A 288358-nucleotide genomic window follows, 5' to 3' on the forward strand; every position below is an offset into this window, starting at 1 on the left:
GATAACCGATAGTTGACAAGCTGATTACGGCCGGTTACTGTTCGTATATTAAGTATCCTGATTTAAGAGCACGATGAAACTATGGGCCCACTTAAAGTTTGCAGTTTGCTCTCAAGTGCGATTAAGAATTTTTATTTTATGATATGGATAAGTAATTTCGGTATTGTATGTAGTTTACCTGTGTAACGGGCATTGCGGTTTTTTTCCATAGATAATTAGTTTTTTTCAATAGTGGGGAAATACTGATACCCGTGCGAGGCCGGAGCGGGTCTCTAGTTGGGAAATAAAGTATTTTATCGTCATGATTCGTATTGAAGAAATTACAAATCTTATCGTTTGCAAAATTAACAAAACTAATGATATTTTAGGACTTTCCCTCCTACTTTAAAATCAAAACATCACACACGAAATCGTCAAGTACATTTAAAATGATATGATAATATAACATCAAAGCTTCGGGTTACAGGCGATGTAATCCAATTGCATTGCACAGAGGGTCTGTAAATCCAATTTTCCGTATCGCGCCTCCGACGGTACCTCTTTACCTCGGTACCACCCTACAAAAACATATCGCGCCAAACTCAACACTTGGCTAAACGAAAAGATAACTTACCATGTGTGTGAATATTTTAAGGTAGTTTGATGGGTTGTGGTGAAATAAGAATTTACTTGGAGACTTTAATATTGTTATTTACTTTTAAAGAATCATCATCATAACATTAATCAATGCTAAAGTGGGACTCTGAGTCTGAGTGGGAATGCCGAACACATTATTCTAAAGAATCATTTTAAAAAACTAAAATAAAAACGTGGGGCCCATTAACTATTGCTGTAGTACTTTCTTCTAGAGGTATAATAGGTGTGGATTGCATCGACTTACTACAATCGTAACTGGAGATTTTGACAATCAATAATCAGCCGTAGCGGCTTCACCAGCGAACGCCGAGCTCATGATCTACCAAAGTATAAAGATATGCTTTGCCATAGGTAGGATTTCACAGGGGCCCCACGTTTTTATTTTAGTTTAATATGACCGGGACCACCTACGTAGGTTGACAGGTAAGTAACTATTTTTTTATTTTCTAGTTTTCAGTGCACATAAGATAAAACCGTTTAACTTAAAAGTTTTTTTACCGATTTTTTATTTTCTAGTTTTTAGTATTTAATGAAAATGCGTACCGAATATTCCTCATTCTATCTAATTCATTTAGTGTATCATTATTACACGGTCTCTTACCTGACAATTTATTACAATCTAATTCCTCAATACATAGCCCTTCCAGATACTTTTTTTTTTAACAACCCCAAAAATCATCACATGACCTCTCCTGCTGTGGGTCAGCAGCGGTGAGGGAGTGTCAGACTCTTGACTAGAAACCGTTTTGTTCCGTCGTAGGCCTTTTATGTACCAGGGCCGCGGTAACTCTTTCGAACAATCTCGCAGCCCAGGCAGGCCTTGGCCCTGTTGGGCCCCGCTGGAGTTACTGACAGTTTTCTACTTGTGAAGCCCTTTCATTTGATACCCGTATTGGTGGGATTGATAAAAAATTGTTATCAGCCATTTGGTAGCGGCGGCCATCTTAGATTTCAATTTTGCATAGTAAATTGTATTCTACTAGTTGAGACCTTTCATTTGATACCCATGTTGATGAGATTGATAAAACCTACGTTATCCGCCATTTTATAGCGGCCGCCATCTTGGATTTAATTTTTTATAGTATATTGTATTCTGTTTGTTGAGCCCTTTCATTTGATACCCATATTGATGGGATTGATAAAACCTACGTTATCCGCCATCTTAGATTTCAATTTTGCATAGTAAATTGTATTCTACTTGTTGAGACCTTTCATTTGATACCCATGTTGATGGGATTTATAAAACTTAAGTTATCCGCCATTTTGTAGAGGCCGCCATCTTGGATTTTAATTTTATATAGTACATTGTATTCTACTGGTTGAGAACTTTCATTTGATACCCATATTGATGGGATTGATAAAACCTACGTTATCCGCCATTTTGTAGCAGCCGCCATCTTGGATTTCATTTTTTATAGTAAATTGTATTCTACTTGTTGAGTCCTTTCATTTGATACCCATGTTGATGGGATTTATAAAACCTAAGTTATCCGCCATTTTGTAGAGGCCGCCATCTTGGATTTTAATTTTATATAGTACATTGTATTCTACTGGTTGAGAACTTTCATTTGATACCATATTGATGGGATTGATAAAACCTACGTTATCCGCCATTTTGTAGCGGCCGCCATCTTGGATTTCAATTTTTTATAGTATATTGTATTCTGCTTGTTGAGCCCTTTCATTTGATACCCATATTGATGGGATTGATAAAATCTACGTTATCCGCCATTTTGTGCCGGCGGCCATATTGGATTTACAATGTTATTGATATTACTATATTGTATTGTCATCGGAATTAAAGGTGTATACAAAATTTCAGATTAATCGGTTGACAGGAAGAGGGTGAAATTTGAATTACTAAATTTGACCCAAGAATGAATAAATAAAACAAACGGGGTAAGCTAAATAAAACCGTTTAAAAATAACAGTATCCACACGAAACAAGTGAAATGTTACTAGTATATTTTCCTAGAAATGATATTCTAGTAACAAATAACTGTTAGTATTGCCAACATATCCAACACTAATCCCATTAAAATTCAAGTAAACATAAAATGAATACACCGCCACATAATTTTATTCAAAATAAAAATATCAATGTTCCTTAGAACCATACAAAACACGCTTTGTTTGACCTTGAATAAACGTAATAAAAAGCACTCTTTAATTACCCAATATTAATAATTATTCAATCATTTTCCTTCTCATCTAGACACGCGTACGGGATTTTTACATTAATTAATAATTATATTGAAATTAAAAAGTACCTTAGGATGCCATTTTTTCCTCTATTACATATTTAAAGATTGTAAACGAGAACACATTTTTTCTTCTTTCTTTGGATATAAGGAAAAAGTTTCATATTCATTAAGATTTAAAAGAAAATACTGTTAACATTCTGTTCAGTTTTTGTTACTATTTAGCTAGGCTATAAAGTTATATCATATCAGTTATTTTCTTGCTATTTGTATTTTGGGCTGCGCAAGAAATTGTAGATCCCAGATATCATTTGAACACAAAGATGCGAACATTCATTTGCCACTCAAATCGAACCGGGGCAAATGAAAAATATGTCAAAATAAAATAACTAGAACAGAAAAAAGCTTCGTAAAACATCTTCCACAAAAAAATAAAAATCCCGGTGGCTTAACAGTTACGTTGTAGGTCGGAGTAAGCAGGAAATAAGATAAGGAAGGAATTAACTCTTAGTATAAAGGCCAAACCAGACCTGCCGACGCGGACTAAGTTTATTCATTTTAGAACTTATTTTAAAGTGTGTAATGTCGATTTTTGGTTGGCATTGGATTACTGTGGCTGTGTTAGGCATCATAACAATGAAATGAATGAAGGTTAAATCAAATTGATAGAAAAGGTGTAGGTAAACTTACAGGGTCTTGTTTTGTTTTTGTTTATTTATAGAATAGAATATGCATCTTATTCCCCAAAAGCTAATTTTCCCCTAACTGACGAAATGTTTATTTTCTGTGAGTGATTACTTTATGTTTTATTTTTACAAAATACATTGAAGAGCTATGCGTTCAGTTGTTAAATAAATTAAGCGCTTACCGCTTTCTAGCATAAAATTAGCAAGGTATGTATGTCACTATAGAGGTAGTACCTAGGTAAGTACTTAACGTCTCTTACTTCCATATGCGTACGGAAAATACCTTTTACACTAAACTCGTTAATGAGAGACACGATGCCTTAAGTACTGAAATAACTAGGCTTAGTGTAGACTTAAAACAGGTTAAAATGTAGTGTCTGCAAAAATCGTACAGGTAAAAGGTCTAAGCTATTTTTTATTTATGTACAGTTTCGGTAAAGTTCAAAGAATATTTATTTAACCGGGAATACTTCTCATGTTGATTTATCCTTGAATAGATTGCCAGCAAAAACTTTATTTTAAACTTTTAGCAATTCCTGAAAACCGATAATGTGACGGAAAAATTGCGAAGAGCATCCGGTATTATTCAGCGTTAGGTATACTAGAAAATAATCTAAAAATGTTAAAGTATACCTAAATTCTATACATAACAAAATGGAGTGTGTTTGAGCCCTTATTCAAGCTTTTCGTCATTTCAGTATATAAATGATAATTTTCCCGATACCTAAGGATTACCTCTATGTATCAGTCACGTGTAGAAAAGTGTGGGTGGGTACTTTCTTAGAATAAAATATCGTACATTTTCCTTATATTACTTGAAATCTTAAAATAAATGATTCATAACATTTGTGTTATGCTTGAAGGAAATATGTGAATGATTTGAATAATTATAAACTTTATCATTAGGCACCTGAATCCTATCGGTTTCTTAGAAGTAACTTTACTTACCTACTTGCCTGCTTACATTCAGGCACGACAAACCATGAAAGAAAAAAAAACAAAGTTCAAAAATAATGGAAAACTTCCACCAATTATAAATTAATTAAAACTCATTAATTATACAAAATCTCGAGTTTCAACAATTATCCAAATTCCGAATAAAATGTATTGAAAAATTATTTTGGTTTTCCCGTTTCCACTTCACCTACCTTTTGGTAATGTATGTGTACCTTTTCAGGGAATTAAATATGTATTATGATAATGGAAACGAGACAGGAAACCCTTGGAATATATAATCGATCAATCAAGCTATTGTCCTAGTATATTTTTTGTACATATCATTCTTATGTTGAAAAAATGACTGGTTGTTTGTGTCAGTCAGTTCGGTAAGTAGTTATGTCGTTTATTGGTAGTATTTACTTTCCAAATTATGTATAATTAATGGTTTTTCTATGTTTAACTTATTAATTGATTTTGTTTATTTCCTAGTTTTTTTAGAACTATATTCTAAAAGCAATCCTTTTGGTGATAATTAGTCTAAGGATTTCAACATTTTGTATTCACTAATTTCACATCAACTCAGCAATTATAATTACAAATCAGAGGAGTTCTAAAATTACACAAAAAGATCTTATTCCATGATTTTTATTGCTCTAAAACGGATAAGTATTTTCCTTAATTTCTTACGGTATACTGTAATTATAAATTTTCCGTGTATTCAAAAGTTCAGGGGCCAAGTTCCACACTTGACATTTTCACTTTTAAATGGATTTTATTTATACGATATCTTATTTCTTTTTTCAGAAGTATTTACAGGCGTTCGTTTACCATCAAAGTAGATTTCCGTAAGTAGCTGGTGGGATGTAAAGATATAAGACATAATATTAATTCAACATTAATATTTTTCGTTTTATTGATGAAATATGCGCTATATTTGCGTTTTAAGGAGAATTTCTGATAAATTCCGCGTCGCTATGTATTATCAGCTTTTAATGAAGTGGAATATTTCCAGGTAAAATTATAATGGTTATTATTATTTTTTGCTCAAATATTTTGGTGACCACTTTTTATTTTTTATGAAGATTGCCTCCGCCTTTCGGAAGACACGTTTAGTAGGTGGTTGCCAGATGTCAATGAAAACCTGTCCAGTCGTTATAAGAAGTCAGTTGCCAGAAAGTTTGCTGTAAGAATGATTGTCAGAAGTAAAAAGTGATGGCATACTGATATTTGCTATTAAATAACAAGAATTTAATTTTTGTCATTTTTTTAAACATTTCTATACTGTATGAAGGTCGAGTAAAAAGACATATCAATTTGCCCTGTGATATAGGCCTCATATTTAGAGCCCACGTACTATTCCAAAATAGTACTCCTATTAAAAATAGTGTATCAAAACCAGAGCTACCTACAACATGAATATTTCCCAGCCATACAAAGTCGCGCTCGTCAAAATTAAAACTTTTGACGGCCGTTAGATACGAAGCTACATTTTTATGAATGTTAGCACCTTTTATAATGAATGTTACCTTCGTTTACGAAGTCAAAATATCGTAGATTCCGGCCAAGTTTTATTCATAAAGGTATTAAAAATATAAGTTTTATTGAAGGTTTCTCTTTGGCGTGAAAGTTTGACACCAAAAGATGAGGTCTTGATTTTTAGATTAAATGATATGTAGATAGATATTAACCATCAAAATGTAAAAACGCCGTGGTGACCTAATACCTGTAGCGTCCCAAGTACGAGTGTGCGGGATCGATTCCGGGTCAAGCAAATAGATATCTAGTAACTACATATTCTAAGTTATTTGTGTGCAAAGAGGCCTCTCTCATGCAGTGTAACATAAATTATGCTGATAAAAATATTATAATATGAAGATTTAAAGCATGTACGAAATCAAAGGCACAAAGTTCCAAATTCAATTTTGTCAAGTCAACTCCTACAAGCTGCGTTAAGAAGGAACTTAGTTCCAACGCTACTATTTACCTATAAAGTTACCTACACATCGGAGTATAACGCCTAAGCCTCTCCAACTAGGTTGAGGTCGTCTCCTAGTATAACTAGAGTCTGCTGAATATCAATATTTTATATAAAGCGAATGTTACCGTCCGACCTTTTACCTAGCTAGTCCGTAATACCTGGAAATCTTAGACAGGATTTTTTTTTCAGACTTTTAGGTTTCAGACTAGCTTTAGTAGTAGTCGAAGCAGAAAATTAGGGTCCAATAACTATACTATAATTCAGGCAAACGGTGCAAATCTCAGTTTTATTATACTTTTTTGTTGCGGTTTTGGATATACAAGGTGTGTAAAAATTGAAAAGGATATTTTCCTAGCTGTGCTGAGCTAAAGGTACCTATATACTGTTTGATTATTATGAAAAGTTGACAGCCAAAGTAATAGACCCGTGATCACCCATCCATGTACAAACCGCAAGTAACTGGACGCTCCATTTACCTACTGCGCCAGAAACATGTTTCTTCAAAATAATTTTCTAGCTTACAAATAAATCCAGCACAGCAAAAATACATAATAAAATAAATAGATAGTTTATCCGTGAACGTTGTAAGAATCAAGTGAGTAAAATAAATGACTATGGTGCTTGTTCACGACGGCCGGCAATTTCTCACGTTTAGACTTTTGCAATATTTAAAGTTGGTACTATATTGCCTCTTTTAGGATAATAACGTTGTAAATGCTGTGTAAGCAGGTTTTCTCTTGAGACCTAAATGTTGATGCTTTTTGCTTTATATAGTATCATGAGTGGGTGGAAAATTATATCTATTTTTGGACGTAATAGATTACTGGACATTATTTGCGTGAAGAACTACAGCAGTAGGGGTCAACTAAAATCACAAGATGACTGAAAGCTGCTTGATATGTGGTTTCTCACTGTCATTTGTAGATCCTTGCCAGTCGCCCAAACCAGAGGCTAGGTAATACCTGAAATCCTTGTTTGTATTGAGTTTTATCTACTGGTGTATAGACACACAAAAACGGAAGAGTATCAACAATTTTTTACATAGTTTTTACTCTTTAAAGCACAAGCATCTATTATTGTTTTCTAACACTAAACATTAACGAATAACATCCACCTTGCACGAATGCAAATAAGATCCACTTGATAGATAGACAGCATCAACATTTGCATGTAACCGTATCCGTTATCATTGTGAGAACAACAGATTGGGCTTATGAATACTCCTTGTTATTTTCACGGCAGACTAGCCGGTTGAATTCCATTAATGTCTGCTAACGACCGGACGCACTTCGGATTGGGGCCGAAAGGGGTCGAGTGGTTTTCTACAATCGTTCTGATAACAGGGATCGTTGGAGCTTTCGTCGATTTAAAGATGTCTCATTGGGTGTGTTAACTGTCGATGAATTAATAACTGTGGCGGTTTGTTTGTTAAGTGAGAAGTAGGTGCTAATTTTGTTCAATTGAAAAAAAAAGTTCCCGAGTAGGTAAGCTGAAATGTAACGGACCAATATACGGACAGATTTATTAAAATATTTCATGTTTATTAAAATATTTTTTGATTATGTCGGAACTGCTGTAGAAAAATGTTACGTAAAAAATCACGCAAACTATAAAAATGCAATTCATTGAAATGACAATTTTGTACAAGTTTTATATTCAGGTAAGTAATCCGATTTTACAAAAGATCAAAAATATTCTATACTAGCTTCCGCTAGCGGCTTCGCCCGCGTGGTGTGGTGATAAAAAGTAGCCTATGTGTTAATCCAGGGTATCACCTATCTACATACCAAATTTCAATCAAATCGGTCCAGCCGTTTTTGCATGATTGAATAACAAACATACATCCATACATTCTCACAAACTTTCATATTTATAATATAAGTAGGATTAGTAATTTTTTATCTGCAAAAGCAATGCAAGTCTTATAATTTGCCGTCATTTAGAACCAAAACAAAATTTTCATGAAAATTTACAAAAGACATAACAAGAACGGCCCGAAACGGACTAATACCCTTCATGGCATATCGTTTGTTTTGATTTCGCAAACTCGACGGCCCATTCGGTTCCCGCGAGGAACATTCTAAACAAAACTAAAAACTAACTTATGAATATTCTCTCCAGTATTAGTGTAGCTTGGCGGGTGTCAATCGTACCGGAGCATGCGCAGTACCGCGTTTAGCGCGGGTTTGCGTGCGGTCCTCAGTAATTGGCCGCACGCCGTCCAGTTTGAACCAGTTTCAACTGGTTTTTGCTGGCTCCGTCATCATTTCGCGCGCGCATGACGAACTGTCAAAGATACGTTGAAAAGTGTAACTCACCCTGTATTATAAATTATGATTAAGTATAAAATTAAACTTGAATTTTAGTGAGTGTAATATACAACTTTGAAGTTGGTTTCTTGTTAGTTTAACTTCGCTGTTGTTTATTTTAGTTGCTTAAATAAACTTTGTAAATATAAGTGTGTATTTATGTAAGTGATTTATTAATGGTTAATGGATTTTAAAAGCTCAGGTGAGTTCCGTATCAACTTTTTTTTACTATATATTTTATTTAAAATTAATGTGTTAACTGGACAATGCAATGCTGACTACGATAGTCTACATATTTACGAGAAATCAAAAATATGATCCTAAACCGTTGAAAAATATATTTTTATTAAAATTAATATGGTGAATAAGACATACCTACATATTATGGCTGAGGTTTTGTGAGATTAGAGCTTTCAATTTCATTGAATTTTCCTGAAAAAATTAGTCACATTTTTTTTCCCAAATCCATCGTTATATTTTATTCAGAACATGTCATATCTATATTATTTGATACACATATTTGTTATAACAAAACAATGTAGTCCGTTCGGGGCTTAATTCTCCTGACCAATATTTGACATTTTGTGGGTAGACTCGTATCCCTATTTGCAGAGGATGTTGCTGACGCTCCAAGAATTATATTATTTGCATTATGTAATAATAAGCACGTAAAGCTTCCAAATAAAATTGTATTGTAAAAATCACCCTGTATATAAAATGGGAAAATTTTTACATCAATCAGGTCCTAATTTTTATAGTTACAGGAATTATTTTGATTATAAAATAATTAAAACGTACACCAAAATCATAAGGCGCCTCAATTTTTTTATACGTAATTGTTACCTGTACATAGTTACAACAACGGATTACCAACGTGATTCATATTTGTAATCAGTAAAAAGTCCTTTCTATCTTTGAAAATCTTTTCAATATCTATTCAAACATTTTGCATCCTAATTGAGTTTCAAATACTCTGGTTAACAACTGGTAATTTAACTATAATCAGTACATTTGCTATGATTTGCTACCAATGTGTATTTCGCGCATACAAAGTCCGTGTTCAATGTTGAGCTTATGAAACAAAAGCAGCATAGTGTTGCTCTCTCAATAATCTTTATACACAAAATTATATGATACATTTGAATAATTATTTAAATAACATTTTTTATTATTTAATAATCTTCTTGCATAATATTTTTATCGGTTACGTTAAGTAACGTAGCTTATTTTGGGATTGAAAAGAAAATCGCCCACACTCAGATACATAAATAACAATTAATTAACTTTTAATATTGTCGCAAGTTTAATTATGACAAATATTTATTTTTTCACGATTTTCTTAAAAATGTTTTACCTGATATTTAAATGCGAATTTTATGAACTGTCTGTAAATTCTTACGTGTAGTTTCCATAGAAAAAGCTCTACACATATTTAGCTAAACATTCTCACATGATAACTATGTACATAATTATATACTTTTATCTATTTCCCTCGTCGTTGCTCGCATATCACTCGCGCCCAGGAAAGTACTTGAGATAGCCGGATAAAAACTAACTTACCTTGTTACCCTTTCTAGGATATCTCTACGATACCCAACATAAACTCTAGGTATCCGTCTTACCACAAAAACTTTTAACTTACTTGTCTAAAAAAATGACAGATTATGACGTTGGAATAAGGTCCACTTTGCAGCCACAATTTTTTTAGACAAGTCTTAGACACATGTTTAAGTTTTTGTGGTAAGACCATCTTACTTTTCCGAACTATGTTGACATTGACTTCCAGTCTAACCAAGTGCATCTGAGTACCTGAGTTTTGTATGGAGCGACTGCCTATGTAACCTCCTCAAATCAGACTAAGCACAATTTTAGTTGTCCTTAGCGACAATCAAAGTCACGAAAATATGCCATACGCGCTTTCATAACCTATACATATTAATAGCTATTTAGTGCCAAGAAGTTGTCAAACTGATGCGGGTGATTTCACGGGATGAAGCTAGCATATAATAATACTAGCGACCCGCTCCGACTTCGCAAGGGATAACAGTATTTCCCCACTATTGAATGCATGTTTTTATACATGTTTATATGTATAAAAACATGCAACTCTTTAATCACTCTATCTATTTAAAAAAACGCATGAAAATCGGTTGCGTAGTTTTGAAGATTTAAGCGTACAAAGGGACATAGGGACAGAAAGAACGACTTTGTTTTATACGATGTGATTAGAAGGAATAGTTCCAATTATACGTTCCTAGTATATTAGTTCAAGTAAATAACAAAACTTGTAATAAGCATACTATCTTTGAATGCACATTCCAGCTAGATAGAAGCTATTATTTTAATTAAATATCAAAATTAAATTCTTTGCATTCACGAGAAATTAATAGGAATACCTTTTAGATGCAGAGCTTAAGTCCGCTTTAGTGCACTTTCTTAGAAAGTTTATTTATAAACGTGAATTATGTTTGTTCGGTTCTTCTTCTTTGACGTGAGAAGATACTGAAATAAAACTACTTTTACGGATTTTATTGCGGTTATATTAATATTATTTAAATAAGAAGATACGTATCTCCCTTATACATAACTTAGTAGACTCACAATTATATTTTGTATCTATAGCCATTTTTAACTTCGTACGCCTGGGCACAGATCTTTCCTACAGAGGAAAAATCACCACACTACGTTTGCTCATGATATTTTCCTTCACCAGTTACTAATCTGAATTCGAACCCATGCGCTCATACTTTAGAGGCAGATGCTTTAACTACTAGGCCACTATGAGTTCACAAACTATTATATTATGTTAGGTTATGTACCATACGGACCGTATTGAAGTTTTAGATCAAATTATACAAGTGCTATGACCTTACCTGTCCAGCATATATTGCAGGCTGATAAGCTTCACCAGTACTTGAAGGTGGATATTAAGTAATTAAAATACCCATTACAAGTATATATAATTATAATAATCTGCCCTAGGTTAAACCAAGTTTCTACCTATATTATGCACGGTCCTTACAGGCTGTTGCAGTTTAAATATAGAACATCGATCGTGCAGTGTATATGAACTTATTATGCAGCTACCTTATTTATTCCGTGCTTAGTAAACTGGGTCATAATATGACCTTTTATAAAACTATTTAAAAGTTACAAACAGTTTGAGAAACACTTGCCAAGAGAAGTTGTTACTGTGTTCTGTATTTATTTTAATGATTTAAATGTAATAATTGGTTTGAAAAAAAACTGTACGGTACTTGGCACTTTTCGTCTATGTAAAATATGCAGTTTAGGATCTACCTACATATATTTTATACTCTACATATTTGCAGTAAATTGATTCAATACATACCTATCGCTTTACCGCACATAGCTACCTGTCAATTACAATCTTAAGCTGTGCTAAGTAACCTATTTTCTAATAATATATAAGATCTCACCAAACCTTATGTGTGTGTCACAGAATATTGCGCGAGTCGCTATACAGAAATAGCATTTTTAGTGGCGAAGGTGTGGCAGAAGTGTGGATTTAATTGCATACCGCCCTACAGTACACAATACCTACACAGAATTAACTAACTAAAAATGTTCTTTCATACGTCTTTACTTAGATCCATCAACAATCAAGATAAGTCTATGCCATACAATTTTTAAATTGCCCAAATTCAGTGCATGTCCAACCTAAGCACATGAAGACCAATTTGGCACATGTGATTTCAATACCACATAAGAAACAGACTTGTATAGAATATTCCTAGTACAGAACTGAAGGCTTTTCTAACAAAGAATAAACAAGATCGCGTGTTGAAGATTCTAGTACAAGTTCTCTCCGATATTTTTCTTTCTTCACAATAAGTCAGTGGTGTACAAGACAAACTAGACTATGTACAATGTACATAATATATTACGAACCCGTATGTATAAGGAATGAAAAAGTAACTCTCATATGCACCAAGTTTCGAATTCACAACTCTGAAAAAAGCTCTGAAAAGCAGACATCTGTCTATTTTCTACAGCATAGAAATTGGTTTTTAGTATATTTTGTAACAATTTTTTTTTTCAGAACCCGATTTCGAGGTAATACAATACCTATTAGTAGGTATGACTGGCTGTCAGTCTTTTGGGCTTTTGACGACTCATAACAACTGTCAACCAACCAGAGCAATATAATGGAATAGAGCTTAAATTGTCTTTGTTTAGAAAATGGTGGCTTTACTATAGAATCAATGGTCCAATATCTGACGAACATTTTATGTTGAAGGCAATCATGATTCCAATCAGTGTTTTAATCAACTTGACGCTGGCCGTATAACTGTTTGTTTATAATGTGCGCACACCTATTCACTTTCATAGTGACGATGACACCCGATCAAACTATCGGCTGACTAAAAGTTTGCAGTGTGTCGCTTAAGCTCGCCTACAAGTTTCTTTTATACCTATTTTATCAAAAAAGAGGCATAAATAATAACTTCCTTTGATTATATTTATATTTCATTCGAATAAGACCGCAGCCGTACATCATTTTATAATTTCCAGCGAGAAATATATCTGGCGAATTTGTGAATTTATTTCGAAGAAGTATCTGTATTACTTTTCCTTGAAACTGGGTATAGGCTAATATTATTTCAGATGTGATATTTTACCTATTTCCTTAAGATGGGAAAGTTTAATATTTATTATTATTTGAATACACTGAATAGCAATGAATGGAGATCAGTTTCGTGCTTATCTTCGAGATTCGAGTTTGATGTCATTATTTGTACGTGTCGAGAATTCGTTTCGATTAATAAGTTTTTCCAGGTTTTGCTTGACTCATAAAAATGTAACTATTTTTGTAACATTTATATTGTAAAAAAAATATAATAATGACGGATCAAACTACAAGAGAATACGAGGGTCGTACAATTGTCGTCAAATAACTTTGCCTCTCTATTCAATCTGCCATTTGAAGCTGTGGGTATGCGCAGACTGTTTTTGTGCAGAGTGGTCAAGTTATGTAGCTAGAATTTTCTTCACGACTAGCCATACCTACTTACATACTTTAATACATTCATCAATGTCATTTACATACCCACAAGATTATCTGACCATCTACCAAAATTTTCTTAACCCTAAGTTTCAAACTAAAACTACATCTAAGTTAATTTAATTGCTTTCTTTAAAAGTAATGAGACTTTTTTAAATTTAATTTGCAAGTTGATTGGAAAAAGTGTAAAAGAAAAATCTTATTTTCTTTGGACGGCGCTGAACGGAGCCAGGGTTCATATTACTATATATCTATCCTTTCTTCAATATTTTTTTACCATCTAGCCATTATTATAACAAGTTTTTTTTTTCTGTGGTTTTGTTGTTTTAATAAAAATATTTTAATACAGTACAAAGTGGGTTAATAAATTCCATAATGCATTTTGCCTCATTTATAATAGTTTTGAATATTTTATCTTTCTTTAGCTACCTACTAAGGATTCAAAAACTATTGAACTGATTTGAAAAATTCGTTCACAGTTGCAAAGCTAAACTCTTTCTGTAGTAACAAACCTTACAAGATGTATTACCACCCAGTAAGGGCAGTAGTTCCCACGGGACATGAAAATACATGAAAAGATTTTACATACATAACATACATTACATAAATAATATAAGGAATATGACCAACTATACAAGTAGACTGTTCTTGCGTGCTAAAATACTCCAGCATTTCCTAAATTACATAAATAGCTTAGATTTAAATCTAGGCAGCAGATACAGGCAGACACGGGTGTGTTCCTAGTAATGTCTGTTTTAAGACACATGCCTGAATTTAGAAAATACATTTTAATATTTATTTCGAATAAATATAAAGGTATAGTCTAAATAAGAATACATATAAAGGTATAGTATGCTTTTAAAATGTTGAGAAATAATTATTTTCAAAGTCATAGGATCGTACAAGTCCTACTAACATATTTTTTCTCTTTTCCGTGAACTTTTGATTATTTTAAATAGACTACTTGATTATTCTTTTTACGATTTTCGATATACTGTTACTGTTACAGCCTTTTTATCGTCCCACTGCTGGGCACAGTTAATCACCACGCTTGCTCAATGCGGGTTGGTGATTTCAGACTGTATAGTCCAGGTTTCCTCAAGATGTTTTCCTTCACCTTTTTATCAGCCATTGGTGTCCAAGTAATACTTAGAAAGTACATACAAACTTAGAAAAGTTGCATTGGTACTTGCCTGACCTGGAATCGAACCCGCGCCCTCATACTCAGGTGGTTGGTTCTTTACCCACTAGGCCACCGAGACTTTTTTTTTTTATTTTCGATATAAAGGCAGAAATTCCAAATATGGAAATATTTTTTTAGAAGTTAAATGACGATTTATATAAAAAAAATACATTATGAATACAGAGAAATAAAGAATAACACAAATAGTTGTTGTATCACGTGTTTTGTTTACCACGTTTATTTAGGGTTTCGCAGAAATTCGGCAAAAAAATACCTATCTGTATTTTTAGAATTTCGATAATTGTTTACTCAGTATCAAAAGTCAATTATACTACAATATTTTGTGAAATATTTTATATATTTTTGAACACAACTATTTTTTTTTGTTTAACCAAAAAAAGTTTTGTAATTTCATTTAATGGACAAATACCTAAATATTTTACTGTTAATTAACGAAAACACATTCAGTACCTTCCTAAAAAAAACCATAAACTATCATTATTCAAAATTACAACAAAAAAATAATACAATAAGAATTTAAAATTCATATCAGCCGAGACGGCAGCAGCATAAATAAAATTATTGAGTCGAAGTTTCCAAACAAAATTGTATGATACTTGTTAAATTTTTAATGAGCATTATTGATACAATAGTTCGTCCGTTGAACTATACTCATGATGTTTTAGTACAAAAACAAATTTTATTCCATCGTATCAAGTTTTTCTCGTCTTTGTAATTGGTAAAAAACAATAGAGAGTAAAATGAGAAATAATAATGTTTTCTTGATTTTGTTCCCTTTTCGTTGTTCAATACATATTGTTGTGCCTAGGGTGTTTCTTTTAGTAATATAGTGATCTGAAATTTTAACCAGTTTTCGAAAGGAACAAAATAATTAAACAACAAACAAATTGACGTATAATCAATAAGGCATAGCGTTCATGAAATATTGGAATTCAATTTTGATCAGAACCGTCTTGGAGCTAATAAACCAAGTATAAATGTTAGCAGATTGGTAGCAAGTTAATTCGATTAATGGTCTACCATTGAAACTCCCAAGCTATTGAGTAAGTACGTAATTAGTTCAATCACTTACTTATGTACGGAAGATCAATAAGCGTTTTCTCTTTGGGGACTGATTTTAATTAGTCAAGGTGATCGTGTGAGACTGTAGTAGTGTGGTTTCTAACTTTAAGGGAAAAGACAACAATAGGGAAGTAGCAGTTTTAAACAATTAATATGTAGCTAAAATGGTAATAAGTAGTTTTTGTCTTGTAAAAACATTTAAAATGTGACCAACTGGCATCGGGAACATAGCCCAAGCTACCGATGGTCAGCCAAAAGTAACCATAGAGAGAAAAAATCATGCGATTTTCACCAACGGATACTTATTTAAATAAGGGATATTTAGCTTATACACACACAATTTTACATGTTGTTATATTTATTTAATATCTTAATAATTAAAATTATGCATATAGTATCATAAAATGTTTGGGGGTGTTAAGAATTTTAAAGCTCAATTTATTGACAAAAAAATTATAACCCTAATTTAGCCAAAGAAAAAAATATTTTATACTTTATATTCTTTATTGCACACTTAAGAATACATAATAAAATAATAAAGACAGTTTATGTACAATGGCGAGCTTAACCCAGAATTGGGTTCTCTTACAGCCAACCTTAAAGCCATGGAGAGATTTGATAGTGGTAGGGTAGATTAAAAAGTGCACAACAAACATTGATAACTAAACAAAAATATCCAATAACAATTTACTAAACATATATATGTAGTAAAACTACACAATACATAAACATAATACATATAAAATATATATATATATATATACTTACGAATATAAATGTCATTCATGTTGATAAATAGTATTCCTTTACTCGTCTCTTGAATGCACCCAACGATGGGCTTTCGCGTATCGAATGTGGAAGGGAATTCCACAGTCTCACAGCACGAACAGTGAACGATCCATCATAGCGGCTCGTAGTGTGGGAAGGGACACGAAGAAGGAGAGATGAGGAAGTGCGACAAGGTTTGCCTCTCGGAACAAGAAACTCAAAACGTTCCCGAAGATATCTTGGTGAGCGGGGATTGTAGAGAAGAGAGAAGAGAAAAGAAAGAATGTGAGCATCTAGACGCCGCCGAATAGGCAACCACTTCAACCGACTTCGAAATTCCGACACGTGGTCGTACTTCCTGAGCCCGAAAATGAAGCGGATGCACAGATTCTGCAGACGTTCGAGCTTATCTAGAAGTTCCTCAGTCGCATCAAGGAAACAGACATCAGCATAATCTAAAAGTGGGAGAAGAAGCGACTGGGCAAGAGTAATTTTTGTTGAAAAAGGCAGGAACTTTTGGAGCCGTTTGAGAGACTGAAACGTGCAAAATACTCTCCTGCTTACTTCCGCAATGTGTTTACCCCAAGACAACTGACTGTCCATTAGCACACCCAGGTTTTTGACGTGCGAAGAGTAAGTTATAATAACATTATCGTACAAGAGCGGCGGAGGAGATTGTAACCTGTTTAGAAAATATCTGCCACCAACAATGATAGCTTGAGATTTAGAAGGGTTGACCAAAAGTCCAAAGCTCTTAGCCCACTGACTTATGTTGTCAAGATCATTATTGATGGCATCAATTGTCCTAGGAAGCTCCTCAACGTTACAATGTTGATAAAGCTGCAAATCGTCTGCATAGAGATGGTAATGTGAAGTAAGTGACTATTTTCCCCGTATTCTCTCAATTACTACAGCCCCAATTTTGTTCCGAAAACAAAATAACATTCGACATTTCAACAACTAAAAAACAAAAGAGTTCCGTTCTGTTCCACAAATAAAACTAAGTCCAACACTATAATTTGATTTGCGGTCTAACAATACCTATTACGGTAATCTCGTATCGACGGCCATTAAATAATTTACTTCCTAGTTGCTTCTATCCACTTTATAATGTTTTATTTACAGTCTAGGAGAATCGACAAACTGCAGACTTTTAGTCGTTTGTTTGGGCTCACAAATAGTATGAAAATGATTGGCAGTAAGCACATTATGATGTTCTCATGTAAGGAAATTAGCCAACTGCGCAGGACATATTATAGTACACCAGCATTTGCGCAGACACAGGTGCACTCCCTATTCATTTACTGCGTCACTATTCATTTACTCTCATAGCCCGATGGGACGGCAATCCGACACCACCGGAGAGAGATCAGACATTTACGTGCTCTCCGATGCACGGGTCAATCACCAACTTCCAGGCTCCGGGCTGCTTTGTGAAAGTCTTCTAAAACCCACAAAGCGTTTGTGGCCCGACTCAGGAATCGAACCCGAGACCTCGTGCTCAGCAGCCGCGCTTGCGGCAGCTAGACCAACGAGGCAGTTACGCACATTATAACAGTCAAGTGATTGGTCGGTATCAGACCAACTAAAAACTTTGATTAATTTCATGGTTTTCTTAACAAAAAATCCTTTATTCGGGCCAACTGTCGGCCGACTGTTTAGTCTACAGTCTAAGTCTAGTTAGTACAAAGAAGAGCTTTCCGGGTTAGTTCACCTGTCTTTTTGTTCGTGTGGTTAAGAGGATTGCTTGGGTTTTATGTTGTTTGTGGTTCTATTCTAAGAATACAATGTCAAGTGTTACATTTGTCATGTTATATAGGTCGCAGATTTTCACAGGTCTATAGATACTATATACTAGTGAAGGTACAAACATAGTTCATGAAAGAAAATATGAGAAAGAATTATATGAGAAAGAATTATATGACAAATAGTCTTACAAAACTTTTACAGGTACTTGAAGTACCTAATACCAAGAATTGCATATGCAATATTATGCTAAACTGCATTTGTCTACATAATTTAACCAACTTATAAATAACGTACCACGTTTTAAAAAAATATTAACTGTAGGCAGACCATATTTTCAGAATGATCACCTGCCTAGCCTTTTCAGAATATACACGTTAAAGAAGATAAATGATATAACGGCCTAGTTGTAGTCTTATCTCTCATGCGATGTCTATCAACCCACACTACGCTTGTGTATGAATAACGCATCTTTTATGAAAAAGTCTGCCTCATTGAATAGGCGGATTATTTTATGAGTTAAGCCCTACGTTAGAAATTAAATAGATCTTATATTTTTTGTGCTAAATCCTCTTAAAGTTACGTGTGTTTGTCGTTATTGTTATTTGTGTGATGTTTTAATTCTGAGATCTTTTTGAAAATATTAGAGCATCATTCATATTTTCTATGAATTTCTTTTTGAAACAATTACCGGTGATTGTATTTAATAATAATAATAAGTCGCCGGAAAGCAGTGTATGCGGGTTGCTGTAGATCGAACAAAGTGGGGAACCTTGGGAGAGGCCTTTGTCCAGCAGTGGACGTCTTTTGGCTGACACTGCGACAATCGCAATGTATCTTTTTCTTTCATATTTCTCTGTCTGACATTAATCTCTTACGATTTTTTTTATAGCCATACACACAATCTGTCCAATGATATCTGGTCTTCTTCCTTTACATTATTATCCATACCTTTCTTACAACATGATATCCGATACAAAGTCAAAGGTTAAAAACTAGTCATAGGCCAATGAAAGTCTATAGAACAAAACAATTGCAAACCACTTCCTTAATACCTTCTCCATACAAGTGTTTGTTACTAACACAGCATTTATCTACAAACCATACGTCGCGTGATATTAGCCACGCTAGGGCATCGCTTTACACTTGCCGTTTCATACTGTCATGCAACGCAACTATGATGACATTATCGTACAATCTATACTTTACGTCCGCCATTATAGAGCGACGAATATTTTTGTAGGTAATGGTGAAACATTTTTTGTGTTGTTTGGGTAAGATTTTTTTTTGTTGGGTCAATATATAATTTGTTGGTTTGGATTTTGCATAGTGGTTTCCAAATCTGCATTTGATCGATTTTTGAAAAAAAGTCTGAAAATTCTGTCAGAATTCGAATAAAGTTTACCCAATGCCATTTGCTATGGCTAAGGAGAAAATGATTTCTTGGAATGAAAAATCATAACATTCGAAAGAAAAATGTGACTATTACAATTTAAATATTATTTGGAACTATTCTGGAGTGTAGACTGTATAAATACAGATTGATAGATTTATAAGCATAAAATAATCGACAATTTAGAAAAAAAAGGGTTGGTAAATCCTTAACACAATATAATTTTTAAACAACGAAATTTTATTTTAGAGTAAAATAATGTTTCCGCCAAGATAGCTACAGCCGTATTAAACCGTAGTTCCTACTCAATTAATTCAGAAACCCCTCATCGAAAATCTCATAAACATGTTTTCATACCGATGAATATTCAATAGGAAACGTGTAGGTACAAACAACACGTTTTACCGTTAAAACTCTAAACTTAGTTCAAAACGGGCCGGTGTTTAGTTATTTTAAACACGCACGAAGCATAAAAAGCTTTGCCATGTATTGCAAATGCATATCTGTAGAATTTGTTGCACAATTGATTTAAAGTTTTTTTCAAAATGTTCTGCATTCATATCGTGGGTTGGTTTCATACTTTCCAACAGTTTAAATAAAGTTCTAAAATGCTTAATGAACTAAGGTTTTTTATAAACTGCGGATTCTAGAACACACTTTGTACCATACTGCTTACGTCATATTTTTGCTTTCATTGTTTTAGCTAGAGTGGGATAGAGTTATAGCAGTTGTAGAGCGCTATCTCTTTTTCGCAACGGAATTACAACGAGGGAGATTTCTTTCATTGGCGTCACGTGTCACATCTAGACATGAGCTTTGTACGTCTTTTACGTGGTTTAATTTTGTTCCCTTTATGCTTTTTTATCATTTATTATCAAAGCTTTTTATTGTAAATCGCCTATGTAGATTAAAATTTATTGTTTACGTTATGATCTTGTTAAAAAATTAACACAACTTATTTTTCTGACAGGAATTCGATAAAAGTTAATCGTCGCTTAACCTGTACTTGTGCATTATCAAGTTCTCCTTAAATAAGCTTTTTATTGAAATTCGATTATCACAAAGAATACACAATTACGGAAAACACAAAATATTTTAACAATCAAAATACGTTAAGCGATGCCCACTAAAATCCGCACAAATAATCCCAAAATCAGCTTACAGCTTATTAAAATGTTCAATAAACCATCGAGTAATCACATGAATATTTAACCTTTCGACCTTCCAGCCATGAGCTGTTGAAAATAGGTTAGTAAGGCATTGTGCTAACCTATCATATTTTGCAGTCAGTAAGGCCGGCAATACACGGACCGCTTGAAGCAGTCAGGGGCGACAGCTTCAAGCTGCGAGTGCTCAGTGAACTGCTGAACTGTTCTATGGACGCACATAGACCCGGCGCCCATTATCGGCATCGACAAGGAACAGGATCTTTCAGCATACTACATGCAAGCGCACACTGTCGGAAACTATGCTTTGGAATGCTGCAGCGTTCTTAAGGATGACGAGGCGTCCCCGATGAGCTTTCCCCGAGTGGTGCCGCGGCGCCAGCGGTGTACCGAAGGATGCCGAAGCACCCCGTAGCATTCTTAAGGCTACCGATACAGCAGCCTCAAGCATAACATATATTTTTGTTATTACGACCATATATTAAAATGGAAATTTCTACTTTATTGTCATTATGTTAATGTATATTGCTATTTGCTACATAAAATCCTCAGTCGTGCCGATGCCGATAATGGGCGCCGGGCCTATGTGCGTCCATAGAACTCTGCAGTTCACTGTGCACTCGCAGCTTGAAGCCGTCGCCCCTGACTGCTTCAAGCGGTCCGTGTATTGCCGGCCTAAGTTTAAATCCTATATTATGCAACAAGTAAGCAAGGGGTGGGTCTATGTTCGTGTGATCGTAGCTTTTCGTACTTATAAGTCTGCTTGAAATGGTGGTACTTAATGAAGGATTTTCAGGATGGTGCAGTTAATATAATGTTACTGCGAATTTGGCTGTGTTTGATGAATTTAGATTCTATACTAACTTATAATGCTGAAAAGTCCATTTGCTAGAACGCCCTATATTCAGGAACGGTTCGATATGTAAAATTCTTTCCGTGCCCATAGCCCAGTTATAGAGGTTGGCCATAATTAGACTATTTTCATGGGTGCGCGAAGTAATTGTCACAGGATGTGGGTGGAATCTAGTATTAAAAAAATATATAGGTATGTATTGTTGGGAAATTGTCCTAATGGCAATTATTTCACGACATTTATGAGGTTCAAAAATTTCCTTGTATTACACACACAAATATCAGAATAAATAGCTATGCATATTCAACATATTAAATTCATATTACGTTTTGTTTTTATCAAACAAAAAATTATCCCATTATTGAATTAAAATTAATGAATCGTTATACATATTATTCATGCCAATTCAACCTCAAAATTAGTTTTAAGCCTTTTAAGCGTCATTAAATATTTGCGCCAATATGTCAATGCCGTAACTCCACGAATGTATGTAAAATTTAAAACAATTCCATTTAGTCTGTGTTTAAAATAATTATTTTAATTTGGCAGAATGGCAACGTTGCATCAGTGATGCGCATTTAATTACATACATTAACATTTTTTCAATAACCTAATGCAATGCGACGTTGCCATCCCGCTCTATCTTTTTCTCATTAGTCAACGTGCAATTGGGGTCCGTTTTTTTGCCATTCGCTTAGTTTCAATTTCAATTTCAGCTTCATAAAGTTGTGAAGAATAGTGGAAAGCAAACCTTTGACTTCTGGCCTTTTTATTAAACTGAAAAGTTGTTTGTTTACTTAAACAACTAATTTCTGTAATTAACTTTATTTTTGCCTAGTAGGTACAGCTTTTCAGTGCTATAAACTTTTAAAGACAGCTGCGTAGACAGTTAATAAAATTGTCGTCCAAATTGCCAGATAACTGAGTAGATGTATAAATGAACATTGTCTTGAAGCAAAAAAATCTATGAAATGACCTTGCTGTACCGCAACTAAAATAACAGGATCAAGGGTGCAAAAGCAATTCATAGCTAGTTCCCCATTAATTATTACCTAACTTGATAATGGACTTATGCAACAATTAATTATTGACGGCCTTCAAATTAATCTTACGTGGGCAAATTCATTGACATGCATTCGAAAAACATACATGTTGCATCACTACCACCTCTAAGTTTGAATGGGGTTCAGATTGACTACGCTAATACAGCAAAAAACCTGGGTATTACACTTGATATAAACTTATCGTGGACAGCTCAAGTCAATGAAGTTAGTCGTAAAGTTTACTGCACTTTCCATGCGCTGAAATGCCTTCAATACTTTTTGCCCTTGAAAACCAAAATATCTCTTGCTCAGACTCTCATCCAACCCATCATAGATTACGCCGATGCCTGTTATCTGGATGCCACTGAGGAGCTTTTAAATAAACTTGAGCGCTTGCAAAATCTTTGTATACGTTTTGTTTTCAATCTTAAAAAGTATGATCATGTCTCACACTTTCGCAAGGAACTCAAGTGGCTCCCAATTCGTCTTCGCAGGAACACTCGCATTTTGTGTCTTCTTTTTAATATCCTCTTTAATCCTAAATCTCCTTCGTACCTGCGGGAACGTTTCTCCTTTCTTCGCTCACCTGATGCGTCCTGCAGGACACATCTCAAATCCCTTCTTAAATTCCCTTCCCACACCACTGACTTCTACTCCTACTCCTTCACCGTGCACGCTGTACGGCTGTGGAATAAGTTGCCGCCTGAGGTGAGGAGCTGCCAGACTGTTGCTGTGTTTAAACGCAAGTTGAAAGAACACTATCTTTCCTCTCTGTCATAGATGTATATAGTATTTATTTTATATTTATATATATATATATGTATTTAAGTAGTTTATGTTAGTATATTGTATATAGTTATATTGGTTATATCTTCTTTCTTTTTACACTGTCTATCTGTACCTATCTCTTCTATTTCTAACTCTCCCATAACGGGCCTGCTGGAAGAAATTTCATTAGAGATAAGCTGTGCCCTTGTACAATTTTTTCCTATTATTTATTATTGTTTGTGTTCTATGTGTACAAAAGTGTTAAATAAATGCAATTAAGTTATACATGTGTGTTGTATCAGCCCAAGATATTAATATTTTACAATTACAAGCCTTAAGAATTAATAAATATGGAAATGACTTTTTTCTTCCAAACTATTGCAATGAAGACTCTTTTTAAAAACGAATTGCAATTCTTAAATAAAACGTCTTCAATAATATACCTAAAATCTTTTCCTAAGCCTGACAAATACAATGCCGAAAACCGCTTCAAAATCGATTCAGCCAAACGCGAGAAAATCGCCGCACGAACATTCAAATTGAGCACCTCTATTCTTGAGGTCGGTTAAAAAAACACACACTACTTTTCCCGTTTAACGAAGTGCAAAATCGGAAATTCGTAAGTGGCTGATCAAAAATACCGCTATGGGTATCGGAATACCCGACGGTATTCTATTTTCTACGGTATTTTCATCGGCTTCCTTCGGCCCGAGTGTGTTATTTTTTCGCTTACCATATCGAATTTTAAAATACGTTTTGTGGTAAGAGGCCAAAGTGCAAACCAAAAAAAAACTTTTCGTGTTACCTGTGAGGAATTTATTGCTAGTTATATAAATATGAAACTAATATTTTTTTATTTTATAAACTAAAATTCAAACTATATGAAAAATGTAAGTTCATTTTCAAATTAAACGATGATCGGTTCATTAACAGTGTCGAGATTATATTTTTTGGATTTTTTATTGCAACGAAACATTTTAGAATTTTAACAAAAAAACAAATTAAAAAATATTCCACGTACTTTTTGATACAACATTCCGTTAAAAATATTAATAGTTGTAAAATTTTAACAATAGAACTTAAAACTTAATTTAATTATTCTGTATGAAGAGTAACGGAAAGAGTTTCATTTATAACTATCTTTTTATTATAAGGCTAAATGTTATTGACCTCTTGACGGTAATTTTTTTACTCAGTCTCCAGTTTTCGTCTGTTTTACTGGTTGACTGCGTAATGCCTTTTTGTGCCTTTTATTCGTGTAAAAAGGGTACAAAGGGATGTGCCAGTTCATTAGGGTTGTCCATTTCAATTTTTCATCGATGATTTCTGGATTTTTAACTTCCTTGCTTTGTGAATGGTTGATTGTCAAGTGTTTTGTAAGAGATGAAAAGTTATGGAAGAAATTGGATTGTATTCAACTGTTGCTGTACTCTATGTACCTATGTATTTACTTTGAAAAATAATTGCGTAAATATTCAGCTATGTTTTGTATTTCATTTACAGCGGCTTATCAAAGAGGTAGTCAAAGCTTTCCTTAACTGTGTATATAAACTATCAATGTTCACAACAAGTTCTTTAAACCCAAAATCATCTTACACCATCACCCGTCCTTCACACTTCCCAAAAATTAATTCACGACACATTATCACATGAATAAGCTACTGATTTGGCAGTTTCCGGCCCTTTAGACACAATAATATATTATTATTATTTCCTCTACGCCCTTGAAAGCCCGTGTTAGTGGCCCCGCCTTATAGTGCGTGATCATACAAAATGTAAGTTGGCAACACGCGACCGGCCACTGGTATTGTCAAAGATTAAGTGAATGCCGCTCGAGTACAACGCTTGTTCTCACGATAGGGGCTTTTTTTAAATTTTCCTTTGTTGCTAGTTATTCGGAATTTTTAGGTGTTGATGAGTGAAAGTTATATTGGGTTACTTGCTATGCTGCTGGTCGGCTTTTTAAGGTTCAAGGAATGACTTCTATGTACGATTTTAAACTTGTACTTTAATTTAATCCTGGGTTTTTTTAACTGGGTCGAATAACTTCATCTATTTTTCATCATAATCTGTTGGGAACCTGGGTAACAGTAATTTAGAAACTTTGCAATAAACTTTCAAAAGTTATAATTAAATTAATATTTAAAAGAGAAAGGTAAAAATAACACAGGTTAATTAAACAAAACCTCATCAGCATTGCAGAAATGAAATAAACAATCGTTTTATATACATTCGGTGTATATGTAAACAATAAATAAATAACGACGTCCATCATTTTTCTCTCCAAAGGACTGATAATAATTTATTCTGATGAAGGTTTGACAACTCATTTCACAGTTTTATCCGTTCATACGCGAGATCGAAAGGAATTGTGATAATATATTATATGTATACTGTTTGTATGATATGTATACCATTTATATGATATGTATACATGAGTATATATGAACCGGTTATGTGTATATCTAATTTTGTTATTGCTTTTGTAACATTATTGCACGTTTGCGAAAAAAATTGAAAAGATATGAAAGAAACAAGGAAACGCTTTATGATTGAAGAAAAGGAAAATTATGTTACGTCAGAATGATTAAATATCATGAAAATTTGAGGCAGCACATTGCTTTATACCGGGCAGTTGTATAGACATTATCACTATAAAAAAATATTTTACGTATTTATTTTGTCTTCAACAATCAAATTTTTTAACGATGAAAAAGCCACCACTTAAAACGGACCTTAATTTTCAATTATATTAAAACTAATGAAATTTTTGATACCAGTATCAAAACCCAGTTAATTTCCTTCAATTAGCTTCTGCTTTGTTGTAAGGGTATCATCGAAACTTGTCTAAAACAGTTAAAACAGAATTATTATGTAAGTGACAGAGCCAGGGAAAACAAGTTAACTCTTAACGGTTTAACAAACCCACTTAATTACAGACTTAACGGGTTTTTAGACGTTTTTGCTTTCTGTTTCAAACTAAAGGGGAGTTGGCCTGAATTTTGTAATTATAACTTGATTTGGATTCCGGGTATTTAGTTCCTTGACCATTTAATAATAACTAATAATAATAACTTTATTTAGTATCTCGACTTAGCGCACGAGGTTGTCGCCATGTGGAGTGTCGACACGGCTGTTGTTGTGCCGATTGTCGTTACGGCCAATGGTTTAATAGCCAAGAGCCTCGACGAACACCTCAGGAGGCTCTCGTTGGGCGGCTGGATCAGGGGACTGATTCAGAAGGCAGTACTCCTTGATACGGCACGTATTGTGAGGAGGTTTCTGTCTCTGGGACCCTAACCACCGGTACCTTGGACCCTGTGCCCGATATCGGTGGCAACCTATTTTTTATATTTTTAAATGTTTTTTATTTTTATATTTAATATTTAAAAATGTAAATTATATGCTTGAAAATAAATAATAATATGAACATAACTTTATTTCACAAAAATACAGATTTTACATGTTTTATATGAACACAGTTAAATGACCTTCGGTAGTAACACAATGTTATATAAACTTAGACTTGAATCTGTATACAAAACGGGAAGCCCTGCCTCTCAAACTAGGAAACCTGTATCTTGAGAGACAGTGATTCGGTTTGTTACTGTGCTGTTTTGTTTATTACGATAATGCTATACTAATATTATAATGTTCAAGTGTTTTTTTTTTTGGATGCGCTAACCTCAGGAACTACTGGGCCGATTTGAAAAATTCTTTAAGTCGTATCTAGGCTACAGGCTACTTTCATCTAAGTGTGCCAACTAGTTATGTTTAAGACACGTGTTGAGAAAAATTTTAAGGGTCAACAATAAACCACCATTTCGAGTAGGCTAAATCCTATTCACTAGCACATTTATAACAAGAAATCTTTATTTCGCGAATTTGATAACATGACATACTTTATTTAAAACTTGACTCGTTTTTTTTTAAAGAAGTGAGAATTCTAAGGGTGAAAAGATTAATAGCCTAGTCATTTTCTCTGTTCGCGTCGTGATTCGCGTGGCGTGAATATAAATAAACCTCATTTTTACTACACTTTCTTACTGGCTTCTACTAAAATGTTTATTTATGTTTTTAGCTTTATGGCGCATATCTTCCGGTCTTAGTAAATCCTATTTTTACGAAGTCTTATATTCTAAGTTAATAAATCCTAAATGTATTTAGGACCTTTCAGATTTTTTGATTAAAGTTACGGTACGTTTCTAGGTTAGAGTTGAAACACGGTTTTTACATTGTTAGGCAAAACGGTGGTGCCGTTCTATTAGCCTATAGCAGGCATAATTTAGCTCGCTATTAAGATAAGGGTTTTTAGAATCGGTTCATAGGTTTGTTAACCCTACAACTACATACATACCTAATAGTGGCGAAGGGTGGTTTAATGAAATAGGGAAGCCGCAGCAAAAAAAAACTGGGGGGGGGAGTACTCAGGGACGGGGGGGGGGAGAGGTAATGGAGGTAACTTCTCAGTCCACCTTTTAGCACTGAATGAGAGATTGATAGTTTGAACATGTTTTCTCGAGGAATTCGGCAGATTATTAATATCTATAAAACTTTATTCCATAAACTACCTACTTACTAGAATCTGAGAAAAGTTGGCACTAGAAACGATATACACAACGGCCTGTTAGCCATTGATATTTATTGTATAGGAATACATTTTATGTTTCATAAATCCGTCACGACTTTAGTAATTTTAATATTGACGTAATATTGATAGGTAATTCATCCGTGTTAAATCATCAAGTTTTATAATACGTTTTCTCAAAACTTAACCTTGAAAAACAAGTTTCTTCCTAAAGTAAATAATTTGTCAGAACACAGTATAATGCGATCAATGCTATCCTAGTTAAGTTTTAAAAGTAGGTTCACTAAAAAGAAACCTGATGCAAACTGTCTACTTACCAAAGTTACTCATTTCAAAGTAAGTCCCTCTATTTTCACTACATAATACACGCACGAACTATGTTATTTCCAAATGATACACACTAATAAATTAAATTAATACAACGAACAAATTGTGAATTATATTATCTAAAACAAAATAAGAACAATGAGAGTGAATTTGTCTGATTTGTTTGTTTACGTATTTGAGAGCTCTAAGCGCTGTCACTCGCGCGTAGACAGATATAGCTACTCTACTCTTGACGCGTTCTTTCTCGTTCACTCGCGAGTTTTGATTGGCTGGAAGCCGCTCCGTGAGCCGGCTTACCGCTCGCCCATATGCCGCGAACATCGCGCGGCGCGGCGTGGATGACGTCACGCAAGCGTAGTTTTGTATGGAGGAGTAAGCTGAGACGCTTACCGGCTTGTTTAGGTTAGGAGCAAAATGTTTCAAGTAATTTATAGACAAAAAAAAAATTACGGTGGTAGGTAGGCGTTTTGTTAGACCTACATATTTAAATTGTGTGCTTTAAATGATTATATTAATTATACATATACATACCTATATTATTAATTATACCTATGCTTCTAACTTGAAATACGAAAGGGAAGCCGACGGGAATCGGCTTATAGGGACGCCTCGCCACTGATACCTAAACTGTAGTAAACACTTACATTGTGAGTGAAAATTTAAAATTTACCGATATTAGATTATAAATGTAAAAGTTGGTTTATTTGTTATATTCACCCTGAACTATAGTTCGGCCATTCAGAGAATGCGTTCCTGACACGTCGCGATTGAACTGACGACGTAACTTTGCAATGGCGTTGCAGTTACGATAAAAATATTTTTGCTGGTTGTTTACCGTTTTAACAATTGAGGAGCATTAAAACAACATTATTATATCAATAATCAATGAATGTAGTTACGTCGTCAGTTCAATCGCGACGTGTCAGGAACGCATTCTCTGAATGGCCGAACTATAATTGTCTTGGCATCATCCTCCGAGCCTTTTCCCAAACTATGTTGGGGTCGGCTTCCAGTCTAACCGGATTCAGCTGAATACCAGTGCTTTACAAGAAGCGACTGCCTATCTGACCTCCTCAACCCAGTTACCCGGGCAACCCGATACCCCTTGGTTAGACTGGTGTCAGACTTACTGGCTTCTCACTACCCGTAACGACTGCCAAGGATGTTCAATGACAGCCGGGACCTGCAGTTTAACGTGCTATCCGAAACACAGTCATTGGTGTCTAAGATATACTTAGAAAGTACATACAAACTTAGAAAAGTTGCATTGGTACTTGCCTGACCTGGAATCGAACCCGCGCCCTCATACTCGAGAGGTTGGTTCTTTGCCCACTAGGCCACCACGACTTTAACTAATTGTCTTGGCAATCGGTATTAAAATAGACCTTAGAATTCCCTGAATATTATTGGCTATCTTTTATAGTGGCACATATTGTTACAAAGCTGTGAGCAAAGTATTTCTTTTTTCAAATAAGATTTTGTAAAATCTAACATGCTATAAAATGTACGTGCAGATCATAACTCAATAAGTATTACTTCTACCAATCCCTTAGAGGGTTTACACTTTCATGAGCATATTTTTCAGGAATATGAAATGAGCTTTAGTTAAAGTAAAAATGCAATGGATCTGTTTTACGTACATACCGAAATCGGATGTTGAAACTGCAAGAAATGTTTACTATATTTTTGAGTTGAACTTTCTAAGCTGCTCTTAATGAAATTTGGTATCGAGATAGGTAGGGTTGTTCAGACAATATTTAATCATCTTACCGTGGATATAGCAGGCAATTTCTTTCGACAAAGATTACATATGGGAAAAATGTCGGTTAAACATAGTAATTGTAATCTAAAATCATAGTGTAAAATCCTAGCTTCAGTGTTGAAATTTAACTCAATACTTTATTTAAAGTGAAAGTGTTTTCGTTCAGTACTTGCGAAAGTGAAAAGGGCTCATTATGTTTCTACTACACCATTATCCCACTCATTTGACTTCCACAACCGAATATAATCTTCCCAAATTGATTAACAAAAGGAATATTTTCACACAAACTATTAGTGTGTGTGTGAAAATATTCCTTTTGTTAAAATATTCAGTAGCGCAAAAATCTTTGATCTCATATATATGGCTATTAACCAACAATATTGAAATAATAAATGTTATTAAACATAATGCACTCTCATAATCCAATGATCGTATAATTAAAATCCTCGTGAAATGTAAGAATAATTTTCGTGAAAGCCTGTGCAAATGGAGTTAAAAAATAATTTAATTCACACATTTTTATTAAAAGCCCTACGTTAAATTTTACTGATAAAATTACAAAGATTATAATTATCTTTTGAGTGCATTTTAATTGGCTGCGAGTATCCGTGGAGTAATTATTTTTATGTAAAAGAAATATTAAAAGAGCATTACTGATTCTGTATGTATTCACCACCATGGGACTACTGAACCCCGGATTTTTGAAAGGAGAACGCGGGGCCGAAGCCAACACGCTGACCCTCTTTTGAAATGATGACTTCGTGTCATCATTTCATCATTGTCATATTGGCTAAAGGTAGAATAACTATGTGGGTTAATTTACCTCAATATCTCATGTACCATAATAGTTTGTGTGGCACAGGAAAATTCATCGGCAGTATTAATCATACATATACAACATGTAACTTAATTAACGCACATCCTGAAATTAGTTTGTTCAGAATCGTTTACTGAATCGATTTATATCATTTTTAATATAGGTAATTTTTTATCCCAAAAATAATTAAAACTTCGGAAATTATTGTCATATTAACCCTGTACAGTCAAAACAAATTCAAATAGACCGTAACTCAAAGTAATAAGACTTCGTGTATTGTCGGCTTTTGCCGTAGTTTCGTTATGTTGTGTCGAGTCGAGCGGCGCGCGGCGTGATATTTGCGTGCGTAGTAGTATGACCAAAAAGTTCTCCAAGAATTGGTATAACTAATTTATTAAATAACAATGCATATACATGTTAAATTAAAAATTCAGTGTATGTATTAAGATTATAACATAATATTCTAATTAGGGTGTTTGAGGGTGTGCGTTTATTACGTTACATGTTGTATATATAAATGTTGGGAAAAACATAATATTTTTTACCTATTCGTAAATTACGCTCGTGTTCTCAACCCTATTCAGTATTACATGATCCCACCCAAAACAAAAATGTGAAAGACTGCCAAGTTCGATAATATGGGAATGCTTCGCCTATAAAAGAAGTGAGATCTGAATAAGTACCAAGTTCCATACACATACCTCAGTTAAAAATAGTTACTTTTTTAATGATGTTACTTGGCAAGTTTTCATACACCTTGTTATAAACCTACTAAACGCAATGAATCAAGTATTTAATTTTCTATTAAAACTTGCCAAGTAATCATCATTAAAAAGTAACTATTTTTAACTGAGGTATGTGTATGGAACTTGGTACTTATTCAGATCTCACTTCTTTTATAGGCGAAGCATTCCCATATTATCGAACTTGGCAGTCTTTCACATTTTTGTTTTGGGTGGGATTTCATTTATTTTTGTAAGGTTGTTTATTTTATTTTTTTCTTATGATGAAGTTAGTTAAAGAAATGTCTCATTTATACTATTTTTTAGATTTTTTAATATGCACTATGTTTCTTACAAAGAAATGAACTAGATTAACTAAATGGACTAGATTTACCAACTGACTGACATGACATGTTATCATATATTATGTTCGTGGATCAAAGTTACACATTCGTTATTTTCGAAAGTAATTCACACTTGGCCGTTTTCAGATTTTTACTTTACTTTGACTAAATACAAACCTTTGTACCATTCGAAGATATATTATATAAATATAGATAAATTTAGTTCGTTTTAGTTCCTTAGGGGAATAAATTTACACCGGGTATAAAACACCTTCATTATTTTGAAACCGACTCACACTTGGCCATTTTCAGATTTTTCCCTTTAACTTGACATAAAGACCTACCTCCATGCCAAATTTCAAGTCAAAACGACCATTGGAAGTGGTCTAGGTTTTTGATGAGTGAGTCAGTGAATAAGTGAATAAGTGTATAGTAAAAATAGCGATTTTCTGACGTCAATATCTCAAGACCTACAATAGGTATATTAATGAAATTTTGTATTTTAGATAAGTGAGGGGGTCTCAACAGATACTAGAAATTTGATATGCGTAAATAAAATAGATTTTGAGTTACAGGGGGGTCGAATTTGGCCCGAAATGGTTCGTGTAATATAACCCACGGCCGGTGTGTCGCTTTTTTGCTCGAACTTGGCGGACACACTGCCGTGTGTCTAGATATTTATGTAGCGAGACTGAGCAAACATTATTTTCTACTAATAAAGCGTTGAAAAAATATCTTTTGTTCCATTTCTTGTGAATAAAGACGTTCTTTATTTTACTGAGTTCTGGTCGGTAAAAAGATATTATTACGTTTCAGAGTTAAGTTGTATGTTTTTAACCGACTTCCCAAAAAGGAGGAGGTTCTCAATTCGGCCGGTATGTTTTTTTTTTTTTTCTATGTATGTACATCGATTATTCCGAGGTTTATAGACCGATTTACATGATTCTTTTTTTGTTCGACTTGGAATAGCTGCCAGTTGGTAGTCATCAGGTCAGGATGTGATGATGGAAACCCTGAGAAATCGAGAGCAACCTTCGAAAGTTGTAGGCATACATAGGGTAAAAACTCGACACTCAGGTGTACGCTTAAAAGCACTATTCAACAGTGAAGGTTTGGAGTAGACCTGATGATGGAGACCAGAGAGGGCCGAGGGAACTCGACAACTGAATATGTAATCTACCTCGTGTTTGGGCTTAAATTATTTGTATTGACAAGACCTTTGCAACAGTGAAGGTTTGGAGCTGACCTGATGATGGAGACCAGAGAAAGTCGAGGGAACTCGACAACTGAATATGTAAAATACCTCGTATTTGGATTTATATTCTTTGCATTGATGAGAACTTCCCACTTATATGGATAGTGATAACTATTCGTATCACTGAAAAGCTGTAAATAAAAAACTTTTTTACAAAAAAATTAAACCGACTTCCCAAAACACTAAAAAGCAAAAAAAAAAACTAATTTTAGGTGCATCGGCCTAGAAGTCGGTGGCAAAATTAACTTAGTAACATCCATTAGACACCGACTTCTAGGCCGATGCACCTAAAATTAGTTTTTTTTTTGCTTTTTAGTGTTTTGGGAAGTCGGTTTAATTTTATTGTTAAAATGTTTTGAATTGTTTGTGTAGATATAAAAATATTTACAAGACAGATTGTGGGTTGATAGTCATGTTTGATATTTAAATAAAAGGATTTTTGTGTAGAAACCCTCATAAAAAAGCTTTATTTAGTACAAAAATAAATCAGTTGATGTGATCGTTGCATAAGAGCTACGGCGTAGGCGGCGTAGCGTCAGCGTTGGCGGCGTAGCGGCTACGAATCGCTACAAATCCAAATAGCATTTTAGTGTCACACCATATATTTTATTTTCTGTTTAAATGAGCTATAGTAACAGTACTATTATTTTTCATTCAATGATAACAATCTCGAGGATTGGTGATCTAGATTTAATAGAAATACAATTTATTATATTTCAAATTCTCTTCAAATTGCTTTCCAAATTGTTTCTATATTTTCTTTGCGTGCGACTAAAAATCATTTTACGATTAGTTACATTTTCAATTTCTGAAATTATGTTATTTTTGAAACTTTATTATAAAAAAAAATCTCTTAGTTTTGTATCAGAGAAGAGTAAAAACATGAAAACACGAATAAAACACGATAGTCTTCTTAAAAATGTTAAAATAATTAACTGCCCACAGAATTTTAAATACTCGATTTTTTTTTGCAACAAAATAATAAATCTAATCAGTTAAAATAACTAAATTGAATACCTCACTAGTTTAGTGAAAATTTAATTAAAAAAAATAAACTTTTATATTTTATAATTCACCAACCACCAAACTTGCGTAAGAAATCTGTAGATACGAAAGAAAGTCGGTACTATCACTCAAAGGTTTACGGCAGCTTTTAACGGAAAAAAATTTAAACAAATTACACTATTTTCCTTAGTAGCCTATTGGGAACCGAGCCCCGGTACTTCCGGCTCATATTAAAACAGTTATCGTACAATCTTAACTGCCCTATACTCGAAACTATAACGTCCGCTGAAAATGATATACTAACATTCAATATTCACGCAAAAACACACCTTAACATTCAACCAGTAAGGTCGATTATACATCGCACATGTGAAACTGCAGAAAGACCCTATTATTTCTCATTATTAATTTGATAAGAAAAATTTGCTGAGTGCGAATGGAGATTTGGACTTTATGCTGTTAATGTTAAGGTGTAATTTTGTTTGAGGGTGAAAGTGAAGTGTTTTGTAATCGTGTGATACCGTACAGCATTTAAACGGTCATTGTAAATACAGATAGGGTTTTCATAGGCATCCCTTTGTCGTTTTGAACAATGAAAAATACTGCCCTCTTTTCGTAAAGTCAGCTGGTGTAAAATGTGACTTTAATGACAGGTGGACGCTACACAACATCAAAGATATATTTTGGATAAAAAGAATACAGATTTGATGCTTGGTAAAGACTTTTTTCAGACATAAAAGCTTAATTTTGTGTTTTATTTTATTATTTTATGCTTATCGAATGAATACATTTTAATTAATTTTGTTTCTTATATTTGTAGCAGCTTTCCTTTTTCGTACACTTAAAAAAAATTGAAAATTGGGTAAACATATTTGTGTTCACCTATCTAGGTAATTTTATCTAGGCTTTTAAGATGACAAGAAGGATAAAAAATAACTTAAAGTCACTAAAAAAACGAGTGTTTAAAGTACTGCTTACGGAATCTTAAATATTTTTTGAACAGTGTAATCAGTCCTGTATATTATGAGTAGGTATAATGTCATGTCTGTAATGATGTGTAATTTTTTCAAAAGCTCGTTAGATATATAGCCAACAATATGATTGATGCGTTAATAATGTAAATTCTCATACAAGTGGCGTGTAGAATCAATAACAATTTAGACAGGATAATTTATGTTTACAATGCATATTGGGAATACGTGTTTGTCGAAAAATTATCGTTTGTTTTCTTAAAGGCGTCTTAGCTTTCCTTACTTCATTCATCATCATTATCCCATGGTATCAAATGAAATACAAAATTATAAATGTGTTTTTTTTTTATTACAACAAAAATATTTATTATTTACAAGTACCTATAATAATGTGAGGCAAAATCGCAAATTTCTGAAACCTAATGAGTTTTTGAATAACAATCAAATGCATGCTCCTAATTACACTTAATTATTTATTTAATTAATATAATACTTAATACTTAATATTATAATTATAATACTTAATAATAATTTATTTAATCCTATTAAGATTATGTATTACAATATACATTTTCAATTCGTGGATTTTCATTTGAAATAAAATCACTACATTGTATTTTAATTAACTTTCACTAATAGAGCAAATAAGCCAACAGCTGATATTCAAATAACGAACATGTTTATAATTGAGTATTAAAATTCCCTCAAATCGGATCAACTATACTGTACACATTCTACACGCTCTTTTTCTGTTCTCTCTCACTCACAGCGTGATAAGCCATACCGCAATCCCGTATTTGTATTCACTCCAAAATCTTGCAAACGAAAATAAAACATTAATGGCTCCACATAAAAACGAGCGCGCTAATTCTCTGCCTACATTAGGACAAAAAAAAACTTTCATGCGTACATCACAGAGGTACCATCACGTACGAAAAAGGTATTCCACTCCCAAAAGGTAAACATTAAAGTTTTGGTTGACTGCCATTTCTGTCATTTTAACTGGTCTGTGGTTTGCGCAATGTCGCCGTACCTTTGTCGAGGACAGTTGGTAATTTGAAATTTGCGTGCGGACTTATAAAAGGGAATGTGTATTTTTTTTTTAGTTCTATGATGCGAGCACTTAGAACTCTTTGTTTTTAAACACGAGTGCTTTTTTGTATTTCTAAGTAAGGTGCTGCTAAAAGGAATACTTAATTTTTAATTAATTTTGTATTTTGTACGTGTTTGGTTTGATGTTTTTAGCAAGGATTAAAATGTGTTTGCGTTAGTGGATGCTGCTATATTTTGCTAGCTGACAACTTCTTTGGGTACTCAAAAAGCAGAAGTATATTTTGAAACATTTTCTACATGAGTATCATTTGATTGATTTGATTTCATTAAAAAACCAAAACATTCAAAAGACGTGACATCGCTTACAAATCACCCAACACTTTCTTCCTCAATTCATTAAAAAAACCCTTTGAACTTCCATGTCCGATTTTTCCTCAACATCCCAACCGAAAACCAATATCCTTAGCATCAACAAACCCGGAATTATGTAAAACGTAAAACAATCAATGGGTCTCATGTCGGGCCATTAAAATTCAGTTAACGCGCTTCAGGCGGATATTGTGGCAAAACTTGTTTGTCACGGACAGTCACTTGAGTACGTCAAAGTCACAGCGTGCAGCGAGCGACGAAATTGGATTTAATGGCCCCATTAAATGTCGTCTTGCGAACATTAATTGGTACGAAGGTGAAGTTGTTTCCCTAATTTTGAGTAGTTTTGGTGGGTTAATTTGATGATTTATTTTGTTAGTAAATTAGTAGTTTTAATTGTCTATTTATTACTGAAATTATTTTATAATATTATTTGCCTTGTATTACACATAACAAACCTCTTTGCAGAATGCATGAATATATGCATATAACTGTATAGAGACTGCCTTTATACGAAGTCTCAGAAACCATAAAGCTTATAAGATTAACATTTGACTGGTCAGGTCAGAACCTAACCTGACCTATCGCCTTAAGAAGATTCGAAGGAGTTAGTTGAAACTTTGTACACAATAACAATAATTCAGCTGTGTGAAATTAGTTAATGCTTAATCGCAAAGAATTAAAAGAGCCAATTTATATTTTGAATAAAGGTTACTTAATATTTTTGTTAATATGTACGCTTTGTATCTTAGCTATTTTATTCTATCAAGATTAAACTAAGAACAACATATTCTGACAAATGAAAAAAATAAATAATAAGTTTACATTGCTTACAAAATTGTTTTCACTCAAAAAACCTATTTACTAGAATTCTGTTTAGCAAATTGACAGCTGGACCACAACTACAAAAGTTTATTTTACAAGGATTTTTCTTTACAAACTAGTTTAGCTGTAACTAAACGAGTCAATATATTTTCTTACAAGAAACATACACGTAGACGGTTATACACATTTTAAGATAAAAAATCTATAGTATACCTATTACTTAAAAAAACTTACTTTAAAAAATAAATGCGTTTCCTAGAAGCCAAGCCAAGCTAAACCACCGATGCACTTAATTGGATTCTTCTCGAACAAAATAAACTAAATTGCAATTCTTCTTGCACAAAACGAGACACACGTGGGTTTGTTGTTTTTCAAAATAAAACCTTAATAAGTTTATAAATTGAATTTAAATTAGCTTCACCTTCTTCCTTTGGTAATGAGAAAATAAGATTCAATTTAAGAACACTAAAACAAATAATAGGCAAACTAGCTTCTGCCAGCGTTTTACTACATTATTACTCTGTAAGGAATACTTTACCCACCCGGTTAAAAAGCCTTAAACCGCCTTCCATAAATTGGCTATCTCGCACTGAAATATTTTTAACTATGAACAGTATTCACCGAAATCACCGCATTTAAGACACAAACAAACTCCTCAGCTTCATAATATTAGTATAGACACATTTTCCATTATGCCAAATAAATAATCATCATCAATACGAAACTTATACTTACCTACTATTATAAACATCAAAAACAAATGACAGTCTAATCCCCTAGCTTAAAAATATAACACAGTAACATTCAAAGTAGTAGATCACAAGCTTTCGAGAACATACGACGGATTAAGTAAGGGTTAGTTCCGCTCAAGTACCCACAACTCACACATACACACAGACCCACAGACATACAGACACGCAGACAGACAAGCTCATATCAACTGGGAAGATATCAAAGGACGTTGATCGCGGTCTTTGTGAAGAGTTTCTAACATCTTAATCCGTTATGGCTTATGTCAGAAGCAATGTTCTGATGTATGTAAAGGTTTTGCATGATGGTTGTTTGTGTTAGTGTGTGTTTGAATATTTGTGTTATTGATGTTTTTTTTTTAAGTAAATTTAAACTAGCTTCCGTTGTCATTTTTCAATCCTATCCTATAGAATTCAGATAAATGTTACCTAGCCTTACGCGATAAAAGGACTATCTAACATTATTTTTTCAAATTAGTGCAAAAGATTAGCACGCTAATCTCAGGAAAACTCAAATCAATGTTATCTTTCAAGAAAGTCTTGATAGCCCATCTTTCAAGAAAGGCTATAGGCTACTTTTTACTCGGATGCGTGATTTAGTCCCTACGAAACGTGGATAAAAACATTAGCAGAAGCAACATTTTTCAAAAAAAAAACAGACAATACCAAATAAACAGTAAAACATGAAACTTCTAAACGCACAAATAAACCACATTTAACTGTCGATACAAAACGACATTTCTAATATTCATATTGCGGTTATATTGCTTATTGACAATACGATCCGCCATTACCGGGTCGTTTTCATACATTCCGAATAACATTCACACAAATACTAAATACAAAATGGCTGCCAGCAAAATATACGAATAATTTGGAAATTATCATCCTTTGTTCGATGATACTGAGAAATTATTCAATAGGAAGATAGATAGGGAGATGGAGGAAGAATTAATTAACTTACAAAAGAATTTAAAAGTAATAATTTAAATTAAGTAAGCTAGTTGTGGTTTCCTTTGTGGCGTTTCCTAGGAAGCTTTTCTACTTACGGAAAATGATAAATATCTGATCTTAAAGAACTCACCGAAGGTATCACAAGGCAGTCTCTGATGCAGCACTCAGCGTAAATAACTCGTTATTTCTGAAATAAGGAAAATATAAATTTAGCATAAGTACTACTAGTAATTCTGAGCCTAGATTTATGAACGATTTAAATATATTTTATACATACTCGGTCTTTTATAAACATGTTTCAGACAAAAACGTGGGCGTCGTATACATAACTGAAACTACCTACGCTCTAGTTAAAACAGGAAAAAATATTTCATATTTCATCTGTTTACAAAATTGCCCACGGGTGTACAAAAAAGTTGTAGGTAGTACTCGTAATAATTTGAGCGTAAACAAACGACGGTGAAAAACCTTCCAAGTTCAAAAAAAGTCCTATCTAACTACCCCGTCCTCAAAAACCCAATACGAATAATACACGCTTAAATATTTAGGACCCCACTCGAAAAAACAATCAGCAAATAACAGGAAAACAGAAGTTCCCGCATGTCGGCAACTTAACTAAAATGTTGGCAAAATACGGGATTGTTGAATAAGAAAACGCGTTGAGGACTAGCCATTACGTCTAGAGGTCACGCACAACGACTGAGTTCCCGAAAATTGGGCCACAGGTCGGCTACCCGCAAACTCTATAACTAACCTTTAAGGCTGGGTTCAGACTAGCGCATTTTTCAGCACGTATACACTCGGAACGCTTTCACACTAACGTATTTTGCCATTTGACATTGGTAGGTCGTCATTGCCCAAACGGATAGTTGTCAGTTGTTTGAACTTTCGATTTTAAACCTATACTAACCCCAAGATGTCATATCTCAAACCACTTTTAGTACGCGCACTACATTTTGAGCTTCAGAATTCTTGTCGAGTCACGTGTATACGGGCTTACTTCGACGTGTTCTTCCAATCTAGACAATAGTAAGCTATAAGAAGCTCGCTTTTATGCAAGCTATCTACGACGCTCATCGTTTCACAAAAATCATACCGATATCCAAAAAGGCGCTAGTCTGAAACCGCTCTAACCATAAGGAAATGGACGAAAGGCGAAAGAATTACTGACCGGCGACACTTGAACAAGTTTATCAAGAAAGTTAGGGATCGTAAAATAAAAAGGCATTTCGGTTAAGGCCTGATGACGCAGGTAACTACAGGTTATGAAAAATGTGACAGGTCAGGTTAGTGCGAACCAAAGTCGTAAGGTTTAATTAAGTTCACTTCCCTATAATTATGGAACGTGCGTTTAATATGTCTCTGTGGTAATTTTGGTACATTTCTACGCTATAAAGGTATAATAATGGGTGTGGATGTAATTGATGAGCTAAGTATGATTTGGTCGTCAAATAAATCTTTGTTGGAATAGGTCTATTTTTAACCGACTTCAGTAGTTACAGTATTTTTATCAATCGTCAGTAACCGCGAGTGTAAATTCTCTGCGCACTCTTAGTTGGTTCTTAACTGGTGTTATTTATGGTTTTTTATAAATATTATGTACCTACTAGCTTCCTTCAGCAGTTTTCCCTGGCTGACTTTCTGAGGGAACTACTGGCCATACCCTGAAAAAAAGGAGCCTATTATGTATATGTATATTAATCTAAAATATAAGCTATATATTTAACTAGTTTTATGAAAAATCATTCGGTATTTTATGTATGAAAGGGAAACAAAAATATATACATACACTATCGAATTTATAATATTAGTTAGATCGTAGGACTAATATCCATTCATAGTATTATTTTTTGTGGAAAAACCAATTAACGTCTATCTAACGTGCGAAATACATGCAATTCTATTTAACAATTTTGGGCTACGTTATAACAAATGGACAGAGTCAATTTCATCTAATCGAAGCCAGTGATGCAAATAAATTGATCAGTACGATAATAATTACCTAAACCACTGAGTCCATATTGTACGCATTCAATACTGTTGAAACTTAGAAGTCGTTTATTATTTTGACAGAGATACCCTGCAGTTTCACTTGCAGATAAAGCCAGATAAAATCTTTGATTATATATATGTCTAGATGTAGCGTCGAGTGCGCGCAAGCGTGGAAAAAAATGTCGATGTACTGTTCATCGACAGGAGCTTTCCTGTCAATCAGAACAGATCGTGCCGCTTAACTGTCAAAACGTATTACGCGCGCTAACTAAAATACAAATAACAGAGATAAAATGACGACATGTGCAATTAAAATCTGCCGGAATTATAAAGGAAGGCTAAAAAATGCTAATAACATCACCTATCATCGGTAACTGACCCAGAAAATAAATAGTTGTTTTTTGTAATTATGTTTACTAAATCACGCCATTTTGTATCAGTGTTGCCAGTTTCTGTTTTTCATTTTCCCAACTTCACGTGTTTATGTTATGTATAAAGGATATTTTTTTAAGCATTGCGCAAAACAATAATAGGTATAATTTATATTTTTATTGCTCAGATAGACATTTTCTGATTCTCCCAAATATTATCTACTATTATTTGATTAGTAAATTATGGTCATCAGCGTAACATCATTTTTTAATAGAATTCCAAGTAATCCTATTGTTAGGAGTCAGTGGATAGACTGCATTAAAAAAAGCCGCGGAGATGTGATGTGGACACCAACAAAAAATACCGTAGTGTGTTCCGATCACTTCCGCAGCAAGGACATGAGTACTGTCGACAAGATAGGGCGCTGAAGACTTACAAAAGGAGCAGTGCCAAGCAAGGTTCAATTTTCTATAAAGTTATAGTTAAACAGAATAACACTATGTATACAAACTTATTTAATTAGTCTATTTTTTTTCATTATTTATGGGAGAATCGTAGTAGCTGGTATCATTATTTACGTCAACGCGCAGTGTAAAATGACACCTACACGCACACATGCATAACAATTTTGTCTCTGCTTCTTTGTTGGGATTGTATGGTGACACTCCATCTAGACATATATATAATCAAAGGATAAAATATAAATATGATGATTATTGTCTATATTGATTAATAAAAATATATTTGTAATAAAAAATACTCGCTGTATAAATATCTGTTATCTATTTTATTTCATCTTAATCAGTTTAGGCATTTTTAGTGACAAAAAATAAGCTGAATGACAGGCCTATTTATGCTATAGAAGAAACTTTTGTTAAAATTATACTGATATTTCTTATTAGAAAAGAAGCTTTTATTTATTTTCCTCAATTGTCTCAAAAAAAACTAGGGTAAAGGTTTTGACTTAATCTTCATAAAAAAAAAATCTTTATACTCAATCATCGGTAAGTACAACTCGTTTCGCATAATAAACAAAAGATCCTATCGACTTCGATATTAGTCCGACAATTTAATAACACGCAAGTAAAACTATTAGCATTCCCTTTAAAATTAATTACAGTAAAACACGCTGCACTTACAATCCTGAACCCTGAAAATCTTGAAGGTCATTTATTAACATAGAAAATTCAACCTTATGTTCACAGCAAAAGGTTCAAAATTCCAGTACAGTTTAAACACGCACTGAACAGGATATCCTCAAAAAGATTGGTTTTGATTATTAAGCATAATTTTTCAGGTAGGTAGCTTTTCGTGCGTATGAGTTTGAGTATACATGAGTCGTGGTGGCCTAGTGGGTAAAGGACCAACCTCTCAAGTGTGAGGGCGCGGGTTCGATCCCAGGTCAGGCAAGTACCAATGCAACTTTTCTAAGTTTGTATGTACTTTCTAAGTATATCTTAGACACTATGGACTGTGTTTCGGATGGCACGTTAAACTGTAGGTCCCGGCTGTCATTGAACATCCTTGGCAGTCGTTACGGGTAGTCAGAAGCCAGTAACTCTGACACCAGTCTAACCAAGGGGTATTGGGTTGCCCGGGTAACTGGGTTGAGGAGGTCAGATAGGCAGTCCCTTCTTGTAAAGCACTGGCACTCAGCTGAATCCGGTTAGACTGGAAGCCGACCCCAACATGATTGGGAAAAGGCTCGGAGGATGATGAGTTTGAGTATACATAGTTACGTGATAGGTAGGAATACGCGCAAACTCACAACATTGCAAGCACTTACATGTTTCTTTGAAGGCAAGATTCTACTGGAGTGCGATGTTAATTTTTTACTACTTTTAATTAAGATTCTACTGGATTACCAATAAAACAAAAAAAAATCCTCACCAGCCTAAAAGCCAAAATAAAGGTAATTTTAGACGTAGTGTCCGAGATTCTTCCCAGATTTTAAACCACTTGACTGCAGTCTGGTAATTACCACACCAAAACGATCACAAATCAAATTCCATAATATCACTTTCAATAAAGGAATTGATCCTTAATTTATTCAGCATCACAACACATCGTTTCGAAGTGTGACAAAATAATTAATTTCAAGTGGATCAACCTGCCTACAGATGCGACTTACCCCGTCAATTCTGGTAAGCTTAACATTTCAATTTACTCTTATAAATCTTTTTTGTTAATGACCATAATACTTAGACTGATTTTAATTATTGATCATGTTGGATTTCACGAAGAATTAACGCGAAAAGTAATTTGTGAATAGCGTTGGATTTAATTGTCGCTTCTAAGAATCCTTTGTTTAGATTTGTTTTTGTTTGTAAATAAAATCTTTAGTGTGATGTTTTTGTTTTACGATTTTAAGAAATATATTAAAGCTTCAAGTTAAATAGCACTATAGTTAATTAAACAACAATTTAGTTGGACACTACCTTTAAATTACCAAAAAAACTCAGCTTAAAAAGAAAGCTCTTTCATATTTTCATTACAAAGTCCATCAGTGTGACGTAACACCCAAAAGCAACATTAAAGCTTCGAAAATTAAATTTTAAACAAGCGACCGATACACTTATGTTAATAAAGTGACGTGACGTCAAGTGCTCGGTGGAATGTCGTGTGAGTGACATATAGTAATGACATACCGCGTCAAGAACTCACTCCAAACCAAGCTGGGTTCGAGGGCACTCGAGTTTACACGTCGCTTCGCCCTCTCCTCGAGGAAATTTAATCTGAGTAGGGACAAGGGGAAAGTAATCGTATTATATCTTATTTTTCTGACTTACAAGGTACTTGACAAGTTTTTTGGAACCTAACCTTTAGTTAAGACGAAATGGCAGCGAGGAAACTTTCCTGCTTTTTGAATTGGGACCATTTTTCTTCTTCTATTTTTTGCGGATCTCATGTTAGATAAGGTTATTGAATGGGTTTGTATGAGAAAGTTGTGTGTCACGGCTTCCGTAGTGACTTCATATATTATGGAGGTTATTTCTCGCTTGTGTCAGTATTGGAACACTCTGGTTTATTGACAGGTAACCTCGGTTATGAAGGGTGAGGTTTATATCAAAGGATAGAAACGGTTTACTTGGTAGCTGATCTGCGCTTGCTGAAAGAAGTTAATTAGCGAAATAATCAGCTCTTTTTCTCAGAGTAGATTATGAAGAAATCTGGAATAAACTAGCAATAAAGACTCTGTGTAATTCTGGCAGAGATCAGTTTGTTTCCTTATTAAGTGATGTTGATTCTTTTGTGAGTGTGTGTGTTCATAATTTAATGAGAACTTTTTATGTACTTTTGAGACGAAGAGTGAACTTTCTTTGTTTTCATTACAACATTCTTAACGTTTGTTCAATCAAAGTCATCAATTTTTATTTTAATAATATTTACCTTTTTAAATTATATTCTAATCTATATTTAAGAGAAAAATCATCCATTCAGTTACCAAATTAATACACTTATCACAAACTAAAATTAAGTCTGTAAAAGCTAGAATTATTAATAAATCTTTTTAAAATTTCCCCACCTAACTTATGAAAAACGGAACATTAATAATCCGCCGGATTTCCGTAGGTATAATATTTTCGTGGGGCGTTGTCAGAGGGATGATTAGACGGTACCTCCGAAATTTCCAAGACCGTTTGTACGTCTTAATATTATCATAAAATATGCTAAATCCATTTAAGCGCAGTTTTTCTTTTCAGCTTACTGGCCTGAAATATTGTTATGGAGGTTGTCGGCTATGGGAATTTTAATAATGGCCGCTTCTTTAACCTTGCGATGCTACGGGCTACCTAATAAAGTCTGGCGGAGTTTTTGCGATGGTTTAAAAAACCTTTTAGGGGTTAACAAGTTGTTTTATAAATATGTGAGTGCTAAGTTTATTGGGGACGGTTATATTAGAATGATGGTATGAGAATATTGTTCTTTATTAACAGAAATATGGTTTGTTGTGGATATAGACGTAATTTTCTGTTTATAAACTTCGAAGTGTAATAAGAATTTTTATTAGCATAAATCTATCTAGGCACAAGATACATACGAAGATTGGTTTGCAGGATTTATTGTTTTCTTATTCTTTACAAATACAGCATTTCATCGAAATATTATGACTATTACATCCTAAATTAAATTGACATTGTATATGCTATTACAATCAAAATATTGGCTTCATTGAACCATACAACAAAAAAGCCAATTCCCTCAAAAATAAGAACTCATGAAAATGCATCTCGTATTTCAACTGCAGCAAAATTGAGAATTTATATTCACCGTGGTGATTGTTTTGAAACTCGACGGTGGGCAAAAGGAAAAAGTTACCTACAACGAGTGCACTTTGAATCTCAAAAACGGCTTCAGACGAAAGGCAGCGCTTTTTGAGGGGACCAGCTATGTGTCTAGTCTGACGGGACACTGCAAACCTATACATAATGTATAGAAACCAGGATTTATGTATGTCAAACCATGCGAGACAAAGAACCTACTTGTAGTTGCTTAGGAGAGAATGTACAAGGACCTCTTAGATTTTTCTAAACAAACCCCTCTGTTAGTGATTTGCATTACAGTGAAATATCTTCATATTAATCTCTTTTTGCATGAACACTAAAAATACTCTTTAATAACAAAGAATAAGGAAGCAAAAACTGCCTGTAGGTGTAACCGTAACCTGCAATCACTCGCAATATTTCTCGCTTACAATCCGAATATTGAGCTCAAAGTTCAACCGGCGCCACGCTTGCCTCATCAATTTCTCTTACTTTTTTATTACAGCCAAGGTGCGGATGTTTCAGGCATTTCTTTGCCTACAGTTACTTATTCTTTTATTAATAAAACTTTATGCGCCCCTGGTTCCTTACCCGGCTGGTGCCTTTTATTTGGCTAGAAGTGTATTATGATAGGATCTAATGCCACCCAGTTGTGTCTTTACGTAATTTTTGTTTAGTCGACTTTGTAAATCTGAAGTTAATGGAGATTCTAAATCATAAATATATTTTTAGCCTCTGGTTTTTTAGGAACATATTCTTTGATATTCTTTAATAGGTTTTGTGGCGCAACTTTTCCTTGTGTCTTGAAAAAGATTGTAGTTATTGTTCTTTGTCATTTTCTTATTCTCTGGCATAAAACATCATCTAAGGAAATTCTAAAGATATATATTACGTAACAGCATATTTTTTGTGTACCTCACAGTCTATTCTCCCCTAAAACGAAACTCCATTGTTTACTATATCGAACTTCCTTCATTACTCCACATTTTCATATCCCCCTCCCGGATCCCATAAACCACGCTTGAAACTTCGTTTTATTAACTACATCATGACATCGACAGAATTTAACAATGACGTGGTTACAAAGGGTTAATTAATTCTTAGTAGCTTTATATCTGCCAGTCATCGCGTGATTTGGTCAGGTTGGGTCAAGGATTCCTTGTTCCCATTTAAATATAAGAAAGTTAGCTATTGTTGTAAGTTTAGATTAGTGGGAAATAGGTGTTTTTGTGTTGGGTTTCCTGTATTTGAAAGGAAAAGGTAAGTTCGTTGATCTCGATGATATAGTTTGTGTTTTTTTTATTAGGAGCATTAATAAAAACAACAATAGGAATAATAAGAAACTGTAAATTCAAATTCGAAAAAATAAGTCCATATCTTTAAACAGGTAATATTTACTATCTGAGGACATGTTAACGATAGAATAAAGATAGGGGTAGACGATACAGATTCCGTAAGCAATACATACATAAATATCGTAAAGTATCCTCATGCCGATTTGGGAAGGAAGCCAAATTCTTTGATGTTTATCTACCCGCATAAGTTATGAAGGCAAAGGGTTAGTATGTTCATAGAAGATAGGCATGTCGATATCGTCAAGACATGTATGGAACCCGTCGCTACAATCTTTACGGGCATTTTCAAGGTTTCAAAGGTTTACTTATCTTTAGTTTTGACCGCGGCTCGCGTCAGATTTTTGCATTTTATCATCTGTAGGGATTCTGGGACTATTGGAATCTGGAGTTTTCATTGTGACGTGGTATTGAGTAGGGTAGCTATCTTTGCTTTTATGGAAACATAAAAGTGGGTCAAAAATCTGATTGCTTCGTCTTTGGTTGTTGGAGTGCTGATAACGAAATCAGAGTCCGTGAGTGACTAGTTTAGGTTTATTCAGTAGATTTGGGTCGTTCGTCCCGTAGGGTCCGAAACTCGGGTGGTTGCGCGAACTGGGTATGTCGCCGACCGCTGCTAATGATCCCGTTCGTGTTTGTAGTCCGGAAAACGCCGATGCGTTGAACAAAATGAATTGGAAATTCTAAGTTTAATGGGAACTGTTGGTCCGGCAGAGGATGAATGAAATATATTGGTATTTGATACAGGAGGTTTTAAACACGAACGAATTTAAAGGTTGAAGTTGAACCTATGTTGGGTTGTATCTCTTCCAAATATAAAATTAACTGATGTAGATGAAATGAAAATTTATGATGTCACTTGAAATAATGAGAACTAGGAAGCATCCTCAGATGAGGAAAACCCGACAAAAAAATCATAAAAATAAACCCTCATCATAAAAAAGCTTGAACACAAGCCAGACAATTTCACTCACAATTCTTCATAAACGTTATTGAGTAAACCAAATTATTTACCTCAATTTTTTTCCTACTAACTGTTGTATTTACGTTATCATGAAATAAGGGCCAGGGAACACGGGGGAACTTGGGACGTCATTTCTGACTTTATATTTATTATATCCGCCTCGCCTGTACGCTAATAAACCACTTTTTCAACGACCAATGCCAGTGTTTTTATAGAGCCGTCTTTCTTTGTAAAATACATTTTTATTTATTTTTGGTTTTAGTATTGCGTTAAATTTTTGCGGCCTTGCTTGTGGCGCTATAGATTTTATTATTTTTTCAGATAAGTTAGATTGAAATTCTTCTTTAAATCCTTTCTTTTCTTACAAAGATTTATCCTTTATGTAAGACTAAATACTTCTAGGAGGAACTTCTTGTGACCGACTTTGCATAAGTTTAAGGATCACAACTCAACAGTGCTATGGAGGTACGCAGTTGTAAAATCTTCTACCGAGACTTGTTTGACATACTTTACTCTAATCTCTAAGAGAACTTTAAATATGCTGTTAACATGTTAAGTTTATTTTCATGTGGAATACATGATACTTTTAGGTGCTCTTCACACTGCGTGTCGACGCACCTACGCGCGTTCCTGCGGGAGTGCAGATCTGCATCATCGTGCGGGTTTTTCACGCATTCACGCGCGTAGGTGCGTTTTGTAAATTCACGTACGCGAGTTCCATTTTCAAATATACACGTCACGCCCATTCAAAATCACGCGCGGCATTGCGGGATTCAGTGTGTCATACCTTGCGTCTCGCCCCGCACCTACGCGCGGGGGTGCGTGTTTCTCCGCATGTATGTGCGTGATCCGCATGAACGCGCGTGGATGCATTTTCAGTGTGTTGGACTATGCGTGTTTTCCATACAAACGGAGATATTTCCATACAACGAAAAAAAACGCATCCACGCACTACGCTGCATCATGCGGGGCAGTGTAATAATCGCCTTATCGTGGTTTGAAGTAAATATTTCTCGTAACATTTTTCGGGAGTCTTGTCAATGCTTATTGAGATGTGAATATCGAATAATTTAATCCAACCTAAAACCTATCTTCGTTAAGAAGAGCTTGAGAAGACTATCTTAATAATGTCAGAGCTATTTTGAATTCACATGATATGAGAATATTTTGGGCAGATATTCAAGAACGATAAACAAACTTGAATCGATTTAACACTCGATTCAGCGATAAACACTTTCATAACTCGTATCTATGCTCAAGTCAAGATATTAAGCTAAGCATTACTCTAGAATATCAGTCTGTGCTTTATTTAAGTAGCATTATAATAAGCTTTTTGCACCAAATTATTCAGGACGAAGCCCTAAAATTTTATCTCAAACAAAATAAATAATGTCTTGATATCACCGTTCTATAGAACTGAGTCTAAATTCGGTAGGTATGTAAATTCAGAAATTTTAATTAACAATCGAGTATTCAATTTCGTTTTCCGTTCCGTTAAAATATCGTTAATTTTAACGATAATGATATGCTGGGTACTGATTCTGTTAAGATGAGAATACACAGTTCACGCCAATTGACTTTGCATTTTTGGAGTTAGCTGGTTAAACCCTGACGCATGAACAGTTGTTACATATTAATACATACGTTTTCCCTTTGGTTTCACTCGCGAAAAGTGGGAACTACTGCCCGTGCCGGGATTAAATGTAGCCTATGTTACTCGGGAATAGTGTACCTCTCCAACAGTGAAATAATTTTTCATACCTGTTCAGCACTTTCGCAGCCTTCAGGGAGCAAACAAACAAAAATATTTCCTCTTTATTATATTAGTAAAGATAGTATAGACTAACATGAATTCAATAAAAGCCACATTCGAACCAGCAAAGCTTCTCACCAAGATCTGTACGAACAAATGCACGAGGAGTCAAATAGCTCACTTCAGAAATGCAAAGCTAATTGGCGCGTCGTACATTATTTTCGTGGTTATATGACTAAATGGCTTCTTGTACGTACATGTTATATTCAGAGGTTTTTCCTTATGAAGTCCAGAGGTTATATTTTCGTGTATGGAGGTGTTTATTTTGCTTCTGGGAGCGCTGAGTTCGGCTTTATTCGGACTGACTCGGAGATTAAGCGCGGGTTTCATAGTCATCACGTTGGAGTCCGCTGAGTATTGTTTTAACACCTAGATATTGTGTGGCTTTTATGGGCACACAAATATTATTTCAGGGCGGTATTAAAAAGGATTTTTGTTATAAATTGTTATTATGATCCATTTCAAGGAGGAAATCTTTATATTGACATAATTTAAATCCGAATTGAAATTGAAAACTTTCACATGCACTCCCTATGTGCTATGTAAATAATTTTCGTAACTGGATATTCTATAACAAACAGGCATTAACCTCACAACCTTTATTTAACCCTAAAATGGACTAATTACACCACTTTTGTTGTTATTTATTTTAATTTAATGTTTAAATATTTTTTTCCATCTATCAACATCATTGTTCCGAGACTTAATGGCTTTATTTCAAACAAAAGTAAAAAACGTTTTAATTAACGTTAACTGTTTAGGTCTGCCGATGTATACAGCTATTTGCTTTACTTTTAACCTAGTTTTTGTCAACATTATGTGGTGGAAAAATACGGCAGTTCATATTTGAGGCTGAGTGTTCACTAAAGCTTCACGTATGGTAAATATTTGAAATCATATTATTTTGTGTAATAATTGTAAATAATCAAAAAACTAACTGATAAACTTTATAAAAAAATATAAGATAACAAAACTATTTAACAAAAAAAAAAATTACAAAAAATCGATTAAATCGATCGAATTTCTTGATACAATCACACCTTTTCTCCCACACTAAATATTTTTTTAACATAGTCAAGATCAATACCAACCCACCAAACAACTAAACCTAAACAATAACTCTTTGACAAAACCGTTAACACCTTTGCTACTCAATTCCTAAATTCCGCTACGAGCTATTTCGACCAATCACAAAAGCTTCAATCCAAGCAGTACTATCGCGCACAGCACACTAGAACAGTCGCGCACACTCGTCATGCACAAGACTAATGATTAGTTTTGTTGAATATGGTTTTTTTTTAGATATAAAACTATTACTGTAGTTTGTTTTAGCCTCTAACAGCAAACTAGGTAACAGATAAAGTAAAACATTTAAAAACTTAAGTTTCCCAAAAACAATAACACCTATGTTAATTAACAAGTTAAGGTCAATATCGACCAACTATTGACCCATACACTCGCTGACACTATCGTCAAACTTTACACATAGCCGAGGTGACTGACTCAATTCCTAAATTCCACTACCAGTCACTTCGAACCAATCACAAAAGCTCAATCTGAGCAGTACTATCGCGCACAGCCCACTGGTACAGTCGCGCACACTCGCCATGCACGAGGTTAATTTCGACCGCGGGTTAAAATCTCGAGTGCCGTTAAGAAAATAACCAGCTGAATATTCAGAAGCTAAACAACGATCTATCGCATGGCTTGTTTTCATTAGCATGATTGGACTGACCCCATTAAATACCCACCATAACCTCATGTACAGTGTAGCGTTATTAGAATTTCTAAATGGATGAAAATAAACCGGCCAAGTGCGAGTCGGACTCGCGCACCGAGGGTTCCGTACAAATGATAGTTAAAAAGTGAGTTTCGCGCCAACCGTTCAGTTTAGAACAATCATAGTTATGGTAATTTCGTGAGAGTCAAAATAGTTAATATTTTTTATTTTATAATATAACTAAAATAGTAGGCCAGTACCTTGTAAAAGTTATTTTATTGAAGTTATTTATTTACAACATTTTATAGTCTTCATTCAGAAATCTGATTGAAAATAACTAATTATGTCTTAAAGGTCATGGGGCATATCTGACCCGCAAGTGGCGGACATGAACCAAAGTAGTTTTAAATCGTGGAGAATGGTATGACGTTTCTTTGAATATAAATATTTTATTAAAATTCCATGGAGACGAATGTCCAGGATCGTTTGAAAAATATAAAAGACAAGCAGTTTCAGAGGATTGTACAGGTTGCAATGCTAGTTTTTATTGTTAAAGACATTTCATAAAGAAGGAAGGTGCCAATCCGGATGACCAGGATCTGATGAGGATCTGGACACCCTGAGAAATCGAGGGCAACTCTTGAATATTGTAGGCACGCATCGAGTCATAACCAGACATGTGAGTGTATTTTTGAGGGTACTGGTAAACAGTGAAGGTTTGGAGCTGATTTGATTATGGAGACTACAGAGAGTCAAGGGAACTCCCGAACGGTATGTTGCAACTACCACGTGTTTGGGCTTATTTTATTCGTATTGGCGAAGACTTTCCACAAAGATAGGTTTGACTGCCATTGTGGGATCGACAGCTAAGATCAGATATAGTTATGGGAACTCCTTTACAATTTATAACGTAACCTTGTGTTGGAGCTTATTTTATTTTAGGTGATGAGAATTCACTACTAACTTGGGTTAAAGCAGCCATTGCAGGAATGGGATCTTTTATTTTTGAGGGATTAATCACCTAAAGAGCCCCAGTTTCAGGTTTTTTTCGAAACCGCCTGACGACTTGTAGCTGTCGAATTGTAACAACGACTTCTAGAGAGTAGGATTCGGGGCTGCTGGCTTTACGTTTCTAGAGCCTTGACAAAAGTGTAATTCTGTCCCTTTCTTTGTTTTATAAAGTCGGCATTATTTTATTTTGTAGCATTTTACAAACAAATCCAACTTCAAACATATAAAAAAGCAACAAGAAAACAAAAGCAAGAAAGAAATTAAAAAGATATTAGGTGCATCGGTCTAGAAGTCGGTGTCTAGAGGATGCATCTATATTTATTTAACCACCGAGATCTAGACCGATGCATATAAACAGTTTTCTTGTTGTTTTAGAAGTTGTTTTTTTTTTTGTAAAAAGTTTTTTTTTTTATATAATTTTGCGGGAAATATGGTGTTACATTAGATCTTATTATGTGTAAGTTTGTGTACAGAAACATATTTCACCCTTATTACGGGTATGCAAAATACAAATACTTAAAACTAATCGAAAGCTAATATTTAAAACTAAAACAATATATTTAAAATAAGTTAAATTAAAATAGCAACTCTTAAATTACGATAACAAAAGAAGAATATGAACAGTACGGCGTTTAGTGGGCACCAAAACGACATTTACTTTTACTTTTGTTGAGGAACTCTTTAACACTATAAAAACTCTCTTGAATTAGCCACTTTCGTAGGGCTCTACAGAATTTGCTGTACGGCAAGTCAGTCAGTTTTATTTTAACTTTTGTGAAAAGTTCTCGTCAATACGAATAATATAAGCCCAAACACGACGTAACTAAAACATACTGTTGAGGAGTTCTCTCGACTTTCTCACGTCTCCATCATCAGATAAGCTCTAAACCTTCACTGTTTGATAGTATCACCAGACATACATCTGAGAATCAAGTTTTAATCCTATGCATGCCTACAATTTCTGATAGTTGCCCTCGATTTCTCAGGATTTCCATCATCAGATCCTGACCTGATGACAATGGAAATAAACGGCGAGTATACTGTTTCACTACAAAGAAATGATTTCTCAAATCCGTCAAACTTGGTCGTTTAAATTCCCCATTGAAATGAGGAAAATATTTGATGTTTACACCTGATTTTCTCAAGATTCCCATGGTTCACATTGATGCGACTAATGCCATAGTAAATCAGAGCCTTTATCATTATACTGTGCTATATTTCGTTCGTATCCGCCGTGGGTATGGTTTTCATACTATAGTTCGGCCATTCAGAGAATGCGTTCCTGACACGTCGCGATTGAACTGACGACGTAACTTTGCAATGGCGTTGCAGTTACGATAAAAATATTTTTGCTGGTTGTTTACCGTTTTAACAATTGAGGAGCATTAAAACAACATTATTATATCAATAATCAATGAATGTAGTTACGTCGTCAGTTCAATCGCGACGTGTCAGGAACGCATTCTCTGAATGGCCGAACTATAAGATGCCCAATGACCTTTGAATGATTTAAAATTTTTCACAGTTTAGAGGCCATTATATTTAAGAAGTGTTTGATATGAATTTCACTTTTTATTCAAAACTTTAATATCTCTACGCGTTCATGTGAAAAAGGGTAGGTAGTAAGTTTATAATTATTAAAAAAATATCTTATGTCATGTAAGCAAAAATAATATTTTAATATTTTATGTAACTTCAAATTTATCATTTTCGCAATTTTTCCTTTATCTGTACTATATAACGTTGCTTCGTGCCGAATTTTAAGATTCTGAGTTCACGGGAAGTACCTTGTAGGTTTTGATTCCCTAGCGTGTGACGGAAATTCGTCTAAGGTGTCGGTAAAACTGCTGTATCTTTTGATCGCGTTAACTTAGAAGTTTGATTTTTTCATTGCCTAAAGGGACAATAGACCTAGGTATTTGGTATAAATTTCAATTTGGTACCTTTATTCGTTCGTGAGAAATAAGGTAGTAAGTTTCATTTTATTAAAATATTTTTATTATATTATATAACAAAAAAAATGAGATTTTCGCAATTTTTCCTATATTTGCATTATATAACAATGCTTCATGCCAAATTTCAAGATTCTGAGTTTACGGGAAGTACCCTGTAGGTTTTGATTCCTTTGCGAGTGTCGAGAATTTGTTGAAAATATCGACATAATCGGTTGTATCTTTTGATTGGCTTGGCTTAGAAGCTTGATATTTTCACAGCCTAAAGGGACAATAGACCCGAATATTTCATGTGAATTTCAGCTTGATACGTCCACGCGTTCTTAAGATAAAGGGTCTTGACAGACAGACAGACAGACAGACAGACAGACAGACAGACAGACAGACGGACAACAAAGTGATCCTATAAGGGTTCCGTTTTTTCCTTTCGAGGTACGGAACCCTAAAAACCACCGTTTTAAATTAACTTTTGCTTTTTTGTTTGTTTGGCAGTTCTTAGTGGTTGTGTTGGTTAATGTCCTTGAAGTAAACCAAGATTGTCTTTTTATTACGAGTGACTAAATTATATTGGGCAAAAAGACAAAGTTCAGTCCTGCTTTTTCTAAAATTGTTACTGTTAAAAACGAATTGCACTATCTTATAATCAACTTTACCAATATATACATAGACTAATTACCAATAGATAAACTGTAACTTGATATCATTCAAAAACTGGACCAACTAGGGATCAGACCCCTGACTACCAACAAAGTCTTATGAAAATAGGCAGTAGGTACTGCTTCATTACCATGCCAACTATGGAACTTTCAGACCTCTGACTACCAGCCATTATAATGAAAATATCCCGGAAATATATTTAGCTACACTAGTTCCACATTACCCTGTAATATTTCATGAAGTACCATTAAACGCGAGTACATAAGCCAACAGGTACTATTTAGTACCAGTCAATTACAGGTAGAGAACTAATTGAAACCAATTTGTCACTTGGTTTGTTAATTGACAAAACCACGACTCCTGATGACAGGTAAGTCGTTTCCATCTACTGTATTTCGTACTATAATGATATTATATTGATGTATCGTGTGTTATGTTAATTTATATTACAGTTAATATAGGCACTATTAGCTCTATAAATACCGTTGCCTTAATACGGTTAAGGCAAAAAAATCGTCTCCTGAATTTCAGGTTAAATTCAGCTGAGCTTGATTTTTGAACTGTCATTAAACTGCCTGTTACTAATCTGACTTTTACACTGTATGTATGTGTCTCTGCGTGAAAATCCCTCGAAAAACATGCTACCAAGGTCAAAACTAGGCAATATTATGTGGTTGTATTTTGGAGTAAGTATATACATAGATAGAGTAATAATAGACAAGCGTGGCAAGTGAGAGAGTCAAGCCATTTACCGTCACAAAATAATTACATGACGGTACATGCATCTTTGTATATGATTTTTAACCCATACAAAAGTTTAAATCTCCCTTTATCATACAAAGAGAGAATTAAATATGATACGAATCATGAATAAAAGTGCTTCTTTTTAATTTACTTTCATTCAAAAAACGTCATACGGTTTCATGAAAACATACCGAACGAGCTTTTACTTTAATAATCTGTTAAAATTACGAATTCAATAACCCAATAGCTTATGGGGCCGATCTTCATCGACAATACAATAACGAATTCCATGCATGACATTTATGAAAGCGATGTCACAAATTGACTACTGCCGACAATTCGCATAATTTTCAACCAAAATTCTATTTTCGCCATTAAATTACGTTCACGGTTCGAAGTCGAACGAAACTCACTCGCACGAACATTTTGATTCGTGTGGAACAGATTTAGAAATTACGTTGAAACTAATTTCTCATAAATCACCCGGTTTTCCTTGCGTATGGATTTTCGCGTTGCTCGATGTGATTTAGTGAGGACAACGCCATCTATCGTGTACCAATAAAAGCAGTAGTAGGATTTTTTAATTTATTCTCTTTTCTCGCTCGGAATATCGAAGTGAATTATTTTAGTAGTAGTTTTGATATATGAGGTTTTAGTTATAATAGTTTTAGTTTCATATATTTTGTTTGTGTTTCTAGTTTTAATTTGAAACGCAGTTGGAAGCCGTTCGGATATTTCCCGGAATGTAAGGACAATATACGAAAATAAATACTTTTTTTTTCGTAGTGATATTAAATAGGTATTTCAAACTTTTTTCCGATAAAGGTTTCAAAATACACTAGGTAGGTATTCACATTTATTTTATTCCAATATTGATTCAAATAATTGCTGGTGGAATTTTTTTACTAATTTAATCATTGATTGCAGTCAACAATTAAACAAATAACAATGTACCCTCTTTTTGGTCAGTATGTAGCGACAAAAACAACCATGTTTTTCTACCATACTGTAACCCTTAGGGAATAAAGGTGTGTGTATAGTTTGTGAATAAGGACAAAGTTACAGTCACGGTAGGTTGTCCCTTTTATCTTCAATAATTAAAAGGAAATTATTTTATGTGTTTGTTTTATTAACTATATTTTAATTATTGAACTACTAACGTAATGTTATTTCGTTTCGTTAGAGTTTCGTATATTTATTAACTTCACTGGCTGGCCGTTCATTATTATCAATAAAAAACAATTAATTATAATTTTAATTGAAAATATTTTTTTTCTTTATTGGAAAGTGTGATCGATATATTGTTATTCACTTTTTCAAAACATATAATTACAATAAGTAAGTATTAAAACGTAATTTTTCGAAAATAACTCTACAGAAACGGCCATCAATCTCACACCAAAACATCTCGAACAAAACGGTACCTTGTATTACAAACGAAAGGGTCAAGCAATATTTGTGAAGCAAATTGCTAAGCCCCAGCAATCAACACTTCCACATAATCAGTCAATGTTGACCCATGGTTTAAGATAAAACCCCTATGCTTGAAGATCGGTATAATAATAATGAGTAAGCATGGTTTAGGTATACCTTTAAACCATACAGGATCTTTTGCCTAGTTGCATTGGTCTCGTTGTCTAGTGGTCTAGTGGTCGCGAGTGCGACTGTGGTGCACGAGGTTTTGGGTTCGATTCCTTCTCATATGAGAATTTTCACCGTGGTCGACATCGGCTTTGAACTACAATATAGGTGAATTCGGCAGAATGTATATGTATACTTAGGTATATCTTACAGAATACATATTGTTACAGGAGAGGAAGAATAAGAGTAATTTTAAGTTTACTTTCATACTAGCGGATTTACCGCGCGGTAACACTTCGCAAATAAAGGAACTACAATAAACAACTACTGGTATAAACAAAAGAATTAAGATTAATATTGCCTAGTTATCCAGGAAAGCATAGAATACTGTTTATCTGGCTGCATAAAGTAGTCCCCTCGGATAGCCAGCGATAAATATAGCTGACTAACAACATTCGTTATCTCACTCATTAGAAAATTAACAACAGCTATTAAGGTAATAACAAGGAGGTAAAAATCAATAATGATTATCATGTCGACTGTTCCCGTACTTTGTTGATAGAATAATAATAGCTTGGGTATTAATCATTAATCATACTATAATTAATATAAACGCTGCAGACATGGGACGCTTTTAGATAAGGTAAGTATATTGCAGTATGGTGTTTTGACCATGAAAAATGGATTGATTGGATTGATGGGATAAGTTTATTTTTGGTTTGATGGGACATAAATTGTCTAGGGATGATTGGTTTTCTAATCATAATATCTACTTACTAGTTTTCTAGACTACTAACGATAACTCTCTTATACAAGCTTCTGCCGGTAGTTTCACCCAGTTCCTGAGAGAAGTGCGTGCAAACAAACAAAAGAAACAAAGATTTCAATACATAAAAAACCTTAATACCTACAGTTTCTTTAATTGCGTAGGTGTATCTATTTCAAACACTTCTAATTCTTCGGTCTTTCCTTTTAAGTAGCAGATCAATTCTTTATATTTATTTTATCTAGCATTTTCTATTACTATCATGAAATATCAATACCAAGAATTTCCGGATGAAAATTGACTTTGCTCTTGAAAGCGTTTATTTGTACTTACTTAACGTAAGATTACAGCCTCTTGTCTTAACAGGTAAACGTATTTTTAACCTGAATAACACTTGATGGAAAAGTTCGTTATTTTTTTTTTAAGATAAGAAAAGTAAAAGAGAAGAGAAAAGAATATAGTCAAAAATTTGAAATTTTATATATGTGCTTTCCCCAAAATCTCACTTGCATACTATGGGAACTACTTCGAGCATCTAGATAATAATTATTACCCTATATAGCTTTCATCGATAAATAGATTACGGATATAAGTATAGCCTTTATAAAAAAAACCTTCTAACGTTGTTATCGTAATCATTATCAGACTATTTGACCCATTGGTCCTGTAGAAATTATGCTCAACTCAACCATTTCAAAGTAAAAAAGAAACATCGGAGTGCTCTGAGGTACCTTTCTAAACAACACAAGTAGCTAAATATCTCAGGTGTAAAGAGTACTGTGTGTAGAGCTGGTTCTCGGAATGAGCTTGCAAGGGAGCCCAAACGATTGTTTGCTTAACAAGTTGGTTAGCAAACAAACTTCATCGATTTTACACTGAATACGTTCTATGGCTTCACCTGCTCTTTGAAAGAACTGCAATTCCTGGAACTTTACCAGTCTGTTCACAAACAAATAATATTTTCCCTCAATTCTATGCCTGTGTTGATGGTTGATTTCTCTTCAACACAAAACCTTGAAATTAGAAACAGTAGTCATACTGTCTTCTTCATAAAATTTTAAAAAGTATCGATTAACGAGTCGCAACTGCAGCCGACATTTCAGTTCGAACAAAACGCCGAAACACTATTTTTATAACACTAACAAGTATAAACTGAATCGTACAATGCTATCGAGCACTCGGCTCGTCTATTTCAAGCGAGTCGTAGATATTCGCAAATCGAATCGCTCGAATATTATTAGAACATCTCGACAAATTCCCGTTGGAAGGAAACTAAACACGCTTAATCTCACCAATCTAAATATAAAAGCGGCAACAGTTTCTCAGGAGGATTTGTTAGAAAATCAAAGCAATTTACGCTCGTCAAGGGGAGACGCTGCGGCTGACACGCCCATTTGTCTCGAGAAGTCGGGACTGCCAACCGAACGTTCGACGGTATTTTGCGAAATGAGAAAGCTTTGAGCCAGGATAACACCGGTTTAAGTGGAGGTTACCTAATGGCTGCGAAATATGTCGTAGCTTTTAGAATAAATCGATAAATTGCTCGGGCGGAGCAGAGTAACTTTTTGAGAGGAATGCGTGAGATTGAGTGGATTAAGATATCGGCTTATTACGGGAATGGATTGAGCGCGTAACAACAAATAGCTTTTGCTTTTCATTTTGTTTTGGGGATATCAAATCTTCCTTGTGTAAAAGCTGTATCTCACGACATTTTCTTACCATATTTTTTGTCAGATAAAATCTATGTTATCTGGCTTAAAAGGTTGAAAAACAAAGGCATTACTAATACCCCTAAATTAAACTCAAATATTTGTCCAGGTAAATCTGCCTGTCAGTTAAACATACATGTTTCAAGGAACGTTGGGTTTCAGTATTTGTTACACGACGCCACATAACAGAGCTTCAAGTTTCCAGGTAAAGGATAAATGGTATCGGAGCGCAAACTGAGCCAACTACGCCTGATGTGGTCAATTCCAAATCCTCGAAACTTTTGAGATTTTTACACTAGCGAAGAGAAAGATGTTAACTTTAATGAATGTTGTATCTAACACATATGAAGAACCCATATTTTCTTATAGAATTTTCAAACAAGTAAGGCATTATTCTAAAAACTTTCTTTAACTTATGTGTATCATCATCTTAATCTTTCATCTGCCCCTAACCCAATTTTTATACTTGAAGTCGGCGCAGCGTGATTTCTTCATCTATACGTCTCAGTTGGACAGCACTTCACTTATCTACCATTATTTCTAGACTATCGTCTTTCACAACAAAAATTAGGTAGGTACCTACTTGAAATCAACAACAGTTTGAAATACCAACCCCATAAACTTACATAAATATTTTGTTTTAACTCCCTCATTACAGCTACCTTGATTAAAATCGATACTCGAAGTAATTTTCCTCATACTCATCATATTAAAACCACTTTTTGTAAAACTGTAATGTCGAAATGTGGTAAATTATTCAGTACGAAGAGGATCGGTCGGCCGTACGAAACCATTATACTTTTGAAGAATCATGAGTGTTTTTACTCATTCATTTTTGTGATTAAAAATGTATCAAGTGTTTGCTTTGGTTATATTCTTTGTAGGTTCATTTTGATGAACAACCTTAGTAGGAAAGTACCTAGCTATGTTTTGGAAGATGATAGATATACCTAATTGATCTGATAGATATATAATAACTGTCGAGCGGGTCGTAGGTTATTGTTAAAGAATTATTTAGCAATGTAGTTGCAATTTAGGTTTAGACTTCTAGAGAAACTCGTGGCTTGCCCCAGTTGCAGGTACATGAAGTTTTTAAGTATACCTAAATCTCTCAACAATTTGTAGGTAAACTCGTGCAGTCACGTTTTATATTATCGATAGACAAATAGATATGGTGGTGAATTTTGTACTTACATAAATAATATGTGAATCCATTTGGAACGTAACATCTACAAAATGAATGAAACTATTTACAGCAGTTACTGAGTTTTCATTGTTTGTACTTAAAAACAACATGAAATATCCATCTACCGATAAAAAAGTTATTTGGTAAATGACTGGTTCTAAAATAACATTGGTAATTGTACTAAAACCTATTATACTAAAACCTATAATAGAACTAAGTACTAAAACTAGAACAGATGATAAAATAATCATGACTTGCGTAGTTGTAATAGTACCTATCATTAAAGTTAGGCATATTGACAATCAAAATAATAGCTAAGTACCTACCTATTGTTTTATGTAATGATTAGTTTCTGTTTATAAAATTGGATCTAAATGTATCAACATTGTTCTAAATAAATGGTCTTGTCATGTTATAACAAATCAATGTAGGTACATTTCGGTGTATCGAAAATAGGTTATAATATTCTTCCATTTAAAGCTACAGTACTTAACAGTAGTAAGTTCAGGGTTACGTTGTAATTTTCCACCTTCGATTTGATAATTTTACTTTTCTTTGGCAACCTTAGGTGACGGAGATAATTCAGACGCAAACAAATGACAGGCAAAATTTAGTATGCAACTTATTTATCTATTTATCAGCATAAAATACATGCAAAACTACCAAAACGTCGGCCATTATTACACGAACTACAACTACGCAATTATCCGAATTGCAACAAATTGGCCACATCGCCCATCGTATCGTGAGGCGCAGGTAGTGCCGGGTCTAGCCCGGGTCTGGCCACATAAATCTAGCTGCCAGCCAATGAACGGCCGGCGTCACGGTGCTGTGAATTCCCGAATGAGGCGCCTCGCTTGTATGTTTAATGATGATTATTGTCGTGTGCTGAACGTTTTGGTGTTCATTTTGTATGTAGCTTTATGTTCATTATGTATATAAGTATGTTTGTCAGTACCTATGTTGTAATTTTCAGTGTGGTAGTGCTGTATTCGGTGATTTGACGATTACGCTTAGTGTCCACAAAACAAATGCAATGCAAATGTTTAATTAAGTATTCTAGACATATCAAAGGTTCGTTTCGAAATATTCATTAACATAACTACATATATTGATATCATCAACATAACTTTAAATTACTATTTTCTTTTTACGTAACTTTATATTATTTGTTCTTTTTCACACTCATACACACACATCAGCTGTCACTCAGTACAAATCTTATACTGTGTTAACAAACACACTTATACATCACTTACACAAACAAACGACAACACTACAAGAGTAAACAACAACTCAATATTTTAACCCATTATCTCCAATTTCAGTAACAGATGTAGTACCGACACCGGGAACCAATTTGCGCTCGTCGGTTTAGTATCGTTTGATATCTGCGTACACACGACTCAAGCTTTCAGCAGCGGCAAACAAATGAGCCTGTCAACCGCAGGTGCGTCTTCGCTGTGACGCGTAATGTTGCGAATTTTCGCGTAATTCTTTAGGCTGTGTGTACATTGCGCTTCTTGGTGCTGCAGACTTAACAGTAGACCGACTGTTGGCCCGATGGTTGTTTCTTATTCAAGATTATAGTGAATTCAATCTGAGTATTAAGTTGGTCTGATACCGGCCTTATTTCTGAAGTTTATTATGACACAAAGTCAAATATAGGAGGTTCAAATATAAGGTGGACTTAGGAGAAAGAACTAGCAAAATAGTTAGTGCACTCAAAAGAATAGTGGTGTTAACATGTTTGAAAAACAATTCTGACTATCTTAGCTGTATTGCAATTAGCCTTCCTTTTTAAGGCGTCATGAATTCATCAAATTAACACTGTTCATTTGATGAATTTCGAATACACCCAATTGTATCATTACGCACTTATTCGGACGTACACACAAAGTCACTTTTGTATGGGCTATAGACGTTTAAACTTTGGTCTATTGTATCGTTACGTTCCGCTGCAGTGTGAACACGTCCTTAGGATTGTGTCACACTGTGAAGCTGAGAAGGTCAGGCGAGGCTATGTCTGAACTCTGTCTTGGCAATTACGTATTGTATCATGTATGACACTTGTCAGGTTACAACTTAGTATTTTGGCAAGTTGTCTTATGTAGACATTAAGTTGTATGAAATAGAAATATGTAAAATCAACTTTTCAACAAATACCAACCAGCCTTACCAAGGGGTATTGGAGTGCCCGGGTAACTGGGTTAAAGAGGTCAGATAGGCAGTCGCTGCATCCAGTTAGACTGGAAGCCGACTCTAAAATAGTTGATAAAAGGCTACGCAGATGATGATTTGGCAATAAATATTATAAGATCATAAGAACTATAAAAATTCCAATAATTAATAATTAAATAAAGTTAATAGGCTACGAGCTTAATCAAACTTTCATTTGAATTGCGAATACAATAAAATTCTATTGTCACAGTAAAATAATTGAAGGTGAAATATGGGGGAGGCATAATATACCTGCTGACCTTATTGTCCTTCCAAAAGGTCAGTAAGACTAGTAAGGGGACTAAGAATACTGAATAATGCATTGATAGCTTATTTTGCAGAAGGGAAAATTCCATAAAAGTCGCACTTTGGTTGCAGTAGATAAACCGCCGAACACTGAAACGTCACTCAACTTTAAGTGCTGCTCAAACATCATTCTGTCATTGTCACACTTAGGTAAATTGCAGAGAAGGAAATACTTCAAGTAACTCTCTATTGCGCGTTATATTTGTTTATTTATCAGAAGTATGATTATGAAAATAAAGAAAATGAGCAACAGCCTTTTCACACTGTTGTATTTTCCGCGGAAAAGGCATATCCTATGGTTTTAAAACGACTGCCTTTGTTCTTCAAAATATACCATTAGAAATCGGGAAATCAAATACCTACTGATCTGTTATATTAATACTCATATGCCTAAAGCTTAATTCTAACCAAAATCCGTTATATATAGGTACAACATCGCCTCTGATCTGTGGACAGTCGATACCTACTCTAATCCACCAACACAAAATACGATAGCCATGTAAACATTAATAATATCATCATAAATCAATAATACACGAACGTAATACTTACACTATCAATTATGCGTTGTTAACAAACGTGTGTCGTATTAACTGAATACTTCTAATTGTAACTTTCATTGTTTTGTGAACTAATAATAATATGTCGATGATCAAATTACGCTCGTTAGGTTATTTTAAAAGCGTTGAATTACATAAAAATAATGAGGTTCAATTAGAGCTCTAATTTCAGTTACCTATGGCTATAATAAACTGCCATTTATAGCACGAAAATTCTGATTAGATTTTAAGTATACATGGTTCAGAATTTTAATCTTTACGTCGCAATAAACCTAAATCTATTTATGAGGTAGTTAGTAGTTTTATAATACTGCTCGTACACCTACCGTTTGAAGATGCACACATTTTTATGCGCCAGTCTTAGGTGCACCAAGCGGTGGTTGTGTGCTAATGTGCATCGACGCGACGCGTAATCTATGTGTTGTGCTACGATTGACGCACCCGAGCGTGGGGTGGTAGTATGTGCACCGAATAAGTGAGGCAGTTTTTACTTTACCAACGTAATCTTATGTATTATAAAAAGATAATATCACTTTTAAACAAAACTACTTTTATGAACATTATCGCGTTGTGGTAATGGTTTTATTTAAATGTCTAATATTCACGTAAGTGTCAGAAATCAACATTAATAGAGTTAATATCACTTTTCGTTGTAATTTTATAACTCTAGAATGAGCTCACCTCTCCAAATCAAATGTTTACGCTTTGTTCGGACTATTAGTAGATGGTTTATGTGAAGTTTGCACAAAGTCGGTCTTCACTTATCACATTTTTTGTTATTTAATGGCGGACTTTGTACTTACGTAGCGAAGTACATACCGGGCTTCTAATTATATATATTTGATTGTATATCCATAATCTGCAGTATTTTTCCACCCAACCATAGCTAAATTGACACTATGACAGTCATTTATTTATAATTAATTATTACAATAGTAAGTATTTCTCAAGTGTAAGTATTACAATAGTAATATTAGTAGTAAGTATTTCTCGAGTTATATATGAAAGCATTAAGCTGCGTGTTTCGTCTCGAATTAATTCGTAACGTGAATAATTTCGTTGAAATTTCACAGTCGACTTCATCTTGTTTTGTTTAAGTGAGGTATTTTCGTAGATAGATGTAAGTTTTACTTTATTGGAGGGGATGAGCGCCGTTTAGAATAATAGGTACACGTCTGTATACCTAGAATACCTACTTATTTAATTCAGGTGTTTTGTATTAGTAGTACCTGCTAGTGAACATAGATAATAGATAATAATCATGAATTCAAAAAGTACGTATTCATTAGACTTCTATTAAATGAATGGGCACAAAATATATAAGAGAAATGACTCTGAAAGAGGTATTAATTAAGTTGCTACCAAAATTATACATGAATTCTAATATCTGTATCTTAAAAAATGTCTTATCCAGTTATCACAGAGATTCACCTACCAAATCCATGGGGAAGAGTCTATCCCCATCAAAATAATAAAACAAAAAAAAAGTACCCGTTAAAAAAACTTGACAGAAATTCCAATTACGCGGCCCTCCATAGAATTTAATGAAATCTTCACAATTGTTTCAGCTGCACAGGTGTATTTTTGTTTAATAAACCTTAGGAGAAAAAAGGTCACGTTTATCAGGGGCCGTGGACAAAGGACGGCGTCCCATTCCACTTGTCTTAAGATAAAAACAGAAAGTGGATTAAACGCATAGATAGCCACGAGCCATAAAGAGATTTCGCTCCCCGATAGTATGAGAAGAACCGGCGAATACTCTGTTCGCTATCTAAAAAAGGTTTCACTCCAATGTATTTTTATGCAGGTGCCTATTAAGATAAATTTTACGGCACCCCGTCTTATTTCTGAGGCTCCATAGACTTCTTCAGCAACATTACGTTGAGAGAAAGGTTTAAAAAAACAATGATACTGAACAACACTGTTTTAGGTTTATTGCTCAAAAAGTAAAGGTGTATTTGTGTTATCTAATTTTTTGTGATAAGCTTTAACTTACGAGTATTAATAAAAATACAAGGCAAGCTAAGAGGTGCTTATTTTTTGTCCCATTACTAATGATGGTAGGTTATATCAATAGAACAATCCTAAACGGTCACAATTCCTACCAATATTATAAATGCGAAAGTTACTGTCTGTCTGTCATCCTGTTACGTTTTCACGTCTAAATTACTAAACTAATTTTAATGAAATTTGGTACAGATATAGAGTTGACCTTGAGAAAGAACATAGGCTAGTTTTTATTCCGGACTTTTGAAGAGTTCCCTTGGAAACGCGATATAACCGAACTCGACGGCGGGCGGAAGCTAGTGTAAAATAACTTTTAAAAAAATACTGTAATCAACACAAAAAAAACCGGTCATCACAATTACACCAAAATCAACGAAAACGTCGAAAGAAGCGTACTGAATTCAACAGATTATATTACTTCCATCGATATGAAACCTTTACTTGCATTGTTAGTAAGTTCCTGGCTAGAATATTTTTGCTGAGTGCACATTAAATTTGGTATTCTCTCTTGGGCTTGAACGCAATTATTCGAACTCAAAATGCAGTTCCCTGCATAGAACTTGCGATGCATTTCAGCATTTCCCCGATTCAATAATGCAGACAAAAGATATTTGACTGCGTTAATTGAATTTTTTAGTTCAGTCAAATTTTGTTTTTGTGTGTGTTTATTTGGATGTATGTTTGTTTTGTTTCGGAAAAGTGATAATGTCTAACTAATGTGTATTGAATAAATACTCTTAAAAGTAACAAAGATACTTTAATTCGATTATATGTTTTATAAACACGATATTTAAAACACAAAGCATTTATTTCCTCTGCCCATAAATCAAAATTACAATGTATTCATAAATAACAGTACTGAACAATGTTTTCTAACCGCATAATGTTTGTTTAAAAGTCCTCAAAAAAGGCCTAAGCGTGTTTAAGCATATCTGTCGTAATATATTTTCCAGGTTCATTTTCACGTAAGAAATCATTACAAACAACAACCCGCCATTATCTGAGGGCACGGCAGTGCCCCAGCCAAGACTCGAGCAAAGCGGGCACGGCCGTACCATCTTTTCTCGAAGCGTTTCGCGGCTATTTCAGCCCCCTGTATCTTCCATGTGAACAAAGCTAGAAGTTTAGGTTTTCGATGACCAAGAGTAAGTATTAGAACAAGCTCAGTCTCAAAATTACAAGACATTTGAATAAATAGTTTACGAGTTATGAGCGATCAAAGTTACACCATTTTGTCACTGACTCACTGACCGATCATCAAAAGTCTAAGGTACTTCTAGCAAACTTAAAACCTTCAAATTTGGCACCAAGATAGGTTATTAGCTACATATAAAGGGAAAATTATAAAAACCTTAAAACTTAATAAAAAATAGGAAACAAATTTAAATTTGCGGTTTTTCAAGAACATTGTGTCTGAATTTTGACTGCATTGATAACTTTGTTATTTATTTATTTAAAAATGTATTTGTTTTATTGTTACGTAGTGTGGTATATTGTTATCATGTATTAAATATACATACATATGAATAAAAAAGCTAGGTTAAAATGAAATGAATAATGATAAATCTTTCATATTAATGCAGTGCGATAAATACTGCATGCTCGCTCGATAGATGGCGTTGTGCTGGTCTAAATCGCGCTATGGTTTCGTTACATAGCTTAGTATAAGTAGTACTTAAAAAAAAAATCAAATAATTTCATGTGATAGCGCCATCTACCTCTGAAATAAATCGATTCAAAAATTCAACAATTTCGAAATTTTATAGTTTATTTTAAAAATGTTGTTTACATGCTACTTTAGGTGTACGTATTTAGTTTGTTATACATATATTTAGTTAGTTGCATGTAAGTTAATTTAATTTGTTTTATCGGGTGTGTCGTTCACAATCACATTAAATGAAATGCCTTAATATGCTGGTTAATATATGTCGATTAAAACAAAGAAAAAATAAAAATACGTCAAAATAAAAAAATGGATTTTTCAAACAAAGTAAATAGAATAAAAATGTGCAAAAATTAGAACACCATATAAAAGTCAGTCATTACAAACAACTGACATTCTCCCTTGAAAACTGACAGCTCAAAACATTCGATACTCCTAACTTTATCTCTGCTTTACACATGATGTTGTAAATTATAAAAACGAAAAATGACTCCTGTGGCTAAACCACTGAATGGATTGGGCTATTTTTTTTACAATTCGCCATAGAATACCATAAAGTATATGCGATAGGATTTAATGTGATTGTGAACGACACACCCTGTATACTTAGAGAAGAAAGAGACCTACAAAAAATAAATCAGATCCCACCAAAAACATTAAATGTAAAAAAAAGCCAATCCTCTACGCAATTCCTCCACCATAAAAAGTTTTGAGATCGCATAGAAGCCAAGTCCTGTTCAACTTTATTTATAATAATAAATCAATATTTTGTGACTATATCAATAGTTTTGTTCACATTACAATAATATTGTCTTGGCCATGAGCACAAGTTAAAAGTCGCTCCTTGAAATAATGTGTAAATACCATTGAATTGATAAATTCTATATGGACATGATTTTACGATTGGACTGATTATGCACTGATTGGAATTTGAGATCACCATGGACTAAACATGCGCCATAGTACATGTGCAGTTCATTGATGTTGGATGATACTGACTGTCGGTCGTTGAGTAACAATTGAATAAACTAAAAGTATTTAATTCTGTGATATTAAACTTCATGTTTGACTTTCACCTCTCCAAGATATGCTGTATTATATTTGTAGTTTATTGTGCTCATGGCCAAGTCAATATTATTGTAATGTGAACAAAACTATTGATATAGTCACAAAATATTGATTTACTGTTATAAATAAAGTTGAACAGGACTTGGCTTCTATGCGATCTCAAAACTTTTTATGGTGGAGGAATTGCGTAGAGGATTGGCTTTTTTTTACATTTAATGTTTTTGGTGGGATCATACTTATAAAGTACATCTTCTTTATATTTTGTATAGCTATAGCTCCGCTTTCTTGTATGGGACATGGCTTAAGCTACAGCGGAATAAATAATTTACTTATAATATTAATTTTTCTCTTCAGCATCCCAATGTAAGGCATATTTTATCGATATATTTGGTTACTTGAAAATATGAAGGAAAACTAAAAAGATACTAATTATCTCTCCACTGTAAACACCTGAACATTTTTATTTACTTACCAAACTCATTAGTAACTAACTTCCCCACATTAATTTCACTGTAATATTTTCCCAGCAAAAGTAGCATATAAAACTTATCATATTACTTTAGCGACTGCAAACTCGTTGCAATTTACACTTAAGACGCGAGTTAATACAGTGCATTATTAAATGGCAAGCCGCTTATGTATAGCACCAGAGCATTAAAGCGCTGTTAAAAATTCAAGAAAAAGCGGCGTTCCCAACTGTGGCTCGGGGGTACTCTTAGCGCGTCGCCGCTGAGTTGTGATGAAAATACTTAATGAACTAAAGGACTAAGGAAACAACTGGCCAATGACGTTTGAGGAATGGTCCGGCTTAGTAAGCATTTGCGGATCTCTTGCTTAGCGTGGCGTTTGTGAGTCAACTTGTGTGTCGGGAAAATGGCGGCCATTTCTAGAATTGTTTACGGGTTTATTTGAATTGAGAGTGTGCACACTTTGTGAGTTTAAAGGTTTCAATAATATTCGGGTTCATTGGAATTTAAGTATTCCTTTTTGCGTTGAATATTATAATTATGTTAGGCGAATCATTTACAATCAATAATAAATATCAGATGAAAAAAGTATCCTTTACGGATATAATATTTACGGCATCCTGTTATCTTTTTAATATGAAAAAAATCAAAGTAGAAATTGCAAAAAAGAGATACAAAAGAGAGAGGCCCATTGTCATTTTACAGTGCAAAAAAAATAGTAATTTATTCAATTAAAACAGTGTCGTGCCTCTGCATATTTTTACGATTCAACGGCTTTTTGGTACTTTTTGATTTTTATGTTTTAAAAAAGTCGCTTCGTAGATTTTTCCGAGAAGGGATTAAGAGTTTTTGGTGCAGTATATACCTACCGTCTTTTTGCATTTTTAAGTGCGATTTTTTAGCTTACGTCATCATGTAGTTAGAGCCTTTTTCAGCCGTGGCCGGTTTCCATTTCAAGCAGATGGGGCTGACTTTCAATATTCTTTTTACTGCAACCAGCTGTTATATCAGATCTTCACTGCCACAATATTATTATAACTAGGGAAATAACGTTAGTGTGGGAATTTTGGTAGGTTGTGAATTAAATAATTATTGAAAGGAGCATGTGAAATGTTTATACATCAGCAAACATATTTTCGAAAAACCAAAGCCAATTAATTTCACTTAAAAATAATGTTATGAATTTTTGTGGTAGGCACTCTATATAAACTGGTAAAATAATAAAGGCCTATTTAAACTATATTATTTCTGCCTATCAGGTTTGAGGTTAGCATAACCTAGCGCAAAACTTTGTGGTTTCTGCCTATCTGTGTTTGTTGAAATTAAGTTTGTTTGTTCATTAAATTGTATCTTACTTATAATAATCCTAATATTATTTCTACTGAAAGAATAATAATATTTTAATTTATTTTGGACATAGAGAAGTGTAGTACGGCTTTTCTTTTAGTAGCAAAATTTTTCTTTTTCAAGTCTTGTACTAACACGAAAGTATCTCACTATGTCTGTCCTTCTTTCACGCCAAAACTATCGAACCGATTAAAATACTATTAGTTTTTTAGATAGTTAGAGTCTGAGAGAGGACACAGTTTAAGTCCTTTTCACTAACTTTTACACCGGGGAATAACTAAAGCTCTATGTGGTTAGTTTTTATAATATGAACAGTACTAGTTTTGCAGTCAGTGTTCACAATGGCAGTGGCGAACACTAGACTAACGTTAGAAAACTATTCTCATTATTTTGATGTCGCATTTTCCTCATTAATTTCAATTACTGTTCTCTTTGATGGTAAGTATAGAGGTGGGAACATTTTTGGTATATGACCGTTTTGTGTTACTAAGTTACTCGTTTTTACCTTCCTTTAAATTGGGAAAGTCTATCTGTCTTTCAACTTATCATATTATAACTCCGTAACGGATAACTTTAAGATTCATAAAGTAACATTAACAAGATACCTCTAACATACCTACTTGAAGATACTTATGTAACAATTACAGCCTGTTATCGTATCATATTAAAATTTTGATCACATACGGAAAAACGCACATACAACATAGCCTAAGTTATTCTTATCAATATTTTATTGTCAGCCAAATTACGTGCCCTATAGAAAAGCGAAAGTTCCTTAGAAATCGGTACATGGCCGGCAATTTAGTAAGACTGATGGTTATTGTCAGACGGTCTTCAGGAAATATGGAGACGGATGGTCGGGAGCATACCCTATCTATTGATCCTGGCTTCCAAGCTGCTTCAAGTCCGGTAATGAAAATATTATGCATATTGATCTTATCGGTAGGATGATTGAAAGTTATATTATTTTTGAGGAAATAAGTAAAAATCATTTTGTAAGTTTTGAGCCATTCTGAGGTTCGTAAAGTACCTACCTATGTCATTACCATCATGTTTTTTGTATTTTCCCATTGCAAGATATAAGTCTCTTTTGACATTGAATAGGAATGACAATTAACCACCACTCTTGCTAAAGGTGGTTTGATGGCGGTTTTATAATTAAGTTCAGGTTTTCTTTGGAATATTTTTTTTTGGTTTGCTATAGCGCTATTACTTTATGCTGTTCTCTATATAAAAGTGAAACAGCGAGAACGATCTAGTTTTGAAATGAATAAAAATCATCATTTACCTATCAAAAAAACTGACTTTTAAATAACATCTTAATTTATTCCGAGTTCGTATTTGATTCAAACTCACAGTTAATTATCGAGCTTTTTAATTTATGAAAACGACTTTCAAGGATCTTTGAGTCATTAATGAAAATAGGATTATAACGAGTAATGAATTTAAAAGGCGAGGAGGCCGACTCAATTATTAGTACTTGTTCGGGTAAAGTTTGCAAATGGCTATCTGAAGTAAATAATATCTAGAAAATATTGTTTTTCAGCCTGTTCCGAAATTCAAGGGTCAAATTTTGCGTTTACTCCTTGTAAACATCTTGTTTTTATTATTTACCACTCGGGTGCTGATTATAAGATCTAACTGACTAGCTTGTCATTTATCATCTTCGTCGATGTTTAAATATGTAAAAACCTTCCGACTTATTTAGAAAATTCTGAGATTACAGAGAAAAAGACGGTGAAGATTCTGTAGTTATAAAGGTTAAAAAATATAACCAACATTGTGTTCCTAATCTAAACTAATTTACCACACGTATATCTATCATAGTTCATCGCCAATAAAAAAGTGAGTTAAAAAAAATAAAAGCTCTCTATAATATCTAGGTCAATAACAAACTGGGTGAGGTTAAAAGTTCACCGTCCATACTCGCCACATCACCGTTAGGTTATCGTGCCAAAACCCGGTTTAAATTAAACTCAATGTTAACCGTTGTTCAAGTTAATTGATATTAATTAGCGCTTGTTTTAATGGTATTAGTTTTGGTTTTTTGAAAGTCAAGTATGGATAAAAATATGATGAATTTAGGGTGTTCTGTGAAACGGTTTAGTTAAGCTAGGAGGCTTATTAGTTTTCAGTGTGTATTCACTACTTAGCTGAAATATTTGTTTTTGAAAGTATGAGTATCATCGCAGTTATTTTCTATGCATTTTTTTCCAGAAAATGTAAACAAAACAAACAAATGATAAATTATGTTATATAGAGAGAACAACGAAATCATTTGAAATTGTACTTATAAAATTTAATTTCTTCAAATCAAACCAGTGGTTCCTGAGATTAGCGCGTGCAAATAAAAAAGTTATTTAACATTAAAATATTATTGTATTATTAACCTAACTGGACTGGAAGCCGACCCCAACGTAGTTGGGAAAAAGACTCGGAAGATGATAATGATGATTAACCTATCCTAACGTATTATTTTACCTTGAACTTAATGCAATATACACTAACATACATTTTTACCTTGTTACAGACCATGAAAACGTGAAGGTGTGGAAAAAATACAAAATTACCAAATGTAATCGTCAAGATTTTGTGCAGTGTTCAGGCGGTCGTGTAGTGTAAAAATGTAAAATGGAGAGTTCTATGCGGGCGAGTCCAACTCGAGTCTTGTCCCTGTGGACTTTGCTGCTCGGATGCTGTAATATTGCAGGTTAGTTTATGTGTGCTTATTTATTTTGAATATTAATAATGAATGGTTGAATTTTGATGAAATTTTGTGAAGTGTTTTTGAGAAAAATGTGTTGCAATTTGAAATATGATTGTTTTTTGTTTTGAAGTCAACTTAATTATGGTAGGCATACTCTGGCATATACCACGTTAAAAAATGTTGAATATTTTCTGTCTCTTTTATAGATTTATCATAATATTTTTTTCAAATAAAACCTTTATTTAACCACCTTGTTTGATCAGAAATATGACACGACAGAAGTAGGGTATCAACAAAGTTGGATGCACTCCATATTATAAATATTTCTCACAGTCATCTTTCTACTTTTTCTTATTTCCACTATACCTGACACACATGAGTCTTAGAGGACCACTCTTAGCCTTACTGTTTTATTACATAATGCTTTATTTAACTGAAATAAGCCAGTTTCACAGGAGCACAATCTGGATTTTATCTCGACTAGATATATGCTTTTGGTTTATGATACGAGTTCCAGCGTTTATAAATAGATTTTTTTTTATGAAAACTCACTTAAAAATATACATCGATGAACATTCTTATTCTTCTCTATTTTGCAAACAATAAACAAGCATTTTCTTATGATAAAGGATTTGACTATACGACGAATCAGCTTAGTTATTAAACGTATTATCATAGAATATAGGTATGGAAGAAGTGGTACACTTTCGTACCGTTTGCATCATTCAAGATTAAAAATTATTTGATCACTGACTGAATCTCTTTTATGTAATCGCTAAGTTAGAATAACTTAGGCCTAGGTACTCCCTTTAGACATATTATATTTCCGTACAAGTTGAGCGATGCAAACTAGCACTTATTACAGCAAATTCTATTATATACAACATGTAACTTAATTAACGCACATCCTGAAATTAGTTTGTTCAGAATCGTTTACTGAATCGATTTATATCATTTTTAATACAGGTAATTTTTTATCCCAAAAATAATTAAAACTACGGAAATTATTGTCATATTAACCCTGTACAGTCAAAACAAATTCAAATAGACCGTAACTCAAAGTAATAAGACTTCGTGTATTGTCGGCTTTTTCCGTAGTTTCGTTATGTTGTGTCGAGTCGAGCGGCGCGCGGTGCGATATTTGCGTGCGTAGTAGTATGACCAAAAAGTTCTCCAAGAATTGGTATAACTTTTAGTAAATAACAATGCATATACATGATAAATTAAAAATTCAGTGTATGTATTATGATTATAACATAATATTCTAATTGGGGTGTTTGAGGGTGTGCGTTAATTACGTTACATGTTGTATATACATATAGGTACGTTATCGAAAGGTAGTTGTAATATAATAATAATGTAATATATCAAAGTTCGCTAGTAATGAGATTAATTTACTACGGAACAAAGTTAACACCTTCATGATTTGACTATCACTATTGATTTCTCAAAACTTATCTGATTACTTAAGTAAGTACTGGTAATAATAGTACCTAACTCTTCTCTGAAGCTTTTCGCACTTTCTATACCTTTCTATCATCACGAAATATAATTTCCGCTCGCAGTTGCACCCACATCCTATTGAAACTACTCCCTATATTCGGATAAAAAAATTACCTATGTATGTATAAATCTGAAAGCCACATTACTGTCAAGTTTACTGTGCATCAAAGAGCAACAGACATTCACAGATACATATCACTAGTACATATATAGCCCTACCTTTATAACAATCACGGATCCAAAAATCAAAAACCTTACCCTTTAATGATCGTTCTGCCTTAACACTTCAGTATACCATAACCTACCTGTTACGTCTTACGCCTCGTACCGACACATCCCGGCGAAACTTTTTCCCATATCCTAATAAAAAATAACTTACTTATACATATACAAATCTCATGTAGAATAAGCCACATTATTGCAAAGTTTCCGGTGCATCAAAAAGCCACAAACAGCTGCAGACTGCTATATACATTCATCCACATATCCAAACCCATTGCCTATATCAGAGCAATGTAACCCTACCTTTATAACAAGCAGGGATCCAAAAATCAAAAACCTCACCCTTTAATGATCGTTCTGCCTTAACACTTCAGTATACCATGACCTACCTGTTACGTCTTTCGGTTTCACGGGCTCGTACCCAAAGGGTCGGATTATTGTTTGTGGCTGAAATCCATCTGTTAACCGAATTTAGCTCTTAAATTTTAGGGAATTAAGACGATAATTACGGTGTAATGTTAAGTGTTTTGATACAGATGCCTGAGGGGTTTTTGTACAGATGTATTTCTCGTCTTTCTTTTCAGGTTTTGTTTTAAGTTCAATAAAGGTAAACACAAAAATACTTTTACTTGTGTTACATCGAATGTATACTATGTAAAAAGGCCTTTTTGAGAACATGATTCTATAACATGCATTACAGAAACTTCATCTGCCTAGCCTTTTCACAACTACATAATATGCCGGCTTCTAGTCTAACTCGACGCAGCTGAGTACCAGTATTATTTAAGGAACGACTGGTTATCTGACCTCCTCAACCCAGTTACCCCGGCAACCCAATACCCCTTGGTTGGTTGTCAACTTTCTAGCTTCTGAATTACAGTTTATGGTGGTTTCTGAAACACGGATTACAGAAACAAGCTCTCAAAAAAGACATTTACACCAAAAAAGGCATGTAAATATATATGCAATAATAATTTCTCTGATTCATTTAAATTGAATACAAAAGCAACAATCAAATTAACTTTTCCATTACACTTATAGGTTGAGTGAAAGTTCTTTAATGTTGCGCGCCCCACAAATTATTGCCACAGGTGTCAGGGGACCTAACAGAGTTTGCGAACTCCGAACTTTCACAAACTTCTGTTCTAAACGCCTTAAGTATCTGTTTTTTTTATTATCTTGACTGTCTTAACGGTTTTTGATGGTACACTTGGTATTTTGTTTATTTCGAGGTCTATGTTTTTAAGAACATGGATTAAAAAAAAAAAAATTGGAATAGCTGTCTATCTGGCTCTGAACTTCTTGAGTACTTTTTTGATTACAGGCTGAGAATGACATCGGAACATTGTATTCACTATAGAGTCTAACAGCGCTTTCACAATAGTGGATTTTCCACTCGCTATTTGATCCAAGCGAAATCGCTCGATTCGCGCGGGCTGTATAATTGACAACTTCCACCGCTGCAAAAGATGTTTTTTTGCCGCTAGGAATGTGCATCGACCTATACCTACTCTAACTGTTGCCACGAGCGTCAAAATCCACTAGTCTGAAAGCGTTGTTAGTCTACACATGAGTACTCGCAGAAAGTGGCCGAGTAATAGTGGTAATAAATAATGATTATGATACTATCATTAGAACTACATAATAAAAATATCTTCCCGTAACTTAATACCAACACCACAAAGACACAAATATTTAATTAATCCGTCTTAAGTACGCATTGTTGAATAATTAATATTAGTAATTGTAGCTTGACCTTAACACGTGTGACCTTTCACATTATCAAACATTCTCCGGTCATAGGCTGAGGGCAGTATTATTAACATCACTGAGTTATTATAATAGAATAATAGATGTTATAAATCTTGGTTGAATTAGTGTGACCTCTGTATTAGATATCATATGACGGGTACTGCTAATTTTGCGGTATTGGCAATTTGTAAGGCATTGTCTGCCTAGCAGTTTTTGGCAGGCGTTATATAAGGGCCTATTAAAATACATAGTGGGAGATATAATCAAAGTAGTCAGTTGGTTGAAGGAATGATAACCAAGAAAAATAAAAATAAAATAAAATTACTACATATGTTAGGTGAAATACACTGCTTTCTATAAGTTTAGTATTTTAAGTCATTAATGTACATTCTACAAGTTCTCTTTTAATTTGTCCTCTATTTGTCAGTTGGCCGTGATAAGCAGAAGACCGCTACGTTAAAGCGTAGCACTCTACGAAACGCTACGAGTGTCTACGAAAGATTACAAGCGGCTACGAAACTACCGCTGCTAAAAAAAAACTACGCAAAACTCCCTAAGCAAAAAATACCCACAAAATAACTTTATTAGGTCCATATGTACTGAGGACGTTATTGGATTAATATTACAACCATATTAATACATAGTGATGTTATATCAAGGCTTTGTACGATCCTTGTAAGCTTGGGTCCGACCAATATTCGGGTTTGACTATTATTATGCAAGGTTACTCGTATTCATTCGCGGCCAACAAATGGATTCTGGGTACGGTTTGTCATTGTTTAATTTATTAGAATATGGGGAATAATATTGTGGAACTAAGCGCTTTAAGACTCTGCTTCATTTGTGGGACGGCTGAATATTTTATGGTATTCCAAATTGTGGTTAATTACGATGGAATAGAACTCATATTCAAGCAGCATGTATTGTATCTGCTACGAGGACAATTCATGGGAAGCCTAATTGGTTAACTAGTAGATATTCACCAACCCAATTCTCAATCAAAGGAACTCGCAAAACTTATGTTACAGCAATTCCCAAAATACGTATCAACAAAATTAAACTTTTTTCTTATAATAATAACGTCGAGACACCTTTTTCACACACGGTCGGTTAGCCCCATGGTAAGTTATTAACTAACTTGTTTTATGGGTGCTAACACAACTGATAAACTACATATCCTACTAATATTATAAATGTGAAAGTTTTTAAGAATGTATGGATGTATGTTTGTTATTCTTTCACGCAACAACGGCTGGACCGATTTGGTTGAAATTTGGTATGTAGATAAGTGATACCCTGGATTAACACATGAGTTACTTTTTAAGGAAGAAGCTAGTACATACATATTATAACACCCAAACTGTATTGTCAATTTAAAACACAAACAATCCTTTTTAAACTGTGCCTCACTTATCAGCTTCACCTACACAGGGCACACAGTATGAACTGACATTTCCACTACGAAGCACGCTGTCTAGCTAATATTTTTAGCTACCTGTACTGTCGCAGTTGACATGCGCTTGGAGTACTTAAATATATAATATTGCGACATGCAGGAATCTGGTCTCTGTTCGAAATATTTATTTTTGAATTGGACACGGCAGGTTTTGAGTTGGAAAGGCTTTTACCAGGACTCTAAAGACTGAGTTTTCACATCACACGAAGAGAAATCTTAGTCTTAGTGCATTATGCAATATTGTTACTGCAGTTATATTAAAAATGCGATACCTAGTGGGGCAAGTCATTTCAGCTTAGACAAACTCTTCATAGTTTGACATTTACAATTAACCCATATCAATATAAACTCGTATAATATTCTACTACTACTTCAGTATTATCCCAACCAACTAATACTTAAAACAATCAAAATGAATAATCATTCATCCACGGTGAAACAACCCAAAATTATTAATAAGGCCTCAATTTAACTTTGAAAGGTCAAAATATCAAAAACATACGATACCCATATCAATATGTTATTAAGTTACCAAAATACCCGAGAAGAAACCTTCGTTTAAATTACCGTTCGGTTAAAAATAAAGGCACCGGTAACTTACTAATGCTTAAAGGTAAAATTTTCAATAAAATATGAGATGGAATATTCTGAATCATTTTCTGTAAATAAATAAGGGGTAAAACGTAATAGGGATATGGTTTAGACAAGGAGTTACGGGTTTTAATAATTGGGCAAACAATTTGATTGGAACTAAATCCGAATTTCAGTCTATCTCTACAAGTTGATATCTAGAATGGCTAATACATTTTTGAAAGCGGCGTAATCTACTCCCATTTCGTAAACTTTGAATAGATATATAAAATAGAGTGAACAGAAAACGATAAGACAAATAAGACTAAAAATATAAAGTGACTTCTCGAAAGGAAATATCGTCGAAAAGCTCTCAGGAATAAAATCACAATCGGCGAGAAAATAAAAGCGCGGATATACAAAAGCAAAATATTGGAAGATTTCACAAGTCTATTGTATAATAACGCATTGCTTCTACCTCGATGAACCAGAAACTCCATTTTTTTGTGCTGGCAACAATTGGTCCTTGTACGCACCATTAGTGGAGCAAAATAACGTAAAATGCAATCAATGATAATGCAGGTAAAGTTCAATTTTATTTGCGCTCGTGTTCTAATATTGGCTAAGCTAGGCTCTGACTGACAGATGGATGAAATCAGATAAACCTTGTGCCAGGAGTCGGTGATGGGTGGTTTAGTCGAAGCTTATCACATTGCTAGACTATGAGCTCTACCTTACTGGGACGCCATGGCGACGTCGCCAGCGGCACAGGTCTGGCTACTTCTGGCATCCAAATGTCGCCAAGTCGAGTGGCCATGGGGCGTCTCGACAGTCAATTCTTTACGTCGTCGCTGAAGAAATTGCACGCTGACTGGCGACCACATTGGCGACTGTGTGAGGGAGGTGCGCTTTACCGTGTTCATTATACTGGCAACTGTGGCCACGTCGCCAAGCTGCCACGGTAGCCAGAAGCCACGTAGGGAGCTGTAGCTCGTGGCCACGCCTCCAATTTGGCGACGTTGCCAAACCGTCGCCAAGTGAGTTAGGTTCCATACATTTCAATACTAACTGCTTGGATACGTAGCCGGCGACGTCGCCATTGGCGTCCTAATGAGGCAGGGCTCTATTTCTAAAACACTGATGTTTTGACAACAATATTTGACATAATATCTCTAGATATTTGATGAATATTTGATTCTTTCGTTGGCAATTTGAGTAGGAAATTTATCCGACTTGTAGGACCAAGAAAAGCAGCGACCCAGTTTATAAGAAAAACAAAGCTAGCCTTGGAACTAATAAATCACACCGCAAAAAAGGTTTATCACGTAATTATGGAACGAAAACTCCATAGGTATTTAATTAATACGTAGAAACCAGGCCGCTCACTGATTTTACGCCAAGGCCGTTCTTTATTAAATTTTACGTACATATATGAAATTTATTATTTTGTGGCAACGCAAGACTTACCCTCTATTATTCTATAATTAAGTAAAGAGGTTTTCAAGTGACATCAATATTAGGTAACAGCATCTTAATTAAGCACGGTGTATATTTAAGTATCTCAGTTTATACAAAATGAGTTCACACTCCAAAATATCTAGTGAAAACATTTTTACATTTCTAACTAAAGGCTCGTGTTTCTAGTTTCGAAATCCTCGGATTTATTTAGGTATTGTAGGTATTATTTTGTATTCAGTTCGTTCACAAATCATTCGCGTGGCTGTCTATTATCCAGTCAATTTTCACCGAGCCTTTGTCATATGTAAATTGATATTCAGAACAATAATTTTACATCTCAAACGACAAAACAACGTTATGATTTTTCCATAATTTTGCTTTTTATCTACTTTATTAGCTCTTATTTTGGTTGACAAATTATTTGTCTTGCTATCTTTACTTGGAGAACTTGATATTTTATTCTTAACAACCTGCTACCTACGTAAAATGATAAATCAGTTTTTGCTTAACTAAAACACGTGTTCAAAAGAAGATTGAAGTTGCTTCAAAGCCCATTAATTCAAAGACGGAGTTCAAACAAGATGGCGATGTAAAGTCGAATAACTTTCAAAGATACTCGTATGTCTTTAGCCAAATGAAGGGCTTCTTGCCTTGAATATGTTAAAAGTTGTCAAATTATTATAAGCGATGTATATTCGTATAACTTCTCATATAGCTCTGTATTATGAACTCGCTGAATTAAGGTGTTTTGTACCTATTTAGGTAATTGAAATGAGAGTTTTCAAAGATCAGTTTAATGCTTAAATTACAGAGATGTCCATTCGTTTTTTTCATCACCATCGACCCTCTGTGTTAGTTGTTCTACCAAACCGTTTATAAAATTTAAAATCCAACATAAAAAAAGTAAAATATAAGGACAGTGATTTAAAAAATATACTATTGTGTTTGTTGTATAGTTTTCATGTTTTGTCAGTTAAGCATATAATTGCATTCAGTCATTGAAATCAACAAACGTACACAAAATCACGTTATGGTAATTAGAAAATTATTGTAATTCACACTGACAATTTGTGGCGTATAAATAATTAATTAGTTGGACCACGGGATTGTTTGATTCATATTTAATTGTAGACGACACAATACATTTGTTGGTTGTTCAATTCAATACACTTTGGCTCGATTATAATCGTATTATCTATTGTTATCATGCGGGTTTGCGTCCCTTAAGACCAACCCTTATGTTCGGGAATAGACATCGTTCAATGTGCTTCGATTTTAATGTTTGATTATTGCATTAAAAATAACAAAACAATCCATAACGCTTGCTTGTTTTCTCTTTATGTTGCGAGATTTTCTAAAGATATGTCTCATTAATTTATTATTGTTAACTTAACATTGAACTTTGGAAACCAGAAAAAAAAAGTTAAAAAAAAACAACTTAAAAATACGAATTTATAACAATGGAAACGAAACCAGACCCTTGTGGGGGGGTAATTGAAAAATTACCATTCCGTTTCACACACGACAGGTTTATTATACTTTTCTGAATCGCGTGTCAGAAATATGTACAAGCATGACGTATGTGTTTACAGTGAAAAAGTTAAAGACGAACAAACCGAGCGAGCAATATGCACCGAAGTGAAAACTTTCCCCTACTTCAGTAACTTTGCTTAGATGAAAAGTTGATGGAAGAACTAGTTGTAATAATATTTACTGCGGTCTTCAGTTTAAAATTTTGTAATAACTGCCATACATGATGCATGTTTCCTTTGTCTTTTTTTATGCCAAAAAAATATAGGTATCTACTGATTTGCAAAAGAGGCTAAAAGTTGATGAAATCGTTGTACCATAATTATGTAGAGAAACTTTAATGATTTTATCTAAAAACCTTATAAAATTCTAGATGCATAATTTTCTCTTTAACTTTTTTGTAGTAAGACCATATACGAGTTCTTTATTCCCCAGTAATATTTTTTTTACTAACGACCTACTGCAGGACTGAATCAGTCAACAGTAATTATAATACTATACTTCAATTATAATTATATAGATACACGAAAATTATACACTAACGGACAATATCCCGAGGTCAATGAACTTCGAGGTCGTCCAATATTCATCAAGTTTTAAGTGAAGACCACTCGAATGTACTCAACTCATAAATGTAGTTAATTGATTATATCGATTTGAATGATAACAATGTGTACATAGAGTTTCGAATACTTCGAATATCTTTAATCGATTAAGCATCGTACGTCTTGTGTTTTATTATTCGACTAGCCGCTTTCCCGCGATTTTACTCGTATCTCTGGGGAATTTCTAGTTGTACCCCGATAAAACATAGCCTATGTTACGAGGGAAGAGTGTAGCTTCCCTATAGTGAAACAATTTATCAAATCAGTCTAGTAGTTGCGGCGCTTTTAAGGTAAAAAGAAACAAACAAGTGTTTCTTCTTTATTACATTCCTGTCAAACTGTTGTAGGTGCCATTCTCAATGGAAAAGAAGTATAGATTAATTTTACTACAAAATTCTATAAACCCTCAGGGAAAAAATACAACGACTTACTATGCATAACGCTTATTACAATATGTTCGGCTGTTAACGCAATGATGGCTATGAATATTTTTGCAGCACGAAAACTTTTCAGTATGTTAATGTTGGCATGCATTCACTCACACTTTGCGAAGCCAGCAACGTTTCTAGAACTTTTTAATATGTTATCTTTATGAATGTGATTTGTTAGTTTTAAGTGCTAAAACTGCTTTTTAAATTAGTTTATAAATAAGTCACATTTGAATGTGCAATATTAAAGTGTAAGCTTTGGGTTCAAACTTTGTGGTTTACTGTAAAAAAGAATGGCATGACGGTCGCTTATGGCGTCATGTTTACTCTCTATATGTATTTCTGGATACTTCTGTCATTTAGTTTATTTTTTGTGTTATTTTTTCGTTCAGTCACGTAGACGAAAGAAAGTCTGAATTTAAGCACTTGCCACTAATACTTTACCTGAATGTTACATAGCTCTCACAATTTTCAACGGTATTTCTAAATAAAATACAACTGCATATAGGTTATATACCACAGAAAAATCATCTGCATTATACACCATTGACAATTTACAACTTCACACACATAAGCAAATAAGTATGTAGCATACACACGCACAAAGAAGTGTGACAACAATTCACACCAATCCTTAAGTCAACAAATTGGCCAATATGTTGGTGTTTTCTTCCAAAATTATAGGGTAGGAGACTTCCCTTACATATTTCTTTCATCATATCTAGTCTCTTTTCCTGTTTTGTCCATGCACATATTTTTTTAATATACAACAATTAACCTCTAATTACACAATACTAAGATGGTTGGTTAAGCCTGATCCGTGTGTAGAAGCCGTTACAGGCTGTTACAATTTCCACTGAATATTTACCATAAAGCGTGGCTTGTTTTCATTACTTTTCATTACCTTGATTGCATCAGGTTTTGTGCAAGTAGGTGCTTACAGAAGCTAACTTAAATGAATATTAGTTTTTTGCGGATTTTATATCTTACCGTTTCACCTTAATTAACTGGAGTTTCGGTAGTTTTTTTTTTGGTTGGGTTAAGTTGAAGTTTTCATTTGAGACGGCACTAATGTTTTAGTACTTACTTACTTCTTTTACTTTCAAGGTCACTTTACTACGGTATCATCAAACTAATTCTTATTTTATAATAGGATCATTTTTTTCTGAGATTTTTGTTTTCAAAGAAACTGTTCAGCCAAATAATATTGTTAGTACCGATTGTGAAAAATAAAACACATTCTACCCGTGAAATAACCTCGAGATCTTTCACTAATTTTCATTGTGTTTTGAGGTCAAATAATTGTCATTCCATATAAAATATTCAAATGCCTAATCTAATTACCTGTAATTTAATCCTAATCACAAAAAAGTCTAGCCGAATAATGACTAAATTTTGTAATGGCAACTACCTGAAAATGAACTCAATTTTGTATATAAAAACTAATTGACATTATAAAATAAATGCTGAAATAAATATCATTAACAGCGGTTTACATAAACCATTGTCTGCACTTATCTAGGCATATAATCTAGCCTATCATTTCACGTCAAACAACATGCTTCGTTATTAAAAGCCAAATTAATGTTATAACAAAAGGTATTATTACTAAAACCTGTAAACGAGCCTAGACATTTTAATATTTTATAGGCTTTATCAAATAGAACATTAGTTTTAGGCACTAAACTGAATAAATAACGATATAAATACGAGTACTAAAGACGTAGTAGTTGATAATTATCATTTTGATAACCTTTGAAGGTAATAATTTAGTTATAATAGTTTGTAATCGATATATTCATATTTTAATATGAATTTAATAATATTTGTAACGTGAAAACTAATCAAGTTTATAGAAAACCATTTCAATAGGAGTAGAATTTTAATAGTTTTAAAACGAGAAAACTCGCTAGAAAGAAGTTAATTATCTCAGCCATAGGACGTTGAACTCCTGAATCCACATCCCATGCATTTCTAATTGCTGCATTAATGTTCTTTTATCTAAACCACACATAGTATCTTAAACGATTCATGTCTAGATAAAAAATATTGATTTCAATTTATTAATGCATATTTATATGTAGATATATTTCATACAAAGTTTACACAACTGAATTAAAGTACTCAAACCAATATTGATTTAGTTTATTAAAGTACATTTTCTTGAACATTTCCATACATAATTATTTACCTAAATTCAAAGCTAAGTTATAGCGATCAGAAAAAGTGTTTCCACTTTATTTCTTTAGTCTTAAAGGTTAGCAAAAACAGCATAAAATATTAGATCACGAAAAATGTTATTACTTTTTTTGTTACTTAGCTAAGTTTAGATGAAAATAGAAAATTAAAAACATTGAACCTAGGATTAGGAATGAAGGCAATTCGTTTTAGTATAATGAAATAAATTTATTTTGTTCTGGCAATATTTCAGAAGTCAATTATGAATATGCAAAGGAAAGTTGGCAATCAAACATCGGGCTTGAGATTAAAACTAGCTTGTTCGTATCAAGAAACTGTTTTTTTTATTTATACTTCATCTAGTTCGACTGAATTTTTAAGTGAATTGAAAATGAGTTACACTGTAGTTTGGCTGCTTCTGTTTTCAGAAGAGGATTCGTTGAAATAAAATCATTGTTTTTCTTGTTATTGTTAAATTGAATAAGGCTTAAATTTTTAGAAATTAAAACAAATGTTTACTTCTAAAATTGTATGTAAAAAATCATTTTTAAAATGTTATTTTTAAGAAAACTGGCCCCTATATACAATAGGAAGATAAAAGCAAAATAAAATTACCCAACTTAAAAGATAGCATCACCAAATTATACTGACTATCAAGTTTTCATTTTTTAACCACGTTTTATTCGTACTCATAAGAAAAGCGTATGAACTGGTGAAAAATATTCCAGGAATTTTGATTAGGCAACGTGCCAAGAGCACGCTTGTAAATGTTTTCAGCGTAACAATATATTTTCCTGCTGTTTTAGTTTAGTAAAAGTGAAGAAAACACACATTTCTCTCACCATATTTTAAACTCCAACACTTGGTTTTATACATATCTTGGCTTTAGGTAAATAAAATATTTGTTTAGTTACGACTAATGGTCGGTTTCTGAGCACCTTTATCTATTAATCTTTCCTTTAAATCAACCGACTGTTAGAGGCCAGTTTTTGAGCATAGCATAGGAGTGGACAAAATAGCTTCTGTTGAATCTTATTTCTTATATGCTGTCACCTAATTTTTTAAAGCAATTTTATAGTGGTCATCATCATTCCTCATCAGTCTGTTGAAAAAAGTTTATGATCCTAAAATATCATAGCCAAAAATACTATGAAATAAATAAATCAGCTTATGCTCTGAACCGGAAAAGTCTAAAATATTTGCAGCAAAAATCAAAACAGCAACAAAGTTTTAACACCAATATGCAAAGTGGAGCCAGGACCAGAAAATCACAATTTAAACTAGTCAATATGCGCATACAAGTTTCTAAATCCTAACTTTATTTCGCCTCCGCCCCGACGCAGACATTGTGAATATTTTTCCACCTCCCCGTGAGAAAACGTAAAATCCAAAACTTTTGAAACGATAACCTAGCAGACTAGTAGTTAAGTTTAGAATAACTAACTTAATAAAAGTACCGAGATAGGTTCTAGTTGGGGGCGTATAAAATTTAATAAAATCTCTGGACCTCCTGTTTAAGCTACGTAAGGAATATAAAAGCTGATATTGCCGGCTTGACTTTTAAAATAATTCGGGGATTATTGTAAGAAGTATCTAGTTGGCAAGTTTAATGCACTATTTTGGTATGTTTTGTTTTTATAATATCAACTAACATTACAAATTAAGCTCTTTGGAAACACATAAATATAGAAAGCTTGCATAAAATGCAGATTTCTGATTTAAGTGTCTGTCTTTCTATTGCTTTTGATACACTTTGGACAGTTTCTAATTCTAATTTGCCACGCAATAATATTAGTCATGCTCACTTGATTGAATGAACTCTACTACACCCAGCCATATATTTAGCCATTGTGCCAATCGTCACCATAAACCGTTTTCGTACCGTTGATGGAACAGCAAAAACCCAGAAAAAGAAAAACAGAAAACATTTTTTTTTTTTTCAAAGAAAACTTGTTACACAGCTCACGAAAAAAGGGGCAAAGGAAAACCTCATACGGCGTAATGAACTTTTTCAGCATAAATGGTATAATCAAACTAAGTTACGACTGTACCGTGGGGCGTTTAGAAAAAATGTGACACAAACACATTAGCAGGCCTAGATCCGCAATGCAGTAAATACCTTATTGTGGCATGGTCGTCAATTACGTGGCTTACAGCCTGACAATACGCTGTTTTTAGTTCAAAACAGTTTTGTACCATATTTGTCGAGTAAATAATATATTTCATCGAAACTAATGTTATGAAGTTGAAGAGTTTTTCGTTTGAACGCACTATTCTTTGGAACTGCTTGTCCTATTTGAAAAAAATATGTCAGTGTTAGATAGTCCATTTATCGAGGAAGACTATAAACTATTTTACACGGGTCAGCTAATTTTATTATTATATAGAATCTAGTATTGTAGTTACACTAGCCACGGTCTAAACATGGATGGGAGACCAGTTTTGTACAACATCGAAGCCTCGCCATACCTCAGAGTGCATTATAAATCTGTATTTTTCCTGATTTCTTCCCGCTCATGTCAGATACTCGTCCCATCGGAATATGAGAGTGAAGGAATAAAGTAGGTACAACTGTATCTTTGCGATATATCTTTTATCAGCAATCCTGTGACTAGTATCCGTAGAGGTTATCCGTCACAAGCAATATCTGATTTTATTTACAACTGCATAAGGATTATTTTGCACTGGTAGCGAAAAGTGTGCAGTCTTTTGTCTCAAATGCATTACACTTCTAAATGCCAATCAGATAAGATGAAGAATCGTTTTAATGTCCAGGTCTAGACAGACGGGCATTTGATTAGAAAGGTAAATCAAACGAATTTAAAGCAACTTATTACTACTAAAGATTAACCTGATGAAGAAAAATGGTTCAACTAATGCAAAACACTTTTTTTCTAGCCGTTATACATGAGTTGGTTACTTTATTATTTTGTTCCATAACAATCCCTATTAATCAAAATAATATATATGTAGTTTCATATCTACCAAGTACATAGGTACACGTATTTTCAACTTCAATGTTGTATATCGCGTTTCGATGATAATCAAATTCACATCACATTAACATGACAATACTAAAGTGACCTCAAAATTAATTTCAATTCAAAAACCACTCAAAACCATTTAAAACGTTCACCCGTTTGATTGAACTACGAGTATCTAAATCAATACGATCCATCGATTACTCGGAAGTGTGTTAGTCGCTCCTTCAAATGATCGCCAGTCACCGGTAATTAATGAAGAGTCGGAGATAGGAGGAATGGCATTCGATAGACCACTCCTAGTTTAACTTCATCATAAGTAGGGATGTTGAGCAATGTTGAGTGTGAAAGCTTGCGAGCGCTCGGTAGTGGTTGACGAGTTATACAAAGATAATATGCAATTGTGCATGTTCATCTACATACACTCCATACACAATATGACTTTTGTGAAATAATAAATGTTACACTCGACGTTTTACCTACATTTTCTCTTGAGTTTTTGGATTGAAACGTCTGTGAAATGTGAAATCAGTTCGAAAAATATTAATAAATTCTGCAAAGTCCGCTCATGTTATCAATTCTTAGTTTTACTTTTGATTTTTAGTGAGGTATTTACTTTTGATTAATTATTACAAAAAGTTATCGCTGCTTACAGTAACTGTCTTTGTAACCGTTGAAATTTTGTATTACGAAATCGGTACAATATTTGTAATTTCTTAGGTAAGATCTACGAAAACCAATAATATAGTATTACTTATACTTTTTAGACAGTTTCTAATTTTTGTACAACAATAAGTAAAGGCTAAACAACACATATAGCACGGTCTGTTTCACACGAGAAACGAGATCATTTCGACCACTCATAATACATTCCCTGATGTGTATTTACACCCACGTGTACCATTATCTAAATGTACGTACTCTCACTACAACCCTCTCTAAATAGCTCATATTTTTCCCCAGGCAACAATTACACCATTTACCTCATCTAAGCACTTAAATTGCCAACAAAAAGGTGATAAAATCAAAGAGTAGAAACTAAAAGCAATATGGAAATCGTTACAACCAGTTTCAAGAACACTCAACACGTAATCGGTATGAATTCATTAAATTCTATTCAGTATATATTACCAGCAAGATTCTATTACCATTCACGTGTGTCACGAAAACTTTAGTACCAAAATATGCCATCAAAGAGTTCTCAGAACCAGCAGGGAGAAACGGGGCTAATACCCCTATATTTGCTACAGACATTCTCGACTTAAAGTACACCTATCCCATTCTAACCAATTCAGCGTAAAAGAGACGCTAAACGTTCTATCTGTCGAACATAGTTGCTATAACACGAAAGGCTAATACGTATCACGTACCCCGTATTTGTTGAGGAAAATTTCAACTTCTACTTAACCTGTCTCGCTCTACGCCATCCGAAGTAAAAGAGAGGTATGATCTAACGAATATGATCGGAATTTGGGTAACACGATAAGCTGAAGTTGTACACCCACATGTAATTTTGAATATATCAAGCGTATGTAGAATTAATTCGTGAAACTTAAGTTATCGGGACGTGTCGCATCAGTTTCTAACTAATGGCATTTGGAATATTACACTCGTACTTGGCTTTGGAGAAAACTATTTAATATAGTTATGTATATTCTTCACATACACGCAACGTCATCGAGGCCCAAACTAAGCCAGTCTCGTTTTTCAGTTTGGATACAAATATTGGACTAATGCTTGAATTGAACAGACAGATTTACTAATTACAATGCCTTCTAAACCTACTAAAAGTAGCTAAATCACTATGGAAAAATACTTCCACTATAAAAACAACAGCGAATTTTAAACAGGGTGTCCATTGTTGAGCATACATTGGAGCCGAAGTTACCCGATATCACCCGACCCTACCCGATGTTCATTGATATTGTAACAACGGCGTCGCAAGGTGATCACACTAGTTTATACGTAAGAAAACTTTCGCCGGTTTCTCAATTTCCATTTTTTCGATTATTTCCTTTACATTTCGTATTCTGTAGTTGATTTTCTTTGTGTTCTAATTTAATAAGGACCGATTTTTTCACGTTTTGGGTGAAAAGAGAAGAGAACATTTCATGTAGTTGGTTTAATAATATAGTATAGAAATAGATAGGTATAGGTAATTGATGTATGATGTTAAAACCGTGAGGACGTGTAGGCAATTAATCTCCTGCGTTGTTAGTTGAATTAATTTTAGTTTGGGATTCCACTATCTAGTCTATTTTACATAAAACAATGTTTAGTTACCTATTTGGATTGACTTTTAATTTTCAAATTTTTGTTAAAATATTTACATTAAATAAAGGTGTGTGAAAAATGTTGGATCATGAATTACCTGTGGTTTATTTAGAGCACTAAAAATATTTACTTCATTCAAATGTAATTATTATTTTTGCGTCTCGTCGGTTATACAATAATTTTTATTATTTATAGAATTACTTGTAGGTACTCTATCTGATACAAAACTCGCCCTAGATAATTTTATTCGTAACATATTTATAAACATAATTCCGTTTATTATCCTTCACGTAACAAAACACATGTGATCAAACAAGTATATCTCTAAAACAAAGACGTGTATAATTAGGCGCTGTGCACACCCCCCTACGACGATGATACAGACGAGCGACTAGTAGGGAAATATGTAGAAAGAAAAAATCACAAACAGGTTTTTCCAAGTACTTGAGTTCAATTTGAAGATTTATAAATAGAATGTAACAGAGTCAGCGCAGAAAAATGCAGTCATTAAACTCTCGCCTACTCTAAAAAAAATGTCCCCGTTGTTGTAAGTTACCCATTTTGTCAGCAAAATTTTTTAAAAGTTTCTTCTTGTTTTACCCCATAATTCCTACCTTCTAAGAGCCACATGCTTTAAAAGGTCTAATTTCAAAAATTGATCCACATTAAGTTGCCGGTTTAGTGTAGAGAGCTCACGAGACGGTTATGTTTGTGAACACTTTATCTATAACACGTTACCTTTTGTTCGCGTATCAGATATTTAGCTGTTAGCAAGCTTCATAAACTGAAACAGTAACTAGATACGTAATATGGAAAGTTTTGATATTGTTATTTAAAGGGTCGTTATTTTGAAGTAGATAGGATTTCATTTACTCAACCAATTCACTTTACCAAATGTGTAAAAATGTGCTTATTTCTACATTCCATCTCTCTCATCGATGATCCTTAAATAAACGAATACTCCAACTATTCTATGTAATTCTGAACTATTTAAACTTAATTTTCAGCTCACAAAATTAATTATTATATTTGTGTTTATGACGTTTACTCTTTCGTAATTTGACACGCACCATCATACGTCATAATATGTCATAATACCTAATTTAATTTAAACTTGCCTATAACATAGTGTCAACATTGTATTTTTTATTAAAAATACAATGTGTGTATGTGAAAAATTTTGACAATGAATTATTTCAGTTTTTAGAATTCTATTTTGTTTGTGTGAGTAAAAATAACAGGTGATGTATGACACACGGGGGATTTGGTTTGGTTTTAAGCTATGTATGTGTGTATATTTTTCTATATATCTTTTATAAGTTGTGATAGTGTATGATGGAGTTTGGGTAAACAATAGCTACGGTAAATGATCGATTCGTGTGAGTGAGAGCAACTTGAGCGAGTTCTGATTATGATCTCTGCATGATAAATAGTTTCTTAAACATACTTATTCCGTTCATATTTTTGATAGAGTAGTTAACTTTTGACAGTGATCCTTATGGAAAGAGTAGTTAAGGTTTGGAAAAACAGAATTGCAAACAGAATTTATAATTTGTATGTCACTATTTAAGAACAAATTTAATAAATGTAATTTTATGCTTCCTTATAGCCATGAAAATTATATTCCACCCGAGGTTACACCCATGTTCAGGTAGAAATAAAATGTGTTACACATTCTAAAGGCTTCTATGACCACAGATCTTGTGTAGTACTATCGTTAAAATCTTAATCTAGAGGTAGCATACAAACACTAGATTTCACAAACAAAATAATAAACTGGTATAGTTTACAGCAGCAACTATCGTGAACTACCTACGTTATTCCACGTAGTTGCTTAACATTAGTTTTAAGTTATCATGATATTATTTACTTGTAATTGAGCGGGGGTTAATTGTATTGTAGCACGTTTGGTGTTTATAGTGCATCTACTATTGTATTAGGAATACGAATTTCATTAGTTTTAGATGCAGTGCATGTAAGGTTACATAGTGAAAATAATTTTAGCTTACATTAAAGTTTAATAAAGGTTTTACGTTAGTTTCCGGTTAAAATTAATAATTGGAAGGGCATTGGTCTAGAAGTCGGTGGCAAAATAAATGTAGGTAAAGCTGCGTCCACTAGACACCGACTTCTACCATTTCTCTACACACTAGATGACTAGACCAAAAGACATCTCTTTACCAGTTTGTTAATGTTTTTCGCCACGATAATTGCTAACGCTAGAATTCCACGATATTGATAAGCAGCATCCATCTTCACGGTGGTTTATTTTATATTTCTTGATTTTAATATTTCTGAAAAATTAGTATCATAAACATGTAAGTATATACCAGTACATTAATAAAGATTCAGGCCCAATTGTTTACACTTACAACAAAAATGATCTTCTAACCAGCACTAGTTATACAAACGTGTTATTCATTGCTCCCTTGCAGCGGCAGTATGTTTCGAGAAATTCGTCCTCAGGGAGTAAGCTTATTTATGTTAATTTAGTGGCTGCCAACCGCCTTACGATATTCCACTTCCTGTATTACTTGAGTGTATTACGCCTTATATAAAATGTGTGGGTAAGTATACAGGAAGAAATAATAATTGTAGTTTCTCGTTCTCTAGGGGACAAATTAATGATCACCATCATTATCGCCCTTTTTTTATTGTCTCAGCTACAGCTGGCCTTAAGCCTCCTCTCTCACGGATTCTTCTCCATGCAAGAAATTAATTTATCTTCGTTTTTTTCTGATTTTTCGATAGGTCGAAAACTACAGAAACACTCTCATTATATAATCAAACTCTTACTTAAAACTAAACCGTTTTCATACTGATGCCTCTGTTTTCTCAAACAACGTAAGACTATCAAACAATCCTAATATGTGTGCTTAATAAACGCGTTTTTCTTAGAGCCCTACCTCATTAGGACGCCAATGGCGACGTCGCCGGCTACGTATCCAAGCAGTTAGTATTGAAATGTATGGAACCTAACTCACTAGGCGACGGTTTGGCAACGTCGCCAAATTGGAGGCGTGGCCACGAGCTACAGTTCCCTACGTGGCTTCTGGCTACCGTGGCAGTTTAGCGACGTGGCCACAGTTGCCACTATAATGTACACGGTAAAGCGCACCTCCCTCACGCAGTCGCCAGTGTGGTCACCAGTCAGCGGGCAATTTCTTCAGCGACGACGTAAACAATTGACTGTCGAGACGCCATGGCCACACGACTTGGCGACATTTGGATGCCAGAAGTAGCCAGACCTGTGCCGCTGGCGACGTCGCCATGGCGTCTTAGTGAGGCAGAGCTCTTATCAATCGGTTCAACATACTAGCTATACATATATACGTAACCAAGTACCCATAGGCGCTGTTGCTAGCTTATAATTACATACATACCTACCTACGTTTAAACGTATGTACAAATCGCGTGACATAACATACAAACTTAAATACATGGTTTGCCCGTAGAACATAAACCGTGGAAGTAAATCATTGTTGGTTGTAAGGTCATTACCCATGCTCGCCATAAAATACTCCAGTTCAACAACTAAAATATGTGGTTTCCGTCATTTAACGACGTTTACCGGTCAGCTACGTATTTTTCTAGGTTTGAGAGGTTATTTGAACTTTGGAAGAGAAATTGGCTTTAATTTTACTAAATTAACCTGAAAATCTATAAGATGATTGCAAATATTTATTAAGAAATAAGTATCTCTTATATCAAAAGAGGGAACAGACCAGTTTTGGGGCCAGATTTATACAATAAACAATAAAAAACTAATAAAAAAAAAAACAGAAACAAGAAGTAGGTACTTTACTTAAATAAAGACGTGATTACCTATGCTTTTTTATAGTAAAAAGTTGTATCTTCTTCCACGACGAAAAATTCCCTACACGCATTCTTACAATACTAAAACATTATTAACATAAATCAAATCAACGGAACACGCTGCACTTACCAGCACTTCGCGGTTGCTATATTAATTGCCAGATAAGGTTGGCTCGGCATTTGAACTCATTAGCTGGGAAAGCCCTTAGAAATGAACCGTTCTGTTACAATCAACAACATTATTATTTACACGCAACGGTGCCTGGTTAGACTGAGGCAAGTTGCTGTTGAAGTTTAGCCGACTACTAATTGGAAGAGGTTTTCAATTCACTCTAGTATACACACACTTAGTAACCAAAACGTGACAGACATTTTGCAGAATTAATTGAGATAAAGAATTGTAGCTATGTGTGTAATTTTGTCGGTTTCAAAAAAGCAAACTCTTCTCAAAGGACCATTATTTTTCATACTTTTATATTAAATCAAATCAAGCATTAACTTTCAAAAATCTTTCACAAAAAGTCAGAGTCAAATATCACTGAAAAATCACAGTATTTTCGATGCAAAATATAACCTATCGGAGCTTACTGCGGGCAAACAAATCGAATTTAAAAATGTTCTGCACTAGTATCCCGCGTGGATATTCGATCTTCAAACCTATCAACTAGTTTCTAGGTGTAACCAGAGCTATCTGTATGAACTTTTGAAACCACTACTGACTTAAATGGATAGATACATGACCCCTTTTGTCTAGATATTCTTTCTCCAAGAAAGAATAAAATCGTAACCTTTTTTAATCTTGGAGATAAGAAAATATCAGAAAGTCACGTTCTGAAAAGGCTTCAGTTTTTATTTGTATAAGTGTGTCAGATGGCAGGGAAATGCAAAGTAAACTATGTCTATAAATAAATCATTCATTTATTCTTTAAGAGTAGGTAGTGTTTATTAGTATCGAATCAGTAACAAGCGACTAGTAAGGTGAAGTCGACTACTATAAGTATATCGACTACTATAATGATATTTTGAAACAGACCTAAAGCAATCACGTATTCAGCATCAAAAAATGCAGAACACAAAAACAAAACACGACTAATACAAATTATAACCTGCTTAACCTTAAGCTACTTAAATCTATTAAGTAATAAGCATAAAAGCGTAATTGTTTGTTTGTTATTCAGAGCTACAAAACTTCCAAGTCAAAGTTTGCATCGCTAAAGGGGCCATAAACTACTTTTCTTCGCAAGTATTTGGTTAGACTTTTGACATAAAAAATATTTCTGCTCGTATTTCGCTTTGGGGATTCTTGTTGCAAACTTTTACAGTGCAGGTTGCTCATTTTGAATTAATGCAATTTGTTATTGTGGCTGAAAAGATAAAGTTTTTAAGCGAAACGGAAACCTAGCGATACTGATTTAGAATACGCAAGATAAGCAAACAATAATACGAGTACCTGCAAAATGAAAAACGAGTTATGATACAAATATTAATTTATCAACAATTATAATTACTCCTATATACATACATTTAAAATGTATAGCACTAATTTTGCCATTGCACCTTTAATCAACTACCAATAACACAAACATAAAAGTTCGAATTAAATCAAATCATTTGATTACACTTACCGGCAGATAAACAAACGAGGCACGACATACGTTCGTATACGCCACTAGCATGACTAGTAACGCGCGAATCGCACGCAATCGACATTTAGCCCTCAGTTCGCTTAATTGGCACTTACACCATGAAAGCTTATGATATTTCATTATTACCTCCCTTTTCTAGAGCCCACATACGATGTTATACGTCCGTATAAAGTTGTATCAGATTTCAGTCAGTCGAGCAATTTTGCAAATGAATAAAACTGGAGAGTATAATGGAATCAACCTGTAGTTTTTTCTCCTTTTTTAGGGTTCCGTAGCCAAAATGGCAAAAACGGAACCCTTATAGTTTCGTCATGTCCGTCTGTCCGTCTGTCCGTCTGTCACAGCCGATTTACTCGGAAACTATAAGTACTACAGTGATGAAATTTGATGGGAATATGTGTTGTATGAACCGCTACAAAAATATGACACTAAATAGTAAAAAAAAAATTGGGGGTGGGGCCCCCCATACATGTAACTGAGGGATGAAATTTTTTTTTTCGATGTACATACCCGTGTGGGGTATCAATGGAAAGGTCTTTTAAAATGATATAAAGTTTTCTAAAAAACATTTTTCTTAAAGTGAACGGTTTTTGAGATATCAGCTCTCAAAGTCGTAAAAAGTATGTCCCCCCCCCTCTATTTTTATAACTACGGGGTATAAAATTCTAAAAAAAATAGAGGTGATGCATGCTAATTAACTCTTTTAACGATTTTTGGTTTGATCAAAGTATCTCTTATAGTTTTTGAGATAGGTTGATTTAACTGTAATTTACGGAACCCTTCGTGCACGAGTCCGACTCGCACTTGGCCGGTTTTTTGTTTTTATAAAGCTCCGCGTTTTTTTATGGAATGAAAAAGAACGAGTATTGAACGCTTATGGTTTATGAGAGCTATTGAGTGTTCAATCGCAAAATAAACATGAAAAGTAAGGTAAAAAAAAAACCTATTACATACATTTATGTCTTATAGAAAAAATAAAGTGTGATAATCGTATTTCACCTATTTGATTAAGGCGACAGAATTCCAGATTCAACCACACCCCCAGTATGGATTTTTGTATTTCATTCCAATTCCGGGATATAAGGAAACCATAATATATCACGACTTATCTTGAGTCGAGGGTGAGATTACGAAGACGTGTGGACTATTGTTTTTCTAATGGTTGTGAAAAACGGCGCGGTGAAACCAAACCTTTCTGATGGGTTTTTTTCAAGTAATTGTATGTGAGAGATTTTTTTTTAAGTGCTGTTTGCAATGTAAATGACGTACTATGTGATTATAATATTATTCAATTTTTCACTTTTGGATAATATAATTATAACTTTTTTGGTCTTTATTTCTAAATAGCTATGTCATTATTCAGGGCTCAAAGAAAGACTTTGATATGAGAAAGGCTTATAATTAAATTAATAATACTTGGAATATTTTCAAGTGACATACGTGAGGGTACTTCGAATGAATATCATACAGCATTTTTGATATTCTGCGAAACATGTTTAAAGTACCTAAAATTCTTTTCAACAAAATAATGATGTTATATTATTTGACTAAAAATATGATTAGGAGGTAACTTTATAGTACTTTGACATATTTTTTCTCTTATATTATAAAAGCTGTATAATATTTGACTTTCAATTAATTGACCTTCATTAAAATTAGATACCTATATTGGTTTTTTATTTGGTTTTAACATTTTCTTGAGCAGTATATTGAAATATTATATTTAAAGTCGTTCAAAAAACTAATATTAAAGTACCTATACCTATTTTTTTATCTTTTTTTCCCATCACATTCGCATCCTTTGGGAATTAATTAAGCTAAAAAGCTGTTTTCTAATTAAACCTTACCTAACTCAATATCGAAACGAAGTCTGACGCATTGACATTTAAACTATCAGTACCTAGGTAAATATTAAAGTTTAACAAAAGGTTATCCAAACCAATTTCCAAATATTTATCGTATTAACAAGATTTGAATATCAAAAGTTATCGCTTAGAGCGTTTAAACAACCGGAGTCGCCCTAACCTCCATGCGAAAAAGTCTTCCAATTTACGGACGGCGGACAACGCAACGCAACAAATAAATTGTGACAACTCACTCCACAAGCGTATCTAATCACATCGTTACATACACACACAGTTTATTGAGAAACTAATTCATACACTGGACACACATGTATGAATGTATGTTGTAAAACCAATAACATTTACGACCGTCCTTAAGAACATTTTTGTAGGAGCAATCAAATACAATGGGTATAAATTTGGCTTTCTGACTCCTCCTTTTGGCAAAGGAGAAGACACTCTGATGGCGTCCCCAGATAGTTAAATTATCTAAGAACTAGACACACCCACGCAGGTTTGAGATCTGATGACTATAATTTTATTATTTAAGCTATTCTTGGAAGAACAATATTTCCTTTATACATATTAATTTGACATAAGACTCTCTTAATGTAATGAAACAAATTCGATCTCATGAAAAAAGATAAGTCCGGGTATCTTTATTTCCAAGAAACTGTATTAGTACTGTGTTCATAATTAGTGTTTGTGATATTATTTCAAATCTAACTTTTCTATCAGCCATCATCGTTATATCAATGTTATATAAGTATCGAATACAATATTAGGTAATGAATATTATTTTATATTGGAGAAAGATATCACCAATTTATCTTATACTAGCCGTTTTCCCGCGGTTTCACCCGCGTCCAGTGGGAGCTACTGCCCGCACTGGGATAAAATATAGCCTATGTTACTTGCAGATAATATAGCTTTTTAATGGTGAAAGAATATTTAAAATCGGTCCAGTAGTTTTTGAGTTTATCCATTACAACCAAACAAACAAACAAACAAACTTTTCCTCTTTATAATATTAGTATAGATTATAAACTCTGGATTCCAGTGAAAAGGTATTGATTTTTTTTTTTACTAGGCGGAGGATATAATAGATATAGATAGGATTTTTTAAGGACTATCTATTTTATTGTCGTAACTGACAATAAAATAGATAGTCATGTTACTTACGATACAATGTACTTACATCACTTTAAACAAATGTTTCAAAGCATATTTCTAAGTAAAACTTCATGGCCATAAGGTGTACACTCGAGTACAGTGTACACAGCTCATTATACCATAAAAATATAAACACACGTTTACAGTTACCATGGCTCGTACATTTTATGGTAACAACACCAATTTTTACTATGGCTTGCCTAATAACATGTTTTTTGTGTCGGTCGATATAAATGTTACTTCCTGTTTTTTTTTTTCATATTGATTTATGTTAGAAAAAGTACTTGTTAAAATATAGTTATAATCTCTTCGTTAATATTTTTAAATTATATAAAACCTAGTATGACACTTCGACATTGTAATGTTTCCAACCTCTTGTTTTTTCAAACAGTGAAAGCCGTATGAAATTATGTTGAGTAGTTCTCGATTTTTTGCGAACAGATTCGATGGAAAATTAATTAACCTTATTTTAGTATAATATGTCAAAAGTATTATGTTGTTTAAATATTTCGTTACAATAACTAAACAAAACAAACCACGTGTATCATATGCGCCTCTCAAGTTACGCCACAACACACAATAGGTACTCTATTTTCCACATCAAATCCATAGCAACAAGCTGTCCATTTTACTCTCGTTTTTTTTCTAACTAAAAACTCCCGTAGCATGACAGCAAGTTTTAAATAAACAATGAATTTTGGCTGCAATTGGATTGTGTGTTGCCATCTGCGCTACGCACTGACCATTGAATCCGACCAGCAGTGACTAACTCGGACGCTTGGATAAAATAAATACTATATACAGTGTACAGGGAAGGTTTAGCTAACATTGTGTAGGGGAAATCGACTTTTAGAGTGGGAAAAAGTTAAGTTATTTTTTTCAGATTTACACAATACCTACCTACTACCTACTCAGTGTAACGTTTTTTCTTAATTTCAACACTACAGAATTCGGGAATTTAGGTATCTTAATTGACGTATTTAAATTAGTCTTTCTCTGATATGATCTTTGTAGACATTCTTCTCATTTAGAAAAATCTACGCTGAGATAGTGAGGTGTAAATTAGTTCACAAACAGTTCTAAATATAAAATATCCCACATTCATTATTACCTCCTCAAAACATTTGTAATTCATTTAAAGCTTTCCACTTAAATAAATGTTGAATCGTGAACATGTGGGTTACGAACGCTTGCCAGAATCCCATCTCTTATTATAACGACCGAAAGATAATAAATAATTATATAAAAATAATAAGGTTTGATCGAAGAACAAATTGGTTGGTTTGGAATTACAATTATACAATATAATGTAAGTATCTGTTATTTTATCGTACACGGAAAATATAAAAACATTTAGTAATAATATGAAATACGAAAATGTATAAGGGTCTTTTAGCTTGAGGCGATTTTGCCAGACAATTTCAAAGATAAAAAATGTTATCAGAAAATCCGAACACTGCTTATTAAGTTTATTATGATGGAATAACTTACCTCGGATTTACATCACAGGGGGTGGTTCTTTAGTTAATAAACTAGAACCTTATAAAACCTAGTTCAACATTATGAACCACCAACAAACCGGTATAAGCTGTAGTATAAGCAATTACTAAATATATAATTAGGAACTAAATTAGCTGTGGCTGTACTTATGTGTAATAAACTACCATATGAAGTTAAATGACTAAATAGCAGATTGTTTAAAATTCATTTGTACAAATGGCTTAATGATAGTAATTTTTATAGTATTAAGGAATACTTGGAAAGTAAACCACGTTAACTATTTCGCGTGCTTTAGTAAAAAAGAGAACATGTATGATCTTTTTACTAAATGCAACCTTGGTATACCATATTTTTTGCGAATAAATAAATCTTATCTTATCTAAGTTACCACGTAAATATAAGCCATAGTTTTATCCGAACTACGATTGACATTTCCTAGGCAATGATGAATTTTACAGTGATGAATTTCATAGATTTCTGGTGGATAGGTTATATAGTGACGGTTCACTTCCCAATCACAACGGTCACAAAATACTAACGAGTCATTCATCTGAAAATCTCCTAACTAGACTTAATTACTATTTCGCAGAATTTGCCCAGCTTACCAGGAACCGATATAATATCAAAAGCAGCTAGATCTAATAAATAACAATAATAAGGGAGTTGATCCGATTTCGTATCGATAATATTCGTTTACATTAACACAAAGCAATCACAACTTTAGATTTCAATACGTATTATAAAATTCACTTCCATGATTTATTTGCAAATAGAAAATCTACAATTAAAAAAATCGGTAAAAAAACTTTTAAGTTAAACGGTTTTATCTTATGTGCACTGAAAACTAGAAAATAAAAAAAACTGTTACTTACCTATAAACCTACGTAGGTGGTCCCGGTTATATTAGACTAAAATAAAAACGTGGGGCCCCTCTGAAATCACCAGCGAACGCCGAGCTCACGATCTACCAAAGTATAAAGATATGCTTTGCCATAGGTAGGATTCAGAGGGCCCCACGTTTTTATTTTAGTCTAATATAACCGGGACCACCTACGTAGGTTTATAGGTAAGTAACAGTTTTTTTTTTATTTTCTAGTTTTCAGTGCACATAAGATAAAACCGTTTAACTTAAAAGTTTTTTTACCGATTTTTTATTTTCTAGTTTTTAGTATTTAATGAAAATGCCTACCGAATATTCCTCATTCTATACAGGGTTACTGGTAAGTAGACCGCATCCTTTCATGAGGTGATAGTATAGGTCAATACGGACAAATTTGACCCTGGGATACACTGGGCAAAAGTTAACCCGTTTCAAGATAATCGAATTTCAAGATCTTTTCTTTACAAGTCATCTAGGTACACGTATGAATTTTTATTATTAGTTAAAAGTTTCGTTTTTGCGGATTTTTGTGTATTTTGTGCCTTTTTGGATAGCTAGATAAATGTAGATGTTTTTTAAGTATTCTGCACAAAAAAATGAAGAGTAATATTTTTGAGAAAATTGCTACTAAAAAAGTAATTGCTGTTTGCAAAAATTTCCTCTGTGATTTGTACAGTTTTATGGTTTGTTATACTGAAGTGATTCATCTTCTATCCAAAAACACACAAAAATCCTCAAAAACGAGACTTTTGACTAATAATGAAAATTTATACGTGTACCTAGACGACTGATCTTGCAATTCGATTATCTTGAAACGGGTTAACTTTTGCCCAGTGTTTCCCATGGTCAAATTTGTCCGCATTGACCTATACTATCACCTCCTGAAAGGATGCGGTCTACTTACCAGTAACCCTGTATATGGGTCAGCAGCGGTGAGGGAGTGCCAGACTCTTACTGACTAAAAACCGTTGTGTTTCGTTGTAGGCCTTTTATGTACCAGGACCACGGTAACTCTTTCGAACAATCCCGCAGCCCAGGCAGGCCTTGGCTCTGTTGGGCCCCGCTGGGGTTGCTGACAGTATTCAACTTGAGTAGCCCTTTCATTTGATACCCATATTGAGGGGGTTGTGGAAAAAAAAATATGTAACCCGCCATTTTGTACCGACGGCCATCTTGGATTTACAATGTTATTGATATTACTATATTGTATTGTCATCGGAATTAAAGGTGTGTACCAAATTTCAGATCAATCTGACAACAGGAAGGTACTTAAATTTGAATTACTAAATTTGACCCAAGAATAAATAATAAATAAATAAAAAAACAAACGGGGTGAGCTAAATAAAACCGTTTAAAAATAACAACTGCAGCAAATTATTATTATTTCAAAACCAATCGTGCTTTCCATGACAAAGATAAGAAAATAAATTTAAAAGTTAGTAAAAAAATAAACAGTGTCCATAAAATTACCATGATAAAGCACTGTGTGACCGACACAACTAGTATATTCATAAAGGGGCCGCCATTTTGTCACATGTAAGCTGGCATGCATTTGATTTGCTAGCAGAATGGTGCATATTATATGATGCAGATCATGGAAAACAAAATGACTAGCGGAGATGTCATAACGCAATATCTAAGAAAGTAGCGATCCAAAATGCGGGTGTTTGGGGGACGAGGAACGTCATTAGCTCTGTCCTTACACGCCTTCTATAAAATCCACACAATATTTTCGAAACAAAATCACCAATCAATGCTTTGACAATGAACCCGAACGTCTTGTTAGGTCTAGTAAACTGATCACACCTACCGTACTTTGCTTGACCTAGAAGAAGGCCCCTGGCCTACCTTAGTAATGGCATCTCTGCTATCTTTCCTTCCTCCGTGATGCAGATGCAAATGTTTCAAAGATGTAACCTCACTGATGTGAAAGGGAGTTCAAGATTAAAACGGTATGAATTTCTGAGTACGTCTGCTTATGACAGTAAGGCAATAAGTACAGCGAAAGGTATTTGGACTGCCAGTAGTTAAAATATGTACTACGTAGTCGAGTAGTATGCTGTGAACTGTGTACAGCGTGAATTTAAATTGAACAAATCTTTGCTCAAGATTACTATAATGTGGAGCTACATTAATCTCCTTTATGTAATCGGATAAAAGTTATAATATTTTGTCTAGTTTCTGAGCATTTATGTATCAAACACACTCAGATATCGACCAACAACACATTGACAAACATATTAACTGTAACCAACAATGCTTCAAAAACAGTTTCCTATTAAAGTACCTTGGCATAACATCCCAAAATAAATCAATTTCACGAATTCCACACATACATTTACAGCTAATTAATTATAGACTAATTTAGAACTTACTATGTCAAACCAATTAATTCGATATTGTGTTGACTTAACATAATATTGCTTGCGGGATTAATACTTTTGCCAATATCATCTAAGATTAGTTTAGGTATTATATTTATAGCTTATCATTAGCTTATTATTAGCTTAAAAAGTCGTGGTGGCCTAGTGGGTAAAGGACCAACCTCTCAAGTATGAGGGCGAGGGTTCGATCCCAGGTCAGGCAAGTACCAATGCAACTTTTCTAAGTTTGTATGTACTTTCTAAGTATATCTTAGACACCATTGGCTGTGTTTCGGATGGCACGTTAAACTGTAGGTCCCGGCTGCCATTGAACATCCTTGGCAGTCGTTACGGGTAGTCAGAAGCCAGTAAGTCTGACACCAGTCTAACCAAGGGGTATCGGGTTGCCCGGGTAACTGGGTTGAGGAGGTCAGATAGGCAGTCGCTTCTTGTAAAGCACTGGTACTCAGCTGAATCCGGTTAGACTGGAAGCCGACCCCAACATGATTGGGAAAAGGCTCGGAGGATGGATTTATAGCTTATAGTTACTGATTAGTCTTAGTATTATTTTATTATATTTGTTTTATTATAAACGAGAAAGTTGGCAAGAATACCTAGGTATACCTATATTTTGTGTGTTGGTTACTCTTATGAAAAAAACTACTAAATGGAATCTGTTTTGTTTTTTTTTTTTTAATTGAAATTTTAATAATTACATTGGTGTGTTTCTTAAGTCTAAACTCGCCAAACTTTTACGTTTGATGGCGAAACGATTAAACCGGGCAGTAAGTAATGTGCGTAAAAAATATTATTATTAAGCCTGGACTTAAGAAACTGAAAACCGAACACAACATTTTTCGAAACAAAAAAGTAAAACCGTAGGTAAGTGGAAACCAAAACTAATTCCTACACCGCACCAAAAGAAAGTATTTAGTCATACCTAAAAATATAGAGTAGAAAAATATGTGAAAACAGAAACGACACACGACAATAAATATCAGAATGGAGGCAGACCGCTCATATTGTAGGTACAAAGGTCACGCGATAGGCGTTCGCACGTTCCACACTTTTTATTGTTTCGCTTTGCTCCTTTTGAAAATAAATTGACACTAAGAATTATGGAAACAGAAGGTACAACGTGAAGTAAATACGGAATACTAGGATAGATTAATTTGGGATTTTTTTCACAACAACAAACAACTTAATTTTTTTCCTTATTATATTTGCTGTTTCTCGTGTTCCATCCGCATTTGGCACAGTAGTTTTTGCGTGAATGCGCGACACACAGATAGAGTTTCTTTTGCATTTGGCGTATAATTGAAGATAAAAAATAGGTATCATTTTTATTTCATCTCAGACACATTTCTCTATTAAAACTATTTTTAGGGTTCCGTACCTCGAAAGGAAAAAACGGAACCCTTATAGGATCACTTTGTTGTCCGTCTGTCTGTCTGTCTGTCTGTCTGTCTGTCTGTCTGTCTGTCTGTCTGTCTGTCTGTCTGTCAAGACCCTTTATCTTAAGAACGCGTGGACGTATCAAGCTGAAATTCACATGAAATATTCGGGTCTATTGTCCCTTTAGGCTGTGAAAATATCAAGCTTCTAAGCCAAGCCAATCAAAAGATACAACCGATTATGTCGATATTTTCAACAAATTCTCGACACTCGCAAAGGAATCAAAACCTACAGGGTACTTCCCGTAAACTCAGAATCTTGAAATTTGGCATGAAGCATTGTTATATAATGCAAATATAGGAAAAATTGCGAAAATCTCATTTTTTTTGTTATATAATATAATAAAAATATTTTAATAAAATGAAACTTACTACCTTATTTCTCACGAACGAATAAAGGTACCAAATTGAAATTTATACCAAATACCTAGGTCTATTGTCCCTTTAAGCAATGAAAAAATCAAACTTCTAAGTTAACGCGATCAAAAGATACAGCAGTTTTACCGACACCTTAGACGAATTTCCGTCACACGCTAGGGAATCAAAACCTACAAGGTACTTCCCGTGAACTCAGAATCTTAAAATTCGGCACGAAGCAACGTTATATAGTACAGATAAAGGAAAAATTGCGAAAATGATAAATTTGAAGTTACATAAAATATTAAAATATTATTTTTGCTTACATGACATAAAATATTTTTTTAATAATTATAAACTTACTACCTACCCTTTTTCACATGAACGCGTAGAGATATTAAAGTTTTGAATAAAAAGTGAAATTCATATCAAACACTTCTTAAATATAATGGCCTCTAAACTGTGAAAAATTTTAAATCATTCAAAGGTCATTGGGCATCTTAGTATGAAAACCATACCCACGGCGGATACGAACGAAATATAGCACAGTATAATGATAAAGGCTCTGATTTACTATGGCATTAGTCGCATCAATGTGAACCATGGGAATCTTGAGAAAATCAGGTGTAAACATCAAATATTTTCCTCATTTCAATGGGGAATTTAAACGACCAAGTTTGACGGATTTGAGAAATCATTTCTTTGTAGTGAAACAGTATACTCGCCGTTTATTTCCATTGTCATCAGGTCAGGATCTGATGATGGAAATCCTGAGAAATCGAGGGCAACTATCAGAAATTGTAGGCATGCATAGGATTAAAACTTGATTCTCAGATGTATGTCTGGTGATACTATCAAACAGTGAAGATTTAGAGCTTATCTGATGATGGAGACGTGAGAAAGTCGAGAGAACTCCTCAACAGTATGTTTTAGTTACGTCGTGTTTGGGCTTATATTATTCGTATTGACGAGAACTTTTCACAAAAGTTAAAATAAAACTGACTGACTTGCCGTACAGCAAATTCTGTAGAGCCCTACGAAAGTGGCTAATTCAAGAGAGTTTTTATAGTGTTAAAGAGCTCCTCAACAAAAGTAAAAGTAAATGTCGTTTTGGTGCCCACTAAACGCCGTACTGTTCATATTCTTCTTTTGTTATCGTAATTTAAGAGTTGCTATTTTAATTTAACTTATTTTAAATATATTGTTTTAGTTTTAAATATTAGCTTTCGATTAGTTTTAAGTATTTGTATTTTGCATACCCGTAATAAGGGTGAAATATGTTTCTGTACACAAACTTACACATAATAAGATCTAATGTAACACCATATTTCCCGCAAAATTATATAAAAAAAAAAACTTTTTACAAAAAAAAAAAACAACTTCTAAAACAACAAGAAAACTGTTTATATGCATCGGTCTAGATCTCGGTGGTTAAATAAATATAGATGCATCCTCTAGACACCGACTTCTAGACCGATGCACCTAATATCTTTTTAATTTCTTTCTTGCTTTTGTTTTCTTGTTGCTTTTTTATATGTTTGAAGTTGGATTTGTTTGTAAAATGCTACAAAATAAAATAATGCCGACTTTATAAAACAAAGAAAGGGACAGAATTACACTTTTGTCAAGGCTCTAGAAACGTAAAGCCAGCAGCCCCGAATCCTACTCTCTAGAAGTCGTTGTTACAATTCGACAGCTACAAGTCGTCAGGCGGTTTCGAAAAAAACCTGAAACTGGGGCTCTTTAGGTGATTAATCCCTCAAAAATAAAAGATCCCATTCCTGCAATGGCTGCTTTAACCCAAGTTAGTAGTGAATTCTCATCACCTAAAATAAAATAAGCTCCAACACAAGGTTACGTTATAAATTGTAAAGGAGTTCCCATAACTATATCTGATCTTAGCTGTCGATCCCACAATGGCAGTCAAACCTATCTTTGTGGAAAGTCTTCGCCAATACGAATAAAATAAGCCCAAACACGTGGTAGTTGCAACATACCGTTCGGGAGTTCCCTTGACTCTCTGTAGTCTCCATAATTAAATCAGCTCCAAACCTTCACTGTTTACCAGTACCCTCAAAAATACACTCACATGTCTGGTTATGACTCGATGCGTGCCTACAATATTCAAGAGTTGCCCTCGATTTCTCAGGGTGTCCAGATCCTCATCAGATCCTGGTCATCCGGATTGGCACCTTCCTTCTTTATGAAATGTCTTTAACAATAAAAACTAGCATTGCAACCTGTACAATCCTCTGAAACTGCTTGTCTTTTATATTTTTCAAACGATCCTGGACATTCGTCTCCATGGAATTTTAATAAAATATTTATATTCAAAGAAACGTCATACCATTCTCCACGATTTAAAACTACTTTGGTTCATGTCCGCCACTTTTTACAAAGCGGGTCAGATATGCCCCATGACCTTTAAGACATAATTAGTTATTTTCAATCAGATTTCTGAATGATGACTATAAAATGTTGTAAATAAATAACTTCAATAAAATAACTTTTACAAGGTACTGGCCTACTATTTTAGTTATATTATAAAATAAAAAATATTAACTATTTTGACTCTCACGAAATTACCATAACTATGATTGTTCTAAACTGAACGGTTGGCGCGAAACTCACTTTTTAACTATCATTTGTACGGAACCCTCGGTGCGCGAGTCCGACTCGCACTTGGCCGGTTTATTTCTTATAGAACAAAGTAACAGTGAAGTCAACAAAAAACTATTTTCTTTCGACGTTGTATCAAGTGGACCTTCTATAAATCATAATCCCTGTGCCCGCCTCGGTCCGTTGCGTGAGTTCTATATGTATTTTGCATGAGAAGGAGCTACTTCGACAGCGAAAAGGTGCGTGATGTTTGCAAGATTCGACGCCAAATTTATAGCCAGTGTACACTGAGTTTTATTCGATAAGTCTTGCTAGATTGAGAGGTTTGATACATGGAGGTTTTACAAGGTTTTTTGGGACTAGGTTAAGGTAACTTCGTCACCGTAATAATTAAAATTCTCTCGTTTTGTTTGACTTGCACGTCACCATAGTTAAGTCGTTCTTCTCCATAAGAAGCTACTTTTGGAATGGGCAACTAGAATCAAACTTAGTTATATTTTTGACATCATAAGTGCTTGTAAAGGCCTAAATGAAATAAATCATTTGACTTTGACTTTAAAGTTGTTTCATTCGACTATTCGATTAGAGAGACTTTTTAAAGCTTCAGATAATCATATTATGTAGATACGCTAAGCTTTTCATATCAAATTTTGATGATTATCAATATTTGGAATACAATATCCAGATTCAAAAGTCATCTAATTTAATAAAATAACACACGAAAAAATTAAATACCAATTTGAACTCCAACAAAAGACTTAAACATGTACAAAACCTGCAAAGGAATGAGAAACTTTCTCCACCAAAGTCCAACATACACGCGAACGAAGTCACTGGTGAAACTTGTAGTATTTTTTAGCTGGACAGACGGGTTCAGAAACTATTACGAAGTCACAAACTCTTGGACAAAGTTTATTCGAACCCAAGTAGACGTAAACATTCTGTGATTTATTTTCACCAATATTGAGGAAAAAGGTGAAGGCATAGTGTGGTACTAGAGTGTAGTGTGTTTTGGCTAGTTTTTATTATTTTTTTTTATTGCCTATAAAATGATACGTTTGTGCGGTATCTTATGATTAGTATAGTAAGTCATTGGTAATCTTATTTACCTCTACTTATAGCATCTGGTTGACGATGGTGTTATTTCGTGTATCTCTTAAACTAGAAACATTCTTGACACGGATTCTAGCTAAGCGTTTGATTTATGAGTTTCTGTGAAGTTGGTTTGTACAAAAATTGTGTAGAATTACAAATATTGTTAGCTATATTGACTTAAAGTAATTATGAACGTAAAGGTACAATAATTATTATACAATAATAATAGATACTAATATAAGACCCGCAGGGCATCTGAGGCGGATGACGGGGAGTAGCGACCCCGCGGGGCTATATATCCGAGTGCTCCAGGGAGAGTATACTGCCCACCTCCGGCTTGCCGGAGTGAAGCATGACGGGGGATAGGTCTCCCGCCTCTTGGCTTGCCTTCATCGGCCGGTCAGAGTGGAGTCGCTAGAGCAGGTTTAGCAGCCCACTCGGAGGGTAGGTGCCTCGTGGTAAGTGGCGAGTGGGCCGGTGATGCTGGACCCACAGGGAGCGCGTGATCTGCGTTTAAAGTCCGCCGAGGTATCCTCACCCTTCAGCCGCTCATGTACCTGTTGCCCTCTTGTTGCTATTCAGTGACTGATTCCCGGGGGCCCAGTAAGTGAGTTGGCGAGTCTCCACCTGCCATTTTTACATGTATTTAATACATATTTGTGACATAGTTCCCGTAGTTTCCCATTCCTAGTCCATTAGCATCCCATCACAATAGCCCAAATAGTTTTCATCCATAGTTAGCAATAGTTTAGCACAGAACCGGGGATTGTCCTTGGGTACATTTCTATAGTGTATACAGGGATAATCGTCGGTTTTGTGTCACCATTTCATTAAAGTTGTCTCAAAAGGGCTTCAGCGTGTTGGCTTCGGCCCCACGTTCGCCTCCCAAAAATCCGGGACTCTATAGTCCCGAGGTGTGGTAGAGACATAGATACTAATATAATAATCATAGATTAGCAGCCCGCTCGGAGGGTAGGTGCCTCGTGGTAAGTGGCGAGTGGGCCGGTGATGCTGGACCCACAGGGAGCGCGTGATCTGCGTTTAAAGTCCGCCGAGGTATCCTCACCCTTCAGCCGCTCATGTACCTGTTGCCCCCTTGTTGCGATATAGCGACTGATTCCCGGGGGCCCAGTAAGTGAGTTGGCGAGTCTCCACCTGCCATTTTTACGTGTATTTATTACATTGTTATCGGCAGGTGCCATAGTTCCCGTAGTTTCCCCATTCCTAGTCCACTAGCATCCCATCACAATAGCCCAAGTAGTTTTCATCCATAGTTAGCAATAGTTTAGCACAGAACCGGGGATTGTCCTTGGGTACATTTCTATAGTGTATACAGGGATAATCGTCGGTTTTGTGTCACCATTTCATTAAAGTTGTCTCAAAAGGGCTTCAGCGTGTTGGCTTCGGCCCCACGTTCGCCTCCCAAAAATCCGGGACTCTATAGTCCCGAGGTCTGGTAGAGACATACAATAATAAGTTGAAGAGTTTTAAAGCTTAATAGTCTATCTGATTAATTGCAGGAAAAGCTAATCTCAAAAAAAGTGTACTTTATTGTTAGACAGATAACCTATTCATCGAGGCAAGTTAAAGGTGAAGAGTAATAGGCTGCGGGTTTCTTCTGTGTACCGTGGTAACTACTTCGCAAACGTGGATAAAACTAACTTTACTATAATAACCTTCCTCAGAATAAAATACTTCATCATCATCATCATCATCTCAGCCATAGGACGTCCACTGCTGAACATAAGCCTCCCCCTTTGATCTCCACAGATACCTGTTGGAACTGACCTGCATCCAGCGTCTTTCGGCGACCTTTATAAGGTCGTCTGTCCACCTCGTTGGTAGACGTCCTACGCTGCGCTTGCTAGTCCGTGGTCTCCACGGACTAGCAAGCATAAAATACTTAACTTATTTATTTTAGAATCATAACTATATTCACAGATACTTAGAAGTACTTGATAAAATATGCTTTTACAGTTTATATTTTTATGTAGTAACGATATAACATAGAAAAGAGTTTTCATTTAATTTCTCGGAATTATGTCTGACTTGACTTTTTGTACAAGGCTAGCCACGCCTATTTGAAACGTAATAACTATAGTTTTAGTCTGCATTTCAGTACCTGTTATTACTATTTCCATGAAAAGAAACATGTTTGGACTTAATTTTTATTTATTCGCTTAAGTACTTTTGACCTTAAAGACCGACAGACATAAAGATTACTTAGGTACTGATAAAGTAACTGTGTTTGTTTGTAAAAGCCCTAAAGCCCAGAAACTACTGAACCAATTTAAAAAAGTCTTGCACTGTTGGATAGCTTACACTCTTCTAGAGTAACATAGACTACTAGCTTCTGCCAGCGGCTTCGCCCGCGTGGTGTGTTGATAAAAAGTAGCCTATATGTTAATCCAGGGTATCACCTATCTACCTACCAAATTTAAATCAAATCGGTTCAGCCGTTTTTGCGTGATTGAATAACAAACATACATCCATACATTCTCACAAACTTTCACATTTATAATATAAGTTGGATATTTTATCCCGGTACAGGCAGTACTTCCTACGGGACGTGGATGAAACCGCGGGAAAACGGCTAGTTTATAACATTACTAAACTTGCTATAGGTCATTGAATCTATTCCTAGACCGCCGTCACACATTAATTGTGCTGTTAAATTACCAGCATAGCGATCGCATTCCATTCTACGCATCGCAGAATAACGCTGTATTCACACAGACGATCATTGGGACATGTTTACCGTGTGTATCGGCCCTAATGGCGTAATTGGTACTGTATCGGTATGTTCACATTGAAGGAAAATTGACTGGAAATGTAGTATTGATTATGATGTTCAACTTTTAATATTGGCTAGTTATTTTTGAGGAAAACGTTGCACAAATATTCATGACTTTTCTCAATAAATTTATGTCCTAGAAACGTGAGTATATATCTACTATTACCTATTGAGAACTGTATCTGTTACTTTTTCAAATAACAAGACCGCATCCAAAAAGAAGGTTTCATAAAACACTGTGCGTTGTGAACTTAAATAATGTTTTATCGTTTAAGTTACGACCTCAAAGTCCATCAAAAGCTAACAAACATTATTTGAATAAACCTTCCCTGTATTTACCCTGTATTTACCATAAACACTTTATTAGCATCTTCTATTGATCGATGTAAAACAAAGCACAATAAGATTGTAAAATTATTCATGGCAAGCTTATAATTTAGCGAAACGTGTACTCAAGTGAGAGAGACTTCAGTAACAGTTCAAGATAAAGAGAAAAGGCGACGTAAACCTAATTTCTGTTTAACATTTCTTTAATTTAAAATGAAGATCCAGCTAAATCCTCTAAGGAGAAGTAATAACAATTGTTGAATAAGCAATTTTATACTCTCGACGGAGCTTGCTACTCAATGTAAAGACGCACTAATTAACATTCTCGTAATATTAGATTAATAATATGGTACAATAATATTATCCGCGCATTTTCCTTTTAGGAAGCGAGAATCGCAAGCTTCATCGCGTTGTATTTCCAACTTTACTTTCATGAAAATAAAGTAAAAGTTCCAACGTCGCTTATCGCGGTCTCTGAAAGCTGCTTCTGGTGATAGCACGCCGTCACTAATCCCAATATATCTAAGGAAGCTACGACTTAAATTTATAGTCGTGTGAGACCGCAGCTTAAGCGCGGTGACAATTTGTTAGCAACATTATATAAATTTTAAAGCGAATGGATTTTGTACTGAAGCTGTATTTTGTTAGAATATCTCACAATACGGTGCTTATCTTTTAAAGTGCGAAGTAGCAGCAAATCTTTGTTGATAGCTTGAGTCAATAAATTGATTGATGACTGGCGAGCAGTCTCATCGGTTTTTAGGAGTTGGTGCGGAAAACACGTTTGTTTTCGCAAAACTCCAATCAATTTCACAATCTGGGTTGTCAATCATGAAGCCAAGCTTCGTTGTGTCAACCGTCAAATCCATTATTCAAAAGCAACATTCAACAAACGCTTAGCTTGTGGCCCTTTTAAAAGAGATAGCGGTTCCGATGAGAATCATTTGTTAATTCGACTTGTTATTGTTTTAAAGATGCTTTGTATTTATTTAATTGGGTCGTTTTATTGTCACTTGTAAGTCTTTACATTGCTTTGAAAATAAGTCTTAAATACATTACAAGAGTTTACACAAAGGAGCACTTGCAATTAGATGCAAGCTATGGTTTAAGGGTAAGTTCATAGCAAATTTCTCTGTGTTTCAAAGAATTTGTAACGAGTATGGCTATGCAAGTCTAAAACTGCGTGGAATTAAGATTATTCATCGTAAGTTTTTCATAATGATATTCTGAATCTAGAATACATAATCAATGACATGATTTCACACATCTTCTCTCATAAAACATAGCTAGTGACTTGGTGACTGCATTGCAAGTCAAAGCGTTGATTCCAGACACCGACACAACGGTTTCAATGACAAGCTTATACTTAGCGAGCGGAGCGTTGACACCGGAATCACTGCACCATTCCGTGCAGTTGCATTCTAACTGCTGGTAGGATAGATCGAGTACCTGATATTATGTTTATGTATTTTTTATTTAAATATGAGATAAGTTAGAATCTAAAGTAGCCCCTCCTTTATTATGTTTGAATAAGTAAATCAAATTAATCAAAAATCGTTTATTCAAAATAGGCTGAACGCCAGAATTACATGAGACAGCCAAAACACGCTCACCCTTCACCACTTCATATGTAGGTATATATCAGTAAATAAACTTCATCATCATCATCATCATCAGCCTATCGCGGTCCACTGCTGGACATAGGCCTCTCCAAGTGCACGCCACTGAGATCGATTTTCGGCTTCTCGCATCCAGCTCCTGCCAGCCGTCGAGCGTAAGTCATCACTCCACCGTGCCTGAGGACGTCCTACACTACGTTTGCCGAGGAGTGGTCTCCACGTAAATAAACTTACCACCTAAAAATAAATCATCAGATAATTCGTTTTACAACATCCTGTAGGAATTTTATGAAATGGAAAATGTCGTATTACTAGACCGTTATTCTTAACCAAATCGTAGAGAGCTTAGGGAAACCTTTAAAGCCTGATTAACAAAGAAAAGCTTTTTTATATTAAGACAGTTTATCGTCATCAAATCATATGAGGTTTCACTCAGTCGCAGACACAAACATATCGCGACAAAATCAATCACATTAACGTACACACTCATCGCTCATACAATACTATTCCCCGACGAAATAAACAAAAGGCTCAATTATAACGTTCTATATCGACATTAATGCTAATTTCCTGGACCCGAATAAATTAAACAACCCTGTAACAGGTACCCATTGGCGTCGGATATCGATCTTCATTAGGTGAATAGAAGATGCTTTCGGTTCAAGTTTGTGCGATAAGTTCATGGAGAACAAAATGACTAGCGGAGGTGCCATAACACAAAATCGCCTAAGAAAGTAGCGCGCCAAAATGTGGGTGAGCGGGATACGAGGAACGTTACTGCCTTCGCCCTTGTACGCCTTCTTTGGACCCGACGATTTTTTGCACTATCAAAATCGTTAACTGATGTCTCAAAGAACCTAAACGCCTCATTAGTTCACTCGCAACTGATAATTTTGGTCATGACCTAGAAGAAGGCTCCTGACCTACCACTGCATTACGGCATCTCCGCTTTTCTTACTCCGTGGATCGGTTCAATAGAGTGACGTCACGACGTATGATTTGATTGTAATTGAAATGGAACGGGAGCTTAGTGAGTGCGTATTGAAATAGTTATGATTGGGTCGTGTATGTAGACTAATATTAGTTTGGTAGACAAAAGAACTTTACTACAGTCTTGTTTAATATTTGCTGTTTTCCATACTTGTGTGTTGTATGATATTCATGTTATATTGACTATGTTTGGGATGGAAGTGGAAATACAGAGTATCAAACTCTTGACGTTTCATTTCCAAGTAAGGTACACAAGATTTCTCAAAACTTTGAAATATCCTGCTAGCAGAGACTCGGTTTATAAGTTCAGTATTTTTACTTTCTCTTGTTCCTTTCTTTTTATATCTCTTTTCAGGGAAAACTATTTGTATAAAAGTATTGTCTTTAATTTCGCAAACCCGATCAAAACTCCACACAGTTTGGTTATAACATTCTAAGAACTCCACTATCACTTAAGTAGATACTGCTCTTAGAATAAAATAATATTACCGCATGTTACAACTTGGGAAGTTTGCTCAAGAAATTATACTTGCTTCAACATTGTATACTTTTAATTAGTCGTAAGAGAGTTCCTAGCGAAAAAGTTTCTTCTGTGAAGTTATCGTCTCACCTATTTCCGCCTCCAAGATAATTTCAGAGTTCCGGGTTGAAAAGGATTTTTGGTAAATTATTAAAGTCTATGAGATATTTAAAATTCATTATTTAAGTTGAAGAAGTTTTGTGAACTAATTTCCTTATGGCTTACGAGATGCCTAGTTGATTCGACTTCGATTAAACGCGCCACGTAAATGATTATGATATTACTAGCTTGACCCGCGAAACAAGGAAACTACTTCTCGCACTTGGATAAGTCATAGCCTATTATGATTGTTATCCTGATCAAGGAACCAAGTTTCATCAAAACCCATTCAGCAGCTTTAGCATTAAAATAGTTACAAACACACATCCTTACAAAACTTTCACGATTATAATTTTAATAAGATCATCTGATAAATTAACGTAACTATTTTAGTCACAATTTAATTTGATGAATGACACTTGTAAAAATACTCGAAACCCTCAAAACTGGTAACTGGTAAAGTTAAAATAACTAGAAAAATAATGAAGGTTCGGGTCGAGTCTCACTTGAATCGCTGGAGGGATTCCATTTACAATAAATTGAGGTTAAACTAATAATAATTGGGGAAAGATATACGTATCATATATTTTGATTTATTAAAATGGCAAAAATAATTATTAGATTTTTTTATAAAATTCGGTTTTACATTTTATTTTATTTTGTTTATGTTAATTTACTTGTAATTTAATCTTATAAAACATAATTAGCTCTGGCTCATGAAACAGTGACTGAAACCATTTTCATGACACATTTGATATATAATATTACTTAGGTAGTAAGTACCTATCTACGGAGACAATTTTGGAAAAGCATATTTCTTTCGAGACGCGAGTAAAACCGCGGGAAATAGACACAAAATAACAGAGAAAATAAAAGTAAAATCCATTCATTCCAACTACGGTTACATAAAACATCATTTTTGTATTTTATTTAATTTTATAACTATGTGCTGCGAGCACGTACGCAAGTATATGGTTTATCTAGATATATTGTTGTATAAGGTGTAGACCGTACACACATTATTACTATGAACTGAAACAATAACAATCTTCTATATTTATACAATTAAAAGTTAACAAATTAAAGTATTTCAGTTAACAAAATCATATCGAATTCTGTTTTGTGTAAGCAATTACATTACAATTCTTTTAACCTCTACAATAAACGAGTTAAATAAAAGCTTGTAAAATACAATGACTACTTTTCGTAACGAAATATAATTCTAGTTGATATTGTGCCCATAGTTTGGTTAAATAACCTACTCACACAATTAAATATGTATATATTTTACCTATATAACATGAATTTCATAGATACTATACTAAAACATAATCATCTTTAACAACCTACCAATATGAAATTAATTGAGAACGTGTTATTAGACTGTTCAAATTTATCATTTCAATAGCTGCACCAACAAATCACGGTTACCAAAACAGTTTACTCTCTTAGTTACCGAATAGAGATCTCTTGTACAAATTGGGCACAGTTTATTCGATACGTGCCCTGTTCTGTACAACCGGGAACAAATTGCCGGTGAGATGAGCGAATCACCGCGTTATACGAAAGTACGTGCGGCACGCGAAATTGAATTAAGTTTTTGTTTTTAATGTTCTTAATTTTTATTGCATGGTATTTTTTAATTATGTGGTCGGGGATTTTTCACATTGTACGCCGGTAATTACTTATTTTGTTTGTATAGTGCAACTGTTTGTGGGAACAGTGATTTATCTGTCGTGGTCTACAATTCTACATGTGTATAGTCTAAAGTGCTTTATTTCTATTTCTGTGATGCAACGTGAAAGTTTTTGAGGTTTCCTTTATTTTTGCCACCATTCTCAGTGGTATTTCAGACACATTTATATTTTTGCGTGATTTAGGGTGTGGTTCGAAAACTGTTAGATGACGACTAATTCAAATGGCATTGGGAGAGGTTTTCTTTCCTTCCCCCGTGAGTTTACTGTTTTATTCATCATTGAGTTTGAAATAGGGAATAGTTAGTGGATATTATCACTATTAATGCACGTTAAATCTCATCTACCTATCCTACGCGTTAGCTCGAAAGTTTTCGTTGAAATGTGATCAGTTATCAACAATATGTTGTATTTTAATCGTAATTTCACTCAAACTATTTTAATTGATTTATTAATGTCGCTGTAATATTAATACAGCAATGCTATACCATTATGTAATATCGAAATATGAAAATAATAGCACTGATTTTGGCAGTTATTGGGTGGCATTAGAAAGATCATGTCAGCTTCCAGGATTTGTAATGTGAATAAACAGAACTGGTATTATTATACCAATTAGCGTAAAATTATAATTTATGATGGATTTAATCGTTTATCAGTCTTGTACATAAATTGTCAATTAATGTCAATACTGACGGGTAATATTTTAAAGGGAAGTTAATATAACCTACTTTTACCGTATGTAAGGTAGGCGCTGTATGTAATATGCAGTACCCAAGGTCCTGGGTCCAAGAGTGCGAGTTTAAGGAGTCTTTAAGTATTCACATAAACTGTCCACCTCTGATGGTCTGCACATCGCGCGATCTATTGTTTTCAAAAACCGACAACACACATACGGATGTCTGTGTTAAACGCCTTTGGCAATCATTACCGGTAGTCAGAAATTAGGATGACTGAGGAAGTTGCCGCATGTAAAACACTGGTACTCATTGCATACGTTTAAGACTGCATATCAATTCATAGAGAAAAGGCTAGGCAAATAGGTGGAGTACAGAATTTTAAAAATAAATGACACCTGTGAAATACTCTATATAAATCTTTTTATCAACAAGAAAATATTAAATCCCCTTTCTCCTGAAACCCCGTAACACGTCAGGAACATTTAAGCCGTAGTTACATGGTACAACGCGTATACTGAACATTCATGAATATGTATACTCGTGCCCCATCAATGTACTGTTACATTTAACGAGAGCCCCTTTATTTTTAATTGCCTATCTTATCTTGTTTATACAAGCTGTTGATTTGCATCCGATTCAAGGAGGTAATTATGCTAATGATTCTCGACCCAAATCAATAAAAAAATTGGTACGTAATTTTTTTTCTTTATTTTTTTTCGGAATTCCGTAAATATCATCTAGCCTTATTTAAACTTGGTGCGTATGTTACTGGCGTTAAAACCGTGCTGCACCCTCACACAAACGCAAACACAAAGCATACGCAACGATAACTCATGAATTTCATTCATAAAATTGGATTACTTTGGAAATACCACGACATAACAATGACAAAAAAAGCAGTGCATATTAGTTATTTCCCATCTACTGTAATTCCAATCGATTATTTACGTCTTATATGTCCTCCTCCTGAACTATGGCACAAATGCAAATCAACACCTTGTATTATTACACTTTTGTACGCCTTTTGAGTACCTACATGTTATCTTAGGACGGAGATGGAATACTAAATAATGTTTGAGGAAATGTAGTCTCGTTGGTTTGGGGTGTATGAAAATAAGAGGAAGATTATACTGTTTATTTTTAGATATTTTTTAAATATTATTTTTAACTTTTATATTGTAGCCTTTTTACTGAAGGTATGTTACTTTATGTTTCTCTTTTAGTTTCGAACAGTTTCGATAAATCAATAGGTTATCGATATCTACATCAAATAACCATTTACGATGATTACAAAAAAAGTAAAATTGTAGCGGTGGCCTTGATATAGATTCTAAATTATTACCAACTAAACACCTTTTGTATGCAAGTTCGTAGGTATTATTGAACGACTATGCAACTAACAAGAACTATTTGTAGCAAAAAATATTGTTTGACTGTATAAATCCCTTATACTGAAATAGAAAGCATTTCACCAAAGTCCAGTTTAGTATCTTTCTAAAAATACCGCATCAAATAAATCCGCAATCAATTCCGGCCGATCCAAACTAAACCTCAGTTACTGAAATCGCAACAGAATAAAATCTGAGCGTTCTCATTGGTCGACGCAACGCGTACCGTGTTGCGCCGTGTCACTACTTGCGCCACGTTTAAAATGAAAACCGACACAGCTGTGAACAGTTGGAAATTGGCTAGATAGGATGACCGAGCAAAAAATCCGCAAGCAATTCCCGTCCCTAAGGAGTAGAGGAAAGTTAATAGATTTCATTAATTAACCCGTTCAGTGGACCGAGTGATTGCACTACCTACTCTCCCAAGATAAAAAGTGTCAATTCGTTGTCGCACGGATTTTGGGCACCTTTTTACGTATGTGAATTAGCTGGACCGCTGAGTTTAAAATTGTTTGCCGATAAAAGAGAGTTTTATTTTGAAACCGTCCTCTCCCTAATTCGAAATTTCGCACGGAAAAGCTTTTGCTACGGGTTTTATGCGAAATAAGAGAAATGTCCGGAGAATTTAATGGGTTAAAAAAGGAAATGATATACTAATAGTCTTAGGTGTGATAGAAATAATATTTATCGTGAATTTTGTTAAAATAGGCACAAATACCCATTTCATATGGTAATGAGTAGAACACTGAGTAAAATGTTTCTTGAAATCGTTAAAACGTTATCGTCATACCTACAAAATTGTCTGTTAATATACTCAAATAATATCTGCAAGAATAATACAATTCCTTATTTTCATGGGCATTATGTCGATACACAGAATTGTTGTATTACTTATTGCTTTCTAAGTCGCTTAGTCCTACTACTAGTATTTTTCAACTAAACGACACAACTAAAATACACTTGCACATCAATTTCTTCTTATAAATTAGTTCCAACTATAAATATGAAGAAAACGAACAACGAAACACCACATCATGAATACCAATTCTCACCAGTACCATCCAACTTCAACCCTCAACCGGTTCCACCACGAATTTTAACCTCCACTGGCCATGTCACGGACCTATTGAAGGGGTTAAAATATACGCGGCTATACAGGGGGAGTAAAATGTTCTAGTGGATTTTTCTCTTTTGCACACGGGCTTAGCTCGGTGAATGGTTTACGTTAAATATTGCCTTTTACCTTTTCAAAGAGGGAATTCACTTCACTTTGAAATGTAATTGAACAGGCTACTTGCTGTATTGGAATGGCCAGTATCTTGAAACTGTTGACTTTGTTGATTTGTTGCATTGTGTAATGGTTCATTGTAAATGATTATGTATTAAATGCCTCATTGCTTTAACTAGTTGCTATTGGTAAAAGTTCTGAAATGTGTGCGTAGGCATAACTTATATAAATAGGACAGAACCAATACCCAAATGAAAACCAGCGTCAGGCAGTAGGTCTGGCGCAGTCCTCACCCTCCGAGCCTTTTTTTCCAACTATGTGGGGTCGGCTTTCAGCCTAATCGGATGTAGCTGAGTACCACAGTCAGTGAGTACTGAGTCTGGCATAGTCCCGTGTTAAGTATATTAGAATGTCTTATCTTGACTTTTTTTAACGGTTTAAGACAAAAACTTATTTTTTTGTGTTATACTTTTCAAAATGAAGGACAGTCATCACAACACAGATCTGAATTACACCAGAAAAATGCAGAAATTCGTACTGACTGCACAAAAGTCATCTACTAAGTAACATCCCCACCAAGGAAACAAGAAATAATCTCACTTTTAATAACCAACAAATTATAGGAACTCAAAACACACAATGGGTAGCCTGTTGTCTTACTTGCAGCACGTTTCTAAGATTCATTGTGTAATAAAAAATGTAGTCGCGTCTTTGTCTGAAAGTCTGCGTTTAACGTCCCCCTAGCGTCCGATTTCTCCGTGCTCGAATGACTTACCCAGGACTTGTCTCGTCATTTTTAATGAGAAGTTCTTATGCGTTTTTTTTTGCTCGAGTATCAGGACATGGGTTTTGTACGTTGTTTCTTTAGGAGGGTAATAGTGTGAGGTTTTTTGTATGTATTTTTTGGTATATGTTTTGTTTTTGACACGTACTGTATGCACAGGTAGATAGTTACATTGGTTCAATGACCCTAACTGTACCGATCTTTCGAAATATTTGATTCGCAGATTAAGTAAATGATACCGGGGATCTTGCAAGAAACAATAGCAACATCTTGAATGGTAGCTTCAAAAGCTTCCACACATTGCAAACTTTTAATTGGCTGATATTTTGATCGGGCTCATAAATCAGTATGGAGATGAATGATAGTGCGCACATTATAACGATCAGGTATATGGCCGGTATCAGACCGACTAATAAGTTTAATTAAGTTCAGGATTACCTTCAAAATAATTTGTAGGTAAATCAACCATAAGAGGGAATACTAAGAGAATAAATAATATCAGATAAAGTAGTAGCCCAAATGGAATTATAACCTATTTATAGATCTAGGGATAAAAGATCTATAAATAGGTTATAATTCTCATACGTTCCGAGTAAAACATGTTGATGTTTTGTAACTGTTGTTCATTTTATAATTTACTATCTGTTTTGTAATTAAATCCGGAGCTAATTACGGCTTGTAATGTAGATATAATTTAAACGTATTGTTATGTTGTAAATTATTACTGTCTATGTTAATAATTTATTAACAGTTTAAATTAACTTGTATCATATACCTACTATTTTTGGCCTGCATTAATGTGAGAACTGATGAAAGGCACAAGCTTCCGCCAGTGGTTTGATCCGCATCTTCTGGAAACTATTTGGTGCGTTCGGATAAAAAAAAAATACACAGTAGCGATAAGTTCGCCACCTAACACTGAAAGAATTTATCAAATGCGTTCAGTAGTTCTGAGATTAGAGTTCAAACAAACTTCATTTTCATAACCTAAGCTCTCAGAAATAAACATATAGACAGAATTGTGTTGCTGGGGAGTTTATTCCACCACTTCTTCTTCCCAGCAATACCACATAGGAAGTGGTGAAGGACGGGCGTTATGGGGCTGTCTTTTGTAAATTTGATGTTCAAAAAGTGCTGATTTTCAGCCTACTTTGAATAAGTGACTTTTGATTTTGAAAACAAACTAGCTAAATTATTAACCAATCTTTTAACCGCACTTAAACCTAATACACTTACAAAATCCGGGATAATGCCCAGATTCTGGTAACAATTTGAGATAGGAATCAAGTGTGGTTTCCGCTTGTCAAAGCATTTCATATTCGTGATTGGCAGTTCAATAGCTTGTCAGGCGTCGAATAGCATCGCTCGTTATAGATATATTATATTGTATCACTGGTTTATAGTTTGTTCATTAATATGATTTATTTGATAATCATTACGTTTTCTGCACTTATTGGACGGAAAATGTTACTACAACTTCTGAGTAATATGTGATACATATCGATTGTTTAACTATTGTGTCTTCATCGTGGACAGTAAACATCTTGTGTACTAGTAAAAGGAAAAAAACTTCCTCCAAAAAATCTTGCCACCGAGGCAGCATTTAAAGGGTTGTGGTGAAGATGCAATGCAAGATCATTTAACTAGACATAAAACCACAATATTTCCAAAATATCAGACTTTAAAGTTCTTTTCTGGTTTTCCATTGCTAAAACGTAGGTAAGACTTCAATTATTTCAACACCAAACTGAAACCTGACCAACAGAAAAAAAACATTTACTTCAAAAAACCTACAAAAAATACAAAATTCAAACACCGCTAAAGACGTGGAGAGTCATCGATTTCTCTCAGACAACCAGCACTTGAAACTTCTCTCCACATTACGAACGTCAAAGTCACAATTCAGATGTTACGTGTTCTTCGCAAATTTTCCCTTCGAATTTACCCCGTCACGTATCACAAGGCAATACTTAGGTACCTACCTACTTGTGAAAAAGGCAGCATTCCTCATGTGCCAATGTGGGACGTCAAAAATCGAATTTGTGTAAAATAAAACTGGGTGAATTGATAAGTTTAAAGATAGTATAGGCTTATAAGGTTTGTTATTTTAGCGTTTGTGTGTGGGTGTATCGCTCGGGGACATTTACACAACATATTTTTAGATTTATCGAAAATATCCGCGAAAGTTCTTTTACTGAAGTTTTCATGAGAATGTGTAACTTTACATGTCAACTCGTGATATTGCTATGATTTTTTACTAAATGCTCTAATTAAGCAGGTTTTATAGAATATTATTCTAAGGTTGATCTAGGCTATAGAAATCCAAGCTTATGTTATTGAAGCACATAATACGTGTCTAAATAAGACTGAAAAAAGTATAGGTACTTAAAACATATTCCAGCGATTCATTGACTAATGCTTCGCCATTTTATTTTGAATCGCAAATGGCGGGCTTAATCGTTTTTAAGTGATATAGAACGTTATAAGCCCACTCCCAATATTAACTCACTAAGTTGAAATACATTACTGCTTTATGAATAAATATGGCCTCTAGCTTTTAACGGTCATAAAATTCAAATTTCGAAGTTCATTCACTATGGCGTCCATTTTGTAGGGTGCTCGGGGATAGTGGAAAAAAGTAATATTTTTTTGGCTATTTCATGTTATCAGGATCATATGCGTTTTTTGCTGAACCAGGTAGTTACTATGAATTGAGGTATAAATAAATAATGGAAAAGACAAACTAAACTAAGAGCCATTGACGCCAGGTGTAATGTGAAAAGTGCTTTTGCATTCAACATGCTGAAATTTTAAACTCCATCACCATTTTTACATAAAACACCATCGTTTTAGGACAACATAAAAAAAAAAAACTAAAAAAAACAAATCCATATTTTTTACCCTCAATAATGTCAAAACACAGTCTGACAATCTGTCAATAACAGCCGAAAAAAACGTCGATAAAGATAGACTAGATACCACTAATATTATAGGAGCAAAAGTTTGTGACTGCGTGTATGTTTGTTACTTCTTTACTTGCAAATTGCTGAACAGATTTTGATAAAACTTGGCAGTAATATAGTCCATATCAAATTAAAATATTTTTAACCATTTGCGGGAAGTAGTTCCTTTAGTGAAACCGCAGGCGGTAGTGCTGCATAAAACCATGTATTCACGGCATTATTCCACCAGAGATAATCCGAGCGGCGTCACGGCTAACGAGGCGATTAGCGCCGGAATTCGGTACGCACCGGAATATCGGATCCGGATTTCACTTTGTGCTTACGTAGGTTCATAACTTGGACGCGTTTTTCCAATAACGTTTTTTTATGTTAGAAATAAATGTGACAGAATAAATTTTGTTAGGTACCTTAGCTTATAGCTGGAGCGGTGCTTCCAGTTTTTAGGATGAGCGCAGGTTCGGACAAAATCTTGGGAGGCGGTTTATTTTTCTGTCAAAGTTGCTTTATTTAAAACGTAATAGTGTTGTTTTCTGAAGATTACCTGAATAACAATTATTGTAAAATAGGAGTCCTATTTTTATAATATGCAAAAACATCACTAAAATTAATATAGACTGCCAATTTTAATTGTTTAAAATACAGCATAGGTATTACGCCCACTACCGGAAAAACAGAAGCCACTTTTAATAAAACTCGCGCGAAAACAAAAACCAACACAATTAACATGACAACTTCAAAACCAGACCCCTAATAACAGACAAAATGAAGTGACAAGAAATCACTAGAGTCCCAAGCAAGAGATTCAAACAAGGAAATGTAATTACAAATGACAAAAGTACGTACACTTAGTCCATTTTACAGAACAATTGGTCGAGTTAATGTCAGTCGGTGGCGTATGATTCTCTACGTAACATGTGACCGGGAATAGGGTCGACCCCCCACGGTATTACTCAATGGGGTACTCGGTTTAAATAGAACATCATGCTATAGTGCTTGAACGAGTTCCATACATATTGTTTGAATTGAAAGCTGTTGAAATTAGGTTTGTTGTGAAGTGTAGGTGTGTTGTAATTAAATTAGTTTTGATAGGATAATTTTGTTGACGACGTGATCTTGACAAAGGCCATTTTTACTCGTTGAGATATTATAATAATCTTTAAAAGCTGTCAGGTGTTTTCCACGTTTCAAATATTTGTTAATGAATCTTGATTGTTAAAGATGTTAGATATCTTGTTTGTTAAAGAATCTACCTCAATTATACGGATAAAAAATTGTCTGTCATTGTCTTTAAGTCCCTTTGATCTCCATTTTATATGTATTAGATTCCATATTACCGTGACAGTAACAAAAAAAATATGTTACTTATTCGTGCTCCAATCAACAGTTCTTTTAATATTATTGGCAAACCACATGAAAACTTAATCGCGCATCTACCAGACGAAATATCACATACATAATTTCTTACATAAAGATGTCTTCCACAAAATAACATCTCGAAGTAAATAAGCCTCGTATTCGAAGTTACTTGAGGAGAATGACAAATTGTTCGCTTGAACATTCATCAAAATCCACTTAGGCTAAATAGAGGTAGACTGTTGCCGGGACGAGATAAAATCATGATACGATTATAATCTTGCTTGGTTTCTCAAGATGTTTAAAGGTCAACGACTTTCTCGTTTTCCTGGAAAATTGTTGGATATCTTGTTTTTAGAAGGGTGGAAGATGAGTAGGAGTAATGTACATAGTTTTTGACTAATAATGTTTTTATGAAAAGGATATACCTATATGAAAAATGCAATATGAACTACAGATTTTTTGTAACATGTTTCTTTTGAGACTACGTATGGGCTATAATGTTGTCTATTTGTTCGTTGGGTTCATTATTGCCGGAACGTGTTTTTAAGCATTGCCAAAAAATAAAAAAGTTTATGAAACGAAACGATTCAACCGTGCGATACCATTTTTGACCAGTTCTTACATAGTGTTCTTGTGCTTTTAGTACATATATGCGGTTTTTTTTACTTTGTTAGGTATATTATTGTATTTACTCACACTATAGTTCGACAAAAGTCTGGAAATCCTATTTCCCTTCTCAGTTACACCGATACGAATAGTTCTCGTTCATAGTTCATACTTAAGTACCAAGATACAATGTTATACGCCAGAATCACGCGATGCATATTTGTTACTAATGCGAACCTAAATAATCCAGAAACCCAACACTATTCCAAATATAGGTAACACTGCTTTGTTAGTCTGAATAGTGGCTGTACTTAGTGGTTACAAGTATAGGTGGTGAACGAGTTCGTTGTAGGATCGATTCCCGGTTTTGAAAAATGGCTAGCTATAAGTAGGTAGGTAGACCATATCTTGTTCTACCGTACTTCTCTGTCTGATGCCATTTTACGAGTAACATTCTTTCTAGCCATGTTATCCTAGCTGGAAGACTTTTAGCCCATGTTATCTTTCTGTATTTCAAATGTTTGAAGTATCTGTACCTACATCATGTTCTGGTAAATAAATGTATTTTCTTTCTTTCTTTCCATCCTCAATATCAATAAACCAACAAAATTTATACATGTTCCTACCGTTTTACAAGACAGATAAATATCAGGAGTTTATCGACGAAAACAGACGTTTATAGACAGAAACTCCATTAAGACTATTAATAGGTTTGTCGGCCTTTATGTAGGTGTATGTATGGTAACCGTATTTTCCTCTGAAGGTGTTTCGGGTGGAAACTACAACGTTTTGACGCCAGCGAAGCCGCTAATGTAATTGGTGTTATTTATTACAGTTTCGTTCATCAAATCGGGACTGTTCAGTGTAATGGAACGTTGTTTTCGAGACGTAGCAGATGTAGATTTTGTAAAATGTTTGTAGTAGTGTTTTTGGGGAAAACGGATTTAATTACCATTGGATTTTGAAAAATGAGTAGTGATAGAAGTGGATCTAAGACTGCAGCCGTATTTCAAGATTCAGGTACCTCTATATCAAAATCAGTAAAATCACATAGGTAATCGTTAATTTATACCAAACAAAGAAATATTTGAGCGTATGTTATGATATTTTGATATAGGTAGAAGCATTTAACTAGTTGAAATTGATTAGGATTAAACGAATGTTGTCACAGAATCAAATATCAGTGCTATTGTATTACATTGACTATTTAAGCAGTAATAATATGTATAATTATGTTAGTTATACATGTGTAAACCTATGTATGTATAATTTAAGACTAATCTGCGTAGTGGACCCCGTGACAATCTTACTATTTAACCTTTATTAATACCACCTCTTTATGAAACCCACAAAAGGCCTCCAGCCTCCACAACTTCACGTCAGCAGAATATTTATAAAGCATTACGGTTATGATCACATTAATATTAAACAAGCAAATAACTTCAGAGACTCGTCAGCGTTAAGAAAAATCCTTTGATATATTGCATCGTTAGTCGCGCCATCTCTTCTGGGGACGAGGATTGTTAATCGGGCCATTTGTCACGATCGCGCTTGCTATTCACTGAGAACGAACAATTCGAATTTCGCGAACGATTTCTAAAGGAAATCGAGTCGCGAAATTCTTACTGGCTGATCATGGTTCGCGTTTGTTAAGTCAGGATGCCATATTTCCATTTTTTTTTCACGCAACCCTTTCGAATTTGGAATTAAATCACGTCTTATGTTATTAACGGCCTTTGTTTTTGAAAAGAGAACCTTCCTGGAATTATTATTATACTGCCAGTGCCTTTTTTACATCGGTCATGCTCAAAGCTGTCAACGTTTTAACATTTTGTTTTGTGTGAATAGCAGTTTCATAAAAGGTTTCATAAATCTATGTGACAAATTATGACATCATGCATGTATCGATTATATGCCTAAGTACCCGTTTAGTAAACCAAGGCTTTCAAATTTTACCAACCATTTAGTATTCCAGCGAGCTTCTAATACCTACTACCAAAATTATACCACCTGACTCACTAATTGTTCACCATTCCAAAATACTACAAACGGAATTACAGTCTTTCATACTTATAACCCAACGACATTTTCTCTCGACACAAAATAACAACAGAATTTTTCTATTAGTGAAAAAACTTTATCGGATTTATACATCGGATTTTGTTCGTTTCTTTTTCGACAGAAAAATAATAGAGTTATTAAGTAGGCCGACGTAAACCTGTGGTGTGCTTGCCAAGTTTCGATCGGCTCGCTATGGAGGTATTACTATTCGAGCTGCGTGCCTGCCGGTACATTTTATATCTTAATACTTACTGCATTGTCTACTTGACGTTTTGCTTTATTTTTTCGCCGTGTACTCGATATAATGTAGGTATTTCTTTTGGTTTACGTGCAGTGGTATAAACGTTATTTTTGAGTTTCTAGAAGCTCTAATGTTTCATAATTATTTTGGCAGTAATGTTTATACCAATATGTCTCTATAAGTAAATTGTGTAACAATATTTTCTGAACAACTAAATACAATTAACTTTTAATTATATTACACACATACGCCATCATGGAGAATCTAGAACAAATGTAATCTTACCTTACTTTTTCTATAAACTATATCAATACTATTATAATATTCACCAACCACATCCAAATTCAACCACTCCCTACCCAAGTACTAACACTAAACAATTGTCAACAGGTCTCCGGCCGACACCGAGTGTCATAGCGGACTCCCTAGACATAGTGAAAGTGTCAGCGGTGTCAGGCGGCGACGCGACACTGCCTTGCGACACTCGCTCTACACAGGCGTCTGATGTGCTGTTACTCGTCGTTTGGTATAAAAATGATGTACCTTTGTATAGGTAAGTTGAGATTTTGTTTTATATTGTAACGTAGAAAAAAAGTGTACAAAATAGTACATATGTGAGAAAAGGCGGATGATAGGTATAGTGACAATAGATAGTAATTTTTCAATGTAAAAGACCAGTATTTAACACATGATTTCAGATGACTTGATGCATCATGTTTCTACCTCGAGATTTCACTGAACCATAACATTAACAGACAAAAGTGCATAAAGCCTTCCCTCACTGTCATTTATGCTAATATCTGTAAATATATAAGTCTTTTGACTCCTTTAAGTTTACCTGAATATTTCACTAACATCTATTCGAAATAGCCACAGGGTTAGTCAACATTATTGTCCACTTACAAAAACAACATTAGTACAGAAGCCAGTTTTATATATACATATATTTTTTCACATTCTTTTTTTTACTGTAATAAGAAAAGCACAAAGATGCTCAGATCACTTCGGCGACCGTTCGCAGGAAAATAAATAAGTTCGCAATTGGATCGGGGGATAGCTGCAGATATATCGTCCAAATGAATAACATGTGATTCACGAGGATAACAGTCTGATAACTTATATCGTGAGATTACCGTGAAATTGTTCAACTTTATCTTTGTGTATTTTTCGAAATTCTTATTTTTCTGGCTAAAGCATAGCTAGCAATGACGTAATTTTCTTTGTCATCGGGAGAACATTATTTTTGAATTGAATTCCTAATTCGATATTCAAAATATTTGGTTTACCTTGTACAATTCAGCCAGGATCAATTTTAAATAGACGCATTAAAAAAAAATGTTTTTAAGTATTTTAAAATGAAACTTTTCCCTTTGTGACGATGTATTTTATATTTTTCAATTTTCAAGCATTCTTATATGTTTTTAATTGCACAAACAGAAGTCTAAAAATTTCTTCTTTGAGTGATTCAGCAATCCCAATTATAATTTAAAGCAACAACAGCGCCGTAATTAATTACCGGCCCGGCTTACTTTGATATTAAAAAAGCAACGAAAATTACTCCACTGTTATTAAACGCGAATAGTAAAACATAATTTTCGTAGAAAACGATTTGTATATATTATTATTTTAATTCAAACCTTGTAATACTTAACTGAAATGAGAATAGAAATAATTCCACCTGGTATTTTCATTTTGACATAAAGTCGTAACTGAATCCTCATTTACGGAACAATGAACTCTAATATTTAGTTATAGAGTTGATATTGGTTGGTCGATTAACACGCTTTGGATTAGGAGGGTTATCCAGCAAAGTAGAACAATTGTATATGAAACGATCTTTAAGTTTTCAGTCGGTTCTTATTAAAACCTCAGTGTTTTGTTTGTTTTGTTGGAAAAATGTAAATTGCCTTCTGTATTGGGGCACGTAGAACGAGTTGGCATTTGTTTTTTCCTTTTTCCCCTGTAATAAGGCTAGGTCGCGTGCTTCAGACCAACGACCTAGGTTGCCTCTACTATGTAGGTACGTAGGTACATTATCTTCTGACTGACGGTTACTGAAATCAACTTTTCATAGTACCTACCTGGTTTTGTAAGTTTGCGGGAGCGAGATGTTTTTTCCCTTCCAAAAACATTCGAAGTTTTTATCTATCTTTCACAATGTGTTAAGTCCGAATTCGGCTTGTGTTGAAGTTTCATGAGAATCGATTCTATGTATATGCCTGAAACTTGTATAAATTTTACATAGAATTGCATGATATCTGCACCAGTGCCCTTAATTAATTCTTTTGCCGACATGAATAATAATTTTATTAAATAAGCTTAAGATCCATTGTGAAGCTTAACTCTCAACGTACTAAAGAAACAAAAACTACACACCGTTTTAATGATCATTAAAATTATTAATCTAATTAGTAACCCTTTATTTTAGCTTTTCGCAGACTAGAACGTTATTAAATATTATAAGTTTTAAGTATGTTTACTTTGTCCATTCGTTTAGTATTTTAATTAGGGTTCAAAATTTAATTTAAAGATAACATTATTTATATAGTGAGAACAATCGTTTATCAAAGGTTTAATTTTCATTGTAATGTAGCCAGTCACATTAATTTAAAGAATTTTAATACAATAAGGCACAAATAGGGTAAGTGAATTTATTAAAATAGTGTATTAATAATTCCTAAAGATGACTCTTTGCAAGTAATGTGTTAGTTATTAAAATATTCTAAGTAATTGAATATTTTGCATAATCAGTTTTCCAGACTTTTTTCAAATAATTTATTTTCAGTTCAGAGGTTATCATGAAAGCGTGAAGTACCGCTCCAAAGTAAGCTACTTGTGATAGTTAAAATCTACGTAACTAATACTTCTTCGCATATGTGAGACGTTAAATGGCTGATTTCAGAGGAGAAAACATATTCGAGAACTGTAAGTTCAAAGATGAGAAGCGACAACACAGTGAGTTCCAGTAGTTACTTCAGTGTAACCTAAGATTCATGGCTAAATCGCAATCTGACAATGCGTGCATATTTTATAAATCGCTCAACCAAGCATTTGTTATGCATGCTCGTGTCGGTGTGAATGCGAAAGCTAAATTAGTTCACACACGACGCAGGGGACTCCAAAATGTGATCAGATTAAACCGGTTTAGGCAGCCCTGACAAATTTTATCTGACCCTGTTATTAATACAGAGCTCTGTTCGTAATTTGACACGGATATTTTAAGAGTTAGTTGCTGAAAATGGGAGTTTTGAACTTTGGTGTATCGAGTTTTGGAAGCACTCGTTTGAGCTCTCGGTTTCGCCTGGGTTCTGTAGATTTACTTGGTTCACCTGAATAAATTGTAGCCCAGTAACCTACCTCAATAAAGGGTGTGTATCTAAAATCAAAGTATTACAAAAAACGATTCAATAATTGTTGGAATTATCGCCGTCAAACGAATAAACACACTTTCTCATCAGTTTGACAATTTTACTTAGATTAGAATATTTCAGCTAATATGAAATTTAGAAATATACGATATACCTTTCCCCTAGAGCTAAGGCTTGCTAATTTGTGTTTTACAGTCATTAGGACCGTAATTTGTAAATAAAAATTGATCCCTAACTGTAAGTGTACACTATTCATTTTTCAATAAAACTCGTAATCAAATGCTATAAAAAAACAAACTACTAAAGATTTCAGAGAAACCATTATTGCTCATGAAAGTTCACCGTGTTTAAACATTAACACTTTACTAGACTTGTTATTTTTTTAATTTTCCACGTGGAGTTAAAAACGCACGTGTATCGTTTTCAAGGTCAATCAAATTATTTTACCAAAAACTTCCAAAATTACCGGTTACTAACTAAGTTTTCCTATAAGCAAGCTTATTGATAATTAATTCCATGAAATTTTTAACAAACAAAGGGCGTATTTTTTTTAATCTTTTGATTTATTATCGTATTAACTTACTTTTTATGTACTTAATACTAGAGTAGAAGTAGAGTAGAGTAAAGTTTCATTAAATAGAATATATAATAGAATATGACGATAATATGTAGAATATGAAATTGACAAAATATAATAATAGCGCAGCCATTTAACAGTCGGATTGTAGTAATCATTTATTGAGGTGTGATTTAGCTAAGGTATACCTCAAATTTCCTAAGCAAATCTACATAAATATAACCATCTCGGCTCCTAGGTGGTCAAAACCTAAAATTTTGATAAATCAATAATATACTTAGCAGCTGTCAGATGCAGCAGCTAGAAGAATACCTATGTAACGATAATATAATACAAACTGCTTTAACCCGAAATAAAATTGGGATAAGGGCAGAAAAATTATAATAATGATGAACACAGAGGTAGTACCCGTCAATAGCCACCAATTTCATCTATTTACAAAGTGCAGGCCCATAAATGTTTGAGAGCATACCAGCCTCCTTTGTACACTTCATATTTTTGAATTCATACCGTTGCAGTCGTAGTAATAAACATGGCGGCATCGTTTATTTTGAACTCGTACAAACGATGGTATCGGCATAAATTCTAGTCTTTGCACTATCAATCATGTATTCAATACAAATAGAAAACTATCGGTGTGCGAATAAAGCCGAAACAAAGTGCTTCTGTGAATTCTAGTTCTGAAAAATTGATTGGGAACTGGACAATGACTTTGTAACGAGAGAACTTTGATAGTATTTTTTAGTATAAAGACAAAGATATGTCTATATTGACCAAATTCATTTTGCCTTACTACTAACTTTTGCTGCTCAGTATTTAATACTGGGGAGATTGTATCCTGGAAAGTAACATAGGATTTTTGGAGAGTGTGCGTTCTTACTGTAAGGTACATGTATTTTTTTAAATATTTAAATCAATGTGCTGTTTTGTTGCTATGTTCGAAAACCTTAGTGTTATAAGAATTTGAATTTCAATGAAGTAGGTTCAATACCACAGTCTATTACATTTTCTCCAAATACAAAAAAAAACACATTTCACTTAATAAAGATTCAAATATGACCCAAGATTCTTTTAAACTCTATGTGCAACAATATACAACATAGATTTTTCACGAATGAAACCAAAATAGACTTAACTGTACACAGCTACACACCCACACAATTTGATCCAAATCTAAAAGAAAACACAACGTAAGTTTTACCGATAAAAAAAACACTATCCCTTATCCTCGCACATGTTATCAAAAAGATAACATACAAACAAAACAAAGATACATATACGAGATACAAGATACATATCAAGAATACGTAGATACAACTGCTATCTGAAGATTGATCTAACCGCGAACTAGTAAGAAAATTCGCTTTCGGCGACATTTCTCACGTCCCAATGACGGATTATGATATATTTATGTATCTTCTACTGAAATACTGAAGTTTTGTCGATGTCGATTGAATTGGTGTAAGATTACCTTCGACAAAAAGGGCGTGTCTATAAATACTAGGACCGTTAAAAAAACATAGCTTGATGTGTGTACCTATATAATACTCATACACAAAAAAATATGAATGTTTTGTTGAAAGAAGAATATAAAATGGTGAGTTTGCTTTTCACGCTTGCATTTATTATTTTTAATCCCTTGTGATATTACACTAACCAACGATAATTGATATAATAGATGAGAGAACACGTCTAGGAAAGACAAATTGTTATTTAGTAATAAATCAAGATTTTCTTTAAAAAATAAAAGAAATATTAAATGCCTTTTTCATTATTCTCAACAAAAATACCCTGCAAGTGATAGCAGAGTACAAAGAAAGTCAGTTTTCAGTATCTTGAGCCACTATAGTCGGTGCAACCTTTGAATATAAAAAAGAGATGTTAAACAAAGAAGAATTGAAGTAAAAACGTCCTGTTTAGTTCAAAAGGAACCATACAATTTATATAAAATAAAATATGGAATAGTAGTAGTAAGGAATGTTTAAGATAAATTATCTTAAACTAAAACGAATCAAGACGTGCCTACCATAATATTGAAGTTATACTTTCACAATTTATTTAAATTACTCACTCTTTTATTATTTCTTTTTACCAAAATTTCACAAAAAAATGCTTAAATATAAAAAAAAAAACTACGAGGTTTTTTTTAGAATATTCAAAAAACCGAGTCGATTACATCTTTTTACACCGTTGAAACGATTAACTTCGATACAATTAAAACAGAAATTATTGTAAAACAAACAATCGAATAGTTTCAATCGAATTTATGTGACCAGTAAATCGGTTTGTCAGTTTTGAATGTCAAATTAATCCGATTAATTCGTTTAACTTGATAAAGTAGAGATGGGATTGTTTCACAATGTTTATGTGTTTACATTTTTATACCTCTATTATGGTGTTCGAATACTATACCATACCCAGGTACCTACATTGTCCTAATCTAGCTATATAGATCTATTTACAGGCTTTCTTATAAGGGCAATACTTTGAATCATAATTAGTGCAACAATAGGTAGGTACATATCGTTCAAGATATCGTTATTAATGCTCATTTTAACTGGTATGGAAAGATGTCGGCCATAGTAAAACTCATCTTAACGCGGTAGTTTCCTTTCAAGTGAAATTAAATCCTTGCTTTTACTAAAAAATAGATTACATTACCAGTGCGCTGGCAGGTAGCTACCACACTAATTTCCGCTCTAAAAACTGTGTTTGCAGCTAGCGAAAAAACATTTTTTAATCAATGCATAGACAAAAAAATACGACACACAATTTTATGAAATAGGCTTGTCGTTTGCAGTTGTCAGGTCAATAACGACACATATACATGCCAACCGATAGTTAGTAGATACGATGACGCTATCAAATCCCCAGGGACGATACCTATCGAGTTTATATCAAATAAACATACCTCCATAAAGAAAAACCTTATTATATTTTCCATGTTACTCGTATTTTCAAAAGCTTTTGAGAAAAGACGGCTATTATTTTTAATTACAGTGCAAATATTCCTTCCTTCCTTAAACTTTCGTTTCAATTTTATTTCAGGCATTTGATACTTCCCCACTCTGCTGAAAGACGCGAGGTATAAAAATTTGTCGCGAGATTTTTCTACGTAGAGAACTGCATAATTATGCAATTTATAAAAATCGTCCCTCTTACACTTTGATCCTCCATTTTGATTTATGTTGGTGACTGTATAAAAGAATAGGGATAGCGTTGAACTGGCCTTAAGCGGGCCGCGGTTATGAAATATTAATGAGTCAAAACGTTTTCATTTCGAAGCACGTTGAGAACGCATTGAATTTTTGAGAGTTCAAACTTTGAGGTTAGGATTATGGAATTATTATTCTCATTTCTTTAAGCACCTAATCATTTATTTATGGTAGTAATCGATGGCGTTAAATTGCTTTTTTAATATCGATGGAACTTCCATGTGTGTAGGTGTTCGAGTTTCCACTTGTGTCAAGAACCTGTATCGCGTCACCGACTATATTTAGCTCCGTGACAGATCGTTTACATCTTGTCATTCCATTTCAAATCGAATTAAATATGTTGTGAAAACGAGAACAGGGTGACTTTTAGGCGTAAATTGAGTAATAGCCAAATATAGGTACACAAAACTGAAAGAACTGCGGTCGTAGATTCAACACCCTAGCGATTTATTTCGAGCATGTACAATATTTTAAACCTGATAATTGAATAAATGTAATATACCTAATGGTAAAAACTACCTACAAAAGTATAAAACATCTTACAAACTATTAATTGTTGATGGTAATAAATAGTGAAAGTGTAATAACTTTAAGAGAAGAAACGAACATCGATACCTTACTTCTACTATTATCATGACTACTAAACCAAAGAGAAAAATCCTCACAAACTCACGTGCAGCCCAACAATAACTTCAGCGGGGCCCAATAGGGCCAAGGCCTGCCGAGGCTGCGGGTTGTTCGAAAGAGATACCGCGGCCCTAGCACATAAAAAGACCTACGACGGAACACGACGGTTTTTAGTCAGTAAGAGTCTGACACTCCCTCACCGCTGCTAACCCACAGCGGGAGGGGTCATTTGATGATTTTTGACGTCGTTAAAAAAAAAGCCCAACAATAACTAAACGTAAAGCAACTTTATGTCCAGTCCAAAGTTTAGCAGGTTGGTTTATTCTTACATTTTGTCCGCAGTTACGATGGCCGTATAAAGGGACCTTCAGCACATTGGGCGGACGACGTGTTGGGCGGGCGGGCGCGGTGGCACTCGGCTAGTCCGGCGTCCCTCAGGATCCGTGACGTCATACCTACTGATCGAGCCATGTATCGCTGCAGGGTAGACTTCAAAATATCGCCCACGAGGAATCATAAGATCTTGTTGGATGTTATTGGTAAGTATTTTTTTTGTGTATTAAAATTATGTTTATGCGAAAGGTCTTCGACTAATAATATACTTATGTTGTAAAAAATCTATATCTACTACATGTACATAAAAAGTACTATCCTATGTTCTATGACGTACTGACGTACTCTTTCATTTTAAAATATGAATCGAAAACCTATCTCTAATCGATGAGATATAGCCTCGGGAGTGTGGCTGGACCTAGGTGTAACCGCTATGATGAAGACAAAAGCTGGTTCTAACCGAAGATAAGAGGATACAACTATGTTTAGCCGCAAATAACCGGTTATAACTGGCAGTAGCTAACTAAACCTAGGTGTAGCCACACTTCGGAGTCCAACCGTTACATACATCGGACAAAAAACAAAACTCAAATGGCCTTACTACAAAAACTTTAACCACTGTTTTAAACTTGTCTAAAAAAATGTGGCTCCAAAATAAACCATATGTCAACGTCATAATTTGACATTTTTTTAGACAAGTCTTAAACTGACGTTAAAAAGTTTTTGTGGTAAGACGGAAAAGCTCTAACGCCTATTTTGTTCTACCAAGTACCAAAACTCCAATTCCGACTACACCATTCAAAATAGCACCCAATAATGCGATTAGCACCCGTTTTACTAATACTCAATCAAACATACTGGCGAATACTCCAACACACTGTTATAACTAAACATTTGAACGATCGCCTAATCTTGTTAAACAGTACAGCGTTCAGTATCGAAAACCCTAATTTTGCTAATTTACAAACGCTATACAAGCGTGGTAGTTTGTGTAAATGGTTTTTGAGATTTGGTAGGTAGTGCTAATTTTATAGATGTGGAGGCAATGAAATAATGTTGTTGTGTCTAACGGTTGTTTTGCAAATTTTACTCATGACTTACGAGTGGTCAATACAAGTTTTGTACCAATCTAATGTTTTCTGTCAAGTTTAAGTAAGAAACAGAAATTAGTCCATTTAACTTGTTCTTTTGTAATTTCTTGAGATCATCGATAAAGGAGATTTAAAACATTGGTTCAATGTTGCTAGAATCGAGTCTCTTAAATACTATTTCAAGACAGGAATAAGTAAAACTGTTATTTCCATAACAATAAAAATAACTGAGCACATTTTCATAACCGTGACTAAAATGGGGTGGTAAAAAGAAGTGACTGCTATACTCCGTAATTCAGCTGGATCTCAGTAAAATTTAATAACCCTGTTTTACAGTAGACTACGTTACTAAGTGCAGGTTACACTCCGTGACACTTTTAGGTAGACAGTTATTGTACAATATTCATAGCCCGACTAGCTATCACTGTGCTTTCTAGTGTCTAGGATCGTTCATTTAACATTTATGGTGACTATTTCAAATTCGCATTCGGATGCAAAGTTGCACCGCTGATCTGAACACGCCTTTAATATTCTACAGTCAATTTGTGGGTATTGGATTGACGTTAAAGCTTTTACGTGTTTATGTCGTAACTATATAATAGTCGATAATGAGTCGATTGAGATTTGCTATTTATTATAGACAGAATATTGAAGTTATTGGTGTTATTTTGAGCTGCAATAAGATATATTTAAAGCTTTGATTGGTTTAGAATTAAACGTATGTGCGTTGACATATAGTCACACAAAATAAATTATTGTTATTGATTTATGCTTATGCTAAATTATGAAATATTATACGTCTACGAAATATTCAGACTTTATTGTTAAGGTATCATATCAAAAATCTCAATTTAGTTATAAACAAAGATTTCAGCCATCTTATCAAAATTGGCCAATTGTAAACCAATAATAAATAGAAGTATGCTCTAGTATGGTGTATCGGCTTTTCTATAACAGCTACTGAACTCAATATAATAACAAATTCGGTTTGCAAATCTTATCGAAAGTTTCTGGTCCAATAACAGTTATAGTTTGTTTAGCTTAAAAATATGTGCTTTACAACAAAGCACATATTTTTAAGCTAAACAAACTATAACTAAACCCACATTCGAGTAAACTGAAGAATCGATTCGGCCGTAGCAATAACGTATTAATCAAAATATACGATATTTTTGAAGTAAATTGAAAGGAAGATGGAAATACGTTCGTAGAAGAAAATACGCGAACATGATACGCAGAAAATGATTGACAAGTTACGATTAATGTTTTAAGTATTTCTCAGTAAAGGTGGGTAGAATAAAAGACAAAAAAGTAAAAATATATAACAGTATTGGTCTTAATGACTACACTTATGTACTCTACTGATCAAACGAACAACAAACATGGAACAACCATAACATAATCAACAAACGATTCCTATTCAATCACATTAAAAACTGAACCCCATCGAGCACTTCCCACAATATTGACTGCCCCAGCTTATCGTCTATCAATAAGGCTTTATTTACCACAAAATGTTCATGTATCAATATTTTATGTCTGTTCAAGTCACCTGGTTCCCATGTCTGGTGGAAATTTATGTGTGGTATCGGAACGCAGCCAAATAGTAGCGGTTTATTGGCAGGCATCTTGCTTGCTATGATGAAGCCGCGTTTAGGAGTTATGGACTTTGTAGCTGGTAGTATTGAAAATGTTCGTGGTCAGATTTTGATGAAGTTGGGGTTTCGGCGGTGGTAATGAGGATGAAAGTGAGGTTGGTTTTAGGCCTTTAAGTATTTTTGGGGGATTTGCCACCGTTTTGAGATTACAGTTTACTGATATGATGAAAAATTATACGGTTAGCTAATCGACGATAATAAAAGAAGTATATAGGTAATGGATATAACGTATCCAACTTTAAGGAGATAGATCAATTCATTTGACGTGGACTAGTCTTAATTTGATTAAACCAATTAACTATGTTTTACGTTGATAAAAACTGTACGTAGCAAGTTTGCCTTTGTGCAAAATATTTTTAACATTTTCAGCTTACTTTTACCTCCTTTAAAACTAGACTATAGTCAAAGTATGATATCCAGATTTAGCTAAAAGAGTGGTCGAATAAAGTAGCCATTTTACTCGGCCGTCTGTGGCTGCATATTGCATGTTGGCAGAGGGCCAATCTCTGTTTTATTGGCTAATAACTCTTTTAGTTTTATTACTGTGTGTACTTATTACGAATTATGTAATCTCATTGGATGGGGTGCTAATAATGGGTGCATAATTAGTAAGGTTATTTTATGAATAGATAGAGCTTTGTACGTAGTCGAAATCAAATTGAAGAGTGTATGTATGCCAAGACTTAAACTGCATTGCTATTTGGTAGAGCTAAGTTATTAATAAATTGATTGCAGGTATGGTCTACTTCTTCGATAGGTGCATAGATACAGATAGAATATGATAGCAACTTGCGAATTCGTTTTGGCAAAGATACAAAACGTAAATTGTTCGCGATAATTACATCTGATATTGGATTGCGAATTTTAATGTCTTAATCTTTAAACAGTGACTTTCAAATACCTAGGTTATTCATTATTTTAGTAGTAGATTCTCCTAATCATGTCTCAGTGGATTCTGTGCGAAGAATTCACAAGTACCTGCTTTTGTAGTCTAGTGCTTTAGTAATTCTTGAAAATTTACCTAAAAGGTACTTTGAATTTTGGTAGAAATTTCTTAAAGCTTTTAGGTTCTGAAAATTTAGTAAATATTTGGAAACTATCCAATCCTTTAATAATATTATAAAAGCTAAAGTTTGTTTGTTTATTACTCTTTTACGTTGTGCTGCAAATGGTTCAAGATGAAATAATTTGTGTAGAGTGTTTGAAGTCAGTGTATATTTTTGATCTAGCATCTGAAATGAAATGAAATCGTTTATTTTGCAAGTTGGACATTAAATCACTTTTACACGTCATTTTTAAGAACGCTGAGGTCGGTCTATACCTATTTACTTTCTAACTATATCATGGATATCAGAGTAAAGTGAAAAAAGTCTGAAACTAGATTCCTCCATGAGAAGAGGCTTGTGCTATGCAGAACAATGCAATTGGCTGATGAGAGATGGTGATAATGATGATGATAAAGCTCGCTTGCCTACTCAAATCTCTGATGGTAAAAAAAGATAGACAAAGAATAGGGGGTTATACTGTAACTTGCAGCTTTCTTACCTGATGTTTTAATATAAGACAACTTCCAAGACCGCGTTAAGGAACTTAGCCCCAATATACGACCAACGAACGTGTTGTCTGCTCTCCTACTATCTTACAAGTAAAAGTAGGTGAGATTACCTTTTCTTTTAGTTTAAGTCTAACGCTGAAATATTACAAGCAATTTATTTTCACTAGCAGCCAAACTATTCTGAAACAATATGTTTATATAAACCCGTGAGGCAAAATGAAATATGGTTGAAACATTCACCGACCACAAGTTTAACCTAAAAAATAGAAAAAGAAATGCTTCTTTTGATTAATATTATATTCTCGCTTGAAAACCGTATCATTTTTTAAATTAATTCTTTTGGAGACCTGAAATTGGTGTAGAATAGAATTTTAAAAACTGTAATTAATATAAATAGGGCACTAGATCATTAATTACGTTTAGTGCTCGGCTAGACAAGCACGTAATACTAAAATTATTATTTTTTAAATGACCTGCTACGATCGTGAAGCAGACGGCTAGCCACAACGAGCGAGCTTCTTTTAGTTTTATAATTTCTATTACAAGATCCAATATACATATAATAAATCATTAATATTATGAATAAAAATAAGTAATGGGAGTAATAAATTAATATAACCTACTCGGCTTCCCTTTGATTCTATCTTATTTCAATACAAAATTCCAATATTAACTTTCACGTAACAAAACAATAAATTACCTACGTATAATCAAACAAAACCTTAAACCTATTACGAGGCCGTTATTTGTTTTCTATTGTATTGCTATTTGATTCTTTTCTTACGTCATAATCGTACTGCGAAGAATTTTGTACGAAAAATCACAAACGATGGAAAGATTGCTTCGGGCAAAGTAATTTGCATCAACGATGTCTTCCGAGGCTCTTATTTTAGCAATATACGGTCCGAGGGTAAGTTTAATGTAGGGTAACTCAATTATAGAAGGTACTTTCGGAGTGCGTGCCTTTTTTCGTCACACGGCCGCATCTGTGCTCCGATGGAACATTTTCAATCTGTAAAAGTAAATGGATATAAGGTCAGCTGTTGGTTCCCATGCGGATGGGTATTGAGGGTAGATGGTTATTATGGGTTCAGGCTCTATTGCTGTTTATTAACACGTTGTTTCGTGCGGTTTCTCCCAAGGAATGTGATGGTGGAAAGTTTTCGATAAGGGTTTTATTTTTGTTGGGTTTTTTTGCTTTTCTTGTGTAGGTATCGGCCAGGGTCGGCTGTGACGAGATGATCGTATGTGATCAAATATACATGGTCTAGCTTGCGATTATTAATACCCAAAACTTAGGATATTATCCACTTAATGCGATTGAGAGCCCACGCACGTTTCAAAAATTTGTATGGTCGGTTGTTTAATTGGGTTCATAAATCAGTATCTATGAAGATGAATGTTAGTGAGCACATTACAACAATCAGGTAGTCAGCCGGTAATAGATCGACTAACAAATTTTATTTGATTCAATGTCTACTAACCCTACCGGTACAACTTTCGGCCGACGGCTTAGTCTTCAGTGTGCGAGAACTCACTGTATAAAACAAAGATCATACAAAACAGAAACGTTTTATAAGCATCACCCCAATTTCTAAACAAACCATAACCGTAATCCAACACATAAACATGAATAAACACTTCATAGATATAAATACTCCTCGAAGGCGCTCAAATTAAATATTTAATACTAAAAGTTTCACTTGAGTGTATGTGGAGCTTAGCAAGACTTTTAATATTATACTAGCCTTAGCGTGTTGCTTTTATGTAAACCAATATCTGTTTAAAGCTAAGGATAAGGTGTTGGTTATAAGCGGCAGCGGGGATATTAGCGTTTATCTACCTAATATCATAAAGCTGAAATGTTTGTTTGCTTTAATGTGCCCAACTCGACCGATTTCTTTAGTGAAAGTGAAAGTAGAAAACCCGTTTATAGAGTAACAATATAGGCTACATTTTATCTGGGTACGCGGAGTTAGTTTCATGGGGCGCGGATGCACCACCAGAGGTATTTAGCACTCTTAGCTAATCTTATTTACCTAAAACTCTTGTTAAATTATAAGAAACACAAAACATACAGTCATAAAATACAGCAGTATTAGTTTAATGGTAGTCAAACTCAGAAATAGCTGAAGCACTTGCTACCTACGTGTCAGAGGTGCTAGACGTAATGTTTTTAAAAGTGAACGCGTGAGCGAATCAAACGAGATTGATGTTTGTATGCAAACGTAGTCGCCGGTAACTGCTGGCACGTGACGGGTAAGGCTTAGCTCATACTGCTAGCGATTTGAAAATGGATTTACTGGATATACCTAGGTAAAAAAATTCGTAAGTCTGCCGACTTGGCTAAGCTAGAAAACCCGCACAAAAGTTAGCATAGCTGTTATTTACTTCGTAAAGTAGAGAATCGCAAAGCTATTTTTACACCAACCTCCCAATCAATGATTACAAAAAGATAGGTGCTAAAAATATTAAAATGATAAAAACTTCCTCTCTAAAACGTGAATCAAAAAGACACGCTATTTTCACTTTTATTCAAAACCATCAAATCTTTAGAATTCAAATAACCATTATCGATAAGAAGTCGGAATTATGAGTTGTTCGAGTTAGTCACTGAAAGTCGAATTTGATGACATTTGGCCTGTAATAAAGCTTCCATTCTTCGGTCAATTTTGCTTTTGGCCCTTTCGTCATCTGCCTGAACTTTTCTTTGTTATTTGAGGTTTAGTCAAAATAAGTTACTGATGACCTCCACAACTTATTACCACGGTAAATCCTTTTATCTTCAAAATAAATCAGGATTCTGAAAACTAAAAGTTTACAGGACAGCCTTCATCAACAGAGTAAATTAGGACCTGGTAACGTTTCGAGGTTTTGGACTTTCACACTTTAACCCATCCTCATAGTAACCGCGATAAACATCTCTTAACCCTGATCAATCGAACCATTCAGCTACTACAAAGCCAAGAACTTCTTTCCTTTTCCTTTTATCCTTACGAAATTTCATGGATTTTTCTTTAAAGATACCAGGTACAGTCTTGTTTGATGTCTAGGATATAAAAGACGAAGCCATTTAGAGTCAAGTGCTTGCTTTTGTTTTTCCAGCTTTGTTTGAAAGTTTGCCGGCTTTAGAAGTCTCTTTTAACCCGAATTGAGTTTCGAAGTATTATTTCTATTAGGAATTAGAACGTCTAACTATTTGAAGGATAAATTTTGTAGTGTTTGGTTAAAGAGTTAAGACAAAGAGAGTACCTAGAAATGAAATGGCAAACACTAGTAGAGACGAACCCTTATAAATCGTAAATAACAATGTTATGAAACCGCAGACTGCTAAACTAATGTAGTTATTAAAGTAGGTAGATGATGATTATGTGCAGATTTTTTAACCATTAAATATAACGTAAGATAGTCCAAAATATTTTCCGGTAAAATCTATATTCCTCTTACCTAGAAGCACACAAAAATACCCCATTTATGTACCGCGATTATTTGAGGTTTTCGAAATTATATTATTTTTTGTGTTATTCAAAGACTTCCACATAAGCGAATTGAACTTGCGATGAAATTAATACATTTATTTTTGTTACAGAGTTACCAGAAAAGCCGAAGATTTTCGACGAGTTTGACAAAGAAGTGGTCGGTGTGGCCGGCCCTTACATAGAAGACACAAGTTTAAAGCTTACCTGTGTTGTAAGTGGAGGTAAATTTCACGACAATATATATTTACTTTAAATTCATGTTACTATAACATGATAAAGCTAAAGAGTTTGCTTGAACGCGCTAATCTCAAGAACTGCTAGTCCGATAAAAAACCTGACATCCAAGGAGGCTTACTTATAAGTGTGTCTTAATGCATGAATGCATTTCCCAAAGGGTTATTCCGATTAATTTCGATGGGTAAGTTAAAGTAGAAAACCGTAGTTACAGCAAGTAAAAAAATCGGAGGCAACAGGTAATTTTTATAGATTTTTTCAAGGTTAGAACTTGATTACACCAGTAAGAATTTTATTTATTTAAAATACAAACACAAGAAAACAAAACAAAGACAGCAAATAGTTACTCAAGAGGTACCTACCTACCTATTGTAAAGTTCAAGGGTTCAATGAATTGTGTATGTATATATGTAGGGACGATGAGTAAACAAAATATTTTAATTAAGAACCTACACGTGTTTCGTTATTAAGTGTCAGAAAATTATAGTGTAAAGTGTTATTTTCGTGAATCTACGCAGTAAAAATCCATTACAGAAACTTTATGAAAATGTTTTGTTATCGAGCTTAATATTTGACTTAAATACCTATAGGTAGGTGTAACATCTCAAACTGTTGATCAAATTAACTGTTGATCTGAGTCCTAAAAAATTAAACGATGTAATTATTTTTGTCATAAACCTAGCTACTACAGGAAAAGCCAATGGTACTTAAATTAAAAAAAAAAAAACCGTAATTAACGATAAAAAGAATATAAATTCAAAATTATGGTCCTTGCGCACGAAATAGTCTTGGGTGATAACCGTTTGAGGAATTGTATGTTTTAAATATGGTCGGTAGATATCGATCCGTATTGATTTCCTAGTTACTTAAACGGTTTTCTTAAATATTCATCATGTTTATACAGAGATAATATGCATACAAGTGACGAGTATGCTGTAAGTCTAAGATGAGAAAAACCACATGAAAAAAAACTCTTACACTAAGTATCTCCAAAATCAAACCATAAAGTTCAACAGACACTTAAACACCAAACAAATGAGGCTTTGTCTAAACCGTGATTAATTGGACACCAAGATAATAAAAACATCCATGTGTGTACAACTTATAATAACCCTGACCCTACAAAACCGAGCTAAAGTGTCAAAACCCGTTAACTTTTCACAAACACAATAAAGTAGAAAGTTAAACATTGACATTTCAAGGGAAAAGTGACGGTTCTAGTTGAAGTTCAAATTAAACTAGTTACCTTTGTACCGTCACAAGTAAAGTTGCCACTAGACCGTACAGCTAACTCGATGAAATAGGGTATAACGTTGGTTCAGAAAGAATAAAACTGTTCATAGCTTTGAGCTACGGAACCCGAGTCTGTGCTGTAACGGGCTATAATTTGGTAAATAGGACAGGAATTATTTTGTTTTTAGTTGTATGGATAAATAAAACTACGTTGCTGGGTTATGGTGACTGACTTGCAGTGTATCTTGAGCGTAAGAACTATTTGAATGATAAAGTCGTCAAATAAGGGTGGCCTGTTCTTTCGAATAGTTTATCAGATCATGAAAAAGGTAATCTTAGAATTAGAATTAGCCAAAAATTTTAATACTGGCCAAATAAAAAACGCTTAGTTATATGCTGTGCTGTGTTGATTTTTTGTTAATTACCAAGTGGTTGTCAAAGCACATTAGGTAATAATCTAAACTTCTGCTTTGCACTTGAAGAACAAAAGGGTTGAAATAACGTAATGTTAATTTCAGGAAAAATATTTTACATTTAATAAGAAAAGTCAGCACAATCTAATATTTCCAAGCTCAAAAAAAGAGGGCTTAAAACTTCTGGCCATTAGCAGTTTATAAAAATATTACCACAGTATTAATTCGCAAGCCAAACCGTTAAGTAGCCTAATAAAGTATTTAACTGGAAGATTCGCTTAATTTTATAATTGAAACAAATTCGATTATAAATTACTGAAGGATTCAAACAACCTTAAGATTTGCTAATCAGCAATTTCTCCAATTTGGCCTTTGTTAATATTTGATTTGGTAACACTGAAAATTCTGCTGATTAAAGGATAAAAATAAATATGCCTTCTTTTGGAATATCGATAATTCCGTCATTTGATAGGATCTAAATATTCTTTTAACTTATTAACTGACTAGCTTCCGCCAGCGGCTTCGCCCGCGTGGTGTGTTGATAAAAAGTAGCCTATGTGTTAATCCAGGGTATCACCTATCTACATACCAAATTTTAATCAAATCGGTCCAGCCGTTTTTGCGTGATTGAATAACAAACATACATCCATACATTCTCACAAACTTTCACATTTATAATATAAGTAGGATATAACAAGTGAAAAGTGGCCACTTAAAAAAACTTGATTGTTTCCGATTGAGTTATTACGCGTACCTACATAATAAGCTTATAAATAAATTATATGGTCATCTTTAAAATATGTTTTCAATTAAGCTGCCCAACAAGTTTAAGCAATTTGTTCATTTGATGTCACGGCTTATTATAATAGATGATATAGGTAGTCTTAATAGCTAAAACGATTTGCTATTATTTTAGTTTATGTTTATGATTACATACTACTAGCCATTTTCCCACGGTTTTACCCGCGTCCCGTGGTAACTTTTGCCCGTATCGGAATAAAATATAGCCTATGTTACTCGTGGATAATGTAGCTTTCGAATGGTGAAAGAATTTTAAAAACGGTCCAGTAGTTTTTGAGCCTATTCATTACAACCAAACAAACAAATACCTAAAGTTTTCTTTATACTATTAGTATAGATAGATAAGGCATAACTATGTTAGATAAGACTTTGTTGGCAAAAAGTGGTAATTTGAGATGTATTATTTTGAGTACTTTCTTTAATGATATTATTTTGTTCACAAAACCTCTTGTTCCAGGTAAACCAATGCCTCGCATTCGCTGGTGGCGTGACGACAAAGTCATAGCGACCGTCGCACCAGTGGACGACGAGTCGCGCATCAGTCTTCTAGAGTTGAGGATACCGAAGCTCTCGAGGGACTACTTCGAAGCTGTTTACACTTGCACGGCAGACAATACCGTGCTAGTCCCGCCTTTGAGGGTCAATGTGCAGATACAATTGTATTGTAAGTATTTGAATATTTTTGGTCGTTTTTTGTGCAGTGAAAAGTAATCGTTTTGGTCACTTTAGTACGTAGAAAAATTCTGCTCCATTTGAGCATTGAGCAAACGTGGTGTGTATCGCTCAATAATTATATCTGTGTGAGAGAAGGCATGTGTCCTGCAGTGAGACGATTAAAAAACTGACGATGATGATAAAGAAAGCTCCATTCAAAGACAACTTTTGCATTGTCTTGAGAATCTTAATGCAGGTCTAATTTACCTTGATATGCTTTATTTCTATTTATAATATACAGTCATTTGTCTAACTAAACGCGTTTGGACATTATGAACGTTGACAGCACACTACATCATATCGTACGTGATAGTAATGTATGAGGATAAATATGACCGACTCCACGAAAAGTAGGACTGTTGTGAACTTAGGATTTGTGGCTGAAAGTTATTTTTGTTTTTGGTGGTTTTTGAAAGTAATGGATAAATAAATAGAACAGGAAGAATGAAACTTAAGGTAAGTCCCTCAAATGTGCCTCAAGTTCTGGTTTATAGTAACCGAAATAAGACTTCTCCAAAGAAAATTATACTTATTTGACTAAGCCTAAAAAATATATCCTGTAGTAGTAAATCTACCGTCAACATAACACAACTGATTAAATGATTCTTTGGAATAAAATAATTCCTGGAAAAAGTCTGTGCACAAAATACAATTAATTTGCTGCTGATATGAGCCTGACAGTAAGTTTTCTTAAAATACATTTGAAACTGAAAATCGATTCCAGAAAATATTTTATACGACCTTTTAGCCTGGTCTGAATAAAAATAAAGTATTCTTTAAGAAAATGTAATGTCATTGTCATAATGTTTATTTTACTATCCTACGCACATAGCTAGATTCGTATATTCTCAAAACACAGCAACGTTTACGGCGAAAATATTTTTATTTATCTCAAACAAAGTAAACGCCACTATAAAAAGATATAAGGACACTTTATTTAATCAAATCTAGTGCTACCCTTTTCCAGTTGTTACCCAATCTGCCTCGAGCAACAGTTTCAAGGAAAAATAACATTGGACGCCGCAAAATAGTTGGAAAGTTTCATAACATCCGCATTACACGGGGACAAACGTTCATTTTCTGTTATTGCAAGACTGAATCCACGTAAATCCGCGCGATTAACCTATATCAACCGCGCTAGTCTCTCGGATTATCTCGGAATATGACGGTTCGTCGGCAGACAGGATTCTTTTGTCACCGCTCACCCTGAGGGGCCATTAGTTTTTATTTGTGTAGCATTGTCCTGTCGTGACACCATTGCCACGTCGGCGAACAGGAAATTATTCTCCATTATAATAACCCATGATGTCATTCGTTCAGTAATGCACGTTAAGCTCACCTTTTTCCAACAAAGCTTTTAGTGGACGATCTTATTTTTGTTTTTAACACTTTTTCAACTACCCATGCCGTTAATGGACGCCATTAGCGTTTTAGTTTCCTATTGTTCGGAATGTTTCGATTTAATTCCAACGATGGATTTGTGGGACTAATTCTGGATCGAATAAGGTTTTAATTTGACATCTATTATTATCGTTTTGTTATTTTTTTGAGTTGAAAGGTAAATGGAGCAACATGTGCTTAGGAGCTTACTCTTATCCGCATTGATGGATTACCATCGTTTTTAACGGTATATAGGCACAATTTCCCTGTTTGGAGAAAAACGTACGAAGAGTACCTCCAATAAAAATAATCACAGCTTAAAACGCTGCAAACATTGAATTACAGATCAACTTTAATGGATAGTCCATTATCGTGCATGCGTGTTTTATTTATTGGAGGCTGAAATTTGAATTCGTGAAAAATATTTTCACCTCCGCCATTAAAAAAATGACACAAAATAATGGGAATGTATGTCATCAAAGCAATTTAGAGTGCTTTTTTAGGGTTCCGTAGCCAAAATGGCAAAAACGGAACCCTTATAGTTTCGTCATGTCCGTCTGTCCGTCTGTCCGTCTGTCCGTCTGTCACAGCCGATTTACTCGGAAACTATAAGTACTACAGTGATGAAATTTGATGGGAATATGTGTTGTATGAACCGCTACAAAAATATGACACTAAATAGTAAAAAAAAGAATTGGGGGTGGGGCCCCCCATACATGTAACTGAGGGATGAAATTTTTTTTTTCGATGTACATACCCGTGTGGGGTATCAATGGAAAGGTCTTTTAAAATGATATAAAGTTTTCTAAAAAACATTTTTCTTAAAGTGAACGGTTTTTGAGATATCAGCTCTCAAAGTCGTAAAAAGTATGTCCCCCCCCCTCTATTTTTATAACTACGGGGTATAAAATTCTAAAAAAAATAGAGGTGATGCATGCTAATTAACTCTTTCAACGATTTTTGGTTTGATCAAAGTATCTCTTATAGTTTTTGAGATAGGTTGATTTAACTGTAATTTACGGAACCCTTCGTGCACGAGTCCGACTCGCACTTGGCCGGTTTTGAAATAATGCTTTTTTCAAATACATTTGGAATTTATTTTTAGCATTTGAAATGGCCAACGTAGATGTGACTACTAGTACCTACATACTTTATTATGGACTTTTCAAAAATAAAAGTTTAAATTAAAACTCTGGTATTTCGAATGTTGGTTCTGCTTTACCCACTACTGAATTCAAATAAGTTTACTTACAAACTCATACTTCCATTTTACGGACTAAAGTTTATTAATAGTATAGTCGGCAACTGGTTCGCCAAGCTGTCATATAACAAAATTTGCCGGCCCATAATGATGATAAGGGTACCGCGTTTGTCACTTTTGTGTCATTTTATTTATGAATAAAATATCTCGTAATGGCCATTTTGATTTTTTCTTCTGCAAAATTATGTTACTCAAGCTTTAGCCTAGGAATAGTAACACCGTTGAATGATGGAGGTTAAGCAGCGATTGTCACGGTATGTGTGAGTGACAATATATGTCTTATGGTGAAAGCACACCTGTTAGAATCGACCGCGTCAAAGGAAACGAATTTTAGAATACTTGACATGAAATAGCATGAAACCTCGCATACTTCGTCATCATCAGCTTTTTATCATCACACTTCTGGGCACAGGCCTCCTCTCATACAGAGAACTATTGAGCGTCACTTACACATTGCTCAATGTAGGTTGATAATTGAAGACTTTATAATCTAGGTTTCCCCAAGATATTTTCCTTCACCTTCATTCTAGTGTCCAAGGTATGCTTAGGAAATAGTCCGAATCTGGACGAATCAGAAATGCCAATCCTTTGCCGCGACATACAAAATAATAACAAACACTTATCTCAACAGTGCGACCACTATTCGTGGAGATCCTAGCTCGGGAACAGCCGTTATCAGTGGGGCAGGCAGCGGAGCTAGCATGCAGGGCAGTCGGAGCCAGACCTCCGGCCGTCATCACGTGGTGGATGGACGAGCGGCAGATGTCCGTCGCCGCTATACAGAAGGTAAATTATATGAAGTTAAGAAACATTGAATACTTATAGAATAATCTTAGCGGTTTTAGGAAAATTTACGAGCCCTTAAAGTTTCACCATGTTTCTCCGTCTCAATCTCAGTCACCGTTACATTAGTAAATATTGAGTTTTAATAAATAAAATTGTGGGTACATAAAAATAATTGATGAGGATTAAAGGGCGTTTTGAAATCGAATGAAATTACATAATAATAATGTAGAAATTACTTAAATCACAACTCTATAAAACATATTAAACTAACCAACAATATTATTCAGAATTCAGACGACAAAAACGAGACGATATCATACCTTCGCTGGACGCCTCGAATGGATCAAGATGGCCGCACGCTCACCTGCAGAGCGGCGCACGTCAAACTAGAACACACGACGATAGAAACTAGTGTCACGCTCAATTTGCACTGTAAGTCACAAGTTGTCAATATTTGAATTTAGATCTGAGATTTCGAACATTGAAAGAATAGAATGCCATTTTGTTTTTTATTCATTTTGAATATGGAACTTGGAATGAAACTTGAATGAAAAGAGTTTTGATTTTGTTATATCTCTTTTGAATTTGGAACTGATAATAAAGTTACCAGTATTATTTACAGTTACATTTATTGCCAGAAAAATGTTTGGACAAAACATTCAAATATGTAGTTAAAGTAAAATTTTGAAAAATAATCTAAGTATTTGAAGACTGTTGTAGTTAGGTTAGGTTAGTGTTTAAAATTTTAAAATATAATTTTCTCAACAGATGTTCCAATAGTGACACTTCAGTTGGGCTCCAAGATGAACCCGAATGATATAGAAGAGGGTGATGACGTGTACTTTGAATGCATGGTGCGTTCCAACCCTCCAGCTTATAAAGTTGTTTGGGAACATAATGTAAGTAACACCAAACTCTAGTCGGATTAAGAAGTTTGTAGACATGGTACTACTGATACTGATATTAACAAATGTTAAATTGTAGTCCATGTGTAGTTAAAAAGTGACTACTTGTAGCGTTTTCACACCAGTGAATTTTCTGCCCTGTTTTTCCGAGCGACATAGCGCGACTATTGTGAACGACAGCAATCAATTTTTGCCGCTCGAAATGTGTCGCACGTATCAGAAGATGGCGGTTTTGCTACGTGCAACGAAAATCCACTAGTGTGAAAATGCTCTTACTGTTAAAAGTCTCATGAAATTTAGAACATTGGCCTAAATACTTCCTGCTAACTAACATTTTGAAGGGAGCTGAAATAAACATCAATCATCACCTTATCCAAATATTTTCATCCATGTGTTTATATTTCTATCATTCTTCATTATACTAACCGAACAAAACAATCACAGGGCCAAATAATGACACACAACCAGCGGGCCGGCGTCATAGCAGGCTCAGCGAACCTCGCCTTACAAGGCGTGAACAGAAGTCAGGCGGGGAAGTATGCCTGTACTGCCTCGAATGTAGAGGGTGACGGGAAATCGCTGCCTGTTAACCTACAAGTTATTTGTGAGTATTATGATAAAGTATACTTTAAGAATGGAAGTCACCAGATAACGTGTATGCATTGGCACTGCATCTTTCCATTATATGGTTGAAAATTTTGAGTACGGGTGGGCCAAAATGAGTTGGAAAGATTAAGTGGCAAGAGGTAAGAGAAATGAAATGCCAAGAATCTGATAAAGATATCGCGGAAAAGTCTATTAAATAGCCTTTTTTGTCTGGTGGGCAAATGATTTGCACAGCAGCCCTAGCCTGAGGTAGTTGGAAATGTAAACTTTCATGCATAAGATGGCCTGTAAAGTTGTGAACACGGCAGGATCAAGCGATTTTCGAAAACTCGGACCCCAGGGCTTTTGGCTTGTTAGATGATTAAAACATCAACCCACACAATCAAAAGTATTTCTCAAGTGTATAATTATTTCTTAAGAATATTAGTTCTTTCCAACTTGGATAACTAAAGTTAGCGAGCAACGAAAAAGCCTTGATGGGCCTTAGATAGCTCCTTGCGAATTCCAAATTTTCTGTTAATAAATTCATGAAAGGAGTCCTCGTAGCCAAATTAATGAAGTATCATAGTTTAGTCAAGTTAAATTATTGAGGAGCTTAAAAGGACTCGCGTACTTAACTCGAGATTTATTTGACTTTGCTTTTACGTTTTGTGTAGGTGTCTATCAGTGAAATATGTTTGAAACTTTAATGGATGATGATATTCTATTAATGTCTTGGTAACAGGGTAATAGCCAATTATCATCACCAAAATATTACAGAAACTTGAATAATTTTTTAGCAGAAGTAACTTTACTTAATGAAGATTAAACAATATACATAGTTTCGCACTGAAGTTATTTATAAACCTTTTAAAACTAAATAAATATTTAAGTTACCTTTTAATTGCAAATGGCAACTGCATACATATTTAATGGCCAAAAGCTGAAGGTCAACCTACCACTGAGCTACAATTTATTGAATACCCACAGACATTTATATCGACAACCAATTCACTTTGTTAATAAATAGTTTAAAACCACATACGGGTTGGAACCACAAACCACGGTTACACGGCCGAGTCACACCATTGATTAAATTTTTCACATTGCTCTAGTGAAAATAGTGGTCCTATTGTATATTTCAATATTTAACAGCTAGGCGAGTGATTTTGAGCTTTAGTTTGTGAACTAAGAGAATATTTTTAGTATCAGTTTCAGATGGTTGAATTCATGCAATATATTTCTAGTTTCTTACTATCCGATTTGTTCTATCATTTCTTGTTCTTATTTTCTAGTCTAAGTCATAGTTTTATTAAAGGTTGCCTTTAAGTATCACACGACAGCAAATTCCTAGTAAACATGTCAATAAACACGGCAAAATGTGTAAAGATTACTCATGAACACGTTACTCATGACAAACGCTTAAAATGATAAATTGCAAATTTAATTTTTAACCCTTCGGCTAACTTTGTACACCCCAATTTCGCAACTCATTGCTCAAAAAGGTTGAGCATCAAAAAATGGCCCTCTATTGTGAACCACCTGTGGCACTGTTTAGCCATCTTTGCCACAAGTGTCAATGGGCAGCACCCTTTACCTCCACGCCTTAAGAAAAGCCTACCTGTAGATGCGACAGCCTATGAAAAATATGACCCTCTTCAAACTAGATTGAGCGTAAATATTGAAATATCGTGTGAAATATTGAAATATAACATCCGGTAAATAGGGACGGAAAAATTGGCCCTTTCTAGCAAGCAAGGAAATTGGTGCCTACCTATGGATAGATGGGACTAGGATTGACGAGTCATTTGAGTGTTGTTACTGATAACAGTATTTTTTATGTATATTATTACTGTGCCAGTAATTTAAGGAAAGCTTTGAAATATCTTCGAAGTCGGTCTTGCTATTTATTAAGCAATGCAAATGAGACATTCTATACCTAGGTGGGACGATAAAATTTGCGACGGCATTCACTGGGTAAAAATTGCAAAACGACAGCTGAAGATCGAGCTACGTGTACATGTACTCTAATAGTGGACTAGTGCAAGATCATGGTGATATTATATGCCAAATAATCAATTTAAATAATTACTCCTCCAAATTATTCTGTAAGCACAAACGATCTTCGATCGGAAAATCTTTTAAGGAACACAAACCCAAGGACACAAAAGATTGCAATAGGCCTTTCCTATGTCGTGGGTTAAGAACTAGAGTAGCGTAAGGGCAAAAATACAAAAAAAATTTTTTTCACCATTCGTTTATTTAATCCCCGTATTTTTATGTGCCAAAAAACTGGAACGATGTAGTGAGTTGATTGCTTAGTACAACAATAACGTATATAAAAAAAAGATATTTGTTTATTGCCAAAATGAAGTGTTTCTACTTACAATAATCTTGACATTATTTTCTCAAAAAAATTACGAGCACAACGATCGTAACTCGATTTACAGAGCGAATAAGACACCAAATATGCCTTCAATGTAATAGCTTAAATAACGTATCTTGCCATACATTATTAACGCAGAAAGTTTGATTATTATGTAGGCTTAGTTTGTTTCGTGCCAAATAAACGTAAAGTACCGTTACTGCTTATGGGTCCTTGTTTCGTAAGCTTCCGTAATTTTTCTTCCTGCCAAAAAAACGTAAGGGTGGGATACGCTACTATGGCACTAATTTATGTAACAGCCAAAATGACGTATGTCAACCAGTTTTTGAAAAATAAATTTTTTCGGCAAGTCAGTGAACAATAGAAATAAGTTGGAAATTAAATTAGATGACAAACTTGTTAGTAATGCGGCTGATGTAGCTAAAGCTTTTAATGAGTTCTTTGCGGATATACCTGTAACCACGACTCGCTCCTTAAACTCATCCTCGACAGACGCTGAACAGCTTATGCGTGCTAGTGTGCCTCAATGTAATTCTTTGTTTAGTTTTGAACACGTTACTCCAATTGATGTACTAAATGTTTTTAAAACTCTTAAATTAAAAAATACGGGTGATTTTTGGGATATTTCGATCAAGCTGTTAGGTAATATAATTGACGTTATTGCTCCCTACCTTGCGATTACATTCAACAAGTGCATTGACACTGGTGTTTTTCCTGACCTCATGAAACACAGTAAAGTCATACCTCTATTTAAATCAGGAAACAAGACGGACATTACTAATTTCAGACCTATTTCCATCTTACCTGCGTTTAGTAAAATTTTTGAAAAGTTGATACTCAAGCAGCTGCTACGATATTTCAATGTAAATAGCCTCCTTCATACAGAACAATATGGCTTTACAAAAGGTCGTTCAACCTCAGATGCTGGTGTTGCCCTTTTAAAACACATTTATAATGCATGGGAAAATTCTCAAAATGCTATTGGGGTCTTCTGTGACCTTTCCAAAGCTTTTGATTGCGTCCATCACGATACACTTTTACGCAAATTACGCTGTTACGGAGTCCAAAACGGAGCTCTAAACGTAATAGAATCTTATCTCCAACATAGATTGCAATGTGTAGATGTAAATGGTGCTAAATCATCGGGCCTTCCAGTTCAGCTAGGTGTGCCACAAGGCTCAATATTAGGTCCATTCTTATTCTTAGTGTACATTAATGATTTACCTTACCACCTCAAAAATATCTGCGATGTTGTATTATTTGCAGATGACACATCTCTTATCTTCAAAGTTGACAGAAATAGAGAGCAATTTGACGACGTAAACAGTGCACTCTCAACAGTTACGCACTGGTTTACAACAAACAATTTAGTACTAAATGCTAAAAAAACAAAATGCATTAAGTTCACTTTGCCTAATGTAAAAAACCTAGGTCCTAATGTTATCCTAAACAACAAGGTTCTTCAAACCGTTGCATCTACCGTGTTTTTGGGTATAACAGTTGATACAAAACTTCAGTGGGGTTCACATATTTCTAGCCTCGCGGGAAGGCTTAGTTCTGCTGCCTATGCCGTCAGAAAAGTTAGACAGTTCACTGACGTCGACACTGCGCGATTAGTGTATTTCAGCTATTTTCACTGCGTCATGTCCTACGGTATTTTGTTGTGGGGCAAAGCCGCTGATATAGAGAATATATTTATTATACAAAAACGTGCTATTCGTGCTATATACAAATTAGGTACCAGAACTTCCCTCAGAGAGTTGTTTAAAGAAATTGGTATTCTCACTGTAGCATCACAGTTCATCTTTGCCAACATTATGTATATCAGACAGAACCTACATTTATATACCAAAAAAAGTGAAGTCCATAGCATTAATACTAGAAATAAGCATAAACTGTGTGTACCCTATCACCGGCTTCATAAAGTGCATGACACATTTCTGGGTTTAGGTATTCGTTTTTATAATAAGCTTCCTTTGACCTTACAAGAACTGCCGTTTAATAAATTCAAAGAACAAATTAAGGCTGTTCTTATAAAAAAGGCATATTACACCATCAATGATTATTTGAATGATAAAAATAGTTGGTCGCCATGATGAACGCAAGACAGCTATATTAGCTATATTATTTAGATAATTTAAATTTCTCCCATTCAATCTCTTGACTCAATGACATTTATTTTATTTTGATTTATTATTTAATTATTATTTTTTAATGTTTTTACATTATTGACAAGATACATTCTTTGTATTAATTTTCTGTTTTGGATTTTAGTAAATAATACTACTTAGCGGGAACTGATAATTTAATCTTGATATTGAGTTGTGTAGCAGTGAGTACGTCATGCTCCCTTAGACGGCACTGCTTGCGGTAGCGTCGGCGGTCGGGTTGCCTCCCTCCCTCAAAAATGTGCGAGGGGGGCGATGGCTGATCCTCGCGTTATGCTCGTGAACGGGTGCTGCTTGTGGTGCCAGGTCGTCTTACTGACTATCTATTAGTTTTTTTTGTTTTTATTTGTAAACTCTTTTTATTTTACATATGTTCTGGCTGAGCGGTCTAATTTACTAGTTTACAAAAGAATAGCACATGTAGGTGGGCACTCCCTGATATTCTATTAAGTGTAAATATTTGGAGGCTATAATTTTCTGTTCATCAAACATATTCAATGCTTGAGTTAGTTAAGGTATGTAGGGTGAGTGCTAGCTAGCATGTGGTGTATACATTATTTTTACTGTATTGTCCTCTTTTGTAATATACAAATTAAATTGTATACAAATGTACATATCAAACAATGTTTAAGGTTCTTCTAACCGAACAGACAGACATGTGTTGCTGGGGAGTTTGTTGCGCCACTTCTTCTTCCCAGCAAAAACACATAGGAAGTGGTGAAGGGTGAGCGTTTTGGGGGCTGTCTTTTGTAAATTTTTTTTTGACGTTCGAAAAGTGCTGTTTTGCAGCCAAGTTTGAATAAATGACTTTTGATTTTGATTTTGATTTTGATTTTATTAAAATGAAACCGTATTTTAATTGACCAAAAAGTTACATTATTCTGTAGTCGATAAATAAAGTTTTATTATTAGTAAAAATCAGATATCTAACTACTATAAATTTTGCCACAAAAAGGGCTATAAGATAACAGTAGGTAAATTTGAGTTGTTTTCGGGCTCTCCCGAGAAGTTGCCATTTTGACCTTACGCTACTCTAGTTCTTAACCCACGATGTGGTCTATAGCTTTACACACACGTAGGTCTGTTGTACTAATTGTACCAAACTCTGTCTGTGTCAGTACCCGAATCGTCACTTCATCTTTCCACTCTACAATTCCTTATTACATATCTGAAACATGTTCTATATTACGTCCCTACATACCATCGCATAGAGCAAGGTTTCCTATTGAATGAAATTGGGTTCACATATAATTATGATTAAGGGTTTCCTCATACTCTGTTATATACTGCGAACGGAGGGTATGCCACTCGTAATCACGTTTGCCGTTACTTATTCAATTATTATATTACAGTATTTGAGACCTAAGATGTGAGAATATAATAATAAAATTATAATTTACCAAATGTTTCTTGTGTCAACTAAAACCTTGCTTCCATTTTTTCTAAATCTAGACGTTGTATCAACATTTCAAATTCTTGGTATAGTAGAATGAAGTTATTATTTTTGGAACCAATTTCTTTGTCTAACCTTTTTATATAAAAAAACTTCTTACTTTTATATTAGTCTCGGAAAATAAGCTTAAAAATACTACAAAGTTAGATATTGTAAAAAACGTAATCCACTAACATATTTTCACCAATTCCAGCTTCAAATATATATCAATGGCGACTTATTCCCAATCCCCACGTGCAAACACCCTTATCGATCATATTTATGCGTTATTTTTTAATTCACAACAATAAATATGTGTATTAAACATTCTGCCATTCAATGATACGCAGTATATTGGCAACACTGGCCGATATATCAAGGGAAGATCCATTCCATTTATGTTTCTGATATTGACAGTCATGAATTAAGCGCTGATTTTTATTCGTGTTTAAAAGCCATTTTGCAACGTTTTAAACTGCAATAATGGTTTGATTTTTTTGTTGTGCTTTTAGGTTTTTGAAGGATTCTATTTAGTTAGAAAGTTAATTGAAGTTCTGTTTATGTTTATAGCCTGTTTAAATTAAAATAGCATTAATTACGAGGTTATGGAGGTATTTTTTGTCGTTTATAGCGTCCTTCTTAGCGGCCTCATTATATCTTTTTTCCTTGTTTTATCCACCCAACCTATATTTTGAAATCAAAGTTCTTTCCAACTGCTTTCAGATGTTCTTTTTTCATGAAAGGGCTACTTATCTACAGAAAACCGTCTCTAGCGTAATTCACGAAGATTCATTACACTACATTATTGCTCATTTAAACAATAACTTCCACTATATAATAACCCCTATTCACAATCAATCTTGACACTTAACAAACCTCTTCCTCGACATTTCCATACGAATGTGTGTATCAATCCGTGTAGCTTCGCACACCATTGGCAAAGCAAATTGAATTTGCTCCTACCATGTAACGCATAACTTGTAAATTCATTGAATATCACTGAATTGATTCGATTTTACATGCAAAGCTTTGTAGGCCGTGTTTATACTAGTATCGACTGAAACTAGGTAACTAAATACCCTGGTAATACTAGGAATTGGAACTGTTTTGATATGAAAAAAACCGGCCAAGTGCGAGTCGGACTCGTGCACGAAGGGTTCCGTAAATTACAGTTAAATCAACCTATCTCAAAAACTATAAGAGATACTTTGATCAAACCAAAAATCGTTGAAAGAGTTAATTAGCATGCATCACCTCTATTTTTTTTAGAATTTTATACCCCGTAGTTATAAAAATAGAGGGGGGGGGACATACTTTTTACGACTTTGAGAGCTGATATCTCAAAAACCGTTCACTTTAAGAAAAATGTTTTTTAGAAAACTTTATATCATTTTAAAAGACCTTTCCATTGATACCCCACACGGGTATGTACATCGAAAAAAAAAATTTCATCCCTCAGTTACATGTATGGGGGGCCCCACCCCCAATTCTTTTTTTTACTATTTAGTGTCATATTTTTGTAGCGGTTCATACAACACATATTCCCATCAAATTTCATCACTGTAGTACTTATAGTTTCCGAGTAAATCGGCTGTGACAGACGGACAGACGGACAGACGGACAGACGGACATGACGAAACTATAAGGGTTCCGTTTTTGCCATTTTGGCTACGGAACCCTAAAAATGGTTGTGATATTCGAACGTTATTGTACGCTTAAATAACATGTTTTGTGAAAAAAATCTGATGCAAATATTTTGAAAGGTATGGAAATACGAAAGGTATATAAAGTGTAACATGAAGTAGGCCTATTTTAGGTAGGATTAACTACTATAATTTGATATTAATGTTATATAAAATTATATGATGGAAAGTCAGATAATGGCTATGAGACCAATTCAGGATTCGGTTTGAAATCATCATCATCATCATCATCATCATCAGCCTATCGCAGTCCACTGCTGGACATAGGCCTCTCCAAGTGCACGCCGCTGAGATCGGTTTGAAATGCTTCCTTGAAAAACCTATCATTTTCCAATTCCACATAGATATGACATGTGACGATATGGGATATTAAAAGTAATCAATTTTATTGACCTTTGAACTATATTATCAGAATTATATAGAAACTAACTTGTTACTCAGAAGGTCACAATTATTATCAGAACTGACATCAGTTCCTTACGACTATTAATATAGGCAATTATCTATCATTAAAATAATGTTCAGGTTAACCTGCTTTTAGAAGGAAAGTTCATTAACTGGTCAATTAAAACGTTATTCAAATCATTCAAATATTTAATGATTTAATTTTATAGAATTATCTAAAGGCCCCAGTACACGTTGGCCCAAGTGCGGCCAATACACGCCATCACCAATGTGTACACGGGGTATTGGTGCAGGTTGGCGGACATTTGTCAAGGTTGACGCGCATTCGGCGAGTTGTCGGTTTTTTGGGCACACATCAAAGGAATCTTGGCCCAGCTTGGCGTGTGGTGCTTACACATTCGGCCAATGTTTAGTTCGTCACCGACCGTTGAGGATAAAGTACACTTTTGTGTTGCGTGTAAAAATAAATATAGTAGTAAATATAGTAGTGTAGTATAATATAAATATATATAGTAGTGTAGTTTAATATAAATATATATAGTAGTGTACAAATAAATAGCCGAAGCCTTAATTACTTCGACGTCCATCGCACGTGGTTTACCAGGCAAGAATGAGCCATGCGCCAATGTGTAAACACCATTTGATCGTGGCCTACATTTGTGCATTGGACAGCTTGGCCCAACACAGGCCAACGTGTACTGGGGCCTTAAAAACGTATCTATTGAAAAAATGTAGATTTTTATATTTTTCAACGAGGAACATTTACACCCAAAGGGTTGACAAACACATTGAAATCAATAAAAAATATAGTGTTATTAATAACTTTTTCGTAATAACACCATTATTGACAAAACAAATACACGAGACTGTCCATTTAAAACAAAAACATAGTAATACTAAAACAGGAAACTGCTGTCCAAAAACAAATTGAAAAGTTTTCGTGCCAAAAATAGAAAAGTTGAATCCATAACGACTTTATTTAAAAAAACAAAAATAAAAACGTAACCAGCTTTGGTATGTAGTTTTGAACTCAAACTCTGACTAGCAGATTTCTGCTTAAAAATAAATACGAAACAATTTTTTTCTTTTTCGTTTTGTGTCTGTAACTGGATAAAAAGGATTTTCGGATAGTTTTTTTTAAGTAATATATCTGGGTTCGATATGGAGTTTATGAAGGATTTGTAATATGATATCAGTAATAGGAAAGGTGGAAAATAAAAAGCATATTTCAAGGGCGGCCGAGCAAAAACACGAAAAATATGTGTTCTGTTGTCATGTAAAGAAAATCTTCAGGAACATAATGAAATGAATAATACACTGGTACAACTTTGCCTAGTACAAAAGTTACATCTTGCATAAAACTATCCAAAAGTGTATTGCGATGCCCTCAAAATTGCTCCTAAATACATCAAACACAAAAACGACACTTTAATAACCAAACCATTATTTTTAACAAAAAAAAAACTGACCAAAAATTTTCTAGTCCGCAACAAACTCAATTAAACTTTCCACATTTTAGGCGATCCATCAAACGGTGGTAGTTGACCAAAAATCAACCGCCAGCCTCCGTGAGTAATGGTTCACAATGAATGATATTTAGTCACCGATAGACTGTGATCGGATAGGTCACTTCTCTCCTAAAGTACAGTGCAAACTGCCAACTTTTAGTCGGCCGATGGTTTTTTTTTGGACTCAAAAATCAGTATGAAGATGAATGTTAGTACACACGTTAAAAAGAACATGTATTTAGCCTGTATAAGAGCACAGTAACAGTTAGAGTAGTCTCATCAAGGGGCATTGGGTTGCTTGGGTTTCTGGGTTAAGGAGATGAGATATGCAGTCACCCCTTGAAAAACACTGGTACTCAACCGCATTCGGTTAAATTGGAAGTCGACCCTAACATAGTTGGGAAAATGCTCGGGTGATGATGATGAAGAGCAACTTAAACTTTGATTGGTTGGAATCAAGTATTTCGTAAAAAAAAAATGCCGATCAGCAGGGAAACTGTCAGTTCACTGTTTAATCTACAGTGTGCGAGTACACTAAATGTGATGGAGTGCATATATTAGTCATACGCAACTGGTATTCAAATCAAATGATGGAGCGCTATGATGACTGAATTGATGGATACCTAATGTTCAGCAGTGTTCAGATAGGTAGTTCTGTGTCAAAACAATATGTTGGTGTCGAAACTTGTGGTATGGTTGGTGAAATATAAGCCTCAGAGAATAGAGTTCAAAAACTACCATTCGTCAGCAAAACTTATAGTTTTTTGTACCTATATAAAAAAACTGTCACAGTAAAAAAAAATGTTTTCTAGTTTTTAACTTTAAAAAATCGTTTTTACTTGGGTTGATTGAAAAAATCCACAGCTGATGAAAGGACTGTGTATTGAAAAAATTGAAAAAAAAGGTCCAATGTTTGTATTCTTTTACAATAAATATCACATTCTTTACAAAACCTTTTAACCTATCAAACACATTATTACATAATAATAGAACAAACATAAAGTACAAGTTCATTAATCTTCTAAATTCCAAATCTAAAGCGTCTTAACCACCACCTAATCGACCAAGCTAATTTGAACTTTGACAGAAATTACATAGAGTCCATTCTTTCAGATAAGCCAGTATGTCTAGCTACATCGGTGGCTATAGTTGGTGCTGCGATCAATGAACCTACCAAAGTAACATGCGAAGTGGACGCCTTCCCACCTCCGAAGAACTTCCAGTGGACGCTCAATAATTCCATGGGAACTTCGGAAATTGAGCCCGTGAGTACAAACTTTATTATGGACTTAATGTGCATTGTACTAAACGGAATAATTGATGTAACGTTACTCGAATTTATGTAAACGTTTCAGAGTTACTCAAACGGAATTGTAATGTGAGTAACTTGTACGGTCAGTATTATAAGTTATGGATTATTTTAGTAGCAGCATAAGTTCTACTTAGTTACTTTTTATTTTAAATGGCCTTTGTTCAGTCCTCTCAAGAGGTATAATACTCGTACGATCTGATTATATTCAAATGAAGTCTTTTATGTCGACTTTTGTAAGTGGCCGCAAATGTTATAATGGAATTGTAAAATGAAATGCTCTCAACGATTTAAATTAAAAAGTTCATTAAAAATAGTTTTAGCTTCCGAATTTAATTAGTCAAAGTTATTATTTACACAGTACATCCGATATAACCATTCAAAAAGTTAGATATTGGAAAATTAATCGTCAGTGTACAGAGTAATTGCTGCAAAACTCAGGATATTGCTAAACGCGATTCCATTTTGTTACTTCCGTTGTTTTGATGTAACAAACATCCCCCTTTTTTATAAATACACGTACAGTCCTTGTCATTCTCTTTTATGGACATGCGAACAGGGCTCGTCATGAATAATCCTTTGTTTTATGGAAATATGTTTTCGAAAAAAATTCTACGAGTTTTTTTTTTGTGGGATTACAGAACGGGCTGTAAGTGTTCCTATGAGAGTTGAACAAATTCATGTGTTGCCAACACTTATAATTTCTGCTCGAATGGCAGTTTTATTACATTAGCATTTTTTATTTTTAAAAGAACTTTTTATCGTTGTTCTACAGGATAAATTTATTTTGAATGGAGTGGGGAGGTCGGTGTTATTTTATACTCCGGCATCGGAGAAGGACTATGGGTCCCTGGCTTGTAGAGCGACGAACCTTGCTGGTCAGCAAGTGGAACCGTGTAGATACTCCTTACTGCCAGCAGTGAGACCAGACCCGTTGAACAACTGTTCTACTGTCAACCTGACTGATGATTCCGCAGAAATACGATGTGTGGCTGGTAAGTATTCTTTTTAAATTCAGATTTAATTACTACTAATCCGAAACAATTATTTATTTTTGAACATCAGTTTACATAAATATAAACATAATTTCATGCATGGCTGTTATTTCCTAAAAGAAGATTACAATCCAAATAAACATACTCAGTCCATTTACGAAGTCTCGTTACGTTTTTACACACCGCCATAAGATATAATGGAATAGGAAATCAAGTTATTCGAATCACCTCTGGTACAAACTCGAAAGGAATAAAAAATCCAGGTTATCCGTTTCATTTCCAGTTTTATTACATCTTCGTTCCACTTCTTGCTGTATAACTTAGTTATATTATTGAGAGGCTCTCGGCTAAATTAAAGTCATCGTGAACGGTACGTTTGAGATCGTTTGCCAATTCTAGTACTAACTAAAGATATGCACTTCATAAGTACGAGTATATTAAACTCGTTTCAAACTGTAGCTATAGGTCTACAATATGCGTGCGATATGCTACTGTAGTATTATGACATATTTATATTGTTGTAACAAAGAAAGAACAGAAGAAACATGGTCACACAAGAGAGAAGCCTGATTCGGCATGCAAAAATTCAGTTTTTGTTTTTACCTCAAAAAACTCTTCGTAGCCAAATAAGACCTAACCATTTTAGCCTGGGTTGTTACAAACAATGTTTGAAGGTTGTCTACTATTATTTAAAGCACGTGAAGTCCAAACAAGCATTTAATTTATTCAGACCTTCATATCAGAAATAGACCCGAATACATTATGACTGGGTACCGATTCCACTGAAAACGTACAATTACTAAATACTAAACTAGGTCTATATTTGCTAGATTAGATAAAATCATCATCTGCCTAGCCTTTTTCTACAGCCACCTACACATATTGGGATCGGCTTCTAGTCTCTCCGGACGCAACTAAGTACAAGTGTTTTACATGGAGCGACTGCCTATCTGACCTCAACACGATACCATTTGGAAAGACTGGTTGTAAGACTTTTTGGCACCCCATCCCCGTAACGACTGCCGAATCGATCGATCCTCGATTTGCTTTCCAGAGATAAGATACATAGTAAGAATCTTAATAAAATATTCTTCTTCTAGGTTACGATGGTGGTCTCCAAACATCGTATTTCGTGGAAGTATGGGAGTCGAAGAATTTAGTAGCAAATGTATCCACTGCGCTACCAGCGTGGATACTCCGAGGTTTGGGGTCAGGCAAGAGTCTGAAGCTAGTATTCTACGCGTCGAATGCTAGAGGAAGATCAGAGACTGTCGTCATGAGGATTAATACTCTGACACGACTGGCTTTGCATACAGGTAAGAAGTAGTTAATTAGTTAGAAGACTGGTGATTTAGTTTCGCTTTTGATAGGAATGTTACCAACAATTCAATCACCATCGCCATTATAGTACCTACTCTAAAAAACATTTTTGTCCAGAATGATGTCTAGGCCCTACCAGCTTAAGGCTCAGACTCCACCAAAGCAAAATAGAGCGTGGAAGATTTTAAGCAATATTGCAAAATTACTCAAATATTTTTTCTCTGGCACTCAATACAAAGCGGCTCGTTGCTCAAAGTTTCTCCGTTTCGCTCCGTTTTGGCAGTCTAGGCCTAGCCTAGCTGAACATTTTATCGTTCGTATTTTGTGACCTACCATCTCTCTTTTCTACTTAGTTATTATCTGAATAGTCATAATCATAGATCTGGCTAAGTTTTCGTGTTGAATACTAAATTAGGTTAGGACTTAACTTTTTGACAAATCTTATTTGCCGTCAAATTGAATCCAATTTGATGACTAAAGTTAATTGCTATATTTTATTCAAAACTTTGATGTTATGAAAATTAGTTGTAGGTGCTATAATGACGTTTTGGACAAACACATAGTAATCTTAATCCCTACGCAAAATTATTTTCAGGTTCTACCTCTAATTTTCTCTCTCATAATTTATTTTTGAGCCAAAAATAATATTTGAAAAAATCTGACAAAATGTTTTTGTACACAGAAGCGAATTCCGGTAAAGCCGTAAGCGTAGACGCTAGCTGGGCGCTGGGAGTGATTGCTGGTATTGCTGGCACACTCGTCGCCATAGTGGTTATAGCTCTTCTGGCGAGGAGAAGACACCATCCACCTATGCAGTATGAAGGTACATAACGCAATAGTGTTGGGCTTAAGTATATCGATAAATTGTATTACTAAAAAGTACAATACTTAACATTTACAAAATATTAAAAGATACTTACTGAAAAAAAAATAGAAATAAGACATAAATATCTAAGCAATTAAAAAAAATATATATTTAGACTGTTCTGACAATTCCAATTTTGAATTCCGCAATATCATATTGTCTACTTCAAATCTTCTCCGAGTACTTTTCCATAATACATTGCCAATACGAGTACGTAACTGCAATTTAACCAGCGAAAATCATGGAAAGGGAGAAACATTGAAAGCTTTATGCTCTGTAACTCAAACAGTCGAAATTGGAATGCAGGGAAGCATAAAAAATATATCACGTAAAGTATGATTACTCAAATTGACAAAAGATCGATGAATCATTTATGTGTACATGATCGTAGCGTGTCCAATTTTGATAGATGCTATGAATCTACCAAATAACAGTATTTAACTTACCCGTGGCGTGTGCAATGCCTATAACTTAAAATATAAACGACACAAGTTTGAATTTTACGGCGAAATTGTCGCCAGATAGTGGCAAAGTAATTTTCTTCAGTCATTCTCACGATACGTCACTATAATTTAACACATAACACCTAAAATTATTACATTTTAAATCTGAACAACAAAATTATTAAAAGGAACATTTTAATATTTTATGTTGGCAATACTGGTTTATTCGATAGTGACGTGCGTAATGCCTTTTTATTATCGATGTTTCGAATAGGTAATTATTTTGGGGGTAATATAAAAGCAGTATAGAGGTTCGTACCTTCGACCACAAATAAATCGAAATTGCTTCGCTGGGCAGGTTTACTGGCGAATAGCGGTGGAATCTGTCGCGTGACTGGAATTTTTGAACGCCTCGGACGGCCCGGCTGTGGGCTTGACTGCATTTGAAATGTGATTTATGTCCTTTTGCATTTGGAATGAAATTGCAGATGTTCCGCCTGTCGATGGCGACGGAACGTCTTTATTAAGTTTCTATGTTATTAAATAAATTGCTTTTAAGACGTTTGACTGTTTTGCGTGATGATGCTTTTCAGAGATATCGGTGTACTAAGTTTTATAGCACTGATATTGTTTAAAAGATTTTAGACATGACGAAATAAAGTTTTAAAATTAGATTGATGGAATTTCAGTCTATAGAAAAATTGTCAATAAAAATAGTAACTTTATTAAAACTATTTTGTCTTTAGGTGTCCTTTAGATCGGATTATACTCGTACACTATGAATAATCTTCACAATATTCACCAACCCTAATGACCTTATAACGCCTAAAAATCAATAAATCCCGTATCTCCTATAACCCGAAAATTGAAACGCCGACGTCTACTTTAGAGCACAAACTCAGCATATTCCCTATACAAACACGCCTAGAATGGCAACTTTGACTATGCCAACAGTACCACGTGTTATGCGAACAAATATTCTAACCGCTCCGTCAACAAACGAACATTGACGAACAGACATAGCTGGGCTAAAGGTGGTATTACACTTGTCAAACATCTTCATCCAATGTTCTCTTGATCAGTCCACGACTTCACCAAATGGACTGGAAACACCGAAAGTTGATCAAATGTTAATGACATATATGAGTCAAAGAAATTGCAAACAGCACATCATTGACAAATCCAATGACAAAATACTTAATGAAAATTTTAAAAGGAGACTTGGACCAAGATTGTGTAAATGTAATCCAACCTTGAGCTAAGATGGTTAGAATGACATAAAACCACTTCATTCGCAGTAATATTATTAATGGAGACAAACAGAAGGAAGGTTGACGGTAAATAACATTGACGTGATGTGTAATGTAATTTCATAACGTGAATCCCGGTATGTGTTGGTGTTGTTTCAAAGGTTTATTTAGCTGTGAAGTGTTTTCGTATAGCTCTGAAAATACAATCGATATTGGTTGTAAATCTTCTATTCGGTATAGTGTTTTAAAAAAATATATTTTAAAATGTGTCGATGAAAAAGTTTTATGGTAATCAGTGTGTGCCAGCTAACATTACACTTGTGATGGATCCATTTTTCACTAAATCGACAAAAAATCGTTCCATTTACAAAAATAATCGTAAATTCATAAATCGATAGTCAATGCACAAGTAAATTAGCATTCGATTCCGCAACCTACTCTTATAATAATCAAATTGATTTATTATTTCCCTTGCGTTTGGCCATTAAGATTTAGTACAAAAACCTGCTATTGTTGGAATTCGCGGGCATGAAAAGTTATGTTCCAAAAACTTTGTAAGCAACAAACGTTTTCACAGAAATAATAGCCTTTTAGAAATATGGTGCAATAAAAACATTTACCTATATCGAGAAAAACATTGGTTGTGCCAGCCTAGTGCCAGGTGGATTTAGGACCTGAGTTGTAAATGTCGTGTCAGACAATCGTATCGTTATATCGACACTGGGATCATCGATATCGATTAAACTTTTGTTGTTCTCTGCACTACGTATCTATATTCATAGAACGAAAATCACTCCTTATTTCGGCAAGTAACACACTTAATAGGACGTCAAGGCACATTAACGAATAAAATTAACGCGACATTTTGAATCGGCACGGGACGGTGTAGATAGGTACAAGTAGGAATTGAATTTATACCGTCACAACGGCTGTCAATTTACCTGATATAGCTATATTAAGGAAGTCCGAAATAACCTACTATATCTGGATCGATAGACTGGCGGCCAATGCAATATGTGTACGTCAAACGATGAAGCCCACGGCTTTGAATTGATGGGTTTGTAATCTATCCTATGCCCATCAAATTGCACCTTCATTGGCCTACAGTCCATTTTGCCACTGAAACGATCAACAACAACTAAAATCTTTTTACAGCAAAATTCTAAACAACATTAAAGCGTGATGGATGTGTATTGTACACGTCAAATTCATTATTTTTAAACCAATTTTACGTTCATAGTTCACCTTTGGACGTGCGATGTATACTCTATAATTTATTTTACTTTATTTTTAGCTCCTATGCAGACGGTGAAGGCGTACAAAGGCGCGATACAAAGCACCAACCATTCTCCGGTACAGCCTGACGATAAAAATCCTGATGTGGTACCTCTGGGTAAAGGTAATATAGGTAGATCGATTTTTATTTATCACAAAATGTTTTGTTCGCTTTATTGGTTCGGTGCAAGTCTTTCGTTTACGCCTTGCATGTTAGCTTCTAAACAGAAACTTATGACTTGAACGTGTTTGTTTACTTTTATCGATGTTTCTCTGAGTAAGAACAGCCCTAGTAAACAAGCGCAAAGAAAAGTTTTTAATGTAATTTTTAAGTTTAGATTGATCGTCGACATCAACCATAGAAGTAATTTCTTTTTTTGGAATGTTACTTGCATATCAAAAGTTTTGCAATTTGGATTGATCAATCAGATTTCAACAATGGTCGTGACTTGGAGCGACCCCCCGAGCCCCCTCCTTACGGGGCCGTCATATCTCCTCCTGTGGGGTCCTCGCGAAGCTCTAACAGTCTTCATCATCATGACATGAGGCCTGTCACGCCACACACGCCAATCACTCCTGCTTCGGATGCCCATGTAAGTTCGAAACATATTAAATGTGCGCTTGGTGATAATCAATTCTCATTGAAAGTCTTTAAATTCAGTATTGTAGAATATCATAATACACGATGGCTTAATTTGGACAGAGACGTTGCGAAAGTTAATTTGGACCAATAAATAGCTTTGTCTCCTGCAATATATTTCAGCAAAATACTGTCATAACAGAACACAAAATTGACTAAAGCTCTGCATTATCGCTTGATACAGACAATTTGCATTTCAGAATGTGTTTTGAAATAAATATAAACGTTCGCACGCTACTAATGATATTCCTGATACAATTTGGAATGTGCTCGAATCGAACGCTGTGTGATTAAGCTAGCCAAATCCGATCACAGACACTCTGCCAGTCTGTGTTAATTAATGTTTAATTTTAGGACAATTCCAATAGCGAAGCTGCCGTTTGTGACCTTTCACGGAAACAAAGTAATTTTATTTTAATTGAAATCAAAAAGTTAAAGCTATTTTTGTTCGTACTTATTAATTACAAGACTGCTTGTTGGACTTCAGACCCTAATTAGTGAAAAGTTATTTTTAACGAGGACTCGGCCGAATTATAATTTTTATCGTTAATCCGGTTATGTTCGTGAAGTATAAATGATTACAGTGTCAGCGAATTAGTGGTTTGAATTTTTAATTGAGGAATCTTGATTCGTTCGTATTTTGTTTTTTTTTGTGAAAAATGTATACTGACACGCTTATACATAATACGGTATACATAATTTCCGTGGCGTGATGGTATGACGGTCTCTTGTGTCATTATGCCTTGTCTCTGCTAGTCATATATACATACCTATAAACTTGTGTACCTTTACGAAAATGTCTTTATTTTCTTCCTAAGTTCTTACTAATGTTAGTCCTTTCAACCCTAGAGTATCGGAACCTTGGCAGAAGACCGCAGAAGCGTGACGAGCGGTACATTTTCTAGACGGAGAGAAGTGGTGACTACTAGAACACCGTTGTTAGCAAATGCCAGGGAAAGTTGCGTCTAGTGTAAACTACTATTAAGTAAGCATTTACGCTGAAGGGAACATGTTACTATTTTGTTTTCTAGAATATTTTTTTACTATTTAGGATTAGGTCTGTGATACGGCTTAACGTATATTTCGGGTGCGGTGGATTGATTTTTTTTTTTATATTTTTATGAAATGTGTAAAAATATTTTCGAGTTTTTAATTAAAGGATTGGTTTTTATTATTTTACTGGATATAATAGTTTTCATCAGATGCTGTTTTTTTTATAACAGATTGCTTTGTTTTAAGTTACTTTTCTATTTAAATGTTTGTTGAAATACTTCATTAATGCTTCAATTCTGCACTGTTTTTAATTGTATTTATTTGCATTTATTTTAAAGACATAACGATCGATATTTTTGTATATATACATCGAAGTAAATTGTGAAAGACTGTTATTTAAAACATGTTCCCTTTGGCGCAAAACGAATGTAAATTAGTTAAAATATTTGTTTTATAGTCAATAAATATTCACTTTCAAAAAGAGATATATCTATCTAAGTAAATATTAAGTGTAATTAATGTTCTGAAAACTGGCACTATTCTATCATAGATTAACTGATGATCTGATGGTATACATACGTATATATAAATTATATAATTCGAGATATATTTTATTTCTTCTACAGAAATTATAAATATGAACATTAAAATAAGTTTTGATATCAGAATCAAACATATCATTTTAACTTTCTAAGTCAGTACAAAATACCCACTGCTTTTTTAATCTTTTTCTTGACTCAACTCCAGTAGTAAGAAAATAGATGTGTATAGTTGAAAATCTACACATTCTAGGCAATAACACGCAAGGAACATAACATTTGGACTGTTTGGATAAACAATAAATAAGTATACCACATAATATATACAATCAGAAACGCACAAGCAATCGGATCGGAAAAAAAAATATTGCTCGTAAATAAATATGCAAAAATAACTTAAACAGCTGAATAACCAATTACCATCAGTCCATTTGACACCTAAATACATATCCCAAATACAAATCTGATAACTAAAAGACAAATCTAATACCCACAATGTTAGGCAGATGTGCCAACTGTATTAAAATCGAAGCGGCGCAAGCAAGCCCATCCACATTAATTTTTTGGGCATGGCTCCAAAAACCATACATAATTTTCACAAAAGATCAGTTTGCATCAAATTTTAATTGTCATTACATTAGAGTAACAACTTTGTATGGGTACCTAATTAGATTTTTTATTTGTTTATTAAACTGCAACTATTGTATGCGCTGTATATTATGGTTCAAATCATGGTGTTCACTGAGAGTATTTTTAAACACTTGTTTCCAAATTATTAAGCCTCTTCTTTTTATTCCTGCCGCTTCCAATCTTACTTCAGATCAGCGCAATATGTTTTCCTCCTCCATTCCTCTCTGTTCGACCTTATACTAACATTCTCTTCCTTTGTATTCATGTAATCTTTGGTATTCCTTTCTCTCTGCATCCATTCATACTCAATCTTACTTTTTGTAGCAAAACAACAAACACAGTTTTTTTCTGATACATTTTTTAAACAATTATTCATTTTAAAAGACCTAAATAAGATTATATTAAAGTGAAGGAGTAAAATATATTTCGAATACTTTTAGTAAGTACGAGAAATCACTATATACCTAAATAGTACATGTGTTCATTATTTCGTTTTCCCCTAAAACTAAGTGCCCTTCTTAAAATATGAGTAGTTTCAATTTTTTATGGACATCAACAATGGTCCTCGTGTTATTGTTTTCTTAGACATTATATAAAAATATATATATATGACAGTTAACTAATTATTTAATTTTACATAAAAATCTTAAATTATTTTTATTCAATACTTAATTTAGTCAGTAGGTAATTGTTTTTTTTTTAACATAATTTAGTTCACGAATTGTGTTATTTTCGAACTCGATATATATTTTTTTAAAACCTAATAGTTTCAAACTGTAAATATATTTATACTTTCAGAAACTGGCTCAATAATTTTATATAAATATTATATCACTATAAAGTCTAAAATGTTGATAAAAACAATCGTTTACAAATATTATGAGGTTTTTGTATTTATTTGTATCAAATACCGTGTTATTGGAATTCAACAGTTTGTATGAAATGTAGACAATAAATTGAATACTTACTTTTTATTTAACTTTTATTATCTCAAAGGCTTTTAGTTGGACTGAACGAAAGATAGGTATCAAGTAAAATATATACATGAAATGAAAGGCAACAGGTTCGATATACATATATATCTGTATATGTATATACTTTTAATGAACGCTTCAGCTATCAAAATTTTGCAAGCGATGATAATTCAGCTTGATTGAGAAGTGACATTTTATCGTAAAATTCTCTTTTGAAATGAAACTTTCGATGTATGTCCAGTATAGTGGTACTGATTTCTTTTTATTTTTTGCGAAAAATTGTGAATTTGATACATTTTAATAATTGGCGTATGCTTTAGACCGTGTGTTATTTTCTCCTATCTTGGTGATTGGTTTTCAGTTCAAAGATTTTATTTTATGTGACACAATAAAATGTTTTAATTTGAACACTCGTTGTTAATTATTTAAAAGATACTTAAGAAAACTTCTTTTCAAAATACGCAATTATTATTTTTACCTGAATGTTGGTTGAAAATTGGTAACCTACATAGTTTAGCCTACAAAACAAAAAGCGTTATATATTTTACTTCAAGTATATGTATACATCATAACTTGAATATAAATTAGATTATAAGTAAATAATTATAATTGACTTTGAATTTCTATAAATAATGTTAAAAAATGAATACACTGTGATGCTATAAAATTTATAACTCTCTAAATTATGAATTACATTCATAATTTTAATATGTAAGTGTAAATAATAACATACTATGAAAGTGTTGTCGGTTCTAGGGAAAAATGGCCCTAGTGAAATAAATTAGAAATTTTGTGTATTGTACATAGTATTAACATATATGTGAAGAAATATTATAAATAAAAAACAATTAAATGTTAATAAACTCCGCTAGTTTATTTGCGATAGTTATTATTATTTTGTAAAGTTGATAAGTCGTTTTTACTACGAATATTTGTTAATTCAATATTTTTTTTATACTTAACATAGTTTATCATAATTGCGTGCAAACAGAAAAAATATCTGAAATGTAAACATAATTGAAAATTACAAAATTGATTTAACCAAAATATATTTTCACTAAAATAAACATGACCACAAAATATCGTTTATAATGCATACCAAAATATTTAATTCTGATTGTACTAAATTATTTGCTAAGTTAACATTATGAAAATTTATAATTTAATTGTCCACAATATTTCAAAACAGTTAATTTTCAACTTATTGAACGAGTTATTACAAAGACAAGCTTGTAAAGCCGGTGAAAATCTTCAGCATATTTTTATTAAAATTTCTTTAAACGAAACCCATTACTTTGTCGCAACAGAAAATTTAAAACAATTCAAAGACCATTTTACATGAAACAAAATGATAAAATGTGTCCGCAAATCAAATAAAAGTTTTATATTAAAAATTGTAATACCTTTTTCATTTCCTGACAACATAATGTGGTTATACCGTTCAGCTTCAGGACGACCATGGTAAGTGCAGTCTACGAATACGTTGTATTACTGTAGGTACATTTTCCCCGCCTGAATACATCTGCCACGAAATTTTATACGAGTAATAAAACTCAGTTACGACCCCACATTTATAGAAAATATTGTGGACTATTAAACGCCATGTTATTTCAATATCTGTTTAATATACAAATTATTTACTTACTACTCGTATATTTTATTATTGGTTATTTTAAATGTTTTAATATGTTCGTTTGTACAGATTGTTTGGTTGGTATCAAAAAAAATACGTATAATTTCAGTGATTTTTCAGAGACTTCTTGACATATCGTAATTATTAAGATATGTGTAATACTTCTTGGAATAAATTTGCTTATCGGCAAATGAATTTAAGTGTGTTTTTATTCAAAGAATTTCCTGGACTAAAAAATATAGTTCAACCTTTGGATATTGACCCATATTGTTGCTTTAGCTGGAAACCTTGTATTTAATTATGAGTAAATCCTCCTGGCCTTATTAGAATTTGTATACCGAATGGCGCAGCATGTCTTCTTCCGTACTTCTCTGTCTGTCGTCTATTCTTTCCAGCTATACTGTCTTTCACACAAACCAGCCATAATTACTTCTGTCATCCCCTTCTGGGAAATCAAGTTTTCATAAAAATACACTATTAATTACTGCTTGTATCCTAAGTTTTCCCTTTACACTCTTTACTGCATGTCAGCGTATGTTCCCAGGCTCTGAAGTGTGACATTATTGTTTGCTTTCACGGAAAGCCCTTTGAGCTTCGTGATGCATTTGCTCCTAAAGCATACAATAGAAAACTATGCTAGGTGAGTCAAAAAAGAACTACAAGGAAATGTCATGTACATTAATTTGTAATTACACTCTGCTCTGTCCTCGAGATCAAGAACAACTACGTAGTAACGCGCAGGTACTACACTATCCATCCACTGAATTTGAAATAAAAAAATAAAGATTGAAAACCAACAACTGTCAGCGCCCTCTCTTGGTAGGTAGGTCATTCGCGTTTTAGTGCTCACACTATCCGCCACGTTTTTTCGTTCCTCTCAAATAATTATTATTTTCATTAAAAAATCCATCTTATAGGTACTCGTAAGTGTTTATTACTGTGTTAATCAAGCTTAAAGTTACAATTATGCCGAAAAAGCGATATAGTGATGAAGATATTGAGTCCTACGTAGGTCGGAAAATAAGGAAGATCGAAAGAAAGTTACGGAAGAGGCGAGCACACCGTCTTCGCTCATCTTCACAGGATTCGTTAAAAATCTTAGGTAAGTGCCTATTAATTAGCTGATTTCATGAATACTACGGTTTTTTTCCATAAGAAAGATTTATTTGTTTCGGTATGTTGAATCTACCCTCCTAATTTTAGAAATTTTATTTTCGTGGTAGTATATTATAACGGAATGTTCCTACAAGCTAAGTCGAGTTCTAACGATTACTACCCACATTATTTCATAAACTACTAACATAAATATACTTTGTTGGTTGTGAACATTTTAATGGAATGTTTCCGCCATCTGATAACAACAAGCTGTGTTCAGTCCACAGGGATTGTTACCAATGCTGTAATAAGATGATTGTGAGCATTACAATGGAATGCTTCCGTCATAGTTCTCCGCATAAATGTCAAATAACAAATAATGCGAGCAATTACAATTAAAGGCAATAATGCCCATTTCAGACGAACCTCACAGAACCCACCCTGGTGAAGAACGCTCGTCATCTCTCGCGCTAACTCATCAACCTAACGAGGCCGCACAAAATATAGACCACCATGTCGTGGATGACGCCCCACTTAATGACGTGGTCAATATATCGGAGCAACCTCCAGATTTATCAGCCTCTATTGTCCCTGATACTGCAGCGGCGACCGCGCAAGTAGCGGACAACGATACAGTTGAGGATTCTCTTCCTGATGACATTTTAGAAATATTAGGGGAAGCCCCCATAAACGATAAAAAATTTGGCCCACCCTTGAATTCAAATCTAGCTATCAGGTGGGAGCATACAGCGACGAATGGTCTCTCTAAGGAAGCTAGAAAACAGATTCTTGATAAACATTCTATCCCACAAAACTGCAAGAATATCGATGCTCCTGCTCTCAATCAGGAGGTAAAAGCAGCTTTGTCTGAGGTTCTCAGCAAGAAAGATAAAGCTATCGAAAATAAACAGAAGCAAATCGCATTGATAATCGCTTGTGTAGGAGATGCCCTTTCACAGATTTTATCCACCGATAGTACAAACATATCGCTTATTAAATCATTAACTGACGCCGGTAAACTAGCCTGTGACTTGCAACATACAGAATCCATGATTCGTAGGAGTTTTGTCTGTTCTTCAATCAAAAAAGAAATAAAAGATCACTTGTACGAAGCAAAAATTGATAGCCATCTTTTTGGTAGCCAACTGGGTGACTTGTTAAAGGCGGCAAAAGCGATTAATAAAACAGGTGCAGAAATGAAGACTGTAGCACCTATACCTGGACCGTCAAGAAGATTAACCAATCAGACGCAGAATTTAAACTCGCGGCGCCCACTTCCACCCATGAGCAGGCAGACGGGAGTTGCGGCGAGACGTTCGACAGCGCCTGCTCCGACCCGACCGGAGTACCCGCGCCAACAGCGTCGCGCCCCACCGCCGCCGCGGCCGCAGCCGAGCGCACCCTACAGGCGCTCACAGACCCACGCACCGCACCGCCGATAGAGCCGGTGAGTCATACAGGACGTTTGTCACACTTCATCGATAGGTGGCGTCTTATCACCAGCGATGGGCTACTTTTATCTTGGATAAGGGGTTATAAAATACCTTTCCATACTTACGTACAGCAAAATAATACCCCATCGGCACCAATCTTAAATAAAAATGAATTAAAAGCTTATAGAGAGATTGTCACTGATCTAATTAAGATGGGTGCCGTATCACCATGTGTACCATGTCCGGGACAATATGTCTCAAGCACTTTTCTTGTACCCAAACCAGATGGAAGACAGCGTTTTATATTAGTAAATCTTAAAAAATTAAATACATTTATAAATACAAATCACTTCAAGTTAGAAGATTTACGAACAACAATAAAATTAATTTCTAGAAATTGTTATTTAGCCACGTTAGATTTAAAGGACGCATATTTCTTGATCCCAATTGATAAAGAATTTCGTAAATTTTTGCGTTTTCAAATACCATATATTAAGGGTTTGGATAATAATCTTTACGAATTCAACGTCCTTCCATTTGGTTTGTGTACAGCTCCATATGTCTTCACCAAATTGCTAAAGCCCGTGATGGCATTACTGAGAAGCTTAGGATATTTTTCAACTATTTATTTAGATGACATATGTTGTATTGGAAAGACTTATGAAGAATGCTTAAAAAATGTTCAGACGACAAAATTAATTTTAGAATCTTTGGGATTTGTTGTTAACATCGAAAAAAGTTCATTGACGCCACAGACTTCATGTAAATATCTAGGTTTCATTATTAACACAGAGTTATTTCATATACAGTTAACTGATAAGAAAAAGTCGCACATCATAGAAGAGGTGAATAATTTTATGAACCTTAACCGCTGCAAAATTAGAATTCTTGCTCGCCTAGTGGGTCTTCTGGTTTCTGCTTGTCCAGCTATCCAATACGGTTGGCTTTATACAAAGGAATTGGAAAGGTGTAAATACTTAGTTCTGCTTAGGTCTAACGATTATGAAAGTTTTATGGATATACCTTCACACATTCGTCAGGATTTACTGTGGTGGTTAAACGCTGTCAAAAATAGTGTCAACCCTATTCGTGACGAAAAATATTTGCTTGAAATATTTTCAGATGCAAGCAAAACAGGGTGGGGGGTGGCATGTAGAGATGAGACGTCTAACGGACAGTGGAGTGATGTAGAAAAGGATCTGCATATCAACTTGCTAGAACTCATGGCAGCCTTTTTTGGCCTCAAGATATTTGCAAAACACCTAAAAAATTGTCAGATCCTTTTGCGCATCGATAATACTACCGCAATATCGTATATTAATCGAATGGGTGGTATTAGGTTTCCTAATTTAAATAAAATTGCTAGGGAGCTCTGGCAATGGTGCGAGCAGAGAAATATTTATGTTTTTGCTTCTTATATAAGCTCAGAAAATAATGAAATCGCAGATGCTGAATCTAGGGCCACGCATCCTGACGTAGAATGGGAGCTAACTAATCGTGCCTTCAGTAAAATCATTCACAAGTTTGGTTCACCATCTATTGATCTTTTTGCATCTAGAATAAATAGAAAGTGTGACTTATATGTGTCATGGAAGAAAGACCCTGACGCTTACACCGTTAATGCTTTCACACTAAATTGGCGCAATCTAAATTTTTATGCTTTTCCACCTTTTTCTGTGATTTTAAAATCTTTGAGAAAGATAATCACGGATGAGGCTGAAGGCATTGTCGTTGTTCCATACTGGCCTACTCAACCCTGGTTTCCGCTGTTCGAAAGTTTATTAGTATCAGATATTATTCTGTTTGAATCATGTGACCAAGTTCTGTTGTCATGTTCCCACAGACCTCCACCTCCACGGCTTACCCTGGCTGCAGGCAGATTGTCAGGACGGCACTTCTAAGAAGAGGCATCCCGACTGCTTCTATTAATATAATGTACGCTTCACTTTCCAATAATACCATGAAGCAGTATGATACAGGTTTGAAAAGATGGTTCCTTTTTTGCCAATCTCACAGTGTTGATTTATATGAAGCTTCTGTCCCTAATATCATATATTTTCTTACGAAGCAATTTAATAACGGGGCCCAATACGGAACTTTGAATAGTTATCGGTCAGCCTTATCTTTGATTATTGGTTCAAGAATCGGAACTGATGATAGAATCATACGTTTATTTAAAGGTTTCTATAAACTTAGACCACCACTGCCTAGATATAATGAAACCTGGAATCCGTCTATTGTACTAAATCATTTGTCTCAATTTTATCCCAACGATAAGTTAGATTTAGAATGTCTTACCAAAAAGACTGTTGCACTGATCGCATTAGTGACTGCTCACAGGGTTCAGACCATCTCAAAAATTAATATTAAGAATATCAGTGTTAATTCAGACCACATATCTATTAAGATCCCAGATTTGATTAAAACTTCGCGTATTGGCTCAACACAACCCTGTCTTCATTTACCATTTTTTAGCCAGCAGCCAGAAATATGCCCGGCAGAAGCTCTCAGAGCATATATTTCGAAGACTCAGACAATTAGAGGCGCACAAGAAAACCTTTTCATAAGTTATAAAAGCCCCTATAATTCGGTAAATTCACAGACTTTGAGCCGCTGGATTAAAAATGTTTTATGTGACAGTGGTGTTGATACCAGTAAATTCAAAGCCCATTCAACTAGACATGCATCTACTTCAGCTGCTCTAAGATTAGGCGTATCCATAGATTTAATTAGAAAAACAGCAGGCTGGAGTGGATCCTCATCAGTATTTGCAAGGTTTTATCAAAGACCAGTCCTAACGGATAATGCCAATGATTTTGCTGTATCAGTTTTAGAATCTTAATTACCCCTTTTTATTCCGATAGAAGAAATTTATTTTTACAGTAAATGTAAAGAATGCCTTTTTCTCAATAGTATCTAATTTAAATTAGTAAGTATGTAGCATACCTACTTGTGTAATTCCCATAAGTAATCATTAAGTATTGTAAAACAAATAAATATATAATTAATGAATAATCTATTACATGCTCTTTATTTTCTTTTATTCAGTCATAAAATAACAAAACCATACATACATACAACGCAACTGAATGCTTTCAAGTTCTACGTAGTTGTTCTTGATCTCGAGGACAGAGCAGAGTGTAATTGATGATCTTCTTCTTGGCGAGTCGATGGCAACTTAAATTTTGGAGGCCCAATATTTCGCTACGCATACGGCATTGTCAGTAGCGTTGTAAAGGTCCTCCACTATGCAGCTGTCGGGGCATAGTGGACAGCATAGAAGGTGCCGCATGGTTTGTGGAATGGCACCACACCCGCAGCTGTTGTCGTCAGTGTAGCCCCACTTACATAGGTTTTCCCTGCACCTGCCTACCTGTGCACGTAGCCTGTTAAGAGACTTCCATACAGGCCACGGTTGGTCGTAACCTGGTGGAAGCCGTTCTACGGGTGGAAGGAAGTCAGGCAGAGCAAGTTCTTCCCATTGTTCGATGCGGGTCTTATGAGCATCTTTAACTGGGGCTACACTGGCGAGGAAACTGTTCCTGCTTTTTAGTCGGCTGCACGGTGGTCTAGCGCCATGTAGCGGATGACGGTGGTCCGTTTCTTGGCGCATTTTTTCCAGGGAGGCAGCCACGTTCCTGCGTACCGCTGGGGGTGCAATTCCGGCGAGTGGATATAACATTTGAACCGGTGTTGGTTTGAGACAACCTGTAATTATTCTACACGTCTCATTAAGAGCTACATCCACCCCCTTTGTGTGCGTGGAGCGACCCCAAACCGGGCAAGCATATTCACCGGCAGAAAAACATAATGCTAATCCAGTGGTACGCAGGACATTCGGGGCAGCACCCCATTTGGAGGTGGTTAGACGTCGCAGGAGGTTATTACGGCTGAACACTTTCTTCTTGACGTTCTCGCAGTTGGTCTTATACGTCAATGACCTATCTAAGGTAACACCCAGGTACTTTGGGCAGTCAGTGTGTGTGATGCGTACGCCTCTCCAAACGACGTCTAATTTGCGGTTAGCCATACGGTTGCGCAGGTGATAGGCGCAGGACTGTGTCTTGGCAGGATTCGGTTTCAGGGCGTTTTCCCTGTAATAGATGTCCAGGTCTTCAAGGGCAGCAGAGAGGTAGGTCTCGACCACTTCAAACGATTTTGCCTGCGCTGCCAGTGCCAGGTCGTCGGCATAGATAAAACTGGTTGTATTAGGTGGTTGCGGCTGATCGTTTGTGTAGATGTTGAATAGGGTGGGGGCTAGGACACTGCCTTGGGGCAGACCGTTTCTGAGCTTCCGCCACCTACTTTGTCCAGATTGTAAGTGGACTTGGAATCTCCGGTTGTGGAGAAGTTCTCCCAGAATTCCCACAAATTTCCGATCGTGTGTTAGTTCACTAACTTTCCACAGTAGTCTCCTTATATTGACTGTATCATACGCCGCCGAGAGATCCACAAAAACCACGCCCGTCACTGCACCGGCTTCATATCCATCTTCGATATGCTGAGTAAGCCGTAAAACCTGGTTGCAGCATGACTTACCAGGTCTGAAGCCGGCCTGCTCTGGGATGAGTTTAGGATCTATGATCTTCGTTAGACGGTTGAGGAGCATTCGTTCAAAGAGTTTGTAAGTATGACACAGTAGGGAGATAGGTCGGAAATTTTTAGGGTCATCAGGCGACTTGCCAGGTTTTAGCAAAGCTATCACTTTGGCTCTTCTCCAAACAACAAAAATGATTAAACGAACTTACCTGAAGTGAAGTTCAATCCCAATTACACGAAGGCTCTGTCCGAAGAGATCAACACCCGCCCGATCCCGTACTTGAACAACCAGGTGTGTTCAATTGATACCCAAATGCGTTGTAAGTATGTAATCGTAAGTAATTCCGTTCTCTACTTTTAACTAAATGACCTACCTACCAAGAGAGGGCGCTGACAGTTGTTGGTTTTCAATCTTTATTTTTTTATTTCAAATTCAGTGGATGGATAGTGTAGTACCTGCGCGTTACTACGTAGTTGTTCTTGATCTCTTCGGACAGAGCCTTCGTGTAATTGGGATTGAACTTCACTTCAGGTAAGTTCGTTTAATCATCAAGTATTATACGTAAGTAAAAAAAAAATTAAGACTTCGGTATGTGCTATGGGGTAAGTAAAACCTGGACTTAATAAAAGAATTATTATTAAAAAAACAAAATACCCGACTGCACACTAAAAAAAGAGTAAAACAAGCCCCACAATAATATTTAATTTATAAATATTGATGGAAAGCATCGCAGGCGGGGACCAACAGAGGCTTATTTATAGTCATTTCGGTTGTGCACCATTTAGCAGAATTTTCTTTGGTGGCGGTCAAGGTGGTCCCCGCCTGCGATGCTTTCCATCAATATTTATAAATTAAATATTATTGTGGGGCTTGTTTTACTCTTTTTTTAGTGTGCAGTCGGGTATTTTGTTTTTTTAATAATAATTCTTTTATTTATAACTTTTTAGCTGTTTTTATTTAACGAAAATGTTGTAGATGTAGAAGACTATGTATATGTAAGTACCATTTTAAATTATTTCGACGACATTTGGCTTTAGATTACGAGTGATGTTACTCCGCAACATAAATTTACCGCCAATCTGGACTGTTGGTAGTGAAGAAGAAAAAGAATTAGGTGAGTCATTACTGCTGAAGACCGTCAACGACGTGTGCCCTTATGCGTGTGCCCGCATTCGGGCTGTATACTCGAGCATATCCCCCTCCGCACCGCGCCGCGCGCCGCATGCCAGGCCACGCCCTATCTTTTTGCTTGCTAACGCATGAGTTGCTTTGCGTTGACGCAGAATTAACATGTTCCCGTGGGAATTTTGAGAAAAAACGTATCCTATATTAATTATTACTCCCGTGATTGAAATGAATCTAATGATACCGCATACATATTTTTTTAAAGGGAAATTTAGAAAAAATATCCCGTGGGACTTTTAGGATAAAATGTATCCTATGACACTCCCGTAATCAAGACAAATCTAACGATACCTCATACATCAAAATCCATCAAGCCGTTTAGGCTACAGGAGGTCACAAAGGAACAGACATACATACATACTTACATACACTCGAAAAACATTACCCTCCTTCTTTGGCAGTCGGGTAAAAATCTGAAATAGCATTCAGGAAATGTAGTGAAAAATAATACACATTCATTCGTTCTGCGAGAAGAGACATTTTCCCTGCATTAATTCAATAGAAAAGGCTGATAATAATTAGGTACCAAAAATTTGTTACCTCTCTCCCTTAAAATATTTCACATCATCTCGAGTGTCTAAGATAATCACTATATTAGAGACATGATCAGCGTTGATGTAACGCGATATATCTATATACCTAGTCGTACTGTCATGTTTCGGCCTAATGTGAAAAGTTTTGAATCTCGCCAACTGAATTATCATAAGCGGTTGCTTAGGAAATCCTGACGTGACTCCAAGCTGAGCAGTTCCAACATTACTATTTCATTAATACTTCAGATTGATTTGTTAAATATCGGCTACGTGGACAAATAACAAAATCGTTTGGAACAAAATCCCTCTTATGTCGATATAAAAATAAAGTGTAGCAAAAGTGCTGGTCGCATGGCACGACACGCCAGCATAAATGACATTATCCGTCGTGCTCTTGTCACCGCCGGAGTGCCAGCCATTTTAGAACCCAGAGGCTTGGCACGCGACGATGGCAAGAGACCAGACGGGATGTCTATAATGCCTTGGAAGATGGGAAGGTCTTTGGTGTGGGACGCAACCTGCGTCGTCACCCTTGCACCTTCCCACCTTCCCAGTACGGCGAGCTGTGTCGGTGCAGCTGCTGCAGCCGCGGAAAACCTCAAACGGCACAAATATGTAAACCTCACCGGCAATTGCATTTTTGAGCCGTTTGGGGTTGAAACCTTGGGACCATGGGGCCCAAGTGCCCACAGACTCTTTCGATAAATCAGTAAGCGATTAGTGGAGTCCACTCGTGACCAAAGGGCTGGCCTATACTTCGGTCAAAGGATATGCATTGCCATCCAGCGTGGCAATGCCGCCAGACTTTTGGGCACGATCCCAGCTGACAGCGATGCGGATGAATATTTTGATACTTAGTTTTAATATTTCCCTATCATAAGATCATTTGTAAAATAAAGTAATAGGTATAACATAACATAATTATTTAAATTACCTGTGAAGTTTAAAAATCAAACTCCGTTCACTACTTTTTATTGAATGATTGTTATAGTTATATTACTAACATCGTTCTTAAGTATTTTTTCATTGTACTACTAACATTCTATGGACAACTAGTCTGAAATAAATGATCATTATATTATTACTACTTTTAGCGGGTAACAAAATATCGACACGTACAAACTTTCACATCTATAATATGTATTTTAGTGATTTACATGATGAAAAAACTTTTCTAACCAAAATAAACTTCACAGTTACTAGTGATTTGGCAAAACCATTTGATTTGTTTGAGTCCGTCAAGTGCGGTGGAAGCGGACTGCAAGCGTGCAGTTATACAGTCGACGACAACTGCTCCGGCTGTCCAATTCATCTTGCTTTAAATGACTCATTGGCTTATTTGTGATATTAACTTACTTTTGGTTAACTTTTTAAAGAATGAACGTGGAAAAAAAACCCTCTTCTTATGTCGTCGACATAAAAATAAATGATACAAAAAGCAATTACTCAAAATACCTACAGTAAAGTTTCATCAAAATGCACTCGGCAGTTTCTGCGTTTAACAACACATCCACACAGAAAATTTCACATTTATAATATGTACTTTTGAGATGGAAAATTACATATAAATTACATGATGAAAAAACTTTTCGAACCAAAATAAACTTCTCAGTCAGTCTAGTCATTTGGCAAAACCATTTGATTTGTTTGAGTCCGTCAAGTGCGGTGGAAGCGGACTGCAAGCGTGCAGTTATACAGTCGACGACAACTGCTCCGGCTGTCCAATTAATCTTGCTTTAAATGACTCATTGGCTGCGACTGTATCGCTTACTGGGTAAGTGCCTTGATAAGTAAGATGTTTGGGCTGGGTTTCAGCTAAATTGCTGTTCGGAGTTCGGTTTGATTCTCGGGTTGTAAGTTGTTTTTGGAGTATGTATTTAGGAATTAGATTCCATAACTAGGTAATCTATTTCATGTATTATTACAAAGCTTAAGCGTTTGTATGTTTACTTTTTTGCAAATTCTGAGTGAATTTAGATCGATTTGAAATATCTCATCTCAAATCTCTCCTTAAAATCCCCTCCCATTCCACTGACTTTTATTCCTTCTCCTTCACAGTTCACGCAGTACGGTTGTGGAATTCGCTGCCGCCTGAATTAAGGAGCTGTCAAACTGTTGCTACTTTTAAACAGAAACTTAAAAACTACTATTTGTCCTCCTCTTCTTCATAGAGTCATTTTATAAAATATGTGATGTATTTTTATATTATCTTTTGCTTTATATATCTATATACATATATATATCGAGGGTTCCCGGGCTAATTGGTTTAAGCGACATTTTGGGTGATATTGAGTTATATATATATTTGGAATCAGCGAATTTTTCTCCGTCGAATGGTGCCGGTTTCATTAAAATCGGAGCACTTTTTTGGCGCTTGAAACAATTCTATTTTCGTGGTGATTCCAAAATGGCAGTGTATTAAACGACGTGGATTTTGCATTTTTTGTTAAATTATGCACTTGAACCATACCATCATAATAATAACCGAGACATAAACCAGTCACCCTATCTCTCATAAATAAGTCAATGAGAGTTAGAGCGTTTTTCCTGTATCTACTTTTTTTATTAAGAAGTAACTTGAATCATTTTGCCTTCCCACTAATCACACGGTGTGATGTCACTTAAACCAATAGTCCGTGACCCAAATAAGACAGGTTTGTCGCTTAAACGCTTTTGGCTGCATCTATTTTGAACGCAGGGTGCTACTTAAAGCAAATAGTCGTTTTCGTTCAGATGTTTTGTTTGGTCGTTAAACCATTTAGTCCTACTTTTTTTTTAAATGTGTGTCGTTTAATACTGATGATAAAATTAATGATGAATAATGAAACATTTTGCCAGTATTCATAAAAATACGAGTCGGTCTTTCAATCACAAAATTTTAATATGGTACATTTCAACCATGTCATATGATACCATATTCATTTCATCGACCGGGTGTCAAAAATCGTGATTTTTCAACTGGACTATCGTGCGCGGGCGCTTCAGTCTCACTCAAGAGTGCGCCGAGGACTGACGTGACGCGCGCAGGCCGCCAGTGTTTACATAAAACGCTCATCAAAATTTAATCGTAAGTACTTTAATAGGCGTAGCAACCAGTCTTGCATTTCTTTTTTGAGGCTTGATATAGTTGGCTTCTTCTCAACCTGAACGCTATGGTAAGACGCGTTGTCCATTACAACAACAGAACTTGGCAGCAACTTATCTTTTAACTTTTCATCTACCCACTTATAAAAAGTAGGCCCGTTCATATCTCCATGATAGTCGCCAGTTTTAGCATCTGATTTGAATATAGTCAATGCATCATCCACCAAGCCATTTCGACTCCCAGCGTGGAGAATTACCAATCGCCGTCCTTTCCCAATATCAGCATGAATTCCGGATTCTGAAGATGATTGCCAACATAGCAATACTACCAAAGAATGTTTAATAGACACAGACATAGAGGATGTCGATGAAAATGACAACTAAGTACCTGCATTATTTTTCATTACACTTGATTAATGTTTTCAGCAGCAGCTGTGTTTTATGAATACGAGAAGTTTCTTTGTTGATTTTATATTTTTTTTTATTTTAAAATTTTATTGTTATCATGTTACTACAAGTTTATTATGTTTAATTATACTTTAACTCAGTAAAGTTTTAGGATAACTAATGAATAAGGTCATAAACAATTTTATTATAATCGACGTTCCCACATTGAGACTGATTTTACTTAATTATAATACAAAGTACAAAAATTTAACTGATTTTGTTGATTAAGACTAAAAAGTTAATAAATATTATTTGATGTTCCTATTGAGACTGGTCTATAATGATTATAAATCTAAATAAATACTTTGATTGATATTGTGTTGTTTTTATTTATTTATTTATTCGATGTAAGCACCTTAGATTTTTGGCGATTGCGATATATCCAGGTTGTTTTATCAGCCATTGAAAGTCTTAGATGTAAATAAACATAAACATTAAACGTTACAATTTCAATGTCACATGTCACATAAGTAAATTAGCCTGTCAGTCATTTTGGTCTAAATTGGTAGTTGAGATAAATACCTTGGTTCTATTAATTTTGGGTTTCGTTACTTCATACTTTTTGGCTTACTCTGTAAATAGAATGCGTCGTCGCTTAATTTTTTTTCCCTGTAGCCAATTGTAGTTATGAAGTCACTTAAATCGTTTTTCCTGTTTCTAAAAAAGGGCGGATTGTTTTAAGCGACATTTATCTTTGCAATTAAAGGTCCGTTTTATTTGGTATTAGCATCAACAACTAGATATTTTTAATTAAAATTCAATACCGTTTACCCCATTAAAATAACTGCAGAAGTTTTTTTGTTATGAATTTTTTTTCGAAATTTCAAACTTTAAATGGCTCTCCTGTAAAGTTGCAAAAATGTCGCTTAAACCAATTAGCCCGGGAACCCTCGATATATATATATGATTAATTTATCTCTTTACTACGTCTTTTTACAGTCTATCTACTTCTCTTTATTCTAACTCTCCTACTATGGGTCTGCTGGAAGAGATTTCGTTAGAAATAAGCAGTACCTTTGTACTATTTTATGCTATGTCTACTTCTTTTATATTCTTTCTGTGTACATAAATGGTTAAATAAAATAAATATCTTTAGTTGTTGGCGACCCCATTTCTCGAGGATGGCTAGGTTTTAGAAAGTTCGAAGATAGAGATAGATATCCCTATTATAATAATAGGTATTTGCTACTACTAGAAAAATAATGTAACAACAACAAAACCACAAAGAAAACAACTATTCAATAATTTAAGTAAATGTCTAAATACAGCACATACATAGTCAAAAGGAGCGGCTCATAAACACGCAACTCGCTAGAAGTTCTTTGAGTGGCAGTCAAATAAATTCAGCTGAACAAGGCCGAAGCTAAATGGCGGATATATCACTTATAATGTACTTATTTATAGGTCGCAATAAATTGCTATGTTAGTGGGGATATTTAGGTAAATTAGACTAGTCTTTTGTAGCAGGCCGAGAGGTGGCAGGCATGTTTAGAAAGATTCCCTAGGGCGGTATATAGTTCTGTGAAAAAAATTTTAGGTCCTTTCGGTATTAACCTTCAGAAAATAGGACAGCAGAGGTAAGATAAGACACCAAAAGAAATCTAGGCCTGTAGTAAAAATCAGGTAATAAAAACTAGTAAATAAGAATTCAGTGTATCTAACTTATCATTAGTTTTACCAGTCTTGACGAAATCCTTCAATCAACACCTAGTTTGCACTAGATAAATTAGTTACAGTTTCCCAAAATGACCACACAAACTAATCTAGGTCTAAAGCTAAGTCTCAATCGACTTTAACCAAAGGACGAAATGAGAAGACTCAATTACTACTCCCCACAATCCCAAACATTGGAACACCAAAAATCCTTTCACATTTTGGTAGTTCAATTTAAAATTTTTGATCGAAGTTGAACTTCTTCCTACGGTTAGACTACCCGCAGACTGCAAACTTTTAGTCGGCCGATAGTTTGTTTGGGCGCATTAACCTCTTATATGTCGCTAGTTATAAAACAATAGAAAATCAACTGTGACTCGCGTATATCTGCGCTCCGACACGCAATTTTTTAATCAGTATGAATATGAATGGTAGTATCGGTAACAAATATCGGGTATTTAACTGTATCAGACAGACTGAAAACTGTGATTAGTATCAGGATCGTTTTTTACATTTTTTGCCAACCAGCGGATCAACTGTTGGCCGACTATTTGCTCGGGCTTATATATCAGTATGAAGATGAATGGTAGTACGCACATTACAAAGATCAGGTAGTTATTTCGCTATCAGACCGACTGAAAATTTGATGAGAATCAAGTTTTATTTTTTTATTTTTGCCAACAATTAAGTCAACTGGCGGCCGACTGTTTAGTCTCCCGACTGCATATACTCTTAGCTATTTGAGGAGATTGCCTACTCCGCATGATAGTCTGTGATAAGAATTTTTATTCGAAGTCTGTTTTTGTTTGGTTAGAGGTGGCGTGTTTAATGTTGAACTTCGTAGCTGAGAATTTTACTATTTGTGTCTGGTTAGGGTGTTCATAGAAGATTGTCGCGTGTGATGCAGTTTTATTGCTGTCGTTTTATGGTAATAGGAGTAAATAATGGTGGATTTTTATTGCTCCTGAGGTTATCAACTGACTATAACTTATAGAAAAATAAAAAGTCGATCGAGTTACTACAGATCGCCTCTATTAAGTTTTCCAAGATATTCATTACATGCGTACGAGTATGTAATGAAGACAGCGCAAATCAAAAAAAAAGCGAAATAATTTCAATATATGTAGGTGATGCTTTTGCGTTGGTTAACTTACATAACCTTAAACGTATGATCATGACGATAAAAGGCTATGTTTACCTGTAGACATTTCTATAAAACTAGTACCTACAAAAAGAAAGAAAGAAAGCCTTCAATAAAAGCTCTTTGTAAAAACGAGTAGCTCTAGGCATCTGCCCACACTCTATTCTCGAAACCATTATAAAAATGCAGTACCTACTTACCTACAAAAAGTAATGTCGTTAGCTTTCATTTTCTTTAGAGAAACCAGCTCCAACAGAGGTGAGTGAAATACGTAATCTTTGAAACAATGGCCGTGGCTTCAGGCAGGATCTTATTGTTTTTATTTGTTTGTGAAAAAACAATGGCGCCCTTTATTAACGGTGTTTAGATATGATTAGCTTTGTGTTTTTTATAAGAGCCTTAATTCCGAGAGTTTGTTATCAGTTATCACGTGGTGTTAAATAAAGAGGATTTTTTGTGTACAATGTCGACGAAGCCTTTGGGTAAATATCGGGGGAAAATTCTGGGAAAAAGACTAACATTCAATGTGTAAGGAGTGTTTATTTGTTAAGTGTTATCTGGTATTACTTAACCTGATTACAAAGACCCAATTGCTTTTGGATGCTTAAGTACCTATCTCTTCAAAGTTTTGACAGTTTACTCTTACTGACTCACCTGTAACTAGTTCAGTCTGATCTTTTCCAGTTATTAAAGTACTCCTTTAATTATTTTCCTCGTCTATAGAGCCAGTTAGACATTAGTTATAGAGAAGTTTAAATTTTTTACCTTACAAGCCTCAATAATTACTTAAGTAGAGCTTTCAAACACTACAGACTAAACTATCAAGCTGATAGTTGGCCTACAGTAGCCCTTTCTTTCCATAGATTAATCAATCAACACAACCAGAGCCACCTAATAAACTTACAATTACTTCCACAAATGCAGCAATTAAAAACCTTCAAACAAGAAAAGATAATCTTCCACTGCAAGGCGAAAACTATCCACAATTAACTTACGAATGGTAGTACGTTGAATGCCCTTGTTACAAGACCATCGTTAAATTGACGGGGCGTATGTATCAATTACCTAAATGGATCTCACGGGTTCGTGCCACGGGATCGGAAAATCGAAATCGACCAGTATTCAGATGTGGCCAATTATATTTTTCAACTGTGACACGAATTTTAGGTTTGTATTTTTATTAATACACTGGGAGTTTTTATTAACTGTGTATAGATAGGTGTGTGTTTTTGTTTATTTTTGTGACGAGTTTTTGTAGGCTATATATTTTATGTGTTAGATTTGGAAATAAAAAGGATTTCATTAAGTTTTATGCGTGATATCGTATCTTTCACTCGTTAAGTTTAAAAAATACAATGGAGCTTAAAATAGTTGACTAATGTAATATCTGCATCAAATAGTCGCCATGCACCAGTACCTACTAATGTCGGACCCATAAGTATTTCTCGTATTTTTCCAACATTTTTTCACACGATCGACAGAAAGTCCCCTCCGAAACGACGTTGCAATACGTTCGCTCCGCTTACGTGTGGCGTTAAATTGAAGGGAAAAGCACATCAATTACATATGCACACAGGCCCAGAGGTCGGGGCACGCAACGCTGCCACCCGGACCGTTGGCTAATTCGAGCAAAACTGGTTGAAGCGAGATATTACCGGTCGAAACCGGTTTGCGTCGGTTATTACAAGATCGCGCCGGTCCGGCACGGAGACCCGGGGCGTTTTTTGCGCTTGAACGACTACCGTTTGAGGAACGCGGCTGATTGCTTTCGAATTTTGAATTGGATCGTTTCAATCGGTTAGATAAAGCGAAGAATTAGCTCGATCCAATGTATAACATTCTTGTTTGTGGTGGTACTAATACTCTGTCTAAAGTAAGTTTACAAAACATTTCAGAAGATTTTAGTTTCATAACAAAAGATCTCACCTATATATTTTACCTCGTGTTAAGCAGATATTTTCACCTTACAAAGAGGGTAAGCTTCTTTTCATCGAATAGACCTTAGTCGGCCTAAATCGAAGTTAATCTTAGTTAATCTAGGTTTTTAACGATATTTTTTTTCTTAACCAAGAAATATTAAAAAACTTTAGGTATAATATTCAAGATTTTCCATACTCCAAAATAAAGCACTACAAAGCAATATAGCGGCTATCCAACAAGTCTCTTTTAAAGTAAAGTGAAAATTTCAATTTCATCACTACATAACTTACATCTGCAGGTAAAACAGCGCTGTTTCAAACGAGCATTTCGCGTGATCACCTCGTGACCAGGTGCATTGAAGGATCCTGTAAAAAATATAAGAGGTGTTAATAAACTTCATTATATAAAAAAAGTCTTGAAGAGAAGAAAACTCGGCATTTGATAGTAGTAACTTGAGAATGTTTCCTTTATTAACCGATTGCGGAAGAAGTGTATGTTTTAGATTCTTAATGTCATTACAATACTACTTATACCCAGATTACTCTTATTGCGTATCTTTTACATTACTAATAAGACTTTAATGTCTGTTTATTTAATCTCATGAATCATAACAGTTACGTGGTTAAAATTTTCACAAAATATGATGCATTTCTCTTGCCTCTTAAACATTAATTTTATTATCCTTCTAAAACGACCTTCATAACACAGTTTATTATAATTATTCTAAGCACAACTAAGGTGCCAAAAGAACTATTCATAGACAACAACAACAAAAAAAAACCTACAAAAGAATATTTGCCACCAAAACGCCATACAATAATTCCATTGACCATTTTCTATTACACAGGCCCGATGTTGTCTCATACAGATCCAATGAATTCTTCCTCCGTGCTGTCAATTCAGGCTTTTTCACTTACCTCATTGTTGCGTTGAACAATGGCTTTTACTCCTCTTGTTTTTGTCCCAGGGTATTGTGACAGGGCCTTATCGACGAGCTGTGAAAGTCTTATTGTGGACCTTTTAATTATTATTTCGTAGGTAGCCGTTGCGTTTAGTGGATGTCTGGCGGTCTGGTCGTGACGTTTGTGCGCGTAATTGGGGTGTTTCATGTGTGTAATGAGCAGTGTAGGTGATAGAAGAGTAGTTGTTTACTGCGATTTTGCCCGCAACCTGAAGTAATTCATAAATAGAATTGAATAGTAGTCAAAGCACGCCCATGTGTGACGATAGAGTATAGCAGCTTTATGTAACTTATCTTACTGACGTATCCAAATTGCTCTTCATAGCCTAAACTTGACAGATATGTAGATATCGCAAACTTACCTATAATAATGTTGACAAGACAGGCGCCTATTAAACTAAAACCAATTAACGACACTTATATGAAATTTAGGATTGAATGGAGACATCTTTCCGTCGGTATTCCGGTCGGAATTCCTACCTGTATTCACACCTTGAGGTTATTGAGAAAAGAGTCAACTAATCCCTCTTTTTTGTGAAATCTCAATTTATTTTTTATGCGGATCATAGACTGAAACATTTTTGTAAGTGATCGTTTGTTACTAGATATAAGTGTGACAAATTGATTTAAGGCAACTTAAAAACTCTATTATACTATCCCTTTTATATTTCTGAAAGATACAGTACGTTTAGCTACGAGCCAGTAGCAGTAAGATTAGTACCCCATCTCATGAACCCAAAGCAAATAGACACAACGTTGACGTTACTGACAAAGCTATAAGCTGTATTTGACCGTTCTCATCATCATGGTCTTTGCTCAGGAATTCAATTCCGATCAAAACATGGAAAACAAAATCACTAGCGGAGGTGCCATAGCGGAAAATCTCTTAAGAAAGTACAGAGCCCAAATGGGACGAGGAACTGTACTATCTTCACTCTTATACGCCTTTTTTGGACCTGCTCATTTTTTGTAATACCAAAAATCGTTCACAGAAGTCTCAAAGAACTCAAACGCTTCGTAAGTTCAATCGTAACTAATCGTTTCGTCATAACCACCGTACCTATTTGACCTAGAAGAAGACGCCTGACCAACCTGCATTCTAGCATCTCCGCTCATTTTCCCTTACTCCGTGGATCAAAGCCTAAGCTATAGGGCATAGGCATGGTTCAAAAAGGCTGTTTGCACACGAGTCGTGTAAAGTCCGATTGCGTCCAATCACTGGGATGGTCACCCTGATTGAAGCGTACGATGCTCGTGTTTTGTTTAGCCATTTTCCTTTAAGAGCATTTTATGTGGTGAAAATGTGAAGAGCTTGTTAAAGTACCAAAATACTTGTTAAAAATTAAAATGAAGTTTAAAGTAATGTAAAAAATCATATTCTGCAGTCCACGCTCAAATAAATTCTTATTTTCATCAATTTAAAATAAATCTCGGTGTCCGTAATTTTAACGTCCCTCTTTTGATGCAATAAGTACCATCAATAAGCTTAAGCTACTGAACAGAGAAGAACGCGTGAAAATACAATAGAATGCACAAATGAAAGTTATGCACTCATGCAACTTCATTTGTTCTCTGTGGAATATTTTCAGCTGAGCTCACTGAAACACATAAAGATTTAGTTCGATAAGACTCCAAAATAAATCGATTAGAAAGAGTAATCAAATAACACTGAGCAATTATCGAGAACGGATCGCAACCAGCAAATATTTGCCGTTGTCGTATTAAACGCACACAGATGCAATATTCAGATGGTCAACATTCATTTGTCGGAATGATTTCACGGTAGAGCTAAGCCAGTTTAACGGTCCGTTGTAATAATCTGATTTGTTTGCTAAAGCGTTCTTATTAAACGGTCGATTATTGGTTTTAGCAACTGAGTTTCCACGCTTATTGGCCGGATCGGTGGCCATTTTGAAAACTAGACGCGGAAAGTTTCGTCGCTTCGCGGTGGAGTTTTTTTATTTTTGATTTAATTAAAAGGTTGGAATCGAAATCTGGAAAGTAGCCAAAAGTTACTTTTTGATAATAATTGTTGATATTACACAAATAACAAGATGTAATAGATTAAATGCATGAAGGTAACTATGAAATCAACTCCACATTTTTTAAATTATAATCAAACAAAATTATAAACTATAGTTTATATATTGTATTAAATTAATATAAACCATTACGCCCCTAAAATAAATAAACACACGACCAAGCAAATCGTCTTAATCTTCTCCCCATTCACATCTACATACATATAATTGACTAAAAAAATAAGTAACATCACCTCTGATGTTGTACTCATGCAAAATTTCCGAACAGCATACAAATGAGGCGTTCAGACGATCACAGCATCCCGTCTAATCCAGCATCTTGAATATTCAAGTGGCAATTACGTTAATGGCAGATACCCCTTAGGTAGGTTGTAGACTGACGACAATCGTCTAAAGAATTTCAGTCACCAAATCTTTTAATACTAGCTCAAGTCCCAGTAAGCAAGAAGAGAAAAATATGATGATGTTGAACTCAAAATCGCCGATAACACAACAAAAATAGCGACATAATATTTTAAATTGAGAACTTTTTGTCCCCAACCTAATGTCGATGATAAAATCGCAAGCGCCTGTCGCGCGACACAAAAGTCTGTGGTATACAACCAGCCTAATAGAACGGTGCATGTTATTTCATACGGAACACCTTCGGATAAGGATTAGTTAGTGAAACAACGGTTTCGTGTTGAAACGAGAGCTTATTGTAATGTGTTTTGCTTTTAATATTCAGAGGGATGGTGAGTGTGTAGCGATGTGTAGGAATTTTAAATTTCAGTCGTCTGGGGTAGATTTGGATGCTAATTTTGTTTATTTATTTATTTTCGCATAAAATTCTTCGTTGGTCTTGATCGTGCCTGTTAATCTAAATAAATTGTACTTATCTACCATTTTCTTACGTGGGACTGTTTTTTTTTGGTTGAAAATATAACTAAAAACTTTAAATGAGATTCTTTAGTCGTTTGCAAGTCTGTATTGTGATATCGGTAAGTTATACATTTCATTAGTATGGGAAAATATAATATTCCAAACTTTGTGAGAAAAACACATTTAAGTTTATAAACTAAAATTGACGACAGTTCTCCGAAACTTTCGGAATGATTATTAAAACTAAAAGTTAACAGATTTCAAATTATAATAAACAATCTCTTATATACAGATGCTAACTTTCCCAACTATAAAAGTGAGAAACTCAAAATAATCCAAACAAATTTTCACGCGTCAAAAGTTCCGTCGACTATCTCGACCCAACAGTAAACAAAATTTTAGTAATATGCTTAGAACAAGAATTAACGAAACATCCAAATTCGCTTTCACTGACAACTAAATAAATAATTCTTGAACGTCTGAAGAACTAAGATAACAAGTCTAAACGACAAACTAAGTTAGGGGCTTAATTGGAGCAACGCTTTTAACTCACGAATATTAATATTTGTCAGGGATGAAGGGAGAACAAATACATTTCACCGTAATTTCTAAGTTGAAGTCCAAGTGCGAAACTTAGCGAGTTCGTTAAGTCTTCATTAGAACTCTATCAAAATTCAAATTAAAGAAACACTCGACGTTTTATTGGCGGCTAAGGGAACCCAAATTGTTATTGCCTATTCTACTTACTTATAGCTGAGATTGAGAATTTCGTAGTATCAACACAAAATGTCATTTTAGTTCTATTTTGGAAACTTTTTATTTTAGCTGAAAAAAATTGGTTGTTTGTAAAGTAAGTTTACGATCGAGATGTTTACGTGATAATGTCTTATTGGTGATACAGTCGACTCTCGTTAATTCGAAACTCGAGGGACTCTAAAAATATTACGAATTATCGAGTTTTTGAAATACTAAATGGTTCGAAATTTGTGAGAGAAAATAAATAGAATTTCGAATTATCAAGTGTTGATCAATTATTATTTATTGACTGCTATTCTATAACAATGTCAAAAGTTTAAAAATACATTTGTGTACACACATGTACTTATTCATAATAATACGAATTAAGTAATCTTTCGAAACAACCCCGTCGTCATACTGGTTTGCTACAGAGCAGATTGCTGCCACTCTGAATTCAGAATGCTCTCCGACTCTGACTAACCTCACTCTTTCCGCCCCTTTCTCTCTGCAACTTTGAATTGTCGAGTGTTGGACGACTAGGAATCCGAAATAACGCGTCGTTTTGTTACATAGCAATGATTTTTTCGTTTGAATTACCAAGTGCATAAAAATGTATTGATTTAGTTCGAAATATAAAGAGATTTTGTAGGGAACTCGTGATAACTTTGAATTAAAGAGAGGTTCGAATTATCGCAGGTTTGAATTAACGAGAGTCGACTGTATACATTTTTGGGAAGTAAGGAATTAATGAAGATAACAATTTTTTCAAATTTTAAATTACATCTATCGTTTTATTCACACTTTTGATGATAAATTTCGGGTGTAAAATGACAAGTTTACTTATTCGACTATGATATACATTTTTCTTCATACATACATTCATACAAACATACTTTTATACATTTATCCGCACGAGAAAATCTCCATTCGTTTGTATGCCGCTAGAGTGAGAGAGACGGAAGATCGGTCCACTCACTCGAACGCTATGCCAGCCCCCGCTCGTGAGGATTCCGCGTGACAAGTTTCACGGAATGACTGGCAGCGCTCGAGATGAGACGGGAGATTGGTCCGTCTCTCTCTCGTTATACCTGCGATCGCGCTCATGAGGTTTTGGTGTGACACAGGTTTCTGAACATGTCACCCGACTAAAACGATTTTAAAGACGTTATCACGTCAAAAAACATTCTCATGTTGAACGAATCAATTTCGTAATTCCCTATTCTTTTTTGTTTTGTAAGCAAAAATAAACAACCCCAATTACTGAGTCTCTACGGAATAAACTTAGATTAGCCCATTTTAATGAGGCGCTTTTTAAAGGATCTTATGGGCTTTTTAAGTGCACTTTGATTTTGTAAATAAATAAAATAAAAAATTTACAAGACAACATTGTGAAACATAGACAAGAGCGTGTATGAGAAAGGTAGGTATAAAGAGGGTGCTTAACGACACAGAAAATCGTCATACCACCAAGGCACCTACTCAATCTTAGTTCGTTAGTTGTACTTATTTCACTAGCTCTATTTCAAGCACTAGTCTTTGACACGCTAACGCTCGTAGTTATTTCACAACAAAAACAGTTCTTATATACAAAGCTCGTATAATACAGCTACTAACAACTCATCATAAACGCGATGTAACGTCCCAACAAAGCCCTCTAACCATCCTTATCATCCCCCTGACACGCACACAACAAACTACTTCATTCAAAAAGTATAAAAACAAGTAACGATCGCATGCAGAGCACACCGCTACGTAATGGTAATGTAGCTGTATGAATTTCTTATATTCCTCAGTAATTCTATGTATGATCTGTCACCATCAGGGGAAATCCCAGCAACTTTACAAGAGAACACCCACCTTGTTGGTAACAAGGAAAAATGATGATATTCAACGGAGCCGTAACGCAACACAAGCTCCTTTGAACCGCGCGAGTGAGCGGTGGGGCTATTTATATCCTGCTGCATGGCTTAAGAATTAAATATTTCAACGTGGAAAAGATTACGTTCATTTTTGTGTTGCACGGAAAGTAATTTAATACTGAGCTGGTAGTTTGATAGAATATAGAATGCAGTTTCAGTCTGATTAAAAGTATGAAAGATTAGTGGATTCGTTATTAGGTCACATGAATCTTGTCACATAAAATACGATCCTGTGCCAAAATAAATCCATGAAACACTCGAACAATATGTGTCAAAGTGAACATTTCTGTTGTCAGACATAGCTGCAAAGACCGAAAACTTTTACCCCACCACTTAATCTAGAAGACAAAATAATTCCACACATCATCTCCTATGAGCAATTAGGCAATTAGGCTCTCCTGACAGAACACTCACACGACATGTCCACTGACTGCAACAGGCCTCAGACACCCCGTCACGTCACGTTATCGTGTCGTACGATGTAAACACCACACATTGTGGGAACAAATGGCCACGTCAACCGCAATGCGTGCCGCGTCACGGTCTTCAGTCCATCATGTTCACTACAGGTTTTGATTTTCCACGCGAATTGTTCTGTAATCGATTACCTTTGAAACTCTCGATGCAGCTAGAGATGTGACTTGTCGATCAAACTGATTGGTTTGCGTGTAAAGTTGCAATTCGAAGTTTGAAGGTTTGGGGATGAATAAATATGCCCCCAAAACGATGGCGTATGTATTAGTGATATAAAGAAAGGTGCAAATAATATTGAATGATATTTGTTATTGCTAACAACAGTACGGATTGATATTAATTAATACGGATCAATTCTTTGAATAAAAATAAACTTTTAAACTATATTTTTAAATTACGGAATATATTTTCATTTTAAAAACAGTAACTTTCATAAATGAAACACGTTTTGCAACAAAAAAAAATATCGCTTAAAAGCAAGACGCTTAAAAATTCATCCAATCATTTAATTATTATTTTACAAGTACCCGTTTCCTGACTAACAACAGGCAAAAAAAGCGGTAGGATCCACTGAGATAATTGGGCTGATATTTCAGCCTGATTAATTGCATTTATAAATCAGAGAGAGAATCAGGGGTTTAAAATAAAAAGGTGAAATAAATACGACGCTGTTTGCTCGTCGTAACGTTGTTCAAAACCTGTAGTGTGGTTTGTTTTGTTGTAAACATCATCCTAAACATAAGTTTATTTTTGGGAATTCTAATAATCCTTACCTACTATATACCCTTTATAGATAGGTACAGTACATCATAATGTAAATGCAAAAGTGAGTTTTCTTTGATTATGAAGTTTTTGCCCTAAACGGCTGAACTGATTGATTTGAAATCCGTCATTGATATTTTTGTCCCTGAAGACGGAGGAAAGCTACTTTTTATCTGGACGCGTAGTAGTTCTACACATTCGATGGGATGTAGATATATCTACCAAAAGATGTACGTAGCTATAGACGTAAAATACAAAGTAAAACTCTCAACCAATTAGTTTACATCCACACACCGTCAAATATTAACGTAATTTGTAAATTAAATTTGGATACCACGATATTCAGGCGAAAGCGGAAATATAAGCGAAAACAATTCCAATTTGTCACGCTTCGATAGTGAATCAGCCGTTCCAATGCCATGATGAAATTAATTAAACATTCTACTTTAATGTCTGTAAATTAGTGTTTATGGCGGGTAATTTTGAACTATTTTTGGGATTGGCTAATTTGTAAATTATGGCTAAATATAGTTTGGTTAATTGCTTAGTTGTTACTTTTGTGTTCTGTTAGGCTTGACTCATGGAATTGTGTTAGGGATATACAAGTTAGTAATAAGTGGATTTAAAGATATCAATAAGTATTTTAAAATAAATAAATCATGTAGTAACTATCAAATAATCTGTGACGTGGGTCTTTTAGGGCCTTATATAACTCCTCGACCCACTTGTCTAAATAAAACTTCAAACAAAACAAATATATCTTAAAAAAAGAACAACAGTTACCTTTTTATTCCAATAAACTATACGCGAACAAAAAACAAACAGAAATCACCAAAAACTCGCTAGATAAAAAGCATTATTTTCGCTAAACTTTCGGTCTCGCGTACGCCTGTAAAAAACATTACAAAACAATAAGTTGAGTAATATATCAAAGCTTCTGTGGCTCTTTAGCGGACCTCCATACATTACCGTGTAGGACATAAATAAATGAAACAACATTACCTATTTTAGTTCACAAAGTATTTACATAAAATACGGGTACTGGGTAGTGTAGTCCAAAGCAGTCGTATATTAAAACAACATTAAACATTTTACCACTAATTCTGTTGTTGTTGAAAAAGGTATTTGGAATAGGGATGTAGTTCTGTGGAACCTTTTCATTATCATCATCAGCACCGGTTTTAAGGTGACAAAAATGTATAAAACTAACTATTATATACTATAGATTATAGATATACACAACACATTTTAAGCAAAATAACACCAGCTCAAATGAAATTCGAGTTCTAAGACATTCACGTGATACAGATATAAATTCCAATACGTGCATATTTCCCATTGATTTACTACTTAGCTCAAATAGCAACAAAAATAACCAGACAACACAACAGCCCAAACCACAAGCAAAACAAATAATAATTTCCACTTTCAACTATTGACTACAACACCGTTCCCCAACTTTAGAAATTAAAATTAATCACCAAAAACCAGCGCATGTTTTTGCCGGTACAACTGAACTGCAGTTCGTACTGATTGCTATCCGACTGGAAGCTGGTGATGTTCAGAATGCGTTATTTGTTTACCAACTCGTTCACTGTTCGATGTTTGTCTGCCAAACTAATACGTCACTGTGTCTGTTCGTTGCTCCTTTTTGAAGGTTATATGAATTGTTTTTGGGTTCCGTATTCTAAGGGTAAAGCGGGACCCTGTTACTGAGAATGAACTGCCCGTCTGTCAGTCCGTCTATCGCTGTTTTGTGGGATATTTTGTAGATTTTTTACTATTATGTCTAATGGTGTATGTTATAAAATAAAAGGCTGACAACCATCTTTTGATAGATTTACAATCATCTCTTAAAATATTTCCAGCATAATCAGATTCATCTTAAGACCCTCCATTTTTCTATTCCTTCTTCGCCGATACATTTAATAAACTCTTGACAAAAGGGTCTGTGGTGAGACCTTGATTTCGATTATGTAATAATTAACAATTTGTTCTCTTTCCTACAGTAATTCTGTCCTGTTTGGTTACTAACAAGACATTGATTAGATCACAACATACAACATCGAACCTTCAACAAACTACCAAGCTTCTTTATCTTTTAATATAATCTCCAAAACGAACAACTAACCAAAACACTAACAAAACTACACCACCAGTTAAAACAACACAGAAACATATCCAACCTCCCTGAGACCTAGCCTATTAGGCTTCAATAAGTTATGTCCGCGTCTTTATCCGGGGTCTCTAGCGTGACTCCTAAACCCTTACATTAGGAGCTAAAACTTATCTTTTTGCTGTGAGGCTGTGACGGCAATGTAATCGAAACGGGTACCGGGAGTAGTGAATGGCTACCAGGGGAATGTGGAAACGGAGTTAGAGTAGCTAGATGTGGTGGCTAAGGTGAAGTAGTAAGGTACCTTATTGGAAAGTCATTAATTGGGATGGTGGTCTGTATGTCACCGCTCGAGGTGTTGATTAAAGTGAATTTTGGAGATGGTTAGCATTGAGTTAATCAGGTCTATCCTGTCCAAGATTCATGTCTCCTATTACTTTAGTAAGACCGGAGTGGTTAGTACTCAGTAGAGGAGGCTTATGGTCAGCAGTAGACACAACAACAGGCTGATATGATGATTACTTCACCTATAAAACTCGGAGAAGTTTAAAGTACATATATCCCAAATTGACATTTGACATCAAACGATAGAGCGCACCTGTACCATAACTGCCGCTTCCAGCATCACTAACTCCAACCCCAAACAAGGATACAGAGAGGCATTGGACTCGGCCAAATAAATTCAACAAATCCCAAGCACGGCCACCGTTGATCTACATCAGGTTAACTGCACCAATACGTTGGAGCTTACTTGTCACTGTTATAGGCTTTGGCGATTAACGCATTGCAAACGCTAGCGTTAAGTTGTGTTATTTAGAGCCGGTAATTTTGGCCCCAGCAGGACATTTGTTCAACAAGGACTAATGGAATGGAAACTAGCGCGTAGGTATTCTAATAGGTTTTGTGCTGTCAGCGGGCCGTTTTGGCAGCCGGGTAAGGAAGGTTTTTGGGGTAACCTGGCAAGGCAGTATTTTAGCTGGATAGCAATATAAGTATTGGGAGTTTTGGAAACTCGCTACGGGTACCAATAGGTGTAACTTATGCAGTATTTTTGTTCGGTTCTTATCTATGGCACCAATTTTTTGGAACCGAGTGACTACTCACTGATTTTGACTTGACACTGTAATTGATTGAATGATGAAGATACATGCATAAAACATTTTAAAAAATCGGTCATAAGTTTTATAATAATCCATATTGTGAGTCGTTAATCCTTGAACAAGTAACCAGCATAATTTTGACTAAAAGAGCGAGCTGTTCATGTTCAAAAAAAATGACCCAAATAAAAATGAAGCCTGTTGTCAACAACAAAAATATACTTAACGTATTTTTTAATTTTCAGTGGGTATGTTAATTTGTTGTGAATAAAAGCAGCATCTTTTGAGTGAATTGTATATTATTCTTAATTCTTTTTGATCTTGCAGAGTCGAATTTTAATGAGGGCGAAGAATGATAATTATTTTTTGACTGTGAAAGAAAATATCACTAAGACTTATTTTCTTGTATTTTATTACACTTTCAAACAAACAATGGCTGCTACACAGAAGTTAATTGTTCTTTTTGTAATATTTTTTTTATATTTACAGGTGCTGAAAAGGTCAATCCAGATTTCGACCGTATTTTTCTTGGTATTCTTAATTATTACATGATGATTCTACGAGAAATAAATGTATTTATGTACTCGTATGTTATCTATATCCATTAATTAATTGCTGAAATCCTTTTATTTTAATCATTTATTCTTGGAATTACTTTTAAAGAAAAAAATACCTGTTTTGTAATTCAGCAGAAAGGTCATTGTGTGGGTAGTCAAATGGAAGGGTTTAAAAGCATCAGATCAAATATTTATATCACTGTAGGTGACGTTAGATTTATTTGTAAACCTTTCATGAAACAAGTCTCGTATAAATTCGAAAATCTGATTTTATTTGTAGTGTTGGATGAAGTCGTGGTGGCCTAGTGGGTAAAGAACCAACCTTTCGAGTATGAGGGTGTGGGTTCGATTCCAGGGTCAGGCAAGTACCAATGCAACTTTTCTAAGTTTGTATGTACTTTCTAAGTATACTTAGACACCAATGGCTGATAAAAAGGTGAAGGAAAACATCTTGAGGAAACCTGGACTATAAAGTCTGAAATCACCAACCCGCATTGAGCAAGCGTGGTGATTAATGCTCAATCCTTCTCCGTGTGAGAGGAGGCCTGTGCCCTGCAGTGGGACGATAAAAAGGCTGTAACAGTAACAGTAACAGTTGGATTACCGCCCACTTTTTCACTCACACAAATGCCATTTTAGCACCGACGCAAAAGTCTAAAATTAATATGAAATGTCATTTGACAGGCTTAAAAATCTCTATACTTAATAGTCATTCCCAGTTGTTCTCTTATCATAACTTATCAATAACTTGTATTACTTAATAAAACCTTTTACTTAGGCCCAAGTTCATCACCAACATAAATGCCAGTTAACTTAAAAAATCAGTTGACCATTAATTTCCGTCTTCACTTTCTAAACTAAAATAATTGTTTTACAAAAAAAAAACGATGTTGTCGATGAACTTGGGCCTTAGTTAGCTTTCTTAATGTAGGTACGAGTAATCTAACCATGTTGAGAGCTGACCAAAAGCCGACAGGTGACATCTCACCTCGCGAGACGGGAGTCTGCACGCGTAACTACTCAAATTGTATACGCATACAACAGGTATGAACCATTCATTTCAACGTACATTGCAACTTCACCTTTACAAGGTAAAAGCAACTCAGATTCCGGACACTTAAAAAATAATTATGTGAGGTATATAAATGAACTCTTCTTCATTATTCAATCTGTATGACTGTTATAACAGGTCATAATAAGGTACCTAAACCTTCAAACGGTTAATTAAAACCCTGTGGGGCTATTGCCGGTGTGATGAGAATTACAATGCTCGAAATGCTATTCCTGTGTTACACTTAAACAAAGTTTTGAGCAGTCATAAAGCATGAACTAATTTGTCAAAGTTCTCAGCAGTGCCGAGACCAGATGGATGAGTTCTGTTAAGGTTTGTGCGTTTGATCCTTGTGATAGTGACGGCTACAAATGTTTAGGTTGAACTTATGATATGTACCAAGAGTTTATTGTGCGATACTACATTAGATGGTGTTTTGTTTAAGATGTGAAAAATGGATGTTGCTTAAGATGCTGTTGGGTGCTTAAAAATTGCGAGTTTCCTTTATTGTTGGAAATGTTTTTCAAATAGCAATATAAGAAATAGAAAAAAATCCTGAAGAGTTTTTCGTTACGATTTTTTAACCGTATAAAAGTTGACTTAATAAACAAAATACACAATCATATACGTATTAACAAAATAGATAATCATATTAAAAATCAAGCTTTAATCAAATCACTTTTTGCATGTTTTATCAAAAATACGGAAAATATTAAAATATGTGAACGGGAAGATATTCATCGTAGTTTTAATTAGTTTTGGATTAGAGGCACGCTCGCGGGGATTCGCTTCTCCGTTATCTAGTAACTTATTAAAAATCTATTTTTCTATAAAATATGTTGAAGTTATGATGTACCTAACGTAGAAACCCGGTGAACATCTACTAATAAGTTAACTTGTAAAATATGTTCTCATGAAAATTAAAACAATTTTTTCTTTAGTAAGTAATAAATCAGAAATACGTTTTAATATTTCGAGTATCAAAGATTCTTAAGACACTTCGAAGACACTTCTTAGCTCTATAACTTTATGCCCTAGCTTCAGCCCTTAGACCAAGACTAACTAACTCTTAGCGACAAAGATAGACTTAATTTACAACCAAACCAACCAGAAAATATCCAAACAGTCCAGTTTCCAGTATTAAACCCACTACCAATACAGCGAGCCCACCCATCCCCGTCCACGATAGTGTGAAGTAGCAAATTGTACAAACTTGTGCAATTGAAACTCCAATATTATAATTTGGGTTGCAACTGTGTTGTTTTTGCCACAGCCGGCCATTAAACGGCTGTATCTCGGTTGAACACTCATTGGACTAGACGTTTATTATGTCTGACTTGCTTCTGGCATTGATTAAGAGGAAGGTGTTTGGGGTTTTGGCGTTGATGGTAAAAACAAATGAGGATCGTACTTGATGTGATGTGGGGTTTTTTACAAATGACTGTACAATGTGACTAAACAACGAGGTTTTCGTCATGTCGCCTTGCTCCTGCTTCTCATTTGCTTTCAATTGTTGTCATGAGTAACAGACACAGCGCTTTGTCATTCATATTCATACATTGATCTCACATTTTTCACTTCCTGCTTTTTATAGAAAAACGTCATGATATTTTGTAAAGTATGTTCTAAAAACTATGGAAATAAGCAGTCTCCTCAGTGGTTGTGCTTCTCGTTTAATTGCATTTTTTTTTTATACCTAAATTAGACAAAGCATAAATTTTATTTCCTGTAGTTGCAAAACTATTCATGATATTGTATAGGTAAGTTCAAAAGCTATGCAGACATCGTCTTCCAAATCATTACAGCACCAGTTTTTCACATACATTATGCTATGTTACCACAAATTTTCTTTTCCTGCAGTTTTAATCGAATAGGTACTCTGTAAAATTACACAAAACTCGAGAGTAGGTACAAAATCAATGCACAATATTATACTCATATATCAGTCAACAGCAAAACAAATCTTATTCATAAAGTACAAGACTTCGGTAAAATTGCAATTGTATAAAATGCAAAATTTTCTCATATACCGCCGCGGTTCGGAATATCTCGTCGGTCACAGTTGAAATAAAGCTTTGCAAAATGTATTGAAGTAGATTGGCGCTGAAATACTACGGGATCTATAGGAAACTATATTGGAATGTGGATTATAAATGAGACTTCAGAGATATAAAAACCTTTCAACGAAATGTGTGTTTTATACTCAGTTTTTTATTTTTTGTAATTGCTTATATGTGTAACCATAGTTTGTTATTTCCTAATAATTGAAAAATATATCAAGATAAGGACGGTACAGGTTTATTTGACGTAAGCACTCTAACACATCAAATATAGCATCTTCAAGCTACTATGTTTAATTGCTTATGAAATCATTTTAAATATAATAATAATAATAATAAGCCCCGCAGGGCATCTGAGGCGGATGACGGGGAGTAGCGACCCCGCGGGGCTATATATCCGAGTGCTCCAGGGAGAGTATACTGTCCCCCATCTCCGGCCTGCCGGAGTGAAGCATGACGGGGGATAGGTCTCCCGCCTCTTGGCTTGCCTTCACCGGCCGGTCAGAGTGGAGTCGCTAGAGCAATGCTCGGAGGGTAGGTGCCTCGTGGTAAGTGGCGAGTGGGCCGGTGATGCTGGACCCACAGGGAGCGCGTGATCTGCGTTTAAAGTCCGCCGAGGTATCCTCACCCTTCTCAGCCGCTCATGTACCTGTTGCCCTCTTGTTGCTTTTCAGTGACTGATTCCCGGGGGCCCAGTAAGTGAGTTGGCGAGTCTCCACCTGCCATTTTTACGTGTATTTATTACATTGTTATCGGCAGGTGCCATAGTTCCCGTAGTTTCCCCATTCCTAGTCCATTAGCATCCCATCACAATAGCCCAAGTAGTTTTCATCCATAGTTAGCAATAGTTTAGCACAGAACCGGGGATTGTCCTTGGGTACATTTCTATAGTGTATACAGGGATAATCGTCGGTTTTGTGTCACCATTTCATTAAAGTTGTCTCAAAAGGGCTTCAGCGTGTTGGCTTCGGCCCCACGTTCGCCTTCCAAAAATCCGGGACTCTGTAGTCCCGAGGTCAGAAAGAGACATACAAATAATAATAATAATAAGCCCCGCAGGGCATCTGAGGCGGATGACGGGGAGTAGCGACCCCGCGGGGCTATATATCCGAGTGCTCCAGGGAGAGTATACTGTCCCCCACCTCCGGCTTGCCGGAGTGAAGCATGACGGGGGATAGGTCTCCCGCCTCTTGGCTTGCCTTCATCGGCCGGTCAGAGTGGAGTCGCTAGAGCAAGGTTAGTCCTGCTCGGAGGGTAGGTGCCTCGTGGTAAGTGGCGAGTGGGCCGGTGATGCTGGACCCACAGGGAGCGCGTGATCTGCGTTTAAAGTCCGCCGAGGTATCCTCACCCTTCTCAGCCGCTCATGTCCCTGTTGCCCTCTTGTTGCTTTTCAGTGACTGATTCCCGGGGGCCCAGTAAGTGAGTTGGCGAGTCTCCACCTGCCATTTTAACATGTATTTAATACATTGTCATCGGCAGGTGCCATAGTTCCCGTAGTTTCCCCATTCCTAGTCCATTAGCATCCCATCACAATAGCCCAAGTAGTTTTCATCCATAGTTAGCAATAGTTTAGCACAGAACCGGGGATTGTCCTTGGGTACATTTCTATAGTGTATACAGGGATAATCGTCGGTTTTGTGTCACCATTTCATTAAAGTTGTCTCAAAAGGGCTTCAGCGTGTTGGCTTCGGCCCCACGTTCGCCTCCCAAAAATCCGGGACTCTATAGTCCCGAGGTCTGGTAGAGACATACAATAATAATAATAATAATCAGCCCCCTAAATCCCTACCTTACGTCCGCGTCGAACATCAGACCACGTGGGGGGCGGACACGTATACAATCGAAACTTATACGGCTAACAAGGCAAAGGTAACCCATTAACATGGAGACTCGTTCAAAAAGTAAACGTATAGGGCCGCTGCCCGGGGGCGATCGCCGGGGCACACCTGGAGCTGACGCTGGGTGTCACAGCATGCGAACCGTCAGCGGTGAGGAGTTGAACAGGCGGGCTCCCACCGACAAAGATACTACAGCCGATATCAGTGACGATGGTGACAGACCTACAGACCGTACAGACACTCCAATAGAACCATTTAGTCCTAGTACCATCTCTTACACACCCTCAAGAGCATCATCACCATCAATACCATCGTCACCTCCCACACACTCATCACCCCCTAATCCTACTATCAGATACTATCCACCACAACCAGCCTTGAATGTTGCGCGGGGGGCAAGTGCCTTCTTGCCCGCGTCCACCAAGGCTGGAAAACCAAGAGTTCGCATGAGATGGAGCAAAGAAGTAAACACCTTTATCATGCGAACTTACCTTTACATCACTAAATTAGAAACAGATTTAACGACCTACAGACAACAATTGCATGAACTTTTTACACGACAATACCCAGAAATAAATGTCACAGAGCAACGCGTTTCAGATCAACGACGGGCTATAGTTAGGAATAAACTCCTATCACCGGAAATTATAGATCAATTAAGAGAGGAAGTGCGGGCGCAGCTAGAGGACTTGAATAATCCGATGATAGAAACCCATCCAACCGCAGAAAACACCACACAAGTACAAACACACTCACCCATTCAATCGCAATATAGCACACAATCACCTTACATCCATTCACAACCATACGCACAAAGCACACATACATCCACACAAACTGAAAACATAACCATTACATTAGAAAATGACATTGATACAATTGAAAATTCTCATCAAAATCAGTTGGCAGACACACAAATACAAGAAATACATGATAAATTCAAAACTGCACTAACACAATACTCTGGTATGGATCCAACAGTCCGACCTAAGCTCCCTAAACTTAAATATACACCAAAACTTACTCACTTAGTACATATATTTAATACTACCATATTACACCAATATATAACCGAAAACACGAAACTTGTAGATGTACACACACTTATATATTGCACAGCGTTAGTTATATCGGAAGAACTTAATTATACAATTACAGACCACACTGGTATCGTAAGACTAAGAACAGCAAATAAACCACCATGGCAACAAAGACTCGAAAGAGATATAGAAAAATTACGAGCCGACTGCGGTAGACTAACGCAATATATAAATAACAATAGATCCAACAGAGTAGTTAAAAGAGTCGAAGCCATATTCTTAAGTATGGCCACACACACCAGACACGAAAACGATAACAAAAAACCAGAAGAATTTTTAGATACATTAAAGCAAAAGCTCGCATTAAAAGTACATAGGCTAAAGCGGTATAAAAAGGCACAAGAGCGCAAAAATGACAACGCTACGTTTGCCACCAATGAAAAGACCTTCTATAGAAACTTATACAAACCACAAACAGACACAACAACTGACACTAACACAGAACTACCAACAACAGAACAACTCGAGAATTTCTGGTCTAGTATTTGGGAAGAACAAATACAACACAATGATAAAGCTAGATGGATAGCAGAGGAAGAAATCAAATGTAGTGCCATAGACGAAATGGCGTTCACTGAAATTTCTGAATCTGATATTAGTAACACTACAGCTAAACTACACAATTGGAAATCACCTGGCATAGATAAGATACACAATTTTTGGTATAAAAAATTACACTCATTACATAAAATTATTGCAAAGAATTTAACGGAGATAGTCCTAAGTCAACAAAATATACCTGAATTCATCGCAACTGGAATAACTTACATGCTACCAAAGTCCCAATACACATCACAACCTTCCCAATACAGACCAATCACATGCCTTCCCACAATTTACAAAATACTTACATCAGCAATCACACACAAAATCACCAAACACATAGAACACCACAATATAATAGCTGAAGAACAAAAAGGATGCAGACGAGGACACATGGGCTGCAAGGAACAATTAGTTATAGATTCAATAATACACAAACATGCCACCACAAAAAACAGAAATCTACATTGTACCTACATAGATTATAAAAAAGCTTTTGACAGTATACCTCACTCATGGTTAATCCAAATCCTACAGATCTATAAAATTAACCCAAAAATAATACACTTCTTGCAAAACATCATGGCCCACTGGAAAACCACACTACAATTACATCACCACAATGACACTATCACAACACGACAGATACTCATAAAGAAAGGGATTTATCAGGGTGATTCCCTGAGCCCATTATGGTTCTGTCTAGCACTGAACCCTTTATCTACTCTACTCCACAACTGCCACGCCGGATATAATCTTAAACACACCACAACAGATGAAACCACTATTTCTCATCTCATATACATGGATGATATAAAATTATACACCAAAACAGAAAAAGAAATGAGAAAACTAATAGACACTACAACAGAATTTAGTACAGATATCAACATGCAATTTGGTTTCGACAAATGCAAGACACTCCACATAATTAGAGGCAAAGTTAAACCTGGAGACTACACAATTAACACAACAGACACAACCAACACAACAGAAACAATTAACACAACAGACACAACCGATACAACAGACAGAACTAACACAACAGACACCATCACGGCCATGGAACCTACAGATTTATACAAATATTTAGGATACAAGCAGCTTAAAGGATTGGACCATACAGCTATAAAACACACATTGACCACAGAATATAAACGGAGAGTCACTGCAGTATGCAAAACACAACTTACTGGAAAGCACCTTATCAAAGCACTAAACACCTATGCGATCCCCATACTCACCTACTCATTTGGAGTTATCAAATGGTCCAAAACAGACATACTGCAATTAGAACGAACAACTCGCACCACACTTACCAAACACAACAACCTACACCCTAAATCTGCAATAGAAAGACTCACCATCAAACGCCAAAATGGAGGGAGAGGCCTTATAGACATTCACCATCTTTGGCAAAAACAAATCAGTAGGCTCAAAGCATTCTTCATCACCAAATCTAACACTAGCGATATTCATAAAGCAGTATCTCTAAACGACCACAACTACACTCCACTCAACCTACACGAACAAACTGACACACAACATAACAACACTACTGACCCACAATCACAAAAAATAGAGGACTGGAAGAAGAAAGTTCTTCACGGAAGGCACCCACACGACCTGGAACAACCACACATTGACACAACAGCCTCAAATAAATTTCTGAAAATCGGCAGCCTATTCCCAGAAACCGAAGGCTTTATCATTGCGATACAAGACCAAATCATCAACACCAAAAACTACAGGAAGTACATTATAAAAGACCCCACAGCAACCAACGACAAATGCCGCAAATGCCACACACAACCAGAAACCATACAACACATCACAGGGGCATGCACAACACTCACACAGACAGACTACACTCACAGACACAACCAGGTCGCAAACATTATTCACCAAAAACTAGCACTCAAACACAAACTCATACAAGACACAAACACACCATACTACAAATATACACCACAAACCATTTTAGAAAACACCACACATAAACTCTACTACGACCGCGCTATTCTCACCGACAGGACAATACACTACAACAGACCAGACATAACACTTCAGGACAAAATCAACAAAATCACTTACCTCATAGACATAGCAGTACCCAACACACATAATTTGCAAAAAACAATAGGCGAGAAAATAAGTAAATATGCAGAACTTAAAGACGAAGTCACCAGAATCTGGCGACAAGACAAAGTGTATGTAATACCTATAGTCCTCTCCACCACGGGTGTCATACCGAATCACCTTCACCATAGCCTCAAATTAATTGATCTGAAAGACTCCACCTACATTCTTCTCCAGAAAGCCGCAATTCTCAACACCTGTCGTATCGTCAGAAAGTTCATGCAGTTGGATGAACATGGCATAACACCACACACACAGTAAATACACACTACACACTACATTTACTTGGCACCCGCCCGTAAATGTAGTCAAAACTGGCCAAAAGGCTAAGAAACAGAAATGTTTACCCCAAAATAATAATCATTTATTTCGGATTTCATCCATATAGTGTTAGTGTTACAAAAGACTTACAGCTACGTTAGTACAATTAAAACTCTAAAATAAATATATTAAATTAACACTTCATAGAAATTGATTGGAATTGGAATTGGAATAAATTACATTAAAATTATAACTTCATTGAACAATAATATAAATATCATAAAAATAATCAAAATTATATTCAATTCAAATAAATTTAATTTAAATACCTGTCCTCAGCCCCTAGCCCGCGGCAATGTCTACGTGACCAGTGCATTAGAAAAGGGCAGTCCGGCCTCTCAGCAATAGCCCTCAGGATGCTATTGGAGCTACCACGTATCCTACGCATCAGAGATGCCGTTCTTTTGCGCATAATAGCCTCAAAACTATCTACACCAGCCTGAGCAAACATGTTTGACGCGCTACAGAACCGAGGAAGCCCCAGCAGCATCCGAAACGCGTTATTGTATTGAATACGAAGGGAGTTGTCGGCCTTCTGCGTATATCTGACCCACAGGCTACATGTGTAGAATGTTTGGCAATACGCCCTAAATAGCGTAATTTTTACACTTCTTGTACACCTTGCAAACCTGCGAGCCAGCATATTACATCGAACCGACAACGCCCTACGTTCCCTCTCAATATCCTCATCATCGTTCAGATTGTCGGTCAGAATGTGCCCAAGGTATTTAAACCGAGAAACTCTCTTTAGCGCCACCCCATATAAATAAACTGGAGGCACTGTCGCTGGTTTTTTTGAGCCTGTCCGAAACACCATAAACTCACTTTTTCCAACATTGTACAGTAGGCCATGTGCCACCGCGTATCCTTCACACAACCCAAGTAACTGTCTAAGAGCATCAATCGAGGGACTCAGCAGCACCATGTCATCAGCATAGCTTATACTATTGATAGTCATACCATCAATAGAACATCCAAGACCAGTACTGGCAAGATCCTCAACTAACTGATTTATGTATAAACTGAAGAGTGCCGGTGATGTCGAACCTCCCTGCCTTACACCACACTCCAGTCCATACTCACCAGATAACGCCCCAGACCATTTGACCTGATTAACCTGGTTGTTGTACCAATACTCCAGGAGATTAACCATCTCATGAGCTACTGCTTTTTCCCGTAATTTAGTCCATAAGATCCTATAATTAACCAGGTCAAAAGCCTTGGAGAGGTCCAGGAACGCGGCATACACTGGAGTCCTCCTATCCACATAATACCTTACAGTATTTTTGAGCGTCAATATAGCTGTCTCCGTGGAAAGTCCAGATCTAAACCCAAATTGGGAATCATGAGGAATGAGCTGTCCAGTCACTCTGCGCTCAAGCACACTGTCAAGCACTTTAGCTGCTATAGTGGCCAGTGAGATAGGCCTATAATTGTCCTTATCCGACGCATCCCCAGTCTTATTTTTGACAATAGGCACTACTATTGTCCTCATTAAGTCCTTAGGTAGGTAGGAGTGTCTCAGGCAAAAATTATACAGCATTGATAAGATCCTGGGTAAATGCGGACCAGCATACTGAAAGTGTTCAATGCTTAGACCATCATGTCCCGGAGATTTGCCTCTGCTCATGCCTTTAATAATGCCAGAAGTGACATCATATAATCACCTTAAACACAAATCCAAGTACTTTTTGTCAAAACATAGTCACGAGACTAGTTCCCTAAGAGTTACCTTTACAAACTTCTCGCCAAAGACTTGGAGTATCAATTTTAAGCAGTATTACGGAACCGGCAGCAATTTGCGAACCAATCAACTCTATTAGCAACACTCACAGCTATGTATCCAGACGTCAAAACTTTAAAAGGAAAATTCGAAATTTTGAAGTTTGTCATTATTAATTTAAATTTAATTAACGCGAGTCGTGAGCCTCATTAGATATTCAGGAGGCGTGCGATACTTCAGTAAATATTACAACGAAATGAAATGGCAGAGAGAGATCGATCACGAGGGATGTTGGGCGAGGCATATGTCTAATGGTGGACGACTTTTAGATGAATGACCGTAGTGGCCACAAAAAAGTTAACTCTTGATAGAAAGTAGCTACTTAAAGACAGGAATTGGCATGTTCTTATAGAGAAAATGTCATTTCACCTACAGTCATCCTGACTATTTTTTTTTCAATAATTTTCAAATATTAATAATACAATGACCCCTCTCAATAACTACCCCACAATTCCATATTTCGATGTTCGATTACCAAAACTGAACCACCATCTTACTATAAACACACAAATAGAAGCAGTAACGGGCTGCGAGTCAGATTTATATCGGCGTTACATAGAGCCTCAAGGAAAATTGCCCAGAAAAAGGGTCGCGAGAAATATTTCAATATGCCATTCACATTTTTTACGATCGTCATGTGTGCCTCCTTACGATTGTGCAGAACCGCAATATCGGCCTATACTTTCGATTATATTCCTTTTTTGTTAGTTTATGGTGCGTTTGAACTGTTAAACAAATTATGAAGGTTTTGGAGTTACTGCTGTGGCCCTGCTGCGGCTAAATCGAGTATTCTGTAATGCTTTTAAATTATAAGTCTCTTTTAAGCTTCGAATTTATAACACCTCAATACGATTAACCATTCCAATTTCAAAACCTTTACGCTGATTGGAATTCTATCACAATAAAGAAAAATCAATCAAATAAATTTCCACTTTGCAGTCAGTTGGAATCACAAAAAAATCCATCTTTCGCCTCATCATCCATCATTAATAAATGTTTCGATTCATAAGAGGGAACGCGTTAACGACGCCCCTCATTAATTTGAACAGGTTCGCTCTTTGTGCTGTAAATATGAAAAAGAACGCTACACGAAATAATAAAACAAAGTTTTACAGGTCAAAAAATGAATCTTTGGAATTTGGCTTAGTATGGTTATTTGATATTTTGTTTAATATAATTTCGTTTAATTAAATTATGTTAAAAGGTCGTTACCTTGTACACCTCGTTTAATATCTACCTACATTTTCTGATTTCCGGGCCCACCGCTTCTCGTGTTTTAAAAAGGGAATTCACGGAACTGTTATGTCCGGAATTCAAAGACGTGTTTGCTAGAAGACTTTATACGATTACGTATTTTAATGAATATATGTGAACGTGTTATATCTGAGAAAACTGAATCACTTTCGTGTAGAGGTAAAGTAGTGGGAATTAAACCATAAAGTTAAAAAATATCGATATTCCTACTTATTTATAACAAGTGAACCTCGTTCTCGATTCACACTTTCCATTTAAACAGAATTTCGTGCGAAAGTAACGCACTCAAAATGAGATTGTTTAAAACAAAATGAGATTGTTTAAAAAAGTTAATAGGGTAATTTCGGCAACGCAATCTCATAAAATTATTTAAACGTTCTGTAATAAAAAAGGCCATACAACTCCCTATAAAAACCTCTTAATTGCGTATAGAAGTGCTGTGGACCAGATTTCTTCTCGCAACAAACTGTTACGCTAAAATGAATATTATTTTAAACAGCGTGAAGCTCAGGTAAACATATTCAAAACACATAAAGCAAAACTTAAAATAATACCAAAGAGAAATCCGTTTTAGACTACGGTTAAAATCTAATCTTTATTGAATTCAAGATGCACCTAGAATTCCATTAAAAGTTAGTAGCTACCGTAGAAGTAAATTATGGAGCATAGAAATATGTTTACCATAGAGCCACCTGTTTGAAATATTATAAAAATAAATCAGACATATCATATACATGAATAGAATCAACACCACAATTAAACAATCGTAAAATACAGCACATTCTGACCAGTTTGTTAGCTAACTAAAATAGGTTATATCCCCCAAATCGTCAGAACTGTTTTAATGTAACAAAAGTTTGTTCATCGACCTCTTCAACAAACAAGTACATTTATCAAAGTAGCTCCAACAGTATAACACCATAACTTTACAGTATTTCGGTGTTATTTCCCTCAGCGGGCTCTTTTAATTACTGTCGGCCCCTACATGTATCATAAATTCTAATGGACTCCAGACCTACCCACTCTGCCCTCTGCCGGCACAAATTGCATTTTAGAATTTAAACGCACGACCTACATTATACTCGTGATCGAAAATTAAAATTTTGATAAACGTATACTTCAATATTTTCATTTGCAGACTGATGTATGGGGTGAAATGGGACATTGTGGGGCGAAGTGTAACAGCTCGGTACATCGCGCCCCATGTTATTCGAAATGTTGTTATTCGTAACTATGTTATTCTTCGCTACCCTTTTGTTTTTCCGGCACATTGTCAGGGCACTCTATGGAACAGTTTGTTCGAAGGTTATAAATACAAAAACTTTACCGGCAGGCGTAAACTATTTACTAAAATAATAACAACAAGTCTGTTGGCACAATAATACGGTTTGGTTGATTTTGAACACAAGGCCTGATGCATATTCAATGATTCTCATTGCTAACCTATGTTTATAATATAATTAAGCTGACCTATGTTTATAATATAATTAAAAGTTTTTCCTGAATGCTTAACAAGGTCGGATAATGATAATAAAACAACATGAAAAAGATTCGGCAAACACCTGTGTGTTTATGAATGGAATATTTAAACTGGGAAATACTAAAATTATGCGACCAATTTGCATTTGGTATTTTTATATGAAATCAACATTGGTTCCTACATTTTCATATAATTATGCTCAAAAAATAATCTATGGTTCAACCTTGTACTCAATCTTAATAACAAACCCCACAAAACACAAACGCAGCAAGTTTAAACAGAACCTTTATAAAAAGTTTTCCATATAATGTATAATGTATTGCTTATAATGAAATGCTTACACGGTCGCTAATGGATTATAGCAATGCAACAGTCCATTCCGATAGCTACACGATATAACCAGGGGAATTGAACTCGGTAAATACAGTACTGAACTATATTCATGTTTCAGAACTGTATTTGTTGAATACTGGTATTTTTAATCATCCAAAATAGGCAAAGTTATATTTATGCGTTTGATTCACAAATTCGAGGTGTAAACCAACATCTTCCTACCCCAATTGCTTACCTTACTTGTCCATGGTGCACCCTGTTGAACAAAGTACGAGGCTCTGTCAATCAACTGGATAACTACGACACACCACCAAATGGGATATACCTAAAATTGCCCGCCTCGGAGATGGGCAGCAGCTAAAAGTAGCATCACTTTTTGAGCGCATGATAAAAGAGTGCATCTTACTACGATGGCAGCTTTAAGTAAGCATATGATATGACGACTGCTTCAAGATGTCTGTATTTTAAACGATTCTAATATAGTTAAATAATACTGGATTGTTTGTGTAATCGTTTGGCGGCGTCAGGAACTATTGAACCGATGTTAAAACATTTTTAAGTCTAAGATAGCTTTTTTATCGAGGAAGTTTATAGGCTATTCGGATGCACAAAGCAGTTCCCAATCCCAATGATATAATACAAAATCAATAATATTATACGTCACAAAGTAAATCTGCTGATACTATAAAAAAGGAACAAAAATACAGTTTCACCGTAAAGATATTTTTACGGGACGTCTTTTATTACAGACGTGAGACTAATAAAGGAAGGTCGTTACATTCCTGCTTAACTTGCATCCAAATAATTCAATGGATTTTGATAAAGCCGTAAAAAGGAACGTGTTACGGTGGCGTCAACCCCTTTGTAGAAATACAAGGTGAGGAAGAATTCACTTCTGTTTTTGTGGATAAAGAAACGCTACATACAGTGCGACTGGTTTCCCAGTAGGGAGTTTATCTTGGACCAATAATTCTTTTTTAAGTCATGTAGACTGTAAACTTTGATCGGCCGATTTTGTAGATCTTACTTGTAAATATGTATGTGTGTAACGAAACTTGTTACGAAAAAAAAGTTAGGAACAAAAAAAGTTAAGCTTAGGACACATAAAATAGTTTAATTAATATTTCCCTGGTATTTGATCTGCGTAGGCCTAAAGGTGTTTATATGACCTTTATGTGATTTTACATTAACAGATGTCAGAAAGTTAATTATTTTTCAAGCCGTGGGAGTATTCATCATTAGCTCAAACTTTTGTAAAGTGCGTTGGAGACTTTAGGGAAAAAGTATATATAGGTGTCAAATTGTGAAAAATACAAGATCTGAAATAATATTTCAGTCATCAATCATCTTTGGTTATGAGCTGTATATGTTACTTAATGTTATTGTGTTATTGCTACAGACACCTTGGCAGTCGTTACGGGTAGTCAGAAGCCAGTAAGTCTGACACCAGTCTAACCAAGGGGTATCGGGTTGCCCAGGTAACTGGGTTGAGGAGGTCAGATAGGCAGTCGCTTCTTGTAAAGCACTGGTACTCAGCTGAATCCGGTTAGACTGGAAGCCGACCCCAACATGATTGGGAAAAAGGCTCGGAGGATATTGTTATTGCTACAGAATCATGAGTTTCAATTTTGAGCATTTACAAAACAAAAAAATGTTGCATTACTTACTAGTTATATTGTAACTGTTAACAATTTTCCATCTTCAATCCTTACCTCTACTATAATCATCAACTTCACAGTTCCATCTACAAAACTATTTAGATACCACTGAACAGTTCAAAACTGAACTCGGAATAAACCAAAATATCACCGTAGTTGGTTAATTGACTTAGGATTGTGAACATCGGGCAACTTGATCAAGGGAGCTGGGAAACCGACGCGTAATACGGCGCAACTTGAATTAGTTCACGCTGCCCACCGGACAACGGTCAGACTAACCACACTTGAGTGTAGAAACAGTTGATAACCGATTATTGTTGTGCTAAGATTTTGTGTTTAACCGCCAGTTTCTTCATCAAAAGTAAAAGCGAAAGTAATGTTATAAAGTAAAAGTAACGGTCAAATTCGTTTTTTCAAGGCTAAAGTAACAGCAATACTAATTGATAAAATCGTGAAAAACGAATTTGACCTTTACTTTATGACATTACTTTGGCTTTTACTTTTGATGAAGAAACTAGCTAAAAGTAGTAAGGGAGTAAAGTTTTAAGTGCACTTAGCTGTTGATGTTTTCTAAGAACCTGGTCTAGTTCTATAGATAAAAAACCTATTACTATAAATATTAAAACAAGGAAGGGTGGCCTTTAATCTTGTTTGACAGCAATGTATCCTATGTTATTTCATTTTAGCTTAGCACATGTTTTTGCTATGCACAAGTTGAATCAGATCGCGTTGCCCACCGGAAAACGGTCAGAGTAACGACACTTGAGTGTAGAAACATTTGATAACCGATTATTGTGCTAAGATTTTGTGTTTAATTAATTTATTTAGCAAAGGAACACCAACAGCTTCTGTGTTCAAAAGGTGGTTTTAAGGGAGTAAAGTTTTAAGTGCACTTAGCTGTTGATGTTTTATAAGAACCTGTTCTAGGTCTATAGATAAAAAAAATACTTTAAATATTAAAATAAAGAAGGGTGGCCTTCAATCTTGTTTGACTGCAATGTATTCTATGTAATTTTATTTTAGCTTGGCACATGTTTTTGATGCGTAAGTTGAATCAGTTCGCTCTGTCCACTGGAGAGCGAATAGAATAACCACACTTTTTTAACGACATCAAAAATCATCAAATGACCCCTCCCGCTGTGGGTTAGCAGCGGTGAGGGAGTGTCAGACTCTTACTGACTAAAAACCGTCGTGTTCCGTCATAGGCCTTTTAAGTACCAGGGCCGCGGTACGAACAATCCCGCAGCCCCGGAGAATAACCACACTCGATAACCGATTATTGTGCTAAGATTTTATGTTTAAAAGAGTAAAGTTTTAAGATAATTGTTAAAATGTAGTGTGATCTTTAACTTTAACTCACTCACTCACTCAGTTTTCTTTAACTTATTTGGATATAGGTCCTATTTTTAAAAGTGTTTAAAAAACATCGAGAAAGAGTAAAACGATATAAAAAATTAGTTTAGGTAACTCAATGAATGAATTTAAAAATAATTATTTAAAACAATAAATAATCATTATTTTTGCTTTTTGCCATTAAAATTACTGAAAGAGAACATGAAATGACTTTGGTTTCTGAATATGATTCATAAAAAATAATGTATTGTGTTTAAAATACTTGACTACGTACATTCAAAGACCTGTCACAGACAGTTACAGAAAATTGTTTCCATTTAATTAATAATGTGACTCATTTAAATACTCGTACTCGTTTATGTAATAATAGCAAATAAGAACCCAGTATTTATTGAATAAACTTTGAGCAGATTTTATAATTTATTTTACCTATATCGAGTATTTACCTTACCTTTACTTACCAATATAGTCATCAATGGTAAAGTCGTTTTGGCCTGGTGGGTAAAGAACCAACCTCTCGAGTATGCAACTTTTCTAAGTTTGTATGTACTTTCTAAGTATACCTTGGATACCAATGGCTGATAAAAAGGAACGAACACATTTGAGGAAACCTGGACTATATATATAGTCTGAAATCACCAACCCGCATTGTGCAAGCGTTGTGATTAATGCTCAATCATTCTCCGTGTGAAAGGAGGCCTGTGCCCAGCAGTGGGACGATAAAAAAGGCTGTAACAGTACAACAGTAACGGAGTATTTACCTTACCTTTACTTACCATCATACGTCATGTACAAATGGCAGATAAGACAAATGAGTTAATGATCTTTATGGTATAAAATCATTGTTTCCACATCCACGGCCTTACCGCGGTAAACAAACTTTGCAAACAATGAACTTCTCCTTATTTTATAATAATGTATATTTTAGGTATTCCAAGAAGCAAGTGGCCTGCATACAAGCAATAAACAAATACTAGCTACTTGCCTCAGTCTCAGTTGCATCGTTAATAACACAGTAAGACAGTGGTTCCCAACTTGGTCAACATTGTTGTTTAATTTTAATAAGACAAGGATGTTTGTTTGTTTACTTGTTTTTATGTTACGTTATCTCCTTGCTGGAAAATTTGGGAACTCCTTCACTTGTCTTAGTGGCATAGTCTTCAAAATCTCTAATTACTCAGAACGTAATTAAAAACTATCGTAAATATTCGAGTTTCTTGAAATTGCCACTTAAATTGGTTTCATACTACTAAACCGAAGACTTGTGTACATAGTTGTGTACATAGTGACGGCTATGACGCGATGCGCTGCGGACCAATCACCGCTTTAGCCCGCCCCCGCGCCTCACTTCATACCACAAAAGGGACCCAATAAATTACTTCTGCGCAGGTGAAGGTCAGCGCCTCAAGATTCGTGCCAATGATTATACTCTAAGAAAATTTTATAAGATTGATAAATCAATCAACATTATCATAACACAATGTACTATGCCAAGCCAAATTGTCAATCGCAGTCGGAACTCTCACAGCCTGTCTAACCCTGGGATGGTTATTGGTATAACAAGGTACTAGAGGTCAGTTAGCTGTCGTTTGGAGTAAAATATCGATATTCAGTTTAAGCCAATTGTTCTTCGGATCATCTCACGTAATATTGAAGCTTCAGAAGTTGGAAGTTTCATGTTAATCAAACGCATAGTTACGGTTAGTTATTATTTAATAATTATTTACTAATTATTTAATAAATATCATTTAATAAATAATATTTGATTATATAATACAACTTGGTTCTGCCAGTAGATTTACGTGCCTATCAAAGGAACTCTTTCCCCTGGTTCCCTGGTTCTTTACCTTGGTAAAAATACTGATAGCTTTTCTCTATAAAAGAGCTGGATAGCTCTTTTAAACACTCAAATATTTTTTCGAAGCGGTCCAGTAGTTTCTGAGATTAGCGCGTTCAAGCAAGCTTTATAGTTTTGTGTGCCTGTTTATTCCTATATCTTCTTTTGTATTATAAACTCTAGAACATTGAGGGGGGGATATAAAAGCCGTATTGGTCAACAAAACCTTGACAACCGCAACCAAGCAAGCACTGTGTCCATGCACTATTACGTTAAGCACATACTTTATTTGCCAGAGTTTATCGCATGGAACTAACAGCTCGGAGCCTGTAACGCAATCCTCAGGGGAAATTTATGTATATGATGAAATTAAGGTATTACCTACAGTTTGTTGAAGCTTTAAGCTTGCCCTAATATTGACGGATATAAAGGAAGTGCAACAGCGCATAAATTAAGCTGAGAGCTCACGAAATGGCTTGGTGCTTGCTAAGAGATAAGTAGTTTCACAGGAATATGGTTGACAATTTCTAGGATTAGAAAGTTTGGTGTTCTAAAATGATACTTAAGTCTTTAGTACAAGAGTCGGAATTCGCTGTTGTTGTTGGATGTTTATAAACATTTTGTGTATTAAACTGTTGAAATTCAAATAATGAATTATGAAACTTTCATTCAGCAAAAGTTTTTATTTATTGTAACTGTTTGTGCGTAATTGTGCGTAGACGCTTCATGTTGCCGATTTGCTGTTTTGCGCTGTAAGTGTGTTAGTGTAGGAATCGTATTATAATACTGTTGATAATTTTATAAGGAAGATATTTACAATACATATAAAAAGTTATCCTAGTAAAACAAACACAAAAAAAAAACACTATAGCTAAAACGCGTCAAAAAATTCATCCCCATCGCTGTCATCTGGGAGCATTCCCAAGATGCTGGCAGCATTACCTCGTTAGATGGCCATGCTGATTCTTTGTCCGAGGTAATAGCCAGCCTTTTGATCACGAGAAGCGTCAACCAGCCGCCTAGATAAGAAGAAGAAGAAGAAAAGATATTTATTGACACAAGCCATACATACACAAAGAAATAAAAAAAATAGAATAATAATTAAAAAAAAAAAAAAAAGTAATAAAAGGTTGTGCCAAATAGGTCCAGTTCAGCATTATGCCAGACAGCTAGTGTCTGACGCTGGTTTTCAACTGGCCGTTTTCGATCTAAGAATTTTCTAAGAAGCTATAATATTGAGCTCTGTTTGAAAGTTTCTGGGAATTATAAATAGGCTGTTGCTTCCTTAAGCATGAATTTCAATACTTCTTTATTACAATCTAGAAAGAGACTTCCGTATACCGTTTTCCTGTGATAATTTTACAGCTATTTGAAATTCGTATAATTAATAAATGTTAGTTGAGTTAATATTTCCTTTTTACAAGCTTTTATTTAACTTGCAATGTATGTATGTATGTATGTATGTATGTATGTAACTATGTGTGTTCGGGTGGAATTTTACAACTCAATTTTAAGGCACTTGCCCTCAACCGATTGAGCTGCAATTTTGCATACATGTTTAGTTTGGATGACAATGCATGTTAAGCTATGTGACGTCATCCTAAATCCAACATGTCTAAATATACAAGATGGCGGACTAGTTATTTTTAAAGTACCTATACAATATGGGTATCAAATGAAAGGGATTGACAAGTAGAACACATCGCACTTTACGAAATAAAAATCCAAGATAGCCGCCGCTACAAAATGGTGAATAACCTATTTTTTTCAATCCCATCCATACCTATGGGTATCCCATGACAGGCAAGTAGAATAAAGTGCACTTTACCAAATCAAAACTAAAAAGTATAAAATAAATTGAGGTAAAAAAATCTTTAAAAACAAGCTTTTATTTAAATGCGCTAAAAATAAAAAAATAAACTTTTACTGTAACTTTACTGATTTATGTTTTAAAAGCTTGTCGCGATTTTACTAAGAAAGTAAATACGAGTACTTAAATCTCGCGACAAGCTTTTAAAACATAAATCAGTAAAGTTACAGTAAAAGTTTATTTTTTTATTTTTAGCGCATTTAAATAAAAGCTTGTTTTTAAAGATTTTTTTACCTCAATTTATTACTATTTATTATTACTAACCTATAATGTCCCACTGCTGGGCAAAGGCCTCCCCATCTCGGTCACTTTCCGATCTTTCGACCGAGTCCACCAGTCTCGACAGTAGGCGTCTAGTTCGTCACGCCATCTCTTCCGGGGCCTACACCAACCATTTAGTTAAAATTATCAGCCTGCTAGTAATCAAAGACACATAATATTTATCTAAACCCAACTACACCAATTTCTTAAGCGTTCTCACTGCCCTTAACTCGACAGTTTATACAATACAAACCGACTACCCCCAAATCTGACTTATCACAGTACTCCACAAAAAAGGAATGAAAGTTCTGCACCAAAGGTGACCTAGTAGGTAAAATTAGACGCACTTCAGTCCGGGATCAAAGACAGGCGGCCGGAGGCGGTGCGCCCGCATCTCAACAGTGGCCTATAGTCAAAGAGCTTGGAACCGTATGCAAGACAACTTCCAAAATAAACAAAGAGTGGTGTAATTTAGTCAGGGAGTTTTGTTCTGGTTGGGTTTGTCAAGGTCATCGATGTGTTCGGTTCCTAGTTCCTAGTATATTTTAGAATGTATTGTTAAGTAAAATATGCTGTGACCAAGATAATTAATAATTCGATTGGTTTCACGGCAAAATTACTATACGAATTACATAGTAAGGCGGTGCGCCCGCATCTCAACGGTGGCCTATAGTCAAAGAGCTGGAAACTGTATGCAAGACTACTTCCAAAATAAACAAAGAGTTGTGTAATGTAGTCAGGGAGTTTGGTTCTAGTTGGACGTCAAGGTCATCGATGTGCTCCGTTTTTACTGTAGTTTAGAATTTATTGTTTATCAAACCGTGCTGTGAATAATTCGAATGGTTTCACTTCCATATTACTGAACTTAGAAAATGTATTCGTAATTCTATTGGTTACTTTTATCTTGGAGCGCGATGTAGTTCATCAGTAGTGAAAACGCAGAAAGCCTCTTCTAATCTAGAAAGTAGGTATTAGTAAAATGGCCTTATTATATATATTTATATTTATACGTGATGTAACAAACGGTAAAAATAACCACTTTTCTAAACATAAGTAATAATAAGTAAACATAAGTAATAAGTAAAAATGTGGGGAATTTCTTGTTGACTATTAGTATAATTGGCTTCTGACGTCAAACAAACGTTAAAAATAACCATAGTAAGTACTAAAACCAGTAATACAAATAGATAAATCTCGTGTACTTCCAAAAGGACATATCTAGCGAGCTAGTTAATATCAGCAGCTGCGAGTTATTGTCGAACGCTCTTGTACACTCGGCTGCAGCAAAAACTGAGCATTTCTCGAACACTCGGTTTGAATTAATGGACGCTATTTTTGAATGCACATGTCTTTTCGTAGAAGTTATAAGGTATAACTGTAATTCTCGTGCAAGAAAGTTTTATTATCTTGTTTTACCACAGATACCGCTAAATTTTTTGAATGCATCTTCTTCGAATATGTGCATTTGTCTACCATGAAAATACCAGCATCTCTAGCGTTTTATTTTGTATTCATTTCCACGTTATCTTTGGCGTATATTGGCTATTTCATAACAATAATCAGTGTAAGCAAATTACACCTCTCAGTTTCACCAGTCAATATGGAAACATGGCAACTACCTATATGAAGTTAGATATATTGAACAAATATTTCTTCATACTCAATCGGCGCAATTTTTACGACTTCAGCCAGAACGACCGAATTTTTACTCCCACCCACAAACATCGTAAATCACGGGAGCAAAACCGCGGGAGGAGCCATGGTTATATCTATAGCAAGTTACACAATACGGGCAGCTTCACTGTAGTACTGGATTTTTTTATTTTTCACTACATATCCGCCCGCGGCTTCGCCCGCGTCGAGCTCGGTTATATCGCGTTTACAAGAGAACTCTTCAAAAGACCGGGATGAAAACTTCTATGTTCTTGCTCAAGGTCAACTCTAACTCTGTACCAAATTTTGTTGAAAACAGTACAGTGGTTTAGACGTGAAAGCGTAACAGATAGACAGAGTTACTTTCGCAATTATAATATTATTAGGGATTACAGAATGATGTTCAGGGGTTTTTTTAGCAAGTGGCCTCTAACAATGAGTCTACCTCAACGTTCAAATTAGCGGAAAGGAAAATCGAAAAAAAGCCTTGAGTACATGTTTTCTAATGACTTTGCTCGAGATCTTGTTAAGGATTTTCAAAGGACAAAGGGACCCGACAATTACTTTTAAGTGGACTGTTTTAGTTGATTTTCTTAGATTTTTAATGGATTATATAATTATTTTTAAATCGTGATAAATTGTTTGGAGATTCTTAAACAATCAAGAATCTATAAAGTGCATATAATCTCAATATCTGACATATAGCACTTACCTACAGATTGACAAAAACTCTTCAATTTTCCACGTTAAGTCCAGGGCGCGATAATTTATCTACTATTTTCTTTATTGAGAATTCTAATAGATCTCTTGGAATAATAGTTAAAAGTATCCTATCTATAAATAAAAAAAACAGTTACTTACCTATAAACCTACGTAGGTGGTCCCGGTCATATTAGACTAAAATAAAAACGTGGGGCCCATTCCGTAACTATTGTTGTAATACTTTCTTCTAGCTAGAGGTATAATAGGTGTGGATTGCATCGATTTACTATAATCATAACTGGAGATTTTGACAATCAATTATCAGCCGTAGCGGCTTCATCAGCGAACGCCGAGCTCACGATCTACCAAAGTATAAAGATATGCTTTGCCATAAGTAGGATTTCAGAGGGCCCCACGTTTTTATTTTAGTCTAATATGACCGGGACCACCTACGTAGGTTTATAGGTAAGTAACTGTTTTTTTATTTTTTATTTTTCAGTGCACATAAGATATAAAACCGTTTAACTTAAAAGTTTTTTTACCGATTTTTTATTATCTAGTTTTTAGTATTTAATGAAAATGCCTACCGAATATTCTTCATTCTATACATGGGTCAGCAGCGGTGAGGGAGTGCTAGACTCTTACTGACTAAAAACCGTTGTTTTTCGTCGTAGGCCTTTTATGTACCACGACCACGGTAACTCTTTAGGACAATCCCGCAGCCCAGGCAGGCCTTGGCCCTGTTGGGCCCCGTTGGGGTTGCTGACAGTATTCTACTTGAGTAGCCCTTTCATTTGATACCCATATTGAGGGGGTTGTGGAAAAATATGTAATCCGCCATTTTGTACCGGCGGCCATCTTGGATTTACAATGTTATTGATATTACTATATTGTATTGTCATCGGAATTAAAGGTGTGTACCAAATTTCAGATCAATCTGACAACAGGAAGGCACTGAAATTTTAATTTCTAAATTTGACCCAAGAATAAATAAAAAATAAATAAAATAAAACAAACGGGGTGAGCTAAATAAAACCGTTTAACTAACCGCGACCATCGGTTTTAGAGATCGTAACATAATACAGTTGTTGCTAAGCCACAATTCACAACGTCTCCCGAAAACGCTCCGAGCAACTCTATTATAATTATTGTCAAAATACAGCTAACAAAATATTTACGTAAGTTAGGAAATCTTAGCGTCCACTGCGTTCCAAGAGAGAAACTTGTTGGTACATTTACATACTTAATCAAGTTCATAATGAAAGTCTCAAGTTTTTGCTTTAGACCCTTCATTACGGACGGTTACGGCCGACTTTTGTGTTTGCCAAACAACTCCATCTTGAAAAGGTCACTAACTTAGGTAAGTCAGTTTTATCTTAGCTAGCACTAGTTTTTGCCTAGAGCTTATGTTACTAGTTCTCACGGACTTATTTAAGGGTTCTTGCAAATTGGACGTTCCGACAGAACGGTATGGTGCGCATGCATTTCATTTGTTTCCGGCGTAGAATGACAAACGCACCGTTTGAAAAGGCCCTTACTATCTACTTGTTTTTCACAATCGGTAATTCAATTTTCTAATGAATCTTTTTCGTCCTATAATGTAAGCGGTATATTTTAGGTACTAATCTAATAAATGTTAACTGAAATTAGGTAATCCATCTGACGGTGTCTGCCACAGAATGCTATTGTTAACACGATTAAGTTAAAAGTAATCTTCATAAGAAATTATAATTATTTTTCGACTTCGAACTCTTAAACCGGTTATTTCCTTTTAATTTTAAATATCTATGTTAATAAATATAAAAAAAATATTAAAGTAAAATAATTATTTTAGTGTCCTTTAATATTGCAGTAGAAACAAAAAAGGTATCGTTTTCAAGAGACCAAAGAATGGGGGCTACCGTTTTTTAACCGACTTCCCAAAAAGGAGGAGGTTCTCAATTCGGCCGGTATGTTTTTTTTTTCTATGTATGTACATCGATTACTCCGAGGTTTATAAACCGATTTACGTGATTCTTTTTTTGTTCGACGCGGAATGGCTGCCAATTGGTCCCATAGTCATCAGGTCAGGATCTGATGATGGAAACCCTGAGAAATCGAGGGCAACCTTCGAAAGTTGTAGGGATACATAGGGTAAAAACTTGACACTCAGGTGTATGCCTGAAAGGACTATTCAGCAGTGAAGGTTTGGAGCTGACCTGATGATGGAGACCAGAGAGGGTTGAGGGAACTCGACAACTGAATATGTAAACTACCTCGTGTTTGGGCTTATATTATTTGTATTGACGAGACGTTTGTAACAGTGAAGGTTTGGAGCTGACCTGATGAAGGAGACGAGAGAAGGTCGAGGGAACTCGACAACTGAATATGTAAAATACCTCGTATTTGGGCTTATATTCTTTGTATTGATGAGAATTTTCCTCTTATATGGATAGTGACAACAATTCGTATCACTGAAAAGCTGTAAATAGAAAACTTTTTTACAAAAAAATTAAACCGACTTACAAAAAAACAAAAAAAAAAAACAAACTAATTTTAGGTGCATCGGCCTAGAAGTCGGTGGCAAAATTAACTTAGTAACATCCACTAGACACCGACTTCTAGGCCGATGCACCTAAAATTAGTTTGTTTTTTTTTTTGTTTTTTAATGTTTTCGGAAGTCCGTTTAATTTTTTTGTAAAAAAGTTTTTTATTGTTTCACCAGATGGCGCAACTATATAGATAGCGTGAGGTCTAAAACTATGGCAATCAAAGTTCGTATTATGAGCGCCAAAACTTACATCTACATTAGATGATTATATCGCACCCTTAGAATGAAAGTGACCGAATCCAAAAAATGCAATTTGTGGGAAATGAGCAAAATCGTCATCAAAAAATTATATTACTTAATACATCTTAATATATCTCTTCCGTTTTTAATGGCTTACTATTGATTTTTACCAGATTTGTGGATTAGCCTTTTGAGATCACAATGACAATGCAAATTTATGTTTATAGTATTTTTTTATATATATTTTAACATAAAATATAAAGTAGTTTCAAATTAAGTCACTTTATTTCAAAATTATGTTTTCCATTATATGTTTTTTTAAGAATTAAGTCTGTTTATGACACATATTGGTAATAATTCCGTAGACACAATAAATAATAAGACACTGTCATACTGAAAGTTATTTGGACATAGGGTATTAAATTAAAATGCAATGTTATAAAAATCTGAATGTATTTATTTATTTCAGTCTTAATAACATTTATTCAAGTAACTGATTCGTTATCAGTAATTGAGAAAACAAAATCTACGGGACCTTTGCTTGTGTTTGTGAATAAAATAACAGAATGTATCCAAATGAGCAGGCAATGTCTATTAACCTCCTGCTTCTATTGTGGAGCCTTGTGTTGGCTATAAGTAGAACAGAGGATCAAATTCCTACTTAAGTCTGCACAAAATAACAAATCACTTCTGCAATGAAACCTTTAGTGGCAGAAAAGTGATAAATATATCTTTTAAACAGTTCCGTTAAAAAGTCTACAATTAGCGTCTTTATGCAGTTCTAACGCGTACATCAGCGGCAATAGAAACTTTTTAGCAGCTTTAACCTTTAACATAATTGTTTGAACTCTCTTTTAAAGATGTAGGCTGCAAATGGGTTGTAGAATGATCTCTTGTAAAACCCAGAGTGACATTTGGTTCAGTTTCTGCTGCCTTTAGTGATATTTACAGCTATGAGCAGCTATGAGCAGCTACGGAAGCAATAATAGAACTTAAAGATACTTTCGGAACCCCTAAAGCACTACTGTACAGTTAACAGTTGCCAAATAGGCTGCTATTTCCACTAGTGTGCTAGTTGAGATGGTTCTACTAGTTGGTTAGACCACTGCGTAGTGACAGACGCGGCGTGGAACACTGTTAGAGACGCTAGTGTGCTCTATGACGTGTCTTGGTCGGACCATTTACCTCTAATTATAAAGTGTGATCTTAAGTTATTAAGGCCAAAAGTTGCACTTCCTAAATGTAACAAAGTAACTTGGGGTGACCTTGTTGGTGAGCTTTGCAGCAGACTGAGTTATATAGCAATTATTGTAATGATCTCTTGAAAAATGTAGACTTTCCCTTAGAATTTACTGAATGTAGTAAAACTAGATGTAGAATTAAGGAACATTTTCCATAGTTTTGACTGCAGTAATGGTATAAATAAGTATAACTCTGTAACTTATTGTAAATGGTGTGCATACCTATAAGTGACATATTCACACAGTAAATACTTACGTAAGAAATTTTGTAACTATACTTGTTTTTGAGTATATGTTGTTGGTTTGCCTTAATAAATAAAATAAAATAAAAATAAATAAAACATGAAACTATTTTAGACAATATTTATGCGGAAATTGTGCGTATACTCTATGAAGGTGCAATCGCAAGTAACTGTAAGAACGGATTACAGCGCAAAAAGAGTTACATAACGGGCTGGAATAAGCATGTGAAGGACGCACACAGACAGGCTCGGATTTTCAAACCTGGACGTTGTTTGGTAGACCGAAAAATGGTGATTTATATGAAAAAATGGTGGAAAGTAGAAAGGTTTTTAAAAGTAAATTGAAATGGTGCCAAAATAATAAGGACCAAATAAAAATGGACATCATTGCAAGTCATCATGACGCAAAGAATTTTGGTAGTTTTTGGAAAGCCGCGAACAGGTTGAATCAAAGGTCGGGTCTGCCTGTGAGTATTGATGGCCTTAGTGATCCTGGTGATATCGCCAACCTATTTAGTAGAACCTTTAGGGTTGGGTCTCCCCTGGGTACGTCGTCTGGTGGGCTTGAGGTGGTGGGGGAGTCTGAAGACATGCCTATTAGGTTTACGGCCAGGGAGGTAGCTACTGTCATACGCAACTTAAAGAGAGGCAAGTCGCTGGGTCATGACAGCCTAAGTATAGAGCATTTGCTGCATGCTGGTAAGCACTTACCGCGAGTGCTAGCAATGTTTTTTAGCTTGTGCCTGAGTCACTCGTATCTTCCAGCGGATTTACTTAAAACTATTGTTGTGCCTATTGTTAAGAATAAAACTGGAGATGCGAGTGAAAAGAGCAACTACAGGCCTATATCCCTGGCTACCATCATTGCAAAGGTGTTGGACAGTCTGATTGACCAGCAGCTGGATAAGTACTTAATACTTAACGATGCCCAGTTTGGTTTTAAGCCAATCTTATCCACGGAAACAGCTATACTATGCCTCAAACAGACTGTTCAATACTATACAAGTAGGAAAACACCTGTATATGCATGTTTTCTGGACCTCTCCAAGGCTTTCGACCTCGTATCTTACGACTGCCTATGGAGAAAATTGTGGTGAAAATGGAGAAAATATCAAGAACTTCCCAAGCGATATCATTAGGGTGCTAAAGTATTGGTATAAAAACCAATACAATTATGTTAAGTGGGCGGGTGTCCTGTCGGATGCATACGGGTTGGAGTGCGGTAAAACGGTGTAGGAAAAAAGCCACATCAGGTTAATCAAATCTTATCATAACGTGTTGGAAAAGTTTAAGGTGAACATCGATCAATAAATTGTAGAAATTCACAGATCTGAATACACTGATGTGTGGCTCTGTGTACCTAAATATCTTAACATACCACACAACTTTAATATTATAGGGGCATATTCCAAAAAAGTTACAACTTAAACTTTTTAATTTTAGTAATAAACAGGTTCAATATTAAGAATAACAAAAATAATGAATATGCCTTTAGTCATAGACAGACCTATTATTATAAGTGTCGTTTGTCTTTTATAATTATTTTTTACTAAATAGACCTAATCCTTAAAAGGTCACTGAATACTACCTACATATTTTGTTTTATAAAGACGTATTAATCAAAATGTCACTTTATGGCAAAAAATATTGTGTAACTTACCGTGGCAGTATTCGCAATAAACGGACACTTTTTGAGATTCGCCGATGTTTTACATGTTCACTCGCAAGCGCATTTGACGTAATACTAGTTCTGGCTCTTTCACACAATATGCGTAAACGAATAGCGGAACGAGTGAAAGAGACCGAAATAAGCGTAGTCTCTGTTATAGTTAGAAATAGGTCTCTTTTTATTTACAGGGTTATAGATTATGCTTTTTAAGGTCAGTTTATTGTAAAAACGAGTATTACAGGAATTTTGAATTAAGTCACTTTCATTCTAAGGGTGCGATATTAGATCATAAATATGTAATACAATAAAACTATAGTGTGAACGTATTGGCGATGCCACAGTGTTGCGCAGTGCCGTTTTGCTCGAAAAAGAAATGCGAACATAAGTTTCCGAAAGATTAAAGTGTGTCAAAGCAGTGTCATTTATAGAACCCTGATCTGTATTTTCCATAATTAATCTAAAGTATTGTTAAATATTCACAATATAAATTTAATTAGAAATATAAACCCTCGCGCGTAAACAAACAGTGGCATTTGACGCTTCGAAGACCTCACGCTACACAAGTGCCTCTAGCGGCGATTTCATACGCGGAAGCCCTCATTGCTATCACCCCTCTGACTTCGGTAGTATCGTACTTCAAACAAAACTTTATACTTTGTATCATTAATAAAATTAATCTGATCTTTAAACTCGGAAGGTATCACCTCAAGTAGTTTGAGTATCACTTGCCCCTTGCTCGCTATTGTTTCCCGTCGCTCGTATACGTGCAACACTGCCCCTATGAACCGAGCGTTACCGCTCGGAAAAACTACCAGTGCTGCAATTGCCCGACCATACATCAAACCTATAGACCCATGAATATGCTCGTACCACAAAGATCAAAGTCGCAGTCTCCAGTTTCGAAACAGCATCTTCCTATTTTAAAATACATTCATACACGAGTGTCTTCATACCGCTAACAAACTGCACTCTCATTACATTTCCTCGGAAGTCACATTTACTTTCGATCGGGAACGTACGAAGGAAATACCGTTTTATAACCAAACGACTCGTATTCGAGGAACTAACATTCGCATCAACTTTGAATATGTTATTCATAAAAGAATTCTTAGTCTGCGGGTAACGCGACGGGTGATGTACAAAATGATATCGAATCGGAATGTCTGACACCGATCTCGAATGTAGTCCGATTCGCGTTCGAACAAATGTATTCCCAATTTTTTCGACGTACACGGAATGTAATAGAGAGTATTTTGCGGGGTCCTTTTCTTACTTTTTACGAGCGAATGTCGGCTGGTATTAGGCCGACATGTGGTTAGGGTTCGGTTATTATTTCAGGGGTTGGTTTGGCTACGTCCTGCTTTATTTGTCTCATCTCGGGTGAGGACGTGAGTCACTTGCGCGATAGTTATAAGAATTAGTTTTTCGGTCATCCTACAGAATATTACGAGGGTAAGGGTTTTCATATAGATGTATTTAGACCACGTGTTTCATTAGTTTTTACAAAAATAATTTAATCAATACATTTAATATCGAGTGTCAGGGACACATTGTCAATTAAATAGGACCGTCTACCTAATAATTTGAAATGGAATTGTTGCTTTAAATAAACAAAATTATGTCAGTATTCTTACATCTGTATTAGTGATAGGAACGTTTAGAAAACTGTACAGTTTTAGTGAAAAGAAAATGATTTCTCTCAAATCTGTTATCACAATAAAAACTTTAATGACGATACGTTTGTTAATCTGCGGACTTTACTTTCCAATAACCTCTAATAAAATAATATCACTCTTGTTGAAAATATATTGTGCAGTTTTCACTATAACGGTTATGTACTATATTTTATCATGCACTTATGGATTGCCATTTCGATATAATTTAACCTCATATTCTATATTAACTATGTATTTTGCAAATGTAATCCACACTGTATTTTATAACGGAGATGGAGAATACTTAAAAAACTTTTTTGTTGCAATTAATAAAATAGACCTCGCAATTGGAGAGAGACCTGATGATGAAATAAAGATTTCACGTTTAATATTTTTAGTTATATTTTTAGTTGTGAGAACGACTGGTATAGTAATTTATTGTCAATCGGAATATAAGAAACATTGTACCTTATTACGGTCACTATTGTTAGCAGGGTTATTTGTAAGTATGGCAGGACAGTGGTGCCATACATCGTACATAATGATGTTTGAATCAGTGTACCATAGAATGGTACTGGTTCGTAAACGTTTGGAAAATAGATTATCAGCAGCACGTCAGTTTGAAGCCGATGAAAAAGTCATGAAGAATCAGTTAAGACAATGCTTGGATATTTACAAGAACCTGCTTGGCGCAACTGGTCTTTATGGTGCTAGAATTAAAATTATGGTAATCACTCAATTATTTATTTACGTAACTATTAACGTATTTGTAAGGAAAAATCTTCAGGTTTAAGGTTGAGTCGATAACATAAGTATAATTAATAAATATTTATGTTGTTTCAGGTGTCCATGTTAACCGCCATCGCTTTTCCTAAAATGCTTCTCGTTATTCACGACAACGTTCTGACCTTTGGTAGTTTGGTATGTAAACTATAAGATTCACGTCTAGATAGAATTTTAGTAAATATTACATTTCTAAAAGGTAGAAGGGTAATTCCATTTACATTCTACATGTCCATACCTGTGTCTGCCATCATCCTCATCCTCCGAGCCTTTTTCCCAACTATATTGGGGTCGGCTTCCAGTCTAACCGGATGTAGCTGAGTACCAGTGCTTTACAAGGAGTTACTGCCCTATCTGACCCACTCAACCCAGTTACCCGGGCAACCTAATACCCCTTGGTTAGACTGGTGTCAGACTTACTGGCTTCTGACTACCCGTAACGATTGCCAAGGATGTTCAATGACAGCCGCGACCTATTCCTATGTCTACCGTTTGTGCAAAAATATGTGTTTAACAAATATATAACCTAATATGTATTTTTAAAGAATGCAGAATGCATATAATAATTTGATTTCCATTTTTGAACGAGGGCATCCATATTAATTTGCATTTACAATGATCGTTTTTAAGGTTTTCTCAAAGCTAAAATTAAAATATCTTTGGCAACGTTGACGGAGGTAATTCTTCAATTCCATAATAGTATTATGCATTTTTTACAGGCAGCAAGCTTTGTCGTAATAGAAAATGTACTTCAGAGTTTGTTTCCATTACTTGCGTTAGTTTTATTTTCTGAAATGATCAATAACGAAGTCGATAAAATTGAAGTATGCATTACTAAGCAATTCCTAACTTGTAAAGGTAACAATTTCTTACATTATGTTGCTAATACATATAAATGTAAAAGTTGAGATATGTGGAAGATACTCTTTCAAGAAAAATCTACGGAATAGATTTTGATGAAACTTTACAAAAATTAAGCTTACACTTAGTTTATGAGCAACCTTTTATATATAGATAATGTCATATTATCTCTCTCTCTCTCTCTCTCTCTCTCTCTCTCTCTCTCTCTCTCCCTCTCTCTCTCTAATTTGGCTACTTATTTCAGGTACTGCCTCAGGAAATGCTGTAGAAGATGCGATGAGGTTTATAGAAGGGCGTCACTTTAAGTTTACAGTATGGCGATTATTTACACTTGATTTTAACTTTGTACTGCAAATATTAAGTCTTACTACTACATATACTGTTGCTATGATTCAATTTACTCACGTGTTTGAATAATTATGAACATTAGAAAACGTATAGTAAATGTGTTACCAATTCATTTGTAGCATGCGGTAGGTACTGGCATTATAGGAGTAAAGTTTCTGTGTTTATGTCAATATGTTATGTATATGGGAATTATGCAGGTCTAATTTGAACTGCCCATCGTGGACTGAACCCCGCCGCACCCTGGTAGCAGTAGTCGGGGACGACCTCTCGCTCCCCAGCGTGATTGCTGCCATGCTGCGAAGTGAGGAGGCATGGTAAGCGGTGGCCTCCTTCTGTGAGGACGTCATGTCACAGAAGAAGTCGGCGGAGCGCGTGCGGGGAGGCATGAGGGGCCTGCCGTGAGGCGGGCAATCGCCGGTGGGGGACTGGACGCTATAGATTCCCAGACCCTCTCCACTCAGGCGAGGTCGGAGTGCCGCTGGACCTTTTTAGTGGGTATACCGGGAACGTCTTTACCGGGGAGTCCCACATACCCCTCTCCCGTCCCCCGACGGGAAGGGGATGCGTAATAGCATTTTTAGCCCAGCGACAACAAAAAAAAAAGGTCTAATTTGAACAAATATTGAAAAATCTTTATATATGGATAGTTAATAATTCACGGATATTATTATTACGAAAATTTACCCGTAGCAACAGTACAGTAATATGAACATACCGCAAGTATCTTATGAGTATTTCAATAAAAATTCAGCTAGCTACCGAGATGGATATACGGTTAACTGATAAATAACCCTAGCGTTCGTCCCTTTCATTGGTAATTCAAACACGGCCGGTACTACGATTTATGTACGAATGCGTCCAGTCAAGTCCGCCATATTTATTTTCCCATGTCCTAATGCCACTCGTGAAATATTCATGCGTGGACCGCACCATCTGTCTTGCTGATGTCTCTAACAATAATATTATAATGTTACTTATCTGTATGTTTGTATTCTTCAATAGTTTCACATGTAACTTTGTCTTGGAGATATATTTTCGATTCAGTGTTTTGTTATAGCGCTTTGGCACTGGCGGGTTTTTGTCGCGCGTAGTAAAACTAAGCGGCAAAAATTTGTCTCTCGGTTTTAACAGCGTTTTCACAAAAGCGTTCTTTTTTAGTTTAAGCGGTTTTTAACGTAACGGTAGTTTCAAAAACTCACTGGCTGATAATAATTTAGAGTTTAGAGTGACCAGCGGTTTTCATGCAAGAAATAATAAACTTACATCTTTAACGCTTTTTAACTTTTCTTTGTAAAGAAAATACTGAAATAAAAGCTTATAAAATATAGCTTGCGCTGTTTCATTTAAACGAAATATACGTCTTGTGAAAATGATATATTTTATTTATAAGCGACTGAAGTTTCTTTCCTCGCATGTAAGATGCAGGTGGAATCTAAGATAGGTAGCAATGTGTTACATTTATCGAACTTGTCGACGACAGAAATGTAAATGTCAGACTATATTTAGCTTCCACGAAAATATATACGTATTTTGAAACTGATTAATTTATTCAAGATCTAAGTATAAGTAGCGATATTATAAGCCGCTTTCAAAGTAGGTTTAAATGCATAAATAATGTACCGATGAAAGGATTTCCGTACAGTTGAAACCGTTTGAAGAAACGTATTCAGGGTTGAGAGGGCTGGCTTAATTAGTAACTCGTAGTGATGACTTGCATATCTGCCGGGACTTCGCCGTTGTGGTCCGTAATGAAACCCGCGGTATTTAAGTAGTTTTTAAGTGTGCATGTGCGTGTGTGTGTATTTTTTTTTAATCTTTACAGCACTTTGTTAAGTGTCGTTGAGTGTCTTCATTAGTGAATTGGTTCAGTTAAACTGATATTAGATAGGTAAACCAGGGTTAGATTTACGCATTTCTAAAATGTATGGTTTCTTTTATCGCATGTTTCGGATTAATTTTAAGACTTATAAATGCTATATTTTAGTATCCGAGTAAGATAGATCTTTGCAGAACAAATGAGTTTAACTGTTTCATTAGTTAAGTCCCAGTTCATGGAATAAGACACGACCCTAACAACATTATTAAAAAAAATAAATTATTTAGGTCATGAACACTCGTCATTGTTTATCCGTATTCTAAACTGGGTTAATATTCAGCATCCGTGCAAAGCACAAATCGAATTAAAAATCAAGGGTCCGCAAAACTTACGAAGGAGCCCAATTCATTCCGAATACCAATTTCATTTCAACCACGGACCTCATTCCGCGAAATTTGGTTGCGAAACGACTGAGACAACAAAGAGAATTAGACCGCGAAGAAAAATAAATGCGGTGAAACAACAGAGCATACAAAATTAGAGAGCGGCGGAGGGAACGCGACGTGCTTGCGTGGGGGTTGAGGTATGAGCGGGCAGCGGGGGTTAGGAATATCCTTACTACGTCATCAATGGGAGTTACAACTTAACTCCCAATCGCAATAAAGATTTTGAATTTGAATTTGAATTTGAATTTGAATAACTTACTTTATCATAACTTTACTCATAGAGAGTACGGAGAAAGGCAGGATTCTGAGCTACAGATTCTTCTAGCTGTGACTATTGTTTGCAGATTCTTGAGGAAACCTATTTGGTAGAATTTTGGAAGAAATTTAGTATTGTTTTGTTTCTAAAATATTAGATTTATCCAATTTGACAGGTGTTTAACTAAATATGTACTGCAAAATGTCTTTGCTCCTTCACAGGTCCAGCTGCAAGATATGCAGGCATAAATTCATATGAACGAAAAATGCATTTAAGATTTTATTACGATACGAATTAACTTCAACAAATAACCACATTATATTGTACATTACAAGAAAAATCAACTTCCTTTAAAACTCATTTGTGAATATAATTTTCGTACCTGTAATAAAAAAATCGCTGTCCGCTCATAAATTAAGTTTGTCAAGATTTGCTGTGTTGATGGAGCGATGTTTAGGTTATAGTAGTTATACCATTTATAACGCAGATTACCAGAATGCGGAGGCAACTGAACTCGGTAGGTAAATGTTGTTGAATTTTAACGTAGGCAAATATATTTGTTATTGTTAAGGATTACGTGAAATGTGGCTGAAGATTGTAGGCCTTTATATTTTTGGCAGTGGTTTGTTTAAGGCTAATTTTACAAAGATTTTGATAACTCGTAATTTATTGACTTGTACATACAGGATTCTTTATATAGGTATGTACCTATATCTGTACGGTGTAGAATCAGTTTTCTGTGTACAGTCGTGTACAATTTTGATTATTTTTAAGTCCATCCCTAAAAATGGTAATTATTAACATTTCTTTTATCAAAACAAAATACTTTTGTCTCGAAGCTTATATTTAAGGTTCGCGGTACAATGTTGAAAATAATGCGAACCGTTGAGAGCAACATAAACGATAAATGATTGCATGTATCTCTTTTCCTTGTTTTTCTTAATGCGTTTTTTATGAAGGCCTAATGAAAAGGATCCCTTTTCAGAGGTCTAGGCGGGGAAATCGATTTGGGGCTTAACGAATATATGATACCTATAAATTCCTTGTTACCTACTTTCTACGTCCAAAAAGAATATCGGAACATAATATAGAAATCGAAAAGGCTAGGCAGATAATTTTTGTACAGGAATTAATAAAAACACACATACTAAGTTTAAGTTAATAGCTCATTAAGATCACTAATGAACATCTACACGTAATTCCAATTCCAGTTCAAAAACCTCACAGAATAAATGCAAAGAAAAGTATTATAAATTGGAGCTAACAATTCACCTTAAATATTCAAAAGCTATTCTTAGCGTACCTACTGAGAGTCAGACGAACCTAAGTTCGCAATGCACGAAGAACCCAAGTTTGTACCTCGTAGAATGTTCGAGAAGAATGTTCATAGCAAAACAATCTAGACATTGTTGATTCGCGGAACGGAAATATTATGAGAAGCTAATATTTGAGACTAGCAAAATAAATCCTTGGAAATCACGGAACGAAATTTTTGCCTTTCCAACGATTGTTCGATATTTTTTTTTAAGTTTCCCGCCGACTGTCGGCGTAGGAAGTTTGGATTGCTGTTTTCGTGGTTTAAAATTAAATTGGAAAAACTTAAAAGAGGTTCTTTGTTGTTTCTTGTTATTTCTTTATAACGTCTGGTTGGAAAGTAAGTAACTTTAAGTCTTATTTGAAAAAAAAAGTTTAATTCTTACATTGGTTTTTCTTACTTTCTTACGTGCTACAGATCAAATGAAAAATATTGATTTTATGTATCTTATACCTAACATATCATAACACAGTAAACCAATAACAAAGTTCACTTCACTTCATAAGCGAAACGATACGATTCAAAAAGCCATTACGAAAACCAATACACGAATACGTTTCACAAAAAAGAAAATGTATAAGGGGCCAAGTTTTTCCACTCGAAGCAAATTGATACAAATAACTTGTGAAATATTCTCCTCTGACAAAACGTTTGGACGTAAAAGAATACGGTTCGCAGTCCCCGATGATAGACGACAATAATAGCCCGGAAACCTGGGCCCTCATTATTTATATTCGCACTTCAGCGCTTGAGCAATAAGTATTTTTCATGCAAATATTAGAAGGAGCGAGCGGAGCGATTGGCGAGTGATTGAGCGGAGCGACCCGATTATCTCGGCCATTTGATGCCTCTTCTAGGGAAGTAGTAATCATTATAGTTCGGCCATTCAGAGAATGCGTTCCTGACACGTCGCGATTGAACTGACGACGTAACTACATTCATTGATTATTGATATAATAATGTTGTTTTAATGCTCCTCAATTGTTAAAACGGTAAACAACCAGCAAAAATATTTTTATCGTAACTGCAACGCCATTGCAAAGTTACGTCGTCAGTTCAATCGCGACGTGTCAGGAACGCATTCTCTGAATGGCCGAACTATAGTTTTGTTACTAGCGGAAGGGTTTGTACTTTGTTAACGTAAATGAGTAGATTGTATATGTTTACCTAGCAATTTGTGGACTGAAATTCAGATTAGGGCTACCAATCAAACCAAACTCTATTTTTTTATACTTTTTTTAAAGAAAACCTAAAGGCAGTAGCAAAGTAACGAAATATGAATAGGTACACAATAAATATTTACCACATACATGCATCCAATATGGCTGCTAGTCTGCATAATATTTTTAAAAGCGAACTACTAAAATACCGACAACGCTTCAAGCGCTTGCAGTGAGCAACTTTAGTTTACGTACTACGGTTTCTTAGAACAAACATTACACCAGTAGGTGTATTCCACTTAACTTGTATCCTAAGGGAACAACTTCACGCACACAGAACAACTCTGTCTTATGGCTTGCCTCTAGTTTCAATCTATCTCTACTTATACCAAAAAAATATGAATTCTTCGAAACCAGTTTTACCAAGGGGTCACTAGGTGGAGTAGGTCAGATGGCAGTTGCTTCATATAAAACACTGGTTGGTACCCAACTGTATGCGGGTAAACCGTATGCCGACCTGAACATATTATGTAGTTAGGAAAAGGCTGGACAGATGACCAAATATCATGACCAATAGTAGGTACAACCGTTTAACAATTGACAACTGAACACACAGAGTTTCAGCCTAATTAAGGCGTGACTGCCAACTTCTCAAATCTTCTCGCCCATACGCCATGTAATTAATATGTGGTCGGCTCTGCATTTTATATTCTTTCATACTTCTCCGTGTAACATACATATTCTTTTTAACCATATCGTATTCTACACAATCCCTCCATCATTTCTATGGGCGGCTTCTTCATCCATGAACGTATGTCTGTCAATTAATATCTAAACAATTAAACGAATAATTTAGAACTTCATTCTGAGGAAGCCTTTCACACAAACTTTGTTTTTCTTAACTCAATTTCGAAACAGTGCAGAATTCCAAATGATTAATTGAGCGTAGAGCTAAGGAGTGCTGCAACTAAAATATTAAAGTCTCTCTGGCCGAATAAAAGGAGGCGGCTTGAACTGGGTCACAGAAACTTAATAATGTGTAATATGCTACTAAGCAGCTTTTAATAAATACTGTTTTACTGAAAATTTGCAGACTCGACGCAATTATTTGTGAAATGTGGGAACGACTTTTGTGCTGCTATGCATAGGATTAACTTAAGCTTGTGCGCATGACAATATGCGAATATTTTTGCGCGAATGTAGTTACATCTGACTATACACATGTGTATGTATGTGTAAGCCAAGTTGAACTTAACTTTTGTCAAGTTTTCAACTCTTTATTGTGATAGCATTACGATTTTTTTATAATTATAATTTATTTATATTAATTTATAATTAATTTATTTATAATTTATCAAAATACTTTAAGTAAAAGTATTTTGAAAAATTATAAAGGGTATATATTTCATGAAATCCATTATTGTGTGTTATGTATACTTTGTAGAAAAAGACATAGTGAACTAGTAGCTAAACAAAATCTTTAAGACATTCGTGACCTACTTATGTGTCTTCAATAAAGTTCAAAACTCCACAGAAAACAATCAACTCCCATAAAAAGACTATCTAAACGGTATCAATGAAAGTGTTACATCTCCATTAAATACACTTACGGAACTCCATAAGGAGCATTACCAACGTCTCGGCATTTCTTTGCAAGTCGCGTACCCACTTAAGGTAAGCGAGCCAATAGTCCGGCATTTCCATTATATCCATTAGGGCCACTGGCCACGATTTGTTTCAGCTGTTGCGCACTCTTAGAAACGTTTTAAAGTACATTTCACTTTATTTCATAATTTTGAGTTATATCCAAGCTGAGTGCAATGTGAGGTGCAGAAATAGAACGTGCAAAATGTTAAATGTAATTTTTGCTCGTACTAGCTTGAGTTTTAGAATGTAAGCCAGTTTTCTGTTTGAGCATTTTTGTATAATGGACTGTTTTCTGGTTTAAAAGAGGTTTTTGTTTAGCATTTTTTTTAAAAAGCTCTATTTGAAAATTCTTAGAAACTGTGAAAAAAACTAAAAAAATATGTAATCGTTTTTTTTTTCAGTTTGCAATAGGCATGATGACAGTAATTAAAAATCATTAAAATATTATACTTATTAAATTAAAGTTGAAGCTTGGAATATAAAACGCGCATTGTTTTCTTTTTTAATAATGTGATTAATATTTATTTTTATAAAATAAAACTACGAAATAAGGCAATCCGCCATGATATCTTGAACACCAATCAGAGCGCGTGACGTCACCTTTTGGTCGACGCATTAAAAACTCGCACAAACGTCACATTTCGTATTGTCAACTTCCTCTGCGAATCTCTGTGTTTTCATTAATTAATTGTTTATAACGAGTACTATTTGAATGTAAACGTTATTAAAATCGAATATAAAATAACACGAATCATGAAGCAAGGATTGATTAGGCAAACAACGCTAATTTGCCTAGAATCGATATATGCTAGGAGAGTTTTTGGCATCAAATAAAGATATCTTTAGGATGCAAAAAAGATGTATTATGTCTATGTGTAAACTAAAAGTAACAGACAGTTGTGCACCTTTTTAGGGTTCCGTACCCAAAAGGTAAAACGGGACCCTATTGTTTTCGCTCCTCTGTCCGTCCGTCCATCCGTCCGTCCGTCCGTCCGTCCATGTTGGATTTTTCACAGATAATATATTTTTGTTGCCGTTATAACAACAAATACTGAAAATTTGAATAAAATAAATAATTTGGGTGGCTCCCATACAACAAACGTGATTTTTTTTTATGGTACGGAACCCTTCGTGGGTAAGTCCGAGTCGCACTTGGCCGGTTTTTTACCATTTAGACCTCGTACAAAACCTATATTATACTAGAATCTAGAAAACTATGTAAAAACTTACATCAAAGTGATCTTCACAAAAATAATGGTGTGGGTAAAAAATACTGGGCAATATTGGTTTTGAATCTCGCCTTGCAAGTTTAAGCCACTTTTTTTCGTATTTTTTAATGTGAGAAACCAGAGAAACGTACACAAATAACTTAAAATGAGTTGTTATGGATGTGTTCTTACACTGGGGGACCCCACACCACTTATACACTTTCGAATTCATATTTAATAATACAAAAAAACTTAATTATTGAACGAGCGTTGTTTACTTGCATCTTGTCAACCCAAGGCGTGACGTCACAAGTGACGGCATGACACTGACAAGCGTTTTCGCGCCGGATTCAAAGTGGACAGAGAAAAATGCAATTATTTGACAAAAAAACTTCGCATTTTTTTTAAATTAATGATTTTCCGTATAAAATAGACGTATACCTACATCATACAAAGGAATTTAAAAATTTGTCATCATGCCTATTGCACGAATAATGTATTTGTTTCAAATCTGTTTAATGTTACAAATTCTAGGAAAGTAGCATTTAACAACATTTTAATCATGTTGCCTTTGTGATACTTAGATACACGTCATGTTATTTATAATGTGTCATGCATGAAACAGAGTCATCATTATACATGGTGGTACAACGCTGTTATACATGGTGTGTTGTTTTGTAATCTATTTTGTCATGTAAACGTGACGCTAGCCATGCGTTCTATTTGCATTATAAATTATATAATTTGGTGTAATGTCAGTTTCTATGAGATAGAATTCGATGTTTTTAAACCTTATTTAAATAAATTAATAAAAATTCAACAAATTAAATTAAATCTACTTAAAATGAACCTCCATAAGAAGTTTCGAGTTGCACTTTACCTCGAGAGATCTTATTCCAAACCAACCTTTAATTATGAAAAAGAATTATTACGCAAAATATACATTTTAATTTAATCAGCAAAAAATACACAATATTTCCAACTTACTCTTAAATATAAGGAAAATAATAAAATCCGACTACGTTCAATAATGCCTTATTTTTGCGAAACATAAAAATCCACTCTGCATTGTGCAGGTAAGCAAATAAGGTTCGTCGCCTGAAGCTATGATCGCTCCACTATAATCTATATATTATTTATATGTTGCCTGCCCGCTGCAAGCTTTTGCAATTAAAGTAAAAGGATAAAGAGATATTAAATAAGTCTTTAATTTTTGTTAATATGGATGGAGTATTTCGTGTAAGTAATTTGGAGAATGGGAGGAATAATATTATATATTACATGAAAATTATATGTTATTTAAACATGGAACCATTTTTTTGCTGAAAGTATTTTTAGGAATTTATAATATGATATTATCAGATTCACCTCTGGGATATTACGGTAAAATAATAACATAAGCAATAACGAGCATGAACTCAATAAATCATAACAGAAAAATATATTCAAAATTCTTAATCCGCGTCAAATAAACCGAATAGAATTACAGGCTTTATTAATCATAATCGGCATTGTTGTACTTGTAGACATCTGCAAAGAGATTTATAACAAACGGTTTCGACGATAAGACACAAACAAAGCTCACGAAAATCGTTCAACGTCTTAAATAGCTATACAAGGGGCTCTTTCAAATGGTAATTTGATTGTACCCAGTTTGCAGCTTCAAAAGAGTGAAATATTCTTTTCAGGGGTCCCGGATGCCGCGAGAGAATTATTAATGACCTAAGAAACTTTCTCGAAGTTCACTTCAGAGCACAAGTCAAGGAAGACGGCGGTGAGCTTGTAATAAAATTTTAATTTTGCATCACACTATAGGGAAATGCATCCTCGGATATGAATCTTGGCTCACACTAAGAATGCGGACAAGATTTTTGTGTGGAGATTCAGAATGGGGTATTGCGATTGTGAGTCCTTTTGCATGTCCTTTTTAAAAGATTGTAGATAATATTTAAATGTCAGTGAATGCAAGTCTCCTGTCACTATATTTGTGCGAGTGCTAGTATTTCGATGGCAGTCTTGACAGCAAGTCAAAGGGTTTGAACCTTTGAATGTGTCCCATTCATGTTGCTGCTACCTCTCCATATATCGTCTGCGAATTGGATTAAGGTACTACAATTTGGATGAGCACTGTATTTCTGTGATAACAAATACACTACAGTGCAGAGGTTTTAGTGACATTGAAAAATGAATAGAAGCAATTACTGTTAATTTGATAATAAATAATACATGATAGTAAGATTGATTTTTCATTATTTTATATTATACTAGCCGTTTTCCCGCGGTTTCTCCCGCGTCCCGTGGTAACTACTGCCCGTACCGGGATAAAATATAGTCTATGTTACTCGTGGATAATGTAGCTTTCGAATGGTGAAAGAATTTTTAAAAATTGTCCAGTAGTTTTTGAGCCTATTCATTACAACCAAACAAACAAACAAAGTTTTCCTCTTTATAATATTAGTATAGATTATACACTAATAACTCTTTAACATAGTAAAATTACCAGCGACAAATTACGTCACATCGTACGATCATAAAAGATGACAGTGCTTATATAGTGTTCAACAGAAGACTATATAACACCTGATACGCTATTCACACCACGAATTTAACATAAGTTCGTCGTCGTCATTACAAAGTTCGTCACCAATGTTCTCCGGTTATTTACACCAGCGAGGTCGAATGTATAAAGTTCGTCACAAGACAGAGTGACGACGTGAGAACGGGAGGCGAGAGTTTCCGAAATTTGCGCGGTTTACTCAAGCAATGTACTTTTTACGACCAACAATAAATTTCTTCTCATCGACTAAAGGAAGGCATTACGAGGAACATTTTTATGAGAAAAATTTACTGGATGACACCTTTGCGTTTGTTAGATGCTGTGTTATGATCCTGAATGTCTGTGTTCAGTATGAACGGATGACTTTGTCGTACAAAGTAGTGGGAACGGTTGGCGTTCGAGCGTAACCTGTTGGGGATATGTGTCATGCATGACAAACTTACACGTATTCACTTGAAATTTTAAGCAGTTCTTATTTTGATATTTGGAGTATTTACTTACATAAAAATTTCTGAAATCGTTGTAACGGGCAACCTGGACTTTAATCACAATAAAGTTAGTATTCTACGATAAAAGAAATGCATATAAACCATTTCATAAAAACTGGTTATTGTTGCTGGTTATTTTTGTGTAAGGAAAGGCATTTTATTTTACTTTTTCCTTGGAAATAAAAGCAATATAATCAAAATAGTTACGGACCTTTACACCAACATAGGCTTCGCTAATTAACAACCCTTGAAAAATTGGGTATACCTACATAATGCTATACTTAGTTCATTACATGTAGAGACATATAATGAAGTACCCTAACTAATATTCCTTTCCCATAAACAATGCAAAAATGCATCTCCGACATCCACCGAAACCATACAAATGTGTTTTACTATCTCAATCTAAACAGCCGTCTCAAGTTAGAGCTCTTAATTAAATATTTAACTCCGTTCTAAAATTAAGACCGGGAGCCTTATTCTGTAAGCTGGCAACATCTTAAGAAAGGATCGTACGAACCTCGTTGACTTAAAATACTTAGAAATAACCGTCGTTTGAACAGAATAGTCATTGGTAGTCTATGCGTTTCACAGCTTATTTCTAAGTAGTAGATATGAATTCACATACACGTACGACAAACGCGTTTTGACAATATTGAAACTCTTTGCTGAAACGAATAAAGTTAAAGTTTTTTTTTTTTTATGTATTTGGCTTTAGATAAATCCATTCGAAGATTTATACAAGATTTAGAGTTATGTAAGATAGGGAGCGATAGAGTGACTTATTTTAGGTTTATTTTTTAAATTACATCCTAATAATATTTCCAGAATCCCAGAATATTTAAAAGCAAGCCACGGTTGGTTTTAAATATTCTTAAATTAAATGTCACAAACTGGTCTCCATGAAATTAATATTGCTAATTAGAATTGAACCGCTGAAGTAATGAGAGCGTAAAAAATCGTTTTAAGTTGTCTAACGCAGACCTTGACTTTGTTATTTTTGGTGACAGGCGAAAATATTTCCAAAGGGTTGAATTGATTAAAATCTGTATTTTCTTTAGTAATATTGTCAACAGAAAAAATATGGTAGGACGGGCAGTTAGTTCACAACTAAGGAAGTTTATTTTAACCCTTCCAGTTTTGCTGTCTATTGTTTTCAAAGGTTATTTAAATAGGAATCGAAATAATTATGTTGCTATCATATTATTTACTGGGCCTTAAAACCAGCCACAATATTTTTCCCCAAAATAAATATCATAAAATCTCAATTCCCGGCGGAAATAAATCTCCTTTGGTGTTGCCACGTAAAAATTCGTTTCAGATTAAAGGGCAGAAAAATAAACAAGTAGGAATCGCGGTATCTCAATTATTTGTACGTCAAAATTCATCGATGGTGTCGCAAAGAGATAACGGTGTTATTTAAATCTGTACCATAAAATGAAAAGAATAAAAGATCCACTCTCACAGAACTCAGATAAGGATTAACAAAGAAATGAGTTTGTGTTGTTTGTTTATGGTTTCAAAAACAGAACAAAAAGGGAAGCGAATCACTGGATGCTGGCTGTAAATTATGAACAATGTTCTAAATTCAAGTTTGTATTTGGAACACGTAGTGGCCAGTGGAGAAGGAGTTTGCCAGTTGTATGCCATAAAATTTGATGAAGGACTAATACGGACTAGGGAAGTAAGAGATCAAATAAGAAGTAACTTTAACCTTTATTCAGTAGTTATAAGAACAGGAAAGAAAAGCTACGCGCTCACTAGTTGTCAAGGAAACTATATTAAAACTGATTGCCTTTGTAAGATGTGAGAATGCTATTGCCAAATTAGAGCTTTCTTCTTAACCTTCTCAATCTATCTTGTATTCTATCAATATGGTATTTATATGGTAAAGGTATGGGATATATCTTTATATAATATGTACGCCCCATCTACGTAAGCATTGGTTGTAAGAATATATTATTGAACCCGGGCGGGATCCGATTTGAATATCATCATCCTCCTGCCCTTATCCCAATTTCATTTGGGGTCGGCACAGCATGTTTTCTTCTTCCATACTCTTCTATCTGCCGTCATCTCACAAGTAACATTCTTTCTTACCATATCTACTTTCACACGATCCATCCATCGTTTTTTTGGTCTTCCTCTTCCACTATATCCGTCCACGTTCATACTCATCACCTTCCTCACAACATGACTCTCATTCCTCCGCATCACATGCCCATACCACGACAGCCGGTTTCCACGCAGTTTTTCTGATACTGGCGCCACTTTCAAACTTCCTCTTATATACTCATTCCTCACTCTATCCATTCGCGTGACTCCACACATACCTCTTCACATTCTCATCTCTGCCGCATACAATTGTCTTTCATTCGTCGCTTTTGTGGGCCAGCACTCTGATCCATACAAGACAGCAGGTCTGACCATACTCTTGTAAATTTTCCCCTTAAGTTTAAGGGGAATACGAGGGTCACAAGTTGTTCCCGTTACCTGCCGCCGTTTCATCCATCCTGCGTTAATTCTGTGCGTAACTGTCCGATCTATTTCGCCATCGCCCTGAATAAGCGAACCAAGATACCGGAAATCGGAGCAGACTGGAAGAAGTGCGTTATCAAGCGCTATGGCTTCAGGACTGGAGAGACCGCCGAAATCGCATACTCCATAACAATCTGAATACTCCATTACAAATACTCAAATCAATATGCAATGCATCTATTAGTTTTCAAATTAATTATTTGTATTGAAGACGTAAAAAATGATACATTACACGTTATCAAACAGTGTTCAATCATTTGTAATATTAAGGGCTGATTTTTCAATCATCGGTTAACTTCTATCTGAGGAATAAATATGGCGGTTTGACATATTTTCCATACAAAAGCTGTCAAAACGTTAAAAATACTCCTCAGATAGGAGTTATCTGGCGATTGAAAAATCAGCCCTAATAATGATAACAGACTACTCTAATGAAAACCAACATAGTCTGTCACATAGTGCTACTGCTGTTGGCCTCCACTTACCACACAAGAAGTCATCAAAACCTACATAGAACCTTAAAAAATCAAATCCAAAAAAATCTACAGAACTTAATAACTCAGTCTCCAAAAACTGAATTATCTCGCTCGATTAGTCCACGGTAATCCTCGGAATAGGTACCTCCGACCAGTCGAGTGTTTGCCAACTACAGAACTCGGCACTAATTTGTCAACCCTCATTACGGTATCTTGGTCCCATTTCGTGAGATTTTAGTTCCTCCTGTCTCGCTTCCAGTGTTCCTACATTTTAGTCCTAGAAAGGTTTTTCGTGTAGCCCGTTATGATTCAGTTTAGTGGTGTGACTTTTATGTAGCGGGAATGTGAGTTATATACTATGTAATGCAATTTCTCGGTGTACCTATATCGAGGTGGTGATGAGCGCAGCGAAGAGTGGAGAGTGGCAGAGGAGAGGAGTTTGTGGTAAAGCAACGCTTGGCGCGGTCGGTTCATGGATGGGTGCTCCTCTCGTGACGAGTTTCTCCGTTTTTAGCAAGTTTTATGATTAGTAGGTCTCGGCCGTCCCGACTGTTATTTGATCATCTTTCGCAGTAAGTAGTTATGGGTATTCAGAAGCCAAAAAGTATGACAACCAGTCTTACCCAAGTTAAGGAGGTCAGATTGACAGTCGCTGCGCGAATGTTGAAAAAAGGCTTTATATTTTTTTCCATATTGCATATACATGCCTAGATTTAGATCCAAACTATAACCCATATGTCTATTTTGATCCATTAAAAGCTTACGAGTTTGTAGCCTCTCTGAATGTGTTTTTTTATTCGCTTACGAAACATATGCTAAGCCAGCACCATTTATTTGTTCTGTGGATTTTCTAAAGAGGTTGTAAGACCGCTTGCCATATGATGACGCTCCTAATTGCTGTAGTATTTGGTTTTAGAACGGCTTTCATTTGCTTTTTGCTCATTAAACTTTGTTGGGAATTCAAATTCACTGGGAGATGTTATAGTTCGGCCATTCAGAGAATGCGTTCCTGACACGTCGCGATTGAACTGACGACGTAACTTTGCAATGGCGTTGCAGTTACGATAAAAATATTTTTGCTGGTTGTTTACCGTTTTAACAATTGAGGAGCATTAAAACAACATTATTATATCAATAATCAATGAATGTAGTTACGTCGTCAGTTCAATCGCGACGTGTCAGGAACGCATTCTCTGAATGGCCGAACTATAATGTGTAAATTCTATGTTATTTTACTAGTAAGGTAACGTAATTTTTGTATGTCTAATGCAATTTAATAGTTTTAATTCTGATACTTAGTAAAAAAATAAATAAACACGCATCTTAACTTTGATATTTATTATTTTCATTCGAAAAGGTAATTACGTAGTTACTATCTCAGTATTTAATTATAAATAGAGACACCAGATGTTCAAAATGTAGTTGCAAATTACAGAATATTTGAAAATTAATTTTAACCACGCCCTATGGCACAATCCAGTGACAAAGTCTCTAAACAACAAAACCATTCACAATACAACCTTTTAACTAGGTCTATTGTATACCTAACAGTGACAAGTCTCCTCGTAATAACATTATTCACAATATCAAAAATCATACCACTCAAAAATTCCCACACCTTATAATAATTACAAACACCACTCCATCAGGTCGTTACTTACTATGTAATCCGAAGCAAGAAAGTCCATGTCTAAGAAGTCGGTCGACACGTCTTAATGGCTGAAGCCAAGTGACACGAATGGAAGCCGGTGGCTTACCGTGCTCTCGAGACCGAGATGGGGATTGGATGTAAGCTGGCCACCTATCTGACTACACAGGACCTTTGCTCCGTTGATTGAACGGGTTAATGTGGAAAATTTGTATAGAAATAATAATTGTTCACTTTTAAATTATTCATAAATAATAAATAAATACCAAGTCACCTTTACTCTCACGGTCGGTTAGCCCTATGGCAGGCTATTGCTTAGTTCTTATGGGTGCTAGCATAACTGATAACCTACATAGTATCTACTTATAATTTACCTGTGATGGTAAGGAATCATCATCACCAATGGACACTCTTAATAACCAAAAGAGGTGCTTTATCGGCTGTTTAAGGAAGAGTACCTATTATTCGGAATGTAGGTGTATACATAGGTATTTCCTTGTGAACAATATTATTCTACTCGATACCTGTAAATGAATTGAGGCTGAGATACAATAATATATAGTAGCACAAATATTAATCACAACTAATTTAACAAATGCCAATATTTGTGTGTGTTATGTTTATTTAGATTTCACTACTTAAATAATAAATGGATATACCTAATCAGCAATAGATATATTCATATCGTTGTCTAGACTCCAGAGAAAACCGCAGGAATCAAGTAGCCTAATGAAACTTGTAAATATTAGTTAATAAATTAAGCCTTATAATAATAAGGCTTTACAAACAACGCTGAATTTCATGAAAGCGTAATACTAAACAGACGCGAGACATCTGCTTTTGAACTAGATAAATATTTGTGTTAAGTCTGCAGACACTTGAATTAACGTACTAAAGCCTGAAAGCTTTACAATTGTAGCAAATTGACGGATTATAATAATATTCATGGCACATAGCTTTGCTGTGTGGAAACATGGCACATACTATAATTTTTTAATGGTTTTTTGGTGCTAGATCTCAATACCAACTCTTCTTCTTCTTTCTGCCCGGTTTTCAAGTTATTTGTGGTCGTCGCAATATGTTTTCTGCATCCATTCTTCTCTATCAGCCGTCATACTAATATCCACTCTATAATACATAATTTTCATGATCTACCTTTGCTTCTTCATCCATTCATACTTAATGCCCATGCTGTATTCCAAATAATAACTCATATGTTTAGTTTTCTTATGTAAATATAGATTTAGTTTATTTTAAAATATATGTTTAATGTACAGATATATGTTTAATGCAAAGTTTTCAATCTTGTTCGTTGTAATAAAATTAGTACGTACGAAGAATCAATTTTGTGTTACTAATGTCTCAAATGTACTATCCGGTTGTGTGTTAGGAGTTCTCTCGCAGGTGTATTATAAAATAAGTCAGTTATTCCTTGGCGAGAGAAAGTACATATCTATTTACGAACAAAAACTTTTACCTCTTTATTACAATATGTTTAAAATTAAAATATTGGAGTGTTTATAAAAGCGGCACATTTTGCGAGACATAATTAATGAGGTTTTCATTTATTATTTAAAAACATTCGCGTGCTTTTAGCAATATTGTTACCTTTTGCATGTGACCGACCTCTATTATATGGATAAAAATGTAGGTATTTTTTAAAGAGAATTTAATTATATTATGTCAGCGCAATCCAAATTTTACGAAATAGTATATCAAACAAATCAGGTTTAACTCCTGTAAATTAAATCTTCTTTTACTCTGAATATTTTTAGAAAGACTAATAAAAAAATCGAGAATAAACTACCTTTTCAACATTTCTATCCAATTAGTCCAAATATTAAAAAATATACCTACCTACAAGCAAATAGTTATCACGAAATATAGGTATTTACAGAAACCGAAACTCAACCTATATTACCACTAAAGAGAAGGATAATAACGTCTTCTAACAACACGTTCCTACTTAACACTAATGTGTACAAAATACTCGAGTTCAACAACATTCCTCCTTAAAACGTCTTATTTGAATTACATCTGCTAACTACATATTTATCTAGCGACGCATCTCTAGTTAGAAAACGTCTTAATGAACTACAGACAAAGTAGTGGCTCTTGGCAAATATTACCTGGGCCTTAATCTTACATTTACACTACACTTTGACGACCTCGATGGCGCAATGGTCATCATGCCGGACCGCCGAACCTGAGGTCCCGGGTTCGATTCCCGGTTCGGTCGACATTTGTGTGATGAGCATGCTTGTTGGCCGTGGTCTGGGTGTTATGATATGTATTTATAAATATGTATATATGTAGCTATATGTAGTTTATCAGTTGTGTTAGCACCCATAACACAAGTTAATTAATAACTTACCATGGGGCTAACCGACCGTGTGTGAAAAAGGTGTCCCGACATTATGTCCCGACATTACATTTACACTACTATTATAAACATGAAAAGTTTGTTTGTTTGAATGCGCTAATCTCATGAACATGAACGGTATTAGATAGCATTTAACGAGGTTTTTTATCGAGCAAGGCGAAGTAGTTACCATGGAAAGGGATTTGACCCGCGGCCCGTGGCTAGGAACTGAAAGTTCGGAAGTAGGGTGGGTTTTCTCTTATATTTTTTTCATTACGCAACATCCAGAGAGAGAACCGTTTTAATTTGCGCTTGTACTGTGTTATATAAGAAACAGCTGGAACTATAATGTAAAACTTAGTTTGGTTGACAGATGGGTCAATGAAACATAACTAAAATTACATTCATTTTCAAAACCCACGCTCAAAAGGAAATTACAGAACTCGGGGTAAGCAAAAGATGAAAACCCTTGAAACTGTAAAACGCAGGAGACGCCAAGTGGTCGGCTAGTCTCTCACTTAATGCACTCCACTTTGTAAAAACTTGCCAAGTCTCACTTTAATTACACCCTCATTTAATAATTATGACTTAATTCGTCGGGAAACGTTTTGATGGCTCGTCAAGACTGAAAGGTAAACAAGACTAAATACTTTAAACTGAGTTAAATGTTGAGCACGCCTTCAAGTTTTATGGAAAGTGCAAATTTGTACGATTGTTTTAATTTCTTCGTAAAGCGATATAGGGTTTTGAGAATTCGGGAACGATTTTCAGGTGGTTGAAGATTTTAGAAAAGTTTTTTCGTGATTCCAAATCTTTTTGGAAGGGTATTTTTAACATAATATTTACTTATCTGAAAAGTCTTTTCACTTCCTGGAAATACTTCGATCTTAATCATAGAGTACCTTATCATTTTTAACCCTTCAAATTCAGTGTTACTAATTCCCACCCATTCGAATATTACGTCATCAAAAGTTAACCATATTGTGGCAAGTTCAATGGCAAACACAATTTAGTTAGAGAAAACATAAAGTGGGGTGAAGTGAGATAGTTGTACCGAATATACGAGTACTGACTCCGGTCTTATCGACCCCGGCCGATGTCGGTTGTGTTTATGATAATTCCCCGCGAACAGTGGGAACTGTCGGTCGGAATTACCGCCGAGGCGTTTACGGGTTTATCCCGGTTCTGGCTACATTACGCAAAGTTGTCGGCGATGTTACTGTCGAGATGAGTTTAGAAGTTCCGTGTTGAAAAGTCTTCGATAACAAATCAATAGGTGTTTTATTTTGTACTAGCTGGTGCCCGCGACTTCGTCTGCGCAGGTTTAGTATTTCGAACAATATGTTTACAAATTGTAGCCTATGTGTTATTCTGATGTATATGCTATATTATTGTAAAGTTTCATTAAAATCCATTCAGTAGTTTTTGCGTGAAAGAGTAACAAACATCCATACATACAAACTTTCGCGTTTATAATATTAGTAGGATGGATGAAATGATGAATTTTTGTATGGAAAGTGACAACCACACTTTGTATGGATGAACATACAAAGTGTGGTAAGTGTGGTTGTTACCACACTTTGTATTTGCAAATACCTACTCTTAAAATTGCATGTTTGTTGCCCATTGGCCGAATATCCCAAACATTAAACAATTCCAAACGAGCAAATGATCACTCTACCCTCACGTATTAAATTATTTTAGAGACATCAACGAAAGAAACTGCTTCTGCGTCTGTTGACATAAAAATAATTTTATGGGAAAGTAATGTTAATCTTCATTAATTTGGCCTAAATCCACCCTAAGAAGAAACACCCCGTACCTAATCCCAAATATCTTAGTAAGTTGTCCTTCTGAACTTTTATTTCTTTGCTACCCAGTACAACATAGGAATAGGTATGGCCGTGTAATTAATAGGTGGAGTTTGGCTGCGGTGAATGCTCGTTATTAATTTTGTGTTAGTTTTCAGTCACCCCCGTAGGTGATTGATGTACAGCGTTTCGCTTTGAGAATGTATGACTTTGCGACAGACTAGTATACGATGTTAGTATGCTTCTCTGAAATATTATTACACAACAATTTGCTAGTGGAGTTTAATTAACTGAGATGTTTTCATTTGCCCGACAGCGGGAAGGGAGGGTAAGTTATAAATGCATATATATATGTACGTAACTACTGAATCAAAAGTAAATACATTGAAGACGTTGGATTATGTATAGTATGAATACATAAATGTATATGTGAATTCCGTTAATTTTCTAGGTATATTTTTCAGACAAAAAGTGTAGATAATTACAAGAAAATCTTGTTAATTTAAAAAAGTCGCATAAGTCCATATTTATACAAAAGTACATAGATATTATCAAAGCAGACGGCACTTCTTGGAAAATATGTGTAGTACCTACCATCAGCCACAGCCTCAACTAATTTTACTGGCAGACCTTTCATTAGGAAAAACATAAACAGGCGAAAGATTAGCATCTCCTTTTAGACTGGTTGCAAAGAGGTTTGTTGCTCCCTTATTCTTCTTAAAATACGTAGGAAGATGAAGAGTGGGCGCTTTGAAGCCAACCTTTTGTCTTCCAATGTTCAAAAGTTGAAATTTTTAATTTCAATTTGAATAATAATAAATCCTCACTTTGTAATTAAGAGTTTGTGATGTGAAAATAATATAAAAAGTTCTCATTTAGTTGTGAGCGAAAATAGCTCTGAATATCTTTTAAGTGTTCACAATTCAGTAACTTAATCAATTGTTTTGTCTAAAAATGGTTTCGAAACGCGTCATTCAATTAGTCAAAATAAAGATTTTGCTTAAAGTTAATTTTATTATTACCTACTTGCCGTAAGAAGGGTATCATCAACAACACTTCAGCAAAAAATACGGACTGATCGATTTCGAATTAGATTTCAGGAGTTCAATTTTATCAGGAGCTCGTGCAGACCACTTGACTTACGTGTACCGGACGGCAACTTAACCCAGTCGGATATCTTAGATGTAGGAGCGTTCGTACCATATCTTTGGCAATTTATAGACTCGGGGAAACTTAGGTGCTAGCTCTTACGTGTTCTTAGCTTTTATGCTAGTCAAATAGTATTTTACTGGGAGATAGGAGTACAGTTTTGAAATGTTTATTTTTTTATTTTTGTAGATCTGAATTACAATAAAATAATGTTTACAACATTATTTCATGAAGCTACTGAAAACAATTAAGCAAAATCAGCACTTTTACGGATGGTATTCTCCAGGAAAACGTGGCAAAAAAATATATCATGTGCGAATACACCCTTTTAAAAACCAAACACCTACCTACAGACAAAGCGTTACGCTCAAAATAGCTTGATAGCACTTTCCGGACGAGTCACTTAACAAAGAGCTTTATAAAAAGGTTTATTTTTATATTTAAAACATGGCAGAAATACTCCATACACGTACACAATACTATTGTCCGTATCATAAAAAAAATCGCACATCGCAGATACGCCCTCGCGTATTGGCGGAACATAAACAGCCGGGGCGTACGACCCAATCCTTTTTACGCTTTTAGATAATGTGATTAAAGTAAATCAAGCAATTTCAATAAGTGCTCTGCTGTACTGTACTAAATCTACATATTTTATTCCGTTTCCCTCGGACAATAAATTCGGAGGACGGGCGAAGAAAGGCATAATATTGATGTAAATAACTTTATTGGATCTCGTTCATGTTTTGGAGTTTTACTGCGCAGTAAACGAGTTAAAATGCAGCTGGTTTTGCAACTTAGTGCTTTATTGGGATTGCATGCGATGGCGGCCAACTAAATTGTATTTGATTGTACCGGCTTAACGGCTGTGGTCTTCATTTATTCTCGTGAAGAATGGCTTAATAAGCAACTCTTTTTGTGTACTACACTACTAGGCAAAAGGATTGTTGGTCTATTTTCCCACGTTATGTTTAACTTCATCTGTGTAATAAACAATGTAATAAAATATGTTTGCTTGACGTATAATATGATACCTTACTTTGCTCGTTTATATTTGTAGTCTGGGTGGTAATTTAGTACAATTCTCTTAATGTCTTAATATTTTATTTCAGAACTAATTTTCTTGATGAACACTGGACCCTCAAAACTCTTGTTCTTAATTAATTAAAGCCTTGTATACCAATAGTTCAAGACGGAAATCTAGGACAAATAATAAACAGATAAAGAAATTGATTGATGATCTACTGGGCTGTAAATTACTTAAACTGAAATAAGTAGGTAGTTCTAATTGATCTAAAAGGCGCCTAAGTTCTGGCGCTCGATCTAAATTCTCTACCGAGTTTTTAAAATCCGCCAACCTCTTTTCTAGATAAGATAAAGCAATACAAATGTAATAAATAACCTGGCAGCAAATAAACCGGCGGTTCTAAATAAGGTGCTTACTAAGAATTCTTTTGAAATTTCCAGAGCCTTCCAATTCCTTGTTTTAGAAGAATTTCTTGGCAATGTATCAGAAATGGCTGTTTTCTATACCTAGTGTGTTAGAAAATGGAGAAGCTGGCATTTTAACGTTTGATGTCGTTGCGAGCACGTTTCAGGGTACCCAGAACTACAAACAGGGTGTGTTCTGTAGCCAGTGTTTTTGAAAAAATGTACCGGAATTTTTCTTTGTAGTGAATTTTTGTTCATTTAGGTACGTACAGTGTTATTTGGAGCTTTTTGTTGATTTCGTTACGCAGACGTGTTGGAGACTGGGCTTTTCTCGTTAAAGCCAGAACATCCTGTATTCATTCGAAAGTGTTGGAAATTATTGTGTAACGTGTTTTGTTAGCTGTGAAACGGCTGCCGACGTTTTAGAAAAAAGCATTTTCATTGTTCTTTCAAACAGCTGCTGTTTTGCACTACCCTTTGTTTTTGGTTTTCATAATCTCTCTACTATTTTTGATGCAGTTATTGAACAAACTAATTGGAAAATGTTGCTATCGTGAAAAAATGTGCCGAAAATTTTCTCATAAAACTCGTAACTAAATAAAAATTTCGGTGAAAAGCGAACATCACTACAAAAACATACCTAGGTAGTTTTATTTGCCTTAGCGAAGGTGTAATTAGTGGTGTGGCAACACTGTTGCAATTTCCCACTGATGTATACTAGGTAGTTGTATTTCAATGATTAATTAGCTCACGAGGGATTAAGCGTGACTGATTACATGCTACACTTTTAATTCATTTTTATTTTGTGGACGAAAAGTGGTATTACGTGTTAGAGCTTTTATGCTCCTTATGTTTTACTACGTACTTTTATTTTAATTTTTAAAAGGTTAGTGTTCTGTGGAGGTTGTTTTATCATAGTTTTTTTGTAATACTTTTGACTTGAAAATAAAGCGGCCTTGTCTACTCAGTGGTGAACCACGCGCCAAACTGATGTTCAATAGTAGCAAATAGAAGCAGTAATTATTAAATTCATTAAAAAAAGAGTACCTTGAAATCATCCATGTAAAAACAAGTTTTTAATACTGTAAATGTCTCTTAACTTGAAGTGTATCTGTCTATGTCGTAGTAATTAACGTAAGTTTGACATAGGTTAGAATGACCATTGAGCTAAAACTTTTACCATAATTTGATAAGAGCTCGACCATGTAAAATTGTAAATAATAAGCAAGATTAACCTAAGATCATCTAACCAAAAACACCAACATTACAAAGAACCTATTTGCCCCAAACCTCTTACTTAAAGCGCAGATACAGCATTACTTTTTGCCGCTGCGTCGCTTTGCCAATAAGTGTCAAACGTCCCAGTAGTCGCCTGGGAGAGCTCGCGTCCGACTCTCGGATATTTGAATCGCCTGGTGCCAACTTAACCTAAATAGATTTTTCAGCGTTCAACTCATTACTGGGGCTTTTTACTTTATTTTTGGATAGGATATTTTTTGTATGTAGGCTTGATAAATTCTAGGATCTATATTAGAAGTAACGTATCATTATTTATTTCTACATGATATTAATTCCATTGTTAATCTATACATAAACATTTATTAGTTTAGGCTCCGCATCTACTAAACCAATTTCAAAAAATATTTTATTGTGTCAAATGTGCATTACCCTTGAGTAACATAGGCATTAATGGGAGTATGGGTAGTCAAGGAATGCGAGTGAAACTACTAGTGTGTTGATATTTATAAGTCCTGTATTCTGATTACGTCTAACTTTCTATCTTATACTTAGCTATACAAAGGAAAAATATTTCTATCTGCAAGCGAACACATTCAACTTGACAGCAAAACAAATGCCACGCAGTGTAATTACAATCTCGAACCACGTCAGCATACCACAAAAGCGCAACATTCATGTTAATCAACATTTGAAAGCTTATAATAAATAATGCAAATATAATTAGGGGAGGCACTCAAGATAAAGCCATGTTCACGTGCCTCATTATAACACCATGGAGTATTTGTATTCAGCATGTACCACTTAACGAGCTTGTTCTATAAATTCAGCAAAGTCTTACAAAGCTAGGGGAAAACGCTCCCACAGACAACGTCTCGTCAGTCGACCGTGATTGTGACTACAATTTGATGAATTGCTTCACTTTTCACTCCTTTTCTTTATACAAATAACCACAGTCAAAAACCAACCTAATTATGTACAGCTAAAGTTGATTTTTCCCTGTTTGGTGTCACTGTTCAAGTTGCCGCTTCTGTCTCGAAACATTCCTATAACCCGGCGGTTTTGAGGACGTCGCTTTTGCAACAGTGTCTACACTAATTAAATGTCGCACAACTCTTTACAAGATCATACGGCGTATTTCTTAAAGTTCAAAGATAGGAGGAAAACTTTTCAGATTTAACGCGAAACTCACTTTAGTTGTTTACCTTATTATTGTAGCTTTATTAGTGTTTGTAGTTTCTAACTATAATTGTGTTAATAATGTTTGAGAGGGTTTTGATATGTGTTGAAATCAAATTGGTACCACTATAAAATAGGATTGTATTTCTTTTTATCACAAAAATTCATGCGTATGGAATTAAAACAATCAAAACAAAACATACCTACAGTTTCATATAAAACAAAGTACTGTAGGACCGGGAGACTACTCGCTTGCATACCAAAATTTATTTTAAACAATCGAAGAAAATATATTTTAAACTCAAATAATGAAATGAAAACACAAATTACAAGATGTCTTTGAATCCTGAGCCTCCAAATCAATTTGAAGCCTAAACCTCTAAGTGATCATAATTTATTAATACAACAATTATCTATTTATACAATAATAATTTATTTGAGTAACATCACAAACTCCACCGCGTCGAGTAAATTATCAAATGAATGATATATAGCCGTGGAATTATATTCAAAACTATTTGCTCTAAGCCGCTTATAAATAAACCTCTTAGAAAACGAAGTTTAATGATACGATGCGAACCTCATATTTAATAGACAGATGAATATTTATACAAGATATTAATAGCAAGGACTTTGAGAACACCTTATTAAGCAAGAATAAAGAACACGGTATTTTAGCTGTACAATGCTTTTTGGTACTGAAACTGGGAACTCCTTTTAAATTGCTGGTACAACTTCTAAATAAAGATCCTAATAAAAAAACTGTTCTGTATATAGACATATCGTTTTGTTAAAAATGAAAATGTGGTTATCACAATTCACTAATATTTATATCATAAAAGGGTGTGTGTGAGTGTTGATGTTTGTTACTTTTTCATTCGCAAACGGCTGATTTTCGTGAAACTTGCCAGTAATAGGTAATCGGAACTGTTATAGTTTCAACATAAATACATTTTAGTCTTCTTTTTATCCGGGGACGAGAATTACTTCCCTCAAAACTCGGGTGAAACAGCGGGCGACACTATCTTGGTATCCAGCATAGGTGCTATCTTTCTCGCACCCATCCTTTGTATCCTAATCACGGTCTATCTACAGTCTAGACGAAAGGTGGTGAGGTGCTACTTGTATTATTATGCAGTTGCAATTCTCTTTGTTGTTAAGTCTTAATATTTATAAATACGAAAATTAACTACGTCTGGCTTTCATGCCAAAACTGTTGAAATGTTTCAATACAATTTTGTACACAGATAGTTTAGTCTGGAAAAGGACACACGGTGTTTTTTATCCGGGTGTGCGAAATAAATTCGGAAACGTGTGGAAATGCGGAAACCTGCTATCATCATTAAAAATCTAATCAGCAGTATCAACTCTTTTGGCTTACCCCGAAGGGACGAGTCGAGGGCATAAAGTCTCTATTTATAAGTTTTCACAATCCACAATTCAATTATTGTTATAAATAAGTTTAAATGTTCGTCCTCCAGACATAATCGAGTAACCCCGTTCTCCGCAAGAAACTAAACGTTACAAAAACATTCCAAAACTACTATCAATCATTTCAGTTCAAATGTTCATTAATCAATATCTTTTCGATACCTTAGAAAAAACTATCTCAAATAATACCAACTTTGTATTCTATCTTAAGGGAATAAAGTTCATAGTTGAGTAATTAAATTCTAGTTTGAGGCCCCAAAGCAGCTGAGGTTAAGTTTTCAAGCCCTATACTTAGGTAAACATGTGAAACTAAGATGGAACACTTTTAGTTGGGTCCTAGTTACAGTATGGTAATTAATACAATTTTAATGGCAAATTACTTGGGAAGGTTATGAGTATGCAAATCTGAATAGTTCATCTACCTAGCCTTTTCCAACTATGTTGCGGTCTACATCCAGTCTAACTAGATGCAGTTACGAACCAATGTTTTACCCGATACCCGTTGGTAAGACTAGTTATCAGATTTTCTGGCTTTTGAGTACCCGTAACGACTGCCAAAGATGTTCAAATGAATGCTGAGGTCTTCCGATGCCTTCCGATACACGGAGAAACACACCAATCCACTAACCGACAGAACCAAGCGTTGCTTAACCTCATGATCAGTCGACCCGTGAGGCTTACTTAGCCACGAGCCCCTCTCTCCCTTGGTAGTTGAACCTCCTGTTTAAATAACGAACAAGTTAGAATTAGCATAACATCAAGTATGTTTTTCTCAAAGGGTTATTTATAGAACTCCCGCCCACATTAAGATAATTTACGTCTAGACAAGACCAACAAAGCACTCACTTTGTTATTTGAGTCAGGTGTATTTCTTGTGCGATTTTGTAGTATTTACCTCTTATCTTTATAAATAGACGCTTCTTTAGTATATACAAATCTTGAGTTTGGCTAGAAAGCCAATTGTTAAGTTTAACGTTATCACATATAGAAACAGAATAAATGAGAACCAATTCAGTAGTTTACAATATTTCTACATTCTCTGCTAAACCAAGAGAGAGCTCTAACAACCTACTAGCCCATATTTACATGCAAAACTGCAATCCCCCAACAAAACAACACAGCTAAACCATTCAGAAAACATATTAAGCACTCTTACATCTAGTTTTCGACGTCCTAATACCTCTGGAAATCGTATTTCAAGTACGTCGCCAATGTTACTGGAAATCCGGGGATGTAACAGACATACACATTCATAGTCACGACCACGAACGTTTGAGATCCGTATTTGCATCCGCGCTGAAGTTTGCGGATCTCCGGATGTTTTAAGTTGCAATTTGAATTAATATTATTTCTAAGTGGGTTAGTACCTGGAGTGTTTTTGTGTTAGTAGGGAATATTTTTAAGTTGTGAAAATTCTTATTAGGCACCTGCTATAATTTAATTTACCTGTTATAAAATCCTTGATTTAAGTGATAATAAACGCCAGACCAGAGATAACGTTGTGTTAAATATCAATGAATAAGTTTTCGAATGTAATTTTTCAAGGTCAATATTTTATTTATTTATTTGGTCGAAATTTTACAGCAGAAATTACCTATGCATTCGATCGAATATAAACAATATAAGTTCACACTAATAAAATGAACCCAAAAAGAATGTTCAGTCATCACCCTCTAAATGTCTACACGGCCATATTATCCTACCTAAGCGAAGTTTTTAATGACCTCCCTAGGGCGGTGTAGGGTTACCGCAGGACGTGGTCACGAGACAAAACTCATTAATGTTCAACCCTTTTTTATGGCACAAAGGATATTAATACATATTTGAGAACAAGTATTATGTACAAAAGATTTTATGCCAGTCGCAAAGGGGACTGGCCTTTGTTTTTGAAGTCTAATGGCGAGCGCACACCTGACAGGTGGAAGTGAAATTAAAGACGTGGTAATGGCTGTTTTTGATGTTCATAATTATTAATTTGGGAGTACCATGTTGTAGGGAACGTCTGTCTGCAGTCTGCACACGGGTTAACGAACATGTAAAATTCATGAGGGTTCTTTTCACCTTTCAATTTTAATGAACTTACAGCAAAACCACACCACGTATTTTTCCATAAAACAGTCATTTGTTTTCTTCGATTAACTATTCCATCCGCACTGAATAATTACGTCACAATTAAACCCATCAACGAACAGCAAATTAAAGCCATACACAACTAACAAATTGAATTAAAAACCAACACTCCACATACAAGTTGGAATTTATTTAGCAACACCAACAATAAACAAAGATATTAAATTAAACAGCAACACTGTTGCTACTTGTACGTTTACTATACAAGGTGTTATAAATATACCCGGGTCAAAGGGTTAATTGGTCCCATAAAGAGTCTATCAATCAAAAATCGAAGTATAGTTCCCTCCGCGTATATACCGCTAGTTATAGAACAATAGAAAATCAACTGTGTCAAAAATCGCGCCAGATTCAGTGCAGAACCCATGCATAGACCATTTATGCATCTGAAATTTATTACGAGCCGCCATTAAGTTTGGCAAGTACGTTTGGCGGTTAGCTAAACAGGGGTGACACTTCACCCCTGTTAAAATATCAACATTTTAATTGATGTGCAAACTCAATTTCAATAAAATTAAAGCACCTACTATCTACACAAAAAATTCTACATTCTAAACACCATTTACAATAACTAAACACACAAACCACCTTTTATTTCAAACAGTGTTTTGTAACACCTTGTGTAGCAACCAATGCATAATAACAATGTTCACAATAGACGTACAAAACAATAAGAAGTTGTCGGGAATTGCCTTCGAACGGTACGCTGAAATTCAGACCCTGAAATGGAATGCAAATATTGAAATCGGTAGTTGCAGAAGCTTTTTATGCGGCAGCACGCTTCAAGTAAAGTAGCTTGTTTTATACTTAATGTACCTCTATAGCAAGTATTATGGAACTCATTATTGTAAATGTTCTGACGGTGTGTGATTATGGAAGCTTTGTAATGTGGATGGAGAATTGTCTTCGATTTACTGCAAATTTCAAAAATCTATCTGCTGTTTTCCGATTAGTCCTAAATTATAATGTCAAACAATCTCTTACCGCTGAAAACGGATACCTCAGGCATTGACATTTTTGGGGTTTTTGAGTGAGACTTCTAAGAATTTGTCAAAATCTACGCTATCCTGTAATTCTATAGGACTTAAACGTTGAATCTAAATCACTTTATCTAGAAAACTTAAGTGCCGTGTCAAGCATGTGTACTAGTATACTGGGTAGGCTTATGGAAAATCGAGTCTTTCAGAAACCTATGTTACTTTCAACCTCTGGAAACAGTATTTCTCCCACTAATATATCGACTTAAATAACCTGCAATACTGCAAGAGCAGGCCAGACGTCAAAAACACGAGCCTTCTCGGAAACCCATTTACTTAAATGACTGACGACTTTGCAGCAAAGTGAGCCCAGTACGGCTGTGTATTTTTCTGTTATTTCCCGTGGCAAACACAATATCAAGTGTTTGAAAAGTGTTATTTTATAAGGAAATATTTGCATTTTTCGTGAATCCTTTTCTTAAACTTTTGTAGCCGTGAAGTGTTGTCCTTCACGCGTAAATCTCAAAACCAAATTACGTAGGCGTTTTAAATCAAAATAATTTTAAGATGAGAAAGAACATAGATAACACAAGTACGACACCGCGCCGTAGCATGCTGCGCTACGCCACGTAGCATGCTACGGCGTAGTACGTAGCACTCATCACCATAATTTGGATTCTTACTTCCTTACTTGGATACCTGGCTGTTAGGGTAATCGTAATGATGATGATAACTAGAATTTAATCACACACAGCTAAGTTTAAAAAGGTCGATCTCTTGTTTGAAGGTCATCAAAATTGGCTGTGTTGGTAATATCGATTGTTCAGTAAAATATAATAAACAGCACAATACCAAAGTTAAATAAAACCAGTTCTCATATTCAGTTTACTAGCTATTTGAGTGTGCATTCATGTAAGGACTTCGTTAATATACCTATTTGATTATTCGACCTCCAACCAATATGACCCATTTCAATTGCTGAATATATGAATAGTTCAGACGAATGAGGTTTTATTCCGTTATTGAATTTGTCGGTTTTTTCAGGTTAATGACCTGTGTTATATGATTTCCACTTCTTGGAAACGTTTTCGTGAGATAAATATATGTGTATAGTCCGAAAGTGATTTAAGAGTATAAGGTCCTGGATTCAGTCCTAGATAGTGCTGAGTGTGATTTGATTCAAAATACCTACTAGTACTAGTGTTTCTTATTTAAAACTAGATTCCGCCTGCGGCTTCGCCCGCGTAGAGTGTTGCTTTCTTTTGGTTATATCGCGTTTCCAAGAGAATTCTTCAAAATGTTCTTTCTCAAAGTCAACTCCGTCTCTGTACCAAATTTTATTAAAATCAGTTCAGTGGTTTAGGCGTGAAAGCGTAACAGACAGACAGACAGAGTTACTTTCGCATTTATAGTATTAGTAGGGATAAAACTTGTCTTACTCTTCAATCAAACAATTTTAACTATTCAGTGCGCAAATCATAACTATGGTATACTTTATGGTAAGAACCTACTTATGTCTCAACATTCTTCACTCACAAGCTTCCACTATAAACTCTTATTGTTTACTCCTCAACCAGTATAGTAACAGCTTGAAAACACAATATAATTAAAACTAGAAGTGTAAGCACATCCCCTAGGGACGTATCGCAATACGCGACACGCGATACCGAGCAATAAGCACTTTATTAACTAGCTCTTTATGTTTCCTTGAGAAGCTTGTTTACTCTTTGCTTATTTTAAGTTTGGAATATTGTTAGTTCATTTGTTTTTGAAAATGTCTCATAATTAGAGAGATCTAGAGTCCTCTGCCAATCGTTAATAGGCATGATGACAAATTTTTAAATTCCTTTATATGATGTAGGTATACGTCTATTTTATATGAAAAATTATTAATTTTAAGAATATGCGAACTTTTTTTTTTCAAATAATTGCATTTTTCTCTGTCCACTTTCTATTCTATTCTATTTTTGGATATGGCAATCCGTGTCGATGTCAATTCGACGATTCTGCCAATGACAAGTGGGATGACAAGCAAGTAGTGCTTTTAATGAAAAAAAAATAAAAATAATAATTATATATTGATTTAAGACGGAGCTGTGGCCGATCTTGTGTAACTTAATGTGTTAGTAGGACGGCACTGAAACAAACAGAAATACATTTACATATATAAAAATAACAAGAAAATGTTAGTAACACATAACATACATATACCACAACCATACAAACTGAGGCCTAAATATAGGCCACAGTTTATAATTTAATATTGTTTTGATGTATAAACATCAACAGCATCTGGAGCAGTTCTGGACAGGAGTGGGATAAGAGGGAACGGAAATTAGTAGGGAGAGGAATTTTAAGTTTTTGGAGACGACCATATAAATCAAAGGATGAGTTGTTAGGACAGTCAAAAAATATATGGTCCAGGGTACCCTCATCCAGTCCACACTCGCAGAGGGATGAATCCTGCACCCGACTCTGTCCACTTTGAATCCAGCGCGAAAACGCTTGTCAGTGTCATGTCGTCACTTGTGACGTCACGACTGAAATTACAAGACGCAAGTAAACAACGCTCGTGCAATAATTAAGTTTTTTGTGTTATTAAATATGAATTCGAAAGGGCATAGGTGCTGTGGGGTCCCCCAGTGTAAGAACACATCCAAAACAACTCCTGATAAGTTATTTGTGTACGTTCCTCACAATAAAAAAATACGAAACAAGTGGCTTAAACTTGCAAGGCGAGATTCAAAAGCAATATTGCCCAGGGTACAACTTTATTTTTGTGAAGATCACTTTGATGTAAGTTATTACGTAGTTCTCTAGATTCTAGCATAGTTTATAATGTAAATAACTATTTCGAGGTTAGATTTCATCTCTCATTGTTTTTTAATTAAACTAGTATACTTACATGGAAGTTTTAACATTTCTAAATTCAGCTGAACAAAAATCTTTATTTGATGCCAAAAACTTTCCCAGCATTATGATATCAATTCTAGGCAAATTAGCACTGTTTGCCTTGATAAATCCGGGCTCCATAACTCGTGTTATAAACAATTAATTAATTAAAAACAAAGATCGCAGTGGAAGTTCACAATAACGAAATGTGACGTTCGCGCGCTTTCGCGCGAGTTGTTTTGAGAGATGACGTCACGAGCTCTGATTGGTGTTCAAGATATCATGGCGGATTGCCTTATTTCGTAATTTTATTTTATAAAAATACATATTAATCACATTATTAATAAAGAAAACAATGCGCGTTTTATATTCCAAGCTTCAAGTTTAATTCAATAAATATATTATTTTAATGATTTTTGATTACTGTCATCATGCCTATTGTCATTACTTTACATTACTACAAGAGTCCTCGCAGTCTACAGACTAAATTGTAAGCAACTATCATTCTAGCCAATCGTTATAGAATGATTGCAAAGCTATCGGGTAATAAAAGTTTGCAGTCAGCCAAGGGTTTCTTGCATAAAAACCGATGCTATAGCTATTTTTTGCTGACATGAAAAACATTGATTTACATAAAATGCACTTATTATTTGCCAGGTATATTTTGATACCGAGTACTGAGTAAAAATGTAATCTCTGAGCTTTTCCTGAAGAATCCATACAAAATTTTTCAATCACTGTTTCCCTCAGTCACTTTCCCTATAGTCGGAATATATTTTAAATAATTCAGCCCAATATCAAACTACGGAAACAAACTTTGTATTCACCTCATCTCCATATAAAAGGTTACGACTGGAACACAAGGCAATAAGCACCAATTTCAACGAAAACGTATTCGACCAATTAATTTCTCGGTTCATTTAAAATACGGTCGGTAACCGTGGAACGATATGAGCTACAAATTCAGACCCGTGTCTGCAAACCAGCACATGTCTACAGGATTTATACATCGCTTCTAAAAGAAAATGTCTTTTGCGACGAACGCTTTTATTGAAATTGGCCGTATTACCATAATAATATTAGAGGGATTGGCAGCTATCGGCGAAGTGTAAAATCTCAGTATACCGCCCAATGTTCTCGCATCGGAATACCGTAATCTACATATATTTCTCTACCCATGCCATTATGGGGATTCAATTACCCAGTCTTTTATTTTTCGAGCTTCTTTATTCTTATTGGGGTTACTACTGAATGGTAATGGATATTGTCATCGTCTTCAGGGTTAAAACCCTCTCCCGGAATACCGTTAGGTCCATACTAAGATAAACTTTTTATTACACATTTTTATTTAATTCGCATTCTGTTTGTTCTGGGGCGGGATCCTAATCAATGTGTAGTGCGCGCCGTCCGTACACGCCGGGATTTGACCCACTGTTTGCCGTGCCACTTGAATTTTTATAAAGCAGCGAACAATTTTTCTGATTTTATTTTCAAGCTTTCTAGGTACCTTTTTAAAATCAACGTGCTGATTTCTTGTAACGAGCCCAATTTCGTAGAGATAAAAGGTATTCGAATAAGTTTTTTCACAAAAGAAAAAATATCCAAACATTTTTTACTTACAGTAAATGTCAAAATAATATTGAATTTGCTTTATCCAGACTTTGTCAAAACGTATCTGTAAAATATAGAAATAAAGTCTGAGTAAAGTATTAAAATATGACAAAAATAATTTAATCCAACAGGCGAGGCGTGGTTAAGCTCGGATTATAACACGTGAAAGGGCTAAAAATTAATATTTAAAAGAAAAAATCAAGACCTCTAAAATAAAATGTTGTATGAATGGGTTTGCTTCTAAAATATGTGTTTTTTTTTACAAAATATTAATCTACTTCAGACAAAATAAATAACAATTCTTGTGAAAACTTTATCTTTGATTAGATAAAACGATTCATAACCTACTTCATGCTAGCATAATGCAAGAAATAAGCTGATAGATATAAATTATTCGACTCACGAAAACATCAGTCAAGCAGAAAAACACACAAACGTTTTTGAATGTTGAAAAATACAAAAGGGCGGAGAAAAATCGCCGAACATTTATAACACACGTTAAGTGCGTCTGCAGTGATAATACACTCCATTTCTTTCTACGCTTACAACGCACAGAAGCAGAAAATAACACAATTAAGAGATCACATAATGCGTAATGGAACGCGTTACATGTCCGAAGAGAAATCTTAAAATAGAGTTGAGCAACAATCCCTGTCGCAGTTAACGTATTTCACGTCAGGAGCCGACCCTGACGTCAGGCGTCCGCTAACCCCCCATTACTCATAACCAACCGAAAAGGATCCCGGAAGAAAAAGAATAAACACAACTTACAAGTGAACAAATGGCAACACTTTACGTGTCTCACAACTTAAACGTCCTCCGAGAAATGCTATAGTAGGTAATGTACCATCTGTCTCTACTTAATGCGATATTATATCTTCCCTTTCGGAAAAACTGAGTCGACTCGTACGTTACTTAGCAAACGTGGACGTGTGTGAAACGCTAAGATTAATGTCCGCACCACGGACTGGCCCCTGTCTAGGATTTTCTAGTTCTCCGAGCCGCTTTTATTTTAGGAATTTTTCAATTTGCCCCTTGAGAGAATACGAGTAACGAATGGGTTATTCGCTGTTGTTATTTATCAATGTTTATTTTTAACTAGTCGGTAACCGTGTGTGGCTTTGAGAGACGTTATTTCGTTTTGCTGAGATACACTCGAAGTGGGATGGTCAAAGCCGGCCAGCATTGATAAATTATTTTATTCGGTCAAAAGTCCGGATTTCCAGAGTCAGATTGGAAATTCGTGTGTAGCTACTTTCAATTTATTTGGATTTATCTTGGAAGCGGTCTAGAATATATTCTTGGATAAGTTAAATGATTCTGAAAATAAACAGCGTTCAGCGCAAAAAATATGTAATTTTACTTAATTAAAAGTACTTCATTCGAAATTAAGTACATAGTAAAGATAAATAATTCTGAATTATACCGAATATATTGTATGATCTAATAAAAAGGATTTTACAAGTAGTTTTAATAATTATGTGTGGGGGCACTATTCGTTTTTGTTTTACAGAGGGCAAAAAGTAAACTCAATGTACTTTTGTGAAACACGTTAGTTTAACGCTCAACACACTCTCAAATAATGGCTAGTTTAATGTTAATTGTATTAATATAATGCGGATGAATATTTTGATACTTAGTTTTAATATTTCCCTATCATAAGATCATTTGTAAAACTATTGAATAAATGTAATTAATATAATTAAAAATAGGTACTCTTTATTTTCTGACATTTGTAAATATTTTATTGTAAATATTGTAAACATTTTATTAAAACACGTGTCGCACTTATCAAGTTAATTTTAAAAGAAAATTATTTTAATAACTTTGGTATTTGTTCAGAATACAATTACACATTTTCACTTCTGTGAATCCATAGTGAGAGACTGATTTTGAAAACGTTACCTTTTGATACTGTTAATTCATTAAATAATTTATTAAAAGTCTTATCCACTCAAAACTATCTAAGAAATAATCCTACCTCACCTACAATCCTTTCAAAACTTTTAATCACAAAAACTAAGGCGCGACTCCATCAAGAAGATTACTCATTCCTGGTCAATACCTCACCAGGTCCGAAAGAGCAGCCAACGAAAAACAGGACAGAATTCCAACAAACATCAGATATCTTTTGTGCCTCTTTACAATTTGTGAAATGCAGCTATAGTAGTGAACTTCGACCGTCTTACCACTGCATAGAGCTTGCAGTGAATGCAAACTTAAGTTTGTCTGAAGACTGTCCGGTGGTGACAAAGGAACAATGCCTGACCCGGATATTTGAAGGAAAGAAGGAATTTTTTGGACCGCTCTCACTTGTTTCGGTACGTTTCTGTGAAGGTTTTTGTGGCTTATTTATTACATTAAAATGTTAAGTGGGTTGTAATTTCAATTATCCTGATTTAATCGATAAGCTTAATAATTCGAAAATTGACTGCAAAATTAACAAAAACACTCATTCTTATTCAATTGACTAGCTTAAACAGATTTTCACACAATCAGGAATCCAATTATCACTAAAGATATTGGGGCTGAAATAAGGCCAAATTTTTATAACTTCATTAAACCAACCCCTAGTCTGATAGACCGATAAATAGTAAACTGTAATAACGCTTACAGCTAAAGTAAGATGTAACAATTCGCTGTAACGAGGACGTCCCTAAAGACAGCGACATAATCGCCACACAATGTACTATGTCCTCCCCGACACTATATTAGACGATTCTTTAGAAGGGGGACGCAAGGCATGGACGTCGGCGATATTAGGAGAAAATACCCTAACAAATTCAAAATCAAAAAGGATTTATTTCCTTATTGTACGATTACGTATACAGTTAGAGGCGTCTCCTTTTAAGCATATGTATGAGTGCCTGCTGTGATATTCTGATAAAGAATAATCTAAACAACTCTCATTGAGCAAGCGTGGTGATTAACGTTCAATCTTTTTCTGTGCGAGAGGAGGTTTCTACCCAGCAGTGGGACGATAAGAACGCTAATGATTGAAATAGTAGACGCCAAAAAGATTAAGGTAAAAACATATTTTCTTGAAGTTTTATTTTGAAGTGTGAAAATGGTATTATGCTTTGGAGGAAAAAAACGTTTTCCCCCTAAGTTGAAATCGAGTATCGTATCGTATATAGAAAACTTCTTGATTGGGGAGTCCCAAGTATTGAATCTTTTAGCGTTAGCGCGACAAAACCTCCGGAGACCGGAACCCTTCGTGAGGGAAATAGCGAAGTTTTAAGCCTTAAGAGCGTTCCTGTCATCATTTTTGGTATTTCAGGTAGTCGATGAAACTTGTAAAAGGCACTTATATGGAACAAGAATCTATAAGGATTGAGTTTTTTTACTTTGGGATATAGAAAACCGGAAAACTCAATGGGACTCGCGCATAAAGAGTTCCCTACAATTAGTTATAAAACTGACAAAAATCACAGTTTGTTATATGAAAGCTCTCATCTATGATAACTGTCTATGAAGAATCATTAGATATAGAGTAATGGGGTCTCGTATGGAACCCTAAAAAACGTTAGATTCGACGACTAAACACAAAAAACACATCTCATTAATGAAGACACGGAATTACAACATAAAAGCCACGCTTAGTAAGTTCACGACTATTTAATTAGACGAATAATGTTTTCTGAAAGTTACGACCGTAAGAAAATTGGTGAAACATTACTGCAGCTCGGAATAATAAGGTGCAAAGCACTCTTGCTAAAGAGCGATAAACAAAGATAAGTCGAAATGCAAACTTTTTCCGTATTAATTCAGGAGCCGTTTAGTACTCAAGAATCTCTAAGGAAATTAACGATCAACGCTAAACTTGCTATATTTAAGGAGCCATCAGTGTTTCATTTACTTCCATATCCCTGGAGAGAGACAGTTTGTTTTACAGACATTCAGAAAATTAAAAGCTGGCCAGATGCTTGGGATCCGGCTCTTAAATGACGGCAAAGCGGAATGGGAACTACAAAGGACATTATGTTAACAGCTGAAATGTCAAAATTCCTTGTTATCTCGTTGAATGGTGTTGGGAATGTCGAAAACTGAGGTCTCGGGCCGATTCTGTTTAGCGAAACGCTTTTTAAGGATTTGTGATGTTTATAAGCTAAGCAGATCTTGGCTATGAATGTGGTATTATTTTAGCTATCAAGTAATTTTACATAAATATAATAGGCATGATGACAGTAATCAAAAATCATTAAAATAATATATTTATTAAATTAAACTTGAAGCTTGGAATATAAAACGCGCATTGTTTTCTTTATTAATAATGTGATTAATATGTATTTTTATAAAATAAAATTACGAAATAAGGCAATCCGCCATGATATCTTGAACACCAATCAGAGCTCGTGACGTCATTTCTCAAAACAACTCGCGCGAAAGCGCGCGAACGTCACATTTCGTTATTGTGAACTTCCACTGCGATCTTTGTTTTTAATTAATTAATTGTTTATAACACGAGTTATGGAGCCCGGATTTATCAAGGCAAACAGCGCTAATTTGCCTAGAATTGATATCATAATGCTGGGAAAGTTTTTGGCATCAAATCAAGATTTTTGTTCAGCTGAATTTAGAAATGTTAAAACTTCCATGTAAGTATACTAGTTCAATTAAAACACAATGAGAGATGAAACCTAACCTCGAAATAGTTATTTACATTATAAACTATGCTAGAATCTAGAGAACTACGTAATAACTTACATCAAAGTGATCTTCACAAAAATAAAGTTGTACCCTGGGCAATATTGCTTTTGAATCTCGCCTTGCAAGTTTAAGCCACTTGTTTCGTTTTTTTTATTGTGAGGAACGTACACAAATAACTTATCAGGAGTTGTTTTGGATGTGTTCTTACTTGGTCCCCCAGTGACCCCACAACACCTATGCCCTTTCGAATTCATATTTAATAACACAAAAAACTTAATTATTGCACGAGCGTTGTTTACTTGCGTCTTGTAATTTCAGTCGTGACGTCACAAGTGACACCATGACACTGACAAGCGTTTTCGCGCCGGATTCAAAGTGGACAGAGAAAAATGCAATTATTTGATAAAAAATCTTCGCATTTTCTTAAAATTAATAATTTTTCATATAAAATAGACGTATACCTACATCATACAAAGGAATTTAAAAATTTGTCATCATGCCTATTCTTTGTTTATTCACTATATAATCATATAATTTATTAGGCTATATATTCCACAACCCAGAATGGCATGGATTTACAGAGTATTTATAAAACGATCCCTACACTTTTATTTATTTGACTACTAAGTAGTTATTGAGAAACAACTTAATTTTTTTACAAAACATTATGGAGATGTTTTAATACGACAGCAAATAGTGAAGCATTTAAGCACAAAATCATACATAAACAACCATTCTTTACAAACACTAGCATTACTAACTAACTATAAACAAAAACACCAAGAAAAAAAAATACAATTCGTGCCAAAAACGTGACCCATTCACAAAGTGTTCCAGCAAAACTCTTTAGACATGAAATAATTCCGCAGTTCTATATGTTCGTAAGTTAACAGTCGCTAAAGCAGTCAAATACTTGTCGTTAGTACACTCTAGAACTAAAATGTCACGTCCCGAACATTTTAAGCTCCCGCCTTCCCAAGTGTGTGCTATAATTTTCTCATAATGTTTTAATACAAAATCCTTCTAGAGTTGAGAGTACGAACATCTTTATAGGCTGGTACTCATATTGTTTAAGCAATAAACGGCTTTATGTGTATGGGCGTAGATGTCAATTGAGGTTGTGTTAGGTTTATGAGTAGTGTTTTGGTAGCTATTAGAGTGTGTAGACGCAATAAGCTGTCTTTTTGGTATGTTATGTGTATTGTGTGTTTAATTGCTACATAATGTTGTTTTTACTATATTTTACTCACATAAAAAACAATGATTTTTCACAGTATGGCACCCAAACATGGTTTGTTCAATTTGTTGTTTTTTTAAGGTCGCCTATTTTTTCCATACTTGTATCTACATTCACCCACCATTTTCACAATCTGACAAATAAGAAAACAACCGCTCATTACCGACAAACGTTTTATTTTTTAAATAAAGGTTGTCTCCAAATTAACCTTCGCGACATAACGGGGTGGGGCGGGGCCAAGCAATTGGATAAAAGGGATCCGGCCCAAGAAACCGGATTACTAACAAAGTCTTGTTAATCCAATATTATTCGCGCAGATTACAAAGAGATATCTCACTTTGATAGCGAAAAAGATTTTATACGGCACTGTTTTTTAAATATGGGTGGAGAAATAAATGGCTTTGTAAGGCTTTATAGGCAGGTGATGTAATTTATTGGATTAAGTATTGTTTCGAAATATTATTGAGCAGATTGAAGACATGGTGGCCTAGTCGAAGTCATGGTGGCCTAGTGGTTTAAGCACCTGCCTCCCAAGTACCTACGATTCTAAAGGTTCGATTCCTAAACAGACAAGTAATATATATTGCTATTACCTCGGACAAAGAATCAGCATGGCGATCCAACGAGGTAATGCTGCCAGCCTCTTGGGCACGCTCCCAGTTGACAGCGATGGGGACGAATTTTTTGACGCTTTTTAGTTGTTTGTTTTACTAGGATAGTTTTTGATTTTTATTGTAAATATGTATTGTAAATATTAGTATTGTAATTAATAAATAAACATCCACGTTTAAAAAAAAAAAAAAAAAAAAAAAAAAAAAAAAAAAAAAAAAAGTAATATAACTTTTCTAACATTTTTGGTCAAGTTTCATTACATTAAATAGATCAAGATGTAACCTAAGCCTCGGAAAAAATTAGATCTTTTTTTAGAAAATTGAGTGAACAAAAGAAAAGTCTAAGAGGCCGCAAGATACACACACAAGCTGTGTTTTTTATCTGTTCTTTTTATCGAAAATGTTAACAAGAATATTATTTTGAAGTAAAACAATACGAATATTATTATAATAGGACTGTTTAGTTTGTACAGAGTTGGCAGATGTTTCTTTTCTCGCATAAAGTAATTGAAATAAATATTTTGTCTTACTTGTACAACATTTTTATTTCTTGCAAAGTCTGTGTTTTATTTCAATTTTATTTTTGTAGTTTTTTTGGTTACAGTCTTTTCTCAGATTGAAAATGTATTACCTAATGTTAGTCGAGGTTGATTTCTCTTTTTCTTCAATTTTAAATTCTCTTTGACGAAATTATTCTTATTGAATTTGTTGCCCACGGTTTTAAACACGTTCCGAGAAAATTTATAAACTATATAACTGTAAAGAATAATCAAAATCCGCAAAGCATTCTTGATTGATTGTGATTCAGATGTGAAAAAGCGCGTGTTCCTTTATCACATTAGTGTAATAAGATGTTGAATTATAGGATACGATAATTAAATCTCAACATCATTTACACCATCCAAAGTAGCCGTTATATCTATGTTATCTGGTACTTAACCAATACTAGGGGTATTCAATTAACAGGCAATCTCCAGTAGCCTGGAGCAATATAGGCACGATTGATTAACTAACGAACTGCTGGCTTTACCAACTTACTGGTAATACGAGTACCTACATTTTCATGAGAAGCTGTGATGGAATTGGAGCTTGTTAAATGGTGATTATAGGTGTGTTCCCAATTATGATAGTGGGGGCTATAAAGATCAGAGAAACTTTAATGATAGGAAAGTGAGGTACAGTTACAAACAAAAATACACTCCGTTAGTAAGCATGCACTGTAACACTACGAACATATTCTTGACTTCACATAATTTTTCATAGATTGATTGTGAATATTTCCTCAAGATTCTTTGAATCTTTGAAAAGGTGATTTTACTTTTAAACTTATTTTGAACATAAGTGATAGTTGTACTTTAAACTAACTACCAAACCTATCAAGGAGAATCGATGTAATAATCCCAACAAAAGCATAACAACGAGTGTTAAAATTCAAAGCAATTTTGTACACAAAGGTCATCAAGTCCATGTAATTCTGACTCCAAACCAGCGAACCGACAAAATTATAACGAGCACATTTATATAAAAAATTGTGACGACAGTTGTTTATGTAACACAATTAAAATATATAAGGCTGTTGCTGGCGGCTTGTCGTAATGTGCTACAACTGATGACAGTTCTTAATCTTCACGTTTTGTTGTTCACGTTTGTATCTTTTAAGTCACTTTATGCTTTACAGCGCTTTCACACTGGTGGATTTTCGTTCGATGGAGTGTATGTGTGACGAAGCGAGCGGAGTCGCTCGAAAAATCTGAGCGGAAAAGCCACCAGTGTGAAAGCACTGTTAGGGGTATATCTCACACAGTTGATATAGCTTAATTTTTTATCAAGATAACACGGAATTATTACGAGATAAAATTGCAATGGCAGTCAGTTTCTCACCATTTATTTCATAGAAAGTTTATATTTTTTTACAAAACTGTGTTCCGATGCATGCTGAAAACAATTAGTTTTCCAACCTGAACTAAATCTGATGTAATATTAATGTCACTGTAACCTCGCGATCCTCAAGGCAGCAACAACCGTTACCTTAAAATCTATACTAATAAACATCAAACATTAAACCACTTAAATATCTTCCGGGTACCTGAAATAGCTTTGAAAATGTTTGGCAGCATCGCAATTCGGCTTTCAGTTTAAGCACCGCTATATGACTACCCATTAACTGTAGTGGGTATCTTTTTGTCCGAAACCCACATTGTTTACACTATAATGCAACATTTGGGCCAGTTTTAAGGCCTGTACACATGGTTACGTGATATTTTTCGAAAGAATTTTTTGTGTCAATGTCAATTGATTGAGCGAATGTGTAGAACTATGAAAACGCATATTATTTTGATGGTTTTATAAGTATTTATCCACGTATGAAAATATTACTGTGTAATTTATACATTACCTACTAGCAGGTTGGTGTTTATTTATTTATTTTTCCTCTCTTACAACTATCCTTACAGATTAAATCGAATTCGATAGTGTAACTTAATTCTAAAGTATATACATAATATAACTACTGGAAAACAAACAAACAAAGTGGTTGTATTGAACTCTCGAAAATAGCTAAATATGTATAGACGTTTTCACATTAACATAATAGCGCGATGCAATGAGCTCGAACTTACGACCTCTCATCACCTCAGCCATTACCCATTGGGCAATTGCAGCTAAATTCAAACTTCGTTCCAAAAAATTATAATGTAGGCACATTACGTTACAAAACATGTTTATTTGATGTCATGTGAACTGCGTGTTATATTCCAGTGAGCCAATGTCATCAGATATAATTGCTTGGTATTATTCATAGCGTAAAGATCACTAGCGCGATTATACGCGGCTTATTGCGGCCCCTAACTGTTTCTATTATTTAGGTTTAAGCGCGACTGATGGCCCGTTGTTATTTCTGGCGGACGCAAATGTGTTGAATACAAGGCTTAGCTAGGATACGTTATAATTGCGTGACAAAAAAAACATGATTTCCTTTTCACTTTGAGGCATGTAGCGTTAAAGAATGCAATGATAATTTGAAATGACTTAATCGCCTTTTGCCTTTCAACTAAAGTCGTAAAAGCAACTACAAAATGTATATAAAACTTAGGTACGTAAATTTATATTCTCTCTCTCTTTGTACAAATATCTCCGTGAAATAAATGAACAGTTCGAAATTACTCGTACGCAGCGCCCACACCCAAGTTGCTGCTGAACACATTTAAACTGTAAACACACCTTAATTTATTTGTATTTACTGGAAGGTATTTCGGTACAAAATAATGCAAAAGTTTAAAAAGAGGACAAATTTAATTGGGCGAGTTACAAATGAGCGGGTTCGTAGGTGGGATCGAGCGGCCATGCGGGCAGCTCGCCGTTAATTACCCCGCGATCTAACAAAGGGACCCTGTGAGCTACCCAGCGGCTTTTGTCGTCAGTTTTATCTTAATTGCTTCAAGAAACTCGATATCGTTTGGCGACAAGATGCTTTTTATTCCTTCACTCGGCTCCCCGTCGGCAAACAATGACAGAACTTTGAATTAGTTTTCGGTTTGATAACGCTCCCAATGGCTTTTTTCTTTCTCCATTTTAACGACAGTACTGTTATTACGGCCGATATTTCGGGCCGATCGTTGAGGTTTTATAGCTCTTCCGATTTATTTTCCAGTGTCCGTTTATGTTCGCGGGATGAGCCAAACTTTATGATATCACTATTGTGTAACTCTTTTTATCTAAGATTGTGAGCCATCGCTCATACTCGTAAAACTATGTGTTCACTTTCGGATTTTGCTCTGAATAAAATATACGACAAGTGGGATGTTCCGAATTATGATTGGGTGTGTTTTATGGAGATGTGTAGGAGATGTAGCGATTTTTATTTTTATTCAATGAACCGACTTGCTTATAAATTGCAATTTCTTTGTATTCGACTATATCTGATAGAACAGATACAAATTTCTTCCAATCATTATCTCATATAAGCCACTAGCCAACATCACCCAAAACACACAGGTCACAAACCCAACACCTCATCCCACAAGAAACAAATTCACAGCTTAACCTCAAGTTCAACGTGCAAATTAATAACCTCGAAACACGGTTCATATTTAACTTTTTAACCCTAACCCCATGTTTGAGTGTGGAAACAAAATTTAGAGTCCTGGCGAGCATCCAAATCGCTTAGAAAGGTCGTTGGTCACCTTGCTTAATGTGCGGACATACTTTTGGCACGATCCTAACAGGGGCGTCACATGCAAATTTCATTCAATATGAAACACTTCGCGTAGTATATGAGTTTGTCTTGTCGACTATGCAAAAATTTCCGACCTGTGTTCCTGAATATGCGCATGTATTGGGTTGCGTTTCTGTATGTTTAAACTGTGTTTGCTTGCAAGTTTTTTTCCTGTGGTTGTTAGGTTTTAAATAGTGGTTTGTTTTTTGAGATGTAAGTAATTAAAATTAAGAGCATATACACACTAAAGCCTATATACAATGTCCATGTATACACATTTACCTTCTAGTTGCTACAAATATTGTAATAAATGAAACATAAATATTATTTTTTATCTACGCTTTGATATATTGTTAACAACTTTCCTCATATACAGTAGTAAGTAAAGATATCGTGAAAAACAACTAAATAAAGCTTAACGGAGCAATAAAACGGATGCTTTTACACCAACACTGAAATATGACGCCGATAAAAATAAAATAAAGTATAATTGTAACAATACTCGTTTACAGCTGTTCTGTGGAATGGCGATGAAATATGTACAATACTAGGTGTTACTGCGGTTTTACTTGTAGACGTTTTTGTTTGAATAATCGTCTTTTTGCCTTGTCAATCTCTTTGGGAGCTGACCAGCGCAATATTTAAAAAAAAAAACAGAGAATAGAGGTAAGTTTCAAAATGTCACATTACATACGAAATCTGAAAGGGTACATAATTTTTACAGTAAATAAAACATAATACAACCATTCCGTGCTAAAATATTACACGCAAACTAACACCACAAACAAACAAACTTAACAATTTGTAATAACGGAGCACAAAGAAGCAAAAACCGAACCTTCTGAATTGCGGTATATAATACTTCATCAAAATTAACGTTCATTCCTTAGAGCAGTCAACCGACCGGAGTAGCCATGAATACAAAAAAAAAATGTGGAATACTCCGCCAATTGACGCGAGGAAGGAAGGAAGAGGAGCAACATCATAAATAGTGACCAAGTCAAATGTTATTGTTTTAGCATAGGCCTAAAATAACTCTTTCGTATTTAGAAGTGCGTCTTATAGAGAAGAACCAGCAAGAAACTCCATTGTATAGGCATAATCCTAGTAGCATGTATTAGAAATGTGAAATTTTGTAAGGATATGATGTATGGTACTCTTTCGCACAAAAACTACTGAATGGATCCATGAAACTTGGCAGTAATATGGCTATTTTTAATCTACATAAATATATACGAGTATGTACAGCAATCAAATACGAGTATGTAAACCTTCGACACAGGAAAAAGGCGCGACTATGCCGTCTCCAGTCAGCTACCACTCTAAGTTTTATTCGCTCATTGAATAGAGTTTGCGAAATGCTTTAAGGGTGTATATTCATTACAAGGGAGGACTGTCGGGGAGAAAAGTTTGCCGTCACTTCACTTGCGCCACGAATTATTCATGATGCTCCGAAAATTTTCGATTGATTATACTGTTTAGAGCGAATTAACTTGACAATGGCGATGGGAGTTAACAATTGGGCCGCGAAATTATCTAAGTGGATTTGTGGTAGAATTGTCATTGTAACAATCGCGTGATTTGTGTTTTTGTGTTTGTGTTTTACGATTTGTTATTGTTTTGGAAGTTAAGCTGCAGTTGTTGAGGCCTTTTTAAGGATTGGTGATGACATTTTTTTTAAAGGTGTTTGAAATTCTTTTAAGTTAGGCAGAAGCCTGCCTCCTTCAAACTCAAAAGCGTATTCTTAATAAGTATTGCCACTGGTGGTCACTGGTGACAATAATCAGAACCTTTTGCTTGCGGATAGTATAAAAGGTTTTCTCTGTAGATTTTTTCTCTATAGAGCTTTTCTAAAATAACAACTGTTTATCAAAACGAATCGTTTTGTTTCTAGGAATAAGTTTTTGAATGGCTGTCGTTCTATACAAGGTGTTGATTTGCATTTGTGCCATAGTTCAGGAGGAGGACATACAATACGTAAATAATCGATTGGAATTACAGTAGATGGGAAATAACTAATATGCACTACTTTTTTTGTCATTGTAATGTCGTGGTATTTCCAAATTAATCCAATTTTATGAATGAAATTTATAAGTGATCGTTGCGTATGCTTTGTGTTTGCGTTTGTGTGAGGGTGCAGCACGGTTTTAATGCCAGTAACATACGCGCCAAGTTGAAATAAGGCTAGATGACATTTACGGAATTCCGAAAAAAAATTAAAGAAAAAAAATTACGTACCAATTTTTTTATTGATTTGGGTCGAGAATCATTAGCATAATTACCTCCTTGAATATGGCACAGATGCAAATCAACAGCTTGTATTAAAAAGTATAAACAATATTTTACCTACACCGTATAGAAGTGTAAATAAATAACAAATTACACACCGGTTTTAAAACATGCAAATATTCATGAAACATGAATAATTAGTAAACCGTTTGATTATTTTGATGATTGATTTTGTTTCCAATACTAATACAAATATCACTTATATTTTGTTTGCTTTGAATTTAGAATTGTATTTGTTTAGAGTTCGATACAGATTTAATTATTTTGTATATTTGACTACTGGATTGTATGTTTGAGTTAGATCTTATTCCACAAACTATTGGTTTAATGCACAGTTATTGCCTATGAGATGATTAACCATTTAGCTTTCCAAACTTAAAAAAATCTACGACTATTTACCTTAAACTATCACTAGCGAATGATTGAACACCATAAGGAGAATCTATCTTCAAAAATAAATAATATTGATTGAATACTGTAAAATTGTAAGAGAACAACGAATTCCCATAAAGAAGTATTTTCATGGCTATCAAGTTTGAGAGATTGATAACTGCGCTTATGTTACTAGAAATATTAAATTGAACATTTCTGTTTTAAAATTAACACTATGACGAAAGTAAAGGTAAATGTAGTGCAGTTCAGTACAGTGGTTCAATAAATGCAATGCATAGTAATTAGCAGTTTTATTATAAAAGCAAGTGCAGAATTTTGTGCGTTTGTTGGTTAACTGTAACATCGGAAGTGCGCGATTAAAATAGGGATGTCACTCTCTAAAAACTCGCAAATCAGAAAAAAAAATAAAATGGGTACAGCTGTATGTTTTATATTTTGGTAGTATTGACAGATGACCTTTAAAAGAATAGATTGCAATGAATATTAACTAATCCTATAAAGCTATAGGTATACATAAGACATGAAAATATAACCAAACACAAATAAGACTCTCTTATTTTTCTCAGCTTCCGGGAAAGTTTTGGCACATAGATGTACGCTACTGAGACCTACTGAGATTTGGTTGCTTTAAACCTAGAAAATTAAAGATAAAATGAAAAAAAATCAACAACACACACATCAGGATGTTAGAAGCATCAGAAATCAACAGCCCTACACAAAAGGCAGTTAATTTAAACATTGGCTGTAGGAGCCAGCTGTTCACCAATTAACGGGTCAACTCATTAAATTACTCCGCACTGCCTCTGCTAGCCTGGTACTTGTGTCGTAATGTTGCCATGTTGAATTTAAGTATTATAAACAGTACATACTCAGTGTGAATAAACAATAAGGATATTTTAATTGTTATTTATTTTGTGATGGATTTTGTTTTACGGAATCGTTAAGGCTGGTATTAAAATTAGGGATGGCTGCAATTGTTCTCACTGCGTCTCATATTTTTGTACTCACTGTCAAGCGAGAAGCTATTACGTATTGAACAATTACTTATTACCTATGTTTGTTTGTTTATTTATCTCCTAAGTACACATCTTGTTTGGCACTAAATAAAACTTAATATAGATCATAAAAAATACAAAATTATCTTGATTTTGATAACTCCAACAACTATGTAGCTTATCCAAAAAAAATGTCAGACAAATCGGAATTTCCGAACTCATGAAGCGTGAGTTCATTAAACTTTTTTCCTCGAGTCCCCAATTTACTTTCTATCGAGTCCAATCTAAATTCGTTCAATTTTTTAACATAATCACCGATCGGATAACGCTGATATTCGCGAGACAAGAACGGCAGGGAGGGGAAAAACGGGAATTGTAATAAACGATTTATCGAAGAAATCAGAGGGAGTCCCGGTAGACACGGGAATTAAGAAGTCCGCTAATGAGATGTTGATTGCATCCAGTCCCGTTTGTCGCCTGTTTTGCATTAAATCTCCTTTTTAATATTTTCTCTGGGCCGTTTAAACGTGGAATGCATCTTGTGATGTCTTGTTGCTCCGCTTGAGCATTTCTTATTCGTTTTTGTGTGCTTTAATGAAGAAATTAAACAGAAATAATGTTGTGCTTTCAATTCTTGAGATTTTTCCTTTTGGTATGCACTCGAGTGAAATGTCAGTTAACACGATTTAAATAAAGATACCTTTTAAAAACATGCTCTTTATTCAACAGTTTCTAGTTATTTATTACTCTTGTTTGGTCTATTTGAAAGTAAAAGTAAGTATTTAGCGAGATTAAACGAGTTTAGGCATACTGTACGCGAGCTCTAGAGGTTTCACACGCTATTGTCTAAATAGACTTTTCGAGGTTAAATTGCTTTAGTTTGTTAATAATAAACTCCTTCATTCCTCTATCACTCATTTATATGTACATAGAAGGAGACGAGGCTATTTATTGAACCTTTTAGTGGGCACTGCCTATTTGATTCATTACTTTTAATATTTGATTTAAAAACTGAAAATAAGATCTTACAACACTCTCAAAGATGAACAAAAGTCATCCCACAGTTCAGTAATCAAAAATTAACACCAGTTAGCATCGTTTCAGAAGTTCTAAAACTCCTTTGTTACTGCACAAGAAAACCCTTTGGGTGTTAAAGTATTAACTCCACATAACCGGCCGTTGAAATTCCGAGTAACAATTCATAAGAATAAGTCCCAACACTTAGAAACGGGTAACGGTATCAAGATCGGTTTTACACGTTGCGACGTTGCCTACTTCCCGTCTGGTTCCGTGCCTCGCATGACGGCGCGCGATAAAACCAGCAATGTACGGCAAAATGTTTCGATAATGTGAAAATTTTCAGTGTGACATTATTACCATAACGTTGCAAGGAATTAATCGTTGGCTGTTTTCACGCGCAGGTTGCTTTATTTTTTTGTGTTTATTTTGAATGGGTTTAAAGTGTAGTTTTTATATATTTTACGATAGTAGTTTTGCATGGTTTTGAATGTACTTTTAGTAGTGTAGTATGGTCATACAAAATTCTATTCAAATCTATAAAGCTCTTGGTCGCAAAAATCTAAAAGAACGCAAGATTAACTTCCACATAAATAAAGTTACAATAAACCGGCCAAGTGCGAGTCGGACTCGCGCACCGAGGGTTCCGTACAAATCCTGTATAGATAAAAAGTGAGTCTCGGGCCAATCGTTCAGTTAAGAACAATCATAGTTATTTATGGTAATTTCGTGAGAGTCAAAGTAGTTAATATTTTTTATTTTATAATATAACTAAAATAGTAGGCCAGTACCTTGTAAAAGTTATTTTATTAAAGTTATTTATATATTATTTATATACAACATTTTATAGTCATCTTTCAGAAATTTGATTGTAAATAACTAATTATGTCTTAAAGGTCATTGGGCATATCTGACCCGCTTTGTAAAAAGTGGCGGACATGAATCAAAGTAGTTTTAAATTGTAGAGAATGGTATGACGTTTCTTTGAATATAAATATTTTATTAAAATTCCATGGAGACGAATGTCCAGGATTGTTTGAAAAATATAAAAGACAAACAGTTTCAGAGGATTGTACAGGTGGCAATGCTAGTTTTTATTGTTAAAGACTTTTCATAAAGAAGGAAGATGCCAATTCGGATGACCAGGATCTGATGAGGATCTGGAAACCCTGAGAAATCGAGGGCAACTCTTGAATATTGTAGGCACGCATCGAGTCATAACCAGACATGTGAGTGTATTTTTGAGGGTACTGGTAAACAGTGAAGGTTTGGAGCTGATTTGATTATGGAGACTACAGAGAGTCAAGGGAACTCCTGAACGGTATGTTACAACTACCACGTGCTTGGGCTTATTTTATTCGTATTGGCGAAGACTTTCCACATATATAGGTTTGACTGCCATTGTGGGATTGATAGCAAAGATCAGATATAGTTATGGGAACTCCTTTACAATTTATAACGTAACCTTGTGTTGGAGCTTATTTTAGGTGATGAGAATTCACTACTAACTTGGGTTAAATCAGCCATTGCAGGAATGGGATCTTTTATTTTTGAGGGATTAATCACCTAACGAGCCCCAGTTTCAGGTTTTTTTCGAAACCGCCTGACGACTTGTAGCTGTCGAATTGTAACAACGACTTCTAGAGAGTAGGATTCGGGTCTGCTGGCTTTACGTTTCTAGAGCCTTGACAAAAGTGTAATTCTGTCCCTTTCTTGGTTTTATAAAATCGGCTTTATTTTATTTTATAGCATTTTGCACACAAATCTAACTTCAAACATATAAAAAAGCAACAAGAAAACAAAAGCAAGAAATAAATTAAAAAGATGTTAGGTGCATCGGTCTAGAAGTCGGTGTCTAGAGGATGCATTTATATTTATTTAACCACCGAGATCTAGACCGATGCATATAAACAGTTTTCTTGTTGTTTTTAGAAGTGTGAAGTGAAAAGTTCTCGTCAATACGAATAATATAAGCCCAAACACGACGTAACTAAAACATACCGTTAGGGAGTTCTCTCGACTTTCTCACGTCTCCATCATCAGGTAAGCTCTAAACATTCACCGTTTGATAGTATCACCAGACATACATCTGAGAATCAATAATTAAATTAATCCTATGCATGCCTACAATTTCTGATAGT

The 288358-nt window shown here is 34.9% G+C and overlaps 3 protein-coding genes across 4 annotated transcripts; all 3 read left to right on the plus strand.

Annotated features, from left to right (window-relative positions):
* Positions 1-8665: 8665 nt before the first annotated feature.
* Positions 8666-175880, plus strand: LOC124632417 (hemicentin-1-like). Of its 2 annotated transcripts, none has more exons than XM_047167254.1 (17): positions 8666-8951; positions 73772-73951; positions 129393-129555; positions 137132-137328; positions 145016-145126; positions 148044-148250; positions 151573-151727; positions 152015-152159; positions 152496-152626; positions 153077-153236; positions 163933-164084; positions 164904-165123; positions 166224-166439; positions 167126-167266; positions 170296-170409; positions 170706-170869; positions 171766-175880. In XM_047167254.1, exons 2-17 carry the CDS (start codon positions 73873-73875, stop codon positions 171883-171885), a joined length of 2475 nt encoding a protein of 824 aa, XP_047023210.1. In that variant the 5' UTR covers positions 8666-8951; positions 73772-73872; the 3' UTR covers positions 171886-175880. The 2 variants fall into 2 exon arrangements, with proteins under 2 accessions (XP_047023210.1, XP_047023211.1); XM_047167255.1 differs by having other exon boundaries at positions 170296-170400.
* A 771-nt stretch (positions 175881-176651) lies between these two features.
* LOC124632784 lies at positions 176652-178222 on the plus strand. The gene is made up of 2 exons (XM_047167745.1): positions 176652-176787; positions 177201-178222. The coding sequence occupies exons 1-2, from the start codon at positions 176652-176654 to the stop codon at positions 178220-178222; spliced, it is 1158 nt and encodes a 385-aa protein (XP_047023701.1).
* A 30890-nt stretch (positions 178223-209112) lies between these two features.
* On the plus strand, positions 209113-213328 carry LOC124632785. Its single transcript, XM_047167746.1, has one exon. The coding sequence runs from the start codon at positions 209237-209239 to the stop codon at positions 213233-213235; it is 3999 nt and encodes a 1332-aa protein (XP_047023702.1). The 5' UTR covers positions 209113-209236; the 3' UTR covers positions 213236-213328.
* The last annotated feature ends 75030 nt before the right edge of the window (positions 213329-288358 follow it).

The sequence above is a fragment of the Helicoverpa zea genome, chromosome 8, assembly GCF_022581195.2.
Source record: "Helicoverpa zea isolate HzStark_Cry1AcR chromosome 8, ilHelZeax1.1, whole genome shotgun sequence".
Classification (NCBI taxonomy): domain Eukaryota; kingdom Metazoa; phylum Arthropoda; class Insecta; order Lepidoptera; family Noctuidae; genus Helicoverpa; species Helicoverpa zea.

What these genes read in the sequence shown, in the direction of transcription:
- LOC124632417 (XM_047167254.1), top strand. Translation starts at nt 73,873, where the DNA reads ATGGAGAGTTCTATGCGGGCGAGTCCAACTCGAGTCTTGTCCCTGTGG. An exon ending in TGTGCAGATACAATTGTATT is followed by an intron (nt 148,251 to 151,572) that starts GTAAGTATTTGA and finishes TTATCTCAACAG; the next exon opens with TGCGACCACTATTCGTGGAG. An exon ending in TGTTAACCTACAAGTTATTT is followed by an intron (nt 153,237 to 163,932) that starts GTGAGTATTATG and finishes CCATTCTTTCAG; the next exon opens with ATAAGCCAGTATGTCTAGCT.
- LOC124632784 (XM_047167745.1), top strand. Translation starts at nt 176,652, where the DNA reads ATGCCGAAAAAGCGATATAGTGATGAAGATATTGAGTCCTACGTAGGT. An exon ending in GGATTCGTTAAAAATCTTAG is followed by an intron (nt 176,788 to 177,200) that starts GTAAGTGCCTAT and finishes TGCCCATTTCAG; the next exon opens with ACGAACCTCACAGAACCCAC.
- LOC124632785 (XM_047167746.1), top strand. Translation starts at nt 209,237, where the DNA reads ATGGAGACTCGTTCAAAAAGTAAACGTATAGGGCCGCTGCCCGGGGGC.